We start from the raw sequence: 288,358 nt of genomic DNA, 5'->3' as shown, positions 1-288,358 counted from the left end.
AGCAAACGGAATCGAAATCGGGTTAAAAATGGCGAAGGAGTAGCATTTTGTAGCAAAATGTACAATATAGGTAAAAAATCAAGGTCAAAGGTCAAAATTCTGTGTAGAAGTTTTGAAGCCCTCACCTAGTGCCATCACATAAAGCAAACGGAATCGAAATCGGGTTAGAAATGGCGAAGGAGTAGCATTTTGTAGCAAAATTACAATATAGGTAAAAAAATCAAGGTCAAAGGTCAAAGAAGTCAAAGGTCAAAATTCTGTGTAGAAGTTTTGAAGCCCTCACCTAGTGCCATCACATAAAGCAAACGGAATCGAAATCGGGTTAGAAATGGCGAAGGAGTAGCATTTTGTAGCAAAATTACAATATAGGTAAAAAAATCAAGGTCAAAGGTCAAAGAAGTCAAAGGTCAAAATTCTGTGTAGAAGTTTTGAAGCCCTCACCTAGTGCCATCACATAAAGCAAACGGAATCGAAATCGGGTTAGAAATGGTGAAGGAGTAGCATTTTGTAGCAAAATGTACAATATAGGTCAAAGGTCACGACTGAAATTCTGTGTAGAAGTTTCAAAGCTCCCATGTAGTGCTATCATATAAAGCAAACAGAATCAAAATTGGCTCATAAATGACAGAGAAGTAGCAAATTGAAGATTTTGATCACACACGGACCCACACACGGACACACGGACGGACGGACGGACACACGGACACACACACGTACGGAGCCCGTTTCATAGTCCCCTGCTCGAACTCGTTCGGCGGGGACAATGAGCCTGATGAGGCTGACTCTTCAACAAGAATGTAAGTTCCAACTTCAGAGGAGCATTTAATGTATCTCAAAAGAGGAAAAAGCAAGGATATGTACGTAGGCCTATACACCGATGGTAGCTGTCTCTTCTCGTTGGGCTTCTAATCTAACGTTGGAATTGTGTTCAGTCAGGGGCTTGGTGGGAGCTGCAACTACTCTCTCTCTGCCTGAGTTGATGAGTAGTGTCATAGCTCCTCAAGGTCTCCAAACGATACTCAATGAATCCCGAGATCCTTGTCATACAGGTACTCCTGAAATATAAGAATGCATCGTAGGTCAAAGCTTTTTCTCGAGTCTCAACAAATTTCACTTTGGCACAGAGTTGACTATAACTGATGAAGATCTGATAGCAGTAGAAATACATGTAGTGGCATTCTTATGGAAGAAAACGAGAATAGGTTTATGATAAATGAACGGCGCAACTGGCATGTTGGAGCTTACGTTACATTACGTTACGTTGGAGTTTACGTACATCCAACCTAAGTCATGGAATCAAACCAATCTGCACACAAAATTTATTAGACATCTATGAACATGTACATCAAAGATTATCAAAAGCCCCCAGATTGCCTGTATATTTGCCCAATGATTTAAATAGATGCAATTAATTTCCCTGTAAAGGCCATTTTTTTTTCTTTTTTTCTTTTTTTTTTTGGGGGGGGGGGTGGGGGGGGGGGGGGGGGCTCATGACCATATCCTGAACAACTTTGGGTCCTTGCCCCCTAACTAAACAAGGATGATCAACTCCTAGTATGGTTGAATTCTCGCTATCGCCAATGACGTAAAAAGTACCCGGATGTTGATTTAAGCGTCATTTACGGTGCATTATGGGATAGTCCGGTAGCAAAATCACTTCCGTTCGTACGCGCGTGATACGTGACTAATGCTATTTACACACAAAACCGACTGTATTCTACGTGTACTTCCTGTTTTCTCGACTTGAATTACAGCTTTAATATGATTTGAAATTTCTCCATTCTTAAGAAATTGCTGTTAATACGACTATTGGTTGTTGCTGCGAAGCTGCCATGTGTTGTTCGCACGACAATAAATGAAAAAAAAAAAATCTGCAAAAATAGGACCCTTACTGGCATGGGAGACGTGACGTGGCCGCGTGGGTGAAGTTTGCGGGTGACTCCACAGCGCAGTACGTGCACGCGCGACTAGACTTACTACAAAGAGATTATAACACAATCTCTTTGACTTACTAGTAGTGGTAGTAGCATAGCACTAGGTAGTAGGCCTAGTGCCTACGTACATTGTACGTACATGTACTGTACTTACTTAGGAGAAGTTGCTTCGGAGACAGGATAAGTACGAGATCACTGTTCGTTCCCGATTGTGTTCGCGACATTTCGAGAGAGAACAAATTAAAAAAAAGATGGGCATTCTATGACGATATCCAGGTGGGTGAATATTTTCCAGCATATTTTCAGCGTATGCAGAGATGACTGATCTGTGATGTGCACATCGATCGCATGATCAAGCAGCACGCTGTACCGGTATGTGTTAGCTTATGCGCTGCGTGCAGTGGTGCATGCTAATGCAAGGCCGGCCGCCGGCGGGGACTCGACTACAGTGTACGAGTATGACAGGCCTGGCCACTCGCTGGCTCGGGCGGTACAGCCGCCTACTGTATAGTCCGGGAGCCAGCGGGGGTCAGCCTAGCTGAAAAGGTTACCAATTTTTATGTATATAGCAATTTAGTACATATGCCCCTAAGTATGGAAATGCACGTCTGGCTGGTCATCGGTGGTGGGTGTGGCCAGGAGGGCCAAAAAAAGGACCCCTCAAAATTAGGCTAGCCTAGCTGGAAAAGTAACCCCATGAAAACAACTGGAACTTGTTCGTTACACTTACAGGATAGATGAATGACCATTGCCAGACGTTTTAAGTGGTGGGGGGTAGCCGCCAGACGCTCTTAAAGGTCCAACTCCAGCTAGGCTAGCCTAGCTGAAAAAGTAACCTCATGAAAACCACTGGAACTTGTTCGTTACACTTACAGGATAAATGAATGACCATTGCCAGACGTTTTAAGTGGTGGGGGGTAGCCGCCAGACGCCCTTAAAGACCCAAATTTTTCCAGCTAGGCTAGCCTAGCTGAAAAAGTAACCTCATGAAACCCACTGGAACTTGTTCGTTACACTCACAGGATAAATGAATGACCATTGCCAGACGTTTTAAGTGGTGGGGGGTAGCCGCCAGACGCCCTTAAAGACCCAAATTTTTCCAGCTAGGCTAGCCTAGCTGAAAAAGTAACCTAATGAAACCCACTGGAACTTGTTCGTTACACTTACAGGATAAATGAATGACCATTGCCAGACGTTTTAAGTGGTGGGGGGTAGCCGCCAGACGCCCTCAAAGACCCAACTTTTTCCAGCTAGGCTAGCCTAGCTGAAAAAGTAACCTAATGAAACCCACTGGAACTTGTTATTTACACTTACAGGATATATGCATGGCCGCGTTGCCAGACGTTAAGAAGTGGGGGGGGGGGGGGGGGGGGTAGCCGCCAGATGCCCTCAAAGACCCAATTTTACCAGCTAGACTATAGCCCTGGCTGGAAAAGTAACCTCCTGAAACCCACTGGAACTTGTTCTATGTTTGTATCTCACCTGATAAACACTGTCGACATAGTATTCTGGTGTTCTTTCAATAACTTTCCACACTTTTGAGCTATCCTTATGACCACCAAATTCACTCCTCAGATCATCTAATGATTGCTGTCAAGTGTTAATATTGGTGAAGTCTGACTACGTCAACAGTCAAAAAGTCAATGAACTAGGCATATGCCATTTGAAAATCTCTGTAATCACAAAGTCGATACGTGGACGAGACATCACTTCGCTTTTGCCTTGTTAGATGATGAATATTTGTAAGCTTCCGTTTCTAATTCATACAGCACCAGCATACATGTCTGAGAATAGCGGTAAAGAAGATTAGAGTCTTTGGCAACAAGTGCAAAATTAAATTCTGTGCCTTATTTGCTAAACAAACGTGGTATAGTGATAGGAGGACAACGACCTGTTAGGCAATATGGCGGACCAATAGCTCTATATTATTAGTGCTATAGAATAAATGACAATGATGTAGTTCTGAAGCATACTTTTCATTAGATGCTTTTGCAATGACTCAATGTATACTTTTAATCGAACTAATATATCCATGACTTGCTCGTGAATTACGGCAGAACGATTCGGTGAGGAAAGTTTTCTGTGATGTCATTACGGAAGAAGTGAACGTGTCAATATTTTGCTATTTGTTCCATAATTAATTCTGAAGTGGTTAAATGTATTTTCCTAAAACATTTTTTCTTTTATATAATACCTACGTTGCATCAAAATGCCTATTCGTTCAAAAAATGCGGGCCATGTATTCAAAGGTCAAAGATCATAGGTTAATGGAAGTAGGGCATACATTGTACAACATTTCACTAAGTTGTTGGTTGTTGTTGTTTTTTTTTTTTGGGTTTTTTTTTTTTTTTGGGGGGGGGGCATGATTCAAAGTGTCCTAAAACCTTGTATAATACATGTATTTAGTTTTGTAGTCACGACTCTTGCTATGTATGATGCAAAACTCTTCCCGCTCATACAAATGCAGCCGTTTCAGGGAAATAATTATGATAATGATTGGTAATGCTGAAGTGGTTCATAACATTCCATTGATACTATGTATAGAACAGAAAGTGAATTTGACAATGGTATATATATGATATCCGCAATTTACTCTTTGACAGGTTCTATCATCCGATTAATAATGTATAAATGAATATACAGTAGTCCCCTATTCAGTAACTACAGGTTAAGTTAGATAAGCTGCATTAATTTTGCACGCGACCATGGCGTTATAGCCAAATATGATTGAATTCTGTAAATCTGTGTGCCTGGACAGGATTGGAAAACGAAACAACTTTCTGTGTATAGAACAACGAAACAGAAACTGGTGCATACATTATTCTCAGTCACTTTGTTATGCATAATGATGGTTTGCTCATTGCAGTTCCGGAATCTCAGCTCGAGGGACTCGGATTGATCCCAAATCAGTCGGCATGCGTGTATCACCCAAAACAATATCTGAACACAATTATAACTGCAGTCCTCCATATGGTTGCCGATAAGGGCTGGTATCAAGTTTGATTTTCATATTATTTACAGTACCTTGCATTTAAATTTTTTCATCGAAATGCCCGTATACGGTATGCGTATCTCAGTTAACTCTTTAAATCATAGTGATACGTGCCAAGAATCTAATGTTTTCAATAAGCGTGAACTCCAAAACATGTCGTGATAAGGACTTTAAGACAATTGGCATCGTCATTATAAAACGAATTCCCCTTTTACAAGACACGTTTTAGATTTCAGATAGAAATATGGATTCGTTTGAATGCATACAAACAGCTTCTTAAATCCTCTTACATTTTGTTTTTAAGATATGGTGTATACTTTAGAAGTGTAAGAAGCATGCTCTTGTTTTAGAGGCTTTGAGTACTGGTAAGAAGCATATGTTATTCTTATAGATTATGTGAATAAGTACGCATTCAAGGACGATTTGAATAAAACGTATCCAGACAACTGCATATCATATTTTCACCTCTTCCTTTTAATTCATGCAGATGTATACTCTTGCCGAGAAGGTTAACTGTTTGATAGATATAGTGCTCACCTTATTGAAAAGGTAATTGGGTAAATTTTTGGTTTCAGTATATTATTCAAACACAACTAAGTTAACTTTTACATTAACATTTTCACAACTCACAAATTCCACACGCACACACATTTCATGATTCACAAGATCCAAGTAACACTAATCCTATTTACTTTGCAGAGTGCAACAACAACATAAGTTATATACTGAGCAAATAGGCTTACATCAGTTCGCACTATTCAAGGTTTAGAGTAGTTAAGGAACTAAATCGTACCCGATTATGTGATGCTAAGTTGCACCTTGAGATGATGGGCAATATTGCCCCTATAAAGGAGCGGGCAGTGACACTGACTTGCTCCTTTAAAGGAGCAATTTTGCAGCAGTCATGGAGCAAATAAGCACCACATAGGTGCAACATCATACCAATAAGGCACAAGATTGCACCCTCAAGAGAGGGTACATTCTTGCATCCTTCGGGCATAAAGTTGCACCTAAAGGTACGAGGTTGCGCCTTTTTCAAGGGGGCAAAGTTGCTCCCGAGGGTGTAACTTTCATCCTTTCTTGCGGGTACAAAGTAGCACCCAAAGTTCCAAGATTGCACCCTCAAAACAAGGCACAATCTTGGAACTTTGGGTGTTTCTTTGCACCCTCACGAAAGGATGTAAAGTTGCACCAAGATGTAAAGGCTACACGGGGTGCAAAGGTGCGCCGAAATGTAAAGGGTGCAAGATCGCACCCTCAAGAAAGGTGCAACTTAGCACCACTTAGTGTGGGTGGAAAGATGCACCCTCAAGAAGAGGTGCAATCTAGCACCACTTAGTGTGGGTGGAAAGATGTACCCAAGGGAACATTTTCGCACCCTCAATAAAGGGTTCAACTTTGCACCCTCTCTGCAGTATTATTTTATACACACGTGAATTCCTTGTTCCTGTGAGCTACGTTTAATATGAGCGTGACCCAGTATTAGACACGTGTCAAGCCTTTGCAGACACATAATTTTTTTCTTCAGATTGTTTAAAGGTCATTTAAAACAAATTTAAATATATATTTATTTCTTTTAAGTTAAGAGGAGCAAATGTGGAGATCATGACCTGTGATACATGTTACGGGAAGTCTATATCTTTATGTGTACTCGTTTTTTTTTTTTTCAACTACAAGGAATTACCTATGAGCTAATTGGATAAAGAAGCTGAGCATTCCTTTTTTTCACCAGTTAATGTCAGTGCTGGTGTATTATTCTTGAAAAGTTGGCATCTAAATGTCCTCCAAACCAAGTACTCACTGTATAAAATTATATTCTTGTGAGTTACGTTTCTTATGAGCATGACAGATCTGTAGACACGTGTCATAGTGGTTACAAATACTAAGTTTCCTTTGCTTTCATCGTTATCACGAAGCGATTTTGAACAATTTCAGATGTTCTGGTTTTTTCAATTTCGTTACGAGAAGGCAATAATGATTTCATGTAAAACATGTTAAGGAAAGTTGATAGTTTGGTTATTTTATCATTACTCATCTTCGTCTTCTCAACAAGAAGATGGTACACATGAGCTCATTTGCTAAAAAATTTGAAGGATGTTTAATTGCTGGTAGCCACGTAGGGGCTTTTGTCATAACATTTTGCATCTTAATCCCTCGAAACTAAGTACATGCAGTATTAGTTTATAGATAACATAATATTTTTGTTGTTGATGTGAGCTTATTCATATGAATTTTAGACATGTTTCTCATATGTTTCTGTCATATGCTTTACTGAAGAACAGCAAATGTTGAGTTTATTGGCAAGAGAGGTTGATCATTACTTTACATTTAAGTTCATTGAAGTGCCGGAGCATAAACTTGTCTCGAAATATTAGCATCCAAAACCCTCCAAACCAAAAACGTGCAATACTAGACACGACAGGAATTCCTTGTTGTTGTGAGTTATGTTTCTTAAAAACACTGATTTTTTCTGCTTTTGCAATGTACTATGTTCAAAAACACTCTTGAACAATTTTCAGATTTCGTTTCTTTCTTAAGAGAAGAAAACGATGAGGTCATGTGAAGCATGTTCCTATAAGTTTTATTTTGTTAATAATTTTTCTTTACCCATCTCCTCAACCGTAAGGTGATACGGTACCTAAAAAATCATAGGCCAAAGGTGTTGAGCTTTACTTCCCCTTTTTAAAGTAAATTTAAGAGCTGGGGCATTATTTTAAAAAAAGTTGCCATTTTAAGCTTTGTACACCGAGGACGAGTCTTACTGAATGGATTTCTTGTTGCAGTAGAATTGTATTTTTTATGAGCTTGATGGAGTATTAGACAATTGTATAAAGTGTTTGCAAAAACTGTTAATGGGTTTTGCTAATGTCCAAAGAGTTCATTTGCCAATTTTGATTGTCTTTTGTTTTAATCATCAGATGTTTGTTTTATCATGGTCATAGAGGAAAGAAACTTCACTGCAAAAAGTCCGGTGTTAAATAGTGAACACCGAGCTGGTGTTGAATTTTCGGTGCTCATTTATGGTGTTAAATTAACGCCTCCGGGTGTCATTTCCAAATTTTAAACTGTTTTTTGAAGAGTTTCTTAGTAACTGCACTTCTTGTTGATTTTTAATTTAAACAAGACGATCAAGAATTTTACATTAAAATACTAGATTTTTGAAAAAATGTGAAAATAAATTGACACCAAAGTAACACCAGCTGGTGTGGTCTCTTATTGAAGCTGGACGGGTGTTAAACCATTGATATTAACACCAACAAATATCAAATCAACACCATGTGGTGTCATTTTTGAATTAACACCAGTACAGTGTCAAAATAACACCAGGTACAGTGTCAAATTAACACCACGAAGTGTCAGGTGAACACTTTTCAACACCATCACAGTGCATTTTCAACACCTGTGGGTGTGGTCCTTTATTGAAGTTTGATCGGTGTTAGATTTAACACCCGCGGTGTTAAATCTAACACCGATGTTTTTGCAGTGTTAATTTTTTAAAAAAGCCTTCATATAAGAAGAGATACTGTAGGACACAATTTTATCAAAAGTTGTGATTTTCAACATTTCCAAAATGCAATTGATGAATATTTCTCCCCAGGGCACAGAAAGAAAGTAGTTTTTGGTCTTGTTTTTTTTTTTCACGTCAGTATGTTATAATACCCGCGGGTTTACGCCCATCCCACCAATTTCCATCCGGATACTGTGACCCGGCCCTGATTTTTTTTGTTTTTTGTTTTTTATTTTTGTTTTACACTGCAAAGAAAATGAGACTACTGATGTTTGAGAAAAATCCTGACATGTTTGATTGGGCAATTCTTTTTTTGATGTCTATTATCCTTCCCAAATAAGTTTTTTTGGTTATCACTGAGGACAAATACAGACACCCTATTTCTTCTACAAAAACCACAGCACTGTATATTCTCATATTAATTTCGTCTCAACACTTGCCCTATTGATATTTCAAAGCATGTTTCCCTTTGCGCTCAAGAAACTCCCCCCATTAAAGGAGACCTCCGGGTGATTCTCAGATTTGTACATTTGTACAACTATGAATTAGTTATACTGAGGACAGAGTTTCAGAATTTGTGATGATTGGGATGAAGAATAAGAATATGTTCAAAAAATAGAACAAATTGCAATGAACGAGGATGATGACATGGGAGAGTCGCCATAAGAATGCATGAGTTGGGGCTCAAGGAAGCAGAACAAAAGAATAAGGCATGCATAGATTATAGACAGGTGAACTTGCAAGCAAGCGGTATTGTTATGGAATTACACTGCTATCATTTCTGAAATATGTGAACCTTGTAGCTGGTAAAATTGGGTCTTTGAGAGCGTCTGGGGGCTACGCCCCACCACTTAAAGCGTCTGGCAACGGTCATGCATTTATTCTGTAAGTGTAAGAACAAGTTCCAGTGGGTTTCATGGGGTTACTTTCCTAATTTTCAGCTAGGCTATAGCCTAGCTGGTAAGAGTTTGGTCTTTGGGGCGTCTGGCGGCTATTGTCTGGCAACAATCATTCAATTATCCTTTGAGTGTATCACAAGAACAAGTTCCAGTGGGTTTCAGGAGGTTATTTTTCCAGCTATATATAGGCTAGTCTAGCTGGTAAAATTGGGTCTTCGAGGGCGTCTGGCGGCTACCCCCCCCCCCCCCCCCCCCCACCACCACCACCATTTAAAACGTCTGGCAACGGTCATGCATTTATTCTGTAAGTGTAAGAACAGGTTCCAGTGGGTTTCATGGGGTTACTTTCCTAATTTTCAGCTAGGCTATAGCCTAGCTGGTAAGAGTTTGGTCTTTGGAGCGTCTGGCGGCTATTGTCTGGCAACAATCATTCAATTATCCTTTGAGTGTATCACAAGAACAAGTTCCAGTGGGTTTCAGGAGGTTATTTTTCCAGCTATATATAGGCTAGTCTAGCTGGTAAAATTGGGTCTTCGAGGGCGTCTGGCGGCTACCCCCCCCCCCCCCCCCCCCCCCACCACCACCACCATTTAAAACGTCTGGCAACGGTCATGCATTTATTCTGTAAGTGTAAGAACAGGTTCCAGTGGGTTTCATGGGGTTACTTTCCTAATTTTCAGCTAGGCTATAGCCTAGCTGGTAAGAGTTTGGTCTTTGGAGCGTCTGGCGGCTATTGTCTGGCAACAATCATTCAATTATCCTTTGAGTGTATCACAAGAACAAGTTCCAGTGGGTTTCAGGAGGTTATTTTTCCAGCTATATATAGGCTAGTCTAGCTGGTAAAATTGGGTCTTCGAGGGCGTCTGGCGGCTACCCCCCCCCCCCCCCCCCACCACCATTTAAAACGTCTGGCAACGGTCATGCATATATCCTGTAAGTGTAAAGAACAAGTTCCAGTGGGTTTCACAAGGTTACTTTTTCAGCTAGGCAAGCCTAGCTGGAAAAAGTTTGGTCTATAAGGGCGTCTGGCGGCTACCCCCCACCACTTAAAACGTCTGGCAATGGTCATTCATTTATCCTGTAAGTGTAACGAACAAGTTCCAGTGGGTTACATTAGGTTACTTTTTCAGCTAGGCTAGCCTAGCTGGAAAAATTTGGGTCTTTAAAGGCGTCTGGCGGCTACCCCCCACCACTTAAAACGTCTGGCAATGGTCATTCATTTATCCTGTAAGTGTAAAGAACAAGTTCCAGTGGGTTTCATGAGGTTACTTTTTCAGCTAGGCTAGCCTAGCTGGAAAAATTTGGGTCTTTAAGGGCGTCTGGCGGCTACCCCCCACCACTTAAAACGTCTGGCAATGGTCATTCATTTATCCTGTAAGTGTAACGAACAAGTTCCAGTGGTTTTCATGAGGTTACTTTTTCAGCTAGGCTAGCCTAGCTGGAGTTGGGCCTTTAAGAGCGTCTGGCGGCTACCCCCCACCACTTAAAACGTCTGGCAATGGTCATTCATTTATCCTGTAAGTGTAACGAACAAGTTCCAGTTGTTTTCATGGGGTTACTTTTCCAGCTAGGCTAGCCTAATTTTGGGGGGTCCTTTTTGTGGCTCTCCTGGCCACACCCACCACCGATGACCAGCCAGACGTGCATTTCCATACTCAGGGGCATATGTACTAAATTGCTATACACATAAAAATTGGTAACCTTTTCAGCTAGGCTGATCCCCGCTGGCTCCCGGACTAGTACTACCGTGGTCGGCGCGGCGCTATAGGTAAGGTACACGTACGCGCACGCTAGCGTTGTGCAAATTATGCTCCGCGCCGGAAGTGCCCTTGCTACCAAGTGCACTAAATCTTGACGAAAAAGCCACATCCGGGTACTTTTTACGTCATTGGCGATAGCGAGAATTCTGTCCACTATCTCTGGAGAAAAGTTGAAAATGTTCAAGTTTTTAAAAGCTAGATGAATAAGATACCATGTATGTCACTTAAGCTTTCTGCTAAAGAGGGCTAAAGAGTTGTAGATCACATAAACTTATGAGTATAAACTTACATATCCTTGTGCACCTTGTGTGGTGTCTCACAAAGTGGGGTACTGCATCGCAACTGCCTTGGCTTCAACGCGTCTTTTGCTCACTACTTGGGTATCTGAATTTAAAAAGGAAGCAAGAAGAGTGTTAATCATATTCTACGAAGCAAATATATAGCATCAAAAAATTGACCCTCATTTCAATCTTTTAAGGGGCTGAACTATTTTCATTTTTTTTTCTTGGCATTAATTTCTATTGCTATTCAGTACCGCTGTTTCAAGTACATTTATTCATGTGCTTCTTACACCAAATATCAGTTAATACAAATGAAAATTTCATGCAGATGGGTTAAGTGTGGATGTGCACAGTTAGTAGAAAAATACAAGATGTGATTATCCATCGAACTTTATGGCAAATCAATTTCCATTTTTTTTATTCATCATTATTGTAATTATATCATAAGTATTAGGACTATTATCATTTACATGTGGCCCAATGGGGCTACCAAGAAAATAAGTCAGCGCGGAGTCTTGTAGGTACACTCTGTTTACATGTTTCATACAAGTATATCAGTCTTTATTTTTAAATCTATAACCATCACTTCATTTACAACGTTATACTTACCGGTCCCTTCATTTTTATTTTTATTTATTTATAATTTTATTTATTTATTTATTTATTTATTTATTTTTTTTTTTTGGGGGGGGGGCACATTTTAGACTGTTATTCTTTATATTTGAGAAGACAAAAACAAAAGTGAACAGGCAAATTAGATGGTGCTATATTGCATGGAAATGTATAGTACAAGACATGACAATGGGAAACTGGTTTTCCAGACCATTATTCAAACAATTGAACTTACGCTGTACAGTTTTCTGCTTCCATTATCAACAAGAAATATGCTACGATGATCTGGATAAGCAGGTGTCTCCTTGGAGCAGTCAGAACTCCTTCCATCAGCTATTGAAGTATCTCCTCCCCCTTGGAGTGATGTGTGTGTTGAATTCCTGGGCAAATAAGTAAAATTTAAAGGTTTTACAAATAATTAAGGGCGTCTGGCGGCTACCCCCCACCACTTAAAACGTCTGGCAATGGTCATTCATTTATCCTGTAAGTGTAACGAACAAGTTCCAGTGGTTTTCATGAGGTTACTTTTTCAGCTAGGCTAGCCTAGCTGGAGTTGGGCCTTTAAGAGCGTCTGGCGGCTACCCCCCACCACTTAAAACGTCTGGCAATGGTCATTCATTTATCCTGTAAGTGTAACGAACAAGTTCCAGTTGTTTTCATGGGGTTACTTTTCCAGCTAGGCTAGCCTAATTTTGGGGGGTCCTTTTTGTGGCTCTCCTGGCCACACCCACCACCGATGACCAGCCAGACGTGCATTTCCATACTCAGGGGCATATGTACTAAATTGCTATACACATAAAAATTGGTAACCTTTTCAGCTAGGCTGATCCCCGCTGGCTCCCGGACTAGTACTACCGTGGTCGGCGCGGCGCTATAGGTAAGGTACACGTACGCGCACGCTAGCGTTGTGCAAATTATGCTCCGCGCCGGAAGTGCCCTTGCTACCAAGTGCACTAAATCTTGACGAAAAAGCCACATCCGGGTACTTTTTACGTCATTGGCGATAGCGAGAATTCTGTCCACTATCTCTGGAGAAAAGTTGAAAATGTTCAAGTTTTTAAAAGCTAGATGAATAAGATACCATGTATGTCACTTAAGCTTTCTGCTAAAGAGGGCTAAAGAGTTGTAGATCACATAAACTTATGAGTATAAACTTACATATCCTTGTGCACCTTGTGTGGTGTCTCACAAAGTGGGGTACTGCATCGCAACTGCCTTGGCTTCAACGCGTCTTTTGCTCACTACTTGGGTATCTGAATTTAAAAAGGAAGCAAGAAGAGTGTTAATCATATTCTACGAAGCAAATATATAGCATCAAAAAATTGACCCTCATTTCAATCTTTTAAGGGGCTGAACTATTTTCATTTTTTTTTCTTGGCATTAATTTCTATTGCTATTCAGTACCGCTGTTTCAAGTACATTTATTCATGTGCTTCTTACACCAAATATCAGTTAATACAAATGAAAATTTCATGCAGATGGGTTAAGTGTGGATGTGCACAGTTAGTAGAAAAATACAAGATGTGATTATCCATCGAACTTTATGGCAAATCAATTTCCATTTTTTTTATTCATCATTATTGTAATTATATCATAAGTATTAGGACTATTATCATTTACATGTGGCCCAATGGGGCTACCAAGAAAATAAGTCAGCGCGGAGTCTTGTAGGTACACTCTGTTTACATGTTTCATACAAGTATATCAGTCTTTATTTTTAAATCTATAACCATCACTTCATTTACAACGTTATACTTACCGGTCCCTTCATTTTTATTTTTATTTATTTATAATTTTATTTATTTATTTATTTATTTATTTATTTTTTTTTTGGGGGGGGGGCACATTTTAGACTGTTATTCTTTATATTTGAGAAGACAAAAACAAAAGTGAACAGGCAAATTAGATGGTGCTATATTGCATGGAAATGTATAGTACAAGACATGACAATGGGAAACTGGTTTTCCAGACCATTATTCAAACAATTGAACTTACGCTGTACAGTTTTCTGCTTCCATTATCAACAAGAAATATGCTACGATGATCTGGATAAGCAGGTGTCTCCTTGGAGCAGTCAGAACTCCTTCCATCAGCTATTGAAGTATCTCCTCCCCCTTGGAGTGATGTGTGTGTTGAATTCCTGGGCAAATAAGTAAAATTTAAAGGTTTTACAAATAATACAAATTATGGCATGAGGATACTAAGTAATAGGTCCCTCCAGTTTACATTATAAACTTGAAGTGCAAAATCATTTAATATACATATTTGCCATAAGCAACGTTCAGCTCTACTTACACAACTCAAGACTGACCATAACATGGTTTTCACTTCTGTCGATACAGCAAGTACACATTTTTCTTAAATACGAGTACTAACCTCTCAAGGCTTTCATTTTCAGAGAGAAGGACAGCTCCAAAACTGCTCCATGAAGAATAATTAATACTTGAAAATCATTTCTTCAAACAAAACAAAACCAACAAAGCTTTCAGTCTCTTAATGTAGCCTCTTATGTAATTACTGAGACTCTAGAATGTAAAATAAATGTGAATCAATTTCAAACTAGTCTCCCTTCATTAATCATCGTGGAAAACAACAGAATAGCTTACAGCAGGGTTAGTGCAATGGAAGTCCATATCTCAGAGGCTCCTTCGCTGATGTTGGCCCGGTGTTTCCAGCATTCGTCAACCCTGCATTCAATGGCTCGTCGTTGGCCACATCTGTTACATGTACTTCTTCAATCTGGTGATCTGCACCCTCGTGGTGTGACAGAGACTGTACAGCTATCAATCTGTCTTCGTTCTCCAAATGATGACCCCTATACCGAGTTCCTTTAAATCACCATCACTCCCGAAGAACTGTCATGTTACGTCTTTTCATCTGGAGGAAAGCATGAAAACACAATGTTCAGAAATGGATTTAGAACTCATCTCCACAAGACAATATGCAGTTCCGTTTTGTTCACACAAATACTAAGTGTGCATCAATAGAAAAGCTAGAAATTACTTTTTAGCTACATCGATCAGCATATTTAGAAAGACCCAAAGATGAGCGCTCTGCCAAATTTCAATGCCTAAGGTCACCTGTAACTTTCATAAAAAACAATGTTCAAATATAGTACCCGTTGTCGTCTGCTAAAAAGGGGGATCGATCTCCATGATGTGTGAGCACGTTGATCTTCAGCTAGAAGTGTGATGTCACAGTGGACTAACACTTAACAGTGCATGCATCGTATTTCTTACTTTATGATTGCCACACATGACGTGGGAGTGCAATAGCACTATGGTATTCTCCCAGTTGTGTGGATGCTCGAATGTGGTGGCAAATAAAAGTCCTTTTTACTACATAGGTCATCACAATTATATAAAAAACCAAATTTCACCATTTTTTTTTTATTACCGTATCAATCGAGATCACCTTCTGGCAACACAGTGTCAGTGATTCGGCTGTCGTCTCAATAGCAATGTAGAGTTTCTAGACGCTTCTAGTCTATTGCATTAACCCTATTTCAACTGGGCTATTGGAGACCAAGTTTTTACGGGGGGCATATGGAAAACTTTCGCACGATTTCGCGCATTTAGGGTTGACAGACCAGAGTGCACGTAGTCGCCGAGAGCCAACAGCCGAGTGCACTCGAGCATAATATGGGAAGGAGCGGACTCGTCCATTGTAAGGGAATCGGGAGAACCGTGCGTGTGCTTACTGGAGGGACAGAATGCATGAACATGGAAGCCATTCTTTTTTATCTGACAGCTAATAATGAAATGATATTAGTATTTTTAGTACCGGGAATCTAGATTCCGTACAACGGCATTTCCGTTTCACCACACAAGTTGATCATTCACGAGCACACACACCAACGCGTACAGTATCTACATAATGGGTTCATTCACCCCTGTTGATTTAATGGGACTGAACCATGGTCTGTTCAAGCACGGCTTGTTGCAACCTCAAGTCATCTCTGCAGAGCAAAATACGCATGATGATCCTTGAATTTGGGAATATTTAGCTCTGAAAGAAGTTGTAATACACTCTGCAGGATTGTCAGAATATTAATAAAGACTAATCTGTTATAATGTGGATGAAAGACGATTCAAAAGGCATGATATCCAGCGAAAATTGTGAATAACTTGAACTCTCCCGCCTTCGTTTCACAGCACAAACACAATCGTTTGTTTACGCACACTCGTCCGTTGTCCGTAAGCATTAGGGGAATTGTGTACAATGGACAGCACAAAAGCTCGCACGCTTTAGCAAAGTCACAAGCAGTTTTGTAAAACATTCTTTGATTTGACAAGAAAAGTTCCCTCATTTCTCTCTGACCAATCAAAGCAAGTTATACATCACTGAAGAGCCCAAACATTCTACTTCATTTTGAAGTGCGAGGGTAAACAATTCCACTAAGCTTCCGTGGTACAGCCTGTGATTTATATGGGCATGTCCGAAAATTATGGCTTATTTTGGGTACTCCGCCATAGACAAACTCAAGATTTGGTGATTTGAAGCAGAATTTCAGAGGAAAAGTGCCCTAATTTCCCCAAACCTTTTTTTTTTTTTTGGGGGGGGAATACACGGAGTAGAAAGAGGGTACATTCTAGTTTCATTTGGAGTGCGAGGGTTTTGGATTCATAGCCATGTTTTTTGTGCAGAGCTATTTTTGTCCCAAAGGAGGGGGATATGACGCGTCTTTTCACGTGTTATAAGCACCGGTGCTCTCGCTCCGGAGCAAATGCGCGCAAGTTTTCCATATGGGGGGGGGGGGGGGGGGGGGGGGGGGGGGGGGGTCAATTTGACCCCCCCCCCTTCAGATCTCGGCCGCCGATCACGCGATAGCCGCAAAATTTTGCCTGAAAATAGAGCCGGATGTCAACTACAAGATTACACGGTCATACAATAGAAAAAATGTTGATTTTATATTTTTGAATAAATTAATTATGCAAATTTATGCATGAAATTATATTTTTACATATAACTCCAACAAAAAGACTGAAGGATTGCTAAATTTTTGTGTCAGAGTTCCTCAAGACACATCAATTTTCTTTTGAAAAAATAGCGCAGTCAAAATCAGTTTCCTTTGTTTTTTTATTGTTTTGTTAATTTTTCATGTATTTTACTGTTTTTTCGATCTTTTGTTTTCCATTGTTTGTTTGTTTTTCCAAAATTTGTTGCAGGCACTTTTTCAAGCTTATCTACATTAGAATTGATTAATTTCAATGGTTAAAAGTTGAAATAATCTAATTTATATCAATTAACCAAAAAAAAACACAAAAAACCACAATTTGCATAGGATTTGCACAGAAATCATGAATTTGAGCTGTTTTCAGGTTGACATGCATATGCAAAACATTGCGTAACTTCAAAACGGTGTACCCGGACGTCGCAAATTTGGTCTCAAAATATGCGGGAGACTTCAGACCATGAAAAAAAAGTCATGAAATGACGCGGCAAAATCTTTGCGCGTTGCGGAATCGTGGCGTGAAATGTCGAGAAGGGGGTCAATTTGACCCCCCAGTTAAAATAGGGTTAATTATAGCACAGCTTTATATACGTCGATCTCTAACCGTGGTCTAAACTCGACCAGACGTCTCCCTCTACATACTTTACAGTGATCATCTCTGTGTGCATGATGCTATGCTTGTAGTCCATGTAGAGTTCATACCACTGCACTGTAGGCCTAACGTTAGGTCTATAATACCGCAATGAGAACCGGACCTACGCCCTAGGATATAGCTTATCCTGGAAAACCGTTCAATGTAGGCCCTAGATGTTTAACAGTGGTCTAGGTTCTGCTTCTACTACGTTCTAGGGCTAAATCGTGATATCGGTCCCCTCTCATTCTGCGTGTGTGTCTCCACTAATGCGTAAAGTCTATGGAGGTTGAAAGAAGTCCCCAGCTAGCTATAGCGGTGAAGGGTGAGTGGGGACCTAACCGGAGTTCTAGACTACCTACTAGTACTAATACTAGTTGGGCCTAACCCGTTAGTAATAGTAGGCCTATTTCGCGTTAATGCTGCTCTAGTTGGAATAGAATAAATGAGTAGGGCCTACAATTAACGCCAACGGTTGTGAGACTTGTTTAGACTAACGGTTAGACTTTTACAGTTAGACTTAGAGTAAGCCCTACCTCGTTAGAACCCCAACTTAAGTACATGTAGACTAGACCGTGTCTAGTTCTATTAGTTTCTCTAAGATCTAACATTACACTGTTAGTAGTTAACGTTAGGCCTACGACTAACGTTCTGGAGAATTTAGACTCGAAGTTTAGTGTGTCCCAATATTTTCTGAAACGCATAATGTTAACGTTAGAACTTTTAGAACTCTATTAGAAGATAGCTCCTGATGATCGATGTATCATGAGAGGCATTTTTTCAACTTCGCTCTGTAGGTGCCTACAAAAGTACAAGTAGCCCCCTCACACAGTTACAATGTCAGATGTACAATGTCAATGACGGTTACATTCGTCACTCATTTTTGTTAATTTTGGAAATCATAACCTGGTCTAGACTCTATTTTGTTTGAAAAATGCGTTTCTAACGTTAAAAAGTTAAATATCGACTTATGAAATAGTCCGCGAATAGGCCGAGCCCCATCCCAACATGCACAAAGACTCAAAGTATTACTGTAGTATTAGATCCTAACACCTAACAGTTGAGTTTCGGCCTCGGATTCTAGCTGTTTTCCTGCACTACGGGAGGAAAAACCACAGGTATGACTACACACTGGATACTGACTCAAATCCCATCTCAATAACATGTGGAAGTGAAGAAAGAGATTTGGGGGTGCTATTTCAGGAGAATTTGTCTTTCAGTAAACACTCAGCAGATGCTGCCAATAGAGCCAACAGTAAAGTGGGAATGATTAAGAGATCTTTCACAACTCTACAGAAGAAGGGCTTTCTCTCACTCTACAAAACAATTGTGAGACCAACATTGGAATACTGCAACTCAGTATGGCACCCAACACTGAAGAGGGATGAGGACATGCTAGAAAAAGTCCAACAAAGGGCAACAAGGCTTCTTCCTGAACTGAAACAAATGACATACCCAGAAAGACTCAGAGAACTGCACCTTCCCACTCTGGCTTACAGAAGACAGAGGGCTGACTTGATACAGATGTTCAAAATTCTGAAAGGCTTCGACAGAGTAGATCCCTCTAAATTCTTCCAACTGGCCAGCGGTTCAACAACAAGAGGTCATGGTCTCAAACTTGTCAAACAACGTATCCATTCTAGTCTGAGGCAGTCTGCTTTCTCAATAAGAAATGTTAACAATTGGAATGCACTTCCCAAGGAGGTCATCAACGCTACCACCATAAACCAATTCAAGTCGTCCCTAGAAAGACACTGGAGAAACAACCCAATCAAATATGAGCCCTACCTGAGACGGGACAGAACTGTAACGAGGGACAAATAAGCTTAGCTTCCAGTCTCTACACCCAAGTATACCCAAGTAAGCAAGTAAGTTAGGTGTTTATAAGGTAACTGCGACCAGCCCCATAGCTAACTGTGTACACTAACGTTACAAGGAGCGTCCCGGGCGCGTGTTTTTTTTAGACGGCACAGATTGGGGAAACTAAAAATCTATCGGGGACCCTATCCCTAAACCTAACCCTAATCCTAATCCTAACCCTAACCATCAAACCCTAACCCTAACCCTAACCCTAACCATAACCATAACCAAAAACCCTAACCCAACGTTTTTCCCATAGGTTTAACACGCGCCATGCCCCAATCTGTGCCGTCTTTAAAAAAAACGCGTCCCGGGCCCGGGGTTATTCGTAAGGTAACTTAGATGGTCGTTTACGGAGAGGTAGTAGCCCATAATACTGGAAAAACTCAACAAGTTATAATTAGATCGATCTATGGTTTGCTTACCTTCAAAAATGTGAATAATATCTCCGCCCCGGATATGCATAGGATTTACGTGCGTGTGCAATCGTGAGAATCAGAGCCTGGATGTAATGGACGTGAGAAAATTTCTGTCTTCAAATTAGTCCATGGGCCAAGACCCGAAAAATGGGTTGTTGGTACCATCTGAGGTGGCACAACCTTTTTGGTGTCATTTTGTTTGTCGGGCATAGATATGCTTATCAAGCTATGATAGCATTTCCAAATGAGTAGCTTAGTCATAATAAATGAATTTTTAACCAATTTGGTCGCGTATTTATATCCCTATACTTCTGAATCGAAACTAAACCGCTATACAAAGAAGAGCACTGCCTTCTGTATGTCCACAGGTGTTCTGTTGTAAACGCGGTGCGCTTAGTCTTTATTCAAGGCAGCGAAGGGAATATCCAAAGGGTTATGATATCCACAGCTGTCACGCGGTGCGCTTAGTTCTTTATCTAGACCAATGTACCGTTATCATATCTAAAGTTCCTCATAAAAGGGATTATCCATACTGTTTTTATACAACCCTATCAACAAATACATCAGTTTTAAACAAAAATCACTCTGTTCATTTACAATATCATTCATTATAATGTATCGTAGTGTACCGGTACATCGTTTTTGCATTATCTTTTATTGTTGGAGGGAAATAAAGTGACATTGGCGTGGTATCAGCGTTTTCACCGTAGCGTTTTCACCGGAAAATTATAAATGATTGAAAAATACGGTAAAATTCACTAGGAATTGCTTTTGTTGTTGTTGTTTTTAGATAAAAGGACATACACTGTATCATACGCTTTGGATATTCCCTTCGCCGTCTTAGAATAAAGACTAAGCGCTGTGGACATCATAACCTTTGGATATTCCCTTCGCTGCCTTGAATAAAGACTAAGCGCACCGCGTTTACAACAGAACACCTGTGAACATGCCATAGAGCTGCATTTTACAGCTCTATGGAACATACAGAAGACAGTGCTCTTCTTTGTATGGCGGTTAGTTTCGATTCAGAAGTATAGGGATATAACAACGAGACCAAATTGGTTAAAAATTAATTTACTATGACTAAGCTACTCATTTGGAAATGCTATCATAGCTTGATAAGCATATCTATGCCCGACAAACAAAATGACACCAAAAAGGTTTTGCCACCTCAGATGGTACCAATATCTGGCCTGGCCCATGGACTAAATGGAGTGGCCACTCCATTTGAAGACAGAAATTTTCTTACGTCCATTACATCCAGGCTCTGATTCTCACGATTGCACACGCACGTAATCTTCAAATGGAGTGGCCACTCCATTTGAAGACAGAAATTTTCTCACGTCCATTACATCCAGGCTCTGATTCTCACGATTGCACACGCACGTAAATCCTATGCATATAATACACGCACAGCACATCGTATACACATGCACACAGTACGTCCACGCACAGGCGACAGACGCGTCGCTCAGGTAAACCTTCCCGCGCCCAAACCAGGGGAAATTGCGGCTGGTGATTGGCTTAAAGTAAACACATGACAGGGGAATTCTCAATTTCTATTGGCCTAACCAAATGCATTCAAACATGTATTCACTGGAATTCACCCTAGTTCTGCCAGCTTGACTTACTAGTTCACGGTAGTTCCTTCAGTTTTACTAACATGCGCTGTTTTCGTAAGATCAACGAGTTTATAGTATGATAGTTTCTCCACTTCGACTAGCTTTACACTAGTTCCTCCACTTTGACTAATTTTTGGCGTATACACTGCAAACTAGTGCAGCATACAATTTTATGCTAGTCAGACTTGATTGACTAGCTTTGGGTTAGTAAACCATGGCCTGATTTAATCCAGCAGAGCATTACTAGCTGCATTGCCGCATTTTACTATCATCATGTTCGTATAGCAATTTTTACTAACCGTGCTCGACTAGTTTAATACTAGTCAGGCCAGGAATTGACCCATTTAGGTTGTGTGTGAATGGACAATAATATTAACCTTCATAAATGGTGAAAAATGAATCAAAGAACGAAGAATCAATATATTCACGAAGAATTCTGCCTGCTTTAAGATGTTGCGAACATTTTTCTCTTGGGCACAACTTGGTGTGATATACCATATAAACGGGAATAATTTATTTTTGTTCTTCGTTATAAAGAAGTCACTGCCACTGATTATAGTGAATCTTCTAGTCCAATTCACTCTGATTCTTGTTCTACTTCTTATGATAAACTACAATTTTTTGATGCATTTGCCCGTGTTTATAGGTAGGCCTATATGGATTTCAGTGAATCAATTCACATCTTACAGTACCGATTGTATAGCACAAAGTTAGAAAAAAAAAGTACGTAAATGGTGTGTAAACATGTGCTGCTCTCACTGCATTATGACTGATACTTGTCATGGATCTGCATAAGATTTATTGCAGTAGGGCATTTTTTTTTTTTGGTTCTTAGTATTCAAGGATTAACGATCATTTTTCTTTTTACAGCATGAAAGGAGTTGTTAGTAAAGTTTACACATGACTGTGGTAAACATGTAAGAAGTGAAATAAAAAAGTGAAAATGTGTCCGGGTCCGGTACTTTGTAGTAAAGCAAATTTTGTTTGCCTTCAAAAAGGAAGATGCTTACCTGATAAACAGTGCCCAAGAGTAACATTACTGCATATATTTAAGTAGGGCTTGTACTTTGTTAACAATGACATGATAAACCTCATAGAAGGGGGTATTTAACCAGTGTGACACTTTTTGTTGTAGAATTAACCATGTTCATCTATTCATTTCTTTCAAACGGAACCAAAGTAGTTTCTAATTGTGTGCGACTGGAGTATAGCACATTCATAATCCAGTAGATTTTCGTGTTTGTCTTGGCTTGTTCGGCGATTAACGGGAAATTTGACACGATCGACATACAACGCAAAATAATTATCAGGCAACTGGTCAATAACTTGTAACAGAATAAGTATATAGCGCCTGTCTAGGTAGTTTTAAGGTTCGGTGTAAAAATGGCAGAGGTAAAAATGGCAGGGGTAAAAATGGCAGGGGTAAAAATGGCAGAGGTAAAAATGGCAGAGGTAAAAATGGCAGGGGTAAAAATGGCAGGGGTAAAAATGGCAGAGGTAAAAATGGCAGAGGTAAAAATGGCAGAGGTAAAAATGGCAGGGGTAAAATTGGCAGGGGTAAAAATGGCAGGGGTAAAAATGGCAGAGGTAAAAATGGCAGAGATAAAAATGGCAGAGGTAAAAATGGCAGCGGTAAAAATGGCAGAGGTAAATAATTATGTGGTAAAAATGTCAGAGGTAGAGTTGTCAGTGGTCGAAATGTCAGTGGTCAAAATGCTAGAGATAAAACATGCCATTGATAAAAATTTAGTCGTTGAAATGCAAGAGGACGAGGTAAAAGTGACAGAGAATTTTTTTTTTCTTCATGTTTCTGACACCTTTCTCGCAATACGCGCTTTTCGTGCCTTCTCCTGAAATAAAGCACAGGGAGACCGGGGAGAAATGGGACACGGGGAGAAATATGGGACACTCATGTAACTTGAAAAATGCTCGACCAGGCAACAATCCAATTATATCAGTAAAAGATGAGCCTCGGTATACACCTAAAATGGACATATTAAAATATTATACAGCTCTATAGGTATCTTGTCCGTAAAATATCAAACTTACTTTAGATCTGGTAGGTCCTATACTAGGTTAATAAGTATTTTAAAAAGTGTGCGAACTTCTGAAAATAAAATTGCTTGATAACAGACATGCAGGTATGAAAAATTGGCAGGGATCTTTTACTGTTTCTGTTACCACTGGGAGAAATTTAAAAGGGCAGTGTTACATTTCTCCCCGCGGCAGATGTAAAGAGAGTCTTGCAGAGCTTCAGCGATCCCTGTGTAAATTGAATCGCGATCATAGTGTCATAGGCGGTGATTTCAATCTATACCTGGATGGGGTTGGATTGGATTTTCTTACTGTTGTTGCATAAGGAGGGAACAACGTCATTTTCGGTGGCTGAATCTACCAATCTTTAGCAACACACCATGTTGATAACATAATGGAATCTGACTTTGGAGCAACAGCTAAGTTTGAAAGGCATCAAACATTTACATTTTTTTCGCCTGCGGATTCATTCAACAATGATTGAAAGAAATCCCGTGGCAAACTATCAGTTTTTACTCTCACTAGAACAGTTTATTGCTAAAGTTCGTCTCCAGTTTTAATAGGCATAAGTTTGTAAAGTGACTACAAAGTGTTCATTAAACTTCGAGATATTTGTTTTTGCGCCATGTGATGCTTGAACAATGTAATAAAATATTTTGCAAGAGCTTATTTATTTTTGCGCCATGTGATACTTGAACAATGTAATAGAATATTTTGCAAGAGTTTACTTATGTCTGCCGATACATCTGCTGTAGTTTATTTTTTGCGTTTTGTATTTTTACTTCTACGTTATGTCGTGATCAGGCCTTGTGAGATAAACAGGCTCCTACGAAACCTGAATGTGAGAAAATAATATTGAACAGGTGAAAAATTAGTGGTTTGCTTCGACTATGTCTCCTTCACTTCTTTACACTAAACAGTTCAAAAAATGAAAAGTAATGACAATATACTAGCCTGGACGTGAGCGGAATTCGTTTGTGTAAGAGTGTGTATGTGAGAGTATGTATATCTGCGTATATGTTTATACCAAAAGTGGGTTCGTGTGTGTGTGTGTGTGTGTGTGTGTGTGTGTTGTGTGATAACTTCATTGGGCGAAACAACGTAGGATTATACTGTTTAAGGGTTTTGCATCATTGTTGGAACGCCCTTATAATGATAAATGATAATAATAATAATAATAATAATAATAATAATAATGATAATAATAATAATAATAACAATATTACTGAATAATGAAAATAATTTCCCATAGGCCTACTAGGCTCTTAGCTGGTTTATTATTTCTCTGCACACAGACAGATTACGCCACTGCACTTGAATCAAACTCAGAATAATGAGAGTGCTCTAATCTTTTTAAAACATAATTAAATCAATATTCTTCAAATCTGCAATTTGGATTTGTTAATTCGAGAAATACATTTTGCTCTGACAAGGATATCATTCAAGACCTCTTCATACGTTTATATCTGACGAAATCGCTCTCATTACTTCTGACATTTTACCTCTGCCATTTTACCTCTGCCATTTTTACCTCTGCCATTTTTACCCCTGCCATTTTTACCTCTGCCATTTTTACCCCTGCCATTTTTACCTCTGCCATTTTTACCCCTGCCATTTTTACCCCTGCCATTTTTACCCCTGCCATTTTTACCACTGCCATTTTTACCCCTGCCATTTTTACCCCTGCCATTTTTACCTCTGTCATTTTTACCTCTGCCATTTTTACCCCTGCCATTTTTACCCCTGCCATTTTTACCTCTGCCATTTTTACCTCTGCCATTTTTACCTCTGACATTTTTACCCCTGCCATTTTTACCCCTGCCATTTTTACCTCTGCCATTTTTACCTGGCACCAGTTTTAAGCTATGTAGTACTAATGATATGAGTGCTACATTCATGTCAAATGTAAAGGATATGGGTCAACGTCTAGCACACTAGATCAATCTGCTTCATTTCATTTTTTTTTTCACCAAAGGCCGTTCTGTATATATCACAAAACCCACCAATTTCATAGATGCTGCTATACATATCAAAGGCACGGCCTATCATGCACGTCTTAGCAAAAGTACAACGCTCTCTATGCGTCCTTCACTCCTGAAAAATTTTCAACAATGGTTTTTAGGATGAATGCACTATTTCATCAAAAGCAATGATTACGAGAGAAATATGCTCCATGAGACTGTGTAGAATCAAATCAAAGCCTACTTCACCAGGAAGTGATTATACAAAACACAAAAAGAAGAAGAAGAAAAAACCTCACACTCAGATAAAAATGATGCTGTTGTGATAGTTTGAGCATGTTATTGTTCACCATTTTCTAAAGTCGAAAGCAGTGATTGTTCCTTTTGCGTGTTTTCATTTTATTGTAGGTCAACATTTTCTCTGGGCATACAAGCTCTTGTAAGCTGCTGATGTGTCTTCTACTTCTTAAGTTCTTTGTTTTCACAGATTATACGTGGACCAGAACACTTTCTGTTAACATTCTGCGTAAAAGACAATAATAACAAAGGGGTATACTCTCATAGGCTTCCTAGAGAATGGATAAAAATTCTTCAGTTTTTATTAGTTGATTTTTTTTTTCATCAAATATGATCGTACCCTATATACTTTCTGCGTAAAATTAAGCATTATGGGGGGCAGTAATTGCCCAGTCGAAGAGAGAGTTTTTGTCTTTATTTTTGTTTGATAAACTCATGATTAATCTAACAGGCACTCAAACAGTAATGCACTCAATAAACATTGTGAAGCTACTGGAAGTTACAAGGACCTTTGTTTTTGTGAGAAAATGTTTTCACATCTTAAATTGAAAGTTACTCAGAGATAATGAGAAACATTTATATGGTAGGTGTGTTTAGTCACAAGTAGAAATGAGGTAAGATAAATTTTTCAAGAAAAGTGATGTGTGAAACAATCTCAGATCAAAACATCTGATGATGTAAGTCTCATGAGGCTCTTTTCGATTTTTTCGTCTTAAATCCGGTCAATGTAAAATATAGTGTAGAAGGGTCTACAAAGTATACTTAATAATTATTGGTCAGCATACCACCGATGACTAACTCCTAGCTCAAATTTTCTTCTTTCACATTTATAATTATACCTCTGCTATCGGGGATACTCTGATGATATATTTAAGCATACAATGTGCTCACGAAGTTATTAGACTGGGGAAGTCACATGCCATGCATCTAACACAGTAGCCTTACTCATCAAGGACAATCGATACCAGTAATTGCTATTAATATTGTCTACAGCTTATAACTTATACGCAAGATTTACAACGACACTGCCAAGATACTCTCTTTAACCAAGGAGGAAGCTCCTTGCTTTAACTCTGTCAAAGGTCGCTCTTTTAAAGGAGGCCTCCGGATGATTTTCATATTTTTACATTTAAACAACTATAAATCAGTTATACTGAGGACAGGGTTTCAGAATTTATGATAATCCATACGAAAAATAAGAATAATTTCAAATTTTAGAACAAATTGCGATGAACAAGGATGATGACATGGCAGAGTCACCATAAGAATGCATGAGTATATGGGTTCAAGGAAGCAGAACAAAAGAAGAAGGCATGCAGATATTATACACAAGTGAACTCGCAAGCAAGCGGTATTGTAATGGGAATTACACTGCTACATTTCCGAAATATGTGAGCCTCCTATGTCATTATCCTTGTTCAGTGTAATTTGTTTAAGGTTTTTCAAAGTATACCGTTTCTCTGCTCAAGAACCACAATACTATGTACACATGTACTACATGATGTGAAATTATGAAAATCGTCTGGAATGCCCCTTTAATGCAAGCATCGTGCGACCGCGTATTGCTGATCTTTGAATCGGTCCATTACATTTGGGGACGAATCGCAAAGTGATAAACGGCGATTTTCTTTTTTCTTTACTTACAGGTTTAGTTTTCCGGTGTGCGTAGTTACACGGATTCTCACATATTAAAAGATTATTAGGGCCTTCATACTGAATTCATTCTTATATGCATAGAAAATTGCATTTCATGGCATTTCAATGGTAGATCATCACTCTGATATCAGTAACGATGGCGGTATAGATAATCAACAGGAATACGATATATAATTACTCCAAAAGAGTTTATGAACTAAATTGGATGCTGGCACGAAAGGAACCTCAAAATTTCCTTTTCAGAAGTACAATACACAATAACGAACTTTTCGTCTTTTATTTCGCAAATTGTTGTACTATCGCACGCTGACCATTCGAGAGATGCATTCTATAAATATGTAACATGGTAACAGGGAAAGTGACTCAACTGAAACTATATTGCTATCAGAGCTGACAAGCCCCACTACAAACAAGAAGGAAACAAGCTGAGAGCACGATGGTGAGTAAAGAGAGAGAGAGAGAGGGAGAGAGAGAGAGAGAGACAAACAGACAGAGAGACAGACAGAGAGACTGGGGGGGGGGGGTAGAGGGAGAGAGAAAACGTATTTCAAAACACTGAACATTGTTCACTTATGTCTTTATACTGGGCCTCGAGTAAGCGCCATGTCATTACAAGGCATGCAGACACGTACCGACTGAGCCACCTAATCGTCATTTCTTATCTATATATGAGATCATAAAAGAAGGACGGCATTTTTTCAGAGCTTAAGCAATCATTTGGGATAAAAGAAACGTTAGAGATGTCTGACACCATTTTCAGCTCGACTGCATCCACACTTGTGGAAGCTATGTCGGGTGTGCATTCGTCCAATCTCGTCCCTGTGAGAGGCTTGGCCGAAGCCTCCTGCTGTAGGCCGGGTCATATCGTCGTGAAGCGGCACAAGCGGTGGTTTTGGCAACGGGAGCAGACTTTTCCGACCGATTTCAAGCTCTCCGACATACTGAGCGATGAAGACGCCGCCATTGATTTGGAGTCTTTCCGCCTTGCTCCGAAAGACAGCGCATCTATCAACAGAACACTGAAGTTAAAGTCCAAAGGTGGGTAATTAATGCCATATGTTCGTGAGTATACTCAAAATCATTCTTGATAATATGATACACCGCAAGAGTTTGATCCTCTCTGATATCACAGATAGAAAAATTCATGAATAAAAAATAAACATTAAGAGGTCTGTAACATCATGCAATCAATGGGATAAGATGAAGAGAATCTGGAGTGAGTTTCTCTTGCATTCTCCGTTTTAAACACAAAACGCCTGACCTAGCTACTCAATAGGGAAAATACGTAAAATGGATGAAATTGAAACTATCAAGAGTTGGGGTAGTTTTGTAGTGAAATCATTAGCTTGACTTCATGTACAGTAAGTCAATCACACCTATACAAATCTCCAAATTTTCTACAGTGAAAAACACAATATTCCTACAATCCTACACCTACACGATCTACCTCATGTTGTCCATCATTGTAATACGTGGTCACATATACACAGATGATATACTGTTTATACGTAGCAACTAAAGATCCCTATGAGCTCGAAAGAATGGTAAACGATGTGTTAGCCTTAGTAGTGAACTGGCTTAGCCATAAAATTACTTTTGAATGTAAAAAAACAACAACAAAAAACGTAAAGCAGTGCTGATGGGATCGCAAAGGAGATTATCCCGCTTTCGTAAGGTATCTTTCTTTATTGAAATTGGAGAGCTGGAGTTTGTCTTGGAATGTGAATACCTTGGCGTCATTCTCGATAGTCATTTGTCCTGGGTTCCACAAACAAGCCACGTATGAAAAGTCAAAAGCATTATAAGTAGTTTACACGGCCATTCACTGAACTAGATAACACGATACATTGAATAAAAACATGATACAACCCCATTTTGATTACTGTAATACAATTTGGATCTTGTGTATTTTTATTGTACTACAAGTTTACCATTTTGTGCCAAGTATCAAAGTTATCAGATGGAATCATTTCCGACAGGCATTAAGTTTTCTCTTTTGTCTTGAACTTTAAAGGTACTGTTTACAATCGGGAACGGTGCCTTCAAATGTTTTCAAGTTATTACATTTGATGCATCATATGAAGGACAGTTGTATCACAAAACATCTAACCTTATAAAACTTTTGCAATAAAGCCTAAAATATACCGAGCTATCCCTATTTTCTCACTAAACCGTAACTATACTGTAATTTTTTCTCGCTCACATTTTAGAAATATTCTAAGCCCAAAAACTGTGCTTTTGTTTCGTCTACAAATGGTAAATTCTGCCTTTAATCGTGCAAAACTTGTGATGGTCTATTCATTTAATGTTGGTGCTCCTCCCAGGAAGGCCTAGATCCACACAGTGGGTCTTGCAGAATACTTATTTCTTGCTGCTTCTAATTCTTCTATAGCCCATTTTTTTTTATTTGCGTTGCCATGAATGGAATGGTACTTTCCTGCGTTCCGTGTATTATAACGGTTCTAAAACTATCACAAATCATGCCCAGGAGAATTTAACACTTGAATTAATATCTAGACAAATGACTTTATTCGATACAGTACACTCCCATTATAATGAACATGGTTGTAACCAAATTCAGGTTCACAACGAAGTAAAATTTCAGGCTGCAACATTATCGGCTCGTTGTTGTTGTTGTTTGTTTGTTTTTACTGTTTATTTGTTCAGTCAGAAGAAAATTTTTGTATAAGAAAAGAAAACTGCCGATCCCGAGGGCTTCGTTATAAAGGGAGTCCACGTTATAGTGCCATTACGTATTCCTTATATCTCTTACATTATAGGGCCTATTTTTGAAGACATATTGGGCCCAAGCGAGGCCCGCTTTTTGGTCTACATGACGCATGATGATTTATTGCGTGCAACAATACTGGTAGAAAAACAAAAGGACGATCCGTTCAAAATTAAAAATCATGATAAGTTTATAGTGCCACCATAGCTAGATAAAACACCACCTCAGTTCGTGACGTCACATTCTGAAAATGATATTCCAAAAATATAAACTGATTGACAATTTGACCTTCATAGGCATAAACAACATCCAATTATTCGTTTTCAGTGGTCTTAGCCATGATAAAAAAGAAAGAAAAAAAAAACTACGATTGGCATACATCCTGTGGTGGTAAGTTATAATCATTATAACAATTTTGAAATGGCATGCATCTGTAAATGACATGCTGCATGGTAGCCTTTCCGGAGAAGTCATGATAGCTATCAAACATTAACCATAAAAAAACCCAACCTATTCTTGAAGCTTTGTTTCCTATTTTGTTTTTCCATAACGCTTAATCAATTGCTCTGAAATTTGGCAAAGCTGCAAAATATGTCATGTTTAACAAAATGCCGGTATTGAAATTTCACTAGAATCCCACATGTGGGCACGATGTTCAACCACAACAAAAAGAGAGAAAATCTTATGAAATGATGTTTAGTTCATTAGTTTTAATCTACGAAATATCTTACGTTATTTCTTTTCCAAAGTAGGTGCCGACGCACCACTTTATTTTTCTTTTCGGATAAACGAACCTTTGGAAAAACAAAGCTCATACAAATTATACATAATCGAACCTTCGAATTAAGGAACTATTTATTTTCTGATTGGCAAACCTTGGGAAAAGTAAAATATATTATTTTTATTTTCAGACTAATTAATTATTTGGAATAACGAGCTTTACGTACTTGTAGGATAAACGAACTTTCGAGGTAAAAAAAAAAACTTTAATTTTCTTATTAACGAATCTTCAGGATAATGAGCCCCTCTTTACTTTCAATGTGTGTTCATGAAGCAATACCTATTGCATTCTTCGAAGAATAGGATCTACTTCTGTTCAGTGAAACCTTGGCCTACACATTGTATTTTGTCGAATAAGATAAACTGGAGGGTATTGAGCCTTGCCTGAACCTATTGAAAGATATTGTGCGTGTGCGTGCATGAGTACAGTTTCATTTCGTGCACATTGTTCTCATCAGGGTGTGTGTGCCTGTAATGCAGGAGCAGACCTGTTACATCTATTATATTCTATTCCTAAATCCTAGACAGAGGAAGATCGAAAAGGTTGCCTTCCAATATGTGACATTGATGTATGGATTTAACGTATTGTTTGATCATTCATGATGTTATGATGTTATGAGCATGACCTGGGGTATCATGCTTGTGATGGTTTTAACATACGCTTATCTTAGGATGCTGCACCCATGTCAGCAACAACAAGCTTGCAAACAAATAACGATGCCCTTTAATAGGTCGTTATTGATCTACGATTAGGAAAGTGTTTAGAATGGCACTTCTGAGAAGTCCCCAACACCCAATAAAAAAGCAAAAGTGTAATTCTTTTAGACAATGTTTGTAGTGGTTGATGCTTGGTTGAAGGATGGTTAAAGGTCTCTTTTTGTTTCGAATTACATGAATAAACAACAAGTATGAAGCGTTGGTGTAGGCCTATAGAGGATATGAAAATTACTCTTTGCTGAGATTAGTTTTGCACTATGGCTTTATTCCAATTATGATTAATTTCTAAACCTTTTCAAAACTCCACTTTCGTAGACTCCCAGTTGCACATATATTCTCTTAAGAACAAGGAACCTGATTTCAGGACAACCAATGTATAATCGCAGCCCATAGCTGCGAAGATTAAGTGCATTTGTTACGACCAAAATCAGACTGAGAATGATCGCACCATGGACCCTAGGGTCCATGATTGCACATAAAGTCCTGAACCAATATTCATTCATTCATTCATTCATTCATTCATTCATCCATTCTTTTTATTTCATTCTTCGGATAAAAAAGATTGGAATACAACAATCATGCATGTATACACAGTATGTACTGGTATAAAATGTTAAAAAAGTATTTCAGCGAACAAGTACAATAGAACAAACAGAGTGCACTATGATAAAGAAAAATGAAAAAGGAGGTATCAGTAAAAGCCTATGAGACTTCACAGGTAGATTTACCCATAACGTATGACATGAAAATAACTGCAGCACAGAATTACTCAATGTGCGTTTCTGTGTGAGCGTGTGTGTGAATGTGAGTGTATGTAGGAGATTGCGTTAAACATAAAAAGACAACAGATGAAACTTACACTTAGTTTTAAATGAGTTTAGAAATAAAATATTGCGTGGAGATGGAGGCAGAAAATTCCATATATTTGGCCCAGCATACCGAATCGATTTATACAGGGAATGGGAAGTTACGCTAGATTTGTAACAAAAGTTGTCTATTTTTAGTATCATTATGTACATCCAGATTCAAAGAAAACATTTCCATCAGATAATACTCAGGTAATGTATTGGAAAGATAACCACGCAATATCATATAAATACTTATCTATAAAAAAATCATACACATTTAAAGTGTTAAAACTATAGAATAAAGGCAAAGATGGAGCATAAAATGCGACATTAGAACAGATACGCAGAGCCCGTTTTTGAAGACGATGCAGTTTGCAGAGTTTGGACGGGTATGAAGCAGTGGCCCACACGGTGTTGCATATAGAAGAATGAAGGCATTGTACATCGTGAAAAATACAAAGGGGGACAAAATGCTTTAGATATTGAAGTATACCAATGATCCTGGATACTTTCGAACGGCATTGATTAATATGAGAATCCAAGGCAAAATGTTAATCTAATGTCACTCCCAAGTATGTCACTACCGAGCAGTGTTCAATTTCAGTGTCATTTATATACAATGCTATGTTGTCATAATTTTCATTCAAATTCTGCGAATAACGAAATACAACATATTATGCTTGGAGAACACTCTATGATAACTTATTACAGAGAAGCCAAGTATGAACTAAATTCAAATTTGCATTGATGGAATCAATCAAAACTGAAAAATCAGAATGGGATGCCACTAAAGTAGTGTCATCTGCAAATAATAGGAACTGAAAAAACGATGCACATTTTACAATATCATTTAAATAAATCAAAAACAAAAGTGGTCCTAATAATGGACCCCTGGGGTTTTTTCTTTTAACAGTGAAATTCCGAATAAAAGGGCACAGGTTACTGTAATCCAAGGTTTAAATCAGCATCGATACGTGTAGAATCCAGACGTTGTGACGACCGGTTCCAGTAAATAAGTGAATTATAGTCCAGAAAATCATATCCAGTTATATAGGAATTCAGCCAGTCACCGCTTCGATGTAGCAATGTCTAGAGACACAAGAATGGAGTTGGTCACCAATGTAGGCGAATCTTATATGAATTGTCTCCCAGGCTTATATTTTCACAAAACCGGTCAACAGGTAACACAGGACTGACTTTAACAAGTCGCTTCAGAGCCAGATGTGATGTAACGTTCAGTCTAGAGGTGTGTTAGGTACTCTCTGATGTCGTGTGTTGCATTTCCATGCATTTACTGCATGGTGTCACGAATTTCACTTTTAGAAATTCGGATTGAGAAACTATATAGGAATAACGGACGGTAATTCCGAAACGTAATTCCGAAAGTACCCGTAATACGTAACAGGCCCTACCATCCTTTTCTTTTGATTTTGTGTCATTGTGTTTTATTCATTTTCATCATTCAAGCAAGACAAAAAGAAGCATAATTAACATATAAACAAAGCAAAACAACAATAACACGCTAGGCTACGGATTAGTACAAATTACACAATAATATCAGCTAACAATAACCGCTGAAAAAAAAATGGAATGTACATAAGGAGGCTTTTATACGGCTTGCAAAAGCTTACATACCCAATGGAGTCCGAAAGAAACTATGGGAAACAACAGAAATTATGAAACAGTCATAATAGAATACAGGTAATCCTTTATCACTTAAGGGTTAAAAAAACGGGGTCATCCCACGAGACTGACACCCGGGAGTCACACAGCCCACGAGTTCGACGTTGAAAAAAAAGTCCATCAAACATGTCAAATCATCAAAAATGGATATCAAATCTAAATTTTGATATCCAGAACATGCTTAGGCGCAGTTGCCAAATCTAACTGCCTTAGTTGAATCCCAGCAAACACAGAACGTTTCCTAAACGGTTTTTTTTTTTTTAGGGTCCGTACGTCATCGTATAAAATGGACGTTTTCATAACGTACATAAAACGTCAAATTTGGGACTTAGCATTTACCGCAAAGCTCAGGTATTTTTGGAAAGCGTTTTAGAAACGTGAATGGACGTTACAAAACGTTTTTATTACGTCTGCAATGTCTTCGTCCTTTTAAACGTCCACAAAACGTTTTTATTAGGTCTGCTAAGTCGACTTTGTCTTTAATGAACGTTTAAAAAACGTTTTTATTTCGTCCTCTGTACGTCACTTTATCATGAATATTCATGCATATAATTATTGATATTCCAATTAATGTGTGTGTGTGATCTAATTTTAGTAACCATGTCTTCATGCATCACAACATTTTGGTGATATATACAGTAAAAGAATGTGATACAGATTCATCATTTTGGAATAGGGTGTAGTATAGGAAGTAGGACATTAGGAATAGGTTAGGATATGATTATATAGGTTAATGATTAGGATACATTAATCTTAGATTGCGTCTATAATCTCATAACTATATATTTTTTAAATACCCTATAAAATCAAACAGACATTTTTAAAAGGTTTTCTGGACGTTTTAGACGGATATGGAAGGTTTTCTGAACGGTCTGGAAAGGGTCATAAGGCTTTTTAGACGTTCTTAAAACGTTTTTTGAACGATCTAGATGGTTTTCAAAGGTTTTCTGGACGTCTGCAAAACGTCCAGAGAATATTTTGAATATTCTTAAAAGGTTTTACTGACGTCCACAACGTTCAAAAGTTTTCTGCAGTTCCTTAAAAATTCCGACAGGTTTTTTGTTGGTTTTCTAAACGTTTAAAAATCGTTTTTATAACGTCCATTTGAAACGTTTTAAATACGTCGGAAACCTTCCACAAAAAGAAGTTCTGAAAACGCTTTGACAAAACGCCAGATAACGAACTTGGAATGTTTCAAGAACGTTCAGAAAACGTCCTTGTGTTTAGCTGGGATATACGCCCCTATTCAAATTTTGAATCTAAGTTTATTTCTTGTATAACAGAATTCTGTATGAATTCTGATATCTTACCATGCATTTTATTGTTATTTTGTTCTCTGTATGTGAACCCCTAGGGAAACGGTTACAGTTCGTTTTTTTCCGTAGGTTCGTTATTCCGAAGATCGTTAATCCGAAAATGTGATCAGATTTGTTATTCCGAAGGTTCATTGATCCGAAAATGAAATAAGGTTCGTTATTCCGAAAATTAAACAAAGTTCTTTATTCCGAAGGTTCGTTACGAACCCTATTTCATTGTGGGATCAATGAACCTTCGGAATAACGAACCCTATTTCATTTTCGGATTAACGAACCTTCGGAATAGCGAACTCCTTTTCATTTTCCGATAAACGAACCTTCGAAATAACGAACCTTCGGAATAACGCCACAAATGTTCGGATTTACGAACCCCTTTTCATTCTCGGATTAGCGAACCTCTATAGGTATAGGGAATTTGCGTGTTTCGGATCAACGAACCTTCGGAATAACAAACCTTTGGAATAACGCACAACAACCAGGGAAACAAGCTCTGCTGATCAGGGCGTTCCACTCCATGATGTAGATGTAGTAAGTCTTAACAAGGCAAGGTCCGAAAGAAACAATGATGTTCGTAATAGCAGGGATCTGAAAATCTGAAAATCTGAAAATAGAAGCTTAGTCAAAAATGAAACAAGTCCTGGCCTACGGACAACCGACAATCCCTTATGTCGGTACAGGGAAATGTTGGCCTATACATGTTGTTCTGTTAAATACAATAAGAAGGAGGGTTTTGAACCTTGACTGAGCCTACTTTCCAGGCCTATTTAAAGACGTTGCATATTTGTGTTTGTGTGTGCGTGTGTGTGTGTATGTGTGTGTGTGTGTGTGTGCGTTTGTGTGTGAGTACAATTTCATTTCATGCACTTTATTCTCATCAGTATGTGTGTGCCTATTGTACTGAGCACACCCTGCAATACACTTATCCTATTCCAAAATTCCTAGCAAGAGAAGGTTGAGGAGGTTATCTTCCTATAATGACATTGATGAATGGATATAACGTATTGCTCGTTTGATCATTCATGATCTTATGAGCATGGTCTTGGGTTAGGGGTGTCCAAGCAGTGTCATGAGTATGATGACATTCTCATAGGATGCAGTACTGACCCCTGCCAGTATCAGCAAGCTGCCTGTTTGCAAACAAATTGTGTCGTCTTTTATAGTAGTTGTTACAAGGCACTTTCTAAAAGTCCCACCCAATGCCAAGAAAGCAAGCGCAATATTTTCAAAAAATTCCATATGGATGGCAAGATTTCCTTTTTTTTTTTTCTATGAAATAACAATATCTAAACCCTTCTTTTACCATTATGCTTTGGGGACACAGTCACTTTTGTAAAGGCTACGGATTTTTTTCGCTTATTTGCTGTTATCAGTTTTTTCTAAACTTTTCAAAAAATCCGCTTTCATAGACAAGCTCAGGGGTAAACTCTCCGAGATGAAAAAAAAGGAAGACTTTCCAAAACCTTAATAGGTTGATAATCATAGGTTTGGCCGGAGAGTAATCGTCTTGGTTCTCAAGTCGAAATTTATTTTTAGTCAGAATTAGTTTTTAGTTAGTTAATTTTTAGAAATAAGTTTTAGGAAACCAGGGGCCCGTTGCATAAAAGTTACTATTATGGTAACTACCATGGCAACAATACTCAACAGCCAATCAAAATTAAGAATTCCATGGAAGTTACTACTGGATGGCAGTTACCATGATAGTAACTTTTATGCAACGGACCCCAGGAAAGTTTTTTGTTTGATTATTTGTTTGCTTGTCTGTTTTGTTTGTTTCTTACTCTTTGGTAATCTTACACAAACATACATTTTAGCCTAAAATGAGGTGCAGGAAAAGATGAATTTGTCAATTTCTAAAATTCATTAATTTAATTCACTACCGTTTCACACACACACACACACACACACACACACATCCCGTTACCACCATACCTGTGTTTACACTGTCATTAGTTCCTTCACTTTATCTTTTAATGAAAATAAAGGCAGAAGCTTACCTGCTCAATCTAAGAATATGAAATCTAGCAAGTAGTACACTCATCTTCTCAAGTATCATGACAAATTGCATACGGATTGATGAAATGACATAAAATTGACTTCTGTTGGTACCATTGCAATTAGTGTGATTTCTGTGTGATATTACCTGTATGTTGCTTTATGCTCTTGCCTTCCAGGAAAACTCAAAGCATCTTTTCCTGGTTCGTTGCTTGATTGGTTCGGATGCGTAGGGGTGGGAGGCAATAAAACCTTGGAGATCAACCTCGGTGACATAGTCCAAGACTCTCTTAACGTCCCCAGTCTCGAGCGCGCCATTCGGAACAGGTACATAAATGAAAGATTATGAGAAACATTGAGGAAACAACATATATTATTATTATGAAAAGAGGAATTAAATGCTTGCTATTTTAACAGTAGTTTATCTGCTTTATAACATGCTTGTGAGGAAATTGGCTGATATCGTACAGAGTCACCCTCTATGCAGGACATAACAGTAACGAGCACTAACTCTTTAAATACTGTGGAAGAGTTTATTTTTTTCCCCCCATCTCAATCAATTTTGAATGAGTTTATCATGATAAATTCCAAATCGGGTCTAGGGCAATGACATCACCCCGGGCCCTTCCCCTTCTCCTAACCTACATTCTAATCCTGAACCTTAACTTTAATCCTAAAACCTAATAAAAATCTTTACTCTAACCTTACTAACCGGTATTTAGCTGAGGGGGGGGGGGGGGGTGGGGGGGGGGGGAGGGAGTTGCCCTGATACGCTCCGTATCAGCAGGCAAATGGTTGTCAGTAGACGGCAACCATTCGACGATAAATTTTGAAAGGCAGGAAAATGTTGATTCTTCATAGATTTTTTTCCCCAAATTCGTCTTCAAAAGATTTGTTTTGTTTTGTCTTTAATCGGAAAGGTCGCAACCTGTCGCCCACTAGTCGCGAACCTGTTTAGGGCTCTCCTTCATTACTTACTTTTTTTTTTCCATGGGTAGCTTAATTCGCTCGAAAGCTATTGCCGACCAATTAAACACTGGTAGTCGACCGGTCGTCAAATGCTTTGCAAACGGCCGGCAGCCGCTCGGCAACCGGTTCTAGCAACCGGCCAACCTGTCGCCTATCAACACCTTTATGGTGTGGTTGCCGATAATTTGTCGATAGTCGCCAGAAACGTTTGGCCGTTTGGAGGGTCTTGACGTAGGCCTATGTGTGAACAGAATCCTTGATAAATTCAGAAATTCTACTCTATGCAGGTTTGCAAGTTTTAGTTGCTTCTTTTTTTTTTTTTGTATTCATAGCTTATTTTACAATTATCCATGGTATCTTGTTCAAGTGCGATTTTCCAAAATGAGAATTTCCTTGTTTTTGTATCATACCCTACCGCTTCGTTGCATTTGCTTGTAGTTACATTATTGCATATCAGATTGCTTTTTGTCTATGTTTTGCACTCACAAATTCCACATGACCCCCTTTTTTTTGGTTGGCGGAATGCGTATTCATTTCACAGAAGAGTAGACGCTTCGCATTGCGTCGTTCGAAAGGCATTGTCGGATTCTCGGAATTCCATTTACTTGGTGACGACGTCATTCAACAATAAAGTGGGAGTTGAGGTAAAAGCTGTGAAGAAAGCAGATAGTGGAGCCAATTTTGACTTGGATACAGCTGGCGCTTCAAGGACGGTATGGGATATCATATTGATAATTAATATTTCAGTTATTTAGAAGTAATCAAAGCCATTGTATAGTGGCTACTCAATTCAAATTAAAGCAAGGCATTTAAGATGGGCGACCATTACAGGCAGGCTGACTTATGGTGTCAAGTCAATGTGACATCTGGAATAGGGCCTACATTTCTCCTCAGTTTTTCTGCATTTATATAACTGCACAAGATACAGAACCATAAGACGAAAGCGTGTTAATAAAAATCATTGTTTTTGGTTTCTTGCATTAGATTTGGTCACCCATCGCATGATGTAAAGCAAAATTTCCTTATATTGGTTGAAAAAACAAAATTTTCTTTTTGTAGGAAGTTGGTAAATTTGGTTTGTTCCCAGGTATGTCCTAACATGAAACGAATAATAAATAAACAAGAGGTAATGCCAAAACACACTGCTCAACCTAGGAGTCTATTTTTTTATTTCATTAGACAAATTTGTATAGCGCAGCTACTATTAGTCCATGGGCCAGGCCAGATATTGGTACCACCAGAGGTGGCAAAACATTTTTGGTGTCATTTTGTTTGTCGGGCATAGATATGCTTATCAAGCTATGATAGCATTTCCAAATGACTAGCTTAGTCATAATAAATGAATTTTTAACCAATTTGGTCTCGTTGTTATATCCCTATACTTCTGAATCGAAACTAACCGCTTTACAAATAAGAGCACTGTCTTCTGTATGTTCACAGGTGTTCTGTTGTAAACGCGGTGCGCTTAGTCTTTATTCAAGGCAGCGAAGGGAATATCCAAAGGTTATGATGTCCACAGCACTTAGTCTTTATTCAAGACGGAGAAGGGAATATCCAAAGTTTATGATACAGTGTATATCCCTTTATCTAAAAACAACCTAAAAAAGGCAATTCATTGTGAATTTTACCGTATTTTTCAATTATTTGTCATTTTCCGGTGAAAACGCCATACGGTGAAAACACTAATACCACGCCAATGTCGCTTTATTTCCATCCAACAATGAGAGATTATGCAAAAACAATGTACCGGTACACTACAATACATCATGATAAATAACATTGTAAATGAACAGAGTGATTTTTGTTTAAAACTGATGTATTTGTTGAGAGGGTAGTATAAAACAGTATAGATAACCCCTTTTATTAGGAACTTTAGATATGATAACGGTACATTGGTCTAGATAAAGACTAAGCGCACCGCGTGACAGCTATGGACATCATAACCCTTTGGATATTCCCTTCGCTGCCTTGAATAAAGACCAAGAGCACCGCGTTTACAACAGAACACCTGTGGACATACAGAAGACAGTGATCTTCTTTGTATAGCGGTTAGTTTCGATTCAGAAGTATAGGGATATAAAAACGAGGCCAAATTGGTTAAAAATTAATTTATTATGACTAAGCTACTCATTTGGAAATACTATCATAGCTTGATAAGCATATCTATGCCCGACAAACAAAATGACACCAAAATGGTTTTGCCACTTCAGGTGGTACCAATAACCCATTTTTCGGGTCTTGGCCCATAGACTATAATGTAAATATACTCTACTGCGCTGTGATGTAACAGAGCTCCTGATATTGTTACTGATTAGACACACGAAAAATAGATAACAAATTAATCAAAGGCTTCTGAAAAAGGTAGGTCTTCAATAAGCATTTGAAGACAGCAAGTCTATCCACTGTGTATATATAATTCTGAATCCTAAATTCTAAATTTTTCCAGATCCAGAACCTTGGTGACTGTAGTTACAAAATTGTCCATGGTGGGTCCGAGAATGCTTGCCCCTCTTCCCCCACTCCGTTTGGGGGAGGGGATGAAGTAACGGTGCTTCCTTTGCTAGCCTATTTTCGCTGTCGTTCACAACTAGAGAACATAACAAATGTTTCATGCTCACATGGTCAAATTTATCCAATACCTCACTGGTAGTTAATTCCTTGTTTTATATCAGGTTGAAGTTGACGGGAACGTGGTAAAGCAGAGCAAAGATACTCTCAAGATTCCAGCCGATACGGCCATCGCATTCTGTATGCTCAATTTACGCATCAAGCCTGACCGAGCCATACAGCTAGTTCTTTTCCCGGACAGTGAGGACAATTCTGAGGAAAGTAATCTAACATCAGCGGGAAATGGGGGTAAGAAAGTATTCCCACCACTCTCAGTTTCAAAATACTTTCGTGTTTTCCTTTTTTCTTCTTATTATCGCACCCTGGGGGAAATCATGCTGAAGGAATGAAGGACTTTCTAAACCTGTCTATTGGTATATAGAGATGTAAAGCGTAAAGTTTTTCCGTCTAATCCGCTCTACCCTGTCCACGATATGCATTAACAGTTTCAAAGCCATCACCTGTGTCTTACAGATGTTGTTATTTTTTGAGTAATTAATCTCTTGGATCCATCTTTCTGTTTGTTTGTGTTTAAACGTATCCATGTAATGGCTTAATTCGTGAGTGACTTGTCGGTTGATACAACTGAAGTAAATGCAAGAATGTGGTCGATGAAAATATGGGGATCGGGATGGAAGGAGAAAAACTTGTAACGAGCGTGTGAGCTGCTGACTATAAAAACCCCAATAATTTTAACCTTGAATCCCCCATGTCAAATTGATATTAAAAGGACACATTTCTATTGCTATGAGCAGTGGCGTATCTAGTGAAACGGCGGCGCCCGGGGCAAGCGCGAAAATTGCGCCCCTAATTTCTGAAAAAGTGTTCGACCCCAACCCCATCCCGGTAGGGACTTTAAAAAAAAAGTCCACATGATATGAATTTCAAGCGCCTAAAAGGTATCTTTTAAGGGTGATTTAAATGAAATAAACTTTGATAAATTTTGGCAAGCCGAAAATTTGTGTATTTCAACTTACAAAAACATGGAATTCTTAGATATAGTGACATCTGTCCGTAACGCTGCAAAAACTTCAATAACTCTTTACTCTGGGCTTCAATTGCAATCAAACTTCGAGGGAAGAGGGGTCACACAAAGTTTCACATTTTACCATATATGAAAGGTCTCCTCAAGGTCAAAGCTCACAGGCAGGGGTCAATGAACTTTAGGGCCCAATGTTAAGTTTTTATGGCGCGTTTCTATTATGGGTTATAACTTTTGATCCATATGTCCGTTTGTGACTAAACTTGGATGGTAGATGTCCCTTGGGGAGTGGATGATCACCACAAGGTCAAAGGTCACAAGCAGGAGTCAACGAACTTTTAGAGCCCAATGTTAAGTTTTTATGGCGCGTTTGTATTATGGGTCATAACTTTTGATCCATAACTCTATTTGTGACTAAACTTGGATGGTAGATGTCCCGTGAGGAGTCGATGGTCACCACAGGGTCAATGGTCACAAGCATGGGTCAACAAACTTTTAGAGCCCAATAATAAGTTTTTATGGCGCATTTCTATTATGGGTCATAACTTTTGATCCATAACTCCATTTGTGACTAAACTTGGGTGGTAGATGTCCCTTGGGGAGTGGATGGTCACCACAAGGTCATAGGTCACAGGCAGGGGTCAAAGAACTTTAAGGGCCCAATGTTAAGTTTTTATGGCACGTTTCTTTAATAATCATAATAATTATTGACTTTCCATAAAAAATGTCTTCTATGTTGGACACATTTTGGCACTTGCCTTATTTCGTGCTTTTTTTTTTTTGCGCCCCCAAGGAGTGGCGCCCGGCTCACGTGCCCCCCTTGCCCCCCCCCCCCCCCCCCCCAGATACGCCACTGGCTATGAGCGTCCTTGTGAATAAGCCTATATATATTTAAAACACATGCTGTTTGTGTGCATTAGGCTTATATTCCGTAAATGCAATACTAAAACTTTAATTTTCTTTCATAAACGAAAACAATAACGTGGTAATAGCTTTTACCTGGTTGAAAAGTTATAAGAATTTTAGGAAATGGCGGTCATTTTGGACGCCATCTTGAAAATGATTTATGAGGACTTTTAGTATGTTATTCTAGACATATGCCTGGAGCTATCCTGAAAAAAAAATCAGCTTGTTACCAAAAATGTCCAGGTTAAAACTATGATACTCTTGGCCTATTAGTTATTTCATTTTCCCGCAACCGTCCACTTTTAGTCGTAAATTTAGGAGTAACATACAGGTACGCGTAATACACACACACACACACACACACACAAATACAAACACACACACCTATGTTTGAGACACGATTAAAATATTTTGATACATACATTGTCCGTAGATTACAACTTGCTGAAAAGCGTTGAAGTGCTGCCTAGTTTAGCCGCCAGTGTTGAATAAACGCCAGTTCGAAATTTCTTGTCAACAGGGGCAATTCATTCTTTGTATAATATGTAAACCTCTTTGTCACTGATCACAGGACTACAGGAGCTTCTGGCTAAAATCAGAGAAGGAATGACGGCCATCTTTGATTTGCCAGAAGACGGACTGAATACCTTAAGAAAGTCTCTTCTGGAACTAATGACGACACCGCTTACTCTTAACAAGCTGAATGTCGTGGTAAGATGTGCTCTATATTCATGAACATAAACTATACATCGATTTTCCATAATATAGACTATCCTTTTACAATTCAGTTCCTATATAGGAAAATTATCTCAACATACTTTTATACCTTACGTCCAAAAGAGCGCTTACTTTGTAACTCTGAGACAGTATCGGAAGGAGGTATTTCATGCCGTCATTTAATTTCAAGTTATTTTATCTGAAGTTCTAGAAGTTTTAGCCTTTTTACAAGCCCCTATAGCTGTATGATGGGATATAATGGGCGAGCGAAGAGAGTCCGGCCGAGCGCGACTGCGTGAGGAAACTTTTAAAGCTGATTTGACATCATAGAATTACACGACTGAAATCCTTTTCGTTTTTCGTCTTAGCTCGCCTCATGTGCAATGGCAACCGATTAAACGTATGCAATTATTTCCATAGATTATCTTGTTAATATCAAAGTGAAATGACAACATGATGCTTTTCTGCAATTCTTATCATCTCTTTTTTTTTTCTCAGCTGCAATCGGCTGTTAAACTTCGCTTCATTGGCGAGGAAAAAACAGAAGTGTCAGAAGATGCCCTGGACGAGATGCTTGGACGAGTCAGTCTCAACACCGCTAAAGATCTTCTGAAAATGACGGGATTTCGTTTTGCGGTGAGAATATAATATCGTCTGAGTCATCCCATTTATTCAATTCAATTTCACTTTATTTTCATTCATTCCAGCCCCTTGCTGAAACGAGTATCGTATTGCACGGTAGACGTTAAGAAGTATTGCTAGAAAGCGTTGATAAATCAGATGCAACAAAACCTAAGCATCTTACAGTTTGGGAAAATGGGAGTTCCATATTCTCAAATGCGTAGAGAATCTAATATCGTCTGAGTCATTCATTTATTCGATTCAATTTCACTTTATTTTCGTTCACTCCAACCCCTTGCTGAAACGAGTATCGTATTGCACGGTAGACTTAAAAGACAAGTTCACCTTCATAAACATAAGGATTGAGAAAATGCAACAATATTAGTAGAACACATCAGTGAAAGTTTGAGGAAAATTGGACAATCGATGCAAAAGTTATGAATTCTTAAAATTTTTGTGTTGGAACCGCTGGATGAGGAGACTACTACAGCTTGTGAGTCATATGCGTACAACAGGATAAAGAAAATGTAAAGAAAATTCAACATATTTTCACTTTTTTTCGCATAATAAATGAGCACTTGACTTGTCTCTTTCTAAAAGCAGGGGGAATAATGTTACCCCTAACATATGTCGGTAACGAGTCAAGGGAATATGTACTTTTTTCAACAGATGGAATTTTGTGAAATTCTCTTTATATTTTCCTTATATTGTTGTACGCATGTGACATCTAAGTTATTCATACACTGCAGTAGTCTTCTCATCCAGCGGTTACTACACAAAAACTTCAAAAATTCATAACTTTTGAACGGGTTGTCCGATTTTCCTCAAACTTTCAATGACGTGTTCTCCTAATATTGCTACAGTCTCTCAATCCTTATGTTTATGAGGGTGAACTTGTCCTTTAAGGAAGTATTAGTAGAAAGCGTTGATTAAACAGATGCAGCAAAACCTAAGCATCTTACAATCTGGAAAAGTGGGATTTTCATATTCCAAAATACCGTATTAAGGTCGGTTGGCATGGAAATTCACTAGCATAATAAAAACTACAGCAGCTGATCTTCACGTGTCGTGACCTCTGCTCCAGAAGAGCATGACAACAAGATTATTGCTCGCGTACAGACTTGCTTGCTTCACTTGATTGCTAGACACTCGTGATATGATTAATCTATTTTGTATGATCGCGGAGCTACCTCCATCGGATACGATTCACTCAGAGAAGTTGACAGTATAGTCAGATAGTCGCTACCATTTGATTCCAACCACCGCTTTAACGTCACTTAATCTTGTAAACAAGTCAAAAGAACTTTATGTCTTGAAAGATTTAATTGAAAATGGACAATGCTAATTAATTTCTCAATAGATATTCGTTCAAAAAAAATTATTTTGCGCTTGAAGGCTTTTTTGTTTTGTTTTGTTTGCTTGGTAGCTGATGAAACCCGGAAGTGGCACCAGAAATACAAACCGTCCCCCTCTTAAAAGACATTTTTTCAAAATTTGATGGAAAGTGCAATGAAAAAGGATGATGACATAGCAGCCTCACCATAAGAATGCCTGAGTTGAGGCTAAAGGAAGTAGAGCAAAAGAAAAAGGGCATGCGTAGATTCTACACTGGTGAACTTGTTAAGCAATTAGTGGTATAACATTGTACCGTATTGTTAATGGCATTACACTTCTACATTTCTGAAATACGTGAGGCTCTATTCCATCAAAATTGTCCGGTATATTTAAAAAAAAATTCTTTCAGAGTATTGATTTCTCAAGGACCACAACAAATTCCACAAAGCTAAACAGGGAGCTGTCGATTTATGTACTACATGATGTGTAATTTTGAAAATCGTCTGGAATGCCCCTTTAAGTTGCTTCTGGCGGAGAAATATAAGTGATGAGGATAATAAGTACCTTCTTCAAGGGCACTCTAATGATTGATAGTCAGTGCTTTTAAGTGAGTTAAAACAGCTCCTCGATCAAAATGAAACAGGAGAAAAAAATTAAAAATGATTTTTTTCCAATTCACAGAAATCTGAAGTGACGTATCCAGATTCATCAGACAGGAGTCACCGCGGTGTGCTCACTTGTTTAGCTGACCTTTTGAATATCATGTCGGGTGAGACTGCTCTATAAGTTCTTAAAGGAGAAATCCAGTCCAATAATATAAGTTTCTATGATAAGAAAGAAGAAAATCTTACGAGTTCAACGGTAAAATTTTGAGCGAAATTGGGTGAAAAATAAGGAAATTATGACATTTTTTAGTTTTGGTTATTGATGGCAACATGATCCCCAGTGGCTGATTTGTGGATGATGTTGTCTGCCGATTGTTTTCTAGATAGATTGAAAGTTAGGAATTTGGCTGATGTTTCTAACTTCGTCCTTATGCTCGTCTCTTCTTATGACAAATTGTCGGCCTGCGTCCCCAGTGTGCGTGTATGTAGCTGAACGATCACTGCAGGGAATGTCATATATTTTGTACGACTCCTGCATGCTATGTCGTCTACATTCGTTTGTCTTTTGGGTGGACCAGTAGACCTCTGATGTGGCTTGACAACAGTGGAAACTTCAAACTCCTTGAAGACTCGTTGAAGGGCTCGATCAGTCTGAAGAAGCCACCAGTAGGAGGCGAAAGTACTCACTACAAAATAATGTTCGTGATGTGAAAGAAGAATATATTTCTCTGAAATTACCAATTAGATGAACCTCATTCAGATTATCTGTCTCTTTCTTATATATATAAGCCCTCAGTGAAGACCAGTGTCATAAACTGCTGCAGTGTTCAGAGACCGAGAGGACAGCATTCATGAAGATGGTAATACAATGTACTTCCTTTCCTTCATGACGTGTGTGTTTGTGTGTGTGTGTGAGCGCCCGTTATTTCAACCCGATGTAGTGACATATTTGGAGAAGGAAAAGGAGGCTTATAGGCGGTTTTTAGCATAATGAAACTGGTATTTTGTTATCAACGTCTGCATTCGTGCATGTGTGTGGGAAATATAAAATGAGAAGTGCAAAATTCGTGGAGAAGGGGTAACAGAAAATGTTCTTCAGCAACTTGTTTTCGATGAATTACGCAACATTTGAATTTTCATAAAGTTTGCACTTTAAACATTATGCAGTGAATCGATCAATATTACGTCAGTTGTAAAGTAACCATCTCGGTCATGCGTAGCTGACGTTGACTGTGTGATAATTCAAGATATGATTTGAAAGAGTCAACTTCCCCTATGTAATGTTTCGGGGTGATACGTTAACTTTGTTGTATCACTGTCTGTATGTTACTACAGAATACAGATAATTGGATACTCAGAAGCAATGGATATAACTTCACTCAGTGGTAGTTGGGAGGATAAGTGAGACTTTATTGTTGAAACTGGGAATATATACACAGTCTGCAGCAGGAGCTCATTTAACAAGTTTGTTTGGGTTTGTTTGTCAAAGTGGAGACAGTTAATCTGTGTGGTCAGCTTGGGAACGGAAAGAGGGGATTGCGTTATCAGTAGAAGTTAGTGAGGGGGGAAAGCTTGGTGGTTAATGTAAACATAGAACATGTTATTAGAAGACGGGGTGTAGGTTGTGGTCTGGTAGTATGAACATTACATCTCTCCCTTGTTTTTTTTTTTTTTTGATGATGACGATGATGATGATGAAATACACTGAACAACAGTGGACAGGGAGAATGGCTGTGAACAGAACAGAGTAATGAAAAAGGAGAGGCTGAAGAGTGCATGTTGCAGATCAAAGTTTATGAGTCATGCGTGGTGGCAAAGAAAGGTTCTGGTGTATGGAGACAGAGGGATAGAAAAAGGTGGGATGCAACGGGTGTGTATAGGAAAGTTGTGAAATGACAGAGGGGCAGTGTATGCAGAATAATGAGGGTGCCAAGAGAACTTATGAAAATGATGAAAATGAAATGGACAAAGGATATTTACATTTTATACAAGTTCTTATCACATGATTAAAGGTGTCATGATAAAATGAACAAAAGATATTTACATTTTATACAAGTTCTTATCACATGATTAAAAAGTGTCATGATTTGTTGCTACAGTATAGGCTCCGCTACATAATTATTATCATTTTTGTTTTATCTTTACTCTCTCTTTTCTTTTTCTTTTTGCAGTGGTCATAAAAAAAGAAATAATACTCAAACACTATATTTTATGTTTTGTCATGAGTTGCTTTACAATTGCAGGTCGGAATAATAATCAGGCAAATTGGTTTTAGGAGCCTACATATATGAACAATGTTATGAAGAATTTAAATGCAAAACCTACACATTTTGATCACTTTGAAACAGCTGAAATAAAAAAAAAATAGAAAAAAGCTGATACACTCGACGTTCTTGGCTTGACGTCCTCACAATTGATCACTGGATCGTCAGTTACATTGTAATTTGCACATGTTATCATTTGACGCTTGACGCATAGATGTATCTCCGAAATTGTCACAAAGTTGTTCGTGTAGAAGGATCGACCATAAAACTGAGTTCAAAGTGTCCGCTATTTGTATTATACATTTGAGTCTTAAATTGTGTTCGAGCTTATCAATATGTACGTCCATATTGTTCCACAAATTATGCGCGCCAAGTTAAATTAGGAAGTGATGTCCAGCTCGCGGAAAGACATGCAATCACTGTGCGAAGCGACATCACTTCGCGAAAGTATGCCGCTCTCGGATTGCTGGGAAGCCGCCATATCGTCAGCAGCCCGACAAATCCGACGACGACTCCCGATCATCTCACTTTCGCTCACATCATGGAAATTCGCACCGTGACCGGAAGAGCTCTAGTGAACGCTCTCGTGATTCGGACCAGCATCGCCGCAGTGAGTGGCGATCCTCATTCTCGAATAGCCGACATCGTCGTCGTGGAAAGGAACGTGTCCGTCACCTATCCCGTGACTCGTCATCGTCATCGGAATCCTCGCAATACAGTGATGACAAGGCTTTCTTTGTTAACTCAGTTCGCGAGAACACCAAGTTGCCGAAAGCCACAATAACAATCAGTGGTCAACCGATCGATCTCATTGTTGACACGGGATCGAGCATCAATATTCTCCGTGAGCAAGACTTCGCCAAACTTTCTTCGAAACCGCGGCTGCACCGCACACACATTCAGTTATTCGCTTACGGCTCTAAGCGCCCTCTCCCAGTCAGCGGGAAATTTCGAGCTTTCGTCACGGCCGTCGACAAGCGCCTCGTGGAAGCTCAGTTCTATGTTGTGCCCGGACACTCATACTCAACATCTCTTCTGAGTTTCAACACAGCAGTTGCACTCGGACTCATGAGATTCCATAAGTCGGTACAGATCGTCAATGCCGCAAGCCCTAACCACCGCGACCACGTCAACCATCTACGTGCTGAGACCACTTCTCAACGCACCGACAACGAGAGCTTCCGCACACACGATACAGTGAAGACGCAACGCACCGACGACGACAGCTTCTGTAGACGCGACACAGCGATGAAACAACGCGCTGATACAGTGAAGACACAATTGACGCTGCTGAAATCACCCAAGCCGCCAGAAAAAAAAGCTCTCCTTCTTCATCACATGGGAGCAGCTGCCCAGGGCATCTTCACGCAGTCAATAAGGCCGCAACTCGCCGCCCAAACGCCTCCCTTGGCAGAGACATATGCCAATATTACCAGTGCATACAAGGCGTACTTCGCACCGAGCATCAATGTTGACTTCGAAGTCTACCGGTTTCGCCAGGCAAGACAGCTTGAAGAAGAAACTGTTGCTCAATATGCCGATCGTCTTCGGTCATTAGCCGCCCGATGCTCCTTTCCCGACATGAACGCGGAAATAAAATCGCAAATCATTTGTAGCTGCCTGGACCCCGGACTTCGACGTCGTGCTCTTCGCGACACCACTCTAGACCTCGCAAAGCTGCTCACCCTAGCCAGAACATATGAAGCAACGGAGCAGCAGGCGCGAGAGATGGAAAAAGGACTGAGTAATCTGAAAGTTGACGGTCTAGCGGCAGCTCACCACATCGGTCGATCACGCTTGACACCGAAACAGCAAGCGTCGACATCGTGCTCCAATTGTGGTAGGAAACACACTGACAGAGATACATGTCCAGCTCGCGGAAAGACATGCAATCACTGTGCGAAGCGACATCACTTCGCGAAAGTATGCCGCTCTCGGATTGCTGGGAAGCCGCCATATCGTCAGCAGCCCGACAAATCCGACGACGACTCCCGATCATCTCACTTTCGCTCACATCATGGAAATTCGCACCGTGACCGGAAGAGCTCTAGTGAACGCTCTCGTGATTCGGACCAGCATCGCCGCAGTGAGTGGCGATCCTCATTCTCGAATAGCCGACATCGTCGTCGTGGAAAGGAACGTGTCCGTCACCTATCCCGTGACTCGTCATCGTCATCGGAATCCTCGCAATACAGTGATGACAAGGCTTTCTTTGTTAACTCAGTTCGCGAGAACACCAAGTTGCCGAAAGCCACAATAACAATCAGTGGTCAACCGATCGATCTCATTGTTGACACGGGATCGAGCATCAATATTCTCCGTGAGCAAGACTTCGCCAAACTTTCTTCGAAACCGCGGCTGCACCGCACACACATTCAGTTATTCGCTTACGGCTCTAAGCGCCCTCTCCCAGTCAGCGGGAAATTTCGAGCTTTCGTCACGGCCGTCGACAAGCGCCTCGTGGAAGCTCAGTTCTATGTTGTGCCCGGACACTCATACTCAACATCTCTTCTGAGTTTCAACACAGCAGTTGCACTCGGACTCATGAGATTCCATAAGTCGGTACAGATCGTCAATGCCGCAAGCCCTAACCACCGCGACCACGTCAACCATCTACGTGCTGAGACCACTTCTCAACGCACCGACAACGAGAGCTTCCGCACACACGATACAGTGAAGACGCAACGCACCGACGACGACAGCTTCTGTAGACGCGACACAGCGATGAAACAACGCGCTGATACAGTGAAGACACAATTGACGCTGCTGAAATCACCCAAGCCGCCAGAAAAAAAAGCTCTCCTTCTTCATCACATGGGAGCAGCTGCCCAGGGCATCTTCACGCAGTCAATAAGGCCGCAACTCGCCGCCCAAACGCCTCCCTTGGCAGAGACATATGCCAATATTACCAGTGCATACAAGGCGTACTTCGCACCGAGCATCAATGTTGACTTCGAAGTCTACCGGTTTCGCCAGGCAAGACAGCTTGAAGAAGAAACTGTTGCTCAATATGCCGATCGTCTTCGGTCATTAGCCGCCCGATGCTCCTTTCCCGACATGAACGCGGAAATAAAATCGCAAATCATTTGTAGCTGCCTGGACCCCGGACTTCGACGTCGTGCTCTTCGCGACACCACTCTAGACCTCGCAAAGCTGCTCACCCTAGCCAGAACATATGAAGCAACGGAGCAGCAGGCGCGAGAGATGGAAAAAGGACTGAGTAATCTGAAAGTTGACGGTCTAGCGGCAGCTCACCACATCGGTCGATCACGCTTGACACCGAAACAGCAAGCGTCGACATCGTGCTCCAATTGTGGTAGGAAACACACTGACAGAGATACATGTCCAGCTCGCGGAAAGACATGCAATCACTGTGCGAAGCGACATCACTTCGCGAAAGTATGCCGCTCTCGGATTGCTGGGAAGCCGCCATATCGTCAGCAGCCCGACAAATCCGACGACGACTCCCGATCATCTCACTTTCGCTCACATCATGGAAATTCGCACCGTGACCGGAAGAGCTCTAGTGAACGCTCTCGTGATTCGGACCAGCATCGCCGCAGTGAGTGGCGATCCTCATTCTCGAATAGCCGACATCGTCGTCGTGGAAAGGAATGTGTCCGTCACCTATCCCGTGACTCGTCATCGTCATCGGAATCCTCGCAATACAGTGATGACAACGCCTTCTTTGTTCACTCAGTTCGAGAGAACAACGAGCTGCCGAAAGCCACAATAACAATCAATGTAATGTTTCGGGGTGATACGTTAACTTTGTTGTATCACTGTCTGTATGTTACTACAGAATACAGATAATTGGATACTCAGAAGCAATGGATATAACTTCACTCAGTGGTAGTTGGGAGGATAAGTGAGACTTTATTGTTGAAACTGGGAATATATACACAGTCTGCAGCAGGAGCTCATTTAACAAGTTTGTTTGGGTTTGTTTGTCAAAGTGGAGACAGTTAATCTGTGTGGTCAGCTTGGGAACGGAAAGAGGGGATTGCGTTATCAGTAGAAGTTAGTGAGGGGGGAAAGCTTGGTGGTTAATGTAAACATAGAACATGTTATTAGAAGACGGGGTGTAGGTTGTGGTCTGGTAGTATGAACATTACACCCTACCTCGGAATTATAGCAGAATTGAACCAACTTTTACACATGTCTCGTATGGGCCAAATGAAGAAACCAACTCTCCAGAGAAGTTACCATGCAGTGATCACATCAAATTCATGGATTTTGTGCATGAGCTCAGTCGTATTTTCGATTACTGAAGACGCAAGTCTGCTCGTGCTCATCATATCACCTTCCTGCTAAAAGACAAACATCGCAAAGGATTATCGACCGACACTCTACGTCTGTAATTAAAAAGTATTCTTTGATTCCCCCTCTCTGTCTTAAGCTTGCTGACTCGGTAGACAGTCTTCCCTTGGATCAAGCCCGGGTCAACAGTCTCATCGAGGAGTTCCCCCACGTAGAGACTCTGCTGGTCAGCGTTGGCTTTCAGCGTGAGGAAGAGAGTGGAGACTGGTCTCTCTGCCAAGACAACCAGGAGAGAGGCGAATTTGTGTCTGTTGGTGAAATGTTGGCAGTGATATTCGCCCTCTGGGGCAAGTAATGGAATACAGTCACTCTGCAGGCTTAACCAACGAACCTTGCTAACTCCAATATCTGTGCAGCAAACATTCTTTAAAAAAAATCATATACCATATGGTGTTTAATCATATGTTTGTTCATCATAAATTCATTCACATTCACAATCGCAATCCATATCAAATGAATTGTGTGCATGCACAACAGAAACTCACTATTGCTAACATTTTTTTAAAGATTGTTTTCTTTCTCACTTTCTCTCTTCCAATTCATGTAACACCAAAGAATATTGCAACTATAGCTGTGCAGATGAGTGTGAACTTTATAAGCCCTTTCTGTACGGATTCAGGTGTAGCCAGGGAGGTGAGCCCCTCCCTACAGTGTTGAGGCTGTGTACAAGGATGCTTCAGTAAAATGCTTGCACGTACTGTTTATATTCAAGAGTTACGGTGTACTGGATGTACCAATTATGACGTGTGCACACGTCGAGGATTCGCCGTGTAAGCCTAAGTGATATTAATCTGGCCTCGCATAACATGGTAAAGTCGCACAGCCAATAAGTTCCTTGGTAGGCATTGGATAGATATTCTTGGAAAATAGCATGGATTTCTGGTAGACAAACCATTAATTCTGCTCTATTCCGGTCTGATAACATGTAAAAGAAAAAAAACACAACCAACTTTTTAACAACACACCATGAAAGCAATAAAATATACAAGTTTGAAACATACTATATTCAGCGATTCCTGATTGAATATAGTGCATGCAAGATGGTCTTGTGTACCACAGTCAAAAGTCGCGATTGTGAAAAAGAATAAGCTGACAATGAAATGCGAATGAAAGCTGATATCTATACTGTTTAACTTATAACGTTTACCTGTTTGTTTCTGTTCTGCTCTTGGTATACCCATGTTTTTACCCCTTGTGTTTTTTGTTTGTTAAGATTAAACATGTCTCATTCAGTAAGATAAGTGTTTTGCATAATATATCGGTCAGGAAAAAAATTGAGTGGCCTGCATGTATAAGTTATTTCTACGTCTTCCAAGGTCCATTTTTGTTACAATAATGAAGAGGGGTGAGAGAGCTAAACAGGAGCAAGAGGAGTAAAGTAAATTACATGTATTGTCATCCGTATTTCTACACTGTCGTCAATATCATCATCATTAAGAGTAGCGGAGTCTTTATAGAGTACATTCCTGAAAAAAAAAACCCAGCTGTCTGACGTCTTGGTGTACATCAATTCTATTTCAAATTGATTTTTTGTATTCTTTATGGAAGTTATTTGTATGTACTTGATGGCAAAGTTCCCTTTGCATTTGTTTTCGAAGATTGGTTAGATCATTTCCCTCCTTTTACAAGACTTCTCTGTTAGGACTTTTTAACTGTTTGACCAGTTGGTCACACAGTTGTTTTATCAAAATTGACTTTCTCTGAATGACGAGATATCATTGAAAAACACTTGGCCTTTGGAATTTGATACTTTCCCATGAACACGATTCATGCCAGGACTGACTTTCATGGGGAACGGCTTAACTTTTAGGAAATGACGGAGAATATTGCGGTAATACTGTTATGGAACTTGTAATGTATAGATGAATACTCAGAGTATTATGGATTAATGATGAATATTTGAATATAAGGCAATGTATAAGAATTCAAATTTGTGGCGTGAATGGTATGGTTTCATATTGCTTCGGATAGATGAAACCCAGACTCCTAACAATAATTAGTTCATTGAAGTGAATCAATTTTGTGCAAATCAAGGGATTTCAAGAACTCCTTCTGGCATGTCGGGGGGAAAAGACATTCGAGGAATGTTGATCTTCAGCCTGCGAAATTTGATAATTTTTCCAAGTATTATAGATATCACATCGGGGTTAACATTTAAAACCTGTAAGTCGTAGTTTATACCGTCGAAGTAAAGGTGAATGGGGGAATTTGATCTTGAAATTAAAAATAGCCGTGAATACCGTATAGCATGGATGACGTACTTAGACTGACGGCAGTGATAAATGCAAATGTACGTTTTAATGCACATTTTATACATGCATGTAACTTACGTTAATAAATACAAATAGGTGTATGTTATGAGCTGCACTACAAAACAAACTGTCCAATATGATTATTTATCCTGATTTTGATTCTTTTTTTTTTTCATGCCTCCGCCACGAAGTGGTGCCGGAGGAATTATGTTTTCGGGTTGTCCGTCCGTCTTTCAGTCCGTCCGTCCGTCCGTACTTCCGTCCGTAATGAATTTTGTGCCAGCGTAACTAAAAAAAAAAAACGTTTAAGGTATCCTAATGAAACTTGGTACGTATATGTGTGAGTGGGCGAAGTTGTGCCTATCAACTGTAAGGTCCACATGCTCGAGGTCAAAGGTCAAAAGTTCAAGGTCAAATGCTCAAAATTTCACTATTTCCCTCATATACATGCAATGCCCGAAGTATTTTGCTGGAACTTAGTGCATATGTACTACCAAATAAAGATTCGCCGGAGAGTTTTGGGTCATGGGTCAAGTCAAAATGTTAAAATTGTACGTTTTTCTCCATATCTCGCAAATTGTTCAAAGTTTCTTTGTGTAACTTAGTATATATATGCATGTACTGACTGGCAGTGATTATCTAGGGAATTTGGTGGTCATGGGTCAAAGGTCAGGGGGTCAAAGGTCAAGATCAACTCCTCAAAATGTCACTACTTCCCTCATATTTATGCAATGCCTGCAGGGTTTTTCTTGAAACTTGATATGCACATGTATTACCCAATAGATATTCTGTAGGAAGTTTCTTGCCAAAAAGTCAAAGGTCAAAAGGTCAAAGGTCCAGTGAAAGTGCTAAATTTCACTTCTTCCTCCATATCTCGAAACTAACCGAAGGTCTCATCATGAAATTTATTACATATTTATGCATGTAATACCTAACAGTGGTTCTCTTTGAAACTTTAAGGTCAAAGGTCATGGGTCAAAGGCTAGGTTTAAATACTAACATTTTATCATTTAATACTGAAATTACAATTTCTCTCCATACCTTGCAAATTACTCAAATCAGTGCGTAAAATCCTCAAATCCCCAAATACCTGCACTCTGACAATTTAGTCATTCATCCAATTAAACCTATGTAGTTCAAGGAAAGTGAACATTCAGCACATTTTTGACAAACCTGTCATTTCAATATATTGCCAATTATGTGAAACTGTCATCACACATTGTCAAGACATTGTAGTATTGTATAGACCTGATGGGAGAACCATGCATTATGGCGGAGGCATACTAGTCGCCGTAGCGACATTTCTAGTTATAGTGTTTCATTATCTGTTACAGTACATAACTGCACGTTAGCAACGTGGCATCAGTGTAGATCTTGGAAAACACTATAAGAATTCATTATGAGCTGAAAGACATTAAACACTTTGGAGGCCAAATTGATGTATACATACACAGACCTTTCATTAATTTGTTTATCAATTCATTTCCTCTATGACAATCAACTTGCAAACAGTGTTTTCGACGTGAAACGTATATTGAGCGTTCATTATATTTTCTAAACACGCATTTGCCAATGTTTACATTTTTATACAATGTATAGCAGAAAGACACAAATGAATATAAACTTTTGCAGTATATTATGACGAAAATAACTTTGGCTTTAATAGCAAAGCAACTTTCCTTTTAGATTGCTGTCATTTATCGCTGCTCAAGTACTGAAGTACCATCTGAAGCTGACTATATAAATATGTATTTTTTCTATTGTGATATTTTAGAACAATCAGATGATGCAGAATAATAAGATATAACACTTGAGAGAATTAGATGTCATGGATAGTACATACATATGGGTGCTGTTCGTTATTCCGTAGGTTCGTTATTCCGAAGGTTCTTTATTCCGAGGGTTCGTTAATCCGAAACACATAAATTCCCTATACCTAGAGGTTCGTTAATCCGAAAATGAAATAAAGTTCGCTATTCCGAAGGCTCGTTTATCCGAAAATGAAATAGGGTTCGTTATTCCGAAGGTTCGTTGATCCGAAATGAAATATGGTCCGTGACGAACCTTCGGAATAACGAGCTTTGTTTATTTTTGGATTAACGAACCTTCGGAAAAACGAACCCTATTTCATTTTCGGATTCATGAACCTTCGGAATAACAAACCTTATCACATTTTCCGATAAACGAACCTTCGGAACAAGGAATCTTTGGAATAACGAACCTTCGGAATAACGAACCTTCGGACTAACAAAATCTTCGGAATAACGAAGCTTCGGCTTATGTAACCCATTCATATTGCGAAAATACGGTAAGGCTGCACAAAGATAATGACGAAGTCGTTAAACAAAAAGTGTAGGGCCTACTGTATTTCGATGAGAGACCAGTAAACAGTAAGACTGTGTTCCGCGTGAAACCCGATCTCCCCTGAAAAAAAAAAATGCAACCAAACCATGAGTTAAACAACTATTAAAAGAAACGATTAACCCACTGAAGACAGCCCAGTAAAACAACTCACAAGACATCTCATGCGATGTCTCGCTCCCCCCCCCCCCCATTGGTGATTATGTTACAGTGTTTTCAATATAAGTTCATTGACTTTTTGACCTGTGACCTCATCTGACTGATCATTATTCGAACTTGACTGGCATCTTTAGGTGATATCCCAGAGGTGTGAGTTTTGTGGTTAAGCTCAAAGCTATGGAAAGTTAACAGGGTTTGACAGTTTGACATTTTGACTTTTGACCTTGTTGGACAGCACCTATATTTGAAGTTGACCGGCATCTTTTGGTGATGTACCTGTGGTGTGAGTTTGATTGTCATAGCTCAAAGTTGCGGAAAGATACGGAGAGTATACACTAAATTATTGATGAAGCAGACGACGACTGACGGCGGCGATGGAAAAGTGACGCCTATACAGTGTATTATGTCAGGCCTCAGTTTGGCGGGTGAGACAAAACTCATCATCGACATGCCATGAAAACACGCTGCCGCCAGTAATGACGGAGTTATAACCATGGTGGGCTCCGTACCGTTCTCAGGCCGTGTCACACTACTAGAGCGTGTCGAGCCAAGGAATGGCCAATGAATTCGAAAAATTTTAAGACACGTTAGCCTCCATTGCTAATACTGGAATAGTTCGTAGCATGCTTGGCGTTCTCTTTAAATTCATTAGCTTTTCATAGGGACTCGCAGAGACCTGCTTATAGCCGATTTTGGATATGTCCCCCCCCCCCCCCAAAAAAAAAAAAAAAAAAAATAAAAAAAAACAAACAAACAAACAAAACACACACACAAACGACCAAAAAAACGAAAAAAAAGGCTTCAAACAGCTTTTAAAGAGAATGTAACCGCAATACAAATTCTCCGATTTGAAGTTTTTTGATTTACGAATACACGTTTTGTATTAGTACAACACATCAGCGAAGTTAGAGGAAAATTGGACATTCCGTTCAAAAGTATTTATGAAATTCTAAAGCTCTGGTGCAACCGTCGCTTGATGAGAATACCGCGCCTTTTGGCGTCAGGTATGGACAACGGTGTAATGAAAATATAACTAAACTTCAACATTGTACAGTATGTCAAAAAAAAAAATTACAACGGGGCCCTCCACAATGATATCTTTAAAAATAGTGAAGCAATCTAAATACAAATTCAGGGTATGAAACTATAACTCATTGCGCACATCTTACAGAAAACCCCATTCGATTTGCTTCAGTGGTCAAAGAGAAACAAGGAATTTTGTAGAGGATGTCGGGAATCTCTTCTGTCCAAATTCTGTCTATTATTCACACACAAGAGCATTGAATTGCTAAAATTGGAAGAATCAGACTCATGACATGCTTTACAACAATCCACATTTCTCTGTGACCGCTTAACCAAATTGAATGGGGTTTTCTGCAAAATAGAGCTAAAATGTTATATTTTAAGACCCTGAAGTACCATTTAGACAGGTCGATCGTATTGGGTGTTATCAATTCGAAAATCAAATTGTAATTTTTGGGCAACTTACTGCAGTATGTCCCCCAAAAATTACAATCAGATTTTCGCATTGATAACACCCAATATGATTTATTCTTTTTAATGCTAAGTAGAAATTACGCGGTGCGTAATATATGTCCCCGCCGGAAGTAGCATTTTGTAACAAAATGTGCAATATAGGTAAAAAATCAAGGTCAAAGGTCAAAGAAGTCAAAGGTCAAAATTCTGTGTAGGAGTTTTGAAGCCCTCACCTAGTGCCATCACATAAAGCAAATGGAATCGAAATTGGGTTAGAAATGGCGAAGGAGTAGCATTTTGTAGCCAATGTACAATATAGGTCAAAAATCAAGGTCAAAGGTCAAAGAAGACAAAGGTCAAAATTCTGTGTAGAAGTTTTGAAGCCCTCACCTAGTGCTATCACATAAAGCAAACGGAATCGAAATCGGGTTAGAAATGGCGAAGGAGTAGCATTTTGTAGCAAGATGCACAATATAGGTCAAAAATCAAGGTCAAAGGTCAAAGAAGTCAAAGGTCAAAATTCTGTGTAGAAGTTTTGAAGCCCTCAACTAGTGCCATCATATAAAGCAAACGGAATCGAATCGGGTTAGAAATGGCGAAGGAGTAGCATTTTGTAGCAAAATGTACAATATAGGTCAAAAATCAAGGTCAAAGGTCAAAGAAGTCAAAGGTCAAAATTCTGTGTAGAAGTTTTGAAGCCCTCACCTAGTGCCATCACATAAAGCAAACGGAATCGAAATCGGGTTAGAAATGGCGAAGGAGTAGCATTTTGTAGCAAAATGTACAATATAGGTCAAAGGTCACAACTGAAATTCTGTGTACAAGTTTTAAAGCTCCCATGTAGTGCTATCATATAAAGCAAACAGAATCAAAATTGGCTCATAAATGACAGAGAAGTAGCAAATTGAACATTTTGATCCACACGGACGCACACACGGACGCACGGACGGACGGACGGACGGACGGACACACACACGTACGGAGCCCGTTTCATAGTCCCCTGCTCGAACTCGTTCGGCGGGGACAATAAAACATTACCAAGCATTATTCATTGTCGACATGTATCAGTATTATCATTATTACGTGTAGTACTGTTTTTGTTGGCTTGTTTTTGCTTTTCCGAAATTCCCAATTATAAAACCAAGTTAGAAGTACAATACGTGTAAAGAGATTCATAACAGAAATGTAACAGTATGCAATAGCTTTATCACAATTACATTAAAAAAAGTGCCTTCGACTCGTTATGTTCATGAAGTAGCACACCACACACATATTCAGGGGCACACACACACATACCCTCAAATCCTCATTTAAACCATGCACATTTGACAGAACTCATACAGGGGTAAAGACGCTAAAATGCACGCAAATTGCTTTTACATTTGCTGATTCGAGTTTATTCACTTGAGCAATATGTAGTACTATATAAGACATCTGCAAGACTGTATGCAAGAGTTAATCGATATTACAGATCAGAAACAAACACCCAATAGGAATAACAAAATTCTACAAAAGTAAGTTAAACTTGCGTTACTACCAGTGAATATTTTGGAATACATGATGGCATCCACAGGAAGCAATACACAGTCATGAATTTGTATCGAAAGAAAAAAAACAGAAAATCAAAAGAGACAAAAAAAAAAAAACCCAAAAACGTCTGGGACGCAAAGACAAAGAGTGAAATTCGCAGCATTTTCAGACATGATTTTAAGGGGAAACATTCATATTACGAGAGTAAATTATTCAAGCATTTACATTACTTACTATTACAATGACTGTTTGGACAAACAGATGAAACATTAATGAAAGCAAGGTACAATCATGAAGTTACATATAAAAACGTCTGGGACGAATTGCAGATTTCCAAAGAAAAAAAAAAGAAAAGAAAAGAAAAAAACCAACAATGCATTTTCAGACATGATTTGCAGGGAAGAATTCAGTATTATTATCAACAATTTGTTTACAATGTTCAAATAGGCTTCATGATTAACGCAACCATGATTTATTGCAATATATACTCCATTCAATGATTAAACATTCAAATTTAGTGTGTCCTCTCGATCTTTTGAAGATATTCAGGCACAATTAAACATTTATGCATTATGCGTACAAACGTATTTGAGATCTTAGACAAGAGAGTAATTCCACACGATTAAAACAAATAATGTAACAAAGAATAAGACATGATGATAGATTTTAGTGTACCCAATCTACAAACAAATCACTTAGTGCAAAAATTCAAATCTTAGTTTACACGTTAATAAATTACACAACATCATTACGTCACACACAAAGACAGAAAAGTACATGTTTTTGGAAATGTGTATGTGTAATTATGTCTACCACAGCTGATCTGGTATATAATATAAAAAAATGCGTTTCTACATATTTCCTTTCAATATTTACAGCGTCATTTTAAAAATGCAATAAAATCAATTCTGAACATATTTCATGAATTTGCTTCTAACTTTCAAGCACATGAAGACAATACGGGGGGGGGGGGGGGGGGGGGGGGGGGGATGACAAATACAAAAACATAAAACCAACCCACTTCCAGATGCTCTCCTTCTGCTGACATGTTCTAACTAAGCACTCTGTATACACATGATGTAACAGTGGTGTCATTATCCACAGCCATCACTGGCAGTCTTGCAGAGAAAATGTATTTGCAGAATATTCACACAAACAGGGGCCATAATGTGTGTATCACTCTTCTGCTGATTCAGCGACATACACATTCTTAAGCGTATTTCACATGTGAGGTCTGTTTGGTATAAGTTATCAAACATTCCTCTGATGCTGAATAATGGCTGGGGATTCCAGTTTGAAAGAAATCATAATTCAGTGAAGGTCACTGTCTCATACTAAGGGTAAAAACACAGTAGCAGTTTTTTTTTTTTTTCCAGTAACTCATATTAAATTTACCCGTAATGTTTTTGCTTTGTTTTTTTTTTGGCCATGTAAACTTATGATATATCATCCTACATAAGTTATGGATTGAGACCCCACCCCCATTTTCATGATGACTTCGGTCAAGAGTAATGTTAACCACTACACAGTGACAGTAATTTCTTATAATATTTGACCTATAATAAAATGATAATTGTAGAAATGAAAATTTTCATACATTCTCCTGAAAACGTTCATATCAGCCACAATTGAGAGATAGAAAATGAAGCTAAACCCTGCAGTAATTGTATAGGTGTCTTGTAAATATAGCTCATCTAGTGTACTGTCATCTACAAGTAAATGGACTGTACATCAATGAGGAGTCAATTCAATACTGAATAATCACTACCAGACAGTAACAAACAGCAACCATGCTACTAAAAGCACAAAAGAGTGAATAATGAATATCGTGCTAGATGCTGGAATACAGTGGACTCCCGTTATAACGAAGTCCTTGAGACCGGCAATTTTCTTCCATTATATCGAAATTTCGTTACAACTGAACACATAAACAATAAAGAAGAAAGAGCGGATAATTTTGCGGCCCAAATTTTTACTCTTCGCTGTAAGCGGAATTTCGTTATAACCATGTTCGTTACAACGGGAATGCACTGTAGAAGCAAGATCATAACTGTGCAGGCAAGAAAGATATGAATTCAATGAAATCAATGTAGACTGACCGCATGAGTGTCCCCACATTGTGATGAAGACATTGGAGGGCTTTTATTATCATGTGTATTAAGCTGTTAGTGCAATCTAACCACAAAAAGAGGGTATACATGTGAACATGTCAGAAAAAAAATTCTCTATAGATTATCTCCCATTTGCTAAAATTTGTAGTACTGCAGAAGTTTCAAGGAATAAATAAAACAGAATATGTAGCTGGTATATATTATTACTACAAATGTTAACCAATATAATTGTAATCATACAAAATGTTGGCAAAGTAGAAGTGTATTATTAATAACGTAAAAGTGCTGTATCATAAACTTGTAACAAAAACATCTTTGTCAATGTCTTTAGCTTCAGGGCTGCTTGTCACAAATACCTTTGCAATACTCATCAAATATGTTTTGTGTACTGGAGAGCAAGATGATAATCAGAATGGACAGGGATTGAATGAACATTTATGACATCTACCCTGCAGACATAAGAAAACTGAAGAAAACTCTGTGTCAGTATCATATCATCACACAATTACAGCACAGCAGCCAGCTACCGAAATGAAGATATACATGTAAAGACTGACCATCCGCCACTTTGATGGTAATCAAGCAAAAAAAAAACAAACCCCAAAACAAAAAAAGCAGCAAAAGAACAATTTCGTCATAAAAACCTTGATATGTGAATTTTGTAACAGTACTGTAATGAGTATCAAGGTGCAAAATATCTCACAATTTAGAATTGCATTGTTCATAGAAATGTTTGTCTAGCTGTGACACTTGGAATGACAAATTATTCTTTCTACACAAATCGATAAATAAAGGAAAATCTGCGCCTGGAAGAATCTCATTCTGGCATTTAAATTCATACCACAATGCCTTTACAAGGCATTGCTAATGACAAGTTGACTGTTTAAACGTTTAACATTTCACAAAGTGACCTTAAATGTGCAATAACAATGTTGACACCAACCAAAGTCTTGTAAATTTCAGCAGGAAGTATAAATTTGGCAAGAAAAAAAGTTTAATTAAAGCAGAGCATCTACTTAAACTAAATCTTTAGTTATGTCACGTTAACATTTTAGGAAAAATAAGGCAAGATTATACCAGTCAATAAAGGGCTGAGTTGAATTGAGATTGTGGAAAAGTGACTAATGATTTTCACCCACAGTCCTCTTCTAGCCAGAAAAAAAAAAAATGAAAATGTGACATCAGGAATTGACGAATCTTGTATGGGTTTTGTGTGAATTTTCTTCACACTTCTGGACTTTCTTTAAACATTTTAGCAGAAATGTAGAAGCACAAGTAGCGAGCAACAAATCAATATTTGCTATTAAAAACATGTTGTTGAATACTACAACCACATGTCATTTCCGAGCAAGCACACTGCATTTGGACTTTGTGCATTTTCATTCTTTTTAATAAATAGAATGCCTTTTTTTTTTTTGCCGTGAGACATGTGCAACTCATAATCTCTTCAGAGACATATGAATAAAATACAGTACACAATCAGATTTTAAAGGCAAATAGCCATTTAAGGATAACGAAGTCATTTGTAGAACTGCATATTTCAAGGCATTGACAGCAACAATGACTAAACTGGATCTGTATACAACTTCACAAAATCAATGTGACCCTTCTTATTGTCCATGATTATCAAACATTCCCCGTAAGAGTTACACTGATTAAACAGTAGAAGAAAGTACACTAAACAATTACAAAACTGAAGCAATAGATGTGAATTGGTTTGCATCTTTATCTGTGTGAGTGTGTGTGTCACTGTGTTTAATTACAGATACTTGGTAGCAACTGTTCAGTCTACACAGGGGGCCTTACACAGTAGCTACGTCTTACCTGCGTCTTACAGTTTACATTTGCACAAGTCTTTGTTGTTGCCCTGATTTAAATCAAAGAGTTCAGCATGCGGTCACCAAAGAAACATTCCAAATAAACTTTGAAGCCAATTTGCAATGACCTTTGAAGTTTGATTCAAAGACATCTTGCTCCAAAATCCAATCATCTATTAAGCATCTATTATTCATGTAGAAGGACGTCACAAAGAAAAGCCGTAGAATTGTTTTTTGTTAATCATACTAACATGATAACTGGAATGGACAATTTGACCACAAACTAAAACAGTTGGGGGAAAGTCATCAAAATAAACTCAACAACCACATGCACAGAGACAACTCTGATATACATTGTATTGTAGCTTGCTCCCCTTTTGTACACGAGGACACCTGAGAAACCCTACACCATACAATCTATAAATTCCATACCTGACAGTCACCACAAAGAAAACAATCTGCTCAAATTGACAAGCTCTAAGTCAATCCAGATTAAGGCCTTTGCAAGTCTCAGCAGCTCAAAGGTGTCATAAAATCGTATGGACTGATCTTTTTAAAAAGTCTAGACTAAATTCAATTTTTGAATTGTACAGGAACCCTTGACCCCTTCCCCTCCAGTAAACTTGCAATGTTTGTTCACTTCCTTGCTTACATCTGTGTAACGATACATGTATTAAAGTCCTTATATACAGTGCATGGACGTTCAATTATTGTGAGCAAATACTGGTGGTGAAGAGTTCTGCAGGATAAGAACTCCCTTCAAATTCATGGTGAATATTTACAAAGATAGCAGCATTGTATCATGACTCAAAGAGTACACTGTTGGAGCAGTTAAAAAAAATGAAAGTAAGAGTGCAAACTAGAAAACAAGACTTAGTGCTCCAAATAACATTTCTGTACGTGATGTTTATTAAAAAACAAAGTGGGAAAATGTAATACAAGAGACCTAGGGGTCTCGCGCTCACCTCACTTTCCATGCATTCTTGCAGACTATTACCTGAGAAGACAGCAGGCAGTGGGGCTTTGATCCAGGTGGGCATGGTGTCCATTTGCATATTCTGTCACACTGGCAAAAAACTAAAACCCTGCCAAGTATGTACAAATTCAACTGGCACTACACATAGAAGATCAAAGTGTAAAAACTTGCCCCTAATTCAGTCCCCCCCCCCCCCCATGGGCCCTCTGTGGATCATAGATAACCTTACAAGTACATTCACAAATGTATTTGCTCAGAGTATTCTGTTTTTAATAGATACGCTATTCAAAGCTTGGGGTTCTAGGGTCCCAATGGGGTCTCAGAGTGAAGAGAGCACTTCCATGACATTTGCTCCTGTGAAAACATCGCTCCCAGGAAATATCTGCATACTATTGTAAATCAAGCATAAATTCTACCCACAAACATAGCCTTAAAGGGCCAGTTTACCTTTGGGAGCAGTGATTTTAAAATGTTCAAGATATCACATTTGATGCATATGTGTAGGTCTGCTGTATCACAAAACATCCTACCATATAAAATCTTAGCAATAAAGCCTAAAATATAAGGTGATATCAGTATTTTTCTCAGTAAACCGTAACTGTACACGGTTTAATCTGGAAGCATTCTTATTATAACTATTGTTCACATTTTGTGTATTTAACAATACTTACCATTGATTATACGGATTTACATTTTTACAGTGGTTGTTTCTATCCCTATCTCACATTTTAGAACTATTTTAAAGTACTAATGATGGGTTTTTGTTTCATCTGCAAATGGTAAATTATGCCTTTAACTCTCTAATAACCCTTTGACCATGTGTATTCAAGAACATGAAAATGTAAAGATACTGAGTAGTTAAAAATAGGCTCTATTTGGTGCCCTTCTCCATTTTCTGTTCAAAACATTCTCCTCTCATTTCGTCTTCTCTCCCCACAACCCTTCATGTGCCCACGCACTGAAAACTCACTGAGCTGTTTTATCAGCATTCAGTAAGCCATCCACACTTGACCTAAGTGTAGCTTTAAAATTTATAATAGCAAGCTCACTCATCAGGTGCAGCAATTGTGCCTCAGTCCAACATGACGGCCATGCTGACACAATAGGGATTGATGGGATTAATTAATCTCTATTCCTTGTCAATTGCGCCCCATCTTAACAGACCTCTCCGTACATTCTCCAGCAATTAATCACCCGTGTTTACATTCCAAAGATTCTATAAACACCGGCTGAACTCCGAGTGCCCCATTTTAACAGGCATTGCTTGAAAAAAAAAATCTTCTCTGGGGAGAATACGCTCTCCTTGGCCAATCATCACAGATATGCTGACATCATTGCAATTACAGTACGCTCAGCATATAATTATGTGATTGCGTACTTGATGTGTGCACTTGTGCACTCATACAGACATGTAGGCCCTATTATCTACAGAAGCGTTTCAATCAGGTCTACTTTGTTTCTTTAAAATATGTTTACTTTGCAAACACATGTTATTCTCTTTTCTTAAGGATCTTTAAAAAAAAAGTAAAGAAAGTAGAAGTCAAGAAATCAGCCACGTGTTTGACAATCAGATCAAGGCTATTACAATACATTCAGCCCACAGAACTTGAGTGTGATGACTATATAAGGCCCATAGGTAACTACGTTTACACACAGCCCTGCCCTGTAAGCGCTGTACAGATGTTCACAGAAGTTCACAGGATTTGTGTGTGGCGCAGCACTAGTCACCTGACTTAGTGCTGGTCACATGATGCCTCTGGGTAAGATTCACCTCGTGAGCGTCTTCTCAAGTGGTTCTCCAGTGGTTCTCCGGAGGCTACCCCGTATCTGGTCGACTGCAGCATAAGATTTCTCTGGAGGGTGTCCATCATGTTGTGTCTTAAAATGCACTTAAGTGTATGTGCCAGCAGGCAAACAAAGCACAGTAAGGGTTATAGAAAACCAACAACAGTTACAGCACCTGTCACTACTGCCCCATACATCTTTATCATGTATTCTCCAAAGTTCCCTTCCATTGCAGCACAAACTAATTACCAATGCAGCTTTTTCCTCTTCTGTTCCATAGTAACCATGGAACAGGCATCTTCCAAATCTTCACCATCAGTCAAACAATTCATACAGAGTTTAAAGACATTATCCATTCTGAAACCACAAATAACTGTAATCAAACAATAGCCATCCATCCTCAGATAATTATATCTACCACACTTTAAACCTCATCCCCACTCTCCCCTCCCTGCACCACCCCCTTTGCTCCTTCACACCCCTTTCCCTTCTTGAATATTCATGTACAATCTCACACCTGTGCTTGTGCCATGGCCCATTCTACTTGTACTTGAACATGAACCGTTTGGTGAAGGTGCAGACAAAGCAGGGCATCTGCTTGGCTCGCCCCTCCGTGGACTCCCTCCACACCATCCTGTTGTTGACCCGGACGAGGATGTCGAGGATGTGCTCCTTGTCCTTGAACTCGGCGATGACTTCGCACAGGTCATGGACAAACCAGGAACCCTCATCTGAATTGCGCCACGCCTTCGTTCCTGCAAGTTGGAAGAGTCAGGTTTAAGGGCCGATCCAGTACTCTTGCAGGGAATGGAATGAGTCTATTATTATTTATATTCCCCTTAAGATACCTCATATTCAGACATATATTCCCCTTATGGATGCTTGTATCCTGACCCACTACAATAAAAGGATCCAAAAGTCGGGGAAGACAATTTTCTGAATTTTCTGAAAATGACATGACATTATTCCCTTACTCTTCCACTTTAATTTCATATATAACACAACTCATAAAAGTACTCCGTTGCAGAGATGTCGATGATTTTATTAGCGCATGTCTAGTGGTTGAGGAAATCAGAGTTTCGAGAAAAACGCCTTGAAAGTTTTCCTACTGACGCTAACATGATCAAGGGGAGGTAAGACAGTTTTCACCGCTTGACAATAGAAGGTATGCTCCTAGCGACCTCCGTGATGTTCATTCAAGCTTAGCGCGAGCGGTCTACGCACCACCAATCAGTAATCAGGATGCTACGCACTGACCAATAAGATTACTCCCTCGTTGCTAGGGGCGGAGTCTAGTTGCGGCGCTAAATCCAAATCCTCGGACACATGTCTGTTACGTTGAAAGTCAGAAAATCATGGCCCAGAAAAACGCTCATTTCTTGCCTTTCGTTTGATCATTTAGCTTCGAAATTTCGGCAGATGATAGACAAAACATTAGACTACAAAATTATGCCAAAAACAGAAATCCGATTGTTTTGACTAGTTTTGACGATGTGACTTCAAACTCGATTTTCTTGGCTCAGCCGTCAGCAACTTTAGGATCCTTTTGTTGTAGCGGGTCACATATACAGGCATTATATATACTGGCATTATATTATATACATATATAGAGGGATTTAGGAGCAGAATTTCAGAAAACTATATCTAAATATAGAGAATTATATTATATAAAGAATTCCTTTTACAATATACCAAACTCATTTTCAGCACTTTATGCCTAAGGGCCCTTTGTGTGTGTGTGTCATGGCCCATGTCTATTATATAAATAAATATATATATATATATATATATATATATATATATGTATATATATATAATTCTATTCTTTTTCCCACCCTCAAGTTTGTAAATTTTCAAGTTTACTGAAGAAACCTTGAACAAAGCATCAAACATCTCACCTTCCGTGGTTGCATAAGCTATTAAAACATCTGAGTTGACTGGTCTGGTCAGATAGTCGGGATTTTCCACGCTATGCAGCATTCCTGGGGTAGATAATTCCGCTGGGGCATCAGAGTAGCTAACTGACCTCGCATGCTCTTTGCCACGACAAGACTGGATAATAAATATCTTTGGCATGTCTGGAAAGGAAAAATAAATGAAAGTTCTTAATTCATCAGAAAGAAAACAGTACTATATTTAGAATTGTCAGAAAAGTGTGAAAGACAAACTTGGAAGTATACATACTAATCAAACTCAAAGAAAACTTAACCCTAACAAGGCCGGTGGGCCTCCGAGGCCCCTCCCCCATGTTCCGTGTGATGTATAACCATCGCAAAAAGCTAAGAATATTTTCAGATGGCACAATTTTTTATCTGTTAAATTTGATAAGGATACTAGTTATAAAGAATATTTACACTAAAAGAAAGTGCCTGTTTTGAGCTTTCTGTAGTGATTTATACCAAATACAGTAATCTAATTTCATGCATCATTATGCAAAAATTACTGTAATTTAGCATGAATGATTATTCTTTTGAAAAATCAACTTCACAGTATTTTAGATTACGTCACTGGCAATGTCTGTGCCAATTTTTATTGTGATCGGGCGGTTGATGGCTGACATTTGAAGGAGGGGGGGGGGGGGGGGGGGGCCTCGAACCCGGCTCTATCATCTATCTAAATAGCCAGGCCTAGTTAGAATTAAACACTGTGACAGTTCAATGGCGGTCCAAGGCACAGAATGTGCAACTTACCAACGTAAGGACACACATGATCTGAACTATGACTGTACCATCCACCGGCAATAGATGCAAAACATTTCAACAAATCAGTATGGCATTCATTGATTGTGACATAACATCATTGCTCATGACATATAATATTTCACGAGTGTAATATTTTGCAAATGTGAGACTTGTACAATTTCTGGAGTGGTTGAAGTCACTATCATCACTTACATGTACATTGATGGAATTGAGAAAAGGAAATCCCAAATATGTTTTATTTTTGGACAAGTTGTCTCACCCACAGCATTGCGAAGGACGCGAATGGAAAAAATCCAATATTCAGAAAAGTTTTTCTCCGAATGTGTTGCGACAATGAAGCTGAAAACCTTTCTTGCACAATTTGTGTAAAGTTCTCACAACGTATGTGCAAGTGGGAACTGTCTTTTTTCTTTCCTGTACTTATCCTTTCTTTTTTTCTCATTTCTCTACAGTTGTGTGCGTGCCTAGACTTATTTTTCTCAGGACCTATCTCCACTAGTAAAGTTTGGGGGTCTGTTTGGGGTTTCATGAACATTTTGCGAACATCGCGCGTGTCTTGCGAAGGTCTTGTGCATGTGACGAGGCTTTAAAGACACTTTCGAGAACAAATCATGAGCAAATCACAACTAAGTGTGCGGAAAAGGTTTGTAAAAAATGTCAAATTTTTTTGAAATTTTTGCCGAAGTAAAAACGACATTCGCGAACAATTGACGATGCTTTCGATCCCTCACGTTCGTTTGGCCATCTTTTGCAGACTAAAATACCAATGCTGGATTTTGCCATTTGCGTCCTTCGCAAATTGTTCGCATGGTCCGTGAAATCACACCTTTTGTTCGGTACGCGAGGACAATACAATTGTATGTAGCATAATACATGTACATTGTATTCTCACATCACGTGGTCACTAATCTATTACCTTTCATTGCTGGTATCTTGTCGCCATGGAAATGCTTTATGATGTCATCAACCAACATCCATCTGCAATCAGCCATTAGCACTCCATCCTAATGGTCAGTGTATGATAAGTGAATGATAAATGAACAAAAAAACCCATATGAAACAGAAGGTTTAAAATCTTCCTCATCCACAACTAGTCTCCTACAACACAATGTGGATCCAGAAATCTTAGTCTCCAATCAATTGTTGTTGTATAACCTCCTCTCTTGAAGTATTATTTTGTAAAGATTAATAGACGCGTTGGTCTCGGCTTGTAAGCTCTACACTCCATAAGCACAGATGCAATTTTGTCTCTTTGGGGCAACAATGTTTGCATAAAATACAATCCATCAATTTATACATCTATATTTCTACAGCGTCCTCCGTTCATAGACATGGAAATACTAGATAGTACAGTTTGTATGTCTGACATTATACTAGAACTATCAATGAAGGTGATAAACACCCCCGCTCCAGCAGCTCAGACTTCTATGAAAAAGTATTGGACCAGGGTTTGTTGAATACAAATACAAAGGGCATTTTGCACATGGGTCAATCCTTGTCAAATCAACCAATGCTATTAACCCGACCCCCTTCAATTTTCTTTAAGCTCAGGCCAAATGTTCCCCCAAGTGTCTGATGAAAGATTCTGAAATATTTTGCCCCAAGGTCAAACGGTTGCTAAGATATGGCCTCCCTTGGCAACCAATTTTTGGTTGGTCTCTACAGCAAGTGAGAGTCTTTGAATAATGCATAATATCGGGTTCTGAGCGATTTGAAATTTGAAGTTATCAGCTTCCAAACATGCACCCAAAAACATTAACTTTGATGCTCAATGCCATTTTCAGTGACCTCTTGCGCAATAACGGATATGTCAGATCCGCTCCGTACTACATTGTGCATGTTAAGACCATAAAGTTCTTCCAATTTACAGAAAATGAGCAATGTAACTCATCTAACTTGGCTGCAGCAGTCAATAAAAAATAGCAAATTTTATCTAAACTTGATTGTTCGACTGCGCATTAGTTGCTACATGAAGGGAGTCCGTATCTTAGCAACCGTTGGACCTTGGGGCAAAATATTTCAGAATCTTCCATAAGACACTTGGGGGAACATTTGGTGCGTGTTTAAAGAAAATCGAAGGGGTCGGGTTGAAAATGTCTGAAAATTGGTTGATTTGACGTGGATTGACCCACATATACACCTGTAGATCTTCATACAAACTATAAATTTGACCGTAATCGCTTTAATGCTTCAGTTCGATGCAAAAATGTGATGTTAAGGCAAAACTTTTTTTCTGATGCATAGTATCTTGCATATCTACACCTGAAAAATGTATACTAAATTTGACCTTAAATTGCTTGAACGCTGTGGAAGTAATACAATTGACTAGGTTTTGGGAAAATTATTGTTACCATGGCAATGCTTTGTCTGGCAAACACAAATACACAGGTCTACATCTACACCTCAATGCCATGCCAACCAAATTTGATTTCAACTGCTGCACAATTGTGGAAGTAGTTCACTCCACAAGATTTTCAAGAAAATATGCAGTTACCATAGCAACTCCTTGTCAGGTACAAACACAAAGAGTGACTTGCATAACTACACCTACAGATCATTATACATATCAAATTTAAATACATTGCTTAAATACTGTGAAAGTATTTCATTCGACAAGGTTTTGGAAAATTGTGGTTGCCAAGGCAACACTTTTTCCAACAAACACACAAAAAAACATGTCTTGCACATCTACACCTCAATGTCATCATGTACCCTACGTTTCATCTAAATTGTTTCAAATCCATGACTGGTGTTCACGATGCAAGATTTGTAGCGGACTGCCCGACTGACCACCCAACCTCCAAACCACCTGATTCCTACATTCCCCCTTTACATCTTGTTTATGCGGGGGAATAAACATATATTGTCCCTGATTAGCTGTGTTTACACCGATTCTGTCAAATGCAATATTACACCCTGGCACGGATAATATGAAATATCAAGATTACTTTTTCTGGTCCACCAGTCCTTGATGACTGCGGTTCCCCATGACTTCCAAGGATCAAAATAAAACTCTTGTACAATCCACTTCCCAGAGTGCTTTGTAAAGCACTCAGGTAGCTTTCCAGCTGCCCCTTCGTTACATCCTTTGTATACTGTAGGTAGAAATTTTCTCCAAGGTCTCTGAAGAGCCTCCGAATATTGTCTTCATCCCTCTCAGCTCCTGCAATGACACAGTTTTTGATGTGGAAACAAGAGAGTAAAAAGAAGAAAATATAAAGTATGACACCAAAACATACGAAAAAAAAAAATGATGGGAGACATTTGTCTTACCGACTGGCACTCTCTCCTGTTTAGCTTTGGTTGGCAACACGTTCTCTGAACACATTCATAATGCATGCTTCTTTATAAAAAAAAGATTGCAGAAATCCAAGCCTTCTATTCCAAATTGCCATTGATCCATAGTATCGTTTGGTAACTATACTATCCCTTTCAGATTTCAAACTTTGACGCTATATCTTATAGCATTTCTGTCAAGTGAGCCTGCCAATTAAAGGAGTCAAACTGGATGGAATTTCATGTTGATCAGAAGCAGTGCCACACCCCCATCCCTCAAAAAAACTATAAACTAACCAACAAAACAAAGACACTCTCATTCGCACACACTCAACTTTCTGCAGAATCTGATGCATATGAAGATGACGATAATACTGATGATACTATTGAACCAGTTACTCAGTACTCTATCTCTACTTTCATATGAGCTGTGACTGTGCTGTCCCTGGTACAGAATTCCTCATTTTTCACCACTTTTACAGTCCTCTTGGGAAAAAACAAAAACAAGAAAACACTTCCATTGCTTTAAAAAAAAAAAAAAAAAATCGAGAAATATTGGGGGCTTGCTGTCGTGGCTTATTTAGGAAGCAGGGGCACTGACAATCTTTTTTTTTTGGTCTTCATTTTACGTTATCATGTCATGTATATCTCTAGAAATTGGAGTTGAAGTAAAGGTAAGGGAGCAGTGATCTCTTCAGAAATTGATCAATTAGTTGCACAAGATATCATATGGATTAATAGAAAATACAAAGTATGCAAAGTGTTACTGGCAAATTTTCATTTTTTTTATTTGTCATTCAAATGGCGTGAGGTAGAAACTAGAGTAAAATTAGACAAATCAATAAAAACTTTCTGCCTGTGAAAGCTCAGTGACCTGTCTTTTGTCTTGTTCTATGGGGATACAACATGGCTGTTACGGACATATGTATTGTATAACTGATGTTGTTAGCAAACACCTTAAAAGCTTTGTCTTGGACATAGGCCTAAAATATGACACTCTCTGAATCAACTCTTCTTCTTTTTTTTTCTTAAACTTATACAACTATTATTCTTTTATCCCATCAAGAGAATTGTTGATGATTTCAGGATGCTTTATTTAGAATGAGGAATACTCGACTGTTCAGCATTCAATCATGAAAGGAAACTTTTCTCAGAAAGTTGCCCACACATCTGCCTTGATACCCCCACCTTTCGAGTTACCGGTATCCGTATTACAGCCATACACACCTTCACGATAGCCTGACCTGCCTGTAAACAGGTTGTTGATGAAAAGGACGTAGCACTTCCCTGGCTCGTAGAATACACGGTGATCGAATTCCACATTCCGGAAGACATCTTCCTCCATTGATGAGCCCCGCGGAAGTTTATCCGCTAGATATCCATGCAAAAAAGAATGAAGATACAATACATTGCTTTCTTGTTTGAAGGAAGTATCAACCCTGATGCCAAGTTTCTGTCATATAGTAGAGTTAAAAAATTTAAATGAACAATAGAAATTTTGGACAAAATCATGCACATAATAAAGATATGTGTTTGAGTGTTTCAGTCAACTTGATTGACAAGTTGGCAGCAACTCTCCACATCATATATTTGGTTTTTCATTTTTTTACCTTCACATAGCCTTCTCTTGAACAAAGGCAAAGCACATACAAATGTACACAAGACATGAAATTGGCCCATGCCAAAATGTGACATCCCCCCCATTAACATGTAAAATTAATACGTTCTTTGTTATGCTATATGTTATATATGTTATTTAAAGGACAAGTTCACCAGTCATATATATACATGAGGACTGAGAGAATGCAGCAATATTAGTAGAACACATCAGTGAAAGTTGAGGAAAATCAGACAATCTGTTCAAAAGTTATGAACTTTTGAAGTTTTAAGGCTGCCATTGCTACATGAGAAGACTACTACAGCTTGTGATGTCACATGTGTAGAACAGTATAAAGAAAATGTAAAGAAAATTCAACATATTTTTCATTTTCTCTTATAATAAAAGAGCACTTGACTCGCCTCTTTCAGAAGACAGGGAGAATATTTCCCTTCACGTATGTCAGTAGCGAGTTGAGGAAATGTGTACTTTCTTTAAAAATTAAATTTTGTGGAATTCTCCTTATATTTTGCTTATAGGGCAATTCCATAACTTTGTCAACTAGAGGGTCACTTTTTCAAAATGAAATTATGAGCACATATTACATGTATTTATAATTTTGAATTGTATTTTTCAAACTGTTTGAAAATGTAAATCAGAAATGCACTTAACCAAGGTCAAGGTCACAAGAGTGATTTTAATGAAGCCATTTCACAATGCTCTGGAACTACTCTTATAATGCACTTTCTATCTTACTATTTTTTTTTTTTTTGTAAAGGAAAAGAAAACTTTTCAAGTCACTACATCATTGAATATGAAGGTTGTGTATCACTTTTTCCACATCCATATGGAAGAGAAAGTGAAATTACAATTTATGTTGCATTCTCTACTTCTACTTTATGCATTAGTGCAATGTATGTCCGAAAAAACTTCAACAAAAAAATCCTACATAAAAACTTGAATTCCAGTAAACTGTAAAATCTCAATGCAAAGTAGGTTTTGTTGCTTTTCAAACGTGTAACTTTGTAATTATCTCTAATCAATGAAAAATGTGTGCTGGGATGTGCACTTTTTACTGTACATCCAAAACAGTTCTCATGTTGACCTCTTGCTTTGCTTCAGAGCCCTTTGAAAGCAATCTTATTGAGTTTACATGTTTAAAGAATACATTTCTGTATCCAATCTTCATATAATTATACATGTAGGTTTAGGGTTACTAAATAAAATTATAACTATTTCTTAAATAAACCAACTCTGTGCATGTATGTATGCACAAACAAGTTAGGTTGAACAGAAAGTGTGGTCTGAAGTTGATTGTGGAATGTATGAAGACCACCTACAAATGTACAGAAGGGAATGGTCATATCAACTTTCTGAGACACTCTGATGATAGACAATGTGTCTTTACATTTCAGGATAGGTAATGATGTTACTTGCTTAACACATACAGTAGGTGGCTTGTTCTAAGAAATTCCTTTTTACAATTTCATAATTGCCCAGGACTGAATATTTTAGCACCTAATCACCTTTAGATATCACTGCAATACTACAATGTATTGTATTGTTTCCTGCCATTTTTGTCAGCTTGTATTTACAATCCTATTCCTGTGATTTATCTTCATGCATCTATAAACATTCATTTGAAAGTTGATACAGGTAATAATGATAAAAAAAATAATAGACTGATGTTGATGCTGAAGGAGTACTAGAGTGGGTGATGCCATAAGAATGGTTATGATAGTGCTAGTGATAATTGTAAATATTTCAGATGTTGAAAGTTTTGTCTGTGTTTGTTCTGCTTTAATTTCAGTAAACAACTGTGACAAATAATTTTGAATACTAAGTACCTGTCTTTCTTTCCTTCAAAACCCAGATCAATTTTGGCCAAAACCAATGTAAAAACAAACAAACAAACAAACAAACAAACAAACAAACAAACAAACAACAAAAAAGAAACAAAACAAAAGCCAAGAAGATAATATAACAGGAAGAGAAAGAAAATTACACAAGAGGAACAGAATGCAAATACTGTATGATTGCTGAAGCAAATTGATTATAAGACACAGCAAGGCAGGAAAGAAACTAAAAGTACTACAATGGTACAACAAAGGGAGAGAAAGCGTGACAGGGGGAATATGAATTCATGCAACTGAAAAAGATACATAATTTGTATACAACAAAACAAAAAAGAGGAAAACTTCAGAAGAACATGATTGTTGAAAAAGGTACAACACAAAGAAGCTTTTGGTTCAGCACAAAGTAAAGGTGTAAAGCAATTCACTGAGTGAATAAGATTTTGCCATATATGCAACAAAATACCTGCATAGATCCCATTGCTTTGCAGGTGCTCAATAATATTTCACTAAATCAAATATTCTGTTAAAAACCGCCTTTTGGAGATTGCACAGTAAAAGTGTCCCTGTTTTCCTGACAGTCACAGCAATATGTTTTCAAAAACTAGACTGTATTGAAGATGTTGATTCCCCAAATATTCGATGCATAATGCAGAACTGTTGGGTGCCCCATATGTCAGTGTATACATTACTATGCATGTTTTTGTGAACTTGACCTTGCAAAAAGGAACCCAAAATGTTCTAGTTACACTGACTGAATTGTGTTTGTTTGTAAATGTCCTTGTTAACAACTCCACCATGCTTTAATACACCAAGGTTTAATTCTAATATTTGCAAAGCAGGCCTGTTTACACTCTGATTTCTCATAACTGGGCAACATAAAAAAAAAGCTTTGGCTTGCCCAACAACAATTTCCAGTGTGTTAGTGTTAATCTAAGTACTGTCTGTTCAAAATTGATTGTTTTGCACCCATGGTTAAGAAAAATGTCAGTATGTCACAAACAGCAAATTGGTATTAACTCTTCCCAATTCCCACAAATTTTCTTTTTCTTTTGTTTGTGAATAAACACACATATCTGCTACAGGAGTTCATTGACTAAACATTATTTTGTACCTCGATCATACTGTGAAAAAAAATATACAGGATTACTGTTTATGTTGCTATTTGTAGTAATGGGTTACTTTATCAGTTTGTAACACTCATGTATTTCTGTTGTTCTGGCCATTAGTTTTAGTATAGGCTGGATGTGTTTATATTAGAATTCTGTTTCTATAATTTACAAACTTTTACATACCTAACTCATGCCTGAATTGTTAAAAAAAAAGTGTGTTAACCTGTTGAAGACGAGTCCCGAGTATACTCGGCAAAGTGTCTATGGGAAATGCGTGTTGTAGCAAACTCAGCCAGTCCTCAACGGGTTAATGCACAGGCCCTGTGTTCTGAAGCTGTTTTATTATTTACACTGGTATTGCTGACATGATAGACAAGTGTTATCATCTGAGAAGGGCCAAGTAGTCCATGGGCCAGGCCAGATATTGGTACCATCTGAGGTGGCAAAACCTTTTTGGTGTCATTTTGTTTGTCGGGCATAGATATGCTTATCAAGCTATGATAGCATTTCCAAATGAGTAGCTTAGTCATAGTAAATGAATTTTTAACCAATTTGGTCTCGTTGTTATATCCCTATACTTCTGAATCGAAACTAACCGCTATACAAAGAAGAGCACTGTCTTCTGTATGTTCCATAGAGCTGTAAAATGCAGCTCTGTGGTATGTTCACAGGTGTTCTGTTGTAAACGCGGTGCGCTTAGTCTTTATTCAAGGCAGCGAAAGGAATATCCAAAGGTTATGATGTCCACAGCGCTCAGTCTTTATTCTAGACGGCGAAGGGAATATCCAAAGCGTATGATACAGTGTATATCCTTTTATCTAAAAACAACAACAACAACAAAAGCAATTCCTCGTTAATTTTACCGTATCTTTCAATTATTTATCATTTTCCGACGAAAACGCTACGGTGAAAACGCTGATACCACGCCAATGTCGCTTTATTTCCCTCCAACAATATAAGATAATGCAAAAACAATGTACCGATACACTACGACACATTATAATGAATGATATTGTCAATGAACAGAGTGATTTTTGTTTAAAACTGATGTATTTGTTGATAGGGTAGTATAAAAACAGTATAGATAATCCCTTTTATGAGGAACTTTGGATATGATAACGGTACATTGGTCTAGATAAAGACTAAGCGCACCGCGTGACAGCTGTGGACGTCATAACCCTTTGGATATTCCCTTCGCTGCCTTGACTAAAGACTAAGCACACCGCGTTTACAACAGAACACCTGTGGACATACAGAAGGCAGTGCTCTTCTTTGTATAGCGGTTTAGTTTCGATTCAGAAGTATAGGGATATAAAAACGAGACCAAATTAACCAAACTAAGCTACTCATTTGGAAATGCTATCATAGCTTGATAAGCATATCTATGCCCGACAAACAAACTGACACCAAAAAGGTTGTGCCACCTCAGATGGTACCAACAACCCATTTTTCGGGTCTTGGCCCATGGACTAAAGGATGAATAATAGTTCTGTAAAAAAAATTCTTTTTACATCTATTATATTTGGACACAAATGGTGTACATCTGTAACTGTACGTTCGAAACGAAGAACAAACATACACCATAATTATTTCCAAGTTGAAAGAGTTTAAATTACTAATAATTTTTACATTTCAACATCATTTGTGACTGCACTTATGAAGTAAAAGAAAAAATCAGACTTTTTCTGTGTATGTCCAGACAAATGCTATTTTCCAATGATTCCAAGGTCATTAAGGTGTTGATACTATTTTTCAGTTACCTGTTTTTTTTTTTTGTTACTTGTCTTTTTGCCTCTGACAAAGATTCTGCTAGGGTCGTAAGCTCAGGCCCCTTTTGACTCCATTTGACTCCATTGGCTTGCCACTATTGGATAAGCAGTTTTCAGCAGCTTTTTTTTGCTATACTTGTTTTCTTCTTACACTTGTCATATCGTGGCCAGATAAAAGTTTCATATTCTAATAATCTTTGTGTCTATGGCATCTTATTGTCCAAAATATACATCCAAATTTATGGAATTGCCCTGTATCGTTCTATGCATGTGACATCGTGCATTGTAGTAGTCTTCTCATCCAGCAGTGACTGTGCAGAAAAAAAAAAAAAAATTGTAACTTTTGAAAAGCTCTTTTGATTTTCCTCAAACTTTCATTATTGTGTTCTAAGTAAATATTGTTGCAGTCCCTCACTCCACTTTTATAAGCAGGCGAATTTGCCCTTTAATTTACAGCATGAATGGAAAGTTGTCCACAGCTTGCATCCTATTTGGTTGTTTTTCTTGAATGATCATTCAATCAAAAAGAAGAGCTGTAACTTCCTTATTCCTGGCCTGGGTTTGCTACTCTCCTCTGTGTAAAATGTTATGAGTGCAATAAGAAGCTGTTAATGAAGGTAATTCTCGGGCAAATATTAGTGAGGCCCAGTATCCGCCTTTAAGTGATTAGTTAGCTATGGACGGTCCATAAAATCTACAACCATTTTTAGTGAGAGTGATAGTGATAGAGGGACCATTAATGTGAGGATGCCACAAAAACTGTGGGATCTTGAGGCATCCAACGTTAAATGGGTCTGGGGAATCTAAAATAGTGCAAGTTACAACAGCAAACAGGAGACTGAGTGTAGGACTGTGATAAGGAAGCAAATTGATATACACCAAAGTGGTTGAGGGTATTTGTGACCCTGCACCACAAAACCAACAAAAAGTCGCCAGACATGGGTTTCTATTTAAGGGCAGATTCTGAAAGAGCAGACTTTAAAACGATGTATAACTCATTTCAAATGGACTCTCCTATTAAACCTATCTAAATGCTGAAAAGAAAATACAAAATCTACCTGTGCAGTCAGTAAAAAGTGTTTACTGAGAAAAGAGGCTCTTAAGTATAGGGCCTATTCAAACGTTCAATCTTTGATATCAAGCCATACTAGCTGTGCAATGAAAGGGACAAAAAACAGGATGTGAAATTTGGCAGCATCAAATGAAATGATAACTAGAAAAGCACTCTGAGAGCGCAGACCTCTGCCAAGCAATTACTTTCCACCGATGATCTTGCTCTTCCCAAAGAGATTTTTTTTTTCTCCTCTCTACCAAAGGGGAAAAGCTCTTTGGGCTCTTCCATAGAGATTAGTGATTTCCACCCATAGGTCTATACATGCTGAAAAATTGCCCGATTTCCCAATATAGAAGCCTTTATTTCATCATAAACCCTCAGCTGCACAGCGCGCCTCGTCCTAGCAGAAACTAGTGGCACGCACCTTAGTGCGCGCATGCAAACCTCAAATACGCGCAGCCTGAACTCCCAAGTTCATTTACCCTACCTGCCAAAATATAAAAAACCCTTCATAAATTCCCCCAAATTATTGGATCACTACCAAAGTTAATCGTTTCTTACTCGTGTCATTCTAAACCTTTTTTCTACCAAAGGGGAAAAGCTCTTTGGGCTCTTCCATAGAGATTAGTGATTTCCACCCATAGGTCTATACATGCTGAAAAATTGCCCGATTTCCCAATATAGAAGCCTTTATTTCGTCATAAACCCTCAGCTGCACAGCGCGCCTCGTCCTAGCAGAAACTAGAGTGGCACGCACCTTAGTGCGCGCATGCAAACCTCAAATACGCGCAGCCTGAACTCCCAAGTTCATTTACCCTACCTGCCAAAATATAAAAAACCCTTCATAAATTCCCCCCAAATTATTGGATCACTACCAAAGTTAATCGTTTCTTACTCGTGTCATTCTAAACCTTTCCTGCAAGTTTCATCCCAATCTGTTAACTACTTTTTGAGTTATTTTGCACACGGACAAATGAACAAACTAACGAACGAACTACCAAACAAACCAACGGTAACGAAAACATAACCTCCCCCCTTGGCGGAGCTTATTACATTAAGCTGACATTGATCATGCTTTATTAACATATTTTATAAAATGGGTTCAAGAATGTAGCCAATAGGAAGCGCTGAAATGAGACACACCTCCTTCCTTTACTTCAGTACAACTGCACTGCCTGTAATCCTATGGTAGATTGCCGATCGTCTGTGCGCGCGGCGGCTCCTTTGATGAATTGCATGCATACGCGTACGTGCTGTCAATCCTGTAAACAACTTCTAGTTCGGGCTGCCGGCCGGCCGGCCTGTCTTCCCTTGTGCATAACATATGTGGCGTACGTACGTATACTGTACTATACGTACACTTTGTACAGTACAGTAGACCAAGCGTTATGGGACCGGACGCGTACATGGAGTCACTTTGAAGAGCAAATCCAACGATTTAGCAGGTTAATTCTCACGCCGTTTTCAGAGTATGTTGTCTAGTAGGCCTATATAAGGAGTCTATATCAAGTCTTTAAGGTAAAGGGTGCATATTCTATGTAAAATAAGTAAGTTTTCATGCGGGTGTCCGGAAACCCAACCCCCATTATACTTATACTGTATGTGCGGGACTTCCGCGAGTGCGACGTGCGTAAAAGTTTGGGACGAACATCTTCGGACGTCTTGACCCACAAAGGTACGTGAAAAACGCTGAAAAATGATGTTAGTTTTCGAATTTTCGACCCATTTTATAAAACAAATGATGCACAGGATTATTTCGTGGCGTTAGTGTAGGCGTAGCTCACTCTCGGGTATTTACAATGTAGTGCAACATGCACTCGGCTTCGCCTCGTGCATGTTTCACAATTGTAAATACCCTCGAGTGCACTACGCCTACACTAACGCACTCTATCCTGTGCATCATTTGTATACTATCCATTACTAATGCAGACTTTCAAAGCAGTAACATCATTCTTTCAAAAGTTATTAGACTTGAAAGTGAAGAGTGTGTAAAGGGTTTTCAAGGAATGAAAAGGGGACTCTAAGACATATCTAATCACACTATTCTCCTGAGAAAAAAAAAGTGTTGGAGAAAAACTGTGAAAAACATAATTTCCCATTCGTTTTAAGATCCCAAACTTTATCTTAATGTAGAGGATGTTTTGCTTTCAGAAAATATGAAAAACTTAGAATTGAATAGGATAATCCATCTCAGCTATTTTTGAGCCCTGACACAAAATCAGTGTGTGCAACTTTTTGTTGGTTTTGTGATGCACGGTCATGTTTGTAAACCCCTCGTCCACTGATGGTGGGCTAATAGTGATGTTTATAAAACAAACACTACATTTTGGTTGAAACAGCAGTAAATGGCATACATGATTATTTGACCCTGGTGGAACCCATGTGACAATTTGGGATGAATTTGTGGTAGTAGCTTGTCACTGTCATCAGGGATCAGTGTTGTTTCTTGTTTTCTGGACAGCTTACCTTTATGATTGACTCCATCTTTGAAGCCAGTAGAGGTAAACAGAAGGAATAAAACAGCATAAAAACAACAAAACATAACACTGGGGATCAGTTGAAACCTGGGGGAGTTTCATAAAGCTGTTTGTAAAGTTACAAACGACTTACGAACAACTGGTGATCAATTCTTGTGCTGAATTATTGAAATTCTGGTAAGTATAGCAAATCAGAACTGATCAACAGGGCCCTGGTGATTTACACGGGAGTGATATCCACTCATTGAGTCCTTATTCTAGGTCTATACTGCACAATGGGTGTCTTCACTAATTATGGTATCATATATGCCCATAACAATAATAAACAAAAATAAAACTAATTACTTCTTTGTGTCATTACATACCTTTTAGACTTCATTTTTATCATAGTAAAAAGATCAAAATAAAGTGATTGCACCAGAGAAATTCAATGAAAGGGAGGTGATGATTCAATGATGGCAGAGCCCCAAGCTAGAGCAATACCGTACAAGAACAATGTTGTAATTCTGAATCTTATTCGGCTATTACATCAGTATTCATTCCTAACTGTCACTTTACCGAGTGATGAGATGTGTTTTTGGTGCCTAATGATGAAACGATTCTCTAGTGATTCTTAGAATGTTAAAAGTACAAAGTGCTTATATGTGGTCTGTGATTTTGCTCTGAATTGATAAGAGTAGGTGAGAAAACGAATTGATTGGTTACTGGCATGTTCTTAATATTCACCTCAATTTCTACTTTGAAGCTTTTTGCTTTAAAAAAGGTATATAAAATATTCTTCAAGCCCATACATGTATACAGTCCAACCTCTCTCTCATCTGGCCTCCCTTTATCTGGATCTCTTTATTATGCAGACGTGATCTCGCTGTGACTTTTCTTTTTGTCTTCAGTCTAATAATCATGGGGAAAAGGGGAATTCAAACTCAAACAAAAGCAGGTAAATCATTGATTTCATTTCGTAAAAAACGCCTATAATTTGGTGCTGATAGCAAGGAAAGTGCTTCAGTGTATGCTACCTGCAATAGGTTACATAGAGCTAACATTAGGTAGGCAGCTGCATGTAGTCTCCCATTTCCGGCCAAATCCCTAATTAGGATGAGTGCCAGTCCAAACATGTTCGGATAAGGGAGGTCAGACTGTACACACATGAAATTTGTGGATCTGTGTCGAGGCGTTTAATGATGGAGAAGGAAATTAGCTGCTTACACATTGAAACCTGGGAACTTTGAGGCTGGCGAAGGTCATAGGGGCCTAGCATGGATGGCTGAGGATGGGCAACAACAGGCTGCATGGCAGGGCCTCTTGGTGCGGCAAATTGCTGACTGTCGTACTGAGAGGCACCCATGTATTGCGACTGGGGAGCGTAGTGGAGTGGAGCAGCGTGAGGCATGAACATAGTTCCTCCTGGTGGAATGTAGCCCCCAACTGCGGGGTGATAACCTTGTTGGGGCACTTGCTGGGTTGAATCAGAACCTTCATCTTCCTCCACTGGGTAGTCTACAACCAGAAGATTAATGAGAGTGAGATTCAATGTGGAGTCAGAAAGACAAATAGACAAACAGATGAACACAGACAGATGGCGAAAATGTGAATTGCAGACATGCAATGGAGATAACGAAATTCCAGTTACAACAAAGTAAAAATTCAGGCCGCCAACATTATCAGCTCTATGTATTTCTATTGTTCATTAATTGTTCGGTTATAATGAAATTTTGATATAATGAAAGAAAACTGCCAGTCCCGAGGACTTCGTTATAATGGGAGTCCACTGTAGTTGTAAATTTGTCTGATATCGGGTAGATTGTACGATGAATTTCAGTTGTTTGATTAAGTCTCTCACCAGGATAGGATATGCAGAAAGATTCATTTACCAATTCAATGTTAATGATTAATTTCCACAGCAAAATTACTCCATGATGTTTAGCTAAAAGGGCCTGCAAGTTTACTGCAGCAATGGTAATTACTGAGTGAATATTTTGTCTTTTCAGCCTACAAAAGGACTATTTGGGTACTAAGTCAAATGTGTTCCTGGTTAACCACATGACTAATATCATGCAACAGTGTCAATGACGGCCTGAATTTATTTCATTCATTGAGTTTTTATGTACAACTATATATCATTCTTTTTCAACACAACTTACTCTTTTGCCAGTATGTAGGATGAGTTTATTTCATAACAATCAAGAAAGCAATGCCATTTAATCAAGAATTAATAAAAAAAACTTTTTTGCCCTTCTTCTTCTGTGATTTTTTTTTCTTCTCAGGAATGCCATTTAATCAAAAAACTTTTTAAATACTTTTTTTTTGCACTTCTTAATAGAATGTAAACCCCTCCTTGATATCTTAATTGAACTAAAAGAGAAAAGAAAAAAATTATTCAAAATTATAATGTACAAAACATTTCATATGGACATGTGCTAATTCACATGTAAGATATATCATCTTGCAAGTTCAATAGTGCATGTCAACTGAATAACATACATTGTACAATTGTATGTATAAATGCATATCAAACTAAACCTTGAAAAAAAATTCTGTATGCATATTATGTTTGCTATATCTGAACTTGGTATTTCTTTTCTCCCTTCTCATTTCTGAAGATTTTTGTTCTTTCCATTGAAGCCTCAACCCTTGTTTTGGCTCTATTTACAAAAAGAGACGCATGTATTATTCTAAAAGGATGAACCTTTGTTTCCAAAGGAGAACAGCTTGCATCCACCCACATTTTGGCTTGTGACTTACCATGGAGTCATTCTCAAGGACAATTTACTTTTCAACTAGCAACTGTGCAATGTTGGTAAGTTCAGGGAAGCAACATGTATAGTATTCCTGCAAGCCTTACTTCTGAGCATAAAATCTGGCTGCAAAACTCTAAAATACAAGACATACATGTATGTGCAAAAGCTAGCAGTTGCAGCATTGCAGACATGGATGTGAAGAAAGGCTTTATAATAGTCCTAGCTAGAATTCATTCTGTTAAAGAGAACACCTGCCTTTGCTTCTGTTTCTATGCTTTCTTTACCACTGTAACTTGTAACATTCTTAATAGGGAGAAGGATCAACAGTCTTTTTCAGAGCAACACTGTGATGGTTTGTAGTTCAACCAAACATACAATGTTAGGATTACCTCCCTAGTTTGTGTCTTTTCTTTTCATTGCCTAATAAGACCCCTAAATACCAAATTTGGTCTCCTTTTGCATGGTAGTCCCAAGGCCAGCTTGACAGTGTAAAACAGAGTCTAACAAAATTAAAATACACTACAATATGAAAAAATAAACACACACACATAAGTGCTTAATTTTGCCAAGCTGTGCTCTGTGCAATGAACGGGGAAAAAACAGGATGTAAGACTCCATAGTAACAACAATGGGATCATCATATTAAGCTGGAATTTAGCATGCTCCAACACATAATTCTAGCAATAACTAATACCAACTTTCAATTGAAAGCAGCAGCATCACTCTTTCAAAAGTTATTAGAGTTGAAAGTGACGAGTATGTACAGGGTTTTTAAGAACTGAAAATGGGACTCTAAGGCACACCTATCAAAACTAATACAAAAAGGTGTTTAAACTGCTGAATATGTAATTTCCTGTTCTTTTCCAAAAAAAAATCACAACCTTTAGAATAATGTAGAATTGTTCTATCAGAAAACTGGCAAACTCCAGATTGACCGAGTTGACCTGTTTAACATATTTTGAGTCCTCACATGAAATCATGGCGGGCAATTTTGTTGGTTTTGTGATGCACGAGGAGAACTGGACTGTAATGGATCCACCAATCGTTGCAGCCCACTGACTCTGAACAGACTGGTCTACTAAAACATATATTCAAATTTTATTTCACACAATGGTTCCTCTTGATCACCTAAATGCTTGCCCAAGGTTTGCCCAAAACAGTAACGACCAATGTATATACAAATATGCAAACTAGATTCCAAGTATTGAAAAAGTGATTTTTGAAATACAGGCTAATAGAACAGCTCGTTACTATTAGAACAGAAGAAACATCTACTGTGTAAATTTGAATACATGTTTCTTTGTAAACCGGTAAACTCAATGTCCTGACCACAGATACATTGTATGTCCAGGATGCACTTCCATCTAGTTTTGTTCAAGGCCCCTCCACCCTCCCCCACAATAATGATAAAGGGTACAGTACTTACTTATTGAGCGAAGCTTCATCTCTGCCTCTCTTACAGTGTCGCGGTGTTGTTCGGATTCAATCAACCTGAAGAGTTTGTGGAGCTTTTTATAATTTCCAACCTGCAGAATATATGGTGCAAAATTTCAAAATGCACTGCTACAAATTCATGATACCAATTCATGGAAAGCAAGGGAGTCCAGTCGCATTCAACAACCAGCCCAGTTCTTGTGATCTGAGTACAGTGAAATTCTCATATTTCCATCATTTTGATGTACATTGTATCTAGGTACAAATGTATGTCTTTCAGAGTAGTGTACATATGAAGGTACAGTATATGATCGTAAATTATGCACATATTGTGGTTTTAAACAAGTGCATGTACAGTACATCAATACAAATTAAGTTCGGCCTTTGTGAGTCATGTCAATTCAGCCTTTGTGATTTTGTTTATTTGTTTGTTTATTTATTCACCGTAAAATCACAAAAATAACAATGATACAATACAACTGGGATATATAAGAGAAGGAAAACGGATGGATTGCCCTGCTCAGCTCGGCCTTCATGGCCGTGCTGGTCTTCCGAGCGGTCCAACTTCACATGAAAAAGTACAATAGTCAAAACTCCATACAATAAAACTACTACTACTTACATACTAATATGATACGAACAAAAAATTGATACATCAGTACAAAATCAACTAAAACAACATTACAAACAAAAGTTTGTGAAAATGGTACCCCCCATACCGACTCCCAATATACCCTCCCCCACCCACAGCCCTCCCCATATAACATAATCATTCAGAATTAGCATAATACAGAGATCTGTGGTCATTATCATAACATCCAGTGAGTCATGTCAAGTCAGCAATTCCATCAAACTGACAAGAACTGACATTGGACTAACAATAAACTGTAGGAAACTCCAATCATCAATTTACCTTCTGCACACTATTCTAAATAAAAGAAATGGGAAAACAACAGAAATTGTGGTAACAGCAACAGTGAAGTACGCGAGGTAGCAGTAGAAGAGTTTATACATTTCAGTACTAGTACTATCATGATACACTACACTTGTATAATGTACAAGCAGGGATCCAGGAATTCTGTAAAAGGGGGGGGGGGGGGGCGGGCGCAAACAATATTTCTGGTGCTACAAATTACTTTACTTCTGGGTTCCATCTCATTTTGTTTCTTTTTATTTCTTTTGTTTTAACAACAAATAAAGAAGGGGCGCGTGCCTGGTGCGCCCCCTCTGGATCTGCCACTGTACAAGTAATATTAATCATCAATATCACTATAATCTATCATAGTCATTTAATAGCAAAGCAATTTATCTGTAGCATGCAGTAGAGTGGGACGCCTCCAATTTCCCACACAATGACTGTAACTGCACAACACACAAGGCCGTTCTTTTACACTTTTGAAGTTGAGGTGCTCTATTACCAGTGACCCCATGACTGACCTTAAAACCATCTTAGAAAAGGCTATTATTCCACAACTTGTGCTACATATGTATGTCTGCGATTGACATAATCACTGGACTTAGTAGAACACGGATGTATGACCAGCATATTAAACTTTCATTAATTTTCTTGACTGCACAGCCTTTGAACTTTGACCTTTGACCCCAATCATTTCAAACACGTAATTTGATATTCATCACCACACACCAAAGGTCGAAACTCTCACAGACACCAATTAAAATCTGAGAATAAGAAGCTCTCATTGGTTTCCATGAGTTTCTCTTGGTTTTGTTGGATCTCATTGGTTTCTTATAGAAACCAGTAGACACTCCATCCAGCAGTAAAGGGGATTAGTTTTACTTTAATACTGGATCTATCTTACTTCAATGTCATTATCCTATGCAAAATGTAATACATAGATCTAGGTAATAAAATGATAGCATTCGAAACTAATTTTGACGTTGAGATGTGATCAACAGTTGTATGTTTACCTTGAATATTTGCTTTCTTATAAGTCTATCAAACATAGCGTCTATTGTTGTGACATGCCGTTGAATTTCACCAGGACCAAAACCTCCCAAGTCCTTTTGCTGTATCTCCCCTGCAAAAAATTAGAAGACAAATACAAAACAAATATGGGTCAATCCATGTCAAATCAACCATTGCTGTTAACCCCACCCCTTCAATTTTCTTCAAACTCACACCGAATGTTCCCCCAAGTTTCTGATGGAAGATACTGAAATATTTTGCCCCAAGGTCAAACAGTTGCCAAGATACGGACTCCCTTTATAAACCAATGTGGTCGAACAACCGAGTTTAAATTAAAATTTGCTATTTTTGATTGACTACTGCAGCCAAGTTAGATGAGTTACATTGCTCATTTTCTGTATTATATTCAAAGAACATGCACAATATATCATGGCGCAGATCTGCCTATTTGTTACTGCGCATGAGGTCACCGAAAATGGTGTTACAGTAAGCGTCAAAGTTAATGTTTTTGGGTGCATGTTTGGAAGCTGATAATTTCAAAATTCAATTAGCATAGAACCCAATATTATGCATAAGACTCTCACTTGCTCTACTGACCTTCCAAAAATCAGCCAAAAAGTATGCATCGTTTTCTTGTAGGGCACTCTCAAAGTTGAATTTTTTTCAAAAAGTTGCCAAGTTCAAGGTCACAAATCACCACTCGTCCCATCAAGGAGCAACACCAATTTTTGTGTATTGACAGACATTTACCTAATATAGATATTTTCATGGGTTACCTAAAAACTTTTGCAACCGAAATGTTTTAATGGTTTACGCATTCAAAAATGGTCTTAAACACCCAAAAATCAATGTTAAATGACTCATGTTTTTTTAGCACATTTCAAACTGTGATAGATCAGAGATGAAGTGCCAACTGAAGACACAATGGTAGTATCTTCTGTGATGATAGTCTGTAGTTACAGTGTAGTACCAAGAGGGTATACATCACAAATCATTTTGTCTTTAATATCGGCAATGACCTTGAAATTACAGTTGAAAATCACAACAAAACAATAAATTGGTCAATTTTCTGTACTCATAATGGTGTTAAAGCACAAGTTCACCTTCGTATGTGGAATGAGTGAATGCAGCAATATCATTAGAACACATGGTCAGTGAAAGTTTTGGGAAAATCTGACAATCCATTCACAAGTTATGAATTTTTAAAGTATCTGCGCAGTCACTGCTGGATAAGAAGACTACTACAGTGTATGATGTCACATGCAACGATATAAGGAAAATATAAAGACAATTTCAACATTTTTTTTGACAAAAGTGTACTTTATAAAAAAAGGTGCACATTTCCTCAACTTGTAGCTGACGCATATTAAGGGTAGTATTGTTCCCCCTGCCTTCTGAAAGAGGCAAGTCAGTGTTCTTTTATTATGTGAGAAAAGTGAAAATATGTTGAATTTTCATCACATGTTTTCTTCATATCATTGTACATGACATCACAGGCTGTAGTAGTCTTCTCATTCAGCAGTGACTGAGCAGAAACTTCAAAAATTCATAACTTTTTAACAGATTGTCCAATTTCCCTCAAACCCTCACTGATGTGTTCTAATACTGAGCACTGCATTCACTCAATCCACATGTCTGAAGGTGGACTTGTCCTTTAAAGTGTGTTTACATCGATTTATAGACCCCGTTTACAGTGCGAGGCTCGACCGCGGCCGAGCCCAGCCCTGCTTCAGTGTAAACGCGCAAAAGGCCAAATGCGAGGCCAAAATTGGCCTCGGATAATTGGCCTCGCTCTGGAGGTGGTCTCGCCGACCGCGGCCGAGCCCGGCCTCTTCTTGGTGTAAACGCAAACTGGGCCAAATGCGCGGCCAATTTTAGTCTGGCTTCCAGACCCTCTGCCCGTACTATTTCGCTATTCACGATATTAACCCCCTCAACGTGGAAAACTAGTATAGTTTAAGGTGGTTTTGTCCTGCAAAGGATTTTTCCTTCGGCAAAGGCCTTTGCCCGAACGGCGACTTCGTCGCCATGGAATCCAGTTGGCAAAGGGTCTGAAAACCAGGCTTTACCAAATTGCGCTTGTTTACAAGCAGAGCGCCACTACGACAAAATATTGAAAGGTTTGAATTAAAAGCGCGGCCGAGCCCAGCAGCGTAGACGGACAAAATTGTGAGGCTCGGCCGCGCAATTGAGGCCCGGCTCCACACTGTAAACGGGGTCTTAGTTGTGTGCCATTTCTGTACTAATGGTACAGGTAACTTAAAGCTGAAAACTACAAATCATATTTCATTTTTATTCTATTTTAAGCTACAAATGATACATTTAAAGTGATCTCCAGATCTTTTGACCTAGACATTATTCTGAAAAAAGCTGTAAATTCCTTAAAAATGGTATATTCCCAACACACAAGATTTATAACATATTTTGCATATCAAAATTGATTTTCTCTCAGACAGAATGCCTGATCATGTTCATATTTGCAGTATTGGTAGTCTGTAATAAGTATTCAAAGGATCTGGTATTAATTATTTTGTCTAACATGACAATGACCTTGAAAATACAGCTGAAAAGCATAAAATCATGAATCTTTAAAATTTCCAACAATTATAGGGTGTTTACACCGACTTTGAATTGTGTTCATCTTAATTAATTATGAGTTATAGCTGATAATTGCAACTGCGTAGTAGTACCCGCTGCATACTATAAGGATTAGAACCAACACTTGCTGTTGGGCGTAAGCTCGGTGGTCTTGTGGAGATGACGCCTGTGTCTGGAGATCAGGAGGTCGTAGTTTCGAATCCTGCTCGAGTATGTACGCCCATGATTTTTTAAATCAAATTAGCTACTACTAACACACTGATTAATTAAGTGCTTATCTATGTCGATGTAGGGCAATTTGTCAATCAGTTGCAATGAAAACATCTGGACAGAAGAATTTCATGAATTTGAATAACTACATTACGCAGTACCCGCTGCATGCTATAAGGATTAGAACCAACATTTGCTATCGGGCAGAAGCTCGGTGGTCTAGTGGAGATGACGCCTGTCCGGAGATCAGGAGGTGGTAGGTTCCAATCCTGCTTGAGTATGTACACCCATGATTTTTTATCATGGCTACTACTAAAACAATGATCAATTCAGTACTTATTTACATCAACGTAGGGCAAATTTGTCAGTCAGATGCAATGAAAACATCTTGATGGAAGAATCTCATGAATTTGAATAAGTGAGAGTCAAATATACACATCATATTGGGTTCTAAGCGAAATGAATTTTGAAGTTATCAGCTTCCAAACATGCACCCAAAAACATCAACTTTGATGCTTTTAAAACACCATTTTCGGTGACCTCATGCGCAATAATGGTTGGACAGATCTGAGCCATAATATATTGTGCATGTTAAGATCATAAAGTCCTTTGAAAATACAGAAAATGAGCAATGTAACTCATCTAACCTGGCTACAGCAGTGAATCAAAAATAGCAAATTTTATTTAAACTCGGTTGTTCGACCACGCATTGGTTGCTAAGGGAGGCCGTATTTTAGTAACCGTTTGACCTTGGGGCAAAATATTTCAGAATCTTCTCTAAGACACTTGGGGGAACATTTGGTGTAAGTGTAAAGAAAATTGAAAGGGATCAGGTTACTAATTGGCTGAAAATTGGTTGATTTGATATGGATTGATCTCTTCATGTATACTCCACATAAGAAATTTAAATATACATAAGAAATTTAAATACTTGTTAATAACACTTTAAGGAACTGGTACAATCAGAGAACCACTGAAGGAATTTTCAAATGATGTTCCAGTTCACTTACAAGAATAGAATGTAAATTAAATGGGACAGCAAAATTGATCAAAATCAAACAACTGTGTAATGACTTGTAGACATGTCCTGAAATGTCGAACACATACTTTATTTTGGGTATTTCCACAGTAAAAGGGTAAGTTTCAGGGATGTCAAGTTTAATACTTTCTGTTTCCAATGTTCATAATCCCCCAATGCAATATGATCTTTACACAAGAGACTTTGCCCCAAAATTGCTTAAAACAAGCAATCTATTAGAATTTATGCCAAAATGAAGGAGTGTGGGCAAACACAAACGCTGAAGACGAGATCTAGTATGTACTATCAAATGAAGGTCAAAATAGTACAAGCTCTTGGAAAAAATCTGTTTTTCCAGTTAAAGGCTTTAACTTGATTAGAAAAGACAAAACTACATTCAAATTCTATTGAACACTGTATTTTATACCATTTTAGACTTTACTGATGGTGAACATAGAAAATATGTTACATGGACTGACAAATTTCTGTCACATTTTTGTCAGGAGTTATCAACCACACATTTAGAAGTTCAATGTACTTACTTTTCATCAAGTCAAATTCTTCATCTGTAATGTTATTTCTAAGTTTTCGTAGCATTTCGCGCTGGATTTCATTCACCTGCTCAGACATCTTCACAGTCAATATCCACTTCCTGTTTGTTTGGAAAACCCTGGAAGATCACTGCACATTCAATTTCCAACCCTGTAGGAAGGGAAAACAATAACAACCGCAGAGTCACATCATGTAAAAGATTATATGTGTCTCATCCATGATGTATGTCCATATCTAGTCATCAAGATATCCAAAGAGAATGTCTATTTCTATTTTACATATTGTCAATGTCACTACATTTCATTGAATTGAAAAGAATTGAATTGAAAAGGTGCTTTATTCATCAATATCTCATATCACTATCCTCAAAAATTTTTAAAAAATAAATTCAGTTTATGTTAATTGTGTATGATGGTCATTTATACTTTAATACAGATGTTGTATAATACAGCTCAAATCAACACAATTTACACAGCAATTTCATTGATGCCCATTCAGATACAAATGTGGCCCTACAACACGAAACCCGAAAAAGTTGCCCGACATGATTAGTGAAGGGCAGATTCTGGAAAAGCAGACTTTAAGCTCTAAAATGATACCATTCGTTTATAAATGGACCTTCCCAGTCTACACTATGTATCTCTATAACAAGGAATAAAGAAAGTGCCCTCTCTGGCAAAGTGTTTACTGAGAAAAGATGTTTAGGGTTAAATTCAAGTGCTTACTTTCACCAAGGTGTACTCAGCAATGAATGGGACAAAAAACAAACAAACAAACAAAACACGATGAATAACTCCATAGCAACAACAATGAAGGGATCATCAGAATTTAAGCTGAAATTTTGCAAAATCCGTTTGAACATTCTATATAGATTCATGATGAATACTAATTTTCAGAGCAATGCCATCATCTTTCCCCAAGTTATAAAGAGTTGAAAGTGAAGTGTAAAGGGTACAAGGGGGGTTTAAGACATGTCATCATACTATTTTTAATACCAAAAAAGGTGAGAAAAAGTGGAAAACCCAAACAAACAGACTTTCTCTTTTGCCATATAATCTCAAACTTTACAATCATTTACTTCTATTAAGAAGGATTGCTCTTTCAGTAAAATATGAAAAACAACAGATCAACTCAGTTGACAAGTTTCACCTCATTTGCCTTCTCACTAATGTTCCAGCATGTGACAATATTTCTTGTGTTGTTAAATTTGCGACCCTACGTACAATGATTCCTGAAAATACGGACGATTGTCGTCCCTAATGGTGCATTATTTCGTAATCTCCCGAATGACCGAAGTTTGTGCATGCAATTGCGCAATGCCAGACTTGGTGCTATATCCATAAACATGTGGGACAATGCTGCCACTGAGACATGTGTGTGTGTGTGTGTGTGTGCATGTGTGTGTATGCATCATACACAAACATTGTGACCGCGAGCTGCGGTGATTGGAGGAGAGAGGCCAGAAGACGCGTGGCTCTTTTGGCCTCTCTTCATGCGCATGCGCACTGCGCGTGTGCATCCATTCAGAAGCTCTCGTGGCTCGGGCAGCCATTTTGGGTCAGGAGATTTGTAGTCTAAAGTGTTGTTCGCTGACCCATTGAGCCAGCGCTATTCTCATTCGGTGTCACAACATTTGGTACAGAATGGGGGAGGCAGCGTGTTGCGTTTGTCTCCGTGCTGCACAAACCACTCGCCACGATTGTAAGGCTTTAAACAACAAAATTAGACTTCTACTCACATATTATGTGCAAAGAAGATCTACATGGCAGCAGTGTCACTGCATTAGAAGTTCTCAATGTTCAAGCCTCTGACTTGTACCTAAAACTTCAGTAACTTGTCTTGTTTCTTTGATGGAAAAAAAGTTGAATTTTTCTAATGGAGGCATGTGCACCTCTCGACACTGGTACAGACATACTAGAAACACAATTTGCCTCTAGACATCCAGCATACTAATAGAGCAGAGACATAATTTTATCCCTTGAATGCAATCCCTTAAAGAGGATTGTAATGATATAACAAAAAAATTAGTTCCATAATGTCAGTACATGACTTTACTTTTGAGAGTAGTGAAGGCACTGAATTCTTGATGAAAGATTCATATTATTGTCCATGATAAAAACATATGCTTTTAAATACATACCTTTGTAAATGAGTACCGGTATTTAAGAACAAGGACAATTTTAATAATTGACAAACATGTACACCTATAGCTCTCAGTCTCACTGTGACTGATTAGTGTATCATCATTTCCTGAAAACAGGTGAATTCTCTCATCTCTGTTGGGATGCACTTTTACTGATTTAAATCTCATGGTGATTAAAGCAAAGAACTCTGCTCTCTGAAGCAGTGGAGTGTGTGGTACCTAATATGCCTATGGCCCATGGGCATGCCATGCTGTGGGCAAGTTGTCTGCTGGACTGATATGTTGCATGTTGTCAGAGGATTCTAACTTTTGTTTCGAAATGTTTTTAATCAGGGTCTTTAGAATCCAGATAACGTAACAGTGAAGTCACACACCAAACACCCTTAAAATATCTCGACTTGAATCATCTCTGCGACTCTGTCGCACATTTTCTTACACTGGGACAAGCAGTACTTCTATCACTAGTTACTGAAACTTAAAGATATACTGTAAAACGAGGAATTTTCGCGTGCATTTTAATTTCGCGAATTTCGCGAGCGCCAAAATTCGCGAAATTAAAATGCACGCGAAAGTTTGGGTCTACACTACATGCATTGAACGCCAGTGGCAATTCGCGAAAATTTCATGCCACGAAAAAGGCTGTCGGCTCCAATTCGCGAAAATTTCATGCCGCGAATATATCATGTTTTACAGAAATCCCGATAGCAGCTGGGGTGGATGTGTGACAGTAGGTGACAGTACCATGAGAAGAGTAGGTGATGGTGAAAAAGTGTTATGTACAATAAAAAAAAAAAAAAGGTGACTGCAACGTTTCATGGTAGGCCCCTAGCCCCTAGATTCTTTAACTTACACGTGATTTGTGAATGATTTTATTGATGGTAAAGCTTCAATCCAATCAAAATGTGAAGCTTCCCTACCTCCCACATCTCCGTAATGCCTCGAGACTCCGCTCCCAGCTTGCAACTGGCACTTACCCAACGCAGTACCGCCTGAGTGATGACCATATAGGCAAGTTTTCCACCCCATCGATACGAGCTGTATAGACTCTGACACTCTATGGAGTGGAGGAAGAGAACAAAACCCACTTTGTTGCCTCCTGTCCATCCCTTCAAACCCATAGAGTTGCTTTGACCCAGCACATCCGTGCACTCAACCCTCCAGACCAGGTCACCCAGCCAGGCATTCACTGCAAATGACATCTCCATCCTTTACTACTAGCATTAAATTACTGTATGTTACCCTTCCTCTCATTACCGGTACCTTAGTACAAGTACCTCTCGTCTCTCTCTGCCGACATTACGACCCACTGCCTCCGATACCCACTCTTATAATTCACCTTGTACGCCTAACTTGTTAGACCTTACCTCACAGCTTGACGCGGATAACCGCTGATCTCCGAATACCGGAGGAAGAACAACCAAAAAGAAGAAGAAGATGGTACATTCAACCTTGATAATTGATGAGATATAATCAGCTGCAGTCGACAGCTTTTAGTGGTTCGCCAGGGGGAACTACTCCGCTGAATGAATCCTCTTCAATACGTATGTACGGTGCATGGATACACACGCGTGACATGACCTCACAGACTGAGTTTACAGCTACAGCTGTAGCTACAAACGTGACGTGCTGAGTAGAAAACGCGCTAATACATACATGTAGTACAGTACTACGACTACGAGTGAGTCCATGTATGTATTGATAGCCAATGCTGAGTGATAAACCTGCTGTATTGGGCGCGTGTGTGAGGCTTTGATTGATTGGGGATTCCCCATACAGATGTATAATAATATACTAGAGCGCGGACTGCGTGTGGCGCGTACGCAGTGCTCGTGTGCCGAGATGAAGAGGCCGCGCGCCATCTTTGTCCGGGCAAAAACAAACATCGCGTCCGGGCAGCGCAGTAGTGGTGGACACGTGAACACGTATACAACAAGCGTTCAAACACGTATTGGCTTTCAGCAAGAAGATGAGGGGGTCGGAGATGAGAGAAGGAAACAACTCAAAAATTTAAGTTGCTAGCAATCTCTTATTATGAGTGGTAAGGAAAATGAAAATCAAACAAAATTTTACTTTATTCCCAACGAGGTAATACTTTCAAGCCGACCAACACGACCATGGTCCATGCAATACAAAGGGTTCTCTTGGTCTCTAGACAGCCGGATGCCCCTTGTGATACAGTATACTGCGTCATTTGTTTTAATTTTTTTTTTGCAATTATATTTTTTCTGTATGAGGGGACTGCATTCGTATCTGTGTATACGAGTGTTTCATTGTATTTCATTTTTTTTTAATAAGTACGTGTAGGCATATTGGTTCCATGACATATTATGTTCAATTCAATTCAGTTCAATTCAATTCAATTCAATTTATTTGTTCCAAGCTCGAAATGCTAATGTTGAAGCTTACATAAACCCTAACCCAAATCATAACACCTAACCCTAATCCTAATCCTCACCCTGCCTTGAACCAAACGCCCAATCAGACCCATGACGCTAAATTCTATTTTCAGAAAGATATCAATGCCGGAGCATAATATGTCCTGTCACCAGGCATATATTACGTATTCTGAGCTTTTCTCACACTATCACCATCGTGAACTATAGCAAAGGGTGGAGGAACGATTTTCTTTTCTTTTTTTTTTTCTTTTTTTTTGGGGGGGGGGGGGGGCTCAAGGGCCAAATAGGGCACTTAGAAGGGGAGTTTTTTTTATTTTGGAAATGGGGCAAATGCCCCCCCCTCCCCCCCCCCCCCCCCCCCGTTCCGCCGACCCGGTGGTGCATATAGTCAGTGGCGTATCTAGGGAAAACGGCGCCCGGGGCAAGCTCGAAAATTGCGCCCCTAATTTCTGAAAAAGACTTCTAGTGTTCAACCCCAACCCCATCCCGGTAGAGACTTTAAGCAAAGTCCACATGTATATGTTCTTCAAGCCCTCAAAAGGGGTCTTTTGAGGGTGATTTAAATGTAATGAATTTTGATAAATTTTGGCGAGCGAGCGCAGCGAGCGAGCCGAAAATTTGTGTATTTCAGCTGACAAAACATGGAATTCTTGTCATTTTTTGCTTATCAAATCGTACAATTCTAATCAAGATAGTGACGGCCTTATAGATAACGATTTATCTATACCAACAAACTGAGTACTTTAAAAATATTCTAAACCAGAGGGGCATTTCATAAAGCATTTTGTCCGACAAGTTGGAAATGGGGCAAATGCCCCCCCCCCCCCCCCCGTTCCGCCGACCCGGTGGTGCATATAGTCAGTGGCGTATCTAGGGAAAACGGCGCCCGGGGCAAGCTCGAAAATTGCGCCCCTAATTTCTGAAAAAGACTTCTAGTGTTCAACCCCAACCCCATCCCGGTAGAGACTTTAAGCAAAGTCCACATGTATATGTTCTTCAAGCCCTCAAAAGGGGTCTTTTGAGGGTGATTTAAATGTAATGAATTTTGATAAATTTTGGCGAGCGAGCGCAGCGAGCGAGCCGAAAATTTGTGTATTTCAGCTGACAAAACATGGAGTTCTTGTCATTTTTTGCTTATCAAATCGTACAATTCTAATCAAGATAGTGACGGCCTTATAGATAACGATTTATCTATACCAACAAACTGAGTACTTTAAAAATATTCTAAACCAGAGGGGCATTTCATAAAGCATTTTGTCCGACAACTTGTCGGACAAAATTTGCTTTCAGCCAATCAGAAGCAAGGATTTCAGTAGCTTTTAACAGTTTGTCAGACGAAATATCTGACAAATTGCTTCATGAAATGCCCCCCCCCCCCATGTACGCGCGAGTGAGCCGAAATTTGTTTATTTCCGCGTCATCATCACGTTTTGTTCTTATCTCCTTTTTAATTTTGATAAATTTTGGCGAGCGAGCGCAGCGAGCGAGCCGAAAATTTTTGTATTTCAGCTTACAAAACATGGAACTCTTAATTGTCATGTTTTGCTTATCAAATCTTACAATTCTAATCAAAATACAATGTATAGTGACGGCCTTATAGATAACGATTTTTACTAACAAACTGAAGACTTGAAAAAATACTCTGAATTAGTACGAGCGAGTGAGCCGAAATTTGTATATTTCCGCGTCATCATCACGTTTTGTTCTTATCTCCTTTTTGTTTTGATAAATTTTGGCGAGCGAGCGCAGCGAGTGAGCCGAAAATTTTTGTATTTCAGCTTACAAAACATGGAACTCTTGTCATTTTTTGCTTATCAAATCTTACAATTCTAATCAAGATACAATGTATAGTGACGGCCTTATAGATAACGATTTTTACCAACAAACTAAGGAATTGAAGAAATACTCTAAATTAGTACGAGCGAGTGAGCCGAAATTTGTATATTTCCGCGTCATCATCATCACGTTTTGTTCTTATCTCCTTTTTGTTTTGATAAATTTTGGCGAGCGAGCGCAGCGAGTGAGCCGAAAATTTTTGTATTTCAGCTTACAAAACATGGAACTCTTGTCATTTTTTGCTTATCAAATCTTACAATTCTAATCAAGATACAATGTATAGTGACGGCCTTATAGATAACGATTTTTACCAACAAACTAAGGAATTGAAGAAATACTCTAAATTAGTACGAGCGAGTGAGCCGAAATTTGTATATTTCCGCGTCATCATCATCACGTTTTGTTCTTATCTCCTTTTTGTTTTGATAAATTTTGGCGAGCGAGCGCAGCGAGCGAGCCGAAAATTTTTGTATTTCAGCTTACAAAACATGGAACTCTTGTCATTTTTTGCTTATCAAATCTTACAATTCTAATCAAGATATAGTGACGGCCTTCTAGATAACGATTTTTACCAACAAACTGAGGGCTTGAAGAAATACTCTAAATTAGTACGAGCGAGTGAGCCGAAATGTGTATATTTCCACGTCATCATTACGTTTTGTTCTTATCTTGTTTGATTTTTTTGGCGCCCCACCCCCGTATTGAGTGTTCGGAACCGTTGGCGCCTTCTTTTGATCCAATTGGCGATCGCTTCAGAACGAAAGAAATTGCAGCCGCTGAAAGTGAAACAGTGAAACATTTTGTCTGCTAAATATAAAATGACATGTGTGAACACAATAGACATTGTCATTTTGTCCGCTTCATCATCACATTTTGTTCTTACCTTCTTCTTCTATATAAGATTTAGAGAGCGAGCGCAGCGAGCGAGCCGAAAATTGTATTTCAGCTTACATAACATGGAATTCTTGTGTGAACACAATAAACATTGTCATTTTGTCCGAGTCATCGTTATGTTTTGTTTTTATCTTTTTTTGATTTGGTTTTCTGCCCCCCCCCCCCCCACCATTCTTCTCCCTCCCCCTTTCCGGTGAGTTTCTTCTTCTTCTTCTTCTTTTCTTTTCTTTTCTTTTTTTTCTTCTTCTTCGTTTTGTTTTGTTTTTTTGCGCCCCCAAGGAGTGGCGCCCGGGGCACGTGCCCCCCTTGCCCCCCCCCCCCCTAGATACGCCACTGCATATAGTTATGTACTGTAGTAGCTATCTACAACAGTATATAGTAGCAATAGATCGAGAATAGCTGAGGGAGGGCGGAGTGCCCCTGACGAAGAATTTTGCAAGACCTTTTCTTTTCTTTTTCTTTTTTTTTTGTCTTGAATCAATCTGTTTAACACACACTATAAATGTAATTTTAGTTACTTGTGAAAGGAAACTCCGCTCCCCTTCTTTTCTCCTGTTTCTACATCCAAAAGCAGCGCATGAACCAGGCATTTTGCAACATAGATCTATGCTACTTTAAGTAGAATTTGCGAATTTAAGAACATTTTCGATTTCCAAACTCCGATGGAGACCTTGGCATAGATGCTAGCCTACTGCCGTTGCATCCCGTCGTCGATCTCCCTGCATGCTCCGCTAGCGCTACACGTTATCGGTACGGTCGCTAGTCGAAATTTTGCCCGGACCAAAATGGCGAACGCCTCCTTCTTATCGGTCACAGGGATTTTACGGAGTCCGCCCTCTAGTGTTCTTAGTATATATCTCTATGGGGATTCCCATACCCGCCAGGGTCCGGACGCGGTGCATGCGCGGTTTACAGCTGATGACGTGTTTGTCATCAGGGCGGTGAGAGGAAATCACCAGCCTCCCTGAGTCCCTGTTGTCATCAACTGTCAACGCTGTTATTTCAAATTTTAAAGGAAACCAAAACCCAAAGAGCAAATAAATGTGAATTCAGTGAAAGCAGCAACATTAGTAGAACACATCAGCGAAAGTTTGAGGGAAATCGGAAATCGGGCAAAAGTTATTTATTTTTAAAGTTTGGATGTTGTAATGACTGGATAATGACTCTATTAGAGTTGATGACGTCATGTGTGGGCAACAATATAAAGAAAATATGAAGAGAATTCTACAAAAAACTAATTTTTCATTAAAATTACACTTTCCATCAACTTGATACTGACTTTAGTTATGTTAAGAGCTGTAATTATTCCCCCTGCTTTCTCAAAGCGGTATAGTCTACAGTCAAGTGCTCTTTTTGCTGGAAAAGTGAAAGCATGGTGAATTTTCTTTATTTCTTTATATCGTTGTCCACACATGATGTCATAAACTAAAGTTATCCTCACCAAGCGGTTCCAACACCAAACTTAAAAATTCATAGTTTTTGCATCGATTGTCCGATTTTCCTCAAACTTTCACTGATGTCTTCTACTAATGTTGCTGCTTTCACTCAATCCACATTTCTTCTTTGGGTTTTGATTAGCTTGTAGTTTAGCGTCGTGTGGCCCAGAACCACGTACAAGACATCTTGAACACGCTCTATTCACGAGCCACGGGGAATCCCCCACTATAGTTTCGCTTCGTATGTCGTGTGGAGTAATGTGACTTCAGCGTGAACCTCGCTCGCTTCTCGATCGCTTCCGCGTCAACCTCCGGCTCCGTTGTCACAGTCGGAACTCGAGAAGGTCGCATTTTAAAAATATTTTTTAAAATCACAAATGTGTTTTTATAATATTTCGATCTACATCATATGAGATATTTCACATTGAAAGGTTGTAAAAGTTGCTTAAAGGGACACTTTTGAAAATGATGCAAATTGGGGTTTTTCAAAAATAAATCTTGCAGTGTCAGAACATAAAAGAAAACAAAATGTATGATAGGCTGAGTTAGAGAGAGAGAGAGAGAGAGAGGGGGGGGGGGGAGATTGGGGAATTGAAGGGAGTTGACAGAATCAGATCAAGCTGATCAACATAAACCAGCAGAGCTTGTTTGGGATGGATACTTTCCATTGACTTGTGTGTATGATGAATACTCTATAGGGCTCATACGGGTAAATAATTCCCCGTATAGAGACGTGTGTTAAAATTCAAAATTCAAAAAATTCTGTAAGATAGCTGGGAGAAAATAATGAGATGTTTCATTTTCGGTAAGCGCTGAAAAAAGTGAGGTATTATATTCTTTTATGTATCAAATTTCCAAGCGGGGTTCTTTAGCTCAAACTCTGTACAAGGGTTCGCAAAGCCAGACTACGAGTTCTGTTTTACTTAAGAAATCACATAATTTTCTGTACATAGGTGCATCCAATCAAATATAGTCCCTTCAAATTCCATGAGAAAAACTGCCATCTTCCAACCCAAATGCAGTTTGTAGAGGAAAATTTACACTCAATATCAGCAGCTATTCAGTTTAAGTCAATCTGTAAACTTCTTCTGATTTTCAATTATTTTTTCTTCACTTATTTTAGTATCTTTGGTACGATTTTGTGATGCGGTCAGGGATATTCTTTGATATTTACAGGTGTGACAGGGGCGTCACCAGCTTTTTTTCAAGGGGGGGTGCGTTTTGACACTAAATGTAACCTGCGAGAGTCTTTTGTTTTATTTGAATTGTTGGTGCCTGTATTATCATATACATTTACATAATACACTGTACATAATTATACATGTATATACATGCATTGTTAGTGGTACGTATTCTTAAGCATAAGTTAATCATAGTGGAAAAAATACTGTAAAGGACTATTATTACAACATACGGGGGGGGGGGGGGGGTGACGGTGTGAGATCCTCGGCGAGGGAGCGAAGCGACCGGGCAGGGGAGGGTGTGGGAGGGGGACACCCCCTCCCACGGTAGGGACTTATTGTAAAAACAGAGCATAAAACTCGCGTTTGTAGGGCATTTTAAATCAAATTTCAAGGGAATTAAACATTGTAAAAAATCACTGTGAAGGACTATGATTATAACTTACGTGGGTACATTGTGACGGTAAGAGATCCTCGGCGAGGAAGCGAAGCGACCGAGCGGGGGAGGGTGTGGGAGGAGGATACCCCCTCCCACGGTAGGGACTTCTTGTAAAAGCAGAGTACAGAAGTCGCGTTTGTAGAGCATCTAAAAGCAAATTTGGGGGAATTAAACACAGTGGAAAATTCACTGTAAAGGACTATGATTATAACATACGGGGGTACATTATGTGACGGTGTGAGATCCTCGGCGAGGGTGTGGGAGCCGGGGATACTCCCTCCCACGGTAGGGACTTTTTGTAAAAACAGAGTATAAAACTCGCGTTTATAGGGCATTTTAAATCAAATATTCTAGGGAATTAAATATCGTTAAAAAAATCACTGTGAAGGACTATGATTACAACTTACGGGGGTATTATGTGACGGTATGAGATCCTCGGCGAGGGAGCGAAGCGACCGAGCGGGGGAGGGCGTGGGTGGGGGATACCCCCTCCCATGGTAGGGACTCTGTGTAAAAACAGAGTATAAAACTCGCGTTTATAGGGCATTTTAAATCAAATTTCACGGGAATTAAACATCGTAAAAAATTCACAGTGAAGGACTATGATTATAACATACGGGGTACATTATGTGACGGTGTGAGATCCTCGGCGAGGGAGGGAGCGAAGCGGTCGAGCGGGGGAGGGTGTAAGAGGGGGATACCCCTCCCACGGTAGAGACTTTGTGTAAAAGCAGAGTACAAAAGTCGCATTTGTAGAGCATTTTAAAAGCAAATTTCTAGGGTATTTAACATATAAATACCGGAAATGAAATAAAAATGAAATGAAATGAAATGAAATGAAATGATAATTAAAAAAAAACCACTGCGAAGGACTGTGATCATAACTTCTGAAAACTATTCCTTTCATCATAAGTATATACGGGCAGAGGGAGCGGGCCACTTTCACTTGCCATTCGTCTGAAATGTATTCATTAAAAGCTTAAAAGTGATCGTATTATTCGAGCAATACAATTTGTTCTTATATTAGCATAAAATCATAGAAGAAAAGGAAAATGTAAATGTATGTTTCCGGGTGCACACTCGAGGACGCAAGGCTACCATCTGTACATTTAAATTTACTCATAAGGAGGTATTAGTGCTATAGGTATATTAATGTAAATTGTTAGTGTATTATTCGCCCCGTAATGGGCGAAAATTTTTGCAGTTTTAGTTTGAAATTTACAACTTTTAGACGAGAAAAGTGCCTTTATTGCTAATTTTGTTCTTTCAATATTTGGTCAATTATTTGTAACAGGGGCACGGGGGGGGGGGGGGGTGCAAAAACTCGTGTTGTCCCCTGATGCACTTCTATGAAATACTCCGAAAATTGTCAGTCCACAAATGTGTCGAATCTTAATCTGTGGGTAGGAACCGAGTGGGGGAAACATAAATCAAAGAGGATGAGGGAACTTTTGAAAATGATATTTAAATTCAAGTGGCAGATATGTCAAACATACTTTTTGATGAAATATTCTGAAATTTGTCAATCCCCTAAAGTCTTCGGTATGATTTGAGACCTAACGGGGTATAGGGTGTGGGAGGTGTAGCCCCTCCAACGCGACGGAGATTTTGCATTTTCAGAATTGAAATTCAACAATCCTTTGCAGAATGAATGAAAATTTGGACAGTTTTATATCAGAAAGGGGAGAAAAATTTCCTAATTTCGAAAATATCATAGGGTGACGTTTGCCCCCTACTCCTCCGGAATTGATGCCCTGCATACGAAAAAGCTGTTGTGTTTTTAGAATTCCAATGAAAATAGCTCATAAAGACATTCGGAATTTAGGAAGCTCTCAATCCCCCAAGACTTTCAGTGCACTAATAACATGAAGGGAAACGAAGCGGGCAAAGGGTTAATTGAAAGGAGATAATTATCCCCTTCCACACGACGGAACCTTTGCATTTTTTTTTTAAAGTGAAGTGACAGGTCTGGTGCACACTTGAGATAAAACATTTGTAAATCTATCAATCTAAAGGTGTATTAAGTCCATGGAAAATAGACCAAACCGGAGAAGGTGTGGGAAGGGGAATCCCCCTCCCACACGAGAGAGACTTTAAAAAAAAATATTGAAATTCAGCAACCTGGTGCACACTTTGGATGTAATATTTGGTCAGATTTCTATCAAAAAACAAGAAAATCTCATCTCGGGAATTATGACTATGTGTGTGTGTGGGGGGGGGGGGAGAGCGAATGATATGCTTACCCTTTATGCAATATTTTTATGGAGGAACTTTTTTCTGTCAAAGAGCAAGAAAATCTTCTCATCTCGGGAATAATTGACTATGGGGGGGGGGGGGGGAATTATAATATGCTTGCCCCTCCAAAATTTTATTTAAGGCTAAGGCTCGCACTACCTTGTGCAAGTGCTGTACGTAGACCCTTAGCTACATCCTTGCAGCACACGAAGACGCACACGCAAACGTGTACGTGCTCTTTACCGTACGATATGTACTCTATACGGTCGATAAAGGTGAACACTGCAAAATCTACGTATAAAATCAGTGCTGCCAGAGCCCGGGTGCGATTTTTTCCCCACGAATTTCTTGCCCTTGGTGCAAAATGAAAATAAGATAATAACAAAATGATAATGATTAAAAAAAAAAGATATAGCGTCCGGCGTTGAGGTCGCTCGGAGACTGATTTTTTTTTTTTTTTTTGTCTGAAGGGGGGTGCGTTCGCACCCAACGCACCCCCCCCCCCCCCGGCGACGCCCATGTGTGAGCCCTATAATCATTGAGCGGGATTCACTCCGAAGTTCACGAGTGGAGCTAATCATAGTAGTTAAGTATTCGACCTAAAAACTTCAAGTTTGGTAACTGCGTGTTCAGAACGTAAATATATTCTTTGTCATCAACAGCGTGATTAATTTGGTCAATTAAATCTATAATACCTGCTTAGCTGTTGAGCAAACCCGTCTAATCGAAACTGACGGCTAAAAAAAAAGAAAAGAAAAGAATCTTTGATAAATACAATTTTTCTTATATCATAGACAATAGGCCTACAGATAGAATTGAAATTGGTCTATAACAATGATTGCTAATTTCATCTTGCTTGCCCCCTTTTTTAAGGAATGGGTGTAACTCCGGCAATTTTCATTTTGCAGAAATTATGTCATGGGCTACACAATCATTCAAGACACTTGTAAAAAGAATACATATTAAGGAATTACATATACATCACTATACCTTTCTTGAATATCATCAATACCCGAAATTGTATTTTTAGAATTTCATCAACAACAGTTATAATTTCATGAGATAAAGTTATAATAGTTAAAAGAAAATCGCATCCTTTTTGGGAGTCTTATAAAAATAATGATATCAATGAGCTGTAAAAGTTTATTCCAATGCTTTTAGTTTCATACCAATACCAGAACAGAAATCGCTAGATGAAGTGAAGATTCCTTGCCTATCAATCATATTTTTAGTAGCAATTTCAAGTGATTCAATATTCTTGTTGGGGCTGTCGAAGGCAGGCATGGTATAGATGTGATAGAAATGACCTAGGTACACGCATGTACATCAAAATGTGATAACTCGAACAATTTTGAAATCACTGCTCCCAGTGGTAAACAGTACCTTAACAGTTACAACATCCGAATACTATTCAACGAGTTAGAAGAGTATTGAAATTTAGACAAATTAAACTGTGAGTAATGTTTTATTTTCCAGCCAAACAGCAAGTCCTAAATAATGATCCCAACAATAGGTATTATGGGGTGCAATTAAGTGCACTATGTCATTTATTTTCAAAAGTATATCTGTCTGTGCCGCCATTAAAATTTTCTCATTGCATGGCTATTGCAACACTACAGTTTATTATTATGATAATCACTAAATTTGAAAAGTCTAGCATAAGCGATTAAAATTGTGTGTGTAAAACAATACAAAAACAAGATTGTGCAACGTTTTACATGTAATTCTGAAAGTAGAAAAGGGGCAAAGTGTTGAGTATACCATAGTACATGAAGGTTAAATAGGATAAATGAGAAAAATACATGCAAAGTTATACAAACATTCAGACCATACAGTATAGTTGTATGTATGTGTGTGTGTGTGTGTGTGTGTGTGTGTGTGTCTGTCTGTCTGTCTGTCTCTGTCTGTGACTATAGCATTTCTCGACTATACCCAGTTGGAGCTGTCAGAAGAGATTACAGCGCGGAGGTATATAGGGAAATACTACACACATGCACGCAGACAACATAAATCGAGTACGCGCTGTTTTGTTCGACCTAGTGGTTTCGTCTTGAGAAGCAGGAAACTATACTGGTGGTGGATGGTCGGTAGCTATTGTTCTAATATTTCTACGAGACAATTTTGGTTTCTGTTATCATTGCTACAGATGGACAGCAAGATAATGAGAAAGACTAAAGAGACTATACTCCATCGTATCTGGATGCCAAAATTAACAAAAATAACACCGCAACCGGTGTTATATATGTATCAAATCATAATTATGTTGTACATTGGACATATTCTTACAACTAAATTCATGCTTGTTATACTCATTATACTACATTCATATTAATCGTGTTGATGTTTGCCGTTTGTCTTATATCTGTCGATATTGCACACTTTCTCTTGGTCAGCCAATCATTATTCTGTGCAAAGTCATCGATATTGTCAATCATGATCAACCAACCAACCAACCAACCAACCAACCAAGACATCCGTCAAGCATTTCATCCAATATACAAGTTGAACTTAAGAAATAATTGTCAAGATAGATGAAGCTGAATCATCTTTTTTTTTTTACGAAAAGAAAGGCAGCTGAAACTCTGACTTTAACGACAATCTCAAAAATTGCGAGATTAAAATCAGTCACGCAATATATATTCTGTTGCATAGGTGCTCTTTCGTAAAGTTCCACCTACAGATCCTGCCATGGATACATGGTCTAGAAAAAATAGAGCATTCTAAGTCTGCAATATTTGTTACTAAGATACGTGTATAATCCCACTTTGCAGAATCTGTATATGTAGTGCATTAGGCCTCCAATATGACACACTTAAGATTGTATTGAGGACTTTGTACATGTCTCATTGAAATAAAGAAGGAAGAAAAGAAGAATGAAGTCTACTTCAAACTAACTAATTGATGTCTCAGCACCTTATTCTCCACTAAAGACGTAATCAATGTAACCGATTGGTTAATAAATATAAACTGAAATATGCATAAAACCTTATCACTGCTAACTAAGGAGTCGAGAGGAGTCATTCCTTGCCCCATCCCCTCCCATTTGATTAACAAAAAAACCTGAAATAAACGCTAGCTTTTTAATTGGAGTAAAACAAAAAACAAAACAAAACAAAACAAAACGCACATACACGCACACGCACAGACAAAAAATACATATGACATGAATTGATAAAAATGTAAGTTCAGAAGCGTAAATAAGACAACATTTAACCCGTTTATTCCTTGTGAACAACCATGCACCATTCTGTATAATTTGAATGAAATTAGGAAATGTTCATGACACGTATATGTTTGAATTAAAAAGAAAACCTGTAAGAAACAATAAGATAGTAAACTTTGGTCTTAACACAACTTTGTTTTGTGTCAAAATGATCTTGGATACATGCATAGGTAAATGACTCGATTATATATATATATATATATATATATATATATATATATATATATATATATATTTCTTTGTAATTATAACTCAACCCCGTCTTTTTTTCTTTTTTTTTTGGTAATACATTGTACGCTCCTTGTCAATGCATGTGAAAAACAACAACTACCACTTGCAAATTATGAAACTGTCATTACAGCCTAGTGGCTTATATGGACGTTGTCGTAGTTCTTTCACGTAATAATCTTGTCAATTTTTGATGGAGTCATTTGAGCATTGCATTGCATTGCATAAGTTGTAAAGCAAGTCACTTTCCGTAGTCCTTTTGGCAAACTCAATGATGAAAATGTTATTTATGCCTTAGAATAAATAAAATATAGTGAATCACGAATAAAGAGATATCTGCGAAGAATACGTATTTCGTTTCGAATTCTGGTGTTATTAGTTATTATTTCTTTTTATAACAAAATGTCTTTATAATTTATATATTCTTTTCATGCATAAACATGTGCCATATAATACTTTTTGATAAGGTGAATAAAGATTACATCACAAACGCAGGATATATAATCAGATAATTGTACAATGATAAAAGACGTAAACCCTCTCTGTCTGTGCTGGTTGGTGTGGGCTTGTTTGTGCTATTATTCCAATGGATCTGCTGGCATCATTTCATACATGAATTAATCGAGCTTCTATAACGCATTGGGACATTATACAGTAATAGAACGTCAGCTTTAAGAAAGCCATCACGATCTCTTGGAAAATAATTCATGTAGAAGTAACGACACACTCGATCTAAAATTATTGGATCTATGCATGCCTAATACCCTGCGGACGCATGTCAGTCGGCATGAAGTTCAAGTCTTAGATTTTAAAGACTTCAGAACTGAAGCGAAACTAAAAAGAAAAAAAGTGAATTTTACGCTGACAACATTGTGACTGCTCTGTTTTCTATTTAGTTTTTAATCACAGCAAACGAGCTGGTGAACAGTCGTTTTCAATAGAAAAGGATCATTGTGAGTTTGCATTAACACAAACAAGTGTCCAAACTATTAGTGAGGGAAATGCAAAAATTTAGTTTGATGAATACTGCAACATCTGAGTACAATGATAACAATGTTGCGAAGTGGCAATTAAGATTATGTGATGTGCAAAATCATTTCAAGAGGAAGACGATTGGTTTCAATATAAAGAAGATTGTAAATCTTCCTGCTTGAAATAAATAGTACAGCGTTCGTCATAAACTAGATTCTACCTGCAAAACAATCAGGTTAATTGTGACTTTTCATGCAAGTAAACGATTGTGTGTAATTTTTGACTGATTTTCAACAAAGAGGGTCAAATAATAAACTGTCACTCGTATAAGAGATCTAATATTTACAGCTTTTAAATGATTACTAATCAAACAGGACGTTTTGATTAGGGATTCCAGGTAGATGTAGGCCTGTGTGAACGTAATTGACGATATCTTGTGAGTATTCAGTCTTGAACCGAGCGACAGCAAAGAGAGAAAAAAAAAATGTTTATCATGTATACTGTCTCCTGATAAGATTGACTATAATTATCAAATACAAGCAAGGATTTCATAGCCATATAAACTTTCATTTCCAAAAGAAATCAAAAGCATTCATTCAATGACGGCTTTATTCTTTTAAATCCATTCGAGCGCATAGATAGCAATATAATGACAATTACTTACAATTTACCACAGTGATAGAATCAGTATTAATGCATTAATGTTCATAGCAGACTATAATGATAATACAACTGTAATAATAATCTCATAAGCTTTACAACTGAATAGTGCATTTCAATAGTCTCATTAGTTGGTGTATACGTATTTCAGCGGTAATGCTCGATAAGATAGGCTCTAGCACATATTGATGCTACTGATGCAAGTACACTAACTCTGATTGTTAAGATATTTGCCGTTCACTCAACTGTAAAAATTCGACGTGAAATATTTTCGCTAGTGCAGTTACGACAGGGGTGCAGTAGCCGTATCTTAACCCGTTCCATACGGGAACCTGGTGGCTTGTGTATTAAGTCTATGGGGATTTCAGGATTTAGTTTGGAACAGGTTAGATGCAGTAACCGTATAGAGAGATACGGTTACTGCATCCCTGTCGTAACGGCACTCGTGAAAATACGTATTGTGTTTTTAGTGGGTTTAGTGTTTATTAATTCTCCAGTTCTGCCGGTATACATTTTGTCTGTCATTATCAGTAAAGTCATAGTTGATCGAAGGATTTCCATTTCGTTTCTTGCCAGTAATCAAATCTATTCAAGCCATTCCGGAGTCAGGCGTCTTTGGGTCTCAGTCCATCCAATAGTGGTAATGCTTCTGGCCAGCGTGTAGCGGATTGCGTTCAACGCGGTTCTGAAATATGAAAAAACAGAACACGGTAATACCGCACTGCATCAGACTGTATGCGCATAAAACAGTATTTATGATACAAAGTCAACAATAATTCCCTAAACTTTCTGATACACTTAGATTTGTCTACCCTGACGGGGTCTGCAAATGTAAGGCAGCTGTATCCACCCAGTAACGACACTACTCTTGCCGCCGCTATTATTATCATCATCCTTTTTGCCATGCCTGTTTCCTTTCTTTGGTTAAAAGAAGCAGGCGGGAAAAGCCATATTGCGTATAGTTAACGAGCAAATTGTATTTGTCGTCCATACTTTGATGGCTTTGTCCTACAATGTCTATTCAAGACGGATGAAAGTTTCTGCTAATACCTTTGCGCCCATGTTAATCATGTTAACTGCAATCTATACGCAGGCAATAACTTTGATTCGGATGATTTTTTTAACCGCTTGCTTCATATTGCTTAAGTTAAGTATACTGCAAAGCTCTTTACAGATTTTGTGCTGTATGAGTAAAATTTCAATAATTCTTGGAGAAATGATTCGTCCAACGTTTATCCTCTTCCGAGTTCACAGTTCTCAATGTCTTCCACATGGACTCAAAAAGCACCTCCCCACAGCAATAAGCCAGTTCGTAATTAGCTCATGTGCGCGTTGGTACAAATGACCTTTCTTTTTTCTCAGTTGGTTAAGCACTTCACTCGTATTCAAAGCAACATAATGCGTACCGGTAAGTTTACCCGGCGTAACAATGTATGGAATTCGTGTTAAAAAAAAAATGATCTTGCATATAGTGAGACCAGGTGACAAGAATGGTCCGTCAAACAACCGTTGGGGGAAGCTGCATCCATTTCTTTGTTTTGTATTGAATGCACCAAAACATGTGTTTTTCGTATTGCCAAATACCAGGTTTGCTGTCAGGTGGATGTACTGGCAAGTATCATTTACAAGGATTGCATGAATAATCATTACATTATGCCAGATGATTTTCTCCGTTAATTTAAAAACCATCGTGCGTCTTGGTGCGAATGACCTTTTTCTGCTCATTCGCAAAGTAGAACTACGAACTGGCTTATTACTGCACTTCTTGTCCAGCGCCATTCCCAACTGAAAGAACGAGATCATATCGTATCGATTTATAGCTTATGACAATCATGACCGCAGAGATTGACGTTTGGAATTACGTTCGACTTCGACAAGAAAAGTGTATTAGTGAAGTTTCAGCACACCCGACTTGCTCCGCTGTAAGACGCCTCGCTTCCATCAACCACGTAGGGTACCCTGAAGTTTGTCTGCATGTAGTGTGGATCATGTCTCTGTCAAAATAGAAGGTCGAAAGGTGTAATAAACACCACGGTGTTTCTAGTTATGCAGAGTATTATGTAACATTCACATAATCCATAGATGTAGAATAAAGAAATAACCATAAACCCATTGAAAGAAAGATATTATTCAGGTGAAGGCTCAGGTTTGAGTTTCTTCAGTTTGTCTCCCTTTACAAATGAAAAAAAAAATTACAGATCAGCAGTTGCGATCTTATAAAATTTTTCATTTGTAGAGGGAGACAAAGTGAAAAAACTCAAACCTGGACCATAAACCCATTGTTTCACTCATTCTAAACGCCAGTGATACGATGGAGATGTCAACAATAAGTTCATTTCTTTCAGCCATGGTTTTCATTGTTCTTGCCACGCGAGACTTTTCATATCACGCACTTGACGGTATATACCCATCATTTTTACCTGTTTCAGCTTCGTGTTTATGCCATAAGCCACCGGTGGGCCTGGAATGTAAGAGCGATCTCCGTGAAGATTCATCCGCGCCATGGACCGTTGGACCGCCTCCTGTTCGCTGTCAAGCGAGGATCCGTCGTCTCTCAAATGTGTCCTAAATGGGGTGCTATTTGCAATTTTTAAACAAATCAGTGAATTTAAGAACATCGGTAAGTCACGATTACGTAGACTATTACTCGCTTAATCGTATCAGACTTCCAGATTTGACAATTTGATATAATGAATTTGGCATTGGATGGCGGTAGCATGAGTCTAGCGCTGAATTAATCAAGGCCCCTGACTAATTCTTTGACACACTTAACACAATGAAACTCATCAGCAATAGGTCATTATTTTTCTCCAAGTTATCAGCGTATTATAATTATCAAATTAAGATCTAGTTCATCTACTCCTAATGCCAATTATGCGGCTGACGTGTATGTTGAGTAGATGCAAAATGCGTTATGGTTTTAACATCAAACTGTCTTTGCATTTGGAGAAACACTAAAGCTTAAATTTCTGAATATATCATTTCAATTCATTAAGTTTGAATGTTCTATAAAGTAACATCTTTCCCGTAATTTGTAGTAGACTATTATACCAAAATAGAAGTTCTGTACAAGGTACGGAAACAAATCTGTAAATTTTGACAGGAAGAAATGAAACACTCATAATTACCTCCGTCAAAAAGATATGTTTTTGCCGGCGTTTGATTGCGGTTAGTATGTTTATCTATGTGCAAAACAACTCAAAAAGTTTTGAACGGATCTAAATGATCTGTCCCGATCTAGCAGATCGGGAGAGAGCGGCAAAAGCGTACGGGGATCGGAAGCATCGTAGCAGCAGCGTGTGGAGGTCGGGGTTGGAGCGGGCAGTTTTTCAGATCGGGAAGAAATTTTGAACCGGTTCAAAATTTCTTCCCGATCTCCCCGATCAAAATTGACATATTTTTAATCGTACGGCAAGCGGGGAGAGCGTAGTGACAGCGTAAACGCAGCGGGGAGAGCGTAATGACGGCGTAAACGCAGCGGGATGAGCGTAACAAGGTCTTTCTGAGCGTAGTAACATCGGCACAAGAACGGGAAGTAATTTTAGCTGTAATTTTCGAAGAAGAAGAACAGATGAAGAAAAAGAAGAGAAGAAAGCAGCGAAGCAGCTACCCAAAAGGCGAAGAAAGAGAGACTGCACGTGATGCTGAAAGAGGAGGAAGAGGACAAAGCAGAATTTTGAAGAATATGAAATCATCTACAACTGGAGGAAGACGGACTATAAAAGCAAGGACATCAAGAAAAATCCTTTGAAAAATCAGCACGTCTTTGTTTATACAATGCATTGCTGCAAAAGAACCGTGAGTTGAGGAGGCTCTTCAAGTTCAAGTTCAAATTGATTTATTTCACTTCCAACAAACAAATAATAAAAAATACAAAGAAACGCTCATATACACAGACGTCATGAAATCAGTACAGTACTCTCCGCTTAATCGGGTAGGCTCGAGCAAGGTGTTTCTTACCCGATTAAACGGAGTACCCGATTAACAGAAGAACACGTCTCATTGAAAATTGACACACACAATGTGTGTGTACGTACATTGTACACTGCACCAAACACCTACACTATTATATGCTTAACGCGCGTGTTTTCAGGGCACATTATACATACCTTACACTATTGCTCAGTCACGAGTAATAATTTACACTCTTTTTATGGACAATATGTCTTCAGAAAACTTTGTCGTTTGACTATGGACTCCTGGCTAACATGCAGGCGTTTTCCGAAATGAACACGTCTCTTTGCGTGCATTAGTCATGTAGAACGTCGGGTTACTTTTCGAGAAGTAACTGGGGAAAAGCAAATTTTGGAGTTGGTGCATGGCCTGGTTTTTGTTGCAAACATCTTGTATTGTTAATGTTGCTGCAGAGCAAGGGATGAGCGCATTTAGTGTGTTCAACTCCTGTCTGTCTATGCAATTCGTATGTGAGTGCCAACTACATGTGTAATGTTCTTTTACCTGTGGCAAGTCGTGCTGGTAGATGTGTTTTCATGTTTAATCACTCCCCAATTATAATGATCGGTCTTCTTTGCAAATTAAGCAGAGAATGCAATTAGCTGTGGAAATTTTGACATTCATGAGTTCTTAAAGTATATGCGATAAAATGTTGGTAGAAATTAGATAAGAAGAAAATTATTTACCCATTTATGCGGAGAGGCAACCCGATTATCAGGTAATTTTAATGTGCACTGGAACTGATTTTGACATTACTACCCAATTAAACGGAGTACCCGTTTAAGCGATACCCGATTACGCGGAGAGTACTGTACAATGCGATGAACAGAATAGCATTGTAAAAGAGATACAGGCAAATTATCAACAGAGATACAAATAACAGTTACGTCACTGTGGTAAATGCGTACAAAATATTGCTGGAAATGGAGGGGACTGCTAAAAAGCAGAGCTTATAGTATTAGAATGCAGTCCCCTCATAGAGAAAAATATATAATTGCAAAAAACAACAACAACAAATTTTCCTAAGCGATAGCAAAAAAAAAAAAAAATGACAGACAGAGTAATACACACATACATGCACACATACGGACGCACATTAACAAACACATGGCGGCTGTCTTGTAAGGAAAAAATTGATGAGAGGATAGAAATATATAGTAGTGAAGAAGGTAGTAAGTCCGAGGTGGACAAGGGGGGGGGGGGGGGGGGAGGGGAGAGGAGAGGGAAATGGTGGGTCACAACCAGGGCACTGGAGGCACAGAAGCACGGGCTCGCTGATGAAGAAAGAGTAGTGAGAATAACGAACAACAACAACTTTGAAAATCAAAAGTAAAAAAAAGAAGAATGAATCTTCGAGGTCCACAGTATATTTCTTCGGTTCTGCATTGATGCTAATAAGTTGACTGACTGCTGACCCACAGTCGAATCGGGGTACATCGGGGCACATCGGGCACTTTTCAGCTCTCTGAACTGGGTAACAGCGTGATAAGATCGTATAGATCGTTCAGAGCGTAGATACAGCGTGCATTGATCGGATAACATCGGCAACATCGCACTAACAGCGTAGCTACATCGCATAGTGGAACGGGGGCTTTACAAGGAAAGTTGATAAAGACATAAGGAAAAGATATTCAAATTTTGGAAGTGATCCGGGTCACCATCTGGATCATAATATGGGTGAAAATGAGCTGCTTGGCAAGGGTTATAACGCTCTCCGAGTGCTTTCTTAGTTTTACTACCAACTGTTCGTCAGAATTCTACAGGGTTTTTTTTTGTGTACAGTAAGTTCTTCTACTTGAACATTTTATAATGTGATCAAGAAGAATATTTAACAGGTACCTTAGGAAAACTTTCCTCATTTGCATCCTCTTGATATATGAAGTATATAAACAGCACAACGCGAAGGTAGCAAGAAGCAGGAGGAATGATACACATCCAAGAGCGATGCCAATGATAGCACCCGTGGAAATAGGTGTGGCTCCCGTACCTGGATGTTTGTTTGATTTTGCATAGGTAACAAAAACAAACAGAAAAGAAATCTATTTACTGTGTTATCTATCACAAAATAACGAACGAAGACCATCAACTCATTTATGTATTGTCAATCGATATTGATAATTTATGTATCATTCACATCTAGTTAATCACATCATTAAGTATCATTCATATCTAGTGCGCTCAATAACATCTCACATATTCGGTTGCAGACATTTTCCTACACTACTGACTTCATTTCGCATCTCAATTAGCAGCAGCTTGAGAGTGGAGCCTATAAGCCTTGCCATTGAAGAAATCTAAACACAGGGATTACCCCAATGAATTAATCAGAAGTTGCGTTGGTATCTTATTCTGCATTACAAATGAATTTAAATCATGATGTGACATGCAGGAAAGTATATGCTACTGTTAGAAATGGAGATAATTTGAATTACCATTAATGGCGAATGAACCAATTTGGTAGGTTGAGCCACCACCGGTCAGTGTGTCTGGATTCAATGCCATCAGGCTAGCTACCCTGGAGTCAACCTCACTCGCAGTACTCCCGAAAACGGAGACAAGAAAGCTTACAACGATACTTCCCGATGCTATGTTAGTTATGGTCACATCGACATCGCTGTTCTCCAGGTTGGCTTCGGCGATGATCTTAGGGATTCACAAGACACAGTCGACAGGGATATTTTTTTTTCTTCCGCTTTCACTCATTCTTTCGAAAAGTACTCTGACAAAATGGCTTTTGTTGTTCATATTACAAACATAGAAACATGCAAGTTATGATCAGTGTAGGGAAAGTTGCATTGGAATTATTGTTTTGTTGATCATGAAAAAGTAAAAAAAGCAATGATTTACTCCGATGTCGCTGGTAGAATGTTGGCTTGGAAGGTATTCTTTTTGGGTCATATTTGTGAGCTTTCCTTATAAGTCTGAAGAAGAAATGGCATAAAATGTCACATTTATAGTATATAGTTAACATTTAGATATTCACTTGGCCACATAAGTGATGTTGAGGATATCATGAACAAAAAAAAAAAAATCAACATGTATTTGCACTGCAGACTTCTTTTAAGATGTTACGAAAACCTGTAGATATTTGCACACGTTATAATTAGTACATTTCCATTGTATATACCCGGGCGAATATCAAGGAAATTTAGGTGGCATCTTTTTTTCCTCCCTTTTTTTCCTTTTTTTTTTTAATCGTGATAAGGATGGGTGTGGAAAATACAAATACATGCTCTTACGGCTGACTCAAGATTCTCTTGGAGTTCTTGGAACGCGTTGCTGCTGGAGCTTCGCAAGTCATTCGTTAAAGTCGCATCGCTTCCGTCAATCTGGGTGATAGTGACGACGCCGATAAGCTGCTGAGAAACTGTTAGAGCAGAGACAAAAACAACAGCAAATTATGGGACAAAATAAAAGGAATAATTTCGTCTCATTAACGCTAATTCTAATAATGCACCCTGCTGGGGAAAATGTCATGAAATATGGATGCGCGAGGCTGACTTGAAATCCTGACATCCCCATTATAGAAGTTGTGAAAATGTATACTGGCTGAGAACAACAGAAAAATGAAGAAAATGTGTGCTATGTGCTAAAAGTTTCAGTCCGTTCCTTTCAGACATTTACGATTTACTCTATTTATTACGGTGACGGAATTTAAGTAACAATGTAACTATAATTACAAGGCGTAAGGATTTCAATAATATATTTTATTAGCACTTATTAATTAAATGTGTTTGGAACGCCTACGCATTTTCTTTCAAACGGTGATCACAGAGAAAATGAATAAACATGAACAGGGATTTTACCTTCTACTTGTTCTAGAAGCGTATGGGTTTCCTCATTCACCGTAGAGCACCAGCACTGAATAACATTGCCATAATACAGGCCTACAGAAAGTACAGGTGATATTCTGAACGGAACTTTGCACAACTGACTGATTATCGACAACAAATGTCTTGCTGTGATACATAGGAAACTTGTTTAATATCTTACAGGCGCATGCGCCGTTCCTTTCCACTCTTCCACCATCGCACACCAATCCAGTCTCAGTGGATACATCAGTGGTCGTCACCTCGGCGTCTTCTGAGATATTGGGCATTTTGAACAAAACAACAACAACAACAAAAAAAAAAAAAAAAAACAGAAAACGCTAGGTGAAATTCAAAGATCATTAAGATTTCTTTATATTGACATTATTCTTACCCAGTGTTTCGTTTCGTTTCGTTTATTTCATTTTCAAGAAAGAGTGAAAATGTACAAACATAGCACGACAAAGGAACGCAAAAAAGTCTCAAAAATTAGCTGCATGAAAATACACTGAAAATTATTTAGCTGAGATCAATGACCTCCTCAAGTCGCTGTCAGCTTGAGAAAAGCACCTACTTCAGGTATAGCCTTTGAAGAAATCGCAACTCTTGTCTAGGCATATCTTACTACCCAACGTTGATGTTATACAATCCTATGGTAACCCCGGCGCTATCAAAGTTACTTTGCCATGGTATTAGCGCACTTAATAAAAATATGGTACAATTGCGAACGGGAAAGAATCGAGGAATTACCGTTAAGAACGAACGAGCCAATCTGAAAGGTGGAGCCACCACCGGTCAACATGTCCGGATTCAAATCCACCAAGCTAGCTACATTCGTTTCGACGTCACTGGTAGTATTGCCAAAAACGGAGACAACGTAGCTAACAATGATGCTTCCAGATGCTATGCTAGTTATGGTCACCTCGACGTCTTCTGGGTTCAGGCCGGCTTCGGCAATGATCTTAGGGATTCATAAAACACAATCGATAGGGATAATCTTTTCTTTTCCTCCAAAAGTGCATGCAATGACCCTCTACCTATAGATAATTTAACAATTCGACAGTTCTTTTTTCAAAGAAGTACATGTCTTTTACTACCCTGTCTTCCAGATAGAGTACTAAAGCGTGACATCATAAAGCCATTAATCGTCATGGGATTAGTTCTGAACAACCTCAAGTGGCCCGAGTGTAACGATATTTCTATCCAAACTGTGCAATGCAAAGGTATGTTGTCTGGGTTATTGATTCATGATACCTTGCTTATCACTGGAAATATGGCTCATATTAAAATTAGCCACTTAACTTGTCTTAAGTGGCTAATTTATGAGCCATATTCATATTGTATAAGTATATGATATACATACATATCATATAACTATTCGTTCTACTAGTTTTTTTTTTTCAGAGTACTTGGATACGCAAAACCACCTCACAATCATTGTTAAAGTAAATTGTATGATAAAAAAAAAAAAAACACATTTGGATACACATTTTCCTACAGGCCGACCATAACTTGCATGCTTCCGTGAAAGGTCTTTTGTCAATTGCATCTATAACATTGAAACACAGTTACGCTCAGTCCAAAGAAGTTTCATTTCACAGTTTTTGTTCATTATGATAGAGCTTACAACAGTTCCTCTAAGATCTTCAGAAAACTTTTAGATATTTACCAAAAATATGTACATGTACATCTCGCGTATATATCTGGGCTCGGTATCAAGTTGATTTACTAGCATTTTGCTTTAAAAATGAGGTGGAATTTACCTGCATGGAGAGGGTAAATACATAAACATGCACTTACGGCTGACGCGAGATTCTCTTCGAGTGTTTGGAAAGCGTTGCTGCTCGAATTTTGCAAGTCCTCCGTTAAAGTTGCGATGCTCCCATCAATCTGGGTGATAGTTACTGCGCCGGTCAATCGTCGGGAGTCTAAAAGAAAAGACAGCAGCGAATCATATATAAGGGAAAATATACTATCATGTCTCTTATACTAATTTCGAAAACAGACCTTACTGAGTAAAATAATTAAATAATTAGATAAATAATAAATAAATAAATAAATAAATAAATAAATAAATAAATAAATAAATGGATAAATAAATAAATATATATATGAATAAATTAAAAAAAAATGATGAAATCTGGCTACGCGTGGGTGCTGTGAAATCTTGACATCCCGCTTGTGGAACTTGTAAAAACATACTACACCAGTACAGAAAGGAAAAAAAAAGAAACGACGAAAATGTAAGAATCTGTACTTTTTCCTATAAGGCGTTTCAGTCTTTTCCTTTTAGAAATTTATGATCTGCCGTACCTGAGTGACGGAATTAAGGTAATAGTTAGAGTTTATCACAAGTGACAAGGAGCAAGGATTTACATTATACAATGTCCTTCATTCGCTTTTTCTTGTTAAAGGTGCATGTTGGAAGATGTATTTTCTTGCAAAAGTGGTCACAGAGAAGAAAGGCAGTCATGAATGCGATAAAGATAAGAGACAAAATCTCTTGATAAAGCAAACTCTTGTCAACTGAAGCACAAGGACGGAAGAAAGAAAAGCAGGACATCCTCTCTGGATTGCTAGAGCAAAATCATCAGGTAGAGACAAGAAAATTTTTCTTTCCCTGTTTTATTCTAAAAGGAGTATGTTAATTGGGCCTGTACTCATTCTCCATAGACTAAGTACATCAGGTCCTGAATGTAAACAAAGATCAATGACAGTCAAGTATAGGACAACAGCAAGTGAAGGTATATTCTAAGAGGAAATTTTGCACAACATACATGATTGATTAGCAAAAACAAGGGACTTGGTAGGTAAAACCCCAAGGGACTTGCTGAGAATTATGGGGAACTGGTTATCTTACAGGCGCATACGCCGTTCCTTTCCACTCTTCCTCCATCGCACACTAATGCAGGTTCCGTGGAACTATCAGTGACTTCCACTACGGCACGTACTGACGTAGTGGACTCTGGGGCTGGGGTTGATCCTGATGATGTGGTATCGTCTGTTTTACTGGTGGTCTCATCATGTCCAGATGCTGATGTCGTTGACGATTGGACAGTCGTTGAGGTAACGGTGTTTTCTTGACTCGACGAAGCTGGCGTTGACGAGTCTACTGGTCTTGTCGAAACATCTGAGAGAGTGGAAGATGCCACAGTTGAAGGTACAGGAGATGAAGGTTGCGGTGCTGCGGTCGTGACTGTGGTGTGTGGAAGGGTTGTCCCGTCAGGAACATCTGTTTGTTGGGAAGGGGTCGAAACCTCTGGGGTCGGTGCAGGTGATGACGTATCAGAAACTGAAGTTGGTATTATTGAGACCGTTGAAACTTCTGGGACTAAAGTGGTTGGGCTCGAAGTCGTTGGATTCGTTGATCCATCTGGGCTCGAAGTTGTTGGATTCGTTGATCCGTCCGGAACTGCAGTCGTTTGGCTGGTTGATCCCTCCTGGTCTGGAGGTGTTGCTGAGCTCGAAGGACCAACTGGGACTGACAGCGTCGAAGTAATTGCTGATGCTGTATCAAGAACAATAAGCATCGCTTATATTGAAATGCTTTCACATTGACTCGGTGTTAGTTGAGCTAACAATAATAATGCAGTGCGCGTTGTACTTTACACTCGGATTTTAAGTATTCTTAGATGCGGGCCTTCACGCCCGAGGTCATTTCATCAAGTTTTATTTTGTCTTTGTTTTGTGTAAGCGATTTTCACAGAAAAGATAGGAAAGATAGATATATAGATGGATAGATAGATAGAGAGAGAGAGAGGGGGGGGGGGATGGGGGAGGCAGAGGAAAGGGGGGGGGGGATGGGGGAGGCAGAGGAAAGGGGGGGGGGAGACTCATTACCTTCGCACGTTCTGCCGTCGGCTTGAAGCTCGTAACCTTCGTCACAGAAACACACGTAACTGCCCTCTGTATTGTTGCAACTGTGGTCACAGCCGTGCTCGTCATCGCATTCATTGATATCTGGGAAAGCAATCATAGAGGTATGATCGATGTTTTAAAAGAATAAAGACGTCTAAAAACATAACAATTTCAAAACTTATTTCATAATTTTGTCTTTTTTTTTCTTTACAACCACGTTTTCGTTGCGGTACATTTTGATCTAGAGCCTACCACCGGTTCTTCTGTATGTTTTCGGGTAAGAATGTCGTTACATTCCCAATCGTTACTATTTGTTTTTACAAGGTTGAACTTGACAACAGAGAAGTTATCATGCTTTGATACAGTGTACTTACCTACAATGATCCTGCATTTTTTTATTATCATTATCTTTTTTTTTTCAGATAGCGGGTATCCTGGTTTGAACCTTGACGAATGACGATGATTCTCAGGGCTTTTGTTTTGTCATTGTTATCAATGTCTTGATTGTTATTTCAGCTTATTTGAACATGGCAACATTGGCCACTATCCTCCTGTACCGGTACCGACGGGAATGACTATAGGGATATATGAGTCATATACGACCTTTTGCAGGAGCTTGTGACATCACTATCACAAGCTTTCCCATTCATTTTTGCCGCAGCCAGTGTTCACTTGCGTCTTATATTCAGTACAAACTGAAATCTTACAAAAACATTGAAAAGGTTGATGTCTGTGACATAAAGAAATTATGCAGAGGTGCTGTCCAACATGACTATAACCTTTACGAACCATTGCCCAAGGTGTAATTCAAAGAGAAATAACCTGATAAAATATGTGTTATTTTTGTTTATTCTCACAATTGTTTTCTGTACTTATACTTATATTGCATACGACAGGGTAATTTGCACAACAGTCATGACAGTCACGGCTTTAGCTAGCGTGATCACCGTAGAGTAACAAGATTCAGAATACGAAAAAAAAGTCAAACAGTCTCTCAAATTGAACCCATATGCATGAATTTCTAAAACTTATCTAAAATCACGTTTCTGTAAGTCTAATGCCCTGATAGCAGGTTTCAGAGTACGCCTGCACCAAAATCTAACATTTCATAGTCTGCACCGGTGTTTTTTATCTTTCATTTTCAGTCTGAGGCATCAAGCTCTGTGTAAAGTCAAATAAAGAACTCCACCTTCGCACGTCTCAGCGCTCAGGGTAAATCCCGCGTGGCAGCCGCAAGTGTACCCTCCTTCATTGTTGAAGCAAATCTGAGAGCAATTATTTTCCTCAGTCAAGCATTCATTGATATCTGAAAAACAAAACAAATAAAGCATGGCACATACTTAATGGATACAGACATTTTCAGAGTCTTGGAACATAATGAAACGCAGAGCTTGCCATCAAATAAAAAAACCCCAACAACCCACAATATCAATTTCATGTCACATGGTCATGTTGACTGAGAGAAAAAAAAAGCGCTCTTACCCGTACAATCACCACCATCACCACCGAAGCCCGAGTCACAGGTGCAGTTGTAGCCCTCGAAGGTGTCGGTGCAGACACCATTTCCACACACGTCGGCGAACTCCTCACACTCGTTGACTTCTGCGTATGCAAATGATGTCATAAACACCGAAACAACAAATCAAAAAAGAAATCCTGAGTGTTTGACAAACGGGACTTCCGTTGAAAGTGAACCATTTCATGAGAAAATTTAGTAGCTGAAAATAATGATTAGCTTAGTTAACTATCATGTTAACAATGCCTTGGAAGTACAAACATTATTTATTGCACCCTTGAAAGCACACACAGAGAAATTACGGTTCTAATTTGCACCCTAGAGGGTGCATATCGTTGTAACACCAGCGGCTCCATTTAGGGTTCTATTTTTGGGGGTGCTTATGTAGCACCCTATATTTAACACCATATATGGTGCATATTTGCACCCCTCCATTGGGTTCCCTTTCTGCACCCAATAGGGTTCATATCGTTGTAACACCAGCGGCTCCATTTAGGGTTCTATTTTTTGGGGTGCATATTTGCACCCCTCCATTGGGTTCCCTTTCTGCACCCCATAGGGTGAACAAAAATTCAGGTGCAAATTTGCACCCTTTCTGGTTCATATCGTTGTAACACCAGCGGCTCCATTTAGGGTTCTATTTTTGGGGGTTCTTATTTAGCACCCTATATTCAACACCCAAAAAGGTGCAAATATAGACCTCTATACAGGGTTCCTCTTCTGCACCTCATACCTGCACCCATTATGGTTCATATTGTTATTGTTGTAATTTTGCACCCTATGGGGTGATAAAGTCACCGCAATATAGGATGCAATACAATTTGCACACGTCTCTATATAGGGTTACCTTTCTGCACCCCATATGGTGAAAATTATAACCTTTTTGTTAAAACCAAAATAATTATATACTGGATGCCTTCACTAACTTCACAAACAATTACCTAAGGTCTACTGGATGCCTTCACTGACTTCACAATTAACTAAGGTAACACTCCAGACATGAAGCAAAATAGCATGCATACAGTAGATTTACACACAGTTTCTCAGTCAATTAAATCCACAATCTTTCGAAAACTGAAGTCAGAGACTTCAATTCAACAACAAATAGAACATAAACATGATGAATACAGTGCATACTTACATATAGATTATTAACATTTTAATATATGTCTCATGGAAGAGGGACAAGTTAACAGCGATTTTCTTTTTCATGGTTTACTTTAAAGTGAACATGAAATATACATTGTATTTCTACAAATTCTAATACGAGATGCATATTTTGTCATAAAAAGGGCAATGTAAATCAAAAATGTATGAAATTTGGTCAGTGCATTGAATAAGAAAAATAATATTCGTTCTTTCCATCACATGATTACCTTTTCTTCTTTTAAAGGAAGTTACAACATTGACAAAAAGCACTAATTCTTTTTATTCAAAAAATCCCTGAAGCTTGCGCAGAGTAATAGTAAACTATGTGACAAATATCTTTCACATTGTCCTTCTACTTTTAGAATGGATCATAGATATGCACCTTGAATTTACCGGTACATCTTACGGTAATCAAAAGCACCTTTATGACGCTCTTAGACATTAACAGCGATATGTCAACTCTGATTTCTGGTACACAAGTTATTGCCAAAACAATGAAGGGTATGGCAAAGTTCTGTCATATATATTTGAAACTCACTACTTGTACTGACATATTCCATCCAATTCCAAGATTGGGAGCTTGCAAATGTGCCCCATTGTACAATTAGTATATTTCACATTTTGTTTTTCATATATAATTACACCAATGATAAGAAAGGTGAAAAAAGAATAAAAAAATGAAGAATGCACATCTAAATTTGGTTACTTTTTTATGCACACAGCTAAAGATATGTCCCAGTTATAAATCTTGGGCAGAATAGCACATCTGAAAACACTTTTCATTGCATCAAATTAACATTAACAATTCCACAGAAAATGTTAACTCAGAAAGGGAAAATAAGGTTAACCAATCAGTGGTATTACAAACTGGACATAAAGAGGAAGGAATATGTCTTGTGAGACAAATTTTTTGATACATTGTGGGTTTTTTTTCAAGCGATGGAAACAAGAAGCACATTGTACTCAGTACACCATAAATATAATTACACAATGTATGCAGTTTAGCCCCAACATTCAAAATATTGTAAAGAGCAGTCGATTTTTCACATTCATAAAGCAGGTATTGGTATTGGCACCATCACAAGCATAATGATCAGGAGCAAAATATATTATTATTACTATTATTATTATTATCATCATTATTATCATTATTACTATTACCATTAATATTTTACAGATTTATGATCATGCGTGAGAAATACCTCAAGTGTTGATGTATACAGTCTCACAACTCTTCCAATCATTTTAACACTTAATCTTCACCAAACCTTACACAAATATATCAGCACTTTATACAACCTACTTAAAGAAAGCTTAAAATTATAATCAGAGTTAGAGGGCAAGTCCACCTTCATATAGACCTACATGTGGATTGAGTGAATGCGCTGCAATAAGCCAGTCCGGAGATAGCTCATGTGCACAAAGGTACAAATGACCTTTCATTTTTCTCAGTTGGTTAGGCACTTCACTCAACTCAAAGTGACATAATGCAGCAGCTTGCCCACCATAGCCATTTATGGAACTCATATTCAAAGAAAGAATGAACCTAACCAGTGCAGATGAAGTGACTAGTATGGTTCGTCAATCAACACTTAGGGAATCATCTATTTTATCAAGTGCTGTTTTGACTATGTTAACAAACTTTTTTTGTGTGTTAACATTGCCAAATACCAGGCTTGCTGTCAAGTGGATGTACTGGCAGGCACCATTTATAAGGATTCCACGAATAATCCTAGCATTACAGATGCTTATCTCAGTGAAATTAAAAAAAAACCTGTCTCTCGGTACAAATAACCTTTTTTTTTTCGCACATGCTCAAACTGGTACCCCGAACTGGCTTATACGATAAGAACACATCAGTAAAAAAATTGAAAAGCGGACATTCAATTCAAAAGTTAATAATCTTTAAATCATTTGTGCAGTCGCATGCGTAGAACAATTCAAGGAAAACCTTAAGAGAATTTCACATTTCTTTTCTCTTAGGAAAAACATGCACAATTCCTCGACAAGTCACTGACGTAAGGGCAATGATAATAGTTTCTGCCTTCTTAAAGAGTGAAGTCCAGTGTTCTTTTATATGCAAAAAAGCAGATATGATATGTTGAGTTTTCTCAGGTTTTGGAACAAACTCTATTTTTCAATCCTTATATTATACATAAAGGGTTTGTGAGAAAATCATGCTTTTGTCAAGTGTCACAAAGCTACTCCACTTATGACATTGCATTGCCAGAGATTGCCCAAAATTGACATACATTGTGTGGCTGTCTACTACAAAAAAACATCAGGCGACTTTTTTTTTTGTTCTCTATTTAAACAATCAATTCAAAGTGTGCAGGTGTTGTTGAAGCACTGAGGCTATCGATGGTGAAGAAATATCTAAAATATGAATACAAACTAACCCCATGTTGTATAGTATGAAATATAATGGAAAGCATACTTTGAGTATTTTATATCCATTAGCAGATTCATATTTTCATCCATAATCCACCCTCCCCCCCCCCAAAAAAAAGAAGATAAAAGTGAATAGAAGTCAAGTTCTCTTAAGTTCGTTCTCTTGTATTTTTTCTATTATATATTTCTTTAGAGTATTCTTGTAAATATTCAAGGCCAGTGCATTCTAAGAAAGGGAATAACCTGACAACAGTTTAAAAGACAGAATAAATAGTTATCATTATCTATGAAATTAAACATTTTCACATATATTTTGCAAAAGAAAAAATGCTAATCTTCATTTCATGGAGTGGCTTCATGCTCACCCTCGGCTAAAAACAGGGAGTTGATTACTTTCTGGATTAAAATGGAAAGATGTTTCTAGAGCCGTGGTGTTTAGCAATTCTAATGGGGGGGGGGGGGGGGGTGGGGGAGGGGGGAGATTCAATGTGACCCGTCTCAAATTTTATATGGTTTAAACATACATGACACATTATAGGAGTCTCATTATTATGCCTCCACCCTGAATGGTGCCAGAGGCATATGTTTTCAGGTTGCCTGTCTGTCTCCCGGTCTGTACGGATGTATCTACGGAAAAATTGATGGGCTTTCATCAAACCTGGTTCAGGGATACTACATGATGCTGATGATCTTATTGGCTTTTGGACTATATCTGCTAAAAGTCAAAGAAAATTTGAAAATAACTTTTTTGCTACTTCTCTAGTCAGGGAAATCGGTGTACTCGTGTGTACTGGTTGGTTGGCGCATTCAGTTGGGTACAGCAAGGTTTCATCCTCTGCTTTCACAGGAAAGCCGACTCCCAACTTCTTGTTCTCGTAGTCAAGGTATATCTGCTCCTCTGCTTCAGCAACCTGCAGCTTGGTCTCATAGCTAATCTCATCTTACGCTGCATAAGTCGAAACTCCTCGAGCTCTAGTTTTTGATGCGTTTCTATAGCAGCTGCTTCAGCTGCCAAATAGTATGCCCTTCAGGCCATCACTCTCAGAAGAACTGGCATGGCTTCCACACTGACTCAACGAGGAACCAGGATTGACATCCTGAACATCTTCCATCTCCAGCTCTGGCATCCTATATGGCTCACCAGTCTCTCGAGGTTGACCTGCATCACTCATCCAGAAGACCATTATTGAACTTGATGCATAGTGAACTCGATGATAAATAATCAATCAAACACAGGTCCCTTTTGCCCAGTATGAGACCAAGCTAAAACCATGCATCAACATGGATCAGCAAGGTTCAACCTGTAATTGAATAAAAAAAAGCTCAACATACAATCAATATTGGAATAGGCCTACATGTATCTACCTGCTAAAGTATGGGATCAAGTGGTTGTACTTCTGAAGTGATTTACCGTTTACATTACATACCTTGTTTGTGTGACTTATTTTATGTCATGTCTAGCACATGCAACTTCTCCAGTGGATATTATCTAAATTCACATATCGTGTATCATTGCTTATGCTCTGTGACTATGGCATTGCTAATTTATAACACACATTCTAGTTTCATTGATAGACAACAAGGAGTTAAGGCCAACCTAAATTTTCTGACTTCAATCTTCATACATGTCTTAAATTCTCCTAAATGAACCAGGAACACTATTTTTCTTCATTAGGCACATCATACATGCATACATCGTTCTTTCTGTCAACTTCACAGAAACCAATATCCAACTGAGCCTCAACTCGGCTCAAACGTAATAATTCCCATTAACGAAAATGGTGCGACTATATCCGGTCACCTATTTACGTACATACCTTGGTAACTGCGTCCAGCAGCCCCATACGCATAGCGTAATTACGCTATGCGTATGGGGCTGTTGGTCGTAGTTGGTACCTTGGTTGAGGCTTTCCGTATTACCGTGCACTTTCATTGACTTATTCGCTATGCTTTACTGTAGGTATGATCGCACTTCTGACATGTTAGTACACATGTACCTCGATACAACTCTTTCGCATCAGTTTTCACCACTCAGCACTCTATGAGCATAATTCACACATATCATCATCGATTACTGTGAAATATTTTCAACGGAATTACAGTACAATTATCTACTCACAACGTTTGGCTCATCAAAAAGATTAATTCATCACCCCAACCTCACGGTCGTCTGTCCATTCCAAACGAGGAACTTCAGTAGTATGCACGTACGTATACCGCGCGACCTACGGCGTGGCGTGCGCATGCAATTTTAGCTTTGCCATTGACCAAGTGCTCAACGGTCCACGCGTGCACGCATAATACGTGTACTTGTACTCGTTTGCTTTCTCTCTATGATAACGTCATTGAAATGATATTCTTGATCCCGGTGCTAGAAGAAAAAACAAATGTTTAATTCAAGTAGTAATTTTTTTGAGTACAGTATTACTGATGACACTGTTACTCTTTAACAACGTGTAGTTATATTTTCAAATAAAAATATACGATAATATCCAAAAATAGTGTGGCATTTTAAGCAAACACCATTCAACACCCACATGTCAGCTTTCGGGAAAGACTATGGAATGGTTCCAAATTCGAACCCTTAAGACTTGGCTCCCTTTAGGGTTCGGATTTGCACCCCTACATCCATCCCGAACCCTATAAGGTGCCACGTAGTTAGATTTGCTCGTAGGGTGAAAATAAGAACCCTAATAGAACCCTAATTTCTCTGTGTGCACATTTCAATCATGATTGTTCACTATACTGTAATAACTAATCGAATACCACCTATACAATATTATAATCATCGTAGATGAGTTTAATCCGTCTTTTGCAGTTTAATTCACATTTTTATATCTCATCACGTACGTAAAACTTTAATGTCATAAACATGAAGTGACTACACACCTGGGACGCCACTAGATAGGCCTACTGTCTGCTTTTACCGTTTTTCACATTCTATACATTCTGGAATGGATAGCTTTACATTGACGACTGGAAGGAAAATGCAAGATTGACACTATAGGATAGCTACTCATTCTCTACAAACAAAGCTAACACTGGAGATGTCATTTTCTATTTCGCCACAAAAGTAGTATAAAACAAGTAAAGAAAAAAAACACTCCACTGAAAGCGTAATAGGACACGTATTCTCCTATCAAAAATTACTTCTTTTGCGTTTGTTTCTGCTTTGCTCTTATTTCTTAATCGATATTCTAAAGCATCCGGGAAGCGTGTTACATTACATGACAGGGGCGGATGCAGGAATTCCGTAAAGAGGGGGCGCCGTTACAAAATCATTTTTTCTCTTTATTTCCTTTGTTTTAACAAAAAATAAAGAGGGAACGAGCCTGGTGTGGTTCCCTCTGGATCCGCCTCTGCATGAAGTATCAATACTTCCCTACCTTCGAAAACAATGTTATCGGGTTCCAAACGATTTGAAGGTGTTTCCAAGCCGGCCAAGAAAATGGCTTCCAAGAGTTGTCCGGTCAGATTGTTGGCAGGCGCCAGGTCAACCCGAAAGGTGATTTCCAATACCTGACTTCCGATCACCGTGGAATTAAAGACTGACACCGCCAACGTATCATTGGCCGCAGGAGATCTTAGCAGGTGCTGCAGAACCTATCTCAGTTCAAAGAATGATAAAGGTGGGAAAGGGAAAAGTTATTGCAGTTATGATGTAACAATCGATCAAAATAGGAATAGCTCTGTCTCTATTATACATGATGTGAAGTCAATAAATCACAGAGGAATTATCTCAATAATATAACTTGGCACAATGTATAATTGTCATTTTCATTTGGCGAATTAATCTCAATGTAAACAGTGATAAAGCGGTATAGTAGGTCATGGTATAATCTTAGCTACATGCAAAAATCTAACATTTAGATGCTATCAAAAGTCCAAATAACTCCAACGTGGCTCACTAAAACGTTGGAAGCAAATTGCAACTATACATAGGCCCTAGTAAAAGCATTGGTATAGGTTGCTAGGATTTGCAGGCTCTGCAACGTCTCCACGGGATGCATTTTTCATTACGTCATCAATGACTGCTGTAAGGTACTATTTCATTGCACAGATCAATATTTTTCTATCAATGATCGAGTATCACATGATTAATAGAAATTTGGAGACATGGGATTCTGCACTATCCGTCTTTACTTTTTTTAAACATTTCGTGATGATTGTTTGTAACTATAAGATATCGAGAGTAAAAGGATTACGAAAAGAGGTAGTCGTAAAAAAGAAACTGATATTGTTGACGAAAATTGATTTCTCCCAAGGTGTTTCAATGTTACTTAATTCATGCTGAACTTTTGAATTTAGTTCCATTTGACCAGAGTTTTGGTATCAGAACACGGAAGTAACACCGCCGAATAACATTTCATTTTGACGTATCGATATGAATACTTACATCCTCGCTCAGCTTGTCGAGCGTCTCTATATTCTGTAGGATATCCGCATAGGAACTCACGCTCAGTCCGGCAATTGTCACGAATTTTACAACCAACGGTATGGTGTTTGCAGCTGTAAACAAGATACATCGTTTCCACAATTAGAATGTATTGATAATTGATAGTGTTGTAACTGTTTAACATTGATATAGCAGATTCTGGGTGCATGCACTGGTCGGGGAGGAAGGCCTCGGGCCTCGGTGATTAAGTTTGTCTTTTCCTCCCCTGTCAACCTGCGGCATGCACCTAGAGTAACCACAATCTTTATATCATGTATTATGATTTTCTGTTTGTATTCTTTGTCCGCTTGTATTTCATGTTGAATTGCCAAATAAATAAGAAGTAATAATAATAATAATAATAATGATAATAATAATAATGATGATGATAATAATCATAATGATAATAATGATAATAATGATGATAATAATAATGATGATAATAATCATAATGATAATAATAATAATAAATAATAATAATAATGATAATAATAATGCATAACCATGCATATAAATGTAGAGAAAGATTGGCAGATTCATCGTTTATCCGATGTTTGAGCTCATGGCATTTTGTAAAAAAGATAGTGAAAAGCTATGATTCTACACAATAAAACTAATATCATTGGTAAAAGAAGCCGAAGGTCGTTGAAATCAATTTTCCTTATCTTATCATGCTATGGACTGATCTTGTTGTTTTGATGACAGTCTATCATTTTCTGTATTAGCGCTCATGGCCTTACAGAACTAACGGAGTAATCCAGTGCATATGAAAATCATTTTATTCCTTTTCATTTATTGGTTACTTCAACTTTTTTAGGAACAAGATTTTAAAAAGAGAATGCATATACAAAATGAGGTTACATTTTGAATTCACGATCCACACTAATATAATAGCATTCAACATGTTCTAATTTGTATCACGATATTTTCACTTGCGAAGTTAGGCCTGTATTTTTTATACTTCAGTACAGGCTTACTAGTTATAGCTAAGCATGTGAAAATAATTGTTTGGCCATGAAACTTTTCTTTCTACGTGTTACTGAACTGTAAATTATTCAGTAGAAGGTAGTACAGAGGTGTTTTAAGGTTACAGATAATGAGAGTTCAGGATTTACAAAAAAGACAAACACTTGATACGAAATTGATAGCTTGTTCTACACGATAGAGGAACTTAAATATCGATACAAAGTAACCACAGGAATAAGTGCCAATTTCAATTCCTGAAATGATGTAGTGCGATTGTATGAAAAATATTCAGAAAAACAATTGAGATCACATTTATTTTGACATTCTTTACTCTTACATTTATCAAGCTCAGATCCTTCGTTTTGATTTCTAATTATCCGACTCATTAGCAATTGACAGACTAAGACTATATCCGAATGATCTGTTTTTTGTGTGTCAATGTTCATTAGTGGTCTCAGACAAAGGCTGTATTGTCTTTTGTGTGTGTGTGTGTGTGTGTGTGTGTGTGTGTGTGTGCGCGTGCCTACAGGTTTTGTATGCATGTATTCACTTACCTATGCACACGCCATTTTCTTCTGTGGTCATTTCGGGACAATCACATCGGTAGGCTCCTACTGTGTTGAAGCACACCTGATCCATGGAACAATTGTGGTCACCTGCGGAACACTCGTTCACATCTGCAGAAGATCACGTAACATAAGAAAGCTGATGTATATACGCACTTTTCGTTTATAAAAGGCTGTACTAACATAACATCACTCACAAAACACAAACACACACTATTAATAATAATAATAATAAGTAATGATAATGATAATAATATCATTGATAATAATTATGATGACTCTGACAATACTAACAATAATAATTCGCCTTTAATTATAAAGTGTATATTGATTTAAAAAGAAATTCTCTATGCGCTTGACTTAACATATTATACGATCATGAATGCCTTTTTGAAAGAATTAAAGGAAGATATGCCCCTAATTGGAAGAGGTAATGAATTCCAAAGAGTGGGAGCTGATGATGTGAAGGATCGGCTACTCTATGTTTGAGTGTTTACAGGATAAACTGACACAAACGTTGCAATGATGATAGAAGAGTTTGTGTTGGAATGTGATGATGAATAAGTTTTGTAATAGTATGGAAAAACGAAGCTTACCTTCACAGGTCTTCGGAGACGAGTTCCTATAGCCGGTCGTGCAGTTACACTCGTAGTCTCCCGGCGTGTTCATACAGGTGGAGATGTCATTTGGACAAGAATCGACACCGGCGGCACACTCATCAAAATCTAAATGAAAGGATCAAATAATTTTTATATATTTTTTCAGAACATCACATTCCTGTACAACCCGTTTAATGTAATTGCATTCCATACTAATGGCATTATCTATTATGATACGACTATCGCAAGCTAGTTTAGTAAACGAACTGCTTACCATGCTTACACTCAGTTTGCTTTTCTGTCTAAGACTCATTTCATCTCTAACGCCGAAGGCATGCGCATTGCGACAGAAAATTAACAAAGTACACATGTAACCTAACGAACCAAACTCTACTTTGAATATTGTTTATAATACTTGAAGCAAACCAGAATTGTTTCATCATCATGTTAGTAATTATAGTAATAATCATCTGTGTTATGGACAATCCCTTAGAAACATGTATAGAAGGGCAGAATACAACAGAATCAGGACTCGGCGATAGGCTCATCGACGATATCTTACCTATGCAGGTTCTGCTGTCCGATAGTTCATAGCCGTCGAAACAGGTGCAGAAAGCTGAGCCAATGGTATTGGAGCAGTTTGCGAATGCATTACAAAACCCGTTGCTGCATTCATCTATGTCTGTAGGGAAGGAGGTGTGAAGTGAAATGGTGATATATTGATATACACATAGCTTCCTGCAATAGATATAAACAACGTATTCCCAAGGCCTCTGAATGATTTTATGTTTTTTGTTCTTTCGTTTGCTATTACGCTGATACGGGCATTCCATGTGCTAGTAGTAGGTACAAATAACAATGGCCAATGATATATCATTGCACTTTTAAAGAGCTATGTCTTGGGCCTTCACCGGACATTCCCGGAAGGCAATGTTCCATGATTACAAGAGAGAACCTTAACACCATAATACTGATGCACTGTATGGTGACGTCATCCCCGATTTTGAAGCACTGATTTGCACTTGTCGTGCAATGTGTATTCCTTATTAGTGCTTATGTGTGTGTCTCGCTGTTTTATAAGTGGCATATGTGCAATAACTCACAGGGTTGCTCCTAGACAATGTGCTACCACAAACAGCCTCCTAACACCTTCGAAATGACCCATAAATGGTGTATTACGGCACAGCAAATGTGAACCCTTAGATGATGGCGTCACCAGGGACGTAACATACCTTAAATGGCGTTTGTCGTATACGGTTTTGAGTGCAGTGCCCCTTTGTCGTATTTCTTTTTTGTAAAGTACAGTACTCCCAGTGGCAGTTTGAACATTAATGCTTCTTATAGCAATTGGAAAATAACAAAATGACATTTTAATTGATTATTGAAATACAATAGGGCATTCAGTTCAACAGATATATCAGATTAAAATGTATATCATCCGCAATACTACATACAGTAGCCGGGAATCCCAAACATCTCTTTTCTGTGGAGGACCATTATGGCAATATATATGAAAAAGGGGGAAAAGTCAGAGGCAATTTTGGGGAAAACGCCGACGACGTTTGTCTATGATATGACACGGGTGCTAAAAGTTCGATGAAGTGTGCCCCTCAATTCCCATTTTGCCTCGTGCAAGTTTATACAATGTAAAATACGTGACATTGGATCTGGTTGAAACCTAAAAACTACCACAGCTGCTGTGAGATCAAGTTATGGGTATAACTGGTGCATGAATTCTAACCTTCACAAGTTAACCCGTTTCCCCTGAAACCGTCATTGCAGGAACAATTGTAGCTGCCCTCAAGATTCGTACAAGTCGCCTGTCCATGACAGACATCGGGCTGTTCTGTGCACTCGTTAATGTCGTCACATTCCACGTAAGCATTTCCCCTAAATCCCTCTTCGCATGTGCAGACGAACGAGCCATTAGTGTTTCTGCACGTTGCATTAGCGACACAAGATGACTGTTCACTGCATTCATTGATATCTATGGGGAGACGGGGGGGGGGGTATGGAGAGGAGAGAAAGTGAGAGAGAGAGAGAGAGAGAGAGAGAGAATGCAAACAGAAGCACTATGTTAAAAATATTCAAACATGTTACCCATCTATCACTTTGACGATATTATATAAATAAAAGCCTACTCCATTTTGTGTTCAGGGTAATTTCAATGAGCCATTTGTGAACACAAACACGTCGATGAAAATTGGATGAAAAAAAAAAAACGCAGAAGGCTCATCGATTTCAACTACTGATTAAAAAAAAAAATGCTAACAGCTCATTCCCACAAAAGAGACGTTCTTGCTGTATCAGTGCAAACTCAAAATAATTAGAAAAATATAACGCAATTTCTTCTTTTTTTAGTTTTTTTTATAACGTGAATTCTTTTGAAGACTAGTGACGCAATGACACTATCATCTTATAAAATTTGCATAATTGCATACATTTTCAGATTGTATGTGTGTGTGTGTGTGTGTGTGCAAATTTGTGATTTTTTTGTGTGTCTAGCGGGAAAGCTGGTCAATTATTTGCTGTTTTTCTTTGCATTTCAGCGCTTAATACCATGCGTCAGCAAAGGGCGGGTTTTACACACTGCGAAAGGGTGAGGAAAATTAGACAATGCTTTCAAAAGTTATCAAACTCTACAAAGTTTTGTGCCGCTCTTATTCTTATATGGGGATATACATGTTCTGTCATATCACAGTGGTACACGAAGAATATTTCAGCGGAATTAAAAAAAAAAGTTCAGGTTTCTTCTCATTGTTTTCTTTGACATACCTCTATTGTAGGTGTAGTGAATATGCACTTATTGAAAACGATGGTTTGTTATATAGCTTTTGAATTTACAAGGAGCTTAGAGGTTTCCAATTATTGCAAAGGGACATGAATCCAGTTACTACCAGCAACGAGCGAAGGCAATATACCTGTACAGTCAAAGCCGCTACCAGTATATCCGCTGCGACAGGTGCACGTAAAAGAGCCTTCCGTGTTTTCGCAGTCGGCGTTGGCGTCGCACACTCCCTCCGAGCACTCATCTCTGTCTATAATAGCGAAATAAAATTTACAATGTATAGGGGGAATATCAAACTGTTGTTGGTCGAGTTGTCCCCGAGTCCGAGTTAGCCTGACCCCAGTCAGGTAAGTTCTGAAAATATTTCGCATTTTCGTCGTTACCCAACAAATATGTTGTTATTACAGCGTTATTCCACACATTTCTTAAGCATGCATACGTGTACATTTTTGAGCGAAATTTGACAATTCTGCAGGCGTACTAGAACTATGTTTTGCCTTTAAGAGGTGATATATAACACTTGACATCCCCACGGGGGTTATATTTCCCCCAAGAGATATCTTATTTTCCCGAAGCGCTCACTGTTTGGGGAAAATGATTCTCTCGAGGGGAAATCATAACTCCAGCCGGATTGTCAAGTGTAATATTGCAACGACAGTAAAGACAATAATTTGATATATCACGCAGTTATGTGGTCCACATGAATATACCTTTCATTTCTTTCTTATAATAACAGTCCTATACGATGTAAAAAAAAAAATATTAATGTGTCAAAGACCACACGGCCCTTGTAGTACCAGTCAAGTTTGAATTTATAACTAAGGAAAGCGCATCGAATAACCACAATAATTTCTGTTATTTTAAATATGACTTCCCGGATGGCTGTATATAGGACAGAGTTTCTGTACTCACCAACGCAAGTCATGCCGTCGCCCACGTAGCCATCGAGGCACATACAGAAATACGACCCGTCGGTGTCATTGCACTGAGCGTTTACCCCACAGCGGTCACTTTCATCACACTCGTTGATATCTGAAAAATTAAGATGGGTGTGATTCAGCTGCGCGAACAAAGATCTACTGGTATCTTTTATATTCTACACGACCTGAAGTTAATTTTACACTGATAAACTGACTTTTGGTTTTTTAACAAGGTATGTAATGGTGTTCAAATTTCTATACCAACTAACTACTGCCACTTGACATTGCTTGGAGAAGTTGTAAAAACCAACTTGACATTCTGGGTCAAGGTCAGTGACAATTGAACTTTCTCAGGTATTTTATATCTTAAAGTCAAAAAAGGAAATAAATTCTCTGTAGACATTATGACTAAAGTTCGGCTAGGAAACGGCGTAGTAAACAAAGCCTTAGGTCATTTACCGCAAACATTAATTTCACCTAGAGGAAATTTTAATAGGAACATCAGCACGATCGGTATCTGCTATCCAATGTATAGTGTTAAAACACAGGTTAGAGGAATATCCAAACAACCGTTTGTTTGTTTTGTTAAGTTTTTTAATCTGGTGTTTTGTTATAGGGTCTGGGGACGGACGGACTTCGTAAGAGACAAAACGACGGCATGAAATAACCATAGGAGGATAAAAATGACACCAATTCTTACTTGTACATGATTCATTCTGATTGCCGGATGCCAGGTAACCTCGTTGACACAGACACGTAAAACTTCCATCAGAGTTAACACAGTCAGCATTTGGTGGACACGCGTTAGAGTCAAGGCATTCGTCAATGTCTTAAAAATATAAATTATCAAAGGAAATGTTTTACATTATGATATTCAATAGCACTTAAGGGAAAATCAACTGAGAAAATATCTTGTTACAACAATCATTATTACCTACAGGTTGTTACATTTTGGAGAGTACGGTTTTACCTGTGCAATTTCTGTCATTCGTCTCCAAGTAGTATCCTTCCGCGCATGAGCACGTGAAGCCACCCTCAGTGTTGTTGCAATACGTCTCGCACAGATTCTCTCCTTCACACTCGTTGATATCTAGTCGAACACAAACAGACAGACAGATAGACACACACTCGAAAAAGAAATAGAAATGACTGGACTCCCCCACTTCATGGCTTCCGTATATTTTCGTTTCATATAGATCATAGTTAAATCATTAATTCGTTTTCCAAATATTAGCAGCAAAACGTGTTTTGTGAGTGTGTGAGTGTGTGTTTTAGATGGACTCGCACACTAATTTTGATATGGTGTCGTTCGGTATATTCGAGAAAAAAAAAGTGCTGAACGTTTGTATTTCTCTTTAAATGGTTATCAACGAAACAGTCGTTACTATCTAAGCAGTACATTCATACTGCTATAAGACTTGACTATGCATGCTAAGCAAATGACAAGGCAATTTTAGACATACCTTCGCAAGTTGTATTTGATGATGGCTGGAATCCCTGGCGATTACAACTGCATCTTTCTTCGCCATTGACACTTACACAGACGGCATTCGCTCCACAAGTTCCATTGTTTGTGCAAGTCGAATTTTGTAACACTGACATGTTCGTTGAAAAGACAGACAATGGGAGACAACAAACAAATAAACAAATAAATACTCTGACGTTTGTTCTGATTCGTAATTTATCTCTTTCGTCCGTTCACCTGGAAGTTCTGCAATTAAGGTGCATCTTATTATATTAACAACTCCGGAACGTGTAACTAACGGTATGCTAATTGCATTTTCGGGAAACAAAATAAATACATCATGCATTGTCTTTGTTGCAACTGATTAAAGAATTGCCCCACTTCGACGTATATAGGCACTGATCGTCGGTGTAGGGTAATTTGTTAATCAGAAGCAATAAAAAAAAAATCGACGGAAGTATTTCATGAATACAAATCCATTGTCTTTGTTTGTCTTTGTTTCAAATGAGTGTGATAAAGATTATAATACCGTTGCATGTTTTGTTATCGTCATCCAGGATGAAACCCTTTTCACAGTCACAGGAGAATCCCATTTCTTCGTTGACACAGATCTGAGAGCAGTCGTGCAGTTGCAAGGAACACTCATCAAGGTCTAGATTGAGAACAAACAAACAATTGGGCAGAACATATTTACCAACGTTTCCATTCGTTTCCATTACTCTTGCGTTATGTCATGCAACAATATTCAGCTTGTGCATAAGACAAGCTTTTCGACGTCAAAATATTTATACGAGTAGTGTACACGGATGCGTTTATGATTATACTCACTTTTGTTTCTGCAATACTGATGTTTTTCCAAATCTTGCGATTAATCACAAAGAATTCCTTACGGGTGTGGCTTCTATATTGATGTCCTTCTTTCGATATTTCCATTCAAATGTTTATCTTGTTTTCACACTCAGTCATTTAAGTCTCTGTTTGTTCCTAAATAGTTACGATTTAGTCGTCACTGTTTAATGGGAAATCTGACCGTTCTTCAGTGGGTCCCCCATCTCCGTCTTCTGATTAATCTGCCACTATAATGTTTGTTCGTGTGATCCCCTTCAAAAATATAATGTACCTCCTTTTGTATTGATTACTTATGCTGAAATTCTTTACTTTCATGTACACTGTGACACTGCATATATGTTATTGCTTATGTTGCGATGGAGAAAAATAAAATGAACTGAACTGAAATAGAGGAACGTGAATAAAATATTCACCTAAATAAAGAAAATGCAACATGTTTACGATAAAATTTGGCAGTTAGTAAGTGTTGAGAAAAGAAGAGACAAAATATCTGTTATTGAAAGTATGTCAGGATTTGCCCCCCCCCCCCCAAAAAAAAAAACAAACAAAAAACACCACACACCAAAAAACAAACAAACAAAAATCTTCATTGCTGTCGCACTACCATCTCATTTTGAGGAGAAAAGCGCCCTCTCTCGCTCTGATTTCTGACAGTTAAACTTACCTGTGCAAAGTATTCCATCGCCCTGGTAGGATGACCGACACTCGCAGCTAAAAGAACCGTTCAGGTTTGTACAAATCGCGTTGACGGAGCAGTTACCGAGGTTGCATTCATCAATATCTGTAAAGTAAAACAAAGTTTTCTGTCAGTTCAGTGCATTTAACAATACATCTATCTAGTATAGTGTTCTGCAGATATACATGTACAATTACTCCCTTGGTCCTTAAACACGACGGCAATGCTTGAAAGGGTATCGAGTCGAAGATAAACTACTGATAGAGCCGTAACTCCATGGATAAACCATCAGGATGTGTGACGGCAAAATCCGGACTGTCTTACTGATTACGAAAGTGCTCTCTTTAACGTGTGAAGCCACGTTTCCACATTCATAACCCTATAAAGGTCACAAAGAAGTGAGAGATCTTAATTATGGAATACATAGGATGATACAATAAATCAGTATCTGCAGGAAGTAACTCACACTTCAAGAAAGCACGAGGAATATCCACGGCTTATCTATACTTTATATATATATTTTTATGTATATATATATATGTGTGTCTATGTATATTATACACACAATAATAGATAGACATATACACATACTTTACATATTATATACATCTATTTATATACAAGTATAATATATCCTTCCTGAGGGTATAGACCTATATAAACTGGAATTTTCCTTGAATTACTCATTCTCTTGAAAACGGTAAGAACATCCTAACCGAAGCGTCGAGACTGGGTAGGCCCTTTTCAGCGTCACCCGAACAAAAATACCTAATACCAATATACAAATAGACACATATATGCTACAAACATATGTCTATAATGCATTGCCCGTGCGCGCACTCTTGTTTCATAATATGATTAAAGTTTTGATGCTGATGCATGCCTACAAATGCCAGCCAGTCAAGTCGATTGAAACTGATCTAACTTATGCGGACTCAAAGAATGTTGTAACGGCGACTTATATTTTGTCGAAGATGGGCAGAATATAATTCCGATTCTGTAAAAGGCCCAACATAAAGTCCAGCTACATGTTGAAGAGTATTGTCGAAGGATGCCGAGGGTCACGGAGAAATTACAGTCATCAGGCAGAAATCACGGTTAAACAAGTATATTATGGTGAATCACTCGAACACAATTACAGGGATGGATTTTGAGGATGTCTCGCCCGGCACGAGAGGTGCGATGCGGTGAAGGAATTATAACTGGCTAATACAATAAGCTAAAACGTGACTGGGGACAGCTTCTGGACTGGTTGACTTTTTATCTCTTTCGTTGGTTACTCTCTCGCTGTTCAAACACGGGTTTCACTCTTAGCTGACAAACTCTTCACACCATCTCCCAAGCAAGTGAACTCTCCGATAAGCAAAAAGTCTGTCTTATATACCCATTTCAAACAAGTTCCTCTTGTTCGAGAAAGATAGAGAGGACCAGTCATGAAGGTCACGAGAAAGACGTTTATCGCGCTGCGGAGTATAAAGGAGAAGGACGTCTTTGAGCACACAGACGAGGAGCTCAAAATCATAGGCAAGGAGAGGATGCAAGGACAGGAGAAAGTCAAGACAAGAAGCAAGCACAAAGGGCTGAAGGACAGTGAGAGTTAAGGGCAAAGGGAGCAATCTGAAAAGGCTGAAGGACAGTGAGAGTCAAGGACGTACGGAGCAGGCTGAAAAGGCTGAAGGGCAGCGAGAGGCAAGGGCGAAGGGTAAGGGCAAGGACTCTGAAAGTCAAGACAAAGTTGAACTTAGGAGAGCAAGGCAAGAGTTCTGAAAGACAAAGCAAAGTCAAAGTGAGAAGGGACAAAGCGAAAGTACTGAAGTGAGAGCAAGGTCAAAGCGAGGGAGGCACAGAAAGGACATGTGAAGGTCAAAAGAACAAGTGAGCACAAGGTCAAAGTGGTGAGAGCATAGCATAGACTTGTGAAGGTCAGAAGAACAAAGCAAGATGGGCAAAGAGAGAACTCCGCTGTATGCAAAGCAGTTGAGATTGGGCGAACTAAACTAGAAATTTGCAATAGCGTTGGCAAAACATCCTGTACATAGACTAGTACAATAAACATGAAAGCAATGAAAAACATGTAATGTTATATACATAATATTACATAAAACATCTTAATCAAATATGCGTGACAATATTATAAAATTTTCTTCTTTCTGAAATAGGGCTACGACATCCGAGGACAATTGCATGATCAACTGGAGGCGAATTCGAGTCTACACGGCTATATTCTCGAACATGAGTTACTCTATCGGGTGCGGTTTGTTATTCCGAAGGTTGGATAATCCGAAACACACAAATTCCCTATACCTAGAGGTTCGTTAATCCGAAAATAAAAAAAGGGTTCGTTATCCGAACATTTGTGGCTTTATTCCGAAGGTTAGCTATTCCGAAGGTTCGTTAATCCGAAAATGAAATAGGGTTCCCTATTTCGAAGGCTCGTTTATCCGAAAATGAAATAGGGTCCGTAACGAACCTTCGGAATAACGAGCTTTGTTTCATTTTCGGATTAACGAACCTTCGGAATAACGAACCTTATTTCACTTTCGAATTAATGAACCATCGGAATAACAAACCTTATCACATTTTCGGATTAACGAACCTTCGGAATGATGAATCTTCGGAATAACGAACCTTCGGAATAGCGAACCTTCTGACTAAAGAACCTTCGGAATAACGATCCTTCGGAATAACGAACTGTAACCACTCTATCGGATATCATTTACATCTTTGAATCAAGATTTCCTCAAAGTCTAATTCCTTTCATTATGCACATTACCTTCGCATAGACCGTCGGGAGTCCTCCTGAACCCGGGGAGACACAGGCATTCGAAAGCTCCATCCGTGTTCCGACAGCTTGACCCGAACGTACAGTTGTTAGTGGTGTCACTTTCGCACTCGTCAATGTCTAGATTACATTCAAAAAAGAGGAAAAAATAAAATAAAACAAGCAAAACATAATTAGATTTGAATGAACAGCAACTGATAAAAAGCAAAGAAAAAAATCCAGAAAATTAGTCTCCATTACGTCAGTCTCATAGACATTGTAATTGATGCTAATGTGTATAGGACCTCAAACGGAAAGACAGAACATAAAAGCATGCTGAAAAAAAGCAAAATAAACATGTCGAAAAAAAGCCAAATAAACATGTCGAAAAAACAAGGAACCAAGGGACTCCAACCTGTCATCTACATCTGCTTTCCGGGCAGCGACACTGCCACCAGGCTATCCATGGTTGCTGGCAGTGACACGTTGTAACTTGGAACAAATATCCAAGCTCCGAAATTCCGCTAGACTAATAGTCCAAGGTGGACAAGACATTAATGAAGGCTCATCGTGTGACTGCCGGCAAACCAGAGACAGCCTGGTGGTAGCGTCGCTGCCCGGAAAGCAGTAGATGGCAGGTTCGAGTCTCGTGGTTCCTTTTTTTTCCCCCGACATGTTTGTTAAATTATAGATCAGTAGTTGCGATCTTACAAGTTTCATTTGTAGAGGGAGACAAAATGAAGAAAATTCACACCTAACCCCCCCCCCCTCTCTGCGTAGTACTTTATTGCTTTTGGTTTTAAGAACACTTGGAAAATACTCTTGTTGCATTATATAGCGGACGGTTGGTGCCATAGTGTCGCGCACCATTTTATCCATCCAATAGCTACATCAATTGCATTCAATCAACAACAACAACAACAACAACAACAACAAAATGATAACGCAGTTTTCTGATTTCAGCTTACCGAAGCACATAACTCCATTTCCCGTGTAACCCTGATTGCAGTCACACCTAAAGCTCCCGGGAGTATCAGTGCAGGTGGCGACTGGACTGCACACGTCGGTGGCATTCTCGCACTCATCGATGTTGCTGCATTCGAACCCGTCCCCGATCCAGCCGTCGTCGCAAGCGCAAGTGTAGAACCCGAACCTGTTCGTACACGTGGCTTGCTCGTGACACTCGTTTACTTCCGGGTCGCGACATTCGTCTTCGTCTGCAAGAGAATTGTATTTTACATACCATTGTACCAAATGGAGCTGTGGATACATTCGTAATCACGATTAAAAAAAAACAACAGCCAAGCATACCGTACATAGACCTTGGCATAAAAATGAGTATAAGTCTCCCTGACAGTGTTGCGTTTCCTGCTAGGCATCCTGTCATCATGATTACTGCGTGTATCACGACTATCACCCTACCAGGCCGTTCTACTGCTACTGAGAAAAATTGATTCAGCACTGATACATCTAATCATTATCAACTTTTATCATAAGTGTTATCATGTCGTTGTCAATGATATCAGCAACATTTGTTGTCATCTTAGCCATTTTGCCCAAAGTGTCTAGGATTTGAATCTCCGTATGTTACTCCTGTTTATACGTCCCTCTATTTCCTTTTCTTTTTTAAGGCGTTAAAGTATTACTTTTTCCCCAAAACTATCTTCTGTTTCTCTTGGCATGCTACTGCCGAAGATCGCTGTCTCCGTTGTGCGTTCTTGTCTGCTATTTTGTCTTCTGTTTTTCAGTTTCGCATTTATAAAAGTGTATTTATCTGTTCATCTAATTTTCAGTGGGCTTCCAGACTTCTTCCTCTTCTTTAGTTTTTGTATTTACGATGCTTCAAATTATCTTTCCATCGATGTTCTTTTCCAGAGGGGCCCACATACTACAAGCTCTGTCTTTAGTGGGTCCCTCCATTTTTCGCATTTTAAGCAACGGTATACATGTACTTCACTTCGATCACTTCTGTTTCTCTTTTACTATACAATGTATAATTACTATAGGTCCTCAAGTGTTGTACAGTCTTTTAATTTCACTATGTTCTATTTACTTTATTCTCCGTTATCAAAGGAAGTGAAACATATGTTTTGTCGAAAAATGAAATAAATTTTGAATTGAATTGAAAAAAAAAATATTTCACTAGCAAAGGAGCCCGCTTTATAAAGTGCATCGATAATATTATAGGGCTTGCTGAGTCTTCTTTACAGCACTCTCATCTGCTGGATAGCTATCAATATCATCAATACTATAGGTTAAAACGCAGAATGAATACTGCCAGCAATAACATGACGACACATTCGAGGATCTAACCTGCACAGTTCAGAAGTCCATCGCCCACGAAACCCGCCATACACGTGCACGTGAAAGAACCGATAGTGTTGTTGCATACAGCATACTGGTTACAATGTTGGACATTCATGCATTCATTGATGTCTGAGGAAAGAAAAAGAAAAACCAAGTAAGGTAAACACAAATTATAGTAGATATTGATCATCTAAAATTCTGGTGAAAATAAACAAACGTGCGAAAAATAAGATTTAGGATTTCTCTTTTCTGTTGCTATTTTGGTAATTTCTAAGTTTATGACACCTGTGACATATAAGTTCAAACCAATAAAAAGGAATTGATTTAGGTTTGAGAAAATTGAGGAATGAAAATGTAAAAAAAATCCGACAACACATTAACAAATTGCACTTGTAGCATGTATAGGTGTGTACTTATAAAAATAATATAGACACACTGACGTATATATCTTTTCTCCATGGTACATATCTACCTATTTTTATATATTCCCTAGGTATGATTATAATATGTGATCCTGCACCTCAAAACAAACAAAAAGTCGCCAGACATGAATTTTTAGTTAAGACCGTATTCTGAAAGAGCAGTCTTTAAGCTTTAAAATGATGTATAACTCAAATCAGATGGACTCTCCTAACCTATCTAAATATTGGAAAGAAAGCACAAACTCAGGAAAAGTGTGAACTGAGAAAAGAGGCTCTGAAGTACAGTGTCTATTCAAGCGCTTAATCTTTACAAAACCGTGCTGGCTGTGCAATGAATGGGACAAAAAACAGGAAGTAAACCACCAGAGAAACAACAATGAAGGGATTATCAGATTAAAATGAAATTAAGTATGCCTCATTAACACATTCTGTCCATAATTAATGCCAACTTTCAAAGCAGTAGCACTATCCTTTCAAAAGTTCTTAGAGTTGGAAGTGAAGAGTGTGGACAAGGTTTTTCAGAAATGAAAAAGGGATTCTAAAGACACACCTAATCACACTATTCTACCAAAAATGTTTGAGATAAACTGCTAAAAAAAAAACACTTTCCTGCCCGTTTTATGATACCAAATTTTAACATAATGTAAAAGAAGACCCGCTCTTTCAGAAAATATGAAAAAGTCAAGTTCGGCTAGGTTGACCCATTTCACTTATTTTCAGTCCTCACGCAAAATCAGTGTGTGCGACTTTATGTTCGTTTTGAGGTGCACGGTCACATATGTATCAAGTTTGTGTTGAGGACAGAATGGCAATATAATATGAAATTTACAATAACATAATCGAACATTAAGTGTAATCAAAATGCATAAATATCCTTAAAACCATGTGTGAAATACATGTCAATTCAACTCGACAAAAGTTAGATTTTGTGTTAGTGTTTGAACTATTAAGACTCTGCTTTTCATCTCGAGAAAATATGAAATCGTAAGTATCAAACTTATTTAGTTAAGATTATAAAAAATCTATGTCATGACGTTATACAGGGGGTCATATTGATTCTTGAACTTTCTGTGTAAAAAAAGATTAGCATGAAACTGTATTACATCGATCCCATGATTCGTTGGTTTCAGCATTCACATGCACTTCGGCATACATAGAACACAGCCCTGAGTTCATCCGTTCTAAAATAGCAAATACTATAGTATGTTACCTTCACAAGAAGCCTCGTTTCCTCCGATTCCCTGGTATCCAGGAATGCAAGAGCAGTTGAAGGACCCGGCTGTATTAACACACACACTGTTGTTTCCACAGTTATGCATATCCAATACACATTCATCGATATCTGTCGGCACATAATGACAACAAATAATTATTATACTCTTGTCGGTAAGCGAATTCTTCAAAATCCGTCCAAGAAATGTGGTGCATCCATCACAGTACACATACGATTGTGTTCCCACGTCCTATAATTATTATGAATATGACTAGAAAAGAAAACAGATCAAATATTTTCTTTCATACTTCATTATTATAGGCCTACAATATCATACAAATATATTTTGTCTTGAAAGTTCCTGGTTAAAATTATGGGCAGATGTGACTCCAAATAACACTATTTACCGAGGGGCGCAGTTGAAAATACAGATGGTCACGTGAAACCTTTTCAACCAATCACTGCAAGATGAATTTTGATACGATATCTGTTTTATGTACATTAATCATCTTTGTGTTTACTTTTCAGAGTAATGTGACACTTTGCGTCAACTAAACCTGTACCTGGCGCTGCATTTGACTATTTTTAATGCGTTTTAACATTTTGAAATCTTCAGAGGGAATGAAAAAAAAGCAACAAACAGGGAACTTTAATTCATTTCAACCAAAGAAGTAGTCAAGGACTTACAATGAGCATGATTTGTAACAAATATAGTGACATTATCAGAAGTGATTGAAATTTAGAAAGTGAGAGGCGGTATAAATGTCATTGTTTCCTAAGGTACATACCTCTGCACGTCCGTCTATCCAGATTCAATGTATACCCGTCATAACACAGACACTGATACGAACCCAAAGTATTCTCGCATATCTGTTCGCAGTCATTGAGTGTTTGATTGGAGCATTCATTTAGGTCTGTTGGAAACAACCAAACATAGAGAATACGTCATCTGAGGCATGATATTACATGTCCTCAGTAGTTAGCAAAACTGTTATCATTATGTACGTCGCTATCATAAAAGTGACAACATCATACATTTCAAAATTGTTCGGATTATCTCCTCTTCAGGTTCACATGAAGAAAAGGAGACTCCATAGATACTGAAGGCGTTTTAAACTCGATTCGCCTCCGAGGGCCATCTTTTTGCAGAAGAGCAGTCGTACAGACATCCAACCAAAACGTATGGACAAAAACAAAACAAAACAAAACAAAACGCATGTCTGTGTATTCTGCATTCTCTTCGTATAAAATCATTTGTATGTATTTCGTAAACCATTCGGGGGTATTACCGTAGCAGTTGAATCCATCACCGATTAGATTGGGCGGACAGTTCCCACAGCTGGGCTCAGTGCTTGGGGGGCTTTGGTCGATACAGATCACGCCTTCGAAGCACGGGTCTCCTGCACACGAGTCTATATCGAGCTGACAGTGGTCTCCAGACCAGCCGGCCGTGCAGTTGCACGTGACCACCTAGAACAAGAAGTCAGAATGTCACGTGTTAATTCTAATGTTATCTTTGTGGACTGAGACCAAAAACAGTTTCTACCTATCAATATAGGCAATGCTTGGGCTTGTGAGCAACGACTTCGTTCGTCAGTTTCGCTGCTTTAGTAGATTTACTCACGGCAAATCTGTTCTCGATGAGATCTTCCCCCTCGGCTTCGGTTTCAAAGTCACAAATGCCATCGTTTTCACACAGGCAGACCTTGACAAGGATTGAGACTGAGGATTGGACCAATCCGTCACTGGCCACCACGTCCAAAGTAATCCTGTCCGTGTTTGCTGGAGTCCAGACAAGGCGACCATCTGGGTGATCATACGGGATTGACATATAGAATACATCAGTCAAAAAATTACATATTTATTTTGTAAGAGCTTTTCATCACATTGTATAAAAGAGCATAGTTTATTGCTTAGCTGGTATTGGACAGACTGGGTAGAGCTGCTTAAAGTAATCGAATCTGTATGAAATCGGAAAATTAAACAAAACAAGTGCCAAATTGTGTCTCGCCCATTCGCGTACAAGGAATTAACATTTTTGTAACTCCCAGAAGTTAATTGACCTGCTTATGACCTTTGACCTTGTGGTGACCTTCAACACCCCAAGGGACATTTACCATCCAAATTTGGTCACAAACGGACAAAGGGATCAAAAGTAATGAGCCACAATCGAAACGCGCCATAAAAACTTAACATTGGGCCCTAAAAATTTGTTGACCCCTTTCTGTGATCTTTGACCTTGTGATGACCTTTAACTCCCCAAGGGACATCTACCATCCAAGTTTGGTCACAAACGGACATAGGGATCAAAAGTTATGAGCCACAATCAAAACACGCCCTAAAAACATAACATTGGGCCCTTAAAGTTTGTTGACCTCTGTCTGTGACCTTTGATCTTGTGACGACCTTCACCTCCCCAAGGGACATCTTCCATCCAAGTTTGGTCACAAACGGACAAAGGGATCAAATGTTATGAGCCATAAACGAAATGCGCCCTAAAAACTTAACATTGGGCCCTAAAAGTTCGTTGACCCCTGTCTGTGACCTTTGACCTTGTGGTAACCTTCAACTTCCCAAGAGACAGCTACCATCACCCAAGTTTGATTGCCATTGTAGCAACATGTGCTGAGTTACATGTGATAAGAGAGTCTTGCAAGTAAACTTTAACGTATGACCTCAAATAACCTTTGTCCTTATCATGTGACCTCTTACGGCACCATAACATGAAGGTACCCCCAGTGCATCCATCACCCAAGTTTGATTGCCATTATAGCAACATGTGTCGAGTTACGTGCGATAAGAGAGGCTTGCAAGTAAACTTTAACGTACGACCTCAAATGACCTTTGACCTTATCCTGTGACCTCCAACGGCACCATAACATGAAGGTACCCCCAGTGCATCTATGACCCAAGTTAGGTTGTAATCCAAGCAATTTATGTGAAGTCAGGGATGCCAAGTTCAAAACAATTTTATGAGTGAGATTTTCATGATTCGGCATCTCGACATGCGAATGAGCGCGCGAGCGATGGTGTGGGAGGGGGGTTTCCCTGTGGCCTCCCACTGTAGGGAGCTTTTTCAATTTTTAGCTCTTCATGGTGCGATCAGGTGCATACTTAAGTGACTTTTTTTTACTTATTTTGAAAGACAAAAGGGAATTTACCTTCATTTGTAACTATCACTTTCATCTTTTTTAGCTATGCTCATTATTATAGGCCCAAGTTGCAGACTTCTCCCGATGAGTGAGAAAAATGGGTGCCATGCGTGAGATCGTGAGATGGCCCCTAAATGCTTGAGTCTCACGCAGAATGCGTGAGACTTGGTAGCTCTGTGAAGTTATTTGTCAAAAGAGAGTCTTGCAGGTAAACTTAAACATAGAAAAGAGAGTCTTGCACATACTCTTTAATATATGACCTCAAATGACCTTCGACATCATCACATGACCTCCGACAAGACCATAACATGAAGATACCCCTAGTGCTTCTATCACCCAAGTGTGGCTGCTTTTGCTGTAATAGTTGCCAAGTTATGCATCATAAGAGAGTCTTGCAGGTAAACTTTAACGTTTGTGACGGACGACGGACGGACGACGGACGGACGACGGACGGACGGACGGACGCCATTTCGATCTCCATTTGGACGGACGCCATTTGGATTAGTTTCGCCTTCACCTCCGGTGGACGAGACAATCAATTTGGCCGATTAGCAGAATAAACAGCAACTTCAATCCTCGGAAATATGAGGAAAGAAAAGGATTACTTTACAAAATTGGCGATATAGAGGCATTTGATATTCTGCAAGCGCAATAAGCTGTAACGCACACAAACACACACATACACACACACACAACTATGAATACGAAGGTATCAGAAATTTGGTCATTTTACTTTTTTATTTGGAAATATTCTAACCAAGGTGTACCCCAGATTGAAGAATTTGAATTCTTGCAAATGCAAAAATATCACTTAATGCTTAATTCCTCGTGTAAGTTGGGAACACTCCCTCCCACACCGTACCAAGCGCTTAGATTTTCAGTAAATGAGAATATTAAGTTACAATATTTTTCTTTTGCCATTTATATGAATAAACAACGTATCTTCTTACTTTTTGGTTTGAAAATTTTTCCACAGATTTCTCCAAAAGTGTCCGCAAGACGGTTTGATTTCAATTGTAATAATCTCTACTCTGACGCTGCGCTTCGATGATACATTTCCAAAAAATGAAGGATAAAGCAGCAAAAACGCATAACTTCAGCTGTATGTAGTGCTCTTTATTTGTTCCTCATTTTTCAGCTGTGCTGGTTGAATGTTTGACAAGGCAAAAAAAAAAGTTATCCCATAATGATGCACTAAGATAATGCAATCATAATTTTCTCAACAGAGCAGCGAGTGGACAACAAAAATGATCTAATTACATCTCATCTTATACGGAAGTAAAATCAAGTTAAAACAATTCTAGGAAACTATGCACAACAATTCAAAATAAACTATGTTGACGAAAAAAAGTATTCATTATGAGAACCTGACCATCATCAATGGACGAATTCTGCGGAGCGGTGCCGTTCAGTGAAAACGTGATGGTGTCATTGTTTGGATCAAAAGCTGTGATCAGAAGGACATAGGTTTCTCCTACTACGACGTGTAGAGTATTGTTGGCCATCAACGCCCCCGTAGCGCTTAGCTCTTGTATGTCCGTGATTTCCGGGGGAAAATTATCTGATTTGGAGAACAAAATAATGAAGATGAAAGTAGTGATATATATATATATATATATATATATATATATATATACACTGTGTATGGAGTTTCATGGTAAAAAAGGGCTAAGCTTCATTTTTAAAATCAAGTCCATTATCATTTAGAACGAAATACACTATGTATAAACTTTCTCATAATACCTCACTTCTAACATAACAAGGAACATTTTTTGAAATTATAACTAGAAATATTCCTTACTTGCTTTCATAATCTGTTTTTTAGCAGCTTCAATCATAAATATCTCAACTAAATTAGAATAAAGATAACTCGTTCTGCAATGAAAACTTCTCATGTGAATTTTATATTAATGTCTTTAATCTCATTTCAGCTGTCGGGAAAAACAGGGAAATCTTATAGTGAAAAGCAAACTTGATTCAGGATGTCGTCACTATCAAGTACAGTATAACTTGTCATATATACAAAGTGGGTATGAGACAATCGGCGGTGCTGCTTTTTTCAGTTGCCTGAAAATTCAATGTAAATGCAAGGTGCATTTTTGCCAAAATAGGTTTACAAAGTTATTTCACAACAACACTTCTTAAAAAAGAAAAAAAAAATGTATCATCGTCTCAATTAGAAATCGAAAGAAGCTGTCTTCTGTTAGTCTGACTTGTAAGTCAACGTAAAATCATTGCTTTTGGGAGCAGTGACAAATCTACTTTGTCCCTTACTAAGACTTTGCTCGTCTGCCTCCCGTTTGGCACCAATATCCAACGAGTTTGCGCCAAGCTCCGGCCCCACCGCTAAGTAATCAAAGAGACACGACCTATCGTCTCCACACAATTCTAGGGCAGCGTTCCTTTCCTCTGTTGTCGCGTCAGCTAGGAGTTCGTCCAAAAACAGGGGGACGAAGTCAGGGTCGTTGTAATCATTCCACGAGTTGTTTCCGTAATCGAACAACGATTCATTTGCACTGACTGTCCCTACATTGACAAGAATCAAAATGCAAAAAAGTGAACAACCAAAATTTAGAACAAAAAGATGGAAGTAATCTTAAAGGAAGCAAGTGAACATAGAAGGATGAATTTCAGATTACTGTGAATGTCGAAAGATTTTGCAAAGTTGTGTTGTGTTACCTAGGCCGTATCCACTATCGAAAACCATGAATGGCGTCCGCCAGCCACTTGTATATGTGCCTCAAAGCGTACGCTTATCGATAACGGTTGATTTGTTTTGTTTTGTTTTGTTTTTTTTTTTTGCTGCATGTATGCTTAATACTTAGAGAATAGTGATAGAGCTGTATACAATATTCGTTACGGGGATTCTCGAATCCACGGTGTTCCGATGATACCAGATCTTTTAACTACTTCCACAAAAGTAGCTTTTTGGCGTAAAAGTTAGTTCAAGCTGAGTAAGGTTGTAAGAGACAATGCAGTGACGACTCACATGATTTTCCAAACTCAAAGATTTCCGCCTCTGAAAGGTTCTTGCCTTCCTCCGGTTGCAGAATGGTTCCATTCCTAAGTAGAAAGTCGTCGGATGGATCGCCGTTCCACAAACCTATGAAAAACAGTAATACGTTGTTCTTGTCAGTAAAATGCCTGTTGGCTTCTTTGACAATTCTCATACCATCGCATGCAGGGAAGCACCGGTCCTGATCACATGAAGTGTTACGTCTTTGTGTAGTTGATTTTTCCCGCTAAAATCTTAGTAGCTATAGGGCCAAATTACATGCTTTGCTGGAAAATTACCTTCAGTAAGCTCCTCTCACCTCCCTCCGATTTTTCGCGACATCCGAAGATTGTCGTTGATTATCATATTTTTTTCTTCAGATTTTCATATCTTTTTTCATATCATATATTTCATATGCAGATACAGAAATCTATGGTGCTATAACATATCTGTAACTTGTCCGCAAAAGATAAATATGAACACGATGAATATAGGTAATGTTGCTTTCCCTAATATTCTCAGTCATAGTCACTCTCGGGAATCACTGAAAGTCAGGAGACCGTCTATACATTTTTGTATCAAAGTACTCTTGTCGAGTGCTGGTCTTGATCAGACTTATAATGTGTTTCTTACTTGGCGCATATTATCATCTATAGCTTCATTTTGCACAGCTTAGTCTCTAAGACTTAAACGAACGACATGTCTAATAAGGAAAAAAATATATAAGAGCGTACCTATTTAGTGCAGAACCCTTTAGGAATTGTGTCAAAATTATTGTTGCGTCCCTAACGGTTGTTTTTGCCTGAAAAATGTAAACGAAAATGGTCAATGCTGACATACCAAGTAAACCTCGTCCAACACCAAGCTCTGCATACTCCGAAGGCCCGTACATTGTTAAATCCAGTATTCCGTTTTGAAATGTGACTTTAAACGAAGACAGGATTTGCGTTGGACTCAAGAAGACAGCCGTGATGTCCGTGCCATTGGTCGCCCCACTTTCGGTGGTGTTATCATTGTCGACTGATAAGGCAAACAGTTCATCAGCCGAATCGTACCCTTCTGTGAGAAAGGCAAGAAATTAGAAATTCATGTTAAGAATAGTTGTATCTCTATAACAACTGCGACGATAGTGAAGGGGATAATGATATTGACTATGGTAATTGTGTTTGTTTTCGCAGTCTTAGCAATTAACACGCTGTTTTACACATTAATTTACATAATGCGTACTTCATACTGATTTTTTTTTTTCTGTCTAATGCGGTCAAATGCTGTCGTCCAAGTATAAACAAGTTTCAATATTGTTGTCTGAAGCCCTACCTTCTCGCAGAGTTTCAAGATCCACGCTTGAATCATTCACTTTGACCTGCATCTCCGTCCGATTAGCGTTGAGGGTTACTTGAAGCTGTCAAAAGTTCGACCATAAAACAAAAAATGAATAAGACACTGTAAGATGACTTGAAGAACGCAAAGACATGACAATATCAGTCAACGACAGCTAAAAACTTTGGCAACCGTTGGTATAGATCATTTGTGATTTAACTCTCTGAAAAGAAAACGACCGAGAGAAACAATATAAAATTGTAACAATTTACCCCATACCGTTAATCCTATTCTTGTTGTTGATGCGTACTTATTAGCCACAAATGATATTTAACAAATATAGAAGAATCAACATCCTACTTTGTCACTGCATATAACAAAACTTGCGTGTTTCTTCCTGCAAGATATACTATGCATTTTCGTAAGGATTTGAGACTAAAGATAGAAAGTGAAACGGAACATTGTCGCTTGGAACAGGTGCAAATGATAAAGACACGTTAGGATTTCATAATTACAGTTGTAATTCCTTGAGTGGCAGCAAAGCCTATGAAGACTGTTCCGGAGTTATCTCTTTCTCCAACCGCTTTCCCGGTCCTCGCCTGAAGCTGAAACGGGTCGCCGTTGGTGTACTCCAGCATGACATATTCTCCCAGGCCGTTGAAGGTGTATGATTTCCCGTCGAGTGTATTTATGTGAGGATCACCGAAAAACCAAGCTGAAGGGAATCAATTCAAACAATGACAGTTTTCTTGTATACCAATGTGTAGAACTTACGCCCCTTTTCCGAGACAATGTATTTGTCACCATTGCATACTTAAGAATGACAGTGCTTACCGTTTTTACTCCTTCATCATCAATTTGAACAAAAACTCGATACGTTCAACAGAAAATATGGCTATGGCTGTCTTAAAAGACTGTGTGTGTTTGTGTAAGAGTGTGAATACAAGCCGTCATTGATCTGAATTCTGAATAATAATTCTGAACTCGTCATTATTCTATTGCAAAGGCAAATGTTGTGTTTATGATGCAATTCCTAATTCATCTTATGTTGTGTTTTGTGGGAAAAAGAAGAATGAAAATAAATAAATTGAATTGAATTAGACTGGTAAAGCGGTTGTAGCTGTGTTATCGTATATGAGGACGTACCGTCAGGTATATCTTCAGATAGCAGTCATTCAAATGATATTCCGTGAACATTTTACCTATTTCTTTACATTCATCGTCTAAATGGCGATCAGTTTGAACATGAGAAAAAAAATATAAACGCATGCATTGATATCACTACCATCATGATAAAAACTCCCGTCTTTTACGAGGTATTGATTCCGATGCTGATCATACCTAACCCAACCATCTCATATCCTCCCATGCCCTATCCACCCTGACATCGAAAAGTTTCACTTGCTAACGTTATGGTGTGTGCATGTGTGCAGGGAGGGTAGAACCCTTGTGTGTGTGTGTGTGTGTGTGTGTATGTGTGTATATGTGTGTGTGTGTAATGGTAAAATGATTACATCTAGGCGGGATCCGACTACTGCGCAATCCACTTGCGGGGTACCGCATTTTGATCAAGGAGTACCAAGGTTCGTGCCTTCTCCATTACGTATAAAAATCACCACCAACAAGATCATGAAATCAATACAAGCAGTATCCAAAAGGTTATTATAATCACAATTTAACTTAGCATTGCTGTCGTTATTTCAGACGTGTATTTCAAAAAAAAAAAAACCAAACAAACAAACAAACAAAGAAAACGCAAACATACAAAATAACGGTCTTTGCATTTTGGTTCTCTTAACAAAAAAAAACCAAAAAAAATCTCGGTCATGTACTGTAGTTATTTGGTAAGCCATTACCAAAAGGTAAAGTTCTGTACAGGAAATATGAACACATGTAACAAAACATCATAGAATGATCCTACTTATGAAGCGCTGAAGTTCGTCTAAACTGATGATGCATCACAGAGGAAAGGAATAAAGTTGCACGGGAATACGTACCTAAGAATGGAAGTCTGTAGTTTCGACAGTGAGACGGTGGCCTTTTTCTTTCATAGAGATTGCAGAATGAAGCGCTGCGTGAACGACTGCAGCAGAAATATCTTGGGAATACGTCGGCGTCTGTACAAAAGGAAAATGTGAAAGACGTACGGCTTCAATAGAACCAAGTATGGCGCCTTATAAACCGTAATAATTATTATCTAATACACGCATCAAACATTGTGCTAGGTAGGTCATCTCTCTGTGTAATATCTTACAGCATAGCTCTCCTATAGGACTTTCTAGGGTGATTGAAGTATAAAAGGTGTGATCACAGACGAATATGGCGGGCCATTTGCCCAATAATCCGAATATGAATAAGTTTATCCCCGATAAACTCAGTTTATCAGTCGACAAACTTTTCGAGAGAAACTGTGTTTTTTAAAGCGATGAACTAAGTTTATCGATAAACTCTGTTTATGAAAAAAAAAAACTCAGTTTCAAGTGGAAACTAAAGTTATCGTGATAAACTTAGCTTTTGCTCAATAAATAGCGTCTTTCTCGGCAAATGGCAAGCCATAGATGAACCAAAAAAGAACGGAAAAAATTCGACTCTTGTATATCTTACCTCATATAGAAACACATTATACTATAACAACGAATTCCATAATTTGCTTTTGTTCTATCCCCTGTTGTTCTGGAGAAAGAGAGAGAGGGAGAGAGGGGAAGAGAGATGGAGAAGGAGGAATAGAGGAAGAGAGGAGGAGGAGGAGGAGGAGGAGGGGGAGGGACTTACAAATCCACCTAAGTCTCTGATCTTGTCTCCAAACCCCATTTCTTGGCATTTCCGATTGATAGTGACTGGACAGCCAGAAGGTGAAGTATCCCCTGAATAGCCCCCAGTGTGAATACGTGCATCGGAATGCCCCACTTCCGATGCGAGGGAAAACCGGCTGCACGCATCTCGTAGCGAAAGGGAAAAACAGGGGGAGGTAGAACGAGACTGTCATGGAAACAAAAGGGAAAAAAAGATTAGTGGTAGAAATCATTTTAGCTTTGTGATAAAGTAGTTAGCTACAATGCCTGCTGGTTTACTGAAGTAAACATGCGTTTATCAGTTAAACATATGATACTTTTATTTTCTTTTCATTCTAAGGTATATAGTATTGTCTCAAACACATAACATGTAGTGTGATCATACGAGTTGCGATGGTAATGTATTTGATAATAAAACGATATTTTAAAAACGACGTATTGGAGGGCTGCGTTTGCGAACCCATTAAGCTGGAATGTGTCTTTCAGGTAAAGGAATACAGAAATACATAATTCTTTACGGCTATTATCCACAGCAAATAACGCTAGACAAATCTACATGGTTTTCATGACAAAAAACCCCGTTTCGATAGGAGATAAGTTTCGATAAAGATAGGAGAGTTGTCTTCACTTCACTTCACCTCAACGGAGTTCATTTGAAACAACATTATCCACTCAGCTTTACTAAACTCAACTCACACTATAATACGTGGACCCAATGCCATTAATTGAACTCGTCACCCTCGACATAAGAGACAGAAACAAAATTACATATCATTCATTGTCTTGGCGGCATATTCATAATATTAGACAGAGAAAGAGATAGGAATTGGAAAGGAGAAGGGTAGAGATCTATATCATACAAGGTCTGTTGAAGCCTGGCAAAAGGTCCGGCGGGACGTTCGGCTGTTGTGAAACATGCGCAAAGTTGCATCCCGTGAACCGGACGTCCAATATGGCTTGCAACAATGAACACGGACACGGCTGCACTCCATCGAGGGAAGGTGTTGGCTCCGAATTATACCAATTTAAGCAGTACGCCCTCGGATTGATGTAGTACGGAGGATTTGAATCCAGTTGGTATATGTATCTTCCCAGTAAACCGGTTGTTCCGTTAAGCTGGTCAGGTCGGTAGCTCCTGAACAAGTCATCAGTACTTGGAAACTCATTACGCCAGTTGCCATCGATGCTATAACCTATCCGAGCCGGCTTGTCCTCCTCCGGATTAGGTTCCCACATCATACTGCCCTCTTGAAAATTCAGTAGTATTACAGTGTGGACACCATTAGTCAGGAGAATGGCTTGGTACGTACTTGTCTGAAAAGAAAAGAAAACTTTATGTACTACATGCCACAGAATTGCTGTAGTGCGGTCACTTGTAAGGTTGTCTTTGATGGTCGGAACATGGAGCTACTAACTCTGTTAGTAGCTCCATGGTCGGAATGATAACTTTAATAATTATAGCCTACGATCACAAGTGAGCGCAATTCCACTTTCCAAATCCTGTGCTACCGAGGGTGGCTTAGGAAGCAACGACAGAGAAAGGCAACTTTTTCTGCATCATCTAATACACATAACATACATGAAAACTCAAAAAGTGCGTGAGATACCCCTGCTGGAAAGAACACAAAGCAACACAATTTGAAACATTGTATAACATTTCTTGGCACTGTGATAAATTGAAGCGTTTTAAACAATGTGAACGCTATGTGTATCAACAATGTGAAATCTCTGCAAACACAACACACACACACACACACACACACACACTCACTGAAGACAGTGTGATATAATCTTCACACACACTGTTAAATTTGAGCGTTTTCACATTGTCGATTATACAGTATGAGTACGTATGATTATATACGCGAAATTCTTTCGCATAAATAATAATCTATTACCTAATCATGTAGCCGACCATAAACTGTATTGACTGTTCACCTGTACCTCAGTAAGAAAATATTTTGTCATGCCTTGCTAATCATATATACAGTTGAACTTCAAAATGGGTAAAACTTTAATGAAAGCAGACAGACCTATCCTTTCCTTTCTCCTTTCAGTTATCCTATCTCTAACCATGTTCAGACGTATTTCTAGTCGGAGTAAAATTTTATGGCGCAGCAATTAAAATTCAAATTCATACTCTCTTACCACGACCCTGTGTCCACACGACGGTCGTGGGAAGATACCTCGACCAATTTACAACGGCCTTCGTGGGGATCATCGTGGAGGCACGGTGTAACTTCCGGAAGTGGTAGCGCCGCGCACCTTGACCATAATTGCGATTGTTTTTTGTTTTACTAGCGGCATTTGTCTTTTCCATACTCTTGTTGATGGGAATTTCTGAGCGCTAGCTTCTTCGTCGCGATCGACTAGGTTAGAATTGCACTACACGTGCACGTGTACGGCAAAATGTCAACATTGCGATTTGACTCCGGAAGTTTTACCTAATGCAATAATAGGAAATCAAACTCGGGAGGCAGTCATTTAGGAGGAACAATTATAAGTCAGTTCACAGTTTCAATCTGAGCATGCGCAGAAAAAGGTCACGGCATACCTTCTCTTGAAATGGATTTGGAATGACGTAGTCGAAACCTAGTTGGGGCTTCATGACAACCGTGTTTTAAAGGGACATTCCTGACGATTTTCATGATTTCACATCATGTAGTACATAAATCGAAAACTCCATGTATGGATTTGTGGAATTTATTATGGTCCTTGATCAGAGAAACAATACTTTGAAAAACCTTCAACAAATTACACTGAACAAGGATGATGACATAGGAGGTTCACATATTTCAGAAATGTAGCAATGTAATTCCGTTACAATACCACTTGCTTGCGAGTTCACCTGTGTATAATCTATGCATGCCTTCTTCTTTTGTTCTGCTTCCTTGAGCCCCAACTCATGCATTCTTATGGTGACTCTGCCATGTCATCATCCTTGTTCATTGCAATTTGTTTTACATTTTGAAAATATTCTTATTCTTCATCCCACTTTTCATAAATTCTGAAACTCTGTCTTCAGTATGACTAATTAATAGTTATTCAAATGTACAAATCTGAAAATCATCTGGAGGTCTCCTTTAGATAAATCAGGGGCAGATTGGTATTTACAGGTAAACGTGCATGAGTCTTTTTAACAGCATTAACAAAAGCCATTCATGCAGCATTGACATGCAAATTACCACTTCCTGCATGCATGTTTCATTTGCTCTTCTTGAAGACTATTCCATGTTTTGCAAAGTCTGTGGTTGGAGAGGCCACGAGACTAGTGCCAACTGTGATCTGGCTTATTTTTTTGCAGGGTGTAATGGTGTCAACTGAAGACGAACCTCATCTCCAGCGGAACCCGGAGGCTGCACGTTCTCCCACGTGATTACGAGGAGGTAAGAGATTCCGTCGAAGAATGCTTGAGACGAGACATCGGCGGAGGGTAGATTAAGCACTTCGCGAATTTGCGATACCACATTATCTCGCACAGTGAAGAAACTGGATGATGGTGAGGTTCGTCCATCATACTCCTACCAACAACAGGAAGATCAAAAGAAGAGGAGAAAGGGAAGAGACGGACAAAATGGAGTGAGAGATATAGTGAGAGAATGGAATGTGGCGATTGCGTTGTAGTTGATTTGAGATTTGATTATAATCTACACTCTTGCGGTTCGTGAGATGTTCTTGGGAACGAAGGTTTAATGCGACACTTGAACATCCGAAGCGTGCAGTGACAATCTTGAAAGACAGAAATGCATCGACAGCTATCTTAAATCGTGTATTACCGCAGCATGATATTTAGACATGATGCTATCTTTAACCTGTGGTCGACAAAACCAAATGTACAATGACAGGAACGTAATATGCGGGCAAATCTTACGATTCTTATAATCTTGCGACTCTTAAATTGAAAAAAAAAATAAAATCAAGTACCTGGAAATATATCCTTGGACTTCCGATGGTAAGATCAACGGGCGCCCCGAAAACCGACACCGTCGGATTTTGATAGGCGTTGTATATGGTGTAGAGTGAAGGATTGACATACTGGAATACGTAATTTGGGCTTGCGTCCCAGAATTCAATGACTCCGGTTGACGTGAACTGCAAAAGTATAACGTGATAATCGTGACGACAGAAATAAAGACGAAAACAAAACAAAGAGAGGTTAGTAGATGAAAATACTTCATTTGCAAAAAAAAAAAAAGTTAAAGACTTTTGAACAAAATAAAAACCAAAACCAAACTGGTTTTCCTTTGTGTGTGTGTGAATGCATAACGTCTCGGCAGCAACAACCTTTCCAATGCATACAGATGCACACTACACCAAACGCGCTAGCGCGCGCGCGCAAACACACACACTCAAGCACTTTCTATTGGCATTTCGGCTTGTTAAATGTAGTTTACTGCAAATTTGTAGACAGGTAGAATTTATACTGCTCAGTTTCAAGATCATGTCCCTAACTCTGACAACCCCCCCCCCCCCCCCCAAAAAAAACAAAAACAACAACAAACAAAAACACACACACAAAAAAAAACCCAACAACAACAAACTATCCCCCCGAAAAAAAAAAAATCGATATCATACACCCTCAACATTGCCCTGGATAAAATGATTTAGATTCCCTGTTGACTGTACAGATTATCTTTATAATTAGTAGAGTTGCTAACCCATCACAATCACCATTCTTATATTCCAGTAAAACAGTTATCTTTTGGAGTCCCCCTGCAGCAGATGACGGGTTAAAGAAAATAGATTGAGCTGTGAATTAATAATCATAGAGTGATAACTGCAGTGACACGTACAGTAATGTGGGTATAGAGGCCATTATCTCCTATTGGTAATCCTGTGTCCAAGTACACGGTATGATAAGTGAAGCTGCAGAAAATGAAGAAACATGTGCCTGGGAGCGGTACAATATTGACATCACCGACGTCTGGTCCATATGGTAGATAGATGTTCTCTGTTGGAAAGAATGGAATCATAAACCGTCATCCAAACTTTTATCGACACCAGCTTGTGGTAAGTTGGTTCCATGACATTTGCTCCTGCGACAGTTACTCCGCTGAAATATCTGCACGCTAAGCCAAACATAAATTCTACCCAAAAAGATAATCCTAACTCTAATCCTAATACTCACATCAAACTAAACTTGAGACCATATCGCAACCCCAACTCTAACGCTGTGTCCTTGTAGAAAATAAGGCTGGAGCAATTGTCGCAGGAGGAAATGTCGTGTTACCATATGGACTCTGGTGTGCACTTATTCGTTATTCTTATATTTCAACAAAACATAAGATCGAAATGGACTTCTAGGGGATAATCCACAGTTTGACATGAATTCATGTTGACGATGGAATTGATGTAAATCAAATTTCATATTGCTTCTTATATCATTCTCATCCGATCTAATGTTTGAAAGTAATATTCGTCGAACTTTACCCACTCGATATTTTTCTTCCATCGAGTGAGAGATGCCATTTATCTTTCAAGTTTTGTTTCTATAGCTCTATCACATTCCTTTCACAAAGTGACTTGAAATTTTCCAGAAGAAACAAACACATTACCACCAATGATAGGATAACTTTAGACACATCAGTAATACATGGTAAGCAGTACACTAAAAAAAGTATATATCTGCTAATTTTTGGTACTCATCATGAAAAGCAAGTGGGCCATAGGAACGGACGGTGAGATATTGGAACTTTTTTAAATTTTCTATAGGAAAAAAAGTCACGTCTAATTTTGGGATTTCATGTCATCACTTAAAATCATTTCGTTTTAGTTCCGACAAAAACATGTCGGCGTTCATTGCTCAGATGAGAACTGGAAAAACAATGATATGATTAATGTGAATAATTCTATTCGCGTGCTTTTATGGATGGAAAGGTATACTTAATATGTCTAAGAATTTAGTGCTACACAACAATAACAAATAGTTCTTTGAAATCTTTCCCATTCGTTGAACTCAATACAACTATTCAAAATAAAAGAGATGACTCTTTTTGAAGATTGTTATCACGCGACAACAATTCTAAGATTACATCATAAAGACAACGGGTTGAGCGGTGAGTTACTGCGAAGGAGGGATTTTCATCAAAAGAAAAAAATCACCATGATACATTCCATTAACAAAGTCTCTTTGGCATACGTTTATATCAAAAATGTTAATTTATTTGCATTCCTGTAGGCCTATCCATGTAGCCAACTTTGCTAATACCTATCTACATAAGGATAAAGCACACTAGAGGAAAGCCTTACCCCTCCCCCCCCCCCAAAAAAAAAGAAAGAAAGAAAGAAAGAAAGAAAGAAAAACAACAAAACAAAAGTAACACAGAAGAAAAGATGAAGTGACGTACGCACGTACCTATGCAATCAACACCGTCTCCAATAAAACCGTCATTGCAGAAACATTGAAAGCTGCCGGGATTATTGATGCATGTCGCATCTTCGTCGCAATTATGCAGACCTCTGACGCATTCATCAATGTCTTCAAATAATCGCCGGTGCAAACGTTCGAAATGAAAGAAAACAAGTACAAACTATTACGAATGTGTTTTGAACAGGCCAATTATTGTCAGGATACTAATTATTTTGTATGCTCTGTTCGACTGATTTTTGTCAGTTATGTATGAATAAAACAAATTGTACATTTACATATTCGTTAAATCGTAAATGGCAGGAAACCAATGTCTTTTAACATTACAAACCCCTATTAGTGTGTTTTTTATGAACGTATCGAATTGATGACCATAAACAATACTTTAAAAAAGACCTTTACTCATTGAATTTATGTTGCGCATATTTTTGGATACTACCTAGCCCATTTGTTAGTAAATTTGGTAGAAATACAGCAATCAAGTCTTGTCGTTTAAATTTGAGCAACAAGCAAGATACGGCAGCGCAGATGAAGAAAGAACTTAACTCATTTGTGACCGAGTAAGACACTGAAATGCGTCAATTCGATAATTGTGGATGTACTGGACAGTAAGCATAAAAAAGAAACCAGAAAGTCACCTGTGCAGTTCCTTCCATCATCGTGTAGTTCGTATCCATTGACACATCCACATATGAAGCTACCAGGCAGATTTGTGCAGATTCCATTATCGGGGGCGCAACTTGTGTTGTTTCCTTCACATTCATCGATATCTGCAATGAAAAATAAAAAAAGTACAAACGTCTTGACGAAACTAGTTGGTAGTTACTTTATCCAAGGTTATGGGAAAAATGATCCACATGATTCCTGACAATTATTTGAATTGATGTAAATACTGCGGCATGGTCATTACAAGTGAAATTTCTTTGTGTAGGACAAGGACACTATTTTGACGTTAAAAATAGGTGTTCTACATGCTATATGATTTCAGTTTATTGTCTACCGAACAAAAGATGCCTTTTCACTCCTTAATGCAGGTTTAGGGGTATGTTCAACCCAACTCGTTTAAGCATAATTATGATGATAGATCCTGTGTGTAACATATAAAAGTAATGTTGTCTCATTCAGGATACAGTTTATTTTGCTTCTATTTGGAGCAGAGGGAGACACGGATCAACATAAATATCTTCTTAATCATGTCAATCGTACTCTTTAAAAAGATCGAGTGAAAATATTCACTTTTGTAGGAATGAATACAAAAAAAGAGTGAATCTAGAGTGAAATCGGAGTGAATCTTGAGTGAAAATGTTCATTTTCACTCATTTTTGAGTGACCTCAAGGATCACTTGAAGGTTTTGGAGAGATCGCTAAGGTCACTCTAAAACGAGTGAAAATGAAGAGTTTCACTCTAAATTCACTCTTTTTTGCATTCACTCCTTCAAGAGTGAGTATTTTCACACGATTTTTCAGAGAGTAACAGGGAAACTGTATGATTCTGAATGATACGTGGACTTTGTATACTTTATACCGATGTGTTGGCTCAGTGAGTAGAGCGGCTGCCCTCACAATCGGGAGGTCGTGGGTTCAAACCCCGGCCGCGTCATACCAAAAGACGTTAAAAGATGGGAGTTGCTGCTACCTTGTTTGCCGTTCAACAGTTGAAAAGGTTAGAGCAACGTCAATCTGGCGCTGCTCAGTGGCTGCCGGGCCCACGATCAATTGGGCAAAAAGAATTTCCATTCTCGGACAATACAATTTGGAGTTTATATCCAAAAAACAATTATTGATATTTTACGAAATAATTGATTGTTTACTTGGTTGGTCAAGCTTTTCCTAATGATGCCTTCTGGAGGCATGTTTGTCGTAGTTTTGAGGAGTTTCTCATTTACACGATTTTGTCTTCGATGTATTTTCAGATCGAGTGGAATTGAAGTCAGAGCATAAAACAGTCAGTTATTTACTACATTTTAGCAAAACGTATTGTAAACTATAACATTACAGTTAAACAAGAAAAAAAGAGGAATTTTTGAAGGTTCATAAAATGAGGCCTTCACCTTAAAATTCAGATTTTTGTAAAAAGAAAATATAACAATATACAACATGAAATATTTTTTTTTTGTCAGGGAATTTGTAATTGCAGACTTGACTGCTGTTGTGTGATCTTCTAAATGCGATAGCAACGAGATAGCCGTGTGACAGGCCTACCTTCACACACAAGTGCTGCGTCGATTTGCAAGCCGCTACCTTCGTAAAAATCGCCATCGATGAAATTACCATCGTTGCAAATAACCGAGGCAGGCTGATACCCATACGCGCAGAAGCAAAGCTGAATGGCATTCTGTCCATCGCGGAACTGGGCGGTTGTACACCTTATCGCTCCAGGTGACGTGTCCCGGGGGATGAATAAACATGCAGATCGTGGTGTCGAAGCCGTACCTGTGAGGACATGATGGAGGAAAGAATACAAGTTTGGTACCTTTAGTTTCCTTATGCCACAGCCGAGATTTTGAATAGGGACCTTGAGCAGCGACGGTAAAAGGATTTGGACAATGCCATTAACGCATAGTAGTATAGTTCATGTATATCGAACGACATGATGCCATCTAGGCCTACAGTATAGTCCTCTTTGTTTAAAATGCAATCAAATTTACGGATTTTTTCATTTAGGACCCGAGGTGAAAACAGCTGAAAGCACATGATGTGATTCGTATGTTTGGAAACTTTGAATACAGTTTGAATAGTAATTTAAACAGAAGTATGTAGGTCTACAATTAAGTTTTAAAACTATGATGATGAATTACCGAAGGACATTCCCGAATCTGGAATGCTGAAATGGGATGACAGTGGATTTTGACCGTACCCACGAGGGGAATGACAAAAGCTGGATGGCCTGTTTCTGCATATCTGGTATCTTTGTCTATACTGTCCAAAAAGACTAATACTTTTACTTAAACTCCTGCCACATATTATGTGACTGTGCACCGCAAAACAAACAAAAAGTTGCACCCTTTGATTTTAGGTGAGGAACTCAGAACAGGTAAAATGGGTCAATTCGGTTTTAGTTTTTCATATTTTCTGAAAGAGCTACCTTTCTTCAACATTATTCTTTAGTTTGAGATCATAACACGAATGGGAAAGTGTGTTTTTTGCAGTTTTTCTACAACCACTTTTTTGGGGAGAGTATACGATCAGGTTGAATTAGAGGCCCCTTTTCATTTCTTGAGATCCTATGTACACTCTTCACTTTCAATCTAATAACTTTAAAAAGGAAGTTTTGAAAGTTGGCATTAATCATGAACCAAATGTCTTAATAGATCAGGCTCATTTCGGCTTAATCTGATAATCCCTTCATTGTTATCACTCCGGTGGTTGACATCCCGAGTTTTGTCCCTTTCATCGCAAACCCAGTGGTGAAAGATTAGGCGTTTGAATAGACTCTGTTCTTCAGAGCCTCTTTTCAGAGTTCACACTTTTCCAGAGTGTGTGCTTTCTTTCTAGTATTTAGGTAGGTTAGGGAAGTCCATTTGAATTGAGTTATACATCATTTTAAAGCTTAGAGTCTGTTCTTTCAGAATCTGCCCTTAAAGGAGACCTCTGGATGATTTTCAGATTTTTACACTTGATTAACTATAAATTAGTTATACAGGGGACAGAGTTTCAGAATTAATGATTATTGGGATGAAGAATGATAATATTTTCAAAACTTAGAACAAATTGCAATGAACAAGGATGATGACATAGCAGAGTCACCATTAGAATGCGTGAGTTGGGGCTCAAAGAGCCAGAGCAAAAGAAGAAGGCATGCATAGATTATACACAGGTAAACTCGCAAGCAAGCGGTATTGTCACGGAATTACACTGCTACATTTCTGAAATATGTGAAGCTCCTATGTCATCATCCTTGTTCAGTGTAATTTGTTGAAGGTTCTTCAAAGTACTACTTCTCTGCTCCACAACCACAATAAATTCCACAAATCTATACATTGAGTTGTCGATTTATGTACTACATGATGTGAAATTATGAAAATCGTCTGGAATTCCCCTTTAACTAAAAATCCATGTCTGGCAACTTTTTGTTGATTTTGTTATGCAGGGTTACATATGGTATTTTTATTGTCAATTAAGTGCAAATCATGATCAAAAGAAACAAAAAAATAGTCGTTTCCTTACTTATCACTTCTAGCTCTTGTGTCGTTTGGTCAGAAGTATCTGATGTGACAATTGTTGTGACACGGTCTGTTGTACCGTCAATATCTGGCTCTGTTGTGCCTTCATCTGTCGTCGCCTTCTCTGTTGCGTCCATCGTTGTAGAAGGGTTTGTTGTAGAGTAAGTTGTTTTAGATGTTGTAGGCTTTTCTGTTGTTAACATCGTTGTCATACTTGTTGTCGCATCTGTGCTTGGTTCTGGCGTTGTTTCTGCTGTTGTTGCCTTTTCTGCTGTGTCCATCGTTGTGGAAAGACTCGTTGAAAGACTCGTTGAGTCAGTTGTTTCAGATGTTGTTGGCTTTTCTGTTATAACCATCGTTGTGGAAGGGTTTGTTGTAGAGACAGTTGTATCCAATGTTGTTGGCTCTTCTGTTGTCACCATCGTTGTCATACTGGTAATTGCAGCATCAGTGCTTGGCTCTGGTGTTGTTTTATCTGTTGTTGCCTTTTCTGTCGTGACCATCGTGGTAGATGGTTTTGTTGTAGAGACAGTTGTCTCCAATGTTGTTGGCTCTTCTGTTGTCACCATCGTTGTCACAGAGGTTGTTGTAGAATCAGTGCTTGTCTCTAGTGTTGTTTGAGATGTTGTTGCCTTTTCTGTCGTGACCATCATTGTGGAAGACTTTGTTGAAGAGTCAGTTGTTTTAAATGTTGTTGCCTTTCCTGTCGTCGCCATTGTTGTGGAAGGGTTTGTTGCAGAGACAGTTGTCTCCAATGTTGTTGGCTCTTCTGTTGTCACCATCGTTGTTGAAGGGTTTGTTGTAGAGACAGTTGTCTGCAATGTTGTTGGCTCTTCTGTTGTCACCATCGTTGTCACACTGGTTGTTGCAGCTTCAGTGCTTGGCTCTGGTGTCGTTTCAGATGTTGTTGCCTTTGCTGTCGTGACCATTGCAGTGGAAGGGTATGTTGTAGAGACAGTTATCTGCAATGTTGTTGGCTCTTCTGTTGTCACCATCGTTGTCACACTGGTTGTTGCAGCTTCAGTGCTTGGCTCTGGTGTTGTTTCAGATGTTGTTGCCTTTGCTGTCGTGACCAATGTTGTGGAAGGGTTTGTTGTAGAGACAGTTGTCTGCAATGTTGTTGTCTCTTCTGTTGTCACCATCGTTGTCTTACTGGTTGTTGCAGCTTCAGTGCTTGGCTCTGGTGTTGTTTCAGATGTTGTTGCCTTTGCTGTCGTGACCATTGTTGTCAAAGGGTTTGTTGTAGAGATAGTTGTCTCCAATGTTGTTGGTTCTTCTGTTGTCACCAACGTTGTTGAAGGGTTTGTTGTAGAGACAGTTGTCTGCAATGTTGTTGGCTCTTCTGTTGTCACTATCGTTGTCACACTGGTTGTTGCAGCATCAGTGCTTGGCTCTTGTGTTGTTTTATCTGTTGTTGCCTTTTCTGTCGTGACCATCGTGGTAGAAGGCTTTGTTGTAGAGACAGTTGTCTCCAATGTTGTTGGCTCTTCTGTTGTCACCATCGTTGTCATAGAGGTTGTTGTAGAATCAGTGTTTGGCTCTAGTGTTGTTTGAGATGTTGTTGCCTTTTCTGTCGTGACCATCATTGTGGAAGACTTTGTTAAAGAGTCAGTTGTTTTGAATGTTGTTGCCTTTCCTGTCGTCGCCATTGTTGTGGAAGGGTTTGTTGCAGAGACAGTTGTCTCCAATGTTGTTGGCTCTTCTGTTGTCACCATCGTTGTTGAAGGGTTTGTTGTAGAGACAGTTGTCTGCAATGTTGTTGGCTCTTCTGTTGTCACCATCGTTGTCAACATCGTTGTCACACTGGTTGTTGCAGCTTCAGTGCTTGGCTCTGGTGTTGTTTCAGATGTTGTTGCCTTTGCTGTCGTAACCATGGTTGTGGAATGGTATGTTGTAGAGACAGTTGTCTGCAATGTTGTTGGCTCTTCTGTTGTCACTATCGTTGTCACACTGGTTGTTGCAGCTTCAGTGCTTGGTTCTGGTGTTGTTTCAGATGTTGTTGCCTTTTCTGTCGTGACCATTGTTGTTAAAAGGTTTGTTGTAGAGATAGTTGTCTGCAATGTTGTTTGCTCTTCTGTTGTCACCATCGTTGTCACACTAGTTGTTGCAGCTTCAGTGCTTGGCTCTGGTGTTGTTTGAGATGTTGTTACTTTTTCTGTCGTGACCATTGTTGTTAAAGGGTTTGTTGTAGAGACACTTGTCTCCAATGTTGTTGGCTCTTCTGTTGTCACCATCGTTGTGGAAGGGTTTGTTGTAGAGACAGTTGTCTGCAATGTTGTTGGCTCTTCTGTTGTCACCATCGTTGTCACACTGGTTGTTGCTGCTTCAGTGCTTGGCTCTGGTGTTGTTTCAGATGTTGTTGCCTTTTCTGTCGTCGCCATTGTTGAAGGATTTGTTGTAGAGATAGTTGTCTCCAATGTTGTTGGCTCTTCTGTTGTCACCATCGTTGTTGAAGGGTTTGTTGTAGAGACAGATGTCTGCAATGTTGTTGGCTCTTCTGTCGTAACCATCGTTGTCACACTGGTTGTTGCAGCTTCAGTGCTTGGTTCTGGTGTTGTTTCAGATGTTGTTGCCTTTGCTGTCGTGACCATTGTTGTCAAAGGGTTTGTTGTAGAGATAGTTGTCTCCAATGTTGTTGGCTCTTCTGTTGTCACCAACGTTGTTGAAGGGTTTGTTGTAGAGACAGTTGTCTGCAATGTTGTTGGCTCTTCTGTTGTCACTATCGTTGTCACACTGGTTGTTGCAGCTTCAGTGCTTGGCTCTGGTGTTGTTTCAGATGTTGTTGCCTTTTCTGTCGTGACCATTGTTGTCAAAGGGTTTGTTGTAGAGATAGTTGTCTCCAATGTTGTTGGCTCTTCTGTTGTCACAATCGTTGTCACACTGGTTGTTGCAGCTTCAGTGCTTGGCTCTGGTGTTGTTTTAGATGTTGTTGTCTTTTCTGTCGTGACCAATGTTGTGGAAGGGTTCGTTGTAGAGACAGTTGTCTGCAATGTTGTTGGCTCTTCTGTTGTCACCAACGTTGTTGAAGGGTTTGTTGTAGAGACAGTTGTCTGCAATGTTGTTGGCTCTTCTGTTGTCACCAACGTTGTTGAAGGGTTTGTTGTAGAGACAGTTGTCTGCAATGTTGTTGGCTCTTCTGTTGTCACTATCGTTGTCACACTGGTTGTTGCAGCTTCAGTGCTTGGCTCTGGTGTTGTTTCAGATGTTGTTGCCTTTTCTGTCGTGACCTCTGTTGTTAAAAGATTTGTTGTAGAGATAGTTGTCTCCAATGTTGTTGGCTCTTCTGTTGTCACCATCGTTGTTGAAGGGTTTGTTGTAGAGACGGTTGTCTGCAATGTTGTTGGCTCTTCTGTTGTCACCATCGTTGTCACACTGGTTGTTGCAGCTTCAGTGCTTGGCTCTGGTGTTGTTTCAGATGTTGTTGCCTTTTCTGTCGTGACCATTGTTGTGAAAGGGCTTGTAGTAAAATCAGTTGTTTGAGATGTTGTTACCTTGTCTGTTGTAGCCATTGTCGTTGAAGGATTTGTTGTAGAGACAGTTGTCTCAGATGTTGTGCGTATCGCTGTCGTAGAATCTGTGTCAAAAAAGAATTGTCCATACTTTCGTAAGTGATAGGAGAAATGTACCCAGGGGGAAGACAGAGACGTATTTGAATTATGTTGTCATCATTTAACATTGATCAAATCTTTGACCATATATCACAAAACAAAAACAAAAATACATGCCTCGATTTCATGCAAGGGCTCAAATCATGTTTAACGGGTCAACCAAGCTAATCTTGAGTTTTTTCCATATTTTTCAATAAGAGCAATTCTTCTTTTGCATGATGATTAAAAATTTTGGGACCATAAAACAAACGGGATTTTTTGCGCAGTTTTTCTATAACGCTTTTTGTGGAAAAGTGTGATTAGGCATATCTAAGATGTACACACTCTTCACGCAACCTCACACGGTTACATAAGTAACCGTATCTGCTATTTACATCCCATTGCACAAAAAGTGTTCGGATATATTATAACTGTTTTATCAAGCATTATCCAAAATGCCATCAACCCAAGCCCGGTTTCCAAATCCTTCTGTTAGTAGTATGATGAAAATTGTCTCCAACCACTTTGAAATGGATGGAAGACACACTTTCGCCAAGTTTAATAATAATGGGATGGAAGATAATTCTACAGACCGTCAATAATCATAGGTATTATTCTGTACATTGTATTAGTCACATAAGTAGAAATATTCTCCTTGATTTGTGTAAATCTGTGTGAAACGATAAGTCCGAGAGTGTACCTGTTGTTGTAGGTGTCAGTGTAGTAGGAGCAACTTCGCAGTAACTGTACACAACATCCACATTTGAGGTCCTGTAGAGCAGAATGTCGAGAACGTCCGTTGTAGGCTCAGTCAGGACGTGTATAAAATAATCAGAATTGGTGCTGCTGAAGCGTACTGCCATATTGCCGACAACGTATGTACCACGTCCTGTAACGAAAAGCCCCGATGTATCGACTCCGAAAATGAAATCACCATTATATTGAAGTCCTGTCGAAACGATAAACAAAAATTACAGCTGAGATATCGCAAGCACGGAATCTGAAAAAAAACATACAATTTTGTCAGTCTTCGTAGGCTCGTATGTTCCGTGTCGTTCGAATTTGTTCAACGCATCTTTATCTTTTTGTCATCTAGTATAATTGATCTAATTAACGAGGAATCTTCTATCATTGTGCTTTTGATACTGCACTATTTTTTCTTTGTCCACACTGAAGATAACGTGCCTACCTTTAATGACCATCGAAATCATTGTGTATGCAGTTGATATTGCTCTCCTTGGTTCTTATATTTATGGTAATGTTTTCGTTTAACGTATGCATTGTGTCATGAAAAGAACACTAACTTGAGTCCTGGCAAGGCCTTATGTCCTTAGCCATCAATGCTTAACTGTGATGTCATTCTCCACTAAGGTTGAGAAACTGGTTGCCTGGAAATTCTGGTTTGATAATATCAGGAGGGTCTTTTTGAAGAATTATACTATCACTGAAGAGGCTATCATGATAAAACATGACCATTTCATCATCAACAAGATAAAACAAAATGTGTCTATTTAAGAAGCAGGAATGCACGAGGTCATTGGACATTTGAAGAGTTTGTTTGCAAAAACCGATAAGTCCATTTTTGAAGATTTTGAAGTACGGTCTCTGTTATAAAGTACAAAATAATACCTTTTAAATGATATATTGGTCACTACATATAAAGGTAAATTTTTGGAGTTATGGTCAAAAGAAGCAAACATTTTCTTATTATTCTCTTTATTTTTCTTGACCTTTAATCGCAAATATGGACTTATCGGTTTTTGCGAACAAACTCGTCATTTATCTTCAGAAATATAATCATATTCTTTAAGAGTCTGATAAATCTGTCGATTTCCTCGATGTTTAAGCAAAGGATATTCAATTTGGATTACCCAGGGATGTGTTTTTCTTTCACCTCCCTGGATAATCATATCCATTTCGTCTGCCAAAAACAAAATATCGCGTCTTATATGTTTCACCCTGTAGGATTCCAATGATTTGCCATGTACACGTAATAAACATTTTGTAATTCCACCTACGGGACTATGTGATTTATCACTTTACGAAAGACGGCGATACATATTTGTTCAAATGAAAAAAAAAATTGATGTATATATTGGATGTACATAGAAAAGGGGCAATTGGGGATATTTAGGTATATCTCCTTTTTCTAAACAAGAGTTGTATTTTCTCATTAACATACATAATCTAGTGGTATAAGATGCATTTTGTGCTCTTGTCAGTTCAATTCTGCATTGAGCCCATATTAATGCATACTTTTTCAAAAAGGGCAATATTTGCATTTTTTTCTGAATACTTTCATGATTTTTTTATCTAATTTCCCCCAAACTATCATTTATTCCGCATTTCCCTTTATGGCTGGAAATAGCGTCATACATATATTTCTAATAATAACTTAATAACAATATTTTGTAAAATCTATATTGATTTTGTGTAAGACGGAAGACAAATAAAATGAGAAAAAAATGTAGGTGGACGTATTTTCAATGTACACATTTTCATTTAGTTAGAGGTTGCCGATAGTGATGCTGAATGTCCAATGATTCGTTTTCATAATGCAATTGGCACTTATTCACTATATAGGCAAACAATCTTTAGTCAAGAGGAGAACGATAAAAACTTACCAACATAGGAGTTGTCGTACCCCGTCACAGAAACATTTGATGATCCTGCAGGTATCGACAGAATGACGCTCTCTGGAAATCGACAAAAAAATGATTAGTTTTCTGATTTATGTGGTAAATGTATATGCTTAGTCTTTGTAAGTATCCTATTATATCAATTACCTTTCGCAAAATCTGCTTTTTTTCATAGCCATTGCGAGTTCAGAATGCGGGGGAATAATATCACCCTCAACTTATGTCAGTAACATGTCGGTGGAATGTGTGCTTTTCATGAAAAATATGAGATTTTGTTGATTTCTCCTTATACATGTGTCCATATTTTTAAGAATAATTTCTATAGGTGTTGAATGTGTGCTATGACGACGTGAGCTTTCTTTCATCAAATTTTTACTGATGTGCTCTTCTACTGTTGCTACTTTCACTCAATCCACACGGATATTTGTGTTTTGGTTTTCTTTAATCTAACTACACCGATAAAGGCATCCAATATGATACTCGCACGTATGTGTGTATTGATCTGGAAATGTTGTGTATTGTCCCTTCTCATAATTATGATACTCACCGCCCACAGGTGCAGTTGTGATGGCACCATTGAAACAATTGCATGAAGAACTATCTCCCCCGCATACACGACAATCGTCATAAACGAGAGATGCGTTTCCACTCCCATCACAGCCGAAGTCCTTGTATTCGTGATTATGATAAACGAAAAGAAAGATATGTACACAAAGATGTATATGAATATGCAATAACCAAAATCTCGACACAAATCAAATCAGATTTGTACGGTAACACGTCATAGGGAAAACGGAGTCATTCATAAACCATCATAAGCCGCAAAACAGTCATCAGTGTTATAACAATACGAGCATCTTAGCATTACCTCACACCTGCCATTGACGCATAATTTATTCGTTCGTACGTCTGCCAAGCGATCGTCCCAGCAGAGTGTGCCGTCGCAGAAATCTCCGGGTCGATCGTTGTAGAAATTCCCGCTGGAAAGGCAGTACAGTGCACAAAGATCATCACCTGTTGGTTTCATTCATAAAACGAAGAATACGTAGATGAATAGATAAATAAAATCTGATTAAAAAATGAATTAGGACATTGTATTATACCACTTTGTCATGGGAAATTTTACAAACGATCTGTACGTTTCACTTACCCCAATGTGGTATTGGCTAGATAGGCTCCTTGCAATCAATTAATATCACAAATTGAATTCACTTTGAAGTCCTTGGCCCTCCACTGCCTGAAAGAAAACAATGTGTAATACAGGTTGAACACTGTACCCTACAGTGTGTTCGCAGTGTGTTCATAAAGTCGACTATGTGAACACACTGTGGGACTGTGTTTTCTTTCCGGCAGGAAAACCATGTACAAATGGTGACTTGGCTTTCTGTATGCAAATTTTGATATACTTTTAGCTCCCATATTATCTACAATTACTGTCTTTCGAGTACAAACTGATTCTTAACAGTATCAAAGAGTGTATGCTGCGTCCAAACCCAGGTTGTTGTTAAAGTGTAATTACTTACCAAACGCTGTTTAGAGTCCTGAGTATTATGTGGTCATCATGGATGTGTTGTGTAGGCCTAAGTAATACATACTATCTAGCCAAAGGAAACGAGACAATTATGCAGCTCTATTATACCTATGTCCATTGTTCGGTATTAAAAGGAAACATAAACCCAAAGAACGATGTGGATTGAGTGAAAGCAGCAACATTAGTAGAACGCATCAGTGAAAGTTTGAGGAAAATCGGACAATCGCTGTAAAAGTTATTAATTTTTGAAGTTCTGGTGTTAGAACCGCTGGATGAGGAGACTACAAGAGGTTATGATGTCATGTGTGGACAGTATTGTAAAGAAAATATAAAGGGAATTACACAAGAATTCACTTTTCTAGCATAATGAAAGAGCACTTGACTAACCGCTTTCAGAAAGCAGGGGGAATGATTGCTACCCTTAACATATGTCAGTATCAAGTTGATGGAATGTGTAGTTTTCATGAAGAAAAAAAAATTGTGGACTTCCACAAAATTCCTAGCAGTCTCCTCATCTAGCGGTTCCAACACAAAAATTTAAAAAAAAAACACTACTTTTGCATCGATTGTCCGATTTTCCTTAAACTTTTACTGATATGTTCCACAAATGTTGCTGCTTTCAATCGATCCACATTTCTCTTTGGGTTTTGGTTCGAGTCGGTTTGCTTTATTTGAGATTTTGTGAAGTATATCAATGGATGGGGAGCAGAGTATATAATGGGCGATCATAAACACATCAAAGAAGCGAACAACATACATCCATACCTGTAAACGGTATTGTGTAATCCTCCCAAGTGTATAACACACCATTGAATGCCACCGAATTCGTAGCAGCGCATTGTTCATCACGGAAGGTATCTTGTGACGTCGCACACGGCTAAAGAACGTAAACCCGTAAAGCGACATGATTACAAATTTTGCTTTTGCTTTTCTTTCTTCTTTTTTATTTACTTCCTTTTCATCATTTTACACAGATATGCTTTAGAAGTTACGAATTGCGAGTCACAGCCCTTGGTTTCCCTGTACATGTGATATTATTCACCAGGCATTCCATTGCTAACTCTCTTGGAGGAGTCTGCGCCTTTGAATGTTTCTATAACAGATATATGGCGCTATACAAATGTTGTGGATAATCATCATCATCATATCAAAAAGAAGCGTTTATTTAACGGAAAGGGAGTCTATTTCGTGTTGTTTTCCTTGTGTAAGGCAGGAACAGTCCATGTAATCACTGGGCTAACACAAGCGGCGAAGCTATCTATCCTATACTCGTAATGGACTATCGTAGATGTCGTCTTTATAATCAAGACTGCATTACGTCCGCTCACGATTGATGGAGTAAGGTTCATCCAGTGCAGGATAAGTAAATATGTTCTGTTAAACTCAGCTTTGCCGCAGCTGTTGATGAAGAGTTGAATCTTTCACTTCGTGCAGAATCATGTACAAATGCACCATCGCATTCATGACCATTCATCACATACTTTGATGTCACCAACTGCCGTCGTTTCACCAATGAAGTCAAAATCTCTATTATTTGATGTCTCCTCGTTAATCATAACGATTTTTGTATACCAGTCGCACAAGAATGAAAGAGTGAAATTGGATCACGTTATTTCTGTATTAAAGGCCTTCCGGGCAATGGGTAATGGCACTCATTTGCTTTTTATTCTTCCAGGTTTAGTGTAATTCAACCAATTTATAGATTCAGGTCAAGTCATTCACTCTGGCGGGAAAATCCAAGATAGCGGGAGGTTCCATTGCACCTACGAAAGGGATCAATAATGGTAAAGCTAGACCAAATATGACAACAAGTCCGTGGACTTTATTATAAAGCGGATTTCATGCGTTCGGCCTCGAATAAACACTGACATATTATCATAACATTAGGTGACGATATTTCATTGAATTAGGTGCACCAGTGTTTACATGTTGTATAGGTGGGCTAGTAGTAATGGCGGAGTCTTCTATGAACCTCGGTAATACGACTACCCTCGGTAAATAAGACTGTGAGGTTACATCTAGGGCAGAATGTCTTGTAGCTTCATGCTTCAAGTGCACGTACCTCTTGATTGCACAGTTCATATTCATGGCTGTCCCCGACACATGGCTCCCCACCCCACTGTGGCGTAGGATTTGTGCAATTACGAACTCGTACACGAACGCCTGTGCCACAGGTACGTGAACACTCGCCGAAGTCGCCGAATTCGGTCCAGCCGCCGTCCACCGCCGGGGCTACATCCAGCGTTGAGTTGACGCACACCCCTCCGATGCACCACTGAGAAACGCAAGAGAATCAATTCAATTCAATTCAATTCAATTCAATTTATTGAAAACCATGCAGACGTAGTCTCAGTAATGAATTAACATGAAGCAGATGGACATGAGTACCCAAGAAGCAGAGCTTGTGAGATGAGCCCATTATAATGGACTTCTCGATCCCAGCTGACCAGCAAGAAACCCACAATACGTAAACATGTAATTATATAAAAAAGGGACAGCCAGCCGAGATCGAGAAGTACATACATAAACAACAATTCACGCGGTAATATACAAAGCTATAAAATGGCAAGATTTGATATGCAGTGCGACCCAACAGAAAGGAAACTTGATTTATAGATGAGACATCTCCATTGCCTCTCAAGGCTGAAGGAAAATCACACAGTCCATCATGAAGATCACCAGTTATTTTCCTCTTCCGTCACATACATATGTGCCAGAAACGAATTTTGAACAATGTAAATACTCTCCATTGTTGTGGTAAAGTACTACAGTTCCTTGGCAAGATAAATGAATGCATGAGTTTCCCTTCTCATCCGACACACTTGTATAACATATATAGGCCTACAATTTTATGTACAGATGTACGAGCATGACGAGGGAAATACATCTTGGAATTAGGTATAAGGGGACAAATGGTCACCAGTTAGCAATCGTTCAGTAGGACTAAGCACGCTATGGTCTCTGTCCTTTTGCGCGTGTTCCTTACGTATTGGGATATTGTCATCCTGCCCCTACCCCTTTATAAGTATGACAACACGAACCCCCAAAGAATAGGGCCTAGCATAACAAAATAATGTACATCAGAGCTCTCCTTTCCTGTGATCGTGTCTCAATGAAAAGCAATGTGCACAGAAGCTCAATTTGCAGTCTATTACTTTCGTTCAGAACAGGTTACAGGATTAACTCATATTGGGCTTTGATTTGATTTGATTTGATTTAATGTGATTTGATTTGATTTGATTTAATGTGATTTGATTTGATTTGATTTATTAGTTCCTGCATTATCATTTGCACATGCACATAATACTAAATGTCCTTGTGTATTATGCTTTCTTTTAATTACTTCACAGGCGCCCGTCGCAATGATATCAACGACAGACGCTCAGAGTAAAGTCGTTAAATTTTGGGTGTGTATAAATATTCTAACGTTGCGGAAATATTTAGTATAAGTAATTATCGTCATACAGTTCACGGAGAGGCGTATCAAAATCTGCCGGAGTCAATTTTGGGGACGAGAGAGAGAGAGAGGGAGAGAGAGAGAAACCAACCAACCAACTAACCAACCAATCAACTAACCAACCAACCAACCAACAACAACAACAACAAAACAACAGACAATCAAACAAAAACAAAACAGCACGTGATTTACTTACCATTTCGTCTCCACACGATGTCCCTTCTGCTGTTGTCCCATAAAGACTTGCTGAAAGTGGTGAGCTCGGAAACGAACACCATAACTCACTACAGTCAGTCTGTCAATCCATAACAAGGAAGAAAAATGGACCAAGAGCACGAGACGGAAAATATTTTTGCATATTCTTTTTATGATGCTTTTTTTTTTTCGTGCGTCACTGTACGTACCGTGTGATTATGAAAAAAACCACCAGCTTTCTCGTAACAGGTCTTCGAGGAGAAACATCTTCCAACATCGTTGGACATGAATAATAACTGTCTCATACTCACATGATGGGTGAATGTGAACTCTTTTGGACACGTCTAGAAGATAATTTCTTTGTTTATTTGATGGAAGTGAAAATAAATTTGAATTTTGATCTTGAACTCCTGTGTCCAACTGATCAAAATCTATGTGTTCTTCCTTTGATTTACGTCACGAATGACAAGTTAATAATAGGTCAAATTAAAAAAAAATATAGGCCGAAATTAATCATCGTAACTGAGTGTTCACAGTGCATCTTACTTCAGAGAGCTATTGATCAACTGCCGACAAAATATTCCAGATTTCTTGTGCAATTATAGGCCTACGTATTGCACCATAATGTAGGAAAGGTCTAGTTAGAAAAAATAATAGCGATAGTTTAGATAATTCCAAATCTCTTGACTGCAAATACTTGTAAAACAAAAGACACGAGGCTTCATTGATTGTAATTTCCTTCTAAAACACATAAATTCACTGTTTAGTCTATTGAATAAAAAAGGTCCCCCTACGAAAGATGAACAAATCAACCCATAAAAACGCTTCATTCTAGAATTTATATCAAGTGCTTCAAAATCGAACTCAAGGAAACCAAAATCCAAAGAGAAATGTGGATTGAGTGAAAGCAGCAACATGGTAGAACACATCAGTGAAAGTTTTAGGAAAATATCTGAGGAAAGATATTGCTCGTAATGATTCTATGAGAAATGCACATAACTATGATACCAGTGTTGTAACGTAATCCAAAAACAAATTCAACATCGAGTCTTGAGAGGTCTATCGAAGTAGAATATCTCGTATCCAAACACTATATGGGGGAGTTTCGCAATGCTTTGAATACAATGAATTACAATAAAGTGAAATGCAATATTCCAGTGCTTTACGGATAAGCGATTAATTATGTCCATGTTCATTAATGTTTGAACATACACTGATTGTATCTGCCCGTTCTATTGTTCACGTTCTAACTGCTATCCTATCTCCTCGAAATGTCCTTTTCGCATTGCATCCAGTTGCCTTGTTCGTACACTCTTTACTGTTTATTGCAGAGCATGAAATGATTTTGAATTATATTTATGTGTCAGCGCGCTTTGCTAAATATGTGTCCTGAAGTACAAAAAGTGCATGTTTTTGCTATGATCCTCTTTTGATGTGTAAAAAAAGAAACCGAAGTACTTCCAAGAATAAGATTCGCAAAGAAAAATACTGAAACTTCTTTATGTCGATGTAGGGTAATTATGTCAATTAGTTGCAATTAAACCAACTCGACGCAAGAATTTCATCAATATGAATACTTACAAAGAAAGTGTTGCTAAAAGCAGTTGCATCCCCTGCAGCAATTTGACATTGCTCATCTGCATCGTAGGTGAGACCCAGAAGGTCATCAATGCTTGACAGACTGCTTCCGGGCACGTCGTCCATACATAGCTGAGTGCTGAAGAGCGGAGGCGTGTAATAAAGTCACACAGTTTAGTACTTGGATCGCAACCAGAACTGAAGTACTTTGTGGCAGGGATCATGACGATATCATGACTGGGCATGGCATCGTCATGACGCACAGCACTTCCTTTTGTGTTAGCTTTATAGTGGAAGTGTTCAACAATGCTCGCACAAAAAATAAAAACAATCGCCACATGGTCGCATAAATGCAAAATATACTTCTGTGATAATCATATAAATTTTGTCAACAAATGAAGCTGTCAGAAAAAAAAAAGATACAGATAAAACCAATCATCACATAACGCTTCATAACAAGGGAGTGTAGGTGGATGAAATCTCACAGCCAGTGATGCCTTGAAGCCGTATATCCCCATAGATAACATTTTTGATATATTACAGATCGGCTAAAGTTATGCTTATCAAACTCATAAGAGTTGAGGAGATGGTTTTATTGTGCATTATTATAATTACAACAGCTTAAATTCTTAATAATATTTTTGATCTCATAAACCTCCAATTACTATCAAATTCATTTCCCGCTGAAGATACCCCTTCTCCACAGGAGAAGCAACCATAGAGCTCCATCGTACAAACTAACATGGCTTTGTGTCAATATCAACAAAAAAAGTGGACTCTGCACAGTAGGAAACAGTAATGTAAGGACTACACTATTCATGCCCACTTGATATAGGGTCGATATTATTTGGATATACGACGTACTTGATGAATATCTTCATATGGTTGGAGCTGCACGAGGACCATTGGAATGATTCAACACCACTGGAGAGAGTGGCTGACATGATGTTGACGTTCTCCGCGCAGCCGTAAACGCCGTCGTGCCGTAGGCCTAAGCTGTGAATGAGACGAGACGACCTCAGCCGTGATACTTGCCAGGAGACTCGACCAGATACATGTAACATGTTCACCAACTCAAGCATATTTCACATAACTGCAATAATTATTGTAAACGTTGGCTCTGTTAGAATTCAAGGTCTGCATTATATCACACATACTGCTGATTGGTAGGCTATACACAAGAAGAGAGAGAGAGAAAAAAAAGCAGCGTGTATGTGTGTATGTATGGTGATGATTTTTTTTAGGTCTTTTGTTTTTCTTGTTTTCTGTGAGGACGACACGTAAATGCTGCCTCGTTCTACATATTAGTACATAATGCATTTAGTGTAGATACATGTATGTAATCACAGTATTCCACAGAAAAGTGTTCGATAAAACTTCTAGAAAACCTATATATATATATATATATATATATATATATATGACATAACTGGCAAGTCATTATAAAACAGAGATAATCACAATTTCCAGACATGTCAATTTGCAACATTCAATTCAATTCAATTTATTGATTTCATAAAAGCAATACAGCCAATATTTTGTACTACATGTATAATCAAATGTCGAGGAAAACCACGAAAAAGCCAGTGACTTGAAGATTGTGATTATAAATGCTAAACTTACTTATGACCACTTTCGTGCGACATCACAAATCCAGCACTCAGTCCGTTGTTCTCAGTGATTTGGCACTTGTTATTTAGACTACAGACTGCTCCAACGAACGCCAGTCCGAGAAGGCTAAACTGATTATCTGAATGGATGTCTTCCCTGGACAAACAGTGAATAATATGAGATAGTAATCGTGCTACACTCACTTATGTTTGAAATCCTGTTTGCTGATTGGTCTATGTAATTCAAATAGTGTCATGTGACCAAAATAGCATTGTGATAACTAAACAAAAGTGTTAAGTGCTATCACATACAATTATGATGATTAATTGCACTACCATGGGGATGTGAATATGAATATGAATTTTCATTGTACAGTGCATAAAGTGTGTATAAAAGTGTCATCGGTATCAGCCTCATTATATAGACCATTGATTTTTTTTTTAATTGTAACGACCACGTCAAGTGTATCATACTCCAATAACGCTTTATATCAATTTTAAATTTCCCACAGAGTAGTTTTGTCCTAATATTTCTTTAGTAACAAACGCTTCAGTTCAGTTGTGCTTCTTCGTACAAATCATACAATAACAACATTCTGTCCTGATCGAGTTTGCTAAATGTTCGTGTTTGTGAGAAGACAGTATACTCGTGAAACTTGAAATCACACACAATCACACAATAAAAAGTAACCAGTACTCCTTGCATTAAAAACAAATCTCAGGGGGATTTGTCATTCAGTGACTCAGTGGGGAAGAAGGCTGATTTTACTCCTGATATTCCTGGTTTTGATTTCCACGACGGCGGTGGACGTGCTCTACGTGGGCAAAGCGCTTATCTTTATTGCCTACAGTCATTATGTGGAGACTAAGGCAGGTGGTGCTGCTGCAGTTTGATTAGCAGTATGCATTTGACTTCTTTAAGTACAGAGATCTTGTTCAATCTTTCATCAAACTTCAGTACAATTCAATTCAATTTCGCCATCCATCTTAAGACCTCATAGAAAGCAAACTTACCCAGTAAAGAGGATAGCTAAGTCCCAATCGTCCTGATTACTGTCGTCGTCATAGCTGAGTTGGGCCTGCCAATCGCAAAAGTCATCTAGGGTGCTGTCAGCATCTGCTGTAACGGTGAAGGAAACTGTGCTTCCTTGCTGGGAAGTCGCCTATTACATTAAGAAATCAACGCAACGATCCTTATAATAATCTTAATCAATGTAAAACAAAGAATGGACAAAATCTAGTCACGTAAGCAAACGCATGTCAGAGACAATGACAAGTGAGCAGAACCAACAAACACAAACACACACACGCTCGCGCGCACACACATATGATACACACACAATACTCTTATGAAATGAAATGGACGTCAACATGGTCAAGGGAATAGGATGTCGAGTGCTGTGCGATTGTATTTTGAAGAATAACGTTACTTTATCATCAATAACTTGTATATTCGATTCACTTACATAACGTTACGTTCCATTTATTTTTCCTTAAAAATGAAAGAAACTGACAAACACATAAATGCATGATTTTTAGATGGATTAGATTTATAAAACAATCATAAATAAATCCATTCACCTCTTCATTTCATTGCAATAGATAAACATGTTCTGAGAAAATACTTATGTAATTCAAAACATAATCAACTTTATGTTTTTCTTACTTATAATGCATTACAATAAGAGTGTGATAAATATGCTAGTTTTGTGACTCAATTCAAACATTATTTTCAACGGTACACAAAATGGAAATCCACAATTCTTTACATGCATTGAAATCCCTTTTCCAAGAAAAGAAATAATATAGAATGAAAACCACCTTTCATGCCATTCTGATGTTACTTGAACGAAAATAAAATTCTTTGTGAAAATTAATGAAGGACCTATTTAAAGCAATGCTGGGAAAATGAATCCCTTTAAATATCTTTGTCAAAAGAAATTCAAAATTCAATTACAAAGTATAATACACAATATGAAGTCTATTTCAGCACCATTTGGTAATACCTTTGTACAGCAATAGTTTCATCTTTTTTTAAAATTTATTCATTTGTCTGACTTGTGTTCGTATTTAAAGCTTGCAAGACGACTGGAATCAACTTTTGTGTACTCTCTGGAACATTACGTGATCTTCTGAAAACAAATAATTTTTACTGATTTGTTCGAAGATCGCTTCGTCGTCTAGTTGATCAAAGCATCACGCAATCATCGTGTGCATTGTTTCCAATGCAAGCCTGTTGCATGTGACACATTTGAAAGAGAAAAAGAGGAAAAGTATTTTCTTGTAAAACTAACTCGTTCAAATGTATTAATTGAACAGTAACGGAAAGAGAGACTGAGAGAGGGAAAATGAGAAAAAATGGATGAGGGAGAGAGCACACAACAAATAAAGCTGGGACCCTACCGTTGGAGTGTTTGTGGTGGCTATCATAAATCGCACCACTGAAATTCGTAGGTCAATGTCCAAGCTTGGATCACTAAATCTGCGACTCATCTGCAAACGAAGACAAAAAAGATGTAGGAATGAGCACAGCTTGCCACTGAAAGAATGCTAACAGAGCAATGAAAACTGCCCATACCAGTTCATACATGTGATCAGTCTACAAAGAGTGAAATCAACGGTTTAGAATATATATGTACCGACGTAAAACCTTGCTTTGGATACTATAATCTGATTATGTTACTGACTGAGGTCCCGAGTTCGAATCCCGCATGTGTGGTGTATACGCCCTTTCATTTATGTTTGACAAGATGTGTTTACCCGTCATGTCCCTCTCAACCCAAGTGTTTCAATGGCAACCAGGCGATGATAGAAGTATAATAATAATGACAAGGCCTTTCTGCTGATGTATGGCACCGTTGAATAGTCTGCCCGTGTGTTTAATAAGAAACAATTTCAGTCAGAAGTTGTGTGGGTAAGAACGTGTGTGGTTGTGTGTGGAGGGGGTATGAAAATTATGAATTAAGCATGAAAAAGGATGAATTACCCTTAGAAATATTTCAGACAACAATTGACACAACAAGTGTATAAATGGCCAGTTATAGAACTTTTTGAGTTAATAACCTTTTTTTTCTGCATACCGACGTCACCGGGCTTTATAGTGACCGGCTAGCAAAAGGAAAATATTTGTGTATTGTTGTGTTAGTGTGTGGCATTGCACATCACTTAAAATCTATGGTGACCACGAGAATTCTGTGTTTATGGGTCAGTGGTTTCTACCACAATAGGATTTTCACATTTCCACTGCGACTCTGACTTACAAAAAAAAAAAAAAATAAAGGGAAACATCATCCTGATATTTCATTGCGCTCAAAAAAAAAAAATGGATCAGTAGATCAGTGAAAAATTTGGACAAAGGTCCCGATGAAAAAAAGTTATGAATTGTAAGCTTTAATAGAGAGAAAGGCAAATTTGCCATTCTGTGTGATGTAGGTGTTGAGCACTTCTCCATTATTTTGCTTTTACACATAGTTTTTAAACATATAAAAAACAATTCACCAATTTTCGTTTTTCTCAAGAGTAATTAAAAAATTGTGTGTGTCCTCCCCAGTGAATAGGTTCTATCTACTCCTAAAAAATGAGAAAAGTAAAGGTTTTTGAAATTTTTTGTTTAAAAAAGGTTTCGATTAAACAGTGGTCAATGTGTCTGTTTATCTAATTTTTTACAATTTATAACTTCTTTGTTCTGTCCAATTTTTCAACTTTTCACAAAATTTCGTCTTTGATGTTCTATTTCATACAAAGCAAAACGATTCGAGGATGAAATTTCATTTCAAAAACTTGGAATAAATAGGTAATACATTTGTTTGCAGTTGCTAAAATTCATTTCAAAATTAAACTCATGAGTTTTCATGAATTTCACGAGTAATTAATGAGTAATTTGTTAATCAAAATAATCTTTCACCATTTCAAATGTGACCCTGCACCTCAAAACAAACAAAAAGTCGCCAGACATGAATTTTTAGTTAGGACCATATTCTGAAAGAGCAGACTTTAAGCTTTAAAATGATGTGTAACTCAAATCAAATGGACTCTCCTAACCTATCTAAATATTGGAAAGAAAGCACAAACTCAGAAAAAGTGTAAACTGAGAAAAGAGGCTCTGAAGTACAGTGTCTATTCAAGCGCTTAATCTTTACCAAACCGTGCTGGCTGTGCGATGAATGGGACAAAAACAGGAAGTAAACCACCAGAGTAACAACAATGAAGGGATTATTAGATTAAACTGAAATTAAGCATGCCTCATTAAACAATTCTGTCCATAATCAATGCCAACTTTCAAAGCAGTAGCACTATCCTATCAAAAGTTATTAGAGTTGAAAGTGAAGAGTATGGACAAGGTTTTTCAGAAATGAAAAAGGGATTCTAAAGACACACCTAATCACACTATTCTACCAAAAACATTCGAGATAAACCGCTAGAAAAACACACTTTCCTGCCCGTTTTATGATACCAAATTTTAGCATAATGTAAAAGAAGACCCGCTCTTTCAGAAAATATGAAAAAGTCAAGTTCGGCTAGGTTGACCCATTTCACTTATTTTCAGTCCTCAAGCAAAATTAGTGTGTGCGACTTTATGTTCGTTTTGAGGTGCACGGTCACAAATATGACCATTGAGTTAGGATTTCTTCTTCTTCTTCTTCTTTTCGACACAATTCAGTGGAAGATTTGTGAGGCCAATGCATTATTGTGCATTTCACCACATTTGCATGTCATTCGATTTTGAACAATAATGGATTCATTGCAACTGATTGACAAATTGCCCTACATCGATGTAAAATAAGCACTGAATTGATCAGTGTTTTAGTAGTGGCCATGATAAAAATCATGTGCGTACATACTCGAGCAGGATTCGAACCTACGACCTCCTGATCACCGGACAGGAGGACAGGAGGTCGTATATGTTCGAATCCTGCTCGAGTATGTACGCCCATGATTTTTATCATGGCTACTACTAAAACACTGATCAATTCAGTGATTATTTTACGTCGATGTAGGGCAATTTGTCAATCAGTTGAATTGAAAACATCTCGACGGAAGAAATTCATGAATTTGAATAATGGATTCGTTGAAAAAGTAAAAAAAAAAATGTTTGAAAATATTTCTCAAGTTTCTTTTCGTAAATGTCCAATATTGATAATACTTACACCGGTCTGTCCATATTTTGATCTAACTGTCATAAAAGAGAGTCATCTTTAAAGGTAATGTCATCAGAAAGTAATTCTTACGATGTTCAGGACGGTCATTGCATAGCTTTCTGTCTCGTCTCCAAATTCCTGGTAGACCAAGCTGTCTGCAAGGTAGAAGAACTCAATGTACTTTCTACCGAGGTACGGACCGTCGTAGATTGTCTCGCTTCCAGATGCAGCGTCGTCACCGCCTCCGGTATTACCATCAATATATCCTAGAAAGGAGTGATTATATAGGGAGCAAACGTAATTTGATTAAGAACATGCAAAATAACCTCTTACTGGTCCCTAAACAAGAAAGCGTGAGAAAGGCAGCTCTTACAAGGCCTACGGGAAAAAAAAGTTTTTCTTCGTATCCAAATGAGTATCATTTTCACTTGTAATGACGGTGGTGGTGGTCCAGGTGGTGGAGGTAGTGGGGGGGGGGGGGGGGGGGGGTGCTGCACCCTCTCTTAATTCTGCCGCCAATTGTTAACTGATTGTTATACATTATACCGGGTGTCCCCAAAAAAGCGGAACGGTGGATTTTCAGCACCTTGCGTTCTAAAAGTGATACATATTTTGACATTATTAGAAAGAGCATCCTCCGCAGAAGACCATGATACCAAAATCATTAAATTTGGTTCAGTACTTTTTATTCTACGCCAATTTCTGTAAATGCAGTCATTTTCAATTTTTTGCGACTTATGAGATAATAATTTGGGTGCGACACGCGTTCCATACGGTGAATTGTGTAAGCTCGTTGATCCATGTCAACAAAAGATAAAGCTTTCATATTGGGAGCGCGCGCACACAGACACACAGACACACAGACACACGGTTTTTCCTGGCCCGTGCCCAATGTGAAAGCTGTATCATTTGTTGACATGGATCACCGAGCTTACACAATATTCACCGTATGGATCGCGTGTTGCACTCAAATTATTATCTCATAAGTCGCAAAAATCCGGCGAAATTTGGCAATGACTGCATTTTCAGAAATTGGCGTAGAATAAAAAGTACTGAACCAAATTTTATGATTTTGGTATCATAGTCTTCTGCGGAAGATGCTCTTTCTAATGATGTCAATATATATATAACTTTTAGCCCGCAAGGTACTGAAAATCCACCGTTCCGCTTTTTTTGGGACACCCGGGCAATGATGTTTGTGGCATCCAAAAGCGATAGGGTATTTTAAATAACTACCACGAGCACAACCAAAGATTTCTTCAGTATAATGACAAACACTACATGCTTATTGTGCACTTAACCACATTGCTAATTGTAATACGCATCATTCTTAGTTCCCATGAACGTGCTGATTGGATATTGTCAGAGCTTAGAGTTCATTGTGCATGGTACACTTGTTCTGCCGGCGTTGAATATGGCGAAGTCTAAATGGCATCCGCTTTCAGTCCGTGGGATTGATATTTGCTATTGTGACGTAAAAACCCGAATCCCATTGTCATCATGGCAGAAAATAGCTATGGCAGAATAGAATCTACAACTGCCTTTTGAAGCATGACTGATTTGTACGTGAGATGTGCTGTCTCAATCTTTTTTTTTTTAATTCCCTCGCCTTTTTATCCTTTGTTTCTGAATTTCATGGGTATGTAATGGGGCATTGTTTTCACAATTTCTTGTAGCTTTGTAATTGTAAGAGATTGCAATGCATTATCAGCTTCCAACAACTTTTCGTTGCGCCAAATTTTCAACGCATGACTTGTCTTCTCTAGGCTTCCGTACAAGACGTATGATGCGTTGAAAACTTGATGCAACCCTTGAAAGATATTGGACGTCAGTAATGCCTTATATCTCTTCTCTCGACCTCTTATTTAATCATGGTAAATCATGGTAATCAAACCAAAACTTGGAATGATAAATAGATAAATAAATAAATGAATAAATTCGTATCCATATATATATATATATATATATATATATATATATATATATATATAGGCCTATATATATATACATAGAAAGTGCATAATAGAAAGTGTGTCAGCATATGCACGTAAGGCAATTCTCTATAACATGTGAAATAGGATGGAACCGCAAAAGCAAGCTTGTAAACCCAGGTTACAGGAAAGAAAAAATACCTATGTGATTTTTTTATGCCATGGAGATAGGACACAACTTTGAAGTACTAATGACGAAACTATATGAAAGCTGAAATATCAAGGTGATCAAACTTACTGTGACATCAGGAGAATAATGTTCTCCTTATTAGTTACCTATGTAAAATTTCTGTGCTTGTGTTCTCCCCTTTAAACTTGTTTTCCATATTTTTCCTCGTTCTCTCCTTTAACTTCACAGCGTGTAACCGCGTACACAATGGAAAGGAGGGTATTTCGCATACATAAACCCCGCAGCGGCAGATTAATGGTCAAAATAAGAATAGAGTAGAGGGCTGGATATGGAACGTCGCTGTGGAACACAACTCCATTCCACTTATAATACACGCACACGGAACTTCATTATACAGGATGGTCCTGGTAATCTTCATTGAATAGCATCAAGGTAGAAGTGCAACTGAGCGAAGCCTTTAGCTTTACCGCAATGAGTCGACAAAAACAAGCGTGATTTTAGTGAGCGTCAAAGTCAGAGTTTGCTTCAGTGAACGTACGCTTCTCAAATGCTACGAAATAACAATGGTTGAAACGTAATCGAACGTATCAAACGTATTATACACCCAAATAATAATCCTGTTTGCAGCCATGGTCTAAGTAATTCGTATTTACGTCAGAAACGGCATAGTTAACTATGCCTTTATTGACATAATGTCCCAGACTCCCAGTCATGCATTAGGTGGCATGTTTAAATGCTTCCCTTCCAATCTTCACTGGGTATTATCACTCAAAAGCAGAGTAAAGTGGGAGTGTTAGTTCCACTTGATTCAGCAAAAGAATTCTTTAATAATCATACATCTAATAATGGTGTAAGATGTTTAATCTGTTTTTTATTTGTGCCAGTATATAACTACATCATTCTGCATGTCTACCGTAAAAGCAAGCTGGCTATCGAATTTGTTCTGAATCAGACTGTTGGAACTTATCTTATCTTTGAAAAGGTGATGTGGGTCCGTTCAAGAATGACTTCACTCATTTCGTTCAGATTTCTATGAGAACCCTTGCCAGTTAAGTTCTGATGAAAATGTGGTCCATATCGACAAGTTGTACATGTGATCGTGGAAGGAGTATTTCGCACAGAGTACGAGGTCACAGAGCTGTTTAATTCGTATATCGATTGAATCATCTCCAGTATAGCTTCTTTTTTGTGTTAAGTCGCATTCTTCATCAGGATATGTAAATAATCTTCCGCAAGATGCTCCAATTGTCACACGACATCTTGGCGAGCCAATAGTTGACGCGCCAATAACGCATTAATAATACGAATTTCAAACATGAAACAACATTAGGACAGTCCCCATCACAATAGCGACGTCGAGCTTATCTCAACTCCATGTCTACTGATCCGTTATGTCTTCGACAGCAGCCCCACAATCATAATCTTGAGGATACAAATCGTTTAATGATGATATCACTAGTCATAAAATTCATAAAGAGTGGGAAAAAGTACTGGTTTGAAATTATGGGAACACGAATGTGTTTATTTACTCTGATGTAGGACGTGACAGTAGAAAACCGAGAGAAAACAATGAGGGGTGGGATTATAGCCCAGCAATTCGTCTCATATCAATGATTTTTTGACTGTATTTTCCTCATCACTTGCCATCAACCAAATGAGAAAGTCTTCCTGGATCCATTTTGGTGATAAATCACTTTACCGGACGATTTAACATTATTAGGTTGACCTTGGAGAATACAATATTGATATTTCTCCATGGGAAACATTTCCTCTAAATTTGAAAAGAATCCGAGATGATGGATACATTTTCCCCTTCAAAAAATATTGTGCACACATACACACACACACACACACACACACACTCATACGTACTCCATCGCACAGGTGCATGTGTTTTCGTGATAGTGGTCCCATAAGGAACAAAGTCAACAGAAAAAAATATTTTAATTGGATTCTGAAAGGATATCTCAGCTTTGAAATGATGCATTACAAAAAATTGGATTGACTACGAAGATAAATAATCTACATTATTTTTTTTTCAGTTAAAAGAGTCTTACGAAGTGCAGTGAGTCATCCAATATTGTGGGTCGAACAAAATGCAATCTATTGTGGGTCGAACAAAATGCAATCTGACAATTGAAGCTTAAAGTCAATGTACTAATATACGACATTGTACAGTGCTGTATTCGTGATTTAGCACTATCACAAATACAACTGACTGATTCTAAAGCTTCTGTAGATATTTCATGAACACTTCAACACTGTTCATGGGTAGGAAATGGAAGAAAACATCTTGATACAAAAAAGAAATGAGTCTAAAGATATTCAAAATATTACTTTCCTATACGCTCGATGCTTTAAATCGTTAAAATTTCATACATAATTCATACATGAATAAATCATTGATACAATAATTAGTGTAAGTCATACAGTATTAAATATGCACAAAATTACACCAGTGAGTGAGCAATCTGTCCCATTTTAATCTATATCCTTCATTTTGATGTCAGTTTTGTAATAGTTCAACTGACCATAGGAGCGATGAAATATAGGGATGAACACCATACTGGGGCTGCCCACATCTCAAAATGGTGAGGGAACCGGTCTAGCAATCCTGAGGTTTCTGGTTAGAGTCCCGATAGAGTGCCATTTTCTTTGCTCATTTTTATTCATTTTTTTTTCAATCTGGTAGGTTTCATTAAAGGTTTCAACTGATGACTTTTTGATTTACACAAAAATTTTATCTCTGTCAGAACTCCTCGATCCCGAAATCAGTCAATATTCTGGGCTTCGGGAAAATCCAAATTTGCAATTTTCTTGCGATTTGTTTTGCATACTCTGCATATCATAATATCACCTACATATCATGAATCGAACAAAATGTGTGGAAACATTAATTGTGGGATATGCACATTATTGCGTACCATTAAATGGTTACGACACATCAGTCGCCGTTCAGCAAATATTTTTGTTTTTCCTTTGTAATAAAGGAAAGATACTGGAGTTAGTAGTGAAAATAAAAGATGTGACGAGGTAAAGCCGAGGCAGTTTTGGAGAGGGTGTGGATACGAAGAAAAAAACAAGGAAGTTATTCTTACGTTGCTCTACCGGGCACTTAGCCGGTTCCTCACTGGACGCATCTCGCTTGTAGATCACATGAGGTTGGCTTGCCAAAGAGTCACTACGACGAACTCTTCGTGCGTGGTCGTCTTTGAGTGGTTCGATGTGCAGAACCTCATCCCCAACACTTATGGAGCCCCGCTGAAAATACCATTTGCATATAAAAAGACGAATGGTTAAAGAGGATGGCTAGTAACTGATCAATGGGAATCAGTGGAATGCTGGAGGATGATTGTTCCAATCCTTATTGGTTTCATTTAAGAGTACATTATATATCTATCGTTGTGTGGACATTATTTGCTTCAGAATGGTCTGATATTCAAGTAATGCGCAGTTTAATGTTTCCAGGTTAGCGTGCCTGGTCAGTGACAGGGCATTAATCTGCACATTACTTGAACATGAGACCGTTATGAAGTAAATAATTTTCACACAACAGTAGATATATAATGTACTCTTAAATGAATCCCTTAAGGACTTGAACAATCATTCCTCAGCATTCCCACTGATTCCCACTGATCGGTTACTAACCATCCCCTTTAAACTATCCTTGGATCTTGTACACACATGCTTATGTAAAACGTATTTTTGAGGAATGAAGACACTAAGTTTATATACTATAAGATCCAAAGTGACAAAGTGACTTTTCAACCTTGACAAAGTTGTATGTATTGTGCAACAATGTGATTATGAAACAAGGATGAAATACTTGATTATACACATCATTTTAACGTAAAATAACTTAATGTATCCCCTTCTTTGTCATACCCTACCCAATTCCGCTTCAGTACTCTACACAGCAAAAGGCATTATTAATTTCTATAAGTCAAAGAAAAAGATTTCCGACTGAATAATTTATCAGTGAACTTTTAATTTCACTAGTTGCATCATGACGAGAAACCAAAGTCCTAACTGCTTCGGAGCTAATCGCAGTTAGACTTGAATTGTAAAAATATTCACGACAGTCTTGTATTCATTGCAATTGCTACAGTACTTACCTTAATAAAGTCAATGCCGGACCAGTTTAAAGTTAACTGATGAAATTAGGGAAGTTATATAAATTTGTGAAGGTTAGCTTTTTTGCCTTAAATAGTTTTAAAACATTTACGTTACCATCACCTCACAATTTTCCATCTTTTATAAAGTTATGTGACTTAAAGTTATTTCTGTCTGAATAGCTTCTAAATAATATTCAGCCAGGTAAGATATGAGACTTGTAAATAACGGTGTTTGATTAAAAAAATCAAACAAGAATACCCAAAACAAAAACAAAGAAAATTGACGTTCCTAGATTCTGTGTACAACCTATATGTTGCAGTTTTTTACATCATCAACTCATTTATTTGCATATTAATTGCTGTTCAAGAAGTATTTGTATGACTATTAGAGAAACATCACAACTTCAAAACCTCCTTATTTCTTTTCCGATTTCCATCACATCATCACTCCTGTGTATAATAAATTCTATTTTTTTTTTCAGGCTAATCTTTTAAAAGGTCCTGAATTGTCATAATTGTCCTTTATGTTAAGCCTCGAACATATAGTTCGAAATCAAGTTTTACGTACCATTCCATTACATGTGCTGAGAGCGCCCTTTGCTTGTTCATGTGTGAGAGACGTGGAAAAGTAATGACAGTTCTTTGTCGTCACAGGTTCCTTTCGAATCGTGCCATTGGCCAGTAGGTACTCCACTTCAAGACCAGGTTTCAAGAGCCACCTGTTGAGTTCTAGTTTCAAGTGGTGGTCTTCGCCGAAGGCGGTAAATTTGACTTCCTGCGATATTGGATGTTTTGTCGCGTCGAGGCTACGCTTTGAAATTCTCGATGACGGACTGACGAATGTTGGCAATATGATGTCATATTCTGCATAAAATATTCAAAAAGAAAATCTTAATGGCGTATATGAGGAAGTTCAGATAAAGGAAGAAGACCATTGAATTAGTATTTGAATTCCTGATGTATAAGATATTTTAGATTACATTTTTTTAAGGATGAAATTTCAAAGCCACTCATTTCATCACAAGGTTAATTCCATATATACTTAATTTAAACTGAATACATTATTTCTCACTTTTGTTTCGATCTTTGATCTTGATTACGAAAATGTTCTTTCTCAATGCTGATAACAATCATTACGGCAAAACAGATGAATATACCAGTGGTATTCTGGGTATAAACATACATGCTATCGACGGACCTGGAATACTGCGTGGTATGAAGGCTTACCTGATATTTTGGAAGCCCTGGAGTACGCGTGCATTTCCTCCTTTGTGAAGACATCGTGGAACTGAGAATAGTTCAAGAAATAGAAAATAAAACCTCTTGATATGGATGACATGAAACATTTCTCTCTTTTCAGAATAGTGTACAGTGTGCAGTTGATTTTAAATCAAGATTGTAAGATACAAAGTCAGCTAACACAAACCTGTATCATGAAATTTCTGAAAGTATCCCACAAACTCTTGACAAAAGGACGGCATCTTGGAAATTGCAATTTCTGAGTTTTATAAGTTTGCCCGGCTGGACGGAGGCCAATATATTGTCACGCGTTTTGGTTCCGATGTTTGATGTAACATTGTGTATAACATTACATGTTTTTCATTGCTTCCATGATTATTGTACTAGTCTATGTAAAGGATGTCTCGATAACGCTATTGCAAATTAATGGTTCAGTTAGCCCAATCTCAAATTGCTTTGCATACTGCGGAGTTCTCTATTTACCCATCTTCCTTTGTTCTTCTGACAATCACAAGTCTATTCTATGCTCTCACCACCTTGACTTTGTGCTCACTTGTTCTTCTGACCTTCACATGTCCAGTCTGTCCTTCCCTCGCTTTGACCTTGGTGTCACTTCAGTACTTTCGCTTTCTCCCTTCTCACTTTGACTTTGCTTGGTCTTTCAGAAATCTTGCCTTGCTCTCCTAAGTTCAACTTTGTCCTGACTTTCAGAATCTTTGCCCTTACCCTTCGCCCTTGCCTCTCACTGTCCTTCAGCCTTTTCAGCTTGCTCCCTTTGCCCTTAACTCTCACTGTCCTTCAGCCCTTTGTGCTTACTACTTATCTTGACTTTCTCCTGTCCTTGTGCCCTCTCTGTCCCTGTGACTTTGAGCTCCTTATCTATGTGCTCAAAGACGTCCTTCTCCTATATACTCCGCGATAAACGTCTTTCTCGTGACCTTCGTGACTGGTCCTCTCTATCTCTACCGAACAAGAGGAACTTGTTTGAAAGGGGTATATAAGACAGACTTTAATCTTATCTTGGGAGCTCACTTGCTTGGGAGATGGAGTGAAGAGTTTGTCAGCTAAGAGTGAAACCCGTGTTTGAACAGCGAGAGAGTAACCAACGAAAGAGATAAAGAGTCAACCAGTCCAGAAACGGTTTCCAGTCTTGTTAGCTTATTGCATTAGTTAGTCATAAGTCCTTCACCGCATCGCACCTCTCATGCCCGGCGAGACATCCTTAAAATCCATCCCTGTAAGTGTGTTCGAGTGATTCACCACAATAAACTTCTTAACCGTGATTTCTGCCCAATGACTGTAATTTCTATGTGCCCCCCGGCATCCTTCGGCAATACTCTTCAACATATTGCGGGACTTTATTTTGGGACCTTCACAGAATAGGAAATATATTTTGCCCATATTCGACAAATACAAGTCGCCAGTACAATATACTGCATTCATTATGTTAATGTCACTTTAATAGGATTGAGTTCTTGCAAGCGCTCCTCTGTTGTCATTGGTGCTTCTTGGCTATCAATTTGTTCCAATCATTTCTTGTCACTTATCTGTTCTATTAACATGCTCATGTTCGCTACGATTATACTATCATACACTTCATGCTTTTGGGTCCCCAACAGTGACTTCCCTACCAATGACCATCCTGTTCCATGGAACTAAAACGTTTGCATTTTTTTTTTTTGGGTCTGGACATAATGACATTGCCAAAAGGATCCCCACGTACGAGCCCATGAAAACTGAATTCGAGAATGGGATAGCTCACACGTTCTTGACATATTTTCTATTTTTTTTTTTACCAGCATGGGTGTCGTACATAAACTCATGACTCAAAGGAAAATTCCGGGTCGCTGGAAAGTTGATCGGAATAGGAAGATTTACATTTCATAAACACAACAGTGAAAAACAGATCACAATCGGAAGAAAACTATACAAAGGAGATTATAAGATTGCGAAGTTTTGCCAATTTTTGCCCCCCCCCCCCAAAAAAAAATGAGCAGTTAGTGTAAATATGCAAATGAGAGAGCCTATAATGTCATGACCTCGTTATAACATTGATCGTTTATTGAGAATGGCACAGATTGTTTTTCTGTGCTTTAAAGGTGTAACATCATGTTATTCTAGTCAAAATGACTTCAAAAATGATCAGTAAGGTATGTTAGGACTTAAGATGGGAATATTGTCTTTGAATAAAGAATCTGGAAATACGTCAAAACTTGATCTACAAACAATAATCATGTTGTGAGCCGATGTCATCATCAAGACGCCTACTATTCGTTTTGTGTAAATCGTAGTGACCGTTTGAGAGCTTGTCGCAATCAGCGAAAATTCATAATTTCATAACTCCCTTAATCTTTATCAACTTTTAATTGAATTTGTGTGACTTTGTGTGCCCATGCACTTTTACTCTCTCTCATCAGAGCAACTGGTCTACACTTTTTTAGCTATTCTATGATTCTTGCTGCATTACATCAGAGATTAGCCAGCCTGCCCTGCAGGGCCCTTGCAGATCCTGCAGTTTGTTTTTTATTCATTTTTTTTCTCCTCCAGCCAGCTTTCCTTCTACGAATTGATGGCCAACGACTGCATAAGCTTACCCCATCCCTCGAATAGAGGAGTATGTGTAATAAAGACACAATCTTCCCTGGGCTTAAAGTCAAGTCATCCGAAAAAAATATAAAAATTATATGACAACATATAGTAGCGTTGACGTCAGCTGAGATCATAGCTTTGTTGAAAAAGCATAGCTAACCCCTAAACATGGATGGATAAACATACACACACACACACACACACACACACGCATACAAAGTACAGAGCACACGCACCAGCGAACAGAATGATTTTTTTTTATTATCAGGTGTCTCATCTGAAAATCTTCCACGCATGATAATCTTAGAAATAAACTCATTCTTGTGAATGTGTGATATTTTTGTCATAAAAGGCTTTGACCGATAACAGGAAGTCAAAAGTTATTGTCAAAAGCAAATTAGTCTAACTTCAAACTAGAAAACAACTCACGACAAGGTTGTTTTCTTAAACTATTTTCCCCTGCACAACTTCAGATAATAGATCTTCTTGAAAATGGCTTGTTGTGTGTACATGAGCGTAAGAATAACAAACTGAAGGATTTCGGCTAACAATACCCTGTCGACTGAGATGATCGTATTGTTGCATTATAATCACCACAGACAGTGACAGATTATCATAAAGTTTAGCGTTGTGTCCATTTTTTTTTGCATTTCCTAAAAGATACAAACTTCTGCAGTTTCCCAAATTTACTCGTATTCCTCCTTCACTTCCTTGAAACAAAAAACAAAACAAAAACAAAACAAACCCCCGAAAACAGAGATTTATTTGCATAATGAGCAATCCCCAGTGTCCATGTTCACAACTCTCCTCATTACATCCCTTTATTTTAGACTACTTGATAACCCTTGACCCCCACTTTTTCATGGTGTTGGTAGACACAACTAAGGATGCCTAGTGGTTATTCAAGTTTTGTGACCATTGATTATAGTCTTGAACTTCCCTATCCTAAATGTAATCTACTGATAAGTATTCATTATACATTTTGTATTATTAACTAGAATTCATTTATTCCCATAATTAGATGTCAAGTAATTGAAATAATGATAGATTCATAATCTCGATATAAATGTCCATGCCAATATGTGCTCTTTGTCCTTGTTCGACCAGTCATCTTGCAACCCGGCAGAGGGTGTAATAGTCCTCAACAATTTCAGCCCCGATTGGAAGTATAGCAGGGAGTGCCGAATATTCTGTTTCATCTTTCAACAATGGTGCTGCCTATTGCTATTAAATCAGACCAGTGAATACTAGTTGAATTGGACTTCACGCCTACGACTTTGCATCATGGTCGACTGGAATCAATGATTATTATTAATCTTCTCACTGTTTAACACTCGCCCTGCCAAACTACCAAAGCACCTATACCATAGGTAGGCCTATACACCCAACTACAATATATACAAAAAGGCACAACAGCACACACGCACGCACAAACAAACCAACTAACAAACAATAATTCTGCACTCTAAATGATTGACCCGAATATAAGATTCAAATATGTCTCTTTATACCGTTCACTACGTAGACAGTTTCATCACTTAAACAGGGATCGTGGTGTGTGAACAAATATTTCAATGGCTCAAATCAAGATAGCATTATTCTTTCTTCTTTGTTTTATTAATATGAAGGCTAAAAACTCACTTACGGACAGAAGTAAAAATAGGATACAAACTAGTACACAGAAAAACATACATACACTCACATCCAAATGATGCATATAATATACATCGCAAGAGTGAGACAAGATGAATGAAATTCCGTAAAAGATTACTTTGATATGAGCAAAGCGAACCCATGCACCACACCTTTGAAAATAGGACTGATTGATTAAATTGGAATAGGATATCATGCATGCAGCCTGAGCTATAAAGCCTTTTTTAATGTACAAATAGTGTTATTTCCTGTTTGAGGTGGGGGCTTTGGTACTGATTCATAATGACAGTAGTGATGAAGATTATGACGTACACATTAAGTGTTAAATAAACAATTGAAGTGACAATTGCGCAGCGTCTTTCCATGCCGGTAAATACACATTTAACCTTTTGGATGCTGGAATCAAACCAGTCATCCCACAAAACACTCATTCAGCTTTGATACTGAGAAGTATAGAGTCAAGGCAGCTGGTTTTGTACAGGCCGGCACAAACTAAAGAAGTCACGCCAGCGAAACCGTCTAAAATATAACTGAAAAAAAAAAACAGCGTCACATTTTAGGAATGCGTAGCTCGGACACAAACACAACATAAGCCATGATCAAAATTGTTCACACATTATGAGTTGTAATGCACACTGATTATGGTGTGGTAAACACTTTATGGCCGTGAAAGGTATTCAAACAACATTGATTATTATGTCTTGTTTAGCTGCAAGGTTGTGCTACGTATGCGACCGTGAGACATGCGGTTACTCAAACTTCAAAACACTGCAAAAACTACTTGTGCAACTTTTTCATTGTGTGATGGCATTTATGCAGAAATCTGAGCATTACGTTGCAACATCATAAAATTATATATGGGGAAATCAGTTATGGTCTCTTTTATTTAATTCAGGGTATATCCTTAACAGTTTTGCCACTGTTCTACCAGAGGACCGTCCTGCCCTTGTTATTACCATCATGGGTATAGAAAAACCTTATCCAAGGACCCAATTTTGACGAAGCGAATTCAGGACCACTATGCTACCGTGCCTCGACGTTACTTTCAAGACTTCAACGCATCTTGTCTTAACCAAGTGTCCGCATATCTTTGGAGTCGGGTTTTGAGGATTTCCTAATTGATGAGGTTTTAATCACATTATAAAATTGCAAATTAGGTCTTCTACGGCCAGCTAAAGCTGCACATTGCACATGCAAACAGATGATTTCCCGAAGGTTTTCAGATGCACTGATCAACTATAAGGATAAATCGACAGGACAAAAAAGGAGTAGATTATGTGGACAGCAGAGTACAATCTCTCCAGTTAAGTGAAACGAATACCAGTAGATGAACCTTGTCGTAATTATGTGAACTATAGTAACACATAATAATTGTCTGGTGGAATTGGAGTTTGCCTGTGCTCCTGTTTTGCTCTTTTGCTCTTTGCAATTGGGAATCATGTATTTAGGCATACATGGGCGGAGTTGTAAATTGGGTACGAGTCAGCCATAAAAAGTAATTTTTAAAGTTTATCATAAGCACAATATTATTCAAAATCGGGCTTTCTCGGTCGTTTTAAACGCTATGCTCTCTGGCTAATATAGTCTCTGTGGGCTTTGACCTTTCTAATGTATCGATTGAGCTAATTTTAGTTGTTTGGTCTCTTTCCTCCTACTCCTGCACCTCTTTGTTTTCTTTTTCTTCTCATTTTTTTGCATGCACAATTTTAGTTTTCAGCTATTCGCCTATTTTTTCCTCTTCCTTGTGAGGTGCCCACATAGTACAAGCACAGTCTTCACAGTGGGTGCCTCCTATTTTTTTTTTTTTTTTACAAAATGTATGACTATGTTTGTATGAATAATGCCTCACGCTGTAATGATTACTGACATTTACGTCTTATTCCTTTCTACACTGCAAAACGTCCGGTGTTAAGTAGTGAACACCGAGCTGGTGTTAAATTTTCGGTGCTCATTTATGGTGTTAAATTAACACCTCCGGGTGTCATTTTCAAATTTTAAACTGTTTTTTGAAGAGTTTCTAAGTAACTGCACTTCTTGTTGATTTTCAATTTAAACAAGACGATCAAGAATTTAACATTAAAATACTAGATTTTTGAAAAAATGTGAAAATAAATTTACACCAAAGTAACACCAGCTGGTGTGGTCTCTTATTTAAGCTGGACGGGTGTTAAACCATTGATATTAACACCAAAAAATATCAAATCAACACCATGTGGTGTCATTTTTTAATTAACACCAGTACAGTGTCAAAATAACACCAGGTACAGTGTCAAATTAACACCACGAAGTGTCAGGTGAACACTTTTCAACACTATCACAGTGCATTTTTAACACCTGTGGGTGTGGTCCTCTATTGAAGTTTGATCGGTGTTAGATTTAACAACCGTGGTGTTAAATTCAATACCGATGTTTTTACAGTGTACCTGTGAATCATTCCTTGACATTCATGTCGAATTTATATTTGTTAACATTCTTTTGAAAGAAAAAGGTGAAAATAAAAGCTTGAATATGAATTTGACTTTGAATTTGATGCAAATAAGTCGGAAGGAAAACATTAAGATTCATAAAGACGATGGAAGCACACCCTATACTGTCAAAGGGACTGTACATACTGGTTGAGGTGAGGATTAAGGTTTATAATGATATTTTTGGTGGAAAAATGAGAAACCGCTCATGAAATTTTAAATAGTATGCAATTGCAAGAAGGATTCAAAGTTTTTTGATGACAATTGGCCTTGAATTGTCTGAGATATTCAAAAAAAAAAGCAATCCTAATGAAATTGACAGGCCACGACTCTCTATTTGAATCTCTTTGTTTTACCTTGTTTTTAGATATCTCAGTCAACTCAAAACCAATTTTCATCAAAATAAACGTTTGATTCCCCTTAGAAGTGTATGCGCTTCAGCATTTCATGGAGTGGTTTCCAAATATCGCACAAAACGTTACAAGCTGAAACCTTCACATCAACCAGTACTGTACAGTCCCTTTAAGGCGATATAATGGTTACTGTTTCTGCAGTTATCATTATTCTTTATTTCATCAAGCCGTACAGGTAAAGTGTCGAAATAAATAGTATGCGTGGGCCTAGTTATTCGCCTTCATTTTGAGTTTCTGTGCTCTCAGTAGCACGGATTTTGTTTGTAGAATTAAAAAAAAAGAAATGAGGAGGCGTTGGGAGGGTGAACGAGGAAGAAAGACGGAAAATAACAACATACTAGTATTGTTTGTTTCCTTGATTGTTTGTTTGTTCTGTCGATCCATGTTCCTAACTGAAGAAAAACAAAATGTTTATTTGTACAGATTCAAATGCTATGACTGAACAGGACTATAGACAAGAAGAGGAATTCTAAAGAGTTCATTGTCAGCGTCATTGCGTTGAATCGGAAAATTTAATTCGAAGGCGTTGTTTTCAGTTCGGCAAGAGTTGAAAAGCAAGTTGTTGTTGTTGTTTTTCGAAAGTTTCCAGCTTCCCGCAAAACAGCGAAATTGGTGTTATCATTGCTGAACTTGTCAGCAAACAGTCTGCCTATACGGCTTGGGACAGTCTCGCGAACGCTTCGTGCTTATTTGGGACAAATCCGCACCCATATGATATCCTATCTATACTCAGCTTTACAGCCGAGTGTTCTGACTTTATACTGATGACTTCACTTTATTTCACTCTATTTCATTTCATTTAATTTTAGGTACAAAAGTGTACTGAGTCTTTCACAAATTGTATTCGTAACATTATATTAACAGATAACGCAGTTTTCATGTACTTTGTATCCAGGCAGAAACTGATCAAGATCAGTTTATCTCTTCTTTGTGGGGACATACTCGGAAAATAAAGAACTCTGAATGTTGGACTTTGGGGGCACTCGCATCCGTCGCAAATGATTTGTCTGCTCAGAGAACATGATCTACATTTACCAATTATTCCTAACGTCTGCCTCCGTCAAACTGCTTTTGTGACTAGGTGGCAGTGGCAAAGAATGACAATAAACAATCACATTTCCAACAGTGCAAGGTAAATACGAAGGGTAAGGAGGACCGTCAATAAACCGCAGAGTAATTGACAAGGCATTAAAAATGCCAGCCAGTTTTAAGGAAGCGTAACGCCAAAGGAAGAGTTAACCCAACCGGATTCTGGGAACAATGAAGTGAAATCAATCTGTTTAATTAAGCTCACACGCAAAGATGATCATCAAATAATCACGTTATGAGACCAGCTTTGGTAAGATATGGATTCGTTGGTTGAAAGGGCATTGCAAAGTTAGCATTTCCGTCACCGACTCTCTTTAGCAGGATTTCTTTTAGCTCTGAATGCCAGAGGGGGAAAAAAACACAAATCACTTTGGATTGACATGATCATCCACACCATCGATATCTCTGCAAAGGTGGTTCCTGTATAAAAACCTAAGTCAACCATATAGGCTGCTTGTTTCTTCATCATGGAAGGTCTTTTCTCCGAAAAAAACCCCAACGAAACAACAAAACAAAAACTGCGAAATAAACGTGGTATAATAAGCCACAGGAATTAAACTTAGTTTGGCCACAGGAATGTGGACACGTATCCTCCATCATTCCCATGAATAATTATGTATACATACATGTTTACACATTAAAGTATCTATAGCAGTAATCATTTATAACTGCATTATAGTGCCCTTTTCACATTTTCCCTCCCCCATCGAGTCCTTAAATGACAAATTCGTTTCACCGCCTCTTCCTTTATGTTTCTCGCAATTTGAATTAAATGAGCAGAGACCTCTTCTAGCTGCAGGGTATGAAGAGAGGCAGGAAAAATGAGGAAACATGTGAATGAAGAAATAAGAACATGTCGAGAACACAAGTACTGAACTGAACACAGGTAAGAGAACTATAGTGACGTATAAACAACGACCATGACTGAATGCTATTGAGTATCTAGTTATGTACTATGTTTCTTAGGGACTATATCCGGACAAAACTTTTTTTTGGGGTACTTCTTTTTGAAGTTTTCCATTGCGTGGCTGTTTTTCAAGGCATGCCGCGGAATTGAAGGTGTCATGGAGAAGATTCAGAACTTGTGTGCTTTTAATGATTGAAGGGGTAGAAATTCGCTGAAATTGCATCGCATTTGCACACCGAATATTGGCTCATATGATAATAAACTACCATCGAGACAATCAAACAAAGATTTAAAAAAGGATTGTTTTCATGATTGCGTTGCATTTTTAAATTTTTCTTTAAAATCGAGATGTAACTGTACAGATTTGAAGTGAGCTATGGGTTTATATGACATGTGTAGAATGATAACAACAACAAATCGTGCGCTTATGCATTTTTGAGCTTATTCTTATGCATATTACCAATGTTTTCAGTCACGAGTAAAACACTCCCCCTCACACACAAATGAACCTCAAATGACAAAAATCTGATAGTTCAGAATGAAAGAATCTAGTCATCCCCAACGTTTAAAACAGTAAGTTAATTAGCATACCATTGGCATGACATCAAACATCTATACAGTGTGTAATTCTTATTAAGCAAATTTGCATTTCATTATCATTTGAGAGCATATCATGTTGCCTTATAAACTCGCATTACTTGTCACTTTTATCCTTGGAAGCTTGGTATCATAATTTTGAATTAATCTCTTTGTCACTTCTAGGTGGTTACCGTTAAAATGGCTGGGCAGTTCGTAACTCAATTCATTTTGAAACTAATCTGAGAAGGAAAGCGATATTTGCAATAATTGCGGAGACTACACTGGTCTATGCACTATAGATTCAGTGGTCAGTTACTGCATAATAATTTCCATATTTTCACTTGTCATTCATTTTGAAACTAATCTGAGAAGGAAAGCGATATTTGATTTGATTGCGGAAACTACACTGGTCTATATACTCTAGATTCAGTGGTCAGTTCCAGCATAATAATTTCCATATTTTCACTTGCAGCTGATCGTAACTATAAAAGAGGGTGTCTGCTGAAATACCAAATCCACACAAGAGTCTACCTTTAACAAGATGTGAAACATGAAGGAACCGCAAAAGCAGAGCTCGTAATTGTTCTACGGATTGCAGGGAGGAAATAATAATCTGAATATGTCTCGCAGTGGAGTCCGGACCAAAAAAAAAAAAAGTACTAAGGACGAACCAAGAAGCGAACATAAAAGGCAAGATAGCAAGGTACAAAGGGCAAAAAGAAAAACAAAACAAACTAGAGAGGGGCCGTCAAAGGCGGCAGACCCACGCCTTGTAGAAAGTCGGGGTAAACATACTGTGCATTCGGTCATCTACCAGAATTCGGTCACTTAATTGCCAGTGTCCTCTATCACCAGCCAGTGCGTTCTACCAAAGATCGTACACTGAAGTGTACGATCTTTGGTTCTACAGTCACATCACACGCAAATCACATCATTTCACATACGGTAACACTCATTCACCACAGGAAAGTCCTTTAGTCTCCTCCAAAAATCCATCGAAAATCCCAAATTCCATCGTCAAAAGTGCAGATTCGGAACTTTTCCAAGCGCGCGCGAATTAAGTCCAGTTTTAAGAGTATTGTCTACGCGACGGGTCGCCGAAAAAGCGCTAAAAATCGAGAAATACGCCGTTTTCTTGCGGGATATTTTGCTTATAGCAAGCCGAGAGTGTGTTGATATCAAAGGTCGTATGAGTGTACGATCTTTGATGGTATCCACAAAAGCGCAAAAGAAAAACAAAATTTACGTACCCCCTAGGCAATTACCCCTATGATTAGTGTCTACGGGAATTATTCAATGCAAGGGTTAAATGCAAATGTCTACTGCACCAGTATTCGGTCACCAACGAGCGCCGCAACGTCCCCGATGCTATTTTGCACCAACAGGGTAGAGCGCGATGCATTTTCAGCGGCCTTGCACACGCATTGACATTGAGCGCGCATATCGTGCAGTGTGACTGCGACCGAGCAAATGCTCCTCCAACGAAAAAAACAATCAATTTTAATTTGAAAAATCATCAAAATACGGGCCAGTTTGTGACGACGGAGAACGAACTTTCATAAATCCAGAAGGACATAGTCCTTCAAATAGGCCTAAACGTAAATTTCGGAATTCTTACGAACATTTGAGCAGCGAAGTCCGATCGTTTGGGAGTTTATGTTTTCGTATGGTAGCGGAAAATCGCAAAGTGAGAAACGGGAAATTTTCGGAGTGGTCACTATACCATGGGGTCAAAACTTAAAGGTCGCACAGAATTTGCAAGGGTCAACCGATTATCACCAAAATCTAATCGATTCTTTCCTGTCATTATCCAGACATCCCCTGAATATTTCGTGCAAATCCGTTTACCCGTTCTCTTGTTATCTTGTACACAAACAAACAAACAAACAAACAAACAAACAAACACACAAACAAACAAACAAACAAACAAACAAACAAACAAACAAACAAACATACGGAACCCTTTACATAACCCCCTGCCGATTTTCATCGGCGTGGGTAAAGAAGAAAGAAAAGGAGAACGAAGAGAACAAGAAACCAGAGGCAAAGCAAACGTCCACTCCAAGTAAATCCGTCACGCTCATTGAGAGGACAGATGACAGGTCAATGCATTCGAATAAAACGTGCAAGTTACAATCTTTGAATAACATTGATTTGAGTGCTTGTTTAAAAAAGGAAAAAAATCATATTTTCAGAAAAATTATTCGAAAATTTTGGTCCAGTACAAGCAATAGTTTTCTGGACTAAAAGTGTGCGAGTACTGGCAGGAGAAAATACATTTTTTTTTTTTTTTTAGTGGAATAAGCATGAATCTTTTTATTTCTCTGAAAAAAGTGAAAGTATCAGTGTACTTACATCTGAAAGTGAGTGACATATCTGAAGGGCTGCCAGAAAGACGACTAAAGGTGTAAGGCCCCTTGCCATTACTATTGGAGAAACTTCCAAGCGCTCTCAATCAGTCTGTATATCAAGATACGCACATCTGTTTGTCAATGAAGTCTTCCCCGTCGTGTCCAGTTTATATATTTCTTTTAAAACCAAGCAAATGGCTACAAGTTTATAAGAGTTATCGTGAAACGCGAAAATAATTGACAGCGCTATAGCACCATCCCAACATTCGGGAACAAAGCCGGTGGTAACTCTTTCAGTCAGGAATATGCAGTGATAATTCCTAGCCTTCTGCAGTAGGAGGTACTAGCCTTTTAAGTCTGTATCCTTGGTAATTATCCTACCGCAGTGACAACTGCACGTGTTATCGAGTGATAATATTTACCCTGACGGGAATGCCAGCCAAATAAAAAAAAAAAATGGGAAAAATAATTGTGCAACTTCACGATTTTCACGCAGGCATTCACAGATATAAAAGATTGGGCTCCTGTATGCATTGTTCCTTTCCGCTGCCGACTGCTTAGACATGAAATCATCCGTGCCAAAGAGAACCATGAAAACTGAGGGCGTTTCCACTTGCACGCACGGTTGCTTTTTTAGGGTGTTACCAAATGGAACCAAATTCAAAAAAGTTTAAAGTTCATCACTGTTTATTGCGGTCGTTCATCTTCATCGCATTACTGACGAACGAAAACAAGACGAATTCAAGCTGCCGGATATAACCTGAATGTTAACAGATTGTTATTTTTAATGAAAACCTCATTATCCAATGCAGTAATAGCCAGGGCAGCTTTACAATAAATCATATTTTCTGAATCTGATAAGTGGAATTGAGTTTTTCACGTATGCTGCCTTTCCATCTTTTCTGGGATGACAACAGCAAGCATTGTTCTGACATAAAGTCATTATAGATCACGAGCATTAAATAGAGCATGGCATATAGGGGTCTGTAAAAGTATAACGCCAAAGTTCGACCAAATTCGTGTTTGGCAATCCATTGATGTCAGAGTGATGTCTCAAAAAATTGTCAGTAAAGAATAGTGATTTTTTTTTATTAATCTTATATCATAATTTCAAGATTTCCTAGAATTTTGGCTTTCATTTTGATTTTTTTTTCTTCCTTGATGTATTAGTAACAGACTAGGGGATACTTCAACCGTGCAAACACAACCACTTACATAATAGTCGAAACGAATGATTTTCAACGCATACTGATTATTAACCCAGTGAATGAACGTTTCGTTATGGCTTGAGTAAGATTATTTCAAAATTGAATATCAACTCTAATTCTCTTTAAGATATAAATAACGTTCTCATCACTACTTCATGAATATTCACGGTATAAGAATAGTACCAACTGCGATTCTGGTATATAAGACTGATTTCAATACCTTTTATCTTTACACATATCTTTCAGATCACCAATATTCATGCTTTAACTAATCTTGCACAAATTCATGTCGTATCTTGGATTTTGTCAAGCAACAAAAGTTGTCTTTAGTTTTTATTTAGGAGCCAAAACACATTACTGGCTCTTTAAAGTGTCACAATATTAAGACATTGTGTATGGAACCCATACAGCGTGTTCCTAAAAATATAGTAACCGAAGTTCGAAGATCCGCCATGTCAAGAATATATGGTTTATTCTTGTGAAATAATTACTAAGATACAATGTGCTTCACAAGATTTGATTTGACACCTTGCTTGCGTCAGCATTGTCACGGAGCACAGAGTTAGGGTCCTTCGAAGGTGAAAGGTACAAAACCTACCTTTTCCAAATGTTTTGGTTTGTAAGGTACGGAACCAACTTTTCTGCAAGTGTTTGGTTTCATCGTTTGTTTTTCACATCAATTTTTAATGAAATGCTTTTCCCTCTGTTAACATTTTGCGAGTGATTGTGATTTACAATATCTGGTGGGCACATCATTCAACCCTTATCTTTTATGCACCTCTCCTCTCGACACAAAGCTGTGAACGACGCTGCATGTCTCGTACTGCTCTTCTAACCATGGCGGGATCATAAGAAGAAAAGCATCGACCTCATGCCGAATACGCGCCTGCTAGTCATCCACATCACGTGGTGGGGGTGTGTATACCCTGAGTCTTTGGGTATCCCCGGAGGAAAAGTCACAGGGTGTGAAGTCAGGAGATCGTGGAGGCCATTCCACCTCATGATTGAGGGCTATCATGCGTTGGCCAAATAGCTCTACCAGCCTCTCACGGACAGCTCGAAGATGGTGAGCTGGAGCACCGTCAAAGGTGTCTGAACACTCCTCGATCCTGTCTTTCAACATTTTTTTTCAAGCTAAGGCACAATGTCCTCATTGATCACGTCTAAGTTTATACCATCATTCATGTTGTGTTGAAGAAAAATGGCCCAATTATTTGGCCACTTCCACACAGACCAGCCCACACAGTCCATTTTTGTCTGCTCATAGTGTTTACGTCGTATGAACTCTTGTGGAAGTCCTGCAGCCGCGTACTCAACGACATTGTGGGTGTTTACTTTCCCGTCCACGCTAAATGCGGCTTCGTCGCCAACAAGGTTTCGCAGGAAATTAGCATCGCTCTCAATTCTGCCCAGGAGCCACTTCGAAAAGCTGAGCCTCCTCTTGAAATCCCTCTCCAGCAGTTGATTACCCTCATGCTCTTTATTGTAAGGATACATGTTAAGGTCCAATCGTGCAATACAATGGAAAGTTGTTGGCCTTATCCTTAATCCAATTGTGGTCCTTGGATGGGCGTCCAGTTACTTCCTGAGAGCCTCAGTGTTTTCTGGGCATCTCCCACTCCCAAGCCTGCCAGAATATTTTGTTTCTGTAAGGCTTGTTCCGTATTCTTGATATTTGCGCACAGTCTGGGAACTGCAAACGGAATGTTCCCCGGCCTTGTATCCGTTATGTTACCGGTACGGTTAAATGTTGTCACCACAAATGTCCTTTGCTCAACTGTAAGTTGAACCATGATCAGATATCATTTGCTGTCTCCTGTTACATTCAAGACTGCACTTGTCCCACTTGAATACTTTCAACTAGGTGATGTGTACTTACCTGACCTTGCTGCCAGAGCAATAGGCTGTTACATGACAACGTAGCAAGTAAATACCATTCTTTAAGAAGAATGTTGGGCTGTGCTCTCTTGACATTGCAACCGGAAATTTGTGAAACAAAGTCAATCATATAGAAGAATGCGGCGTTATGCATACCTGACATTGCAGCAGGAATTACCCTGCTGAATGAAAATGTAGCACTCAATGCCATTCATCCCTCATTCGTATTCGATGAAATGAATGTAGGAGAGGATGTGCTCAACAGAGATTGCAGCTAGACACTGGTTATGTAACATTACAATACATTTACTTACAAAAAGTTATGAGAGGGTCTAACATCTCATTAAAACTTGGTGTGAAAACAAACGATGAAACAATAAAAAAGCTCACAGAAAAGTTGTTTCGTACCTCACAAACCAAAAAAACTGGAAAAAGTATAATTTATACCCTTCACCTTCGAAGTACCCTAACCGTGTGTGAAATTAAAGCTGATAAGTTACTTCGCATTGCACTGTATTGTAGTAAACATTTCACGAGAAAAAAATAAAACATGTATTCTTGACACAGCTGACCTTTGAACTTCGGTTACCTTTTTTATTATTATTTTTTTAACACACTGTAAATAGATAGACCTAGCACCTGACACTTCAGCAAATCAGGGCTTTCAGCAAATAATCCATTCATAATTATATCAATACTGGACAGAATGAATGGAAGATCTGCAAAGGTGTCTTTGACAAAAGTAGGTCAAATAGAAAGTAAATCAAACAACCAACTCAAATATCAGTATATTGACACAGAAAGAGATGAAAAAATCAGTACCCACCTTAGTATCAAAAGAGCAAGAATATATATATATATATATATATATATATATACACTGATAATATATATATATATATATACATATATATATATATTATATATATATATACTTGGAATACAAATAATACAGAATTTCCCATACATTTTCGCACTTTTGTCATTCAATTTCAAAGATTTATTATTCTATTTCGTCCCGAGAAGCACGTGAAACGCAAATCCTAACTTCAATTTCGTCAATTGTCATTGTAATTCGTTTTTCGTCAAACATTTTCGACGACATAGCATTCAGAATCGTCGATTGTCATTCAAATTCGTCCCTCCCGCTGACGGATCGCAAAATGTGAAGATCAAATTCGTCTTTGTTCACACAATTTCATGAATTTTTCATTCAAATTAGTCAGATGTTGTCGATTCTTTATTTTGATGGTGAACCAACTTTAAGCCGACATAATTATTTTTACTTTCTCTCGTAAATTGTATCGTTACACATTATTCCCTAACCATTTTCTTGGACAATACACACGAAAAACATGACTGCCTACCAAAATTGATTAATGAATGAACACAGTCGAAAGTCATATCCCAGGACCATGGGCGTAAATCCCGGGGGGGGGGGGGGGATGGGGGGATATATCCCCCCCCCCCCCCCCACTTTTGAAGGAGGGGGGATGGCCTGTACAAATATCCCCCCTGAAATTCTCCCAAGAAAAAGATGTAGGAACAAAAAAAAAATGTGATATTGATTTCAGCATGATGGATTATTGCATAGCCAAGGCGGAGAATGCAGTTTTTGTCTTTGTAATTTGCTGTTAAGCTAAACGTATGATGCAGCGAGATAATTGTCTTTGCCAAGCGATACATCTGATGCGGCGAGACTACGAACAGCGGACGCATCTACCGCGTCCGCTAGGCGCCACGATCGGTGGCAGGTTTTTTTTTTTCCGTGTAAGAAGACTGCCACCGATTTAAAAAAAAAGAAGAAAACAACGACAAACAACTGGATCATAGGCGGTGTATTCGCGCGCATCCATTGTTCGTAGTCTCGTCGCTTCAGACCAGCTGCATCCCCACCTAGGTTATAGGCTACATACTGTAATGCATGAGCCATGACGTTCGCACGCCCGTCTCGTGACGAGAGCATACTGCTGAACAGTGCTAGCAGCGCTCGCGTACTTCTCTCGCACGCCAATGCATGCAGAGCACTATCGATCGTAATGCATGCCAGATGGCAACCAGCTGCATGCAACCAGGGAGGTGCTCTTCCCACCTCCTTGATGCAACACAGTCTGTAGGGCCATGGACGTAGGCGTGAACGAGTGCACCATGCCGAGCGCGATACGACTCACGTCGAGCTCCGCATGAGTTACCCAAAGATCTAGATAACAAACGAGTTCGTCAACAGCCTTGTACGAGTTTCAGTCGTAGGAATTGCAACACATTTACCCTCTCCATATTGGCAGTGATTTTGCTCAGTTAGTGTAATTCGTTTGCCTCCAGAAGAAACAAAAGGAACGGGTGTCGATTCCCATATTTTGCCATATGCAAGTACCTTCTTTAATCTAATGAACATTGCTTTAGATTAATGATTCAGACCTATTAACCAGATTTCTTTTTGTTTTCATGGGAGATGTGCAAAAAACACAAGAAAGTTCACCTGTTAACAAACATACATCAATAGATTAATAAGACAAGTTTATTCGCAGCCAATTTTATTGATATGCAACATTCATCTCACGAACAGAAAAATGGATTCGTTAATCCCTAATTAAACAATCCCACAGAAAAGGCAAGACATTCTAACAGTTTGCCAGAATAGTACGAAAAGATTTTCACTTTTTTTCCAGTGAATAGGACCTACTTGGAATTGAGTACTGAAACGGATATTGTACCTTACCAAATCGTTTTCACACGTTGGTAAGAATGTATAAAACCTGAAGTGTGCCCTGATCCAGAATGAATTTTACAACTGTATTTATGAGCCTGTTATGTTGTTGGAAAATAACGTTGCTTATCATGTCATTGTGCTTAGTAGGGGCCAGATATGAAGCCATTAACTTGACAAAGACGGAAAAAAGGTGAGCAAAATAAATAGAACTATCTCTACGAAAAGGAAGGGCTGAACTCATTTTGATTTCTGCAAATATGAATGGTATTTGAATGGTAATAAAACATACAAAAGAATCTTTAAGAAAAAATCTCAGGAAATTATTCAAATTGTCGGCATCATATGCCCAATTATGTTTGAACTTTCAAAGGCTACAGTATGTTAACATCTGATAGACCTGGGCTTCAGAAGTGCTCTGATATGTAGGCTTATGTTGCGAGATTTATAGTTAGTAAACGTTGGGTTGTATTCAATTAAAGTACGGTTTGCTTAATCTATTCCTGTGAGGTAACTGAAGTTAAAAGGTAAAATTTCCTTCAATACGAGATGAACTTTCAAGTTTTCAATCTCCGCCTATACGGTCCTTATATAACCTTGCGTTTCTGATAATGTTTATTGTTTACTCTCCAAAGGAATGGGGTTAGACATAAAAGATAATATTCTATATGGTTGATTGGAATTACGGAACATAATTATGTTATTAGAGTCCACAAAGATTGTCATAGAGACACATACGGAGAAAAAACTGTGCTTGTTTGTTTAACCTTGTTTGCTTTGTTACTGTTTTATATGTTAAGGTATTTAGCACATAATGTACAAAACTGATCTCGCGGAATAAATTTATTCAAGTGAATAAAACTATACAAATTCACCTTTATCCAGGAATTTGTTCTCAATAGTGTTTTGATCAGAGGAAAACTTGTCGCATGTCACAAGTTATCCCGGGTTACATGAAGAGCTGTCACTATACCTTGCCACTACAACTCGACTTCTGTGGAAACCGTTCTGCCAAGTACCATTATATCCCCCCCCCCCCCGAAAAAAAAAAAAAGCGCAAGCGCGCGAAACCGAGCGCTCTAAAAGTTCAATCGTGTGCAGTGGATGAAGTTGGGGGAGACAAATCATTTTGTCCCCCAAGCAATTCCCGAGATGAGGACAAATCTCGAACTTTCTTTATGGAAAATTGGACAACTACCGCCAGAATTATGCACCGGATCGCTGAATTGCAATCATAAATATGCAAAAGCTACTGGGTCCCTTTCGATAGACTTTGTACACTTTTGAGATTGACGTTTTATTTCCTTATATTTATCAAAGAGTGTGCAGCAGATCTTTCACTTACAAAAGCTCCCTCATATGCAGAGGCGTCGATGGAGGGGGATGGTTCCCCCATAAAAGTATTGGGGACAAACAGATCATTTTGCTCCTCCTTGTAACTCCCGAGATGTGGAAATACTCTTACTTTTTTTTGATGGAAGACTGTCTAAATATTTCACCCAAAGATAGCTGAATTTCAATTCTGACAATACAAAATCTCCCTCCCGTAAGAGGGGGATAGGCCTAACCCCTCCCATACCCTCCCCGTTCAATCATTTCTACTTAATACACTTTAGATTGACAGATTTCAAAATGTTTCATCCAAAGTGTGCACCAGGTCTGTTACTTCAGTTTAAAGAAATGCAAATGTTCCTTGGGTAGGAGGAGATATCTAGATACTTTCAATTAACGGAGGATCCCCCCCCCCTCTTAAAGAAATAGTATACACTTCTGGGATTGAAATTTCCCCAGATTACATCATAAATGTGTTTACGAGATATTTGTTGCTGCCAGTAATTGCCAGTAGGTGCGCCCGGTGCGCCCCCATCCCGTAATTTCCAAAGCGAAAAAAGTACGGCTATACAAACGGCAGTTTTTGGACTGTAAAATGTCAAAATTTTCAAGCTCACTCGCTTCGCTCGCTCGCATTGAATCGTTATGCCATTCTCCTGATGTTGCTGCTGGGTAATTGCCACCAGTTGCGCCCGTTGCGCCCCCCTATTTTTCAAAGTGAGAAAGATAAAGCTACAAACGGCAGTTTTGGGACTGTAAGATGTCAAAATTTTCAAGCTCGCTCGCATCAGGGAGGTGGGAAGAGAAACACGTCCCTGCTCGCATTTAATCGTTACGTCATTCTCCTGATGTTGCTGCCAGATTTATTGCCAGCAGTTGCGCCCGTTGCGCCCCCACCCCCCTTGATTTCCAAAGCGAAAAAAGTACAGCTACAAACGGCAGTTTTTGGACTGTAAAATGTCAAAATTTTCAAGCTCGCTCGCTTCGCTCGCTCGCATTTAATCGTCATGCCATTCTCCTGATGTTGCTGCCGGGTACTTACCAGCATTTGCGCCCGGTGCCCCCCTTTATTTTTTAAAGCGAAAAAGATATAGCTACAAACGGCAATTTTGGGACTGTGAAAGGTCAAAATTTTCAAGCTCGCTCGCATTTAATCGTTATGTCATTCTCCTGATGTTGCTGCCAGTAATTGTCAGCAGTTGCGCCCGGTGCGCCCCCACCCCCCTTAATTTCCTATAAGCGAAAAAATAGAACTACAAACTGCCGTTTTGGGACTGTACAATGTCAAAATTTTCAAGCTCGCTTGCTTCGCTCTCTCGCATTTAATCGTTATGTCATTTTCCTGATGTTGCTGCCAGTATCAAATTGCCAGCAAATGCGCCCGGTGCGCCCCCCCCCCTTAATTTCCAAAGCGAAAAAAATATATATATATGGCTACAAACGGCCGCTTTTGGACTGTACAATGTCAAAATTCATGATCGCATTCATGATTTTCAGTGTAAGAATTAAGACAAGAAGTTTCTCTAAATGATACCATTTTATAGGCAAAATTGTTCAATAATAATCTACATAAAATGTACTGCTACCTTAAATATGTTGGACTGTTTCAAGTCGATAAAAAAAAAAATGAATCAAATTGCACCATTTGCAACATCAATATGCAAAAAGTTCTCACTGTGGGAGGGGGAAACCCCCTCCAGAAAACCCCCTCCCACACCCTCCCCACCCCCTCGCTCGCATCTCTCCCTCGCATCTAACCGCTCCCCCTAAGATCAAATCCTGGCTACGCCGGTGATAGGTCTCACTATTTAGTAGGCCTTCACAGTGATGTCGCGCAGGCGGAGCAAGAGCTGAAATACCACGATGTAGTCATTCAATTATCTATGAATATTTCTTTTTCTTACTTGTTTTTTTATAGGAAAAAAATCCCAAATTTCACCAAAAGTGTGCACCAGATCGCTGAATTTGAGGTCTGAAAATGCCTCCGCTCCCTCGCACAGATATTCAAATCAAAGTCCCTCCCCTACCCCCCATCATTAAAACGGAACGATGCCCCTGTGATGATTGCTTCACTGACTTAAATCAAGAAAATTGAAGAATACAATTAATAGCTACAGGAAAATATCTACTACGTTATTCAAGAAATGGATATCCTTATTAGCATTTTATTGAATCTATTTGGGCATTATTCAGGGCTGCGCTACGTTTTTGAAAGGGGGGGGGGGGAAACGCCTGTCAGTCAAGAAGAAAGAACATGAAAAGACAAGAGAAACAACAACAAAAAAGTCTTCATACTTTTAAGGTCTGATCTGATCGAAAGTCGGCATTTTTGCTGCCACTTCCCTCCCACTTTGCATGGAAAAGAGTGGGACATTTGATCCCTGTAAAGTGTGTGTGTGTAGGGGGAGAAGCTTCCCCCCCCCCCCCGGTCCAGTTATGGGCTTGTAATCGTGGTGATGGTGACTATCGCCAATCATCCCCCCCCCCACTCCTCAGTACGGATTTACGCCGTTGCCCAGGACAGTATGTCAGTGTCACATTTTGAACTTTAACTCGTAATGTTCAGGTTTTTGCATCATAATGCATGAAGCAAACTTTAAACTGTACCCTGGAAAGCAGCAAACATAATCATGTTATCCATTCTTTGACATCAAACAGGCGACAATTCTACACTTAAATTTTGTCTTTAAATCATGTTTGCCTAGAAATCGTTTGTCAGTGTTTTCGTTTGCGAGACAGTATGTCTGTTTGTATCAGTGTGTACTCAGATTGCTTGAGTGTGTGTCTGTATGTGTGGTTCTGTGTGTGTGTGTGTGGGGGGGGGGGGGGGGGTCACTTCTATGTATTTTAACTCCTGAATGTAAAACGTGAACGGTTACAGAAAAAAAAAATACATGAATGACTGGAAAATCACACTGGATAGAGATATGAGACAAATATGATGCAAATTCAACAAAAATGATTGAAAAAAGACGAAATCGATCCTGCTGTTTTGAGTGCTGCGAGTGAGACTGACGAATTTGAACTGTAAATGACGAAAACGTATGCCAAATGACTAAATTGAATGGACTTTATATGAAAATGAACGACGAAAGACGAATTTGAAAGTAAGATTGGCCTATTCCCGACATCCTGCGACGAAATAGAAGTAAAAATGTGTGCAATTGAATGAAAAAAGTTTGAAAATGAATGGGAAAACCTATATACTGTCGCAAATTTGTTCGTCCTTGTTGTCATAAGACACTTACAGAGTAGATTTGATTTTATTACTTCTACATCTATTTCCCTCTGTTTTTCAATACCACAGTAATTCTGTATCCTTTTCACGCATCCAATTATTTTTTTCGATATAATTCTGTCTGGGATCGCTGGATCTGTTATGCCTTTCTGTCCGTTGTATTTTCTTCCTGTTATGTTTAGTCTTGTCTCATTGTCTTGTCTTTAAGTGTCCCTTTATTAGTTTCGTCGTCCCAGTCTCGTTTAATGCTTATTCGTGTGTGTATGTGTGTCTGTTTGTAACTCTGTCTTCTTACTGGGCATCCAGCCTGTTTTTCTGACTTTTTTCCAAGCCTTTTTTTCCCTTTTTGCATCAGTTCATTTTTTTTTTTCTATTTGACATTCTGTACCTGGGGGGCCCACATTCTACAAGCTTTAACTTTTAAGTAGGTCCCTCCATTTTTCGATGTTTTGCGTACTGTTATATCGTCTTTATCACTTCAGTCACTCAATTTTCATGACAACGTATTTGTTACTCCAAGGTTCCACAATTATATTTCTCTCAATTTGCTTCTGTTCCCAAAGAAAGTGAAATGTTTGTGTTCTTTTCGAAAGTTTGAATTGAATTGCACTGAATTGAATTGAACATATATATAACATACAAAAGAGAGAGTGAGAAAGAGAGAGAGAAAGAGAAGCAAGGAAAGAGGAGAAAACGGCTGTGTTAAAGGCTGTCGTTCGGTTGGGTTTTCATCTGTTTTCGACGGTTAAAATCAAATAACGAATCTAGTCAATTGTGTTCTATATTCAATGGAATATCATTGAAATACAAACTTTGGTAAGGGATCAAGAGAATATTAAAGCCTGCTTATATTATAATAAACTTGTTCTTGAACGCAGGAGGCATTAATGGGCTAGGGCTGGTTATGTAAACTGTTGGTTTGAAGAAGTTGAATATTGACAAACGTGGGCGGCTATTTGAATTTAACAGTTATATAGCTTGTTATATTGTTACACCAAGGTTTGTAATCCAGTATTTAGAAGCTGTGGCCAAGGCCAATTGTGACCCTGCATCACAAAACCAACAAAAAAGTCGGCAGACACAAATTTTTAGTTATGGGAAGATTCTGAAAGAGCAGACTCTAAGCTTTAAAATGACGTATAGCTCAAATGAAATGGACTCTCCTAACCTATCTCAATATCGGAAAGAAAGCACACACTCTGGAAAAGTGTGAACCGAGAAAAGAGGCTCTGAAGCACAGGGTCTGTTCAAGCGCTTAATCTTCACCAAACCGTGCTAGCTGTGGGCTGAAAGGGACACACACAAAAAAAAAACCCCAAAAAACAAAAACAGGGTGTAAACCACAGGAGCAACAACAATAAAGAGATTATCAGATTGGCTGAAATTAAACATGGTCTCTTACAGATGCGTTATTTCTTCAAAAGTTATAAAGAAATGAAAAGGGGCCTCCAAGACATGCCTGATCTCACTACTCAGATTGGGTTTCTGTTTGTTCTATGTCTCTACTTGTAAATTAACAAAACATGTCGGAAAAAAGGAACCAGACAAACCAGACAAAGAGAGAAACTGAAGAAACTCACACCTGAACCTTCACCCTTTTTGAATAATGTCTTTCTTTCAAATTTATACATTCTGTGGGGGAAAATGCATATTTAGTAAGTTTTTATTCCTATTTTTGAAGAGAACAGCTTAGCTAATTTGAATGGATATTGGCAAGCAGTAATATTAATGTTTTTCTTTTTTATAACTTTGATCCCAATGATAAAACTAGAATGATTTTTTTCCCTAGTGATTTTCTATACATCTTCTCTTGTGAAAGTGAGTACAAAGGTCCAACGCACACTCACAACGCAGTGTACAGGGCGGACTCGGATGAATTCAAAGTACACCAAAGGTACAAAACGCCCTCTACCAGACATATACAATGCCGATGACCATGTAGACCGAAACAATATGATAATAATTATAACCGAAACGATTAGTAGATCGTGTCTAGAGTGTGTGCGTTTGCGTGTGTGCTTGTGGATGTGTTTGTATTGGGCTAGAGTGACATTGATATCCATTACTGGTGAGAATGCATACTCCACAATCGACTTGCACAGAACTCCTCTTCAGGGGAGCTTTCTACACAGCCGCCCTGCACACAGCTTCAACACCTCTGGAGACGCTCTTTCTCACGTGCTGATATCTCGATTTACTTTGTCCACAATGTTATTGGGTCCCGCCATCGCTCAGGACATGGTGTAGGAGGCACGATCTTTCTTCATTTCGGGTGTCGGTCGTACCACTTTCTTCAGATTGGTGTTTCGGCGACGTTTTTTGGTCCATTTCAGTGCATTGTTTAAATTGCATTGCTTCAACGAAATATTTATCATCGAATGCATGCATGAACTTAAATAAAACACTCAAACACACACACACACACACACACACACACACACACATCAATGCAAAACATACACGCTCCCGCACACATAATCATAAAGACAGGGAAATTGATAATGTATCGTCCTGCTCTCTACAAAGCTTACCACAATTGGCAAACATTATATCCATATAGACTGCATATGGCTTCCGAATAACATTGGAATCAGACTAGAATAGGTTAATCAAGGGGGCTTATAAATAAAAACGCAGAATTTGCTTTTAAAACATATGTATTATACAATTTTAGTCATAAGTACGCATATTCCAAGAAATCAATAGTTAAATTGAAAAACTATCTTCTTTCTTGTACCTTGTTTCCGACCACGTGGTTTCGTCTTGAAAGGCAGCAGACTGTATTTTAGTGGATAGTTTATAGCTAGCTTTTGTTCTCGATTTTTTTTTTTTTTTTGGGGGGGGGGGGTATTTTCTCAAATCATAGCTGCAGGTTTACAAGTCATCGATGTTGTCATTCACTCAACCAGCAATCCAACTATGTATATTCACTTGCAATATATGTCAAGATAGGTGACGAAATCCTTGAAACATGTTACTCACGAAAGAAAGCTTGCACTCTGATATTAAATTAATAGCAAAAAATCTTAGCACGCTGTGAAACAGTAATGGGAAGAAAAATCACTGGACACATCTAAAGTTGATGATCATGAACAGAAACACGACACCTAAAAATGTCTTGATTGTGTAGGTGTTTCTTTCGCAAAGTTCCACCTTCTGACATGACTGATCGTACTATGGATCCATGGATACTGAGACAAGATAACATACTGAATGTGCAATGTTAAACACCTAATGCCACGCGGAGATTATGTACAGCCAAATTTTTGAGTCTGTATGAAAATGTATGTCACTATGAAGGTAATTAAGGTTGCATTTGCAGATAATGCTTGTAATATCTAATGAAATAGAAGGGAAAAAAAGCACGTGAAGTCGACTTCAATCGAACGAATTTATGTCTCGACACCGTATAATTTTTTCTGTACAGACATCCGTAAATACAGATATAGAAAAACAATTCATTACTTAACGAGAGTTTAGCACGAAAAGTGCATGAAAACCCGGTCACTGATGGCATATGAAGAGTTTTTATCGCAAAACGAGCTAAATACATTCTTGTTAAGTTAAGATATGTGTAATTAAAGCTGCCAAAAAACAAAGAAATAATACGAATATTCCTTGTTATGTTACAGGTGAGGTATTACTGGAAAGGTTTAATTTTGCTGATGATGATGGACTTATTTTGAAATTTTCAAAAAATGGCGCTTAGACCATTTCGCAATTAAACTCTTCATATATATATATATATATATATACAATGTGCAAATGGGAGTGATGTTCGGATGTAAAGAATATTAATCTCGAATAAAAGCAAATTTCATACCAAACAAAATGAAACAAAAGTCAGACAGCATTAACGCACACCAAATGGAAACAAGCTACGCGTACATTCAACCAGTTTATTCCTCGTGTACAAACAATATTCTACATGTATATGTGAATAAAATCAGGGAATAGTCACAATATACAACCCCTACATCCTAGATACAAATTCTTTAAAGTTACAGACAATAACTCGTGTTAAACCTGGAGGTACGGTCTTCGCACGTTTTATGTCAAAAAAGACTGAAAATAATACACAGAAAAATAACTCTGTTGTAATTTATACATTAAGTATGTATTTATTCTATCTATGTATTCATACGTTAAGAGTCAAGTAAAATCCACACAAAAAAGGAAGAAAATGAAAAGATATTGGATAAAGCGAATAAGTATTTCATTCTTTATACTTGTTATATTACAAATATAATATATAATGAATGAACATACATTATACATGTCTTTATATCGTTTTATCGGGTATACCATGAATTTAAAAGGTGGATAAAGATTACATCATGAAGGCATAATAGTGATCGTAATATGATATATGACAAATGCATTATTTTGTGTTCTTGTGGATCTGCTCGCGTTTATGTACATTGATCGGTCTTCTATGTGCTTTACGATACAAGGGTACAGAAGATAACATACTACAATGCCAAATCAATTATATTTTGATCACGGCAAACACACAAAAAAGGATCATTTTTGGATTCATACAACTGAAGTGTTAATTATAATAGAGTGTAATACGATTCCGCTCTTTCCATGTAATTACGTAAATGCAATATCTGATTAAATACTGTATACACAACGTACAATGATAACTCATAAAGCTACGGAAAAGCAATTGCAATTATATCGTGATTTGCGTAATCATTTCCATCAAAAAATATGATCTCTGAGGGAGCAGTGCTCTCGTTAGTGAAAAGTAGAGTTTACATCTTCCTCCTGTATGAAAAACATGTAAAAGTATTTTTCTCACAACAATGACAATCAGTGATATTGTGGATTTTCGTGAAAGTGAATGTGAATACATGCAATATGCTGATATAGCATGTATATCTCCATTTGTTAATTTTCGTTTCGCACATTCTAATGTATATATGCTTATGATATAATTCCTGGGCCTTGTGGCATAAAACCCTTACCGCTGGACTTACCGCTCCTTTCTAGCGGTAAGTCTTCAAATTAGCGGTAAAGTTTATAATCCTTGATGCTGATTGGCTGTGACGCCTAATTTTGACGGTAGTTACCATTGAAATTCAATGGTAAGTTTTATGCAACGGGCCACTGATTTCTTCTGTGTTATGTTTTGTTGGAAGAAAAATGAGAATGAAAATAAATGAACTGAACTGAGCTGAATTATGCTGATTAACACATTGTCAACAATGATGATCAAACAGTATAGTCTGTGACTTGTACAAAGTTCCCAATGTTTGCATTTCGTCAACGACTACGAAATGAAAAGGACGATTTAATGAGGGAGTTCAAGTCGAATCGGAGCACACGTCGATATTATCGTAATGCCATCTTTTCTAGGAGGTAATGGATTTTTTTTTAATATTCTAGCGATAAATCAAAGTGAAAAAATACTGATTATTAATCATTAAGATTTCCTATCATATTGAATAAAACCGCAGATGTAAGACCGACGGACTTTTCTTTCCACAGGAAAGCGAAGTTATTCAGAGCTTGGCGGTTTTTATCTTGTACATATTCTCTAGTTTTCGGGGGCTAAAATAATTGATGATTACATAATGCTGCCATCAGAATTAAAACGTATAATAACTATAGCGGGTACAAATGATTACATACTTTCCAATGCGCTCTACAATAGATTCTATTGATTAGTATAATCATATTGATCTCATCATATTTATTCGATGTCATAGGCTCTTCCACGAAGTGCTGCAACTGATGCTAATACGAACTCCGTATCTCCATGTATTATGAAATATGACGATAGAGCATTACAACGTAGTTGTTTCCATACAGAGACTGTCAAAATTGAAAGCAGATGAATTTAGATTCTACTGTTGCTATAACTGTGTCGTAATGACGTTTCTTACGTTTCCCATGTTTTACCGAAAGAGAATGAGCTTTTTTTTTATTGGGTGAGTGTTCATTATTAAACTGTCCTGTTTTGTTATTTGAGATGCATCTAGTGTTCCACACAGCCTTGCACATAAAAACTATGAAATTGTGTGCATTATACTATAAAGTGTTTGTAGAGCTATTTCTTCGTTTTTCATTAGTGATCGGATCCATTCTAGGAACTATTCTGGAGCCAAGCTGCTTTAGGGTTTATTCAAGCCATTGCCGGTATCGCCTCTGATTGACGTGCAGTGGGTTGCGTTCAACGTGAGTCTGTGACATAAAAAAAAAACCAACAGAACACGGTGATACGGTACTGCACCTGATTGTCTTCACAAAACAACAACAAAAACAAACAACAAAACATATCATATATGGTCAAATGTTCTTATACATATTAGTTTTTCACCGTGACAGGAACTACAAAATTTACGAAGCTGGATTCGTCCAGGAACGGCGTTTCATTTGGCATCGTTATTAGAAAGACCAAAGGGCCTTTCTAATCCATTTTGGTCAAAGAAAGCAGGATAAAAAACAGGTGAATCTAATTAGCAAATTATGTAGGTCAGTCCCTTTTCCATCAGTTCGCAGTTTTTGCTCGTAAACCGATAATCATACAGAAGAATAAAAGAATCTGCTGAAACTTAGCAACCATGAAGAACATGTTAATTCCATTCAATATAAGGCAACAACTCGAATTTACATTGATTCGTATGGTGATGTTTAGCGCTTGATTCCTCTCGCCGAACTATGCTGTAATACACGATTTTGGACGTCATGGGTTTTTTGAAGGGTTGTCAATTAAAAGAATCATTTCGCAAGGAGGGGGGGGGGGCAAATGTCGGGAAAATGGCAAAATCCAGCATTCTTATTTCAATCTGCTAGAGATTGCCAAACAGATTGGGATTTTAGAGGAGTCGTCAAAGGTTCTCTGGCGTCATTCTCAGTTCGGCGTGAAAAAAAAGGAGACACTTCCTAAGACCGTTTCTAGCATTTCCTGGTCGTTTTAAAATGTATTCAAAGTGAAAACGTGCGTGATTTGACCAAAACTTTCTTGAGACACCAAGGTATCCCTGCAATTGGGAGAATATTTCGACGTTCGTGCCATTACCCATCGACCAATCAGCGAACTGTTCATGTTCGGTGTATGCTTGTGTCAAAATTAATCTGCACCACGTAAAGAATTCGTGCCTCACTTCAGACTGACATCTTCATTTCATTTATTATGTTTTCAATGGATTGAGTTCGTAGGATACATCCTGAAATCAAACAATAAAAAAAAAAGACTGAAATCCCGCACAAAGCTACACGACTATCAAAGTAACAATTACATACTTAATCACTCTATATCAATATTTGAAAATAAAGAAAATGTGTGGGGGAACCTGCAGAAAAGCAGTTGCTTCTAGCACACTCACACGCATACACAGTCACACACACACACACACACGCACACACATACACACTCACACACAAGCACAGACACACAAACACACACACACATTCCATTCACACACACACACACACACACACACACACACAAAATACCAGGACGAGCACACGCCGAGAAGCAACAGAGAAATATGAAAGAGAAAGGAGGAATAGTCACCATGACAGAAGAGAACAAACTTGATTTCAGCATACTCAAAAGAGCTATCAGCTCCCTTGGAAACTTTTTGCCTGTAATTATCAGAACATTCGCGTTCATATTCAAGTCGTACTTTCTTTGCTATCTGCCCACACTGTCCCAACATTGAGCAAAGATTGACCCACGATAAACATGATACAGGGAATGTTCAAATCCGGTCCTAATCTTATAAACATCGAGCCATTTACGAAGGCATCTTTAATAGGAAACAGTATGACTGTCGGTAGAGTTTCTCAAGCTCCAGTAGGAAACCTCGTGAACGGTGACAAAATATTCATGTAGCCCCTGCATTTCTTCGTATGTCTTTCGGGAAAACTTCTTGACGAAGATTCTTATTTTCGTGTTGCCTTCGTGTGTGGTTCGGATGTCATCGTGTGACTTTCTGTTGACATCCTACTTGATTAGGCGGTTGATTGGCTTTTAGCCATGTTTGGGGTCAGCTTGTCACGAAATTCAAAATTCCATGTTCGTATTGCCATCTTGTGTCAATTTCGGGACAGTGTGACGCCACTCTGAAAAGCAATGACACTGACGCCATTCGCACATACATAGTGAGAACTACGTAACCAGGGGCCACGGAAGCGGGGGGGGGGGGGGGGCTGGGGGCTGATCGTGAAAAAAAAAGATACGAAATAAAAAGAAAGAAAGGGGAAAAATCGGGGGAAAAGTGACACTACTCAAATTTCTCACAAAAAGTGTGCTTCAGATCACTAATGTCTTTATCTTGATTTCAAAAACGCAAAAGCTCCGTAGAGTGGGAGGGGGCATCCCCCTCCCATACCCTCCCCTTTTACCTCATTAGACTTTGTACATACACACACATGATGAACACGCGGAATAAGAGCTAAATGTCGTGATTTTGCCATTAACACTTTCCTGAAAAAAGTCCAAATTATTTCCATAAATATATTTTTTTTTTTGGGGGGGGGGGGGGGTGGGGGAGCTAGAAAAATATCCAAGTATTGCAACAAAAGTTTGCACCAGATCGCTGAATTTCAGGTCTGAAAATATAAAATCTCCTTCGTGTGGGAAGAGAAATATCCCTTTTTTTGTATCCCATATACACCCTCGTGAGCATTCCTTTTCTGTTTGATTGCTTAACAGACAACGTTCATGAAATTAATTGTAACAATAAATCAATACAAGAGGTTTCTGCTACCACTTTATAGGCAAATTGTTCAATAATAATCCCATCAAAATATCCTGCTACCTTGAACAAGTGGGGCCGTTTCATGTCGATAAAGGACGGAAAAACATGCAGCAAATTGCACCATTTGCAACATAAAAATGCCAAAATTTCTCATCGTGGGAGGAGGAACACCCCCGACGCCCTCCCCCCCCCCCGTTCCCTCCTCTCGCATAGTAACCACCGCCCTTCCCAATATCACAAGATCATTCAGACTACGCCGGTGCATCTAAGCGGGGGTTTCAAGTCGATAAAAGATGCAAAAAGATGCAGCAAATTGCACCATTTACAACATCAAAATGCAAAAAGTTCTCCCCGTGGGAGGGGGGAACATCCCCCTCCCCCTCGCATAGTAACCACAGCCCAAGATCACAAGATCATTATCCAGGCTACGCCGGTGCGTATAAACAGGGGGGGGGGGGGTTGACCTTGATACCCCCCCCCCCAAAAAAAAAAAAAAAAAAAAAAACCTGAAAAACATTCCGCGGCCCCTGACTAACTACTGCGCACTGATGGTTTACGATTCCGTTGTCGAGACGCATTCGGAGAAAAATAGTTTTCCGAATTTTGGAGCTTGCCATTTTGTCGACATTTGCGTCCTTCGTAAATCATTCACTTGCACAGTGAACCAGCCCTGTATGTCTTGACAAATATTAGAAATAAATGCCGTCCTCCGTGTACACAATTTTATTTGGTTCCTGATGTATTTCACATGCGAATCGGAAACACCCATCGCTATTATCATAGTATACGTTGTTATCAATCTTTAGTACCCAATGGTCCTTAACAAGGTGTGAGGTCTCAGGACTATACCAGTAAGGCTGAACAAGTAACGTTTCTCCTAAACTTTTCGCCATTGCAAAAACAAAACACAACTAAACAAATCAAAACGTGACAAACAAAAAACTTCAAACATTCGACGATTTAGAATTCATACCACAGTCACAATGGTACAATGTGTCTTGCAGTAAAATCGATTCTGCTAAGACTAAATCCTAATGAGTTAGAAAAAAATAGTCTCCTGACTTGACGTTGGCAAGAAAACTGAAGCCTATCACAGCATACCTGACTAGTTCCGCTGTAAGACGCCTCGCTTCCATCAGCCACGTAGGGAACCCTGAAGTTTGTCTGCACGTAGCCTGGTTGATCATGTCTCTGTCGGATCAGAAGGTGAATAATCATGTTGTTATATCATAGTGTTTCCTTTGTAGAGTCTGTATGAAATCACAGTGTAGCTGTTCACACAGATGGAATTAAGAGAAATTTCCCGAGACATGTGGCATATAAGTCATGAAAACATGTGACATGCTGGAGATGTAACTCGCCATACATAGATTCCACAGACCAGGCATTTTCTGTCTGTCAGGTTGACATTTTTTTTTTCTTTGGGACTGTGAAGGTTTTCATATCGTGCAAAAAAACCCCCCGGAACCCAACATTCTCACCTGTTTCAGCATGGCATTATCATAAGCCAACGGTGAATCAGAAACGTATGGGAGGTCCCGATGGAGGTTCAGCCGCGCTATGGACCGGTGGACCGCTTCATATTCGCTGTCGACTGAAGATCCGCCATTGCCTAAACGTGTTCTAAATGGAGTGCTATTTGCACTGGTTAAATAAATTCATCAATTTAGAAACATTGGCGAGGGATTTCTAAAGATAACGTGTAACGTAAACACTTACAGAATTTGATATAAAGAATTTGGGAATTGCTTTAATTCGGTTTGAATCATACGACGAATTAACCAAGGCCCCAGCGTAAGTTTTTGGCAAGAAATTGATCTCTTGAACACCCATTTAGTTCTTCAAGTAATCTGTGTATAACATTAATTTAGATATGGCAGTTCAGATGCTGATTTGAAATGATTGATCTCTTCAAAAATACAGCTGTTTAATGTGACAGTGGTACATACCTACAGGTGAAACCTGTACAGACGAATAAGCCGAATATAATGTGACATCTTTAGAACTTCAAAAAAAAAATATTTATGTAGACTTCTGGATCCAAAGTTTTATAAAATGTACGCAAAACAAATCTTTTGATTTCGACTGAAGAAACTAAAACAATTATGTTTTTGTCGATAAATGCTTGTCAAAGTACTACAGGCTGATTTTCTGCAGCAAAGTTCTTTTTTCTATTTTATTTGAACATTTCATGATGTGATGATAAAAAAAATTAACAATTACCTCAGGAGAACCTTCCTTAATTGCATCCTCCTGACTCGCGAAGTATATGAACAGCACAACGTGATGGCAACAATAAGGAGGAAGAATGCCACACATCCAAGAGCGATGCCAATGATAGCACCCATGGATATAGATGTGGTTTCAGGAACTGATCATCAATTTTAATTTTTTGTTTTGGTGTGGGAAAAAAAAACAATGAGGATTTCATTACCATAATTATTACAAATTATGAACGTTGACATAAGTATTTATATATTCTCAAGCTAGATGAACTGATAGAGAAAAAATTCTGTACCACTGGCATTCAGTATACTCAAAGACATCTAACAGAAGTTGGATGTAGCAAGATACACCTTCAATTACTTACTGACTCCAATAACGTTCTCAATTTGGTGACGGCTTTGGAATAAAGCCTTTACTTTAAAGTCAATTCCTGCCCAGTTATGATTTTGGACGCTTCACTAATGTTATGCAAAACAACTTCGGTGTGGCTGAATTTTCTAGATCATAATGTGACATGCAGGAAAGTATGCTACTGATAAAAATGGGGATGATTTGAAGAATTACCACTAATGACGAATGAACCAATCTGGTAGGTTGAGCCACCACCGGTCAGTGTGTCTGGATTCAATGCCATCAGGCTTGCTACCCTGGAGTCAACCTCACTCGCAGTATTCCCGAAAACGGAGACAAGAAAGCTTACAACAATACTTCCCGATGTTATGTTGGTTATGGTCACAACGACATCGCTGTTCTCCAGATTGGCTTCGGCGATGATCTTAGGAATAAAAACAAAAACAGTCGACAAATATACCTGTGCTTATCTCGCAATCACTTTGTCCTCCGTATTATGACGATTTATTCATACTATGATTAAAGTGATCAAAATTGACCACCGACCAAGGATTCACCTGTAACCCTCAGTACACTGAGGTAATATTTCCAATTCATTTCTTTCCATAAAACACTAAATTTTATAAATCACATTTATTTGATTTATATACAGAGGAGTGCTGTAATAATGAATGATATTTTAGTTAACTTTTCGTGGCCATTGGACTTGACCTCCATTCTTTCAACTATATCAGTTTAGGCATTTTTGAACGTTGAATTATTTCCATCCTTCTGACGAAACAATGTTCCCATGGAGGTTTAGGTTGTTTTTTTTTTTTTTTTTTTTTTTGGTTATTTTTTTTACGTCGAGGGTATGGGCCGAGAGTTACATATCTAATCAAGGTAAAGTTACTGTTGACCACAACATCTCACCTGTTACCACTATCATGTTCATGAAAGCCATTATAGAGTCATTCCTTGGTTAATTCTAACACGTGCACTAACATACATCAAAACTGGACTTTCGTACCTGAAGAAGTGACTGGTAATGTCCGTTTCTTTTTTAATTACCATGATTACGACAATCACTCCATCATAGATCATAGAAACAGTTGTGTATTTCCACTTTTTTTTTTTTACCAAGCTATTATATTTGTCGATGAAGTTACAGCTGAAAATGTCATTTTTAGCCTAATTTCAGTGACCTTCATGGATTTACCCGAAAACATAATAAGTGCACCTAGTGTAGAACACCTGTGCCAGGTAACATGTAAGTCTACCTAATGGAAGCCTACCAGTTTTCTTCTCTTTGTGTATGTGTGCGTGTGTGTGTGTGTGTGTGTGTGTGTGAGGGAGAGAGAGAGAGAGAGTAAAGTGTGGCAACAATGTGTTGAACTCGAGAAAATCTGGAGCAGGGAAATACGTATAATGCACTTACGGCTGACTCGAGATTCTCTTCAATTTCTTGAAACGCGGGGCTGCTTGAGTTTTGCAAGTCCTCCGTTAGAACCGCCTCCCTTCCATCAATCTGGTTGATAGTAACCTGGCCCATAAACTGTCGGGAGACTTTTAGGAAGGCACAAAGACAATAGAAAAAAAAAAGGCTGAAAAAGTTAACATCATCTTACTCAGTGGCGGATCCAGGAGGGGCGCACCGGGTGGCCCCTTTCAATTTTTTTTTGTCTTAATAAGAGAAATAAAATAAAAAAGCTGTTGCCTTTTTTATTTTACACCGAATATTATGTGATAGAATATTTCAACTACCTTAATCAGAAAGAAATGGGAAGAAATATTCAACTAAAACTTAGATTGGATTAAAATATGCAATGTTCCTTATACATCTACCCTGAATCAAAGACTTCGTTATTTTCTATATCAAATTCTGCATAAAAATATTGGTATTAATAAAGTCCCTTTTTTTTCAATGGGACTATCTGATACACACCTCTTTACGTTCTGTTCGAGCTCAACAAAAACAATTACACATTTGTTTTGGGAATGTGATGGTACCCAAAGGTTTATTGCTCAAATACAGGAAATCATGTTACAGAATCAAACTCAAATTACCAGAAGTGTTTTTATTCCTGGTTCTACAGAAACCCGAAAGTGCTACAATGTGGTTTATTTGTAAGCAAAATACTTTACATTTTATGTAAGAAATGAAAAGAAATCATTACATTTTAGTCAATTTTGTCAATTTTTAAAGTAAGCGAAGAAACTAAAGGTTTTGTATCTAATATCAATTGGAATTGCATTTTACATTATTTAGTTGTTTCGCAGGTGCCTGTCAATTTTGGATCATTTGTCTTTATGTATTGTATGTGACATTTATTTTGTACCTGAATGTTTGTGTGAACACAATTGCTTTGTGAAAAAAAAAGCTGTTGCGTCCTCTTTGATTTCTGTTCTTTCTTATAAAGATTTTTTTTTGTTTGCTTGTTAGCTGAATGATGTATTGTATGTGACATTTATTTTGTACCTGAATGTATGTGTGAACACAATTAAAAAAAGCTGTTGCGTCCTCTTTGATTTCTGTTCTTTCTTAAAAGATTTTTTTTTGTTTGCTTGTTAGCTGAATGAATTTAAAGGTGTAATGATTTTCCCGATACTTAGTGACCATTTCTTGTGTAAAGGTTTCTGGAGGACCAATGTGTTTTCATTCAAAATGTGGTTACATCGAAAAAAGAATAATCATGGATAGGATGGAGATCTTGATTGAAGAAAGAAACAGCTCTGTAACTTTAATAATAAACCAAACTCTTGTTATAAACTGAAGTGTAGGACTGACAAAACGCAGAATAGATTTTCCTTTCAAAGCTGCCAGAGCAATATTGTCATGGAGAAGCATGTGATTACGTTTGGAGAGTGTATACTAATTTCCCATCATCCAAGGACCTGTCGTGAATAACAGATATTAGCCATGTGCACAGAACGTGCACATGGGGGACTGACTATCTTACCGACGCACTCGCCGTTTATTTCCACTCTTTCACCATCGCACACCAGTCCAGCCTCAGTGGTGGATATTGTAGATCGGGTTGATCCTGATGGCGTGGTTGAATCTTCATTTGAAGACACAGAGGTTGAAGGTTGTTGTGTTTTAATATCGACTGTGGAGCGTGGAGGGGTAGTCAGGTCAGATCCACCTGGGACCGAAGTCGTTTGGCTCGTTGATCCATCTGGAACCGAAGTCATTGGATTCGTTGATCCATCTGGAACTGAAGTTACTTGGCTCGATGATCCATCTGGGACAGAAGTTGTTTGGCTCGTTGATACATCCGGGACTAAAGTCGTTTGGCTCGTTGATCCGTCCGGGACTGAAGTAGTTCGATTTGTTGATCCGTCCAGGGCTAAAGTCGTTTGGCTTGTTGATCCGTCCGGGACTGAAGTAGTTGGATTTGTTGATGCGTCCGGGGCTAAAGTCGTTCGGCTTATTGATACATCCGGGACTGAAGTTGTTGGGCTTGTTGATCCATCCGGGACTGAAGTCGTTGGATTTGTTGATCCGTCCGGGACTGAAGTCGTTTGGCTTGTTGATACATCCGGGACTGAAGTCGTTGGGCTCGTTGATCCATCCGGGACTGAAGTAGTTGGATTTGTTGATCCGTCCGGGACTGAAGTCGTTTTGCTTGTTGATACATCCGGGACTGAAGTCGTTGGGCTCGTTGATCCATCCGGGACTGAAGTAGTTGGATTTGTTGATCCGACCGGGACTGAAGATGTTGCTGAAGTCAATGAACCACGTGGAACTGATAACGTCGAAGTTATTCTTGATGCTGTATCAAAGATAGTACATAACAATATTTGATAAGAAGAAATGAATGGCAAAGTCACTCACTGCTAGTTAATATAACAATTTTTCATACACTGGAGTTGTAAGACGTCATAGATTATATATATATATATATATATATATATATATATATGTATGTATTATATATATATATATACACTTGGTGATTCTATCCTTCTATGAAGAGTGCTCGATATCCTCAAAGGAAGAGCTTTAGACAGAAGTATTGCAACAAGTTCACTCGGTTGACAGCAGGTTCATCCGTATTTTATTGCTACTCGGAGTTTCATGCCACCTTCATTTAGGGGCAATCATCAGGCAATCTGATGATGATGATGATGATTGCCCCTAAATGAAGGTGGCATGAAACTCCGAGTAGCAATACAATACGGATGAACCTGCTGTCAACCGAGTGAACTTGTTGCAATACTTCTGTCTATATACATATATATATACAGACTTATACATACATCTTACAATCTTATACATACATATATATACAATCTTAGACTCCGCCCGAAAACATGAATCACGTAGGTGTTCGGACAATCTGACCAAAGGTGAACGGAAGGCTTTAAGAGCTCTGAGAAACAATGATCAAATTGTCATCAAGCCAGCCGACAAAGGCTCGGCAGTAGTAGTTATGTCATCCCAAAACTATGTCGACGAAGGTCTCCGACAGCTGTCGGACACGGGGACCTACAAAAAGCTCGACCACGATCCAACACAAAACAATGTCCTCAAAGTAAAAGATGCAGTGCAATGTTTGGACGAAGAAAAGAGCATAAAAAAAAGCTCTGATACCCCAAAACTGCTCTAGTCCCAATCTGTATCTTTTGCCTAAACTACACAAGGAAAACAACCCGGGAAGACCGATTGTCTCCGGTTGTGCCTGTCCCACAGTACAGATTTCCAAATACCTAGACTTCCACTTGCGACCCCTGGTTGAAAAAATCCCGTCATATCTCAGAGACACTACTCATTTTCTACAACACATTGAAAAGCTCAATGCTGAGTCTGCCCCATTTTCATCACGCACTATTTTAGTTACAGCCGATGTGTCATCACTCTATACTAACATACCCCATGCTGAAGGTCTAAAATCAATACAAAACGCCCTCTCGCGGCGAGAGCACCCCCAACCGCCCACACCACAACTGATGCGCCTACTGGAGCTGGTCCTGACCCTCAACAATTTTCAGTTCCAGGGCACCAACTACCTTCAAATCCAGGGCACAGCTATGGGCACTCCTGTAGCCCCCTCTTACGCTAATCTCTTCATGGCAGAAAAAGAAGAGGAAATCCTCAAATCAATGCACATGCCTATGCTGAAAAAATCATGGCGGCGTTATATAGACGATATTCAATTCATCTGGATTGGTTCCCCACGCAGCCTGTCAAAATTTCAAAATGACATGAATCAAAAACATGCAACCATCAAATACACGTTTGACTCATCCGACACAAACATCAATTTCTTGGATGTCACCCTCTATCTTGAAGGAGGCACCTTACAAACACAACTCCACACAAAACCCACCAACACGCACGCCTACCTACTTCCCTCATCCTGTCATCCCAAACATGTCTTCAACAGCATCCCATATAGTCAAGCAACACGCATCCGCCGCATCTGTTCAGACCCCGACAAGACCTCTCACCACTTAGAACAATTAGAAATGCACTTCAAAGACAGAAATTACAATACCAAAATGGTAAACAAACAAATCTCGCGAGCATCACAAATCACTAGGGAAAATCTCCTCTCATACAAGGAACGAACCACAACAAACAACATACACTTCCCCGTCACATACACACCCGCCACAGCCAACGTCTCGCGCATCATCCACAAACATTTCTCCATCATCAGCGAATGCGATACCCTACGAAATATCTTCCCAAGGCCACCCATCACATCCTTCCGACGTAGTAGAACGCTACGGGACATGCTAGTGAATGCCAAATCACCCAAACAACACACTCCAGCCACAGATTATGAAGAACATACACAAACACAAACAATATCCATGCTTGTAGACGCAATTCACGAAGACGCCCTACAGAGCTCTGAATCCACAACAAGCACTAACTCACACAATTTTCCAAGCCCACCCCACCCAACCCCACCACAGTTCCACAGCACACCTACAGACATCAGCTCTTCAACGCCTGGTTTCTACCAATGTAAGTCAAAAAAATGCATCCTGCACCAGCACATCCAAGACACACACACATTCACAAGCTCATCAACAAAGAAAACCTACTTCATCACAGACCATATAAACTGCAAATCATCTTGGGTAATATAACTCATCACATGCTGTCAATGTGGCCTACAGTATGTCGGTAAAACTCAAACGTCTCTGTACACCCGCCTGAACAACACACGTTCTGAGATTATCAACCACAACACCTCCAGCCGCAAAATCCTACCCTACACCTTACATTTTAACCTACCAAATCACTCAGTTCAGGATGTACAAATCACAGGCATCGAACTCATCAAAAAGAAGGAAAGCCATATCATACTCAAACGAGAATCGTACTGGATATCTAAACTACGAACTTTACGTCCACATGGAATTAATGCCGATCCTTAATTTTTCATAGGTTCTGTTTTAATCTCTATCCAGAATGTATGAGAAGTTTTGAAGTTTTTTGAGTACTTACCCACAGTGTCAAGAATGTAGGTGCACCTTATGTACTATAAAGACCTTGTACCTATATTTTATAAAAGAGTTTCACGGCCCGAATGACCCTCAAAGGCATGTAATTATTACTGTGTCATCGTCCCAAATACCCCCACGCCACATCACCCCAGGCCTCACACTTCACTGCCCCCGCATTACATATAGGCCCTACGAACCCCTCACACTCACCCTCCGGACACCACACACACCACACACAAGCAAATCCCCACGCCCTAAAGGTAACTAATGTGCCTTAATTTATGTTGGCTTATGTATTACCGTTGGTATTACCTATACTAACTACTACTACAACTGTATTTTTTCACTGCAAATGTATGTGATAATACTACCTTTCCGTTGGAGCGAATGTAATATTGCTGCCCATGTTTCTTTTGCTTTGTTTTTTGTTTTTGTTTCTGTTCTGTTGTTTGCCTTATTCTGTTGAAATGTATGCGAAGTGGTGTCACTGCCTACATTCCGTTTGATTGGCTTCTTGTCATTACTGTTCAAATGCATGCAAATTTGTTGCTATTTTGCTTTTATGTTATGTCTCATCAAGCCCTTGAAAAAGGCTAGTGAAATAGCCGAAAGCTCGGGGAATAAAGGCAAGACTGAACACCACTGCAACGTCTATACTGCAAGTTTTCCTTCCGTCTCATATATATGTGACTCTGCACCTCAAAACAAACAAAAAGTCGCCAGACATGAATTTTCAATTAAGACCATATTCTGAAAGAGCAGACTTTAAGCTTTAAAATGATGTATAACTCAATTCAAATGGACTCTCCTAACCTATCTAAATATTGGGAAGAAAGCACAAACTCAGGAAAAGTGTGAACTGAGAAAAGAGGCTCTGAAGTACAGTGTCTATTCAAGCGCTTAATCTTTACCAAACCGTGCTGGCTGTGCGATGAATGGGACAAAAAAACAGGAAGTAAACCACCAGAGTAACAACAATGAAGAGATTATCAGATTAAAGTGTAATTAGGCATGCCTCATTAACACATTCTGTACATAATTAATGCCAACTTTCAAAGCAGTAGCACTATCCTTTCAAAAGTTATTAGAGTTGAAAGTGAAGAGTGTGGACAAGATTTTTCAGAAATGAAAAAAGGATTGTAAAGACACACATAATCACACTATTCTACCAAAAATGTTCGAGATAAACTGCTAAAAAACACACTTTCCTGCCCGTTTTATGATACCAAATTTTAGCATAATGTAAATGAAGACCCGCTCTTTCAGAAAATATGAAAAAGTCAAGTTCGGCTAGGTTGACCTATTTCACTTATTTTCAGTCCCCACGCAAAATCAGTGTGTGCGACTTTATGTTCGTTTTGAGGTGCATGGTCACATATATATATATATATATATATATATATACATACATTCCTACTCAACTATCTTTTTTTTTTTAGGTTATGTGCCAGGGGTGTGAGTTTGGTGGTAATGTGGAAAGTTGAGAGAACACAACATTGTCGATGTAGTCGTAGGAAACACAGTGGAATAAAACCAGGTTGACTGCAAATTGACTTGAAAAGCCTAAATATCCCCTTTTAGGTGTCTCTTGGAGGGGCAATGGAGACGACTAATCATTTTTACATCATCTTTAATAAAGACCCACAGTTTTACAAACCAAATATTCATCCCGCATTGTGATATTGTTGAACTGATCTGTGATCCAAAGTGATCCATAGAAATGCGTCATTCACCACAAATCCTGTCAAATGTTACATGTAAAAATTTGATCGGGCACAAAATACAGAGTGAGCCTTCTCTCTGTGAAAGAAATAAAGAGTTCTGGTTTTGCAGAAACAAATGAGCAAAATTCTCACATTAACTATGACGTGTGAAAAAACAAGCAAGGTCTCTCTTCACAAACTAGACATGCTAGAGAGAGACTCATTACCTTCGCACGTCCGGCCGTCGGCTTGGAGCTCGTAACCGTCGTCACAGAAACACACGTAACTGCCCTCTGTATTGTTGCAGCTGTGGTCACAGCCGTGTTCGTCATCGCACTCGTCGATATCTGAGAGAACAAACATAAAGGGAAAGTTGACGTATTGAAAAAAATCCAAATATCTCAAAAAACATGATGGCTATCAGAGTCATAATGTAATGACAACAGACGCTGATAATGGCTGTTAGAAAAAATATCTGATACTTTTGTCATTATCTTTAACGCGTTTTTGTTTAAATACTTCATGACCAACCGACTGCCTGTTGTCGGTATAAGGAGCTACTGACATCACTTTAGTTCGCTATCTATTCTTGCTACAATCAGTGTTCACTTGTGTCTTGGCCAGTTCAAAATAGCATATTACAAAAATACTAAAAAGTTAATATTAATTGTGAAGTAAATTAGGAACAGAAGCATGCAGAAACTGCATAGCTACTTTAACGAACCATCGCTCAAGATGTAATATGAAGAGAAATTACCTAATATGGATGTCACTATATTTTTCTGTTTATACTTGTGTCATGTCTTTTTTACTTATTCTTGTATTGTATTCGACAGGGTTTGGTCGACAGTCATAGCTTTATCTTGAACTCAAGTTTGTGCAAGAAGAAAATTGCGAAAAAAAGTTTCAAAGTCTCACCAATTTGAACGAATTTCCATGAAATCTAAACCTTATGCTTAATCATGTTTCTGAGAAGTCAATGCCCTGTTATCAAGTTTTAGCGTAGACCTGCACAGAAATCTGACATTTCATAGTCTGCATAATTTTCAGTCTGAGGCATCAAGCTCTGTGTAGTAAAGTCAAATAAAGAACTCCACCTTCGCACGTCTCGGCCTTCAGGGTAAATCCCGCGTGGCAGCCGCATGTGTACCCTCCTTCATTGTTGAAGCAAATCTGAGAGCAATTATTTTCCTCAGTCAAGCATTCATTGATATCTGAAAAACAAATAAACATGGTACACACTTCATGAATATAGCCATTCTCAGATTCTTGGTCCACGACGAGACGCAAAGCTTGCAGTTGCATAACAGAACAAAAGAAAAAAACAACAACAATCACAACAACAACAACAACAACAACAAAACAACAACAACAACATCAATATTGCGTCACATAGTCATATCATAGAGATAACCTTGCCCTTACCCGTACAATCACCACCATCACCACCGAAGCCAGAGTCACAGGTGCAGTTGTAGCCCTCGAAGGTGTCGGTGCAGACACCATTTCCACACACTTCGGCGAACTCCTCACACTCGTTGACTTCTGCGTATGCAAATGACGTAAAATGATAAACACATACCAGCACGTCAAAAAAAAAATCTGATTGTTTAACTAGTAATAGAAATTCCGTGGAAATTGAACCATTTTACCTGAAAATTTAGTCGGTTAAGATATGATTACCTCAGGTAACTATTTGACAAATCACTTGCACAGTATGCAAAAGATATCATTTCTTTTTTTATTGTATCCTTACTAAGACGAGTAATCACTTTTGGAGCATCCATGTTCACAAGTGTAAGAAGCATGCTACGAACTCGATGCCACTCGACGTATAGGCCTACATGATTATACCGATTATATCAATTCAGTTGAATCGCCCCCCTTCCTTTTATGCATGGATATATAATTGTCACATACATCTTCAATGGTTAATGACCACTTAATACGCCAATTTATAATCGATATTTTCCGTATTTCACATTTCACAAATTCCACCACTGACTGGTTTATTTCACGACTAGAAGAAAAAAAAAAGACATATACTTTGCAACTTGTCTTTCGCTACCAACAAAACTGAAACTGAGAATGTCATGGTTTTTTTTTTTTCGCGGTAGATATAAAAGAAGTAATTTCAAAGAAAAAGTAAAGGAAAAGAAGTACACCAATAGCGTATAATGACACACGGACTCGACTAAAACACTACTTTTGTGTTTGTCTATGTTTTATTCCCTTTTTCTTTATCTACATTCTAGACAATCGTTACTTTCTTACCTTTAAAAACAATGTGATCCGGTTCCAAACGATTTGAAGGTGTTTCCAAGCTGTCCAAGAAAAGGGCTTCCAAGAGTTTACTGTTTAGATGGGTTAAAAACTCCAAGTCGACCCTGAAGGCCACTTCCAAGACCTGACTTCCGATCAACGTGGAGTTAAAGACCGAAACAGCCAAAGTGTCATTGGTTTCCAAATTTCCTTGCAGGTGCTGCAAAACCTATATCAGTTACGAAGAGCAAGAGAAAAAGAAGAAGAAAAGAGTGAGTAAGAGATGGATAAGGAGTGAGTAACTTCGGAGATATATAGATCCGTAGACAGAGAAGGGGGGGGGGGAGCAAGAGTTGAGGGGGCAGGGTAGGAAGAGGGGAAAGGGTTATTGCAGTTTAATAACAATCGATACAAATATAATATTTTATAATAATTGATTACCTCAAAGAGAAATTCTATCAAGGATATCACTTAATGATTATAGTTTCGTTTTGTGACCCTGCACCTCAAAACAAACAAAAAGTCGCCAGACTTGGCGCTCCATACAAATTGTCCATGGTTTAAACCATAGTTTCAATATCACCTTCGTGAATTCGGGACATTAAGGTTTTGAGCGTTTCACATTCTTTTCCTGAACATTTTTCTTGATTGTTTTTTTTAATTCCCAAATGTTTTCTTTGTTTGTTTGATTTATGTCATCATAAACATAAAAGCTGCTTTCATCTGATAGCTGATTTTCAGCAAAGTCGTTAACATTAAATACAAAGCGTATGTTAAAAAAAAAAGATACAATGAATCAACATTTTGATGTTTGTTTGTTTGTTTGATAGATACTTTATTTTCTGCAAATCAATAAATCAATCAGCAAATCAATATACATAAATTACATAATCATGAACATGTGAGAAATATACAAAGTAAATTTAAAACAGAGTCGTTTGACTTGCATAAACAACGATATAAAAGACATTAATGATATAATATACAGTATGCATGTTTATGCAGCAGGGATTACAATAACAATTGTAGTTAAGAAGCGATTTTGTAATAAGAACGTGTGCAAATTAATAGTAACGTGAAAAGTATAGACAATGTACAAAGGGTATCAGATTGAGAATTGAAGAAGAGAATTATATACAGAAGTATACAAAGGTAATAGAAAAATGTACAACCATCACAATGCAACTACGTTCAGGTTTCAGGGTTTCAAATGATGAACGAAACGTTAAACGGGACACGGGGCGGACAAATAGAAATGACTGACTTGTCTGCGAGTAAGTAGCAAAAATCATCTTTTGATTATCAAATTAGTGCAAGTATGCAGCTCTTTTCTTAATTTCTGTCATATGTAACTTGAAATCGTTAATCATCCTAAGTCCTAAAAGAAAATGATTATAAAGCTTAGAAGCTGACTGTGATGCTCTTTTTCTGTAAAAAAATGTACGTGGTTTTCGGGGAACAACAATGTTATTATCGTTGCGGGGATTATAATAAGACCGGGATTTAAACTGAATCATGGAAGACAGTGAATCAGGGGCGAGATTATAGAGCAATCTAAAGATAATTGTTGAGGCATGTCAGTGGTTTGACTTCGGTCGTACTATACAAAACCGTTCTATTGAAACGGCCACCAACTCCCAGGATCTATAGCGAAGACACCTACTTTGTAATGTTTGAAGCTTCGCAATAAGTTGGGCAGCATGACCATTCATCCAAACGATACTACATATGTGACCCTGCATCACAAAACCAACAAAAAGGTCGCCAGACATGGATATTTACTTAAGAGCAGATTCTGAAAGAGCAGATTTTAAGCTTTAAAATGATGTATAACTCAATTCAAATGGACTCTCCTAACCTATCTAAATATTGGAAAGAAAGGACAGACTCTGGAAAGTGTGAACTGAGAAAACAGGCTCTGAAGTATAGGGACTATTCAAGCGCTTAATCTTTACCAAGCCATGCGAGCTGTGGGATGAATGGAACAAAAAACAGGATGGTGACCATCGGAGCAACAACAATGAATGGTGAAATAGAGCATGCTTCATTAAAACATTCTGTAGATGATTAATGCCAACTTTCAATACAGTAGCGTCATTTTGTTCAAAGTTATTAGAGTTGAAAGTGAAGAGTATGGACAGGGTTTTCACGAAATGAAAAGAGGGCTCTATGAGAAAGACCGAATCACACTATTCCACCAAAAAGTGTTCAAGAAAAACTGATGAAAACACAAGTTCCTGTTTGTTTTATGATTCCAAACTTTAACATAATGTAGAAGAAGAATTGCTCTTTCAGAAAATATGAAAAACTCAAGATTGCTTAGGTGGACCAATTTCACCTATTTTCAGTCCTCACATAAAATCAGTGCGTGCGACTTTTTGTTCGTTTTGTTCACATATTATAGTCTAGATGTGGCTGAATCAACATTTGGTACAATATCAATGAAATTCACCTATCGAGGTACTGACGGCCTCGCTTTAACGAATGAGACGTTTTTAAAATATTTTTCTTCACTTCTTCTATTTGAGGTGCCCACGTCAAACTTCTATCAAGAATAGCTCCGAGGTATTTGCACTGGGAAAGTCTTTGCAATTCATTGTTTTGAATTGAAAGATTCACATTTTCAAACTTACGTAACAACCTCTTCGAATCGACCAACACAAAACATATCTATCTATATTGAGGTGTAAGTGATTATCTAAGAATCAATTTGCCACCGACATTGAAACATTGATTTAAGTAAAAAAAAATGAAGTCGTTGGCATCGAAAAAAAAAGATAAAGTGTTATTGCTGAGGAAAAGAATATGTTTATTCCAATGTACGAGTTCAATCTCCATTGACCAGGGTATCAAAAGACGAAAGTGACACCGCCGATTCAACATTTCACGAGTTGATGTACGGACAGAAATACTTACATGTTCGCTCAGGGTGTCGAGTGTTTCTGGATTCTGTACTAAATCCGAATAAGAACTCACTTTCAGCCCGGCGATTGTCACGAATCTTACAACCAATGGTAAGGTCCTTGCGGCTGTGTGTAAGATACATCGTTTCGACAGTGAAAAAGCAAAATCTTGAAAATCTAAATAGTTGGTTAATCCAGGTTTTATTCGATGGCTTACTGAGCTCGTGTCATGTTCACAATATTCTGTAGGTGGACGATTGAAAAGCGCTATTCAGATAAAGTAAAACCAATTAAAAATAAAAGAAGTCACAAGTAGTTGGATTCAGAAATTACCGGATAAAAGTGATTTTCCTGTGCAGTAAGGAAATCATGTCGTTGGTTTGATGACCGCCTTGTTATCTTTATGTACGCACCTGCATGACCTGGCAGCTACAGAGAACTCTACCATGATAGTCATAGCTTATCTTGTGAAAATATCTATGATAATTTTTTACAACGCTATGTAGATCGACGTGACATACAGTAGAAGTAACATTGTTAAAGGCCAAATGATTAGTGCTTAAACACTACATTTGTAGCTCTGAAACCTTACGTCATGATAATTAACAAATTTTTGGATTGAGAAAATGATAAGCTCTTAGAATGAGATTGAGAGCTTGTTCTCGATAATACGAACAATCAGGATGGCTATCGAACAACGGGACTAATCACTGTCAAATTGTCATCATGACCATTGCATTACTAATCAGTGTAATGCGATAATTCTCAACAACAAAATCACAAATCAGTGAATACTCTTCCATGTCCAGATTTGAGGTCTGATGCTTGATTTTTCAGAGTAAATATACATTCGATAAGATTACCCGAATGACAGACGTTTATTATTTATCTCATATTTATGCAAAGTTCGTACTGTCTTTCTTTGATGTTTGATGTTTGTCTGTACCTAGATGTTTCAAGGAGTATACAGATTTCAAACAAGTTGTACGGATTCATATGCCTGCAATCACTCACCAAAGCAGACGTCATTTATTTCTGTGGCCCCTTCGCGGCAACCGCAACGGTAGGCTCCAGCCGTGTTGACGCACACTTCCCCTGGGACACAGGTGTATTCACCTATGGAACACTCGTCCACATCTGAAGAAAATCACCGAATATAAACAAATAACATTTCTTTCAGTTGCTAACACGAGCCTCTATTTAAACGCTAAACACCACACACGCGCGCACACACACACACACGCGCGCACACAGACACAGTCATGGCATAATTTCACCCTGCGATTTTTTTTTTTTTTTTGAAAGAAAAAAGAAAGAGGGGAAGAGAAAACTGCGGTTAGTAGAACGAATACGCGATTGGCGCTCTACGATCAACATCGCCCGGAGAGTATAGTACCCCTTTCAGTGACCCTCTTGGCTCGAGCCAGGAGCGGGCCAAGTCGAAAAAAAAAAGTGAGTTTATGAATGGGTCGGGCCCAGGAGCGGGCCAGGAGCGGGTTATTTTGGCGCTGCTGCAGCTAGCACCAGGCGTCGACCAGGCGCGGGCATGGCGCTGATCGAAGAGTTTATGAACGATAGCAGCGCCAAGCGCGGGCAAAAATCCCTTTCACGGTCACAGCTGCCGCTGCTCAGCTCATAAGCGCGCGGCGCGCACATCAGATATCGCGCAAAAATGCACTTCCGTTCTGTCCATGACATGTTCAGTTACCATGGCAGTTATCCCTTACGTTACCGGTTTTTGAATGGGCCATCGTAAAAGTAGCGCGGCTCTGCTATAGTTACTGATAACCGGGGGGCCAAAAGCTAAAAACAGAGGTCGAGTTGCACTCTCTCTACAAACTAAGTAGACCATGCTTATTTTCAAGTTTTTATTGTTACAAACAACATTCCACTGGTCTACCTCAAAAAATTTGTTGCGAAAGCCTCCAAATCCAAGATGGCGTCCAAGATGGCCGCCATATTTACTGAATTTGTTATTTAAATGATAGAATTCGATAGAAACATCAGATTTCAACAAATGTGATGTCATATGAAAGAAAATAAAATTTCCTACAAGTTGATACCATTTTTGTGGGTTATTGTGATAATTGGATTGAAATTTTAAGGAAAAAACACTCATTTTTTGATATTTTTCTGAAAAAGGGAAAATCATATAAATGCTTGATTCAGCATAAATCAAAGAAAGAACAAAGGATTATCTTGAAACGTTTCAAGAATTTTGTTTGACATATAATTAATATTTGGAGAAAATTAGGGGTCAGCACCATTTTTGGTTCAGGAGTTATAATGTCTCAAACTTGAAAACTCACTATGTAAAAATGGCCACTTTAGTTGTGACAAGACCTTGTTGGTCGTAAAAAAAAAGCCTGCGCGCGCCAAGACTACTACACGCACCACTGGCACTGGCGCTTGCAGCAGTGCCAGTGGTGCTTGTAGTAGTCTTGACAAATGCAGACTTTTTCTTTGACAGACAAGGGTTTGTGCCTGCAAACTAACTTTCATACCAAGTGGTAGCTCAGTTGATATACTGATCGCTATTATTTCAAAGTAGATTGTTCTGAAGCAGATGAGACGAAGCAAAAAAAAAAAATTCAAATAGAGGTAGTAGCTTGAAACTTGGCACCAGTCTTGTTATAGATAGTTTAAAGGGATCGTACAGTTTTGGTTGAGACCTAATTTCAAGTTTCTAACTTTTTTTTTTGTTAAATGAGAAACCTTCTATGAAATATGAAAGAGCATGTAATTCTACGAGGAATTCAACGTTTATTTGATAAAATGGCTGAGATATCCAAAAAAGAGTGATTCGTATAAAGTGTGGGACCCACACTTTATTACGATCGCTTTGTTTTACTTTGTTTTTGGATGTTTCAGTCATTCCAAACCCGATTTTCATCAAATAGACTTTGAATTCCTTTTGAAATGGTATGCTCTGTACTTTATCATAAGTGTTTTCTTGGTATCTTGCAAAAAGTTAAAAGCCCAATTTTCATCTCCACCAATACTGTACTGTCCCTTTAAGACAGAATATAGATCAACCGCTCAAAAAAAAAAAAAAATCAAGATGACAGCCATCAAAGTTGACATAGTGTATTGCGCCAAATTAAATGTATCATTTCGTTTTTGATACAAATTTGTCTGTTGTGCTATCTTAAACCGTCTTAAGTTTTTATGGACACATTTTTTTAAACCAGTGATATTCTACTCTCCGAAAAAAAAAGAAAAACAAATCGAATGGAAATTTTACTTTTGATGTGAGGAGTGAATAACAGAAAATGGTGAATTTAGAGTGAATTTGGTTTGACTTTTGAGTGAAAATGTTCATTTTCACTCATTTTAGAGTGACCTTAGGTAGAGCTCCACACTAACTTTTATATTTGGTGGCCCAAAGGCAAATATCCGACCTTTTTTGGTGGCCCGATCAGGCCACCAAATTCTTCATTTCTGACATTTTGGTGGCCCGACGTGCGTTTTTTGTGGCCCCGGGCCACTGGACCACCGTTAGTGTCGAGCCCTGCCTTAAGGATCACTCGTCACTCTTCGAGTGATCCCCGAGGTCACTCTAAAATGAATGAAAATGAACATTTTCACTCTCGAGTGATCCTGATATCTAATATAGGAAAGCATCTACCAATGGCATAAGTTCAGATCAATTGTGACACTATAACCCACATGAAATCAGCCTAAAAATAATGTAAGAAAAATCTGATAACGGAAAATATAGTTTCAGCATGCTTATTTGTAAATGTGAATATACAGCACGAATAATGAATTTGGACAATTTTATTCGAACAATAGAGCCTACTGAAAAGTAATTTCGCACAACACATTTAAGAGCAAAGTTGAGAAATTGCCGCCATGTTGGATTTTTTTTTTTTTTGGGGGGGGGGGGGGGGTTCGGATCAGAAGGGCTTTCAAGGACATCTACGGATCAGACATTATTTCACATAAACCATCATCATTCACGTTTCTACAACAGCAGAGTAATATACAAGTAAAAAAGCATATCTTTGATACAGACGCATTTCTTTTTTATAAAAGATTGGGCCTTACCCAAACACTGGAATGAGCTCCACCCCCTCCCCCCCCCCAAAAAAAAAGACCCTCAATATGGTTTACAGTAGTACAATATCGTTCGGAGAGAGATATCACATTCGATTTATATGTGCAGGTAAGTTGTATTACAAAACATTCTACCATGTAAAAAAATTGTAATAAAGCCTAAAACATACGGAGATATCACCATATCTTTTCAAGAAACCATAACCATGATAACTGTTGACATAAAAAAAAAAACATTCTTATCAGATCTATTAAGTATATCTAACAATATTTAGCATTAATTATACTGATTTAAGTTTGTACATTTATCCCTAACTCACAGTTTAGAACTAGTTTGAGGAATTAAGTAAAGCTGGGTTTTTGTTTTACTTGCATAATGGTAAATAATGGCTTGAACGACAACCTCGATTAATTACCGCCATCTTGAATTTTGTGTGGATACTATTTTTATCGCTAAATATTACATCACATTGGCAAAATTTGTGCCAAATTTTAAGCTCCTATCTCTTTTTGGAAAATACTTTCTGTTCAATTTTATCTGCCTCAGAACAATCTACTATGATGAAATGCTACAGTAATAGCGACCAGCGTCACCTACCACTTGGCATGAAAAGTTAGTTTGCAGGTACTTGCAACAGTATTACATGTGACCATGTAAACACATTGTAAGCAAAATTTATAATGCATAAATATAATTTTTTCAAGTTTTAGATGTTAACTTGTCTATGATATTGCCTGTAATTCCAGAAATATGAATTATGTCTCAATCTCAGTAAATCTCAATGTCAATCGCAGGTTTCAAAATAATTCTTCAGTTCTTCTTTGATAAATACTAAATCATGCATTTTTACATTTCCTTTTTTCACAACAATATGAAAATATGGATCCCTCCCCCCAAAAAGAGAAGCAAACACCCCCAATTAATCACAATACACAGCTAAAGTGGTATCAACTTTTAGAAAGTCTTACTCTCCTTCATATGACATCAAATTTGTTGCAATCCAATGTCTCTATCAAATTTTATGTTTGAAATGTGAATTTCAATAAAATGGCGGCCCTGTTAGACCGCATCTGTACTTTGCAACAAATCTACTGAGGTGTACTTACGGAACATTGCTTAGTATGCTTAAAGGACAAGTTCACCTTCATAAACATAAGGATTGAGAGAATGCAACAATAATAGTAGAACACATCAGTGAAAGTTTGAGGAAAATTGGACAATCGATGCAAAAGTTATGAATTTTTAAAATTTTTGTGTTGGAACCGCTGGATGAGGAGACTACTACAGCTTGTGAGTCATATGCGTACAACAGTATAAAGAAAATGTAAAAGAAAATTCCACATATTTTCACTTTTTTCGCATAATAAAAAAAGCACTTGACTTGCCTCTTTCTAAAGGCGGGGGGAATAATATTACCCATAACATTTGTCAGTAAGGAGACAGGGGAATGTGTACTTCTTTCAAAAGATGGGATTTTGTGACATTCTCTTTGTATTTTCCTTATATTATTGTTGTACGCATGTGACATCTAAGTTATACATACACTGCAGTAGTCTTACTCATCCAGCGGTTACTGCACAAAAACTTCAAAAATTCATAACTTTTGAACGGATTGTCTGATTTTCCTCAAACTTTCACTGATGTGTTCTACTAATATTGCTACATTCTCTCAATCCTTATGTTTATGAAGGTGAACTTGTCCTTTAATATTATGTATGGTCTTGTTTATAGAGAGAGTGGAACTCGAAAAGTAAGCACAATCTTGGATTTGACCCTCTGTGACGTCTTTGGGAACAGATGCGTGTAAATAACATAGAATGTATGTAAAATAGGATATCAAGTTTGAGACATTATAGCTCCTGAACCAAATACAATACTGACCTCGAATTTTCTCCAAATATTGATTATATGGGAAAGATGTTAATTTCTGCATGGTTTTCATAAATATTTTTAATTTTATTTTTTAACTTTTTAGAGAAATATTCATGGTGCATTCTGAAAAAAATGTCTCCATAAAAACCCAAGATGGTTTGAAATGGCATTAAAATGTTCAGAATATATAAAAAACCATATAAATAGACAGCAAAACAGACAAAATTGTATCAAAATCAAAATGATACATTTACTTTGGCGCAATACACTATGTCAGCTTTAGTGGCCTGCAATCTTGAATTTTTTGAGTGATTGATCCAAATTTTGTTTTAAACTTTCTATAGCAAGGTTGTTTCAAGCTTCTACCTCTATTTGAAAGATATTTTTTGCTTCATCTCATCTGCTTCAGAACAATCTACTTTGAAATAATAGCAATCAGCGTCACCTGAGCGACCACTTGGTATGAAAAGTTAGTTTGCAGGCACAAACCCTTGTTTGCCAAAAAAGAGTCTGCGTTTGCCAAGACTACTACACGCACCACCGGCACTGCTACAAGCGCCAGTGGCAGTGGTGCGTGTAGTAGTCTTAGCGCGCGCAGGCTTTTTTCCACGACCAACAAGGTCTTGTCACAACTAAAGTGGCCATTTTTACATAGTGAGTTTTCAAGTTTGAGACATTATAACTCCTGAACCGAAAACGGTACTGACCCCTAATTTTCTTCAAATATTAATTATATGTCAAACAAAATTCTGGAAACGTTTCAAGATAATCCTTTAGTCTTTCTTTGATTTATGCTGAATCAAGCATTTTCATGATTTTCCTTTTTTCAGAAAAATATTTAAAAAAAATGAGTGTTTTTTCCTTATAATCTCAATCCAGTTATCACAATAACCCACAAAAATGGTATCAACTTGTAAAAAATTTTATTCTCTTTCACATGACATTAAATTTGTTGAAATCTGATGTTTCAATCAAATTTTATCTTTCAAATAACAAATTCAGTAAATATGGCGGCCATCTTGGACGCCATCTTGGATTTGGAGGCTTTCGCAACAAATATTTTGAGGTAGACCAGTGGAATGTTGTTTGTTACAATAAAAACTTGAAAATAAGCATGGTCTACTTAGTTTGTAGAGAGAGTGCAACTCACTCGTTAAGTAAGCGACTTTTTGGGGTTTGGCCCTCCGGTTAGAACTACTGCTTGACGCGGGCTGATTTAGCTCGGACCAGGAGCGGGCCAAAAATGCATGAGTTACTGAAAGCTGTATAGGTCAACCAGGGTGTTGAGTGTTAGGTAGTGCGCCAGCCTAAATGTTCTTGTTAACAGGCAGTATTATATCCGTGTCGGATATAGTAATGCATTAAACTTGGACAACTGAAGAACACTCACTATCTGCTGACCTAGTAACAATTACTAAACAGAACTACACCGCTTCAAGTAACTCATGCATTTTTGGCCCGCTCCTGGTCCGAGCAAAATTAGCCCGCGCCAAACAGTAAAAATTGCGTACAGTAACTATAGCAGAGCCGCGCTACTTTTACGATGACCCATTCATAAACTCGGTCACGTAAGGGATAACTGCCATGGTAACTGAACACGTCATGGACAGAGCGGAAGTGCATTATCGCGCGATATTTGATGTGCGTGCTGCGCGATTATGAGCTGAGCAGCGTAAGCTGTGACCTTTGACCGTGAAAGGAATTTTGGCCCGCGCCGCAAGCTATCGTTCATAAACTCTTCGATCAGCACCAGCAGCGCCAAAATAGCCCGCTCCTGGCCCGCTCCAGGCCCGCTCCTGGCGCGGGCCGTTTTGGCCCGACCCATTCATAAACTCAAAATTTTTCGACTTGGCCCGCTCCTGGTCCGAGCCAAGAGGCTACTGAAAGGATACTAGCCAGCCTAATGGGTCATGTGCAAATTTGAGATCAAACAATGCTAATATCGATTGCCAAATACCGTTTCCAGAATGAATTTTTAGCCGGCTCCTGGTCCGAGCTAAATTAGCCCGCGCCAAGCATCAAAAATTCAGTAACTGTAGCAGAGCCGCGCTACTTTTACGATGACCCATTCATAAACTCGGTCAAGTAAGGGATAACTGCCATGGTAACTGAACACGTCATGGACAGAGCGGAAGTGCATTTTCGCGCGATATTTGATGTGCATGCCGCGCGTATGGCAAGCCTTTTTTACATTTAAAGTTAATTTCTGATATCACAAATTGCATTTTGTGCGTGCTGCGCGATTATGAGCTGAGCAGCGTAAGCTGTGACCTTTGACAGTGAAAGGAATTTTGGCCCGCGCCGCAAGCTATCGTTCACAAATTGCATTTTGTGATATCAAAAAATCTATTTTTGATATCAAGAATTCAATTTGTGATATCAAGAATTCAATTTGTGATATCAAGAATTCAATTTGTGATATCACAAATTCCCGTAAGTGAAGCACATGAACTTACTTTGTGATATCAAGAAATCCAATTTGTGATCTCACAAAATCCATTCTTGATATCACACATTCAATTTGTGATATCAGAAATTCGAATTTGTGATATCTAAAATTCAATTTGAGATATCACTAAATGAATTTGTGATATCAGAAATTCGAATTCTTGATATCAAAAATAGGTTTCACGTGAAAAACCAATGGTAATTCGTGATATCACAAAATGATTTTTGATATCACAAGTACGAATTTGTGATATCACGAAATAAATTTGTGATATCACTAATTTGACCTTGTGATATCAAGAATTCTTATTTGTGATATCACAAATGCGAATTTCTGATATCACAAATTCCATTTTGTGATATCACGAATTGAATTATTGATATCACAAATTCGAATATGTGATATCAGTAATTCACAGGGAATTCGAGCGTTAGTTTTGCGCTGAAATTTAACTGTGAATTCGAGCGTTGTTGAGCGCAGAATTACACGGGGAATTCGAGCGTTAGTTCAGTGCAGTAAATCCCTGTGAATTCGAGCGTTAGTTGAGCGCAGAAATACAAAGTGAATTCGAGCGTTAGTTTTGCGCTGAAATTCAACTGTGACTTCGAGCGTTAGTTGAGCGCAGAAATACACAGGGAATTCGAGCGTTAGTTCAGTGCAGTAAATCCCTGTGAATTTGAGCGTTAGTTGAGCGCAGAAATGCAAAGTGAATTCGAGCGTTAGTTTTGCGCTGAAATTCAACTGTGAATTCGAGCGTTAGTTGAGCGCAGAAATCTTAAATACACAGGGATTTCGAGCGTAAGTTCAGTGCAGAAAATCGCTGTGAATTCGAGCATTAGTTTAGCGCAGAAATACAGAGTGAATTCGAGCGTTAGTTTTGCGCTGAAATTCACCTGTGAATTCGAGCGTTAGTTGAGCGCAGAAATACACAGGGAATTCGAGCGTAAGTTCAGTGCAGAAAATCGCTGTGAATTCGAGCATTAGTTTAGCGCAGAAATACAAAGGAAATTCGAGCGTTAGTTTTGCCCTTGAATTCAACTGTGAATTCGAGCGGGTTTCTTTTTTTTTTAGCGCAGAAATACACAGGGAGTTGGAACATTACTTTTGAGCTGATATTCAGATGGAATGTATACTACTGCTAACTTTTTTTAGAACAATGTTCAAAATACAAATAACTATAATGAGATATTTACACATCCATCATTCCCTAAATGATCATCAAGGTATATTCGATGAATTATTGATACAAATCAATTGTTTTGCAACATGTTATCATGAATTCAATGATCCTATGTTCACTTAGGGCCTACATTTAATTCATCGTTTTGGTCCTTAAATTGTCATCTATTACTACATTATTGCTAATTATGATACATCTTTCATGTGGTAATCCCCTTTACAGTAAGACTCTTTCACCAAATCGATGATAATTATGTGTGGTTGTATGTGTATGTGTGTTATAAAAGCATACCATGTGTTTGTATTGCGGAGGACCGACCGAGGGCAATCACCCCTCTGGTCTGTGTATGTCAGCAGCGGAGAATAAGATGAGAGACTGTGAGTCATGCAGGGTGCGAGAGGGAGTCGTAAACTTGCCAAATGTCCACCACTGGTGTCGGCTGGTGGTCACTTAAAGCAACGTATTTCTCCTAAAGACATTTTCTCACTCCTCAAAATCAGTCCTCCAGAACAAAGGGGTGTATCCATTAAGACCAATAGTGTTGGGTGTACAGTTTGCCTGCCCCAATATGTTTATGATTTTGTAAAATAATTTAAAGTGTAATTTATTATAGGCAAGTTTATTCAAGAACCAAAACCGGGAGAACAAAACTGGAATGCACAAGCCCAAAAAGTCTTCAGACCAGAGCAAGAAGAGTGAAGATATCCAGATCTTATGAGGAGTTTATGCAGCAGTATGCATGGCAAACAAACAGTTAGAATATTTGTTGTAAGAAAACAACAGTGGTACGAAGGACTTCAATTTTCTTAATTTGCGCAATGAGAAATTTCTCTTATTAACTCGGAGGAGTAACAGGGGGAGGTCGGGAGAGAGTATCTTTCACGTGACAGAGTAAAGAGAAACGCAAACAAAAGTTGTAAGTCAACCAGTCTCTGCCAAATCAGTGGCGAGAAATGGAGAAGAATATGAAAATGATAATAATGATGTGCCTTTGAAGTAATTGACAATATATCAATAATGGCATTTTAGATATGTTGCTAAACGATTTATTTTTATCGATTCTTTTAAACCCAATTCCTAATCACTTTAAATGAAGACGAGTTGCCAAAACTCTTCATTTAGTATTTTTTGTAACTATCGTTATATACTATGTAAAGATAACACCTGAAATTCCATAGGAATATCTGCGCTAAACTAATGCTCGAATTCACAGTTGAATTTCAGCGCAAAACGAATACTCGAATTCCCTGTGTATTTCTGCACTCACCTAACGCTCGAATTCACAGCTGAATTTCAGCGCAAAACTAATGCTCGAATTCCCTGTGTATTTCTGCGCTCAACTAACGCTCGAATTCAGTTGAATTTCAGCGCAAAACTAATGCTCGAATTCCCTGTGTATTTCTGCGCTCAACTAACGCTCGAATTCACAGTTGAATTTTAGCGCAAAACTAATGCTCGAATTCCCTGTGTATTTCTGCGCTCAACTAACGCTCGAATTCACAGTTGAATTTCAGCGCAAAACTAATGCTCGAATTCCCTGTGTATTTCTGCGCTCAACTAACGCTCGAATTCACAGTTGAATTTCAGCGCAAAACTAATGCTCGAATTCTTTGTGTATTTCTGCTCTCAACTAACGCTCGAATTCACAATTGAATTTCAGCGCAAAACTAATGCTCGAATTCCGTGTGTATTTCTGCGCTCAACTAACGCTCGAATTCCCGTTGGTTTTCTGCACTGAACTAAAGCTCGAATTCCCTGTGTATTTCTGCCCTCAACTAACGCTAGAATTTACGGTTGAATTTCAGCGCAAAACTAATGCTCGAAATCAAATGATTTGTTTGCGAAAGATATGTGCTGAAATTCCATGCAAATAGATCACAAATTGGAATTAGTGATATCACAAAATGTATTTCTTCATATCAAGAATGTGAATTCGTGATATCTCGAATTGAATTCGTGATATCACAAACTGAATTTGTGATATCACTAATTCGATTTCGTGATATCAAAAATTGGTTTTACGTGATAAACCAATGGGTATTTGTGATATCAAAAATTGAATTTGTGATATCAGAAATTCGAATTTTTGATATCACGAAAGGGAATTCGTGATATCAGAAAATCTTTTTAAAAGTAATTTGGTTTGCCATACGCGCGCGCTTATGAGCTGAGCAGCGTAAGCTGTGACCTTTGACCTTGAAAGGAATTTTGACCCACGCCTGGCGCTGCTATCGTTCATAAACTCTTCGATCAGCGCCAGGCCCGCGCCTGGTCCGCGCCTGGTGCTAGCTGCAGCAGCGCCAAAATAGCCCGCACCTGACGCGGGCCACTTTGGCCCCAACCCATTCATAAACTCAAAATTTTCGACTTGGTCCGCTCCTGGTCCGCTCCTGGTCCGAGCCAAGAGGGTTACTGAAAGGGGTAAAAGATTCCTTCAAAGAGCATTATACCTAATTGCCACGCACACAAAAGCAAACGATCAAGTAAACAATCAATCAAACAAACAAACAAACAAACAAACACAGACGAAAATAGTCTTTTGCACAAACATTTACAGAAAGACAGCATGGTGATACACACATCGCCAGATGTGACATTTATTCGTTCCTGAATGTTGGTAAGTGAATAAAATTTCTTTGCGAAAAAAGGAAGAGAAATACAGTATGGTGATAAGATGCCTGAGATTTTAGGCATTGCTATTGATGTCTAGGATTGCAACAATGGTTTGCCTTCATTCCGATGGAAACCATACTCGCCAAACGAAACATTACCTTCACAGGTCTGGGGAGACGAGTTCACATAGCCGGTCGTGCAGTAACACTCGTAACCTCCCAGTGTGTTCACACAGGTGGAGATGTCATTTGGACAAGAATCAACGCCGGCGGCGCATTCATCAAAATCTATTCATAAGAGCAACAGAGGATTTTTTTTTTTCTTTTAGTACGCCTTTCATCTAATACCGAAAAGAACTTTTGATCATGAATGAAAATGAAATGAATGATTATGGCAAAAAAAAATGTACTTTGCTGTTTATGTTACTTGCAAACCTTGAATGTTTCATCAGTATGTGAGTAACAACATTCTGTTGTACAGATAATAGCTTTGGGAATCAACAAAACCTTTTGTTAACTGATAGACTAAAAATGCATGCAAGGATGGAATAAAATGGGTTCAGGAAAGACGCGATGATATTCTTACCTATGCAGTTTCTCCTGTCTGATAGTTCATAACCGTCGAAACAAGTGCAGAAGGCCGAGCCGATGGTATTATAGCAGTTTCCGAATACATTGCAATAAGCGTTGATGCATTCGTTTACATCTGTCGGAAATGAAATGAAAGTGAAATAAATTGATATACACTAAGCTGGCTGTAATAGATGTAGGCCGAAAAAAAATTTCCACAGAACGTCTAATTAAGGCCTTTTTGTTTGTTCGTTTGTTTGTTGGTTGACAATCCATTCATAATTATGCACGCAGGGCTTACTGTGTTATTTTCTCTCTCTTGAAACAACTGGGGAAAATTGTTCCCTTTATAAGGCTACACCGATATGGTACATAAAGCTAATCACGATAACAAAAGTGTCATTCTCTGGTAATTTTGAGAGTGTTGCAGTTTCATTTTTTTACTTGTTTACCACATTCTTTTTTTTGTCTTTTCTAATTTGATTTCATGTCAGTTGACATTGGTTCTTTTGATTTTGCGTGCAGGTAAGTACAGAATGTCGAAATCTATTAGTCAATTTTGTGAAATAAAACCCATAAATTGCAATAGAAATAAAACAACCCTGAATTTGGAAAGAACATTGATGACCCTCTCTGTGTTTAAAAACATACCTTTTCTACATTTTAATTGTTTGTTTGTTTGTTTGGTTGTTTGGTTGTTTGTTTGTTTGTTTGTTTGTTTGTTTGTTTGTTTTTTTTTTTTGGGGGGGGGGGACGAAGAGGAGTGCTTATAGCAATTCCAATTAAGAGCTCCCCCCACCCCCCCGAACTAATTATGTACCGTAAGTGCAAATATTATTACACTGATCTGGTGGAGGCTTAAAAACTCTTATAAGAGACGTTGTGTAAGGAAAAGTTAAACATGATACCTTCACAGTATGACCCGTTTCCCTGGAAACCGTCAATGCAGGAACATTCGTAGCTGCCGTCAAGATTCATACACGTCGCCCGTCCGTGACAGACATCGGGCTGTTCTGTGCACTCGTTAATGTCGTCACATTCCACGTAAGCATTTCCCCTAAATCCGTCTGCGCATGTGCAGACGAATGAGCCATTCGTGTTTCTGCACGTTGCATTAGCGGCACAAGATGACTGTCCAGTGCATTCATTAATATCTGTATGAGGAGAGAGAGAGAGAAAATACAGGCACACACAGTCATAATGCTAAGAATATTCAACCATGATGATATACTATACAATTGCTGACGATTATAATTTTCCCGCCGAATTTCATCAGATTTGCATTTGATTTAACGATGCGGTCATCTAAGTTCCAGTTGAATGATCACCGAGATCAACTTTCAAAAAGGTACTTAGTTTATTCAACCTAATTTCATCAGCATGAAATTTCATAGTTTCAAATTAAAAGTGCAAGTGCAACGCATTCAAATTCGCATCAGCACCGCCGTGGAAAGCGCTAACTGGAGTTCAAATTCACGATATGGCAAAAATAATATACCTTGAAATATGATTTTTGACTCGTACTAGCTAATAACTCGTAGAACCCCACTTACAAACACATACATTTCCACTTAATCCATATACGATTTTAGCCGCTGCTACAATACAGAGTATGCGTGAACATCTCGAATACGGACAGAATTAGTGGATGAAGCACCCATGACCTTGACAGCAAACAAAATTGACGATGTAACCCTATAGCATCATGGCTCGACACTAACTTTATTGTTTGGTGGCCCGATGGGGCCACCAAAATCCTAAATTTCAAATTTTTGGTGGCCCGAGCGAAAAATTTGGTGTCCCCCCAAAAAACAATTAAAACATTAAAAATCCTTTTTTTTATGAGTCAAATATTTAAGTTTATGATAGTAAGAATTAGAAGTTGGACATATCTACTCATAAATAAACTTCAACAAACTTGCAACACTCACTCTCAGGCACTCATTCAGTCCTTTTCATCCATCCTTTAAACAAATTTAACTGCTAATTTCCGGCGCAAAAAGTTACGAATTTATTGACATACTTTTCAAAAAAAAATTTGGTGGCCCGAGGCGGGCCACCAAATTTGCCCTTTTTTGAAATTTGGTGGCCACCATTTTTGGTGGCCCCGGGCCACCGTTAGTGTCGAGCCCTGCCTATAGTAAAATAAGCCTATCTATAAACAGCGGATCCGATTGCGGCAGCTTATGATATGGACACAGGGGACTAAGGAATGGAATCAAAATGGATCAACATGGATTTGGACGTATAGGACCACTGAGATATTGTCGAATATGGCTATGATGTTACATGCATAGTGTTAGGGATGGATTGAGCATGAAAGAAAGGCCGACAGGAAAGAAATACATACAATACAATTAAGATGATTGAGCCCTAAAAGACTGGGGGGGGGGGGCCTAAAAAAGACCCCCTCGACATTTCGCGCGATTACTCTGCAACGCGCAATGCTCTCGCCGCGATGCTTTATGACTTTTTTTTCGAGTTTCCCGCACATTTTGACACCAAATTTGTGACGCCCGGGGGTACGGTTCTGAAGTTACATAACTTTTTGTACATGCACGTGAGGCCGAAAATGGCTCAAAAATGTGATTTTGTGTACAAAGTCAATGCAAATTGATTTTTTTCACATGGTTCATATAAATATGCTTATTTTTACTCTCGATGGCTAAAATTAATTTGTTTTAGGAGTATTATGCTTCAAAAAGTGTCTGCCACAAATTTTGTTAAAAAAATCAAGAAAAACAAAAGGTCGAAAAAACAAAGAAATACATAAGAAATTCATAAAAAAATAAAATAAATAAGAAATTAATTTTGATACCGATTTTTTTTTCAAGTGTATTTGCTAAGAATGCCACAAAGAATAATTAGACCAAACATGAGCACTTTTCGAGCTTTATTTACTGATTTAGATCAAAGAGTCTGATTTCTTACATAAATTAGCATAATTAATCAAAATAAAATAAAAGAAGACTATTTTGTAAAATTTAAACATACGATCTTGTAGATTACATCGCACACTACCATTGTGCAAATTTCCGCAGCGATCGCGCGATCCACGGCCGAGATCTTAGGGGGGGGGGGGGCCTTTAGCCCCCCCCCCCCCCCCACCCCAGTCATTCGAGCTACCAAAATAGCCCAGTCTTTTTAGAGTTAAATGAGACTTTGAAATGAAAATGAAATTGTATCATCCAATATGACAGTGGGGAACAAAAGTTGTGTATAATGATTGAATTCCAATGTTCAAAGTGCGAAATTGTGTTCTTATAAATAAAACTGAAACTGGTATTCGGCACAAATTTGAACGTCTATGCAGCTGGCGCGAAAATGAATGCCGACTTTCAGTCGTTCAATTGAACGAATGTCTCTCTAAATTGAATAAAATGCAATTTACAAGAAATGACATGAAATGAAACATTGAATACTCAGACAATTGAAAATGAACCGTAAGAAAATTAGAGCAGTGATCAAAATCGCTTGAATTTGAACGCCTTTTCATAATATTCGAATGCCAATATGATGACATTGGGCGGGAGAATCTATATTACAGTGGAAGAATATACATAAAAAATTCTATGGAAATCTCACAAAACTCATGTTTCTTTTACACTCCCTTCTATATTTTTTTTTTTGACGTAGAGTGTGTCTCATTCACAGTTCTAGTAATTGCGTAATCATTGATGAAATATGATGGTTTATAATTTACAAGGGATACATGTTTACATATCAAAGTTTTTGCAATTATTGCAAAGTGAAATACGTGCAATAACTATGGGGGCCTCTGAGAGAACCGACCAATCATGAATAAATACAGGGTCGACTGCTATCAAAAAAAAAAAAAATATATATATATATAAAGTTACGGTACTGTAACTTATATGTACAGTAGCTCCCAAAATAACTTTGTAAAAATATGCCCTAGGAGGTATACTGTACTTGTACTGGTGTAGTGTGTAACGGAATTCTCAGCGCACGCCTCTTTGCCAGCAATGCGCGCTTACTTTCTGGACGGCAGCTGCGTACCTGTACAGTCAAAGCCGCTACCTGTATATCCGCTTCGGCAGCTGCACGTAAAAGCGCCTTCCGTATTTTTGCAATCGGCGTTTGCGTCGCATGCTCCTTCTGAACATTCGTCCCTATCTGAAATGAGAATCAATACATGGAGGTAATAGAAAGAGAAACAATAGAATGGAAATAAAAAGAGGTATAATAACAGGGATGAATAAAAACAAATACAATTTATATCATAAGCGGACATGAAGAATGAAACAGTAGATAAGAGAGATCTAAAAAACGTGTACCTCAGAACACTTTCTCGACTAGATTGTATACTTTAATGGGGAGGAAAGAGGCGTGCGTTGGAAGTATATTATCTACGAGGAAAAACATGAATGCCTCAAACCCTGAAATGGCTTATTTGGTGCTTGTCAAATTTGACTTTGAAAGTCTCTTTATGGAAAAAACAACAACATAAACGCACATCAAATTATAACAACTTTCATTATATAAAATTATGACATTTTTGACTCACCAACGCACGTCATGCCGTCGCCCACGTAGCCATCGAGGCAAGTACAGAAATACGACCCGTCGGTGTCAGTGCACTGAGCGTTTACCCCACAGCGATCACTATTGTCACACTCGTTGATATCTGAAAAAAAGAAATAAACTGTTGTAATATAGTTGCAGAGAGCTGGTGGTATCTTTTCTAATATATTTTCAGTATTTTTAGGGTAATGACTCATTGACAAGCTGATTCCAATATTGATCGCTCGTTTCCTTTTCTTCATGTTCTTAGTACTTCAGTCTGTCAGAAAACTCACATTGTAGACTTTATCACGGCATCCAAATAAAAAGTTTGTTCGCAAAAACCGATAAGTCCATTTTTGAAGATTTTGAAGTACGGTCTCGGTCATAAAGTACAAAATAATACGTTTTAAATGACATGCTGGTCCTTACATATAAAGGTACATTTTTGAAGTTATGGTCAAAAGAAACAAATGTTTTCGTATTATTCTCTTTATTTTTCCTGACCTTTAATCGCAAATATCTCCATTTGGCAAATATGGACTTATCGGTTTTTGCGAACAAACTCTTCAAATAATGTTCATATATAATTTCTACCAATTCATATTATCACTGGACATATTTAGATGAATTAAAATAATGATAACGGATTCATGAAATTCTTGGTCAAGTGCAGTGACAATTTACCTTTTGCAAATATAAATACATGGAAGTAAATGTCTTTATATTTCTATCGTTTCGACATCTGTAGACATCATAGCTGAAGTTCGAGTTTTAAAGTGTTTTAGCGCATTCACTTGTAACACCTATTTGACAAAGAGGGATTTCGGCCAATGATCCTATAACGTAATAAGTGTTAACAAACAAGTAAAAAGAAAATCCACCTTAATGTTTCGTTTGTATGCTTGTTTGTATGTATGTTTGTTTGTCTGTTTTTGTTTGCGGTGGAGTGTTAACTGTTGTGAGGACGTACACACGTCAAACAGACAAGTAGAAGGCATGAAATAACTTTCTCCGAAAAGTGTCCGGAAGACAAAAATGACATCAATTCTTACTTATGCATGATTCATTCTGATTGCCGGATGCATTATAACCTCGTTGACACCGACACGTAAAACCTCCATCAGAGTTAACACAGTCAGCATTTGGTGGACACACGTTAGAGTCAAGGCATTCGTCAATGTCTGAAGGAAAAAAAAAATAACCAAAGGGAGTATTATGGAATCGTGTAAGTGGTGGTAGGCATTTTAGAACGGAAGGGGTGGGGGAATCACCGTCAACATGGCGTCCATTGTTGCAATAAGTTAAATAATGTTCGTTTAACGTCTGGACTGTAATGTTTACTTGATGAATTAACAGTACACTGTATTCCATCAAGGAAAAAAAAAACCTGAAAACAAGTCAAGGGGTTTGTAGTAGCTGAACGGTTCTTCGGAAACGGAATGCTATTTTCAGAATACGCTTGCAAGTGCGCAAGAGAACAAATTTATTGTTCCCTTTTCACAAACGTAGATTAAAAATCAATATTGTATGCTCCATTTTATCATTATTACCATTCCTTTTATTCTCAGTCCCGCTTACTCCTGGAAAAGATTGTTATGGAGTCTTGTTCATGAGGCACAGAGATGAAGAAGATATTTCAATAATATATTCTAAGTCCATCACCTGTCTATTAAAGACACTGCATGATTATGCGCACGACAAGTGTATGACGTGCAGAGGTAGGAGGCAGCGATGCAATGAAAATACAAAATGACAAAGCATGCATCCTGTTAATGAGGAAATATATATCTTAGTTTAATATTTTAGTTTAATTTAATATCCCATAGGGGAATTTTCAGTAAGACGAAATCATTCTACAACTATCATTATTTCTAATAGTTTGTGATTTCCAGGAGAGTCATCTTTTACCTGTGCAATTTCTGTCGTTCGTCTCTAGATCGTATCCTTCCGCGCATGAGCACGTGAAGCCACCCTCAGTGTTTTTGCAATACGTTTCGCAAAGATTCGTTCCATCGCACTCGTTGATATCTAGTCGAATACAAAAAGACAGACAGACACACACACAGACAAACACACAAACGCACATAAGAGCACGCACACATACAGACATACAGACACACAGACACACAGAGAGACACACACACACACAAGAAAAGAAAGAGTAATAACCGGACTTCACAAAAGTTGCTTAGATCTACGTTATGGTTTACACATGTTCATTTGAGTATATTCGTTTTGTAGGGGAAAGTCAAAGTGAAAGCATGAATTCGGTTTTCAAAATATTCGCGTCAAAGTTGTTTTTCCCGTTGCCGATGGGGTATAAACATGACTTTCACTTGTTGTTGCTTTTTTTTTCATGATCGAGAAAGAGAAGTGCACGGCGTTTGTATTAATTTCTCTTTCTTAAACTCTCATTAAAACACCAGTTCCGAACTAAACACTGCATTTATGGCCATGAGACGTTATTATGGGAACCATGCGAATTAACAGAAAAACTGAAACATACCTTTGCATGCTGTATATGAGACGTAATTATGCAAACCATGCGAATTAACAGAAAAACCGAAACATACCTTTGCAAGTTGTGTATGAGACGTAATTATGCAAAGCACGTGAATTAACAGGAAAACGGAAACATACCTTTGCAAGTTGTGTATGAGACGTAATTATGCAAAGCATGCACGTGAAGTAACGGGAAAACGGAAACAAACCTTTGCAAGTTGTATTTGACGACAGCTCGAATCCCTGGCGATTACAACTGCATCTTTCTTCGCCATTGACACTCACACAGACGGCATTCGCTCCACAAGTTCCATTGTTTGTGCAAATTGAATTTGGCAACACTGACAAGTTCATAGCGAGGGAGAGAGAGGGGGAAAGATAGACTGAACAACAAACGAACAATATAATCGAACACTTTGATGTTACAGTCCTGATAGTCATTTTACTCCTTTGCCATTAATTTCGTAAAATACAAGATGTAACTTTATCTTTGAAAAATAAATGAATGTGTAACCAAAAGTACCTGTTACTATGTTCATCGCATTTTGCATTTTTCGTTCCTCTCTCCAGTTTCATTTGCACTGTTCGTAGTTTAAACATTTCGTTTTTAAAATATGGCTTCTTCATATTCTTTTTTTTTTCAGTGTACATTTTTCAAAGAGCTATTAGTCCGTCATGGGCCTACCTACATCTTTTCTTGATTCTGTTAGACACGAGAATAGGATGTAATGAAATGAATTGAAATGTTTGAATCGTTTACATAGATATAGGTCAATCAAAACCAGGAAAGCCATAATTTTGCACTGTGTTATATTCAAATTAATGTCTGATAAATTGTGTAACGATATTACCTAGAATAACTGGTGGGTGTGTAGGTTCTATTTAAGTGGACGAAGAGCAATATATCAATCAGTTGCAGTACATTGCATTTTGTTTTTCAAATGAGTGTTACAAAGATTAGATACCGTTGCATGTTTTATTATCGTCATCCAGGATGAAACCCTTTTCACAGTCACAGGAGAATCCCATTTCTTCGTTGACACAGATCTGAGAGCAGTCGTGCAGTTGCAAGGAACACTCATCAATGTCTACATTACGAACAAACAAAAAATACATATCAAATAACTAAAAATCCTTTCCACATTTGTTATCAATATTCCTGCTTTGTGGCATACGACATGTCGACAGTATGACATGCTATGAAGGCACAGGAACCTGGGATTCAAGAGGGCACTTCTGCCGTCTGTTGAATAACGTAAAAATCAACACATAAGATATTTCAAAAGTCCGATTAAAGCCGATTCTTACCGTATTTTAAAGGGATTGTACAGTTATGGTTGAGACCTAATTTCAGGTTTCTAACATTTTTTGGTGAGAAAATGAGAAACCTCTTATAAAATGTGAAAGAGCATGTAATTCTATGAGGAATTCAACGTTTATTTGATGAAACTTGGTTTTGAAATGGCTGAGATATCAAAAAAGAGCGATTCTTATAAAGTGTGGGACCCACACTTTATTACGATCGCTTTGTTTTACTTTGTTTTTTGATGTTTCAGTCATTCCAAACCCGATCTTCGTCAAATAAACTTTGAATTCCTCTTAAAATGGTATGTTCTGTACTATATCTTAAGTGTTTTCTTGGTATCTCGCAAAAAGTTAAAAACCCAATTCTCATCTCCACCAAAACTGTACTCTCCCTTTAAATGGTTAAGCAATGTCAATCTCAGCTCACTGACCGATGTACCATACTTTCGCTATGTGCAGCGAATCGTAAACAATTACCCGACCTGTACAAAAGAGAGCGCACGCAATTCGCGCCCACGATCTACGTCGATTAACAGCTTTGAAGTACCGTCAATATTCGTAATCAAAGTTGTGGCTATCCAATAACGCCCTTTTGATTCTCTAGTCCCTGTGCCTCTATGTCTAAACGAACACTAGTAAGTAATTTGCATCAGATGCGTTCATTATACTCACCATTGTTTCTGCAATGACAATGTTATCCCTCACTAATACAGTATTGCATTTGATGACAAAGAATTCCTTACAGATATTGCTTTTACATGGTGTCCTTCTTGCGAGATCTCCTTTGATACCAGTTCGTCTTTATATTTACCTTAAGGGTAAACAGTACTTTAAATCTCTGTTTGCTCTTATAAACGGAAACACCGTATTATCGAAACATTATCATGGGACGACAAATTATATAGATAAAGGGATAAAAAAATGACATTCGCTGTTCCTTAAAAAAAAGAATAGGAGCATTAGTACAACATCCGGCTTAATAACGAAAGAAATTTCCACACAGTGTTCAATGAAAACACATTTGGCAACGTGTATTAAAAGAGAGAGAGAGAGAGAGAGAGAGAGAGAGAACGAAGAAAACTCCAGTCGTGGAAAATGTGAACAATGAACGCTTCCCGCAGTCTACCGCCACACTGAGCTCTTCATTGCCCCCAACGGTCTGCTCTCAAAAGTATCATTGTGGATGGCAATGCTAAGGATTTGGAGGAAAAAAGTTCGTCGTAACTTTTTCAATGCTCTCTTCTGCCTTGTTTTGACAGTAACCAACCTGTGCAAAGTATTCCATCGCCCTGGTAGGATGGCCGACACTCGCAGCTAAAAGAACCGTTCAGGTTTGTACAAATCGCGTTGACGGAGCAGTTACCGAGGTTGCACTCATCGATATCTGTAAAATGATAATATCTTTAAAATGAATATCGATCTTGATAATCTTTACATTGCCTTACACCGGTATCCAGTCCCAAAACACAACGGCAATGGTTTGGGGGTGATATAAAGTCGAGAATACAGCATGTTTGACGTGAAACTGCGCACCGTCTTACTGACTGGTCAGTACCATAGATTGTTTGACTCTCTTTAATGCATGAGCCCATGATTCTAGATCCATAACCCCTGTCATTTAGGCAGGGAGAAGTTACAGATGGTGGAGAAGGAGTGGTATCTCATTGCAATTTGTGCACATTGATGCGTAGGTTCTAGTATAGCATGACAATTGAATGCTAAGCATTTTCTCCGGCTTTGAAATTATATGCACGGAGCTTCTCTTCCCTAGAGTTCGGATATGGAGACGAAAGGAGAGGCTCTTGATTTAAACAGTTCAAAGCTGTATTACAGAGGAAATGTTGAAATCATGCATGGACCTTCGTGGTAATAATAGATGGTTTTAATAACCCTTATGGTATTACTCCCCCAGCACTTAAAATATAGATAGATAGATATATAAAGAGATAAATAAACAAATAGATATACAAATAATATAAGTACTTCATAAGAATCTATATATCGCGCAAATCTGTCCATAATTTGCTTCGCCAAGTTCGGGCTTTGAATATAAAGTCTTTCGATAAAAAGTTCTATAGCACATCTGTTCGCTTAGCCTGTGTGTCTGCATGCTAAACAATATTGCTGCGGAATACATTGAAATGGCCAGCGAACTGCTGCTCGATAGGTTTGTTGTGATTGAGGAGTTATGTTTACTTAAACAGAAGAAGTTGTGTCTTTTGTCAAAACATTCATTAACACCTGCGACAGAGCTCATTACTTCTCCGCGGCACGCAGTATCGGTATAAAGGAGAGATTCTTTTCTTTACTAACGCCTCCCTGCAGAGAGAAAGTGAAAGTGTACTAATACATTAGTTACGTTCAGACGATGATCCGTAACCTCAAAGATAAGCTCGTAGCTAAGGGGCGCATGGACCATGCAACACTTGGCGCCCCATACTTAGAAACGAGCTTGTGCTCTAAGTTGAAGATCACCATCTAAACGTAAATATTGTTAGCTTACTTCAATGAAATACACAGGAGTGCATGATATGCGCAGTCAAGTCGACTGAAATGACTCTAACATCATGGAATTTCAAGAATATCGCCTCCTCCTGGACACATCATGTGGCGTCTTGTGGCAACAGCATGATTAACAAATCTAAATCACGCAAGACGGTGTCTTTGGACATGAATTACGCCATCGATATCACGTGCTTCTATCAAGTCCCCTCCCCCCCCCCACAATTTTAATTCCTTTTACAATGTAAATCACCTTCGCATAGACCATCGGGAGTCCTGCTGAACCCGGGGAGACACGTACACTCGAAAGCTCCATCCGTGTTCAGACAGCTTGACCCGAACGTACAGTTGTTCGTGGTGTCACTTGCGCACTCGTCAATGTCTAGATAAAATATTAAAAAAAATAGAGAAAAGAAGACAAAACAAACAAAGAAACATGTTTACTGATGGAAGAATAAGCTACACTCAACATTAACTGAGTAAAAACAAAATAAACTGAATGTGATCTCGTCACTAGGACTCGTCACTAGGACAAGTGATGGGTGGGAAAGGGGGGGGGGGGGGGGGGGGGGGGGCAGACATCGGTTGTCCATAACAGTCATCGCTGAAACTCTTGGTTCCTACATGAAAAGATGTCTAATGATGTAATGTACTGTGGTATTATAAAAACTAAAACATTCACTGTCTAACCAAGAAACTAAACTCATTATGAACGGAATAAAAGCAAAACGAATCAGAAAAGAAATATCAGCCTCGTCTTATGTTTCTCTCATACGTATTTGATACTTCTAATGTCAGGGACCATAACCATGCAGAAGGACAAAATATAGTATATTCTTCATGATATTAAACGTAAATCACACAAACTGTATAAGGGCATAAAAACGCTGAGACAATAATCGTGCCGCACACCATTCATCCATCCAACACGAAGTTTCCAGACATGGATTTCTAGGTAAGGGCAGATTCCGAAAGAGCACATCCTAAGCTTTAAAATGATGTATAACTCCATTCGAATGGACTGTCCTAACCTATCTGAATACTAGAAAGAAAGCACACACTCGGAAAGTGTGAACTCAGAAAAGAGGATCTGAAGTACAGTGTCTATTCAAGCGCTTAATTTTTACCAGGCCGCGCTAGCTGTGCGATGACAGGGACAAAACACAGGATGTAAACCCCCGGAGCAGCAACAGTGAACGGATTATCAAATTAAGCTGAAATTGAGAATGTTATATCAACATATTCAGTCCATGACCAACGCCAACTTTCAAAGCAGTAGCGTTATCCTTTCAAAAGTTATTAGACTTGAAGGTGAAGAGTGTGCAAGGGCTTTCCAGAAATGAAAAGGGGCCTCGATTATACCTGATCCGTCTACTCTCCCCCAAAAGGGTTGTATAAAACTGCTGAAAACACACTTTACCCTTCATGTCATGATCCTAAGCTAAAGTATGATGTAGAAGAAGGGATAGCTCATTCAGAAAATATGAAATACTCAAGAATGACTCGGTTGACCCATTTCATTTCACCTTACGTAAAATCAAGGGGTGTGACATTTTGTTGGTTTTTTGATGCACGGTCACAACTGCATTAAATCATTAACAAGAAATAACGCAGATTTGCTATTTCAACCACCTCCCTGTTTCAACTTACCAACGCACACAGCGCCATTTCCTGTGTAACCCTGATCGCAGTCACACCTAAAGCTCCCAGGAGTATCGGTGCAAGTGGCGACTGGACTGCACACTTCGGTGGCATTCTCGCACTCATTGACGTTACTGCATTCGAACCCGTCCCCGATCCAGCCGGCGTCGCAAGCGCAAGTGTAGAACCCAAACCTGTTCGTACACGTGGCTTGCTCGTGACACTCGTTCACTTCCGGGTCGCGACATTCGTCTTCGTCTTCAAGAGAATAATGGCACAGGCAATAATCATTGCAAGCATGTTCAAGTACTTCCTGTGTAAATACTGTGGATACATTTTAAATGATTTGAGTCATTAGGCAAGCACAGGTAGATCCACATAAGTAACCGACAGAGGTAGGTACGGTACCGTTCACACTGCTACTACACTACTTCTACTACTACTACTACTACTACTACTACTACTACTACTACTTCACACAATAACGATCAAAATAATGAAAGTAATAATCATCATCAGCTTGTACCATAATATCTGATAAAGGTGAAAAGTCTTGCCAATGACATTGTGATTACATCATCAAAAAAAGTGACTGCACTATTAACGTGCATCAAACACTTTACCGATAGCAATATCTCAGGTATCATTTTGTTTTATTTTTTTAAGTATCGACAGTTTCACTATTCTGTCTAGTTCTTCATAACACTCTAGCTGCTGGTGTTGTGTTATGACTACTCTATCAAACGTAACCTTAGAGGATCTAACCTGCACAGTTCAGAAGTCCATCGCCCACGAAACCCGTCATGCACGTGCACGTGAAAGAGCCGACAGTGTTGTTACATACAGCATACTGGTTACAATGTTGGACATTCGTGCATTCGTTGATATCTTCAGACGGAAAAAACAGAAACGGCAAATTATCTTTAAAAAATCACAATTTCTATCAAAAATCACAATTTCTGTATCACCTAGACTGTGGTTTTGACAATACGCGTATAGCCTTTTTCGAAAACAAATGAGATAACTAAAGCAATAAATTATCATTTTCTGGCTACAATATATCATTTTAGTTTCATGACACCAGTAAAGATGTAGGGGTCCAAGAGAAGACGAGGAATATTTGGTTCTTGTTACGAAATGTATGACGTGAGAGGAGAAAGAAATAGACGTAGATTGCCAACCGCACTTTATTTCCTATCTTTCGGCAAAAGGCCTTTCTTCAGGGTCTTAAATTGACACGTCTTAAATTCATTGATATCTTATGTTTGATTCAGTTCCTGTAATGATTATGAAAAGGTTGAATATGATTTTTTTTTTAATTTTTATGGGCAAAGTCGGGTAGAAAAAGTAAGAAGGTGCGATGTTATCAAAAAAAAAATTCAAATGGCGGATTAATGATGGTGGATGTGGAAAAGTTGGTGTGAAGGTTTAGGTTAAGGTGAATAGGGAGGATGGTTGATAACAGGACAGCCATGTGGAAAACCCTTGCTCATTATTGGTTTAACCGTTTTGGACGTTTAGATTTGTTATTGAATTGTGATTTTCAAGTGTATAATGTTACTCCATTTTTGGTAAAAACATATCTCCGTTTTATATTGAAATGATGCGCGCCTGGTCCTTGATAGACAAAGAGATATTTGTGACCCTGCACCTCAAAACAAACAAAAAGTCGCCAGACATGAATTTTTAGTTAAGACCATATTCTGAAAGAGCAGACTTTAAGCTTTAAAATGATGTATAACTCAAATCAAATGGACTCTCCTAACCTATCTAAATATTGGAAAGAAAGCACAAACTCAGGAAAAGTGTGAACTGAGAAAAGAGGCTCTGAAGTACAGTGTCTATTCAAGCGCTTAATCTTTACCAAACCGTGCTGGCTGTGAGATGAATGGGACAAAAAACAGGAAGTAAACCACCAGAGTAACAACAATGAAGGGATTATCAGATTAAACTGAAATTGAGCATGCCTCATTAACACATTCTGTCCATAATTAATGCCAACTTTCAAAGCAGTAGTAGTATCATTTCAAAAGTTATTAGAGTTGAAAGTGAAGAGTGTTGACAAGGTTTTTCAGAAATGAAAAAGGGATTCTAAAGACACACATAATCACACTATTCTACCAAAAATGTTCGAGATAAACTGCTAAAAAAACACACTTTCCTGCCCGTTTTATGATACCAAATTTTAGCATAATGTAAAAGAAGACCCGCTCTTTCAGAAAATATGAAAAAGTCAGGTTCGGCTAGGTTGACCCATGTCACTTATTTTCAGTCCTCACGCAAAATCAGTGTGTGCGACTTTATGTTTGTTTTGAGGTGCACGGTCACATTTAGAAAGAAGCCTCCTGTGGAAAAGAACGTTTTATGGCGCAACCAAAATATCGTTTTCAAAAAGAAGCCTCTGTTTTTATAAAGAATGGGTTGAGCGTGGTATTATCCAATTAGAAGACATCTTATTGGGAGGGAGATACAAAACGATGGAAGAACTCAAGTCATATTGAAATTTAGAGACAGTAAAGAAAGGTAATTTTTGATTATTCGAAACTGCGGGAGGCTATACCGAAAATCTGTTTGACTCAAACATCTATTGACAGAGAGCAGAATATGTCATTGATATGTACCCCACATTTAGAAATTGGAAAAAATGTAATGAGATTATGATGTAACATCAAAGTATTTTTATAACCAATTGATCAAGCAAGGAGTATATACCAGGTGCTGTTTGTTTGTTTGTTTGTTTGTTTTCTGGGAAAGCGTATTGGGGATGAAAAACATTTGGAATGATTGTTTTGTACGTAATATGGTTAAAGTAAAAGATAATAAGTTGAAAGAATTTAATCTTAAAGCGTTATATAATTCATTATCAGTGAAGATGAATTTGTTTAAGTGGAAAAGAAGTAACAATTTAAAGTGTGATGTTTGTCAGTTAGATGAGGATATAACACATGCTTTTATTGCATGTAGATTGAACAAGAGTTTCTGGAATCATATTTCTTGATTAATTCAGCAAGTTTTCAAGGTCTCTGTTGACATTAATATTGCACTTTTTGTTAAAGAGCAATGAAGAACAGGAAGCCGATGATTTTATGAATGTAGCTTTTCAAATTGGTGTATTCATAAATTGATTGTACTGTGTAATTATAAAGGTGTGGATTATAGAGAATGTAGATTGCGATATATTATGTTCCATCAGAATTACGAAAAAGACTTAAAGTAAACAAAACACTTTGTGGCAGACCTTTGTTTAATCTTCCAAATGATTTATTTGCTTATGTTTGAATTTGTCTCTAACTTATGTATGTATGATGTCGAAAAAGCCTTGCGGGCTTTACCGAACAAAAAATCCAGTGAAAGGGGGTACGTTACCATGGTTACCTCTGAGTCTGTTAAAAGCCGTTTCTGAATATATCATTGCACCATTAGCTTTTATATTGAATTTGTCCTTTAAAACTGGTAAAATTCCAACTTCACTGAAACGTTCAAAAATCATCCCTATTCATAAAAAGAGAAAGAAGACAGATGTCAAGAATTATCGACCAATCTCTATTCAGCCGATCACTGTGAAGATGCTTGAAAAGACTGTGTACAATCAGGTTTACTCCTATTTGCATTCAGTAAACGCCATTAACAAAAACCAGTCAGGTTTTCGCCCACAACATTCAACAATGACCACGCTATTCAAGGTTACAGAAGACTGGCTCTCATCTATGGATGATGGTAGAATGACAGGAATGGTCAGTATAGACTTAAGAAAAGCCTTTGATACAGTGGACCACGCCATACTTGTAGACAAGCTGCGAATGATTGGCATGGCGCCCCATGCCTGTGAATGGTTTAAGGATTACCTCAGCAATCGCACGCAATGTACTGAGGTGAATGGTTTTCAATCGAAATCACTTAGCGTAACATGTGGAGTCCCCCAAAGGTCCAATCTTGGCCCACTTTCGTTCACAATCTATATCAATGATTTGCCTAACTGCTTACAACGTTCATCGGTTGCATTATATGCTGACGATACGTGTATTTATGTGTCTGGTAAATAAAACAGATGGAAGAAAATTTAAACCATGATATGGCCTGTATTGCAGATTGGCTAATATGTAACCGATTAACCCAGAATTTGGAAACAAATGTGAAACTATGTTAATAGGATCTAAGAAAAAGGTTGAACATGTGAATTTCAATGTGATTGTAAATAATGTTAGAATAACTCAAGTTCTTATTGTAAATATCTTGGTGTGTATATTGATCAGTCACTAGACTGGAGCCGTCATATTGAACATTTGTGTAAACGCACTATCAGAGATTTGTATCTGTTAAAGAGAATACGACATTTTATATCAGTTGAAACGGCTATTACATTCTATAAATCCATCATCCAAAGTAACTTTGACTATTGTGATTTTATATGGTCAAATATTAATCAGAGTTATATTCAGCGTCTTCAAATTCTTCAGAATCGTTCTGTAAGAGCAGTGTTGCAAGTGAATTCGAGATATCCAACTGATTTGTTATACTCACAAATTAATGTTGACACACTTGAGATGAGAAGAAAAAAACATATGTGCGCACAATGTATAAAGTCGCTTATAATTTAACCCCTAAATATATTAGTGAAATGTTTGAGTTGAAAATTTTTTATAATGATTTTAGGAATACAACGCGGATATTCAAGTTACCATACATTGTATATCAAAACCTGCTTGAGGCAAAGTAGTTTTTATGTTTTATGGAATACATTGCCAACATGCGTAAAACAGCACACAATTTTAAGCGGTTATAGACGGAGTTTAAATTTGTATCTGACACCACAGTGATATTGTACCCATTCCCCATTTTTTTGTCAAGTAAACCGAGCATGTATTCATTTTTTTAATGTAAATATTTTTCTTTCTTTTTTCTACTTTTGTTCTGATTTGTTTCATCTAATTGTATTTTATACATATGTTTCATGTACATGTGTATATGTTTTGAAAAAAAAAGTATGTTATTTTTACCTCATGATGCACGGACATGAGCAAGAACAGCCGTCTGGCTGAATCATGTGCCGTGTTGAAGTAAATAAATGAAATGAAAAGAAAATGAAATGAAAATGTTTGATGTTATATTTGTTGTTTGAAATATGAATAAGCGTTATTTGAAAGGGGAATAAAAGATATTGATATCACATTTACAGCCGTAAAGAAGGTCCAAGTCCGAAAGCTTGGAAATAAAGTGTGCTTGGCAGGCTACGTCACTGGATGAAACCTACTTGATTCGTACACATACAAACATCTATATGAGCTTTAACAAGCAGTTCATTTAACCCATATCCGTCAATTTACGGGATAATCCGTAGCAGAAATGGCTTGGACAATGACGTCATTGATATGGCTTACTATAGCCTGTGGACTCTGACCTGATATTCCACAGCCCATTGCATCACTTCCTGTTACTGATATTTTCATTTGAATTTGTATTCACTTAGGAGGGTTGCAGCAGGCTGCTGACAGAATAGGTCTACATCTACGTGAGATGAAACACTGCTGTACCCTTACATATAGGCCTACTTCACTGTAGTCACACCCATAGATCCAATGAGTTTTCAATAAAGACCACACTATTCCGCAGCAGCGCAGATCTTCGAGTTATTATTCGATATTTCTTCATATTTGTAAGCATTATACCCTATGAGTTATATACCCTTGCAAAGCTTACGTTATGAAGAATTCAAAAATTGATGTTTTTTTTTCTGTATAAAGGTTATCGATATTTTTCATTAGTGGTTTCTTTTGAATTAGCAATGTAATTATTCATAAATATGTAAATCATACGAAAATAATACAATAATGACGTCATATAATTCATGACATGACCCTGATTAACATCTTATTTGAAAGGCCATTTCTTTCTCTTTCAATCGGTATATAGTTTTCTATAGTTTTCCATAATGGCTTTCTTTTCATAAGTGTCGGTGACATCACTTTGAATTTGAAACGGCACATCAGTTTAGTTAACGTACCTTAAATAGCCTCCGGCAGCAACAGTATTTAACTGTATTACGACACCGACGGTTATTATTTGTTGAACTCAATTAAAGATAGGTTTCCTTTAATGAGTTTGAAATATCAAAATAGTAAATGATTGCATTACATACAACATACTATATTATACAGAGGCTTACTTTATAAGAGTGTGGCCACAAAATTGAGCATACTGCAGTTTACAGTTACCTTCACAAGAAGCCTCGTTCCCCCCTATTTCCTTGTATCCAGGAGTGCAGGAGCAGTTGAAAGACCCGGCTGTATTAACACACACACTGTTGTTTCCACAGTTGTGCATACCCAATACACATTCATCGATATCTGTCGGCACATGAAAATACTGTAGCAATACATTGTCTGTGAGCGTATTCTTCGAAATTCGTCAAAGAAACAAAGTACATCATATACACCTGCTAAATATGATGTTGATGATGATGATGCTGGTGATGATGATAATGATAATAATAATAATGATAATAATAATAATAATAATAATGGCAATGATAATAATGACAATAATAATAATCTCATCCATTGACTTTTCATAGTTATGTGACAACGAAAGTACACGACGCTTGTATAAAACTGACTTATTCATTTAAACTTTATGAAATGTTTAGAAAAATAGCTACACAAAGTATCAAGAAATTTCAATCAATTAACCAAGAATAACAAAGTACGCTATAGGATGCATCATAAGTGACATACACTAAGAAAAAACATAAAACTAGAAACTAAAACACATTAGTCGCTATCTTCTGAAGGAATATACCTCTGCACGTCCGTCTGTCCAGATTCAATGTATACCCGTCGTAACATGAGCACTCATACGAACCCAATGTATTCATGCATATCTGTTCGCAGTCATGGAGTGTTCTATTGGAGCATTCGTTCAGGTCTGTTGGAAACAAGTACAAACAGAAAATAGAGTTAGACAAAATATATGTCTAGACTGTTGAGCGGAATGGTTATTATTCATGATCTACCTCAGTATTATTCAATAAAATCATCATAATGGTCATCATTTCTAGGCATTATTCCTTTCCCCGTTCAGAGGAGGACACAAACACTCGCACACATGCTGAAGGCATGTTAAACTTGATTTCATGTGCTAGTATTACATCTATATCGTGCGTTATGTGCTTGGTATTACCGTAACATGTGAATCCATCACCGAGTAAATTGGGCGGACAGTTCCCGCAAGTGGGCTCAGTGCTTGGGGGGCTTTGGTCGATACAGATCACGCCTTCGAAGCAGGGGTCCCCCGCACATGAGTCTAAATCGAGCTGACAGTGGTCTCCAGACCAGCCGGCCGTGCAGTTGCACGTGACGACCTAAAATAAGACAACAGAAAGTCGCAGTGAAAAATCGCCTACTTCTATACTTCTACCAGAGACCGTGGAACATTGGAACAACTAGGAAATAAGAAAGACACACATGAAAGGTTCCATCATGAGATTCTTCTCGTTACGTGAAACACGGGGCACCAGAGCGGGGGGGGGGGGGGGGAGGTCAAGGTCAATGATACCCCCCGTCCCGCAACCGCTCCACCCCACCGTGAAAAACGTTTCGAGGCCTCTGCTAATGTTTTCACTACTACTACTACTACTACTGCTATTACTACTGCTACTATTACTACTGCTACTATTACTGCTGCTACTACTCCTACCACTGCCTCTACTACTGGACATACTTTATTGAAATTTTTATGCCGGTAGAGTGATGAAACACAAATGACAAAATGTTAACAAACTTTGCATTTAATATTATCAATCCTGCAAATGTTTCATATTTTTTGAGATATTCCACCAATAACAGTGCACCAGATTGTGATACTTGAAATAGAATTGCAAAATCTCCTTTATCACCGCCACCCCTCCTCATACACCTTGTGCACAGTAAAAGCGCATGCAGAGGTGACAGATACCATGATTTGGTCATTAACGAGAAATGATATCAATCGTCATTTTAACCGTTTCTTTTTTCTCTCTCTCTAAAGACTTACCGCAAATCTGTTCTCAATGAGGTCTTCTCCCTCGGCTTCGGTTTCAAAGTCACAAATGCCATTGTTTTCACAGAGGCAGACCTTGACAAGGATTGAGACTGAGGATTGAACCAAACCGTCACTGGCCACCACGTCCAGAGTAATCATGTCCGTGTTTGCTGGAGTCCAGACAAGGCGACCATCTATAGGGGGACAATACAGGATGGACATGACGAGTATAGCAATCGATTAATACTAGGATTTTTTTGAACTTTTCATCGAGCATAAGACCATAGTTTATTACTTCACTTTGATATTGGACAAATATTACACGACACCGTCTTGCTATATTTATCTCAGTTGCATGAAATCAAAAAATGAATTTGCAGAAATTTGTCCGTTAGGTTAGCAAGATTAGCAACAAAAATACATACTCCAATCTTCTAGAAATAAGTCGTAAATTAAGAACATTGAAAATTAGCTTTACTGATTGTAAATTACCTGTACAGGATCCTACTCAGCGAGGAGGATATTAGATTGCAAGAAAAAAAAAAGACGTAACTTCAGCTGCATCTCTGCCCATAGTTTTACCCTATTCCTACCACATGATCACATTATGGAGATCAATATTTAACAAGGCAGAAAATTAATCCGTTTATGACCATGATGACACACTAAGGTAAAATAGTCATATGTTTTATGAAACTGATCCAATTACATCTTATCTTTTATGGCAATTAAACCCCAAGTTTATTCGTTTGTAGGATTCCATAAAACTACGCAAAAACGATCTTAACAACCGTGTTGAATACGGAGTATTCATAATGATAAAGAACCAGACCATCATCAATGGACGAATTCTGCGGAGCGGTGCCGTTCAGTGAAAACGTGATGGTGTCATTGTTTGGATCAAAAGCTGTGATCAGAAGGACATAGGTTTCTCCTACTACGACGTGTAGAGTATTGTTGGCCATCAACGCCCCCGTAGCGCTTAGCTCTTGTATGTCCGTGATTTCCGGGGGAAAATTATCTGATTTGGAGAACAAAATAATGAAGATGAAGCTAGTATACAAATATATATATATATATATATATATATATATATATATATATATACATTATGTGTGTGTGTGTGTGTGTAAAAACATTTATTCATTTCTTTCATTTCAGCTGTTATATGGCAAACAGAAAAATGTGGTTATAAGCAACACAAAATGGGAATGAACAAGAAGATTCAGTAGTGATATTATTTTCATTTTGTTCGTATGTCTCTTGAATTACAAATAATATAGGTTTTCCCGGTCAATTTCATACTTTTGTCATTCAAGTTCCTATTCCGAGCATTCGATTTCACGCATTCCACGCTCGCAGCACTGAACCAGCAATCAAATTCAAAATCCGGTCATTCGAATTCACTATCCGAGCATTCAAATTCACTGTCGGAGCATTCAAATTCACTAACGGAGCATTCAAATTCACTATCGGAACGTTCAAATTCACTATAAGAGCAATCAAATTTAAGAGAGGAGCACGCATTTCATCAACAAGCATTCAAATTCATGTCAAGCTGGCGACAGAATCTCGTCGGTCATTCAAATTCGTGAATAGGCAACCATGTTCCAAATAACTGCATACAATTTAAAAGAAGTCCTGAATTTAGTTAGTTTTGGGCCGTGTATGCATGTGTTTCTCATTTGGCTTTGAATATATTGGGATTTATGATGATTATTTATTTTGCAGTAGAGGTCCACCTGTTCATTGACAATTTTGAACTCGCACTTAGCAAATAGGAATATACAGGCACATGTCCCTCTCGGATTAGACATAAAATGGAGGTCCCCTGTGTAAGAGAGTCACAACTCATGCACGTAAAAGATCCCACTTCATTTATTCATCGCAAAGAGCAGAACATCAAACTTGACCCCATATTATGGGAGACCAGCTTTTGCAGCTGAATATGGGTTATCCAGACAAACAAACAAAAATTAGGCACTGTATAGGCCTACAGACGACATAATACGGAGGGTTGGTTGACACTTTCGAGGAAAAAAAAAACAATTTCGACTATATTGAAACTGATACATGAACATTTTATACGTGCTGTTTGTTGTGTCAGTATTGCTGTCTTATTGATTTACTTTTGCGGGACTAAAGTGAGCTCATTGTGTGTCAGTTTGTCTTAAAGTGATGAACTGTCATTATGTGGTTGGTGTTGGGGCGTTGTCAGCATACAATGTCATCAAGAAATATGATTACTATTCGTTGTGTTGTTTGGATGCACTGCTGATTGGACATTGCAATTTGAAATTTATTGAGATGAAAAACAAAGAATATATGAACAGAGAACAATTTAGAACGTGTAAACAGTCCTAATTGCACTATATGCAAGCATTCATTGGTTGTGTTGGCCCCTTTTCCTTTCTTAAAAGTCTCCTCCATTTTCCTCGTTAAATTGATTGCACGAAGTAAGAACTTGACCGCCTAAAAATGAATTTGAATGCTCCAAACAAGCTCATTGGGACTATCACGTGACTATCGCATGAATTTGAATGCACGAGTAGGAAAATCGGTGCTCGCATTTTGAAGTTGAATGCCCAATCGTGAATTTGCTTTCACGAAAACGAAATAGAACGCTCATAAATGAAATTGATCGCTCGGATTCTTAATTTGAATGCCCGAATATTTTCGCGTGCGTGCGCTGCGTGAATTTGAATGCACATTAATGAATTTGAGTGACAAAAGTATGAAATTGACCGGGAAAACCTATACTATTTGACAGCAAGGTGCCTTTTTGGCACAAATTGTTTCACGAAGATATTTCAGGTCAGGTGTGCCCCTTGAAATAAACAAGCAAACAAACCCGATGTTAATGTCTCATCGTCTATAAAAATTAAGAATCGAATTGATATAGAAGCTGTCTTTTGTGAGCCTGACTTGTGAGTAAAGGTAAAATCATTTAATGACAACTCTACTTTTTTTCCCTTACTAAGGCTTTGCTGTTCTGCCTCACGTCTGGCACCAATATCCAGCGAGTTTGCGCCGAGCTCCGGCCCCACAGCCAAGTAATCAAAGAGACACGACCTATCGTCTCCACACAATTCTAGGGCAGCATTCTTTTCCTCTGTTGTCGCGTCAGCCAGGAGTTCGTCCAAAAACAGGGGGACGAAGTCAGGATCGTTGTAATCGTCCCACGAGTTGTTTCCGTAATCGAACAAGGACTCGTTCGCACTGACTGTCCCTACATTGACAAGAATCAGAGTTCAGATAAAGAGAATATTCAAAATTTGGTGCAGAAACTAATCAATTTAAAGGGCAATTTGAATAAACTGACAGAAATTAATGTGAATGTCGAGAGAAATTGCTCATTTCATTGCCTAATCTAGGTTGTAAGATGTTCTAATTCATCTCTTGCCTTATTTATCCACGTTGAACAAGTTGTTTGACAAGAATTATTGCACGTTTATGTTTCTGCCAATCATTTGCACATTGCTTAACAAAAATAAAATTCCTTTGCTTTCAATACAGTATGCAAAAGTGTAAACGTCAATTCACCTTGTTTCACTCGGAATTATCTTCTCACACACATACACGCACACACACACACACACATACACGCACACACACTCGTCAATCCAGCAACTAGCAAGTACAAAACAAGTTTTGGTTAACTTCATCACTGAAGAAACTTTCTTGCGTCAAAGTTTCTAAGTTGAGTACGGGTATAGGAGACAATGATACATTGTGTCGACTCACACGACTTTCCAAACATAAATATTTCAGACTCCGATAAGTTCTTGCCATCTTCCGGTTGCAGAATAGTTCCATTCCTAAGTAGAAAGTCGTCCGATGGATCGCCGTTCCACAAACCTATTAAAGCAATATTAAATTCGTCATGTCAGTTTGTATCCTCGAAAGTTACGATGTTCTCGCACAAACGTACCATTCCGGTTACTTTATATCGTTTTTTTTAATCTAAAATCTCAATGCAATTTTCAGCAAACGCATGACATTTTCGGAATGTTACCTCAACGTTTCTTCTTTTTTTTTAGGTTTCGTTCGTCTAAAACGAATGTTTTTAAAACGAACACATAACGTCAAAATTTGGACTTTATAGCATTTACCACAAAGCAGTTTTTTTAAATGATTTCTTTGAACACGTTTTTAAAACGTCAATGGACGATAAACATAATGAAACGTCCTTTACAAAACGTTTGTACCGTTATTGGACGTTACAAAATAAACCGTCTGTTACCTAACGTATATGCCCGGACCTAATCTTTTTGTTGAATGTTGTCTTAAAAGTGTTAAAACGTTTTCAGATAGTTCGCTGCATTTTCGTCTTAGTAAGACATTATAAAACGTTTTATTAGATTCGCTACGTCTTCTTTTGGTTTCTATGTAATGAACATTCATACATACTTATGAATATTAAAGTAAGAAATTCTAAAATGTGAAAACTAGTACAAATAGATCTAAGACATTGAAATCTAAAGTATTTAGGCTGGGTCCAAACAGTTTAAGTGCGTTGAAATTGTACGTACTTCATCGTTCAGTTATTCACAACTTCAAAATTTATGAAGACGTACTTTCATTTTAATGGGCCTAATCAAGATATGTGTTATCTAATTTTTAGTAATCATGTCTTCACGCATCAAAACATTTTTACCGGTATATAGAATAATGTGATACAGATACATCAGGTAGGAACAGGGCTTAGTAGGTATAGGTGGTAGGACATTAAGAACAGGTTAGGATAGGATTAATGAACATTATTCCCAGATTGTGGCAGTATAATCTGATATAAGTATGCGCAATACATCCTATTTTTTTTTTACCTGTTACTTTTAGGATGTTTTAAAGGTCCATAGCTTATTTGAACGGTCTTTAAACGTTCATCATAGACATTCCCAAAAGTTGCAAAGACTATTTTTACAAGTTTTCTAAAATTTTTTTAATACGATCGTTCTTTGCGTTATGAACCGATATGAAGGTTCTCTACTTACGTTCTGGAAACGGTCATAAGACATTTTTTTAGAGATTCTTAAAACTTTTTTTTTCGGCCGTTCTTGACGATATTCAAAGACTTTCTCTGCAGAACGTCCGCAGAACATCCACAGAACGTTTTGAATATGCTTTTAAGGTTTTCAGACGTCTATAACGTCAAAGATTGTTGTCAGGAGGTCCTTACATTTGACAGTTTTTTACTGTTTTTTTTAACGTTCATTTGAAACCTTTTAAATACGACGAAAAAATACCCCAAGAAGACGTTCTAAAAAAGTTATAGAAAAACATGTCCAAATAACAAAAATGGAATGTTTCACGAACGTTCAGAAAACGTCCAATTGTTAGCTGGGTCGATATTGGGTCACAAACTCACAAGTGAAAGAGAAAATGCCTATTAAAATAAGCTCTTTTACATGTACATATTCATTTCCCTTCGACTTCTCGTCATGTTGGTAGCTTATCATTGATTATGATTTTCACACACACACAGATCCTGAAATCGATGATGTTATAAAATGTTTTTTGTATCTTGTCTGTAAAAGATTACAATAGACAGGATATAAGTCATCCCTAACCCTGTTGTCCATAAATTAGGCCTACCCGCCATCGCGACTCTTGAAAATCAGTGGAAAGCCCGGGACCATCTACGCATGTACACGATTGTACTAAACCGCGTACTTTGTGGACGCGGGTAATTAATGAGGTCAATGGGTTAACTTACCTGGTGCGAATGACCCCTGTATCGTCTTTCTCTGTCGGGTGGATCTCTTAGATCCAGTGTAGATCCCTTTGGGAACAGTGCTATATTAATTACTACGACACGATAACACTCTGACATTGCAAGAAAAAAATGTTAATGCAAAAGGGCTACTGATGACATACCAAGTAAACCCCGTCCAACACCAAGCTCTGCATACTCCGGATTCCCCAGCATGGTTAAATCCAGGATTCCACTCTGAAATGTGACTTGAAATGTAGATTGGATCTGCTCTGGACTCAAGAAGACAGCTGTAACGGTCGTATCGTTTGTCGCCCCCTCTTCCGTGGTGTTATCACTGCTCACTGTTAGCGCGAAATAGTCATCAGCCGAATCGTACCCTTCTGTGAGAAAAGGCATGAAAACATTCATGTTTAAGACTTGCTATGAATAGGCATGAAAACATTCATGTTTAAGACTTGATATGAATATGCATTTATGTAAAGCAGGGGCGGATCCAGGAATTCCGTGAAGGGGAGGCGCCTTTACAAAATTAAAGGGGAATACGCTTGTGCCCCCCATTTTATTTCTTTTTGTTTCTTTTGTTTAAAGAAAAAATAAGGGGGAGGGGGGGCGTCCGATGCGCCCCCTCTGGATCCGCCACTGTAAAGGTATAGTATATCCCTGTTCAGCCAACGTGGGGCAGAGGAATGTTTGAGGGTCCTGGGTCTCTGGCGCTCGAGGGGATGAATGAAATTTTGTTTTCACTCCAAGAAAATGTCTAGTTTGTGATGATCTGTTGGTTTTAGTGATGAAATGTGTGACATGTTGAGTTACTATCAATCATTCCTCCATAACATACTAGTATCTATACTTGTGTTTCTAAGACATGTGATGATGGTAATGGCGATGTTATGATAACGATTTCGACAACAACAAGGTAAGAAGAAGATGAAGAAAGGTGACAAGGGTAGCTTCTCCAGTGGTAAAGCTGCACCTCCAGACATCCTCCAGTTATCATAGTTTCCAACCATCTTGTGAGCTAATGTCATACCCATCCACTGCTAATGCACTGTGGTATTGTTTTCTTTGGTGTTTGGGCATTACAGCTTTGAAGCACCAACACGTTTTATTAAACTGCTACAATGTGACTCCATGGGTGGGGAGAGGGATGAGGCATATTCAGTTTACCTTCGTATATCGTATACATTCTGTCTGTCTGTTGAGAAAGTTCCTGAAAAGCGCGTGATATAACTGCCATTATGGGAAATTCATATGAATAATATTATTTCATATGGATTTCCCATAACGGCAGTAGAGTACATGTATATCGAATCAACACGAATTTTTAAATCTAAACACGTCATTCATGTAGTCAAGCTTTATTACACACAGACATTCATTTCATTGATACAACTTTAAATGTCTGAACAATTTCTCACAAATTGTATTTAAGTCTGCATTGTTTCTGTCTCATGCTGTCGTATAAGTAGGCCTATAAAGAAGATCAGTTCAGAACACTGCAATTCAATCCTGCTTTCTGAAGCTTCGCATTTAGTTTATAACTTCTACAGTGAGACTTTGATTTTAATCATATCAACATGGAATTTCGTGATCTAAGCAGTTTAAACGCTGTTTTACACATTAATTTGAAAAATAGGACTGGATTTATTTTGAACAATTTTTCACATATTACATACTGCACACGGCATACTGCATTCTTCTTGTCTCATGCTGTCAAATGCTTTTGTCCAGGTACCAACAAGATTCAATATTATTATTATTTTATGAAGCTTTACCTTCTCGCAGAGATTCAAGATCCACGCTTGAATCATTCACTTTGACTTGCATCTCCGTCCGATTAGCGTTGAGGGTTATTTGAAGCTGTCAAAAGTTCGACGGTAAGATTTATTAAGACGACGTGAGGAATACAATACATGTCAAAATCAGTCAAAAAAAAACAACCCAACTAGAACTTTGTTAATATATCCTTATGTTAAGAAAACGACAGACAGTTTTGAATCAAAGTTGCCACAAGTTAGGAGACCAGTATTCCTGCAGTAGGTGCGTGTCTTTGCCACAAATTTCAAATAATAATTAAAAAAAAAAATCACCACACAATCATTGACAATAGTTGACTACAGATAGTAAGCAAATAATCAGCGTTGGTGAAGGTGATGGGACAAACTATCACTTCCGAGGCGATCTGGATGTATCTATCTTTCCGAAGCGCAGCTGAGGAAAGATAGCGTACACATTCAGATCGCCGAGGAAGTGATAGTTTGTCTCATTGCCTGAAACTAAAAGTTGATTATTTGCTTTATATTCCACATCCAGGGTCCTAGAAATTCCCATTTTATTCCACATCTGAAAACGTTTTAGCTGTCTTTAGGTATCCTTAGGGCTTAGGCTACGTGTGCGCGTAGATGACAAACAATGAATTTGCTGCGCGCACCGCGCGGCACCGAAGTGAAAGTGCGTTGCACTGTGTACTATCAAGTGACCTAGGTCACATGATAGTCCACAGTGCAACGCACTTTTATTTCGCGCGTACTCATCTTGCATGTGGACTGTGTGGACTGTGTGGAGATTAGTGAAACAAAAGGGACTATCAACATAGAGTGTAACGAACTTTTCTTCTCAGGTGATGTGATGGGCAAAACTACGCTTCATCACGTGATCAGCTCTGGACCAATCCTATTGCAACATTCTTAGTATGTGGAATATAATACCACATAGTTTCAAATTATGGAAGATATAGCCTGTATATTCGTGAGGATTAAGACATAGAAAGTGAAATGGCTCAGTGTAGCTTTGAACAGGTGGCAAGGGGTAGACGCATTGTAATTTTCTGATTACAGTTGTAATTCCTTGAGTGGCGGCAAAGCCTATGAAGACGGTTCCAGTATTATCTCTCTCTCCAACCGTTTTTCCGGTCCTCGCCTGAAGCTGAAACGGATCGCCATTGGTGTACACCAGCATAACATATTCTCCCAGGCCGTTGAAGGTGTATGATTTCCCGTCGAGTGTATTTATGTGAGGATCACCAAAAAACCAGGCTGAAGGGAAACAACCAGACAAAAGGATTACAGGGTTTTTTTTAATATAGTATAAACATATATATATATATATATATATTAATTATACCTATGGAAAAGCCAACCAATCAAAAATCCCACCGCTGTTTTTCTCATGACAATTCTTTTCATTGGAAAGAATCAATGTACTTATATTTTGCTCCTAGTGACCAATTCTGCAAGCAAAGAATAAAACGAAAGATGAAAAAAGAGCTGAAGTTCTTGCTTGGATTTACATTTCGAATATGGATCCTAAAATGAAGGAGACAAAACAGTTCGTCTTTGCATTTTGCTACTCCAAAGAAAAAAAAATGTCGCCATGGCGACTGATATGCCTCCGCCATAATGCATTGTTCTCTCAATAAGGCTATAGCATGTCATGACAATTGTGACGACAGTTTCAAGTAGGGCCTAATTGTTAAAAAAAGAATGACATGTAGTGAGTGTTTACTTTCCTTGAAGTAGGTTTAATTGGATCAATGGCTATTTTGTTTAAGAGAGCAGGTATTTATCAATTCACCTTTAACCCTTTAAATGCATGAACTAATTTCAAAAGTATTTTAAAAGTGTAATCTTAGCATTTAATAGTAAAATGTTAGCATTTTACCTGGCCTTTGACCCTTGACCTTTGACCCTATGACCCTAAGATTACCCAACTAGGGAATTACAGTCAGGCAGTACATGCATATGTACTAAGTTTCATGATGATACCTTGAGGCACTTCAGAGATATTATGGAGTGAAATTAAGCTTTTTTACTGGACCTTTTAGCCAAAAACTTTCCCTGGAAATTTCTATTTGGTAATACATGTATACACTTAGTTTTAAGAAAAAGCCTGCAGACATTGCATAGATATGAGGGAAATAGTGAAATTTTAAGGAGTTAACTTTGACCTTTTAACCCTTGACCTTTGACCCATGACCCAAAATTCTCGAGAAAATCAATGTGAGGCAGTACATGCACATGTACTAAGTTCATGAGGATATCTTGAACCATTTATGAAATATGGAGAAAAGGGGAACAATTCAAGACTTTCACATGACCTTTGACCTCGTGTCCAGAAACTTTCTCTAAAGAATCTTTCTCAGGTGATAGATACATTGTATATCCTAAAATTCAAGAGAATTCCTTCAGGCATAGAATAGATATGGGGGAAATGTGGGATTTTGAGCATTTGACCTTGACCTTTTACCTTTCACCTCTCACCTCGAGCATGTGCACTGAAAAGTTGCTAGCACAACTTCGTCCACTCATGCATTATACATACTAAGTATCATTAGGATACCTCAAACGTTTTTTTTTTTGTTTTGTTTTTTTTTGTTTTTAGTTGCGCTGTACACAAAAGTCATTACGGACGGACGAAGGGACGGACGAAAACAGAATGCCTCCGGCGACACTTCTTGGCAGAGGTATAAAACAGAAGAAAAATCTGGGTAATGTAGTTGTTGGTTAAGCATGACCCAAACAAAGGTGTTATGTAAAAACAAAGCTCATGTAACAAGCTGACTTTCCATCACAGTAGATTTGAACAGATTTGCATGGGAATACATACCTAAGAATGGACGTCTGTAGTTACGACAGTGAGATGGTGGCCTTTTTGTTTCATAGAGATTGCAGAATGAGGTGCTGCGTGAACGACTGCAGCAGAAGTATCTTGGGAATACATCGGCGTCTGGATAAGGGAAAATATAAAAAAAATGACGGACTCCTTTCAAATATTTGTAATATAGGTACTACGTGACTACACTGGATAGTGATGCTACGGTTAGTGCCGTATCGCCAGTACCTATACTACGAGCATCAAACACGGTGCTGAAATTTCAGCTGTCTCTATTGTGTAAACTAACAGCAAAACTCATCTATCGGACTCTCATGACGTTATAGAAGCATAGAGAAAATGTGATCACAGCAAGAGCAAAACTGCTTCGACAAGGTACCTCAAAGAAACATGGGTATTTATAGCAGACAGAATGTCAATTATTTCCTTCTACCCACTCCTCTTCTGGAGAAAAGAGAGAGAGAAAGAGAAAAAAAGAGGGGCTGATTGACTTACAAATCCACCTGAGCCTCTGCTCTTGTCTCCAAAACCTATTTCTTGGCATTTGCGATTGGTAGTGACTGGAGAACCAGAAAGTGTAGTATCCCCGGAATAGCCCCCAGTGTGAATACGTGCATCGGAATGCCCCACTTCCTATGGGAGGAAAAACCGGTTGCACGCATCTCGTGGCGAAAAGAAAAAACAGGGGGTAGTAGAACGTATCTGCCATGGAAACAACGGGGAGAAAAGATCAGTTGCAGAAATGTATCTACGCTATTTTGTTCTCCAGTCCCTTATAAATTTCTCAACTAAGGCCTGTTACTAGTAGTTTTCTTAGGTAAGCTTGCGTTTACCTATTAAAAATAGGTGTCTGAGTGTGTCTGAGTGCGGTTTTCTCACTTAAACAGATTCATCTCAACACATGCCCCACAATAAGATACGATTTGTAATGTCAATGTATTTAATAGCAATTTGTTTCAGAAATATTGGTGGACTGACGTGCTGGTGAACTTGTGATCTTGTGGCTTAAAAAAAAAAGGACTACGGAAATACAAAATAAAATTTCGTACGTTTATCAACCTGAACATGTTATGAAAGAAAAATTGCATGTTTATCAATTACGAGGGAGAATTTCGATAGAAGACGCGGTAAGGTTAGAAAAATAGAAATTGCCCAGATAACTTTAATTGATTTCTATCAATATCATTATGAACTCATTTTCACTAAACTCAACTCTTGAGATAAGTCCTGATGAAGCAGCACCATCTCAACTCGTCACACACGACATTAACTCACTTCACCAGACAAAATAAAACTAGAAACTAACTCGGAGAGCACCGACCTCCACCAAAGCAGCAACTCATTCCATTAAAAAACGCATGAAATTTCACAATACGACAACATAAACCCTGTGTTTACGCCATCAATATAGCACGCGCTTAAGTGCGAGTATATGAACCTCCGGTACGCGCAGCTTGAACGCCCACGTTTATTGGCCTTATACGCCAAAATATCACAAATCCTTCAAAGAGCCATAAAAATTCCCGAATCACTACCAAAATTTAATGATCTGGGACCCATTTCATAAAAGATGTTAGGACAATCAACTCTTGCTGAAATAGCAACTTCCGATAGCATCAGCTAATCAGGAAACTGGATTCTTGCCATTACCATGACAATTGCCATTCCAGCAACAGTTGCCAGCATATCAACTTTTTTGTGAAATGGGGCCCTGGTCTTTGTACCATTATCGACTTTTCCTGCAAATTTCATCTATTCATCTGTTTTCAACTGTTTTTAATAGTCAGACAGACCATCACTTACTAACCTCCTCCTTACTTGGTGGAGGCAATTATACAAAACCGTATACATTATACAGAGAGAGAGAGAGAGAGAGAGAGGGATCTACGACATACAAGGT

General features: G+C 38.4%; 2 protein-coding genes and 1 long non-coding RNA gene across 3 annotated transcripts; all 3 read right to left on the bottom strand.

The window, feature by feature from the left end:
- Positions 1-13,169: 13,169 nt before the first annotated feature.
- LOC139720243 (uncharacterized) lies at positions 13,170-14,918 on the bottom strand. Its single transcript, XR_011710151.1, has 3 exons — positions 14,593-14,918; positions 13,982-14,126; positions 13,170-13,239 (listed from the first exon to the last, which is right to left on the bottom strand). It is a non-coding gene; the product is annotated as an uncharacterized lncRNA (long non-coding RNA).
- Positions 14,919-66,359: 51,441 nt separating this feature from the next.
- On the bottom strand, positions 66,360-97,396 carry LOC139720242 (caspase-3-like). Its single transcript, XM_071631607.1, has 10 exons — positions 97,102-97,396; positions 93,585-93,744; positions 89,219-89,328; positions 87,282-87,381; positions 84,324-84,614; positions 74,483-74,626; positions 72,928-73,142; positions 70,896-70,983; positions 69,176-69,355; positions 66,360-68,032 (listed from the first exon to the last, which is right to left on the bottom strand). Exons 2-10 carry the CDS (start codon positions 93,670-93,672, stop codon positions 67,818-67,820), a joined length of 1,431 nt encoding a protein of 476 aa, XP_071487708.1. The 5' UTR covers positions 93,673-93,744; positions 97,102-97,396; the 3' UTR covers positions 66,360-67,817.
- A 12,245-nt stretch (positions 97,397-109,641) lies between these two features.
- LOC139720269 (uncharacterized) lies at positions 109,642-238,093 on the bottom strand. The gene is made up of 66 exons (XM_071631629.1): positions 237,958-238,093; positions 234,526-234,631; positions 232,716-233,338; positions 231,001-231,128; positions 229,797-230,007; positions 228,488-228,600; positions 228,108-228,197; positions 195,869-195,929; positions 195,210-195,505; positions 193,625-193,787; positions 188,496-188,671; positions 185,671-185,760; positions 184,282-184,430; positions 183,281-183,424; positions 182,522-182,653; positions 181,661-181,796; positions 178,606-178,702; positions 174,882-174,953; positions 172,958-173,206; positions 168,675-172,244; positions 166,710-166,940; positions 165,146-165,277; positions 164,496-164,618; positions 162,934-163,091; positions 162,065-162,232; positions 161,473-161,661; positions 159,001-159,454; positions 158,121-158,327; positions 157,346-157,465; positions 155,864-156,063; positions 155,346-155,430; positions 154,869-155,087; positions 154,023-154,136; positions 153,308-153,559; positions 152,406-152,594; positions 149,506-149,687; positions 149,171-149,351; positions 148,670-148,795; positions 147,879-148,010; positions 146,253-146,375; positions 144,908-145,156; positions 143,952-144,080; positions 142,834-142,941; positions 139,159-139,278; positions 138,889-139,017; positions 138,181-138,300; positions 137,402-137,518; positions 136,222-136,467; positions 135,043-135,162; positions 134,478-134,606; positions 133,870-133,992; positions 132,311-132,423; positions 131,301-131,517; positions 124,341-124,460; positions 124,048-124,164; positions 122,841-122,960; positions 121,861-122,508; positions 120,801-120,928; positions 119,751-119,961; positions 119,185-119,274; positions 118,431-118,558; positions 117,624-117,834; positions 117,031-117,178; positions 113,658-113,814; positions 113,145-113,231; positions 109,642-111,922 (listed from the first exon to the last, which is right to left on the bottom strand). The coding sequence occupies exons 1-66, from the start codon at positions 238,091-238,093 to the stop codon at positions 111,860-111,862; spliced, it is 14,475 nt and encodes a 4,824-aa protein (XP_071487730.1). The 3' UTR covers positions 109,642-111,859.
- Positions 238,094-288,358: the final 50,265 nt, after the last annotated feature.

The sequence above is a fragment of the Diadema antillarum genome, unplaced genomic scaffold, assembly GCF_040938485.1.
Source record: "Diadema antillarum isolate AM-2024a unplaced genomic scaffold, OU_Dant_1.0 scf00000125, whole genome shotgun sequence".
In the NCBI taxonomy this organism is placed as follows: Eukaryota; Metazoa; Echinodermata; class Echinoidea; order Diadematoida; family Diadematidae; genus Diadema; species Diadema antillarum.
Note: the sequence above shows the minus strand (reverse complement) of the source record. Positions and strands in the feature narration are given on the sequence as shown.

Coding starts and splice junctions, on each gene's coding strand:
- LOC139720269 (XM_071631629.1), bottom strand. CDS start 238,093: ATGTTTGTTCTCTCAGATATCGACGAGTGCGATGACGAACACGGCTGT. Junction 159,455..161,472: donor CGGGTTCCGCTGGAGATGAG/GTTCGTCTTCAG, acceptor TTTTCTTTTCAG/ACAAGTACGTACCAAGCCAT. Junction 117,179..117,623: donor TGGTTCATTCGCCATTAATG/GTAATTCAAATT, acceptor ACAAACATCCAG/GTACGGGAGCCACACCTATT.
- LOC139720242 (XM_071631607.1), bottom strand. CDS start 93,672: ATGTCTGAGCAGGTGAATGAAATCCAGCGCGAAATGCTACGAAAACTT. Junction 89,329..93,584: donor AGAATTTGACTTGATGAAAA/GTAAGTACATTG, acceptor AATTTTTTGCAG/GGGAGATACAGCAAAAGGAC. Junction 74,627..84,323: donor AAGTTCCCAGGTTTCAATGT/GTAAGCAGCTAA, acceptor ATGGATATCTAG/CGGATAAACTTCCGCGGGGC.